This window comes from Osmerus mordax, chromosome 21 (genome assembly GCF_038355195.1).
Source record: "Osmerus mordax isolate fOsmMor3 chromosome 21, fOsmMor3.pri, whole genome shotgun sequence".
NCBI classification, from domain to species: Eukaryota; Metazoa; Chordata; class Actinopteri; order Osmeriformes; family Osmeridae; genus Osmerus; species Osmerus mordax.
Window position 1 is genome coordinate 8256308 of NC_090070.1, and position 284879 is coordinate 8541186.

Here is a 284879-nt window from a genome sequence, read left to right on the forward strand (position 1 = left end):
GGGTTAGGCCAGAGCACTTTCTCGACATCACAAGCAATATTTTCCCACCTTCAACAACCTGTTTGCTCTCTGAACTGGCTTATATTGGTTGTGTCACATCATTTGAAACAAGTGAAATCAATTTTGAGTGGTTGTGTTTAGTCAATGACATGTTTTTCTATTTGTATTTGATTGTTGCCATTTGTGTTTACCAGTATGGATGACATGTGCATTAGAGTGCAGAATGTGTTTTAAAAAATGAGAATGTGTTTAGAGTTTTGCTGAACAGTCTAAGTGAGATCTGCAAATTGTGTTTTACCATGTGAAATGGTTTAAGGTATTGACAACAGACAGGCACAATTAGCTACATGAGTTCAGGCAACTGAGAACTTTGTTCAGCCAATGGGTTTTAGTGTTTTAGGAATTGAGAAAAACTGTAACTGTGGTTACAGCAGCAGTAGCAGTTCTCTCTCAGAACACTATGGATCCACATGCCAGTCTTTCTGCAGTAGAGCACTGTTTGTGTCTGCAGTAGAGCGCTGTCTGTCAATAGATCTGTAGACCAGACCGATAGGGTCTGCCTCAACGTGAGTAATCATAGTTTATCTTGTGTGTAATCGAACTTGCATTTGGGTGGTGGAAGAGAGGTATCTGTTTGAATAGAATGTAAAGCATGCGGTTTAACAGCAGTGACACCATCCAGTCAAACCTAGTCCTAAAAAACGATTGACAGTAAGCACAGTATTTGTGACAGAACTGGATTTTGTGGAAAGGAAAGCAGAAAATGAGGATGGAACAATGAAAGTGGCCAAACCAAAGAGGGAATATAAGAGAAAGAGGTGGAAAAGGGAGAGAGAAGAAGAGAGTTAACTAGCTAACTATGTGTCCTGTGCACTGTAGCTTGACGCTAACCAAATGTCTAACCAAATAGTCTTGGTGGAATTAGCTTGGTTCGTTTAAAGAGCTGGGAGACCAGGGAGACAGGTGGATCTGGAGGTGGGCGCTCAACACAGGCACCAATTATGCCATCTGAACCTGTGGTCCATGCTAATTATCCAGACGTGTTTTAAAGCACGAGCCACCGTCACACACGATTCCACACAAGGGCAAAATATCTGCGGCTGTACCAACACTCTGCAATACCACCACAATATACCATATCACACAGCAGAGAAAGACATGTCACCCCACTGGAATAACTCAATCAATTGACATAATTAACCTCCTGCATCAGCAGTCCATACTGCTGTTATAAAACGTTAAAGGGCATCATAGATAAAATTTGTTGTTTCATTTGATTTAATACATTATTTCACAAATAGAACAATTGAAGTAACACTTTTACCACTTGATGACAGAGGTCTGCACTGTACATTCCCAGTGACCACATGAGATCTGTGACCACACAACCGGTGTCACACAAACCATTTGAGAGCATGCACATCCACAGGAGATCTGCGGAGAGTGTTGTTCACCTGCAGAGAGAAGAGGACGTGGAAAACTGGATGGAAGTTTCAGCCAATGGGCTTAAATGTTAAAGTGCCTGTGTTCTCAGCGTCACCACAGTGATGTGTCAGAAAGAAAATAGGATCCCTCTTATTGTGTCTATTAATAAAGTCTTACCTGTAAACATCTGCTTGTAAATATGCCACCTGCTCTTTGTAATTAGGTTGAGGATGACACAGGTGTGATGGGAAAACGTCAATCTTCAGCAAAGCTAGTTAAAACTACATTCATTATGAATCGAACTGCTTTCAGATATTTTTTTCCCATTTCCAATAACAATAAACTGGAGATTCCTAAGAGCACAGCGTGGTTTCTATCTTGAGAACGCACATCACATTATCGGAGTCCCCACTTGAAACCTTGAAACATCAATCCCTGAACACCTCATTAACACGTTTGACCCCTGAATGAACACCTCAGTTTAAGAAGTATTCATCTCATCAGATAACATTCCCTCTCCGCCCTCGCCCAGGGCTTCCATTCTCTGTTGTTACCAGTATCCATCTGATTCACGGCACGATCGTAACATTCAAACAGAAGAACAAGGACATTATGTCAGGCACTGGTCATAGCACCCTGGGTAAGGGCCCCATTCTCTCCAAAGCCTATCTTTTGTCTCCTCAGCCTTTTATTAAATCCCCAGTCTCCTTTCCTGTTCATATCCTCTTGTGAAAGAAATGAAAGCTATGAGTCATACTGCAAACGCTCTCCTCAATGTGAAACACCTGACTGAACTCCATGGTTTCATACTGAATCGACAGGTGTGCATGTCACTTTTAAAACTGAAGAAAGAATTATAAAGAATTGGCATAGCCATTACAAGTGGTTCTGTCTGGTTGTATTCTGAAGACACCACAACTAATAGAGGGTCTAGATATGGTTTACACTAAGACAGGGACCTACAATCTTTCTCACATTGGACTGACTAAGCATATAGGCACAGAATAAAATGATTGATTTGACATACCAAAGCATATGTAACAGCTTGTTCATTAATTGATAATAGATTAGCTTTGCCATGTAAAGTCTCAAGGCTGTTTGCCTGTTGCTAAGGAACAGTAGCAAAAGATGGGTGAGGGTGGCTGACGAACGTCTGAAATGTGTGTGTGTTTGTGCGTATTTGTGTGTGTTTATGTGCGAGTGAATGCATGTTCTAGCCTCTCTCAGCTAGACTTCTCTCCAACCATTCTCTGCAGTGAGGGTCATTAATACATGATCAAGTTCATGGTTAAAACTATGTCTAAATGATCCTACTTTGTCAACTGAATCCATCCATCCAATCCATCCATGCGTGGGTTGGCAAGAGTATGGCAATTTTCCTTTTGAAGTAATAATATTAACTTGTTGGTGTGCGGGGGGGAACAGTCATTAAAACTCTCACAGGTTCCTCAGCTACTTGGCTACAATTACCATTCAGAGACATGTATTGATTCCCTACCTAGAACTGTCTTTGTGCAGTGAGATCGGATAAAAAATACATGACATTTTGATGCCAGCAGAAACCAGGCAGAGAAAAGAAGCAAGGTCACTAGCAGGAGGGCAGGGTCGACAGAAAAGGAGAGACTGTATGTGTGTGTCAGAGACAGAGGAGAGAGACAAAGAGAAAGAGGGGAAATAGAGAGAAGAGAGAGAAAGAAAAAAAGGCCGGCAGAGGCGAGAGGGAGAGAGAAAATAGAGAGAACGAGAGACAGACAGGAGGTAGAGAGAGAAGGAAAGAATTCTCTCAGCCCATGACCGGCATCAATATTATAAATGATTGGATCTAAAATCAAACCAAGTACACATTTAATTAGCCTTCACCGGTGCCTAACACATATTTTGATGGAACGCAATCGCGAGTTAATGAATACGAAGTGTGGTAGATGGTGAGTCACTGGCAGCGGTGCTATCACAGAAATTGGAATAGAAAAACGACAAACTGCTCACCTCTTGTGGGAGAAATCAAGGATCTTCAAGGCTATGTGTTTATGTTAATCATAATCCGTATATATGATTCATTTACCTTTTTTCAATCATTACTGTACTTAATATAGTGCAACAATGACAATCTCAATCTCAGGCCAGACTGGACAACAATTTTCACAACACTATCCACTGTACGCCAGTCCAATCACCAGTCAGTGGAAGGTGTCTTATAAATTATTACCTACTTTGTTCATATTTTGCATTCATAGATGATCTGGTACTAAGCCCAGATCATTTATGATTTGGGGGGGGGGGGGGGGGGGGGGGCAAGGTTGCAGAATGTTTTTCTCAACATGTGTTGTGTGATTGTCCCTGTGAGGGGGCAGTGGGGTGGGGGTGAGCGCAGTGTTTGGGGTTCACAGATGTTAAAACCAGCGTTGGGACGTTGAATCAGATACGTGTTGCTGTGAGTCATACCAGCGACAAGGCCTTCGCGTCTCTGTACCCATGGCAAAGTGTTTGCTTGAAACCTGTGGATGAGTCATCGTGCATCTCTGCAATGCAGCACACTTCAGAACATCGGAGAACAGTTCTTCTGTGTGTGTGCATGCATGAGTACCTATGCTTGTGTGTGCATGTGTACTTTATCTCTCAACAGGCATCCTCATCCAACTCCCGTTGTCATGACAATCACAGAAACCCCCACGGCCCCCGAGGTACTCTAGGGTGTCAAAGGTCGCCCAGGAGCCCTTGAGAGCCAACCCCCTTTCCAGACTTTACCCTTCCCTGCCTTGACATTCACGGACGCTCAGTCGCCCTCCATTTGCTTCTGGAGGCCGCTTATTGAAACACAGATTGATAATGACTAGGATTAGGTTGTGGATGCGCATGCAGAGCCTCATGGGAAGTCATCCACATGATGTAAGAATCGGTTAGATAGTAATGGTGGAAGCTGTGCACCTGTCGAAAGGACGCAGCTAATTGGTATCACATTGCTTTTGAGTGGGTAATGGCTCTGGTTGTTTAAAAATAACAGGGATGGTGATAGATACAGGTGCTCAGGATTCTTGTTGATGACTCAATGACGCTGTCTTTTTCAGTCATCTCAGCTTGCTGAAATGACTCATTCGATGACCACATTCACTAGGAAATCTCCATAAATGTCACAGGCTGTGCAATGCCAAATGAATACCACATGATGATAACAACGCGCTTGAAACCGTCGCTCACAAACAAGACACACACACTTTAAACACACGCATGGATTACATGAATCTGGAGCCCTCCCTTTGCGTTCAGCGGTCAGCCAGCCCTGTCTGTATTCATGAGCGAGTCTTCTATCTTTTCATCTGCGGTGAGAGATAGACTTCCGTTATCCCTCCCTCTGTGACAGCTATTTGTCTGGGGCCCTCAGCACAGCTCACATTTGTGTGAGCAAAACAACATTTGCATCAAGGCGCTGTTGACATAATGAAATGAAAAGAAGGAGGGAGACAGACTGTGAATCTGGCAACCTGCTGAATTCAAATCGTCTCATTATTCAAGTGGACATTCTGAAGGGAGGGAAAGAGAGAGAGAGACAGAGAGAGAGGGAGACAGAAAGAGTGAGAGACAGAGAGAGATAGAGAAAGAGAGAGATAGGAAAAGGGGAGGATGAAATGGATTGAGGATGATTCAGACTTTTCATTTCCTATTTAAGTGAATTTGGCAAAAGCTAGATAAATGGACTGAATGGGCAGCTAACAAACCTGGCAACCTGCCATGCATCCACTGCCACTAACAGCACTAACAATTGTTACAACAGTTCTAATTTCACACGTGTCAATCAGCATTAAAATGAGTGTGTCTCTAATGACCAGAGGTCTGTAATTGATCAAAATTACAGAAGCTCAGTCAAAAAATTCAGTTGACATATCATTTTAATGAAATCCATTTGAAAAAAATCTCTTTAAAGACTTTCATATGCAAGAGATGAAAACTGCAGGCATACTAGCCTGCGGCGCTAGCGCTGCAGTGCTTAGCATCCAGATGCCAGGGCAGCTAATTAGCAAGGGCAGCTAATAGGAGCTCAAATCAGTTCTGGCTGAGATGAAAGCATTCTCCTAGGCATTGGTGCAGGTCAGGTGAAATCTCCACAGCTTTGTAAAGCTGTTAGGAACCAGACACAGGAAAATAGCATTACTTGTGGTTGGTTTTTATTGTATACTGTATTAGTTTACTCTTGATCTTATACATTTTAAATTAACACTTATCAAATACATGGTCTGATGTGTCAGCTGTATTTATGAATCAGTTCTGATATACATGATATGGCTACTGTACAGTAACACTTTGTACACAGAGTATTTCCCTAAGAATTGGTAAGAATATCTTGCTACAAACAAAGCCTGAGAATGAACATTCACTGAACACACACTAACACCTGCCACTTTAACTCAGCAAGGGTCACATTTTCATGACAATACAAAATAGTTGGATTTTTTTTTTCATCCATGTATATTCCTTTCATAAACCTATAATATAATCAGGTTAATATGTAGATTTCACTTTTACGGTAACACGTTTGAAACAATATTGTTAAGCTGTCATATACAAAAATATTTTGTCCACTGGGTGAAACACCCTGGGAATATAAATATCAACACATACATCCTGAAACAAGGAAAGAACATTTCAAACAAAAGCACAACACTGGTTTGGTGGACAGATTTAGTGAGAGACAGCTTGACGTCACGCCATGGAGCTTAGCTGTCAGAAACACAGCTTTAGACACTTCAGGCTTCAGTGACTGTTATAGAATTCAGAGGGAGAGTGAGAGAGAGAGAGATAGAGAAAGTGGGAGAGAGACACAGTGAGATACAGAGAGACACACAGTGAGAGACAGATATAGAGAGAGGGGGGGAGATACGGACTTCAGGGAGAGAGAGCAGGACTGTGAGTGGGAAACAGAGAGAGAGAGAGGGATAGCATGACCAAGGGTGAAAGAGAGAGACCAGCAAAATGAGAGGGGGATAGAGAAAGAGAGAAACAGAAAACATAGAGAGATGCAGTGAGAGAAAGTGAGGGTTACTGTATATGCGTCTGTGGGAGGTGTGGGTGGGTGTGGAGGCTAACCGAGGATCAGTGAAGAGTAACTCAAATCTCATAACTCTTAAAACAGAGACCTGAGGGCAGTAAGGCAGCGGATCCTCTCTTGATATTCTGATATGATTCTGGCACACTCAAATGGACACACATACACACAAACAGTACAAAACACTGGCATTCAGAATACGAAAGTCCACTACGTGTGCCCCTCAAACTTCCAAGTAGTTCAAGTGATATGAATAACATCAACTGACACTCGAGTACAATTGGAGGACAAAAGAGAAGTGTTTAATTTCCAATTGGTTTGACTCTCCACGCTATCTGCTCTGTCTGGTACAAGTACCACCCCAGCCATTTCCAATTACCCAGCTAGCTAGGTAAACAGCAAGGGATGGACAACTGGAGACTGAGTACAATGGCTTGGCAGATTTAAGGTGAAGGAGTAGGATGGTGCAGGAGAACCGCACTGCAGTCCTTTTCAGCTGAAACAAAAAGCAGTGAGAGGTTTAAACTGTCCATAGCAGCCAGATATAGGCTAGCAACAGAACCAAGCTTTGTTGCTGTGTAACCAATCAGAGGGGAGGTATGCCATCAAAACAGAATTGACCATAGCAACAAAGCCAATGACAGCTACCTGTCACTGGTTGTGGTGCTTCCCTCCACCCATGCGAGAGAAAAGCGCTGTGCGCGGCGCCGAGATTATGGCGGAGTCACGGGATCACCACGTTTGATTGACAAGGATGACCTTTTGCAGTGTCGGCCAAGGACATCCTCGACAGAAGACTTGGAGCGTTCCTGCTGATGATGACTCATCCTAAAGTTTAACACTCACAAACACACACACTGCTCTGAGAGGCTGGGTGAATGCTACATTGATGATTCTCTCAAGCATCATTGATTGGTCACAAAGGAGAGGTGACTCCCCTGCCCGGCAGCATTGACAGGGGTCCTGCAATAGAAAAGAATACTGCCTTGTGCATCTGAAACACCACCATGTCAGTTTACCACTTCAGCGTGTTACAGAGAAGCTAGGCTGTTCAACTAGACAGAAACAGAGTATCTGTAACCCTCTACGTTTCCACACGTCAAAGGGCCAAAATAAAGGCGGGAAAGTCACATCACTGACACCTAACGCTGCATTGTATGGGTCTCATTGTATAGACTGCTCGCGACTGACTATGCCGGGGTTGCCACGGCAACAGCTCCAGGGAGAGTCCCTTTGATCTCGCACGCACGCACGCACTCGACAATCCACACCTGCAGGCGACCGGCCGGGCCGCCTCGCCCCTGAAGACTCCCGCCGGCGACACACACTCAAGGGACCCATTGAAGGCCCACTGAACGCCCTCTTTAGGGGACTCATGCATCAGCACTGGGGGTGCTACTGGAGAGCTCCAAGAGCTGGCCCCAAGAGTGTCCCCTTTCCTTTACTAGCACTAAACTAACGTGTTGGCTTTGACATGGATTGGTGCTTGTCCTTTAGAGCAGTGGTTCCCAACCCTGGTCCTCAGGGCCCACTGTCCTGCACGTTTGAGATGTTTCCCTGCTCCAACACACCTGATTCAAATGAAGGGTCATAAGCAGGCTGCTGCAGAACTGGATAACGAGCCTTCATTTGAATCAGGTGTGTCGGAGCAGGAAAACATCTGAAACATGCGGGACAGCGGCTCTCGAGGACCATGGTTAGGAACCACTGCTCTAGAGTAAGAGACTTGGCTGGCTGGGTTTTGACTACACTATGAACCAGGGGTGTAGGTTTCTTAAACACGTGGGTGAGACATGCCACCCACTTTTTGATGGGAAATCTGTCAAGGATATTGTATTTAATGGCTTCATTCTCAGTTATGAAAAAAGCTGTCCCACGCACATTTGAAAACCAAACCTACACCCCTGATGTGTGCTGAAGCTTCATGTGTGGGGGGTCAGGTGTCTGAGCGGTTAGGGAATTGGGCTAGTAATCCAAAGGTTCCTGGTTCGATTCCCGGCTGTGCCAAATGACGTTGTGTCCTTGGGCGAGGCACTTCACCCTACTTGCCTCGGGGAGAATGTCCCTGTACTTACTGTAAGTCGCTCTGGATAAGAGCGTCTGCTAAATGACTAAATATAAATATAAACGCAGCGTTAAACACAGCAGCACTGAACGGTGCGGTCATTTGTAGGTGAACAATCAGCAAAGGGGGTGAACTTGAGTGGCCTAAAAGGATGATTGAGGATTAGCATACTTCCGTGTCATAAAACCACGAGTTCAACGTGTTTGTAGCTATTTTGTGTCATGATATACCAGGCAAATTTTGAAGTTGTGAACTTTGTAAATAGAGCGTCGAGCTCCTGTCGTGATAACTCACTGTTGCAGTTTGTTAGCGCACTGTCTCACATAAATGAATTGAAAGGTTGTCCAATCAGAGGCAATTACTTATGTCTAGTGAACCACTTAATGTCAACCAACGATGTTATCTCCTCATGCTAATTATAAAGGCCTGTCAGTATTTAACATTACGTGCTAACTGCGGCTGTCAGGTTGTGCTTCTATAGGCTGCTAATAAGCATAGAAAACAGAAACAGTTGGACATGTGGAGGGGTTGTGAAATAGACAGAGAAAGGGGGGAGAGAGAGGGGGAGGAGGAGGTGGGAGAAAGAGAGGAGGTGGGAGAGAGAGAGAGAGAGAGAGAGAGAGAGAGAGAGAGAGAGAGAGAGAGAGAATGAACAAGTCAAAAAAGACAAATACACCCCAGACAAAACTCATATAGACTGGGAGAGAAAAAGCACACCGACCAATCTCTTTACGACACCCCACCCGTAACCCTCTGAACCGACACCATGTCTGGCCGCGCTTCAAGTCTTTCCCGGGGTTGAATAGCTGAAACTGTGACACTGCGGTGGCCATCTTGGATCATGGCCCCTCAGTCAGCCCCGCAAGCTGGGACTCCCTGTAGACTGCTGTCTACATGATGGAGCAGGTGAAGCCACAGCACTCCTTGAGCAGGGTCAGGCCGGTCTTGGCGATAGGGGACGAGGCCTGCTGGTTCCGGGATGTCACTCTCCTGGAGGGGGTGGAGCCTAGGATGCCGAGGGGGCGTGGCAAAAAACAAGGAGGAAAGGAGGGAGGGGGAAATCCCGTGTAAAATACGAGGGGAAGAGGGAGGGTAGGAGGACGTAAACAATATGGAGGATACATGCTATGGGTCTTTACGGGTTCATACTGAAGTATGGGTACAATTATCGCACACACGTCAGTATAGTTACACACATCTGTGCGTGCGCACACATGCACATACTATCATGCTAACACAGACATTCACATAAACTTGAATGAATTCCATTATCCCAGTTACAACTGAAATTGATTAAAATATGTTTTGCTCAATCTAACAGACAACCCCCTGAGCATATAGATACACAGCGCTGTGACTCAGATTTCAAGTTAAGAACACAATTGAAAACACAAAGGCTTAATCTCTCCAGGAAGCATAATAAAGAGAAAAAAGTCTCTAGAAGCTTATTTTCAGATAATAATCTTCAGCAAATGACCAACCCATGGATAACATGTTAGGGTACACACAAGGAATATCAGCCCCCCAAAAAAATCAAATTACAAAAGAATTACAAACCTTTCTTCTTCAAGCTTTTAGGAAACTTTGACTTGAGGAAGTCCGCCATCTCCTTATCCTCCTCCTTCTCCCTGTGGTAAAGGAGAGCATCAAAAACAGTTATGATGGAACAGAGAATTGGAAACTTCTAATCAGAAACACTTCTCAAGAACCAAGTTTCTGTGTCTGTTAGCAGATAAATTGGAACATTTGAGTCCAGATAGCTCGGTTAACTGCATGAGTGTTACCTGTCGTACTTTCTTGCTAGCCTCGACACCACTTTCCCAGACACAACACATGATGGATCTGTTTCCTCTGCTCGCTCCAGTTCCTCACATCTCAAGCCTCCAAAACAATCAATTATCACCCCATGGCTCCCTGCTTCCTGCCTCACACCTCCCAGAATCCCTCTGGGCGCATGCATGGAGCCTGGCTTCGTTCTCAGAACTGAGGGTGCTGTTCCGACTCTCCGAATCTCGAGAACTCGAGTACACAACTACACAAGCACACTGTTAAAGGCAAGAGAGGGCGCTGCGTAGGGTCGTTATCCGGGGCTAGCGTGCTAACTCTAGTTCAGAAGAACAGCGGAATAACAGGAGAGAGGAAAAGAGAGGGAGATAGACAGAGAGAGAAAGAGGGAAGGAGAGAGAGAGAGAATAGGAGAGAGGGAGATTGACAGAGAGAGAGAGAGGAAAGGAGAGAGAGAGAATAGGATATATGGAGAAAGACAGGGAGATAGAGAGGGAAGGAGAGAGAGGGAGAATATGAGAGAGGGAGATAGACAGAGAGAGAGAGAGAGAGAGAGAGAAGGAGAGAGAGAGAGTGAGAGAATAGGAGAGGGAGATAGACAGAGAGAGAGAGAGGGAAGGAGAGAGAGAGAGAATAGAAAAGAGGGAGATAGACAGAGAGAGAGAGAGGGAAGGAGAGAGAGAGAATAGGAGAGAGGGAGATAGACAGAGAAAGAGGGAAGGAGAGAGAGAGAGAATAGGAGAGAGGGAGATAGACAGAGAGAGAGAGGGAAGAAGAGAGAGAGAGAATAGGAGAGAGGCGGACGCGTGCCTCAGCCTTTCGAACTCCACGTCGTCCACCAGGAAGTCCCTGGTCTCCACCAGCTTGTGGATCTGCTGGAGAAGCTCCTCCTCCTTCTGACGGTCTTCGCTCGACTTGTCGTTATCTGCAGAAGACAACAGGACACACCGTGTAGCCATTTAGGAATCCAAGCAACCATCTCAATGATGGGGAAGTGTGTGGGGAATAAAAAATGTGACTTCAGTGGCCGTAAAATCAAAGGAAGAACAAGATTCTAGCCTTCATGGTTCATTGTTGGGTTACACTATGGAAGTAGGTTGTCCCTCGAGACCCCCCCACTCAGCCGCAGGTGACCCTACCTGGTACGGACACCAGCTTCTGCAGCTCCTTCTTCAGGCGAGTGATCTCCTTGCACAGCTGGATGTCGTCCATCCTGCGGACAAAGGAACCGAGCGGTCGATGCCCCCGAACAGAACGGCGCTGTTCACATTGACAGGCGTTAATGACGGCGGCCATTTGCTTCCAGACTCTCGTGTGAGGAGTCAGTCAGGATTAATGGATAGTCAGTCTAGTCGGCGTGGCAGCGGGAGGTAGTATTGATCCCATATTACACACGAGATCTAGCAATCCAAACTGAAGTCAGGCCTGAAGATCATCTTTCTGTAACTGTGCTTGTCTAGGGGCTTTGTGTGATGTCTGCGCGTGTGAATGAGAGTGTATTGGGAACAGCTGATCCTATCTGATGCTCTCTGTCTGTCTATGGGATGTTTTCAGACCCCAGAGGAGCCAGTGCTGTCACTCTGTCACACACGCAGGCACACACTATCTACCTCGTCCATCACTACCTCAGTCTGTCAGATAAGGGCAGGACATTACACAGGGACATGGTACAGCACGGAAGGTCTGGAATACAGATGACACACACAGACAGTGCGTTGCTGTTATAGACTCCTCAGAATGAGAATAAATATCCATGCATTAGCTTTCAGAAGCGGAGGCCGAGGCAACCTCATTGTTACTTCAATGTGTGCCAGCTGGTGATTGTTCCGGTAGCTGAAGGGAAGGAAGAAGAGCTCCCAGACAGGGGACTGTGTTGACCGTGGTGACAACACTGACAACACTGCAGTAAACAACACATTTACTCCCCTCCCTTGCACGCTTTTTTATCTACAGCGGGCAGTCCACACTCAATATCCGTGTTCCTTTAATTCAGACGACAAGAGAGCAGGGACAGACACAGGACGTTAACGATACTGGGATTTAAATCCAGAACTTCAAGGGCGTGTGTGTGTGTGTGTGCGTGGGGGTTTAGAGAGCCTGAGGCCTTCCAGCACAGAGCCCGAGGGAACACGCGTGTCGGAGGGGACACGCGTGTCGGAGGGGACACGCGTGTCGAAGGGGAACACGCGTGTCGGAGGGGACACGCGTGTCGGAGGGGAACACGCGTGTCGGAGGGGACACGCGTGTCGGAGGGGAACACGCGTGTCGGAGGGGAACACGCGTGTCGGAGGGAACACGCGACACTCACATGTATCTGAGCTCGGACTCTCGTCGGACCAGCACGTCTCTGATCCGCTCGATCTTGAACAGCTCGCCCTCGATGTCGTCGGTGGTGATGGTGGAGTCCGCCATGGAGACCACGTCTTCCTCCGCTGCACAGGGAAAAGACAAGTCAGTTTACCCCCCGGTCGAAGTCCGACCGTCCTGCTGTTTCGCGTCGTCTTTGCCTTTTGCTACCGCTGCTTTGTATTTGTTCAGGAATGTGAAAGATGCTTCAGACAACAGACCTGCCGTCTGGCTCAGTTTTATTGTTTGAGCTAGAGAGATCAATATACCAACTCCCCCATCCTCTGCTTGCATACCTGTCTCTTTCGCACACACACACACACACACACACACACACAAACCACACTTGCACACAAAACAAAAAGCTAAGGATTCAACTGTCCCTGATAACACACACACACACACACACATCATATGAATCACTTCCACATGAATACTAGTATACAATTACAGTGTGTTGAACTGTGGCTGACAGACTCTAATGACAGACTCTAATGAGGGGGTTTCGCGAGGCTGGCGAGGCTGCAGGAGCCACTGGGCGTAGATTTATTATGAGTGTATCGCCTCTAGTTTACACACTCTTCTTGATGATTGAGCAGGCGTACAGACACACACCGACACACACACACATACAGACACACACCGACACACACACACATACAGACACCGACACACACACATACAGACACACACCGACACACACACACATACAGACACACACCGACACACACACACATACAGACACACACCGACACACACAGACACACACCGACACACACCGACACACACACACACACAGACACACACCGACACACACACACACACACCGACACACACACACATACAGACACACACCGACACACACCGACACACACAGACACACACCGACACACACCGACACACACACACACACAGACACACACCGACACACACACACACACACCGACACACACACACATACAGACACACACCGACACACACACACATACAGACACACACCGACACACACACACACAGACACACGTGTGCATGGAAACTGTGCTGGAGTGGCGGGTGGGGGCAGGATAGACACAGTGGCACAAAGACAAGATAATGCAGTATTACACCTCTGCATGGCAGTGATTCCGTAACTCAGTAATCTGTCTTTCTGTCTGTCGACAGGTTCATGGACTATTTATGGAGGGTAAGGAGTCATGTGGCTGTATCCAACAAATCACTGTGTTCTTCAACTCACACTCAGGACTCATGCTAAAGTACTGAGTGTGAGAAGTACTGGCGATGTACTGAACTCCCCCGGTGGTGAGAGACGGGAGCTGGATGGGAGCTGTAATTACACTGACAGGCTATACCAAGAGACACCCAGATGGGGGGAGGGGGGTCTGTACCAAGAGACACCCAGATGGGGGGGGGTCTGTACCAAGAGACACCCAGACAGTAAACCCTCCTCTCTTTCTCCACCTCAGCAACCCCTCTCCCCCCCGTACCTTAATCCCCAGACTACAGTCGGTGACTCATACAGCACGCAAACCAGGACCAAAAGATATGGAGGGTAATCATGTGAGTACTTACACTGCAGCAGGGGTCCCAGATCAAATATCTGCCCAGCGGAACTCTTGGTGACGCTCCCTCAACACATTCTGAGTGCACACCTTTAATTGTTGACAGCTCTGTACTGTTCAATAGCTTTGGAATAGGATCAATTCAAGACCCTTTGTAATTGGACGGTATATGTTACTATATGAAACATAGCAACGCGCAACCAATACTTTGCAAGTGAAAAACGTATTCATTAAATACATTGTTCTTACTGAGACAATTTAACGAAAGATTGTGTTAGTGTGAGAGCACCAGTCAGCTTAGACTATTTCCATCTTTTTCCTTTATCATTACCCACTAAGCAACTGACTATGTGTCAGACTATCCATACAGAAGAATACGCCATTTTCACTGATGCCTTATTGGTATGAAGTCAATGTTGTTATGTATGACCTTTCTTAGATGCAGAAGGAGAACACAGATGGCATGTATTTCAGTTCTTGCCGCACCTCGACCATTATCTCCAACTGTTCCTTCGCTTTTACCAAGCCTTCACTCGTTAGTACCGAGTCGAGCTTTGTTGTGTGTGAGAATCCCACTGACTGTGACGTGGGATGAGGTGACTTCGAAGCCTTTCTCTCTTGCGTTGCCCTCTGCCAAACACGCCAATAGCAACGCCACAATCCATCAGGCAACCAGCCAGGAAACGAGACGTTAAACTGCCCTCACCATCCACCTCCTTACATTTACATTTAGCAGACGCTCTTATCCAGAGCGACTTACAGTAAGTACAGGGACATTCCCCCCGAGGCAAGTAGGGTGAAGTGCCTTGCCCAAGGACACAACGTCATCTGACAGAGCCGGGGATCGAACCAGCAATCTTATGATTACCAGCCCGATTCCTTCACCGCTCAGCCTCCTTACAGCACTGTCAGCTGGACTGTAGAATAAATCCATCCGTCGACCTTCTAATAAAGAGACTACCGGGGGGGGGGGGGAGACTACAAAAAACAAGAAGAGAATCCCACCAACAAGCATCATATTGGCTTAGGTATTGACATGTAGAAAGAAATACAATTTCAGCTTGCCTTATTTCCCGTGAGTCTGTGCAGTTGAAGTCTGCTTGGTTCCCTAATCATCCAACGACATTCACCGTCGCTTTGACCCGTCCCAAGAGGAGGCCAAAGACTAGGAGAGCTGAACTTCCACCGACATCATCATCATCATCATCCGCTCCAGTTCATCCAATGTGCGTCCTACAATCTCTGAAGATTCTTTTCAAATGTGCTTTTATACCCTCAACTCCTTAGCCAAGACTTGGCTCACATTAGAGGTGTGTTAGGCAAGGAAGTGCACTCAGAAACAGACAAAGAACCTATTGAATCACATTTCCTCCAGCCAGGGGAGAGGACTTTGACTTTGAAGTGCAGATATCTTAGACGGGAAAGGGAAAAGAGCTGAGGGAAGAGAGCTGAGGGAAGTGGGAGAGGGAAGAGAGCTGAGGGAAGAGAGAGAGGGAAGAGAGCTGAGGGAAGAGAGAGAGGGAAGAGAGCTGAGGGAAGAGAGAGAGGGAAGAGAGCTGAGGGAAGAGAGAGAGGGAAGAGAGCTGAGGGAAGAGGGAGAGGGAAGAGAGCTGAGGGAAGAGAGAGAGGGAAGAGAGCTGAGGGAAGAGAGAGAGGGAAGAGAGCTGAGGGAAGAGGGAGAGGGAAGAGAGCTGAGGGAAGAGAGAGAGGGAAGAGAGCTGAGGGAAGAGGGAGAGGGAAGAGAGAGAGGGAAGAGAACTGAGGGAAGAGGGAAGAGAGAGAGGGAAGAGAGAGAGGGAAGAGAGAGAGGGAAGAGGGAAGAGAGAGAGGGAAGAGAGAGAGGGAAGAGAGCTGAGGGAAGAGGGAAGAGAGAGAGGGAAGAGAGAGAGGGAAGAGAGAGAGGGAAGAGGGAAGAGAGAGAGGGAAGAGAGAGAGGGAAGAGAGCTGAGGCAAGAGGGAAGAGAGAGAGGGAAGAGAGAGAGGGAAGAGAGCTGAGGGAAGAGGGAAGAGAGAGAGGGAAGAGAGAGAGGGAAGAGAGCTGAGGGAAGAGGGAAGAGAGAGAGGGAAGAGAGCTGAGGTGCATTCTAATAAGACTTGGCTTAAATGACCTGTGGGTGCTGGTGAAATGGAAAGAGAGTGTGTGATACACCGTGGAGCGTTAGTTGGCAGTTTGTCCAGTAATAATGAGTTGTGTGAAGGATTGTGCCTCCGAAACACCAAAACACATACTGTAGCTTTCTCCGCCACGCACAAAGGATGCAGATATAAATAACCGCATATCTCCAGGGGCACATTAGGCTGGGTTACTACGACAAAGCTGCCCTGATGTCGACGTGGAGACGTCAACGCAGGGAGGAAGGCTCCCTGGAAGATCGTCGCAGGAGGTTCTCTGTACCTCGACGCCTCTGTACCTCAATGCTCTGTGGAGCCCCTCCACCCACACTCACTCAAACGTCAAGTCTCCCACAAATCAATCGTCGGAACAGGAACGTGACACATCTGATGTGAGAACTGACAGTAGTTATAAAAGGACTACAAGTTGGGTTACGAGCGATACACCTTCAAGGATGTTGGGAGCCGGTGAACAGCAGGAGAGAGCTCTTCGATATACACCTCGAATTTGATTGGCTTTGTTTCTATTCAATAAATCTTGACTTTGAACAAGACGGCATTTCTTGAGCTAGATACCCTCCACTCGTCTAATACGTCCCCTCCCATCCTTTGTCTTCTCCACCTCCTCTCTTCCTAAGTTGATAACTACCCCTGACGTGTTGATTTCGAGATGCCACAACAGGTTTTCCAGGAGGGATCCCTTCGAGGTCCACTGGGAGCCTGGCCTTTCAGGACACATTACCTTGAAGACCATCACCACCTCTGGGGGCTGTCTGGGATTGGCTGGTCTGGAGGCGGTAGATGCTGACGTCCGCTGACTGTTGCATTTGGGGACCGCAACGGCGGAATGGGGAGGGGCTCTATACGAGCGGGCAGAATGGTGGTTGAAAGGGAGGGCAGGAGTGTGTGTCCCTGCCTCTGTCGTTTCTGTAAGTGTGTGTGTGTGTACGTGTGTGTGTGTACGTGTGTGTGTGCGTGTGAGGAGCCTATTCGATCTGCGCCTCTCACTTGAACTTCTCGAGTACCACGGAATCTTCTAGTTGTGCAACCAGAAGATACATGTCCTTGTAGACACAGACTCACACAAAATGGCAATCCTTAGAAATCCTTCTTACACTACTGTAGGCCCTTGTGTGAAAGCTGCCAGTCAAGACACACAGCAGCCCTCACAGCGTTTTTTAAATGAGGCTCCAATTTTGAATCTTTTTCTCCACATTTTCTTCCTTTCTTGCTTCCACTAGTGTGCTTGTACCCTCCCTAATGAGGTGGATGTCTTGCTGACTGATGGACAGGTAAGAGTTTGGTGGGCTGGTAGGAAAGGAGGCAAAGAGGAAAGGAGAGAGTGAAAGAGTTAAAGAGAAAGGGAGATAGAGGGGGAGATATAGAAACCAAAGTGTTTCTATAAGTTAGGCTCCAGTAATGTTTTACAGCTGATAAGTTATGTATAGCCTAACAGTGTCCCGTGCTCAACACGGTGAACACAAACTCTGTTATCAGCATGAACACAAGTGATTCCCGCCATGTGTAGGTGCATTTGACTTGTAATCATCAATCCTATTTTACAATCTGTACCCACATACGCACTCACGGAAGCACGCACAAACATACTGATAGATAATCAGTACCATTTACATGATTCTCTCAATTTAAATACCTGCAGGCGACTCCTAGCATCTTCAACTGACGAAGTGCAAAAGTTTGCAAATAGTATAGCTTAGTAAACAAGTAATAGGCTGCCCAATTTAAAAGATGTAAACGAATACCTGTTTTAGAAGTGTCTGTATTCCATTTAGTGCATTCCAGGGAGCCGTATTGATTTGAGGATCCTCGTTCACTTTCCATATTAGCGATTTGATTTGAACAGCTGGACAGATGCGCTCTCAAGCTTAGAGCAGCTCGCAAAAGCGGAGAGGGAAATGCAGCGTGTGCAGTATTTTATTTATTTCAGTCACACAAGAAGCATGCTACTGAAGAAAACGTTTTCACAACATGCGGGTGTGGACTGGTTCACCGTTGCCTGTGGTTGTTGGAGTGCGCAGCCGGTGAGCACGGATCATGTACGCAAGAAGGCTTTGAATGGCTGCAAACGGGCATCTCAAGTAAACTCCATGGCGCCACCTTGTGTTAACATCGTATCATATCACCTGCAAGTCAGAATTTTCGCCAAAGGATTCTTTTTCATCAATGAAACCAATCGAGTCAGAGAGTTCCTCACATGTAAACTCTTTTTATGTAAAATATACACTGTAAAGATGCAAAATATGTTTATGTACACAATATGAAACAAATCATTACAATAACAATTATTTGCCTAACAAGGCATTGACATAATAAAATATAGTGTGCAAAATTGATCACTAACAGATACAATCTCAACTCTTTCTCTGATTACAGCTCCACAAACACTTGTAAGACATGCTTAAGATCATACAAGAGATTCAAATTAATCAATGTACTCAAATATCCACATTAAGTGTTATACATTAGAGACCATGGAAATACAATCAGATAATCTCCTGCATTGTATCCCTGCATTAGGCCATCATCCGTTAAAGGCTATTCTGATCATCCAATACCAAAAAACCATACTCAGAATGTATTGTTCAGAAAAGCGGCTTCGTAACTGCAAGTCTGTCAGTGACTATCAGATACGCTTTGAGATGCATTTACAAGAATCAGTTTCCTTCAGCTCGTGACTCGTTACAAATAAACCTTCAAAGCGTTAACCACGTTCTCACACCATCACCCGTTACGGTATGGACAGCAGAAAGCTGTGTGGTTCAGCTTTACAGAATATTGCACCTTTCATTAGCATCGAGGGGTTAAATGAGCTAGAAAGTGAAAGCTGTATGGGGTCCCAGCTTGTATGACGTGTGTGTCACGTGGCATGCATATCACATCTAAGAAAAGGACCAAATTAGAAGGAACATTACTTGAACTGAAGGTTTTTGACAGCGTTTTGGATTTCACTTGACTTGAGTCATTTGATATATTGTTGTTCCATGTAAACCCGGATGTTGGCGATGGATTCAAAGGGGTTAAGACGGTTTGCTGTTCCTACAGTACCATTCAAATGAATCAATATGCTGCCCGTGAACTTCTTTTGTCCAATCAAGCTTAGCTAGGAAGGCCTGTCACACCCCTGGTGCTAGCTGATACAGCACAATTGGAAAAAGCAGGTAGTGTGTTTACGTGAAAACAAGTGGGTGAGTTAGCTCATTAGTCTAAAGCCTGGCCATGATTAACTCATTCCCTAGACCTGCTATAGCCCACTGTACTAAAGCCTAGAATTCTGACCTGGGAGCTTACTAAATGAAGGTACACTATCTCACCAATAGCACTGGTTCATCTCAGGGACATTTGCATAAGGTAGGAGATAAACTCGTTCTACGAGGAAGCCTGTATGATATATTTATCCCCATGCGGGCGCTTTAGTCGGTTGGCCCACCCTTATCTTGGACATTTTGTTTTGGAATATGAATCTCTTGCCAAGTTCCAAACACGCCACGTATTTCATTGTGTAATTCCTTCCAAGAACATTCACCTTAAATGCGCCCAGCCAAGCATACCGTTTCATTTGAAATGTTACTATAGTCACACCACAGGCATGACAGACCCTTTGTTACTGTGAAGATGTTCACCTTTATGGATTTTCCCACATCGTCACTGTTCAGCAGTTAAGAAGAATGCTCCAGAAGTCTGGTGGGCCTCTCTGAGCTGGATCAGTTCTGTAAAACCCCGGGTTACTTGTGGAAGCGATTTACTGTGGCCCTTGTCCACGTAAACAACACTTAACCACAAAGATCAAGGTTAAGTAAAGGACAGAGGTAAATCAAGCAACCAATCGCAACTAATCGCCAGATCATACGGATGGTCCCAACCTCTTAGTCTCTGTACAGATGCGCCCATCCAGATGAAGTGGGCGTTGTCAGTTGATGATACCAGCAAAGGTGTTGATAGGTAGAGGGAGTCCCTTGTTCATGTACTTGCTTAGTCCAGCATCCTTGTCTTCTCCCAGACTGAACCTGGATCTCATGGTCTTCTGGATGCAGTACCCTGGGTCAAGGCAGGGAGCGATCTCTATGCTGAAAATGAAAACACACATACAGATTAGGGTATGACCCATTAAATGCCCTGTGTTTATTTGATGTCAGGGCGAATACGAATGAACAGTTGTTAACAAGATGTGCGCCTTAACAAGCCTTCTGGTAAACAAGTCCATGAACGAAAGCAACACTAATCACCATAACAACCACCTGCTGCATTTACAGAGCAAGCTGTACAGCCAAACCATTTGCATACACAGGTCATTTACACAGAGGGGTGTCTGTTTGACCTTAAAATATGTCTAGAATCCGCCCCTTTTTGTAACGTTCTATTGATTGTACGGTATTGTCAGAGACAAAATCATGCACACCCCCTACTTGATACACATCAGCATTTGCAAATACACTGAAGAGGTTTTGTACAAAGTCAGTGTAGGCTTGCGAAAAAAAAAAGAAGCCATTCCCTCACCTTTGAACATCTTTGAAGGTCCTGCGAGAGTCCTTGTCCAGGATGACAGAGAAGGATCTCCTTTCAAGAGCCCTTATTTTAATGTTGCAGGTGCGCATCTTGTACTCCTGGTCACGGCATTGGAAAGAGTGGTTGATTGGACAGCGATTTTCGAAGACAAATCCTTAATGAGGTGAACAATACGTTTCACACATGGAACCCTCAGAGGAGAACGGAAGCGCCTTTGTCCTAACTTACCGTGCCGTGCTTTGGTTTGGTCTTACAGAAATTCACGGTCAGACAGTTCAGATCTGGGAACAGCAGGGGATACACAGTGGACCAGAAAAGACAACGTTACATGTTTACAAGATGAAGACAATGACGTTGACTCGGATCCTGTGTGGAACTACAACTCGTGAAAAACAGGAAATGAGGAGCTGGGTAATGTCACCTTCAGATTCATTGGAAGGTATAGCGCTGATCTGAGCTCCGGCAGTCCTGAGGGATACGCCCCTGTCCACGTCTCGTCCACTCAACGTCACCTGAGGGGGGGGGGGGGGGGAGAGGGGGGGAGGGAGTAGTGAGACATTAGGAGGACAAACACACGTAAACACACGCCAGTGACACACCCTTAAAAAAACCTAAAACTGGAGGCGTACGACAAGCTTTTCGTCGTGCCGTGTGTGAACCTGGGTTACAGGTTCTCGGAACCTGAGAGTCGGAGGGGTTCCCTCCTCACCTGTCTGTAATTGATGGAGACGACGGCCCCGCATATGTCTCCAGTGTTTTTCCTCTGCTTGATCGTCATGTCTGAAGGGAAAACGAGGGATTAGAGGAGGGCTCAGAGTCGGCGTGCAACTGACGCACGCAAACATTCATTACATTACATTTAGTCATTTAGCAGACGCTCTTATCCAGAGCGACTTACAGTAAGTACAGGGACATTCCCCCCGAGGCAAGTGGGGTGACACAACGTCATTGAACGGCCGGAATCGAACCGGCAACCTTCGTATTAATAGCCTGATTCCCTAACCGCTCAGCCATCGGACCCCCTACATATTCATACAGAAGCATTCGCGTAGGCTACGGCGCGTGGACACTCGGGTGACACGCACATGTACAGTTAGGTCCATAAATATTTGGACATTGACATAATTTTCATAATTTTGGCTCTGTATACCACCACAATGGATTTGGACGAAACCCAGCGTCTGGTGATGTCTATGGGTTCCAGACTTCAGGCTGTCATTGACTGCAAAGGATTTGCAACCAAGTATTAAAAGTGACAATTAGATTTATGATTATGTTAGTTTGTCCAATTACTTTTGGTCCCTTAAAAAGGGGGGGGCCACATATCAAATGTGTTGTAATTCCTACACCGTTCACCTGATTTGGATGTAAATACCCTGAAATTAAAGCTGAAAGTCTGCACTTAAAGCACATCTTGATTGTTTAATTTCAAATCCATTGTGGTGGTATACAGAGCCAAAATGATGAAAATTGTGTCAATGTCCAAATATTTATGGACCTAACTGTACATCCACACAAACGACAACGACGAAAACAAACGCAACAACACACGCACAGGAACACGCACCTCTTAGAGTGGCCGCGGGCAGTGTAAGCTCAGGGAACTCCATCAACAGGTGGGAAAGGAACACCTCCTCCACCGGCTCCTTAGTGAGGCTAGAGAAGGTCATCTGGAGGAGGGAGGAAGGGTACAGAAGTAGGTCACAACGAACCCACTCGGAAACACTCGAGTCTGACGCGATCGTGACCGACACGTTCAGACTCCTCCTCTTGTTCAAAAGGTACTGCTCTCAGACACTAGGTGACAGCAGTAGCTTAGCCAGGAACTAAACGGTCGTTTTACCAGACCAACATGTACACCAGGGCACTCTTAGTCCAGCATTGGTCTTACTGAAATCTGTGCCCAGTAAAGCAGTTCCTGTGGAGTCTCAACGCTTAACGGTTCAGTTCTGCCCACCTTGACAAAGTAGATGGTGAAATACACTGGCTGCAGCCCCGTTCGGACGTAATAGGATATGACATCAGACAGGAAGGGACTTGGTTCTGTCTGCTTGCTGCTGCTCGACTGCTGGAGAAGAAGGAGCAGATTAAGAAGATGGCGACGGAGATTACGGTGACAAAGAGGATGAAGAAGACACAGAAGAATGAGAACCGAAAGACGAAGAAAAAGACCTTGAAAACACGAAAAGTAAATGCTACTTCTACTTCTAGCGTTGTCCTTCCCTAACAGATACCAACGAGGCGTCAGAGAGCAGGTGTATATACCGTATGTCCATGCTTGTATCTCGTCACAATGGTGGTTTCAATGAAAACACACTGACTTTTTCCCCCTATATCCGGGAGCATGCAGCAACAGAAGCTATTTTGTAACTTCCTGTCCTTCTGCCTGTTACGCAAGACCCCAAGCGACTCTGTTACAGGAATGAGGTGTCAACTGAGGGAATCTTACATGCTGCACGTATAGTCACAGTTGCCCTCTATAGATCATCTCCGGCACAGTCATGTTAGATATACTGTTGCATGTTTCACTTCATTCTAAATAAAAGGCCTAAATCAAACGACAAATACGTGTTTGGAATTAGAAACGTACCATTTTGGCAAGTTTGGGGATCATCGACCCCAGACTCTTGATGTTGCATTCGTACCAAGGGTCTACCATTCCCAGGTAGGAGCCCAGAGCACAGGGATTTTGCCCAGCAGGAGAAAGGTTTTCCTGAAAACAGGATCAAATGGTGCATATTGAGTCATGCAACGCAGTAAGAGGAAGACATTCATTGACATGCCAATGAGGGAGTTTTTGCTGGGAATCTCATGTTTCAATCGACTTTTGTACTACCTTTGGCAACACATAACGTCACCAATAGCACACTAGACACCAGGGGGGTATTCCAGAAAGCAGGTCATGTGACATATCCAGGTGACTTAACTCCCCAGCTGACAGCGAGCATTGTAGAAACATTGCCAGTAGGTTGCTGCAACATTCTGAATCAGCTGGTGGGTTGGATAGATGTTGGGTTGGATACAGAGCCGTTGTTAGACATAAAACTCTACTGGGGCACAGGCCCCTATTCGTATTCCTTTTTTTCCTGTCAAGCTTGCTACTCTGCATTCATTTGAACGCGAATACTGTTTTTTTAATTTTACAAGCGTTGCTTGCGATACTGCGTTTATTTTTTCAGAGATTATCAATCTAAATGAATGCACTGACTAATAAAGTAAATTGTTAAAACTCAAACTTTAGATTTTACTGGGGCACAGCAGATTTACACTGGGGCACTTGCCCCAGTAAAAAGGGTCTAACGACTCCCCTGGTTGGATAACTGTTAGGTGGGTTGGATAACTGTTAGGTGGGTTGGATAACTGTTAGGTGGGTTGGATGGGCGGGTTGGATGGCGTGGGGTTCTCACTCTGCCAGAGGACGTGGGTGTGAGCTCCTCGCTGACAGGGATGTAGTAGAACTGGAGGTTGACTTTCATGGTAAGAAACAGGCGCCTCGCTTCTCGTTTCCTTCAGAGAGAAACCAGTCATTAGGAAATGCTCTGCACAGGTGGCGGGATTGACTTGTTACACCAACATGGTTTGGAATGTGACTCATTTAACACGTATGTGTCATAGTTCCCATTCTGCTTCGTGTCATGGTTTTGCTTATGGGTTTGCTTCTCAAAGTGCCAATGGGGAACTGAGCAAGCTAGAAATTGCTTGATTCTCATCTATTCACTGAGTCACACAATGACGTCATTTGGTCTATTGCTAGTAAATTTTCATCATCACATTGCGGCTATGAGAAAGTATTTCTCAAAGCGATGGAACTTACGGCCAGACGACACCAACCGACACTACCCGCACGCCCCTCTTTCTCACCTGAGGAAGTAGAAGGCCTTGGCTAGCCTCCCTAGCACTCTGTCGTCCCCCATCACCACAATCCGAGCCGTGAAGTTCTTCTGATGCTTGGGGAAGGGGGTCGCGCTGCTCCCCGCCCTCCTCTGCAGCGTGCCTCCTCCCCCTTCTCCTCCCCCTCCTTCCTCCCTCCTCCCCCCAGGAGTCCCCGGGTCCTCCAGGGAGTCCTGCATCAGCGCCATGCTGTCCGTCACCGAGGGCCTCATCTTAATCCCACCACGGCGCGACAGCCTGCTCTGCTCGAGCTCCCCCGGGCCGCCGGGGGGCTCCGCCTGGGGGTCGGCCCCGGGGAGGTCCCGCTCGATGCCGCTGTCGGTGGACACGATGGAGTGGCGGGGCATCTCCGAGGGGGTGATGTCGCCGGGGAGGTCGCAGAAGTCAAAGTCCTGGCCGAGGGAGAACTGCTCCGACATGGTGCTGGAGCGCACGCACTTGGCCAGCTCTCGCCCTGTCGGGGTTAGGGTTAGGAGAAAAACGTCACACAGAGCGTCAAGACGAATCCTACGTGTGAAACACACAAAAGTCCTGTCAAATGGAACACTGGGCTAAGTGGGCGCTTTTATCATTTTACATTTAATCATTTAGTTTACTTACTGTAAGACGCTCTTATCCAGAGCGACTTAGAGTAAGTACAGGGACATTCCCCCCCGAGGCAAGTAGGGTGAAGTGCCTTGCCCAAGAACACAACGTCATTTTGGCATGGTGGGGAATCAAACTGACAACCTTCAGATTACTAGCCCGATTCCCTAACCGCTCAGCCACCTGACTCCTTCATATCTTATTTTCATCGAGTGTCTCTTTGAGCTTGTCCACCCTTCAAAGGGCCCCTTCAGTTTACTGAAACCGGCCGAAACAAATCGAAAAGAAATCCCGTTCTCCAACTAGAGGCTAATATTCACCCCCCCTGCGTCCTGGGAACGAGCAAAGTGTGGCCGTTTACGAGACAATGACAGACCCCCCTCTGGTTTGTTAGCTACTCACAGATATCCTCCTCATCCTGCCACAGGTGGAAGCTCATCTCCGGGTTTGGAAGCGGGCTGTCACACACTCTTCCAGAGGACAATGGCTCTAAACAAGGAAAGAGGAAGACCTCAAACTGTCACAATGACTCCAAACGAGCCCGTCTTCACTTCCTGGACTGTGGAAGGAATTGGATTTCCTGGGAACTTATGTTTGTTTACTAATCAATAGAACTGGTCATTGGATGCATACTCGTTTACATTTACATATTTAGCTCTTATCCAGAGCGACTTACAGCAAGTACTGTGACTTTCTGCCGAGGCAAGTAGGGTGAAGTGCCTTGCCCAAGGACACAATGTCATTTTTTGTTTATCCGGGAATCGAACCGGCAACCTTCAGATTACTGTAGCCCGATTCCCTAACCGCTCAGCCATCTGACTCAGTTAATATGTTCTCATATGCATTTGCTATTGGTAAGAGATGATGTCTGCAGCTGGCCTCATCAACAAGGCCCTGGACCCCCAACTGACACCTCTGACTCACAGCCAACTGCACTCTCGTTACTTTATATTATATTTTATTGCATACTGTACAGTTTTTGTTAGTATTTTGTTGTAAATATATATATTTTTTAGATTTCATACTTTTTATAGACTTGCAAGACTGCACACACTTTTAGAATTCTTATATGTTTACTGTATGCACCAAGCCACCAAAGTAAATTCCTTGTCGCGTAAACTACTTGGCTATTAAACCGTATTCGGATTCTGGTTCTGATGATTGTGTCTATTTGTCAGACTGAATAGATGTCCAGGGTGAGGAGAAAGTACCCTTGTGATGACGACGGGGAGAGCCCCACCTATGATCTCTCTCTGCCCTGTGGTCATGGGCTGGTCAATCTCTTTCTCTGGGACTGTTGTAACGTCCTTACTGCCTGACTGTCACTGCCTATTTTTACTTTCTCGTGCCCTATTCAAGATGGGCCTGCGGCCTCCAGAGCTCAGAGAGACATGACTGAGACCTAAGCCTGGTGTTGTGTTGTCCATTTATTGTCAGAGGTCTGGTTTTCTCTCCCAATCTGCAGCTTGATATTACTTATAAAACTCAACTGAACTTAGTCACTCTGTTAATGAAGAGACGGACAAAAACCACACAGATGTAGAAACCCAGATGCAGACGCACTCACACTTACAGCTGAGTGACAGTTATTAACGGCATTGCAGATAAATATGTTATTAAATGCTGAAATAGACATCCAATGAAGGCTTAAGGGTGAAGCGACTGGAATGATTCAGCTACGGAGCAAGAGTTATTCTGTCGTCTGATGAATGTTGTTGTTCTCATGAGTTGCTGGTTACTATTTTTTTGAATGCGTGACAGGAAATTAAATCTGTTCCACACGATACAGTTCCATCCAAAGCTTGTAAAATGCATTTGTCAACAAGGCTTAGTCAAGCCAGTGTTGTACACGGTTCATTTAATTTAAAAGGTTACATTTATGTGTCGAAATGATGTGGCCTTTATAAAGCTGTCAACTCTGTAGATTCAATTAATAACACACCTTCAGATCAATTCAAATCCATACTATGTGTATCCGCTCCTTGTATAATACAGTGTATTGTAGTACAGTATAGTATTTGTCCACAGTAGATACTCTGTACTGTACCTAAGCTGGAGGCTGTGAGGATCTCCTTGTAGAGCTGCTCCAGCCTGTCCTTCAACTGCGCCCCCTCGGTCCTAGTGCCCTCCTCTACGTTCTGCTCCAGAGACGCCACCACCTCCTGGAAGTATGGCTCAACGTCCTGGCCCATGTCCTGTGCACACACACACACACAAACACACACAAATATCAGGGAGGGGGCATTCAGACCCACACACACACACACACCCACACACAGGAAAACAAGCACACACATACACGGTCTATGAATAGCAAGGAGGTGAGAGGTCAGAGGTGTCCAGACAAACACTTCTCAGTGTCTGGATGTCCTGTGGAGATGCTAGGTGTTGTAGTAGGACCTGCGCCAAGACACACGGCCCCAATCAACACCGTCCAGCTCTGGGAACAACAATAGTCCTGACTGAAGTTGACTGAGGAAGGCCCAAGGTAATCCTAGTGGACCTTTAGTTTGGGTCATAGGACCACATAGGACCACGTCAACAAAGTAATCATACAATACAGTAAATACTACCGTTTATGTTTAGTGCAGAGGAAAACGCATTGAGATATACAAACAAATACAAATTGGGCGCGTATACTGTAATTCAGTGAGAAAACGAAATCATCGAAAGATGCAGAAGCAAAATGTATGTCCACCAAAGGTAATGACATAACTCCACTGAGCTATTCAAACCACATTAAGAACCAACCACAACTGTAGCCAAAAATTGATTAACCTACTTCTCATCCGGGCATGGGTCAAACCTCATCGACCACCTAAACGAAGTGGAAGAGGCTTTTCTTTTTGCGGAACCGAAACTTAAGGGAGAGCACGCAGCCGTAAAGGCAGACATGTGAAAGAAGCAAAGCGGGGGGAAAAAACCCATGGTGAGCCGCGTGTCCCAAAAAAGAAACACGCTCACCATGAAGTACAAAGTCAAACGCTTTCACAGTGAACCTGACCCTGACCCCCCGGTGTCATGATGTCTGTGTTTGTCTGTCAGATTCAATGTCAGCTCGTTAGTCTTCGGTCAATATCACCACCTGTCTTGTGTTAACCCACTGATTACCCTGTCTATTTAATGTTCCTTCTGTGTGCAGGTCCCTGTCAGATCGTCGCATGTTGACCCCCCCCCCGGTCTTGTGTCTCGTGTGGAAGTAACGTTCGGCTACCCCCAGCGCTTCGAACTTCTGTCTAGTTTTTTGTTATTTTCCACGTCTGTTACGGGCGCTTTGTTTTTTTTCCCGGCTTAGTCGCCGAGGTGTTTTTGGTTATCGTTTTTGCCCTTTTTCGGTTTTCAAATAAAACCTTGGTTTGCATGCAACTGCCTCTGACTCCTTGGGTGCCATCTGAAACCCGGTGGTTTACCTTCAGAGCCTGGGCCAGGGTGGGGCCGTGGCACCGCTCGGCCCCCAGAGAGGCCTGGATGGAGTGCTGGACCACGCTGCACATGTGGTCCAGGGGGCTCCGAAACCCCCCAGGCCCTTCGATGTCCCCTCGCAGACCCTGCCCCAGGGGCCCGGAGAACACAGCTGGGTCCGCAAACACAAACACCCTGGGGGAAACAATAGGAGGAGTGTTGGCTGTAGCTGAAATACCTGTGGTGTAATACCCACGGTTTGACCGCAGACTGGGTGACCTCTATGAAACTCTAATAGAGTCAACAAAGTAAAGTACACCACTAAACACCCCGGGCACATATATAATATGATGTAATGTACCTCAATGTGCTCGAATAAATGTGCTTTACTGTAGACTGACTCAATGACTTGCATGAGACTCTACCAAGCAGTCACGAGAGTAAAGTAGCTTACGAAGTTCCATCACACAGTTTATACAGAATCTTAAATGTTTGAGTGAGTTAGCTCTATGCTCTGTAATGCCGGGTTCCTCACCTCTCCTGACATGGATAATATTCATTCTTCAGGCTCTGTTCGGCTACCACCATCCTCTGGTACATGAGACCTGCGGATGAAACCAGTTTTATGTCTCACAAGTCAATAACATAACTCCTGACATCGATATATTTCCACCGGTTTTAGACGCGACAATTTCTATCTTTGTTTAAGTTTGTTTTAACAGACACATAGGCCACAGAAAGGCACCAAACACAAATACCGACACGGTACGATCCGCGTTCATCGTACGTTCCTTCCGTTCTGTATGTACTGGATGTCAAGGCAGTGTGTGCGTGTGTTTGGGCACCAGGGGAGAGTGTTGGGGCTGCAGTGTTGCGCACCTGGTTTGGAGCGTTCGGCCTTCATGTGTCGGGTGTAGCTCAGCCCCACGGTGCAGTAGGGCTGGGGAAGGGTCAGCAGGCGCTTGCAGAAGTCATACACCCTCTTGGAGAGGTCGTCTGGGATGTAGGCTGACTGCGACCACACACACACACACACAGCCAAAAAACACACCCATCACACAGCCAACACGAGTACAGTCAATAAACACGCACGCGAGGAAACACATATTCGCGTGCATGGGCGTACGCATGCGCGAGCACGAACAAGGACACACACACCAGAAATCCCCCCCCCCCCCCCCCCCCCGGCGTCAGTTAATCATCCCTGCGCTCCCAAACCAAACCACCGCAATGACGGCGCAATGCTGACGTGCAGAAACTGACACAGCTTTCGAACTGTTATTGTTCACTCATCCATCGAGCTAAATCGAAATAAGGCTCATTAGTTAAGGATAAACTGGTTGCTGGGTCATTGTATTGACTGGAAGGAAGTATTCCATGACTGTAATCAAAGACAAAACCAGCTCAGATATCCGGATGTCACGGTGAAAGGACAGAAACATACCATACCTGTATAACAGCATAGATGAGTGTGTGGAGCAATGGAATGATGTGTTGCCGGGAGTCAACTCTTTCGGCCTGAAAACACACACACACTGTCAGTTTATCTTTTTAGACAAAGGGTGTATTGTTTTGTCTGGGCCATTGAGGTAAGGAGCAGGTGAACATGTATCAGGAGGAGGACTTACCCTTTCGAGCTCCTTAATGACGACTCTCACCAGAGTCAGACTGTTCAAATGGTTGTTCTGCACCTTCTTGTGCAGTGTCCATCTCAGCATCCCTGCACACACACACACACACACACTGCTCAATGTTTCCACAGACATGGGACTAAACTGTTGTTCATGGCTGGCTAAGTGTTTTCCACACAACATTATTCCGTCGCACGGCGAATCAACTGCGGTTGATAACTCGAGTAAATATTTGTTGCCGATTGCTCCTGTGGGCTGCTAGTATCACTTCATCCTAATTGTTGAAATGCTGCTTAAGCATCTTCTTCTTCTATTTCTTCCAAGACACCTTTCAGCGCCTTCAAATCTTCAGCTATTAAAACCGTTCAGCTATCAAAAAATTCATCAGTTTCAGGCCATGGGTGCTGTGACTTTTCAGCTTTGTACCTCTTATGCTTGAATTAATATAAATCAATATTCATAATATTTTTTACATGGGTTTCCAATGTAGTTTTCTGTCAAATCCTCTCAAACTTCTTTAAACTTATTCAACTTCCAAATCCTTGTTCTTCCTCAATCTTTCAGCTAGAGCCACCATTTGAACTTTAAAATGTTGACAAAACCCTAAACTATTTTTAAATAATTCAGCTTTTTGATATCTAGTCAACTTTTTTCAATATCACTGATTATGTTTCATGACTTTTTCAAGCCGTTTCTGAGATTTACATGGTTGTGTACATGAAACCCTAGAGTGCAGACTGAAACGCTTAGAGTGGAGGGCAGCTTCGGATATCGTTGAAAAAATATTTCTAGTTTGCCAGCATTGCCACAATTTTCGCTCTTCATGCTTCATTTTTGGATCAATAGATAGCTAATTTTGTGCTGGTCGTAGACAGTTGTCTGTTGAATCCAACAGACATACACATTTGTTCAGAGCCCCACGAAAGCGAGACAAAGTCCAACTCTCGCCCCATAGAGACCAATGCAAATCTGGTGACACAATCTTTGGTGACAATTTACAAGAGGTGACTGCAGGTGCTGCTAATATCTCTTTTACTACTATTGCTAATGGAACTGTTTTATTCTACTACGCCACTGAGTGTGTTTACTTGACCATGAGAAACCCGATTACTAGCAATTGTCGGTTTATGCCATAAGATTACTCCGTTTACATGTGTAATTAGTTATGCGATTACTCAATAAGCGCGTCTACATGATTCTTTTTATTAATCGTTGTATGCTCCATGGACAAAACTTGCACCATCATCCTTCTGCAACAAAGTGTCGCCGTGTCTTCCTGTATCGGCCCTACTGCTGTATGTTTCATTCAATCAACACATTGAATCCTACTAAGAAAGCCGGGTAAACGCACTCAATGCACACATCTGCTACTGCTATTGTAACTGTTGCCACCATATTACTTTAATATTTTGTAAAGGTTTTTCAGAATTTTACATTTTGTATTTGTATGTAGCATTACTGTATTGTATTGACATTATTGTAATAACAGAAGACTTTTATTTTGGAGCCTTGGTGGAGCTGCTAGTTTTTGAGCGTGAAACACAGAGAAGAAAGCTGATGTCCTTGCACACACGTTAGGTAGAAGTTAGGTAGTACATTAGTCAAGATAATTACATTAAGATATTACATTAGTCAAGATAATTACATTAAGATATTAATGCCTTTAAAAGCTGAAAGGGACTGTAAAAGAAGATAAGATTTCCTTTTAGAGCATGCAGCCAACGAGGTATTTTGTCTGTTTGTTATGTACTTTAACTTTGTGTTACTTTTGATGCTGTGTTTGCTAACCAGCTAACCTTATGTTATCTTATATTTTCAGCAGGAAATGCCTTTCTAGTATGGTTTTAGAGTCAGCTAGGAAGTGTGAGGGTGAACACTTTCACCTTTGCTCAGACAGTGAAGCAGAAGGGGACCTCTCTGCATAGTGTAAGTGGGCGTCCCACACTGTCACATACGTCGTATGTGGGCTCTCTCTCTAACACATTCACATTTGACATTTACTCATTGAAGGGACCATTTTCCAACGTTAAATACAACCAGAGCGTAAAGTAAGGCAGTGTAATACGCGTTTACACACTGTAGCATTCTGCTTCCCCCTAATTACGTAAACACAATAAAAAACGATCTGCCGCGGTTTCTTTAGCACCCGGGTCAGTGGAAGGCACCTTTGTTGACCATGGTGGAGGGGTGCTGGTTTTCCAACTCTCTGAGGACGGCCTGGACACTGCGGTAGATGTCCGACTCCAAGGCCATTGGAGCGCAGCATCCTGAGGGGGTGGGAGTGTCAGGGGTCAAAGGTTGAGGGTGGGATACAGTGAGTTCAGTTTGTATCTTGGTTCACAGTGAATGTGTCGGTGTGCAGGATATACGCACGCAAAAATATGACAGTATAATGGCAAGTGACTACACCATAGTTACACATTAGGATAGGATGAGCATATTATGGAACTGGGTTATGACCGAGTAAGATCACAGATACTGTAGTTAAGTGAGTGAGTGTGTCTGTCTGTGTGCTTGTGAGTACGTGTGTGTGCTTGTGAGTACGTGTTTGTGCTTGTGAGTATGTGTGTGTGTGTGCTTGTGAGTGTGTGTGTGTGTGCTTGTGAGTGTGTGTGTGCTTGTGAGTATGTGTGTGTGTGTGCTTGTGAGTATGCTAACCTGTGGGCTCCATGCTGGCTGCAGGAGCTATCTCAGAGGGTCGTGTCGCTCATGTCTGCTATACATTCTGGGGCCACGGTCTCACCACTGCAGACAGGAAGAGGAAACAGTGTCAGGCAAACAACCGATTATGTGGGCTGAAGGTTGGTCGGATTTTCAGTGAAAGACGATACAATTGCGTTAAGGCACACACACCAGTGATCAAACATACCAGCTTCTGACGAGCCCAATATGATGCATATCTTTTCGCTGATCTGTTTTACACTGTCGTTCATCACCCATAACACAGTAACAGTCTCGCTCACACTCATTGGGCCTGACTTTGCTCTAGCGAGGAGTCATTCTCACACCTGAATGCATGCAGGAGGATAGGGAGTAGGAGCGATACTGTGCAGTTGCAATCAATCAATCAATCATATACAAATCATAAACAAAACTGGTCAAACCGTATTGAGGTTCTAAGGTATGGATGATGTACGGAATCCAACCTGAACTTAGTCCATGTCCAAAAGGACGATGTGTACTATGTTTCCACTAACTTCCACTGCAATTGCTAATTGTGAGAAAGCTAGACAACTAGACCACACTATATCAACTAAACCAAACACAACATACTCAACAGGCTGTGGAAATCCATATGGAATGACAATCTCCAATAAGCAATGACCGGAATGGAGGAATGACCAAAATCCAAAACAGCATTCATACAGAAACTGTCAAGAGACCATCCATTATGTTGCCGCTTAAAAGAGCAAATGAGAGAATATGAACTTCCCAGTTGCCGAGCCGACAGTTAGCCTACAAACACTTAGCTAAGCAGTTTAAAACCCAGCGCACACACACACACACACGTGCGTACGCACCTACCTACTTCTTCCCTCTAAAAGTGTGTCTTTTCTCCAGCTGTTCCTGCTGACGGTTTACAAAACACTAGTTTTGAGCGTGCTCAACTAGTACCCAGGCCAAGCGGACTCAATATGAGCAAAGTAAACTTCCTCCTGTAAAGGATTGCACTGACAGCTGGAGCCAGCACTATGCTGGGGAAGGAGGGGGGGTGGGGGGTGCTTGTGTGAGGCGTAAGTTTGTAATGGAGGCGGGGGGCATCCGGGCAACTCGTTTCTAACGCGTTAAATATTCCACTTGTGGTGTTCCGGGCCGGACACTACCTATGTATAATCATAAAAGGGTGCCCACATATGAACTTTGTTCATATGTGGGCATGTTGATGGCTCTCTCACTCACACACACATAAAGCACGCACACACACAGTCATAAACAGAAGGAGGAAGTGACATGGTTTGGTAAATGGCACATGAACCCTAAAACACCGTCGTCAAACGTACTGTATCAACCAGGACGCCTCAGCCACTAACTGCACTCAGTGTGACCACAAGTTCCCTGACAACGTCGCCTTCCACTCTCCCTTTCAACCTCTCAGTAACTAGCTCGACGTTCCATTTTCTTTTCCTTTTACTGAAGAAATATCTCCCCACCCCTATCGAGACCATTTATCTCTCTTTAAATCGAATCTTTCCCTCGGTCTCTAGCAGTCCCACTGAAAGAAATGTAACACCAACGTTTTGCGGAGGACAGGAAGTGACACACTTCCTGCCTGTTTGAGGGGGTGTAACATTCACAACCGCAAGTTATATTTAGTTTGGAGCCCGACGACATATATAAATAAAATAATAAAGACCACTTTAATTCTTGCGAGAGCTTATAGCATGTCCTATGCACCCTGACAGAGAAAGGCATGCAACAACTGGACAGATGATCTGTGATTTAGTACGGGCATGAATGAATGATTATCTGCTTTCAGGAAAAAGTGGTGCGGAAGATAACAGTGTGAGAACTGATAAGAGAAGTGCAAGAATTCAAAGTGACCAGAGCTCTTGTTTGCTTTGCTATCGTCATTGTTTGTCCCGCTATCTAAATTACTGGACGCACTTATGGTAAAGGCTCCGATTACAATTTCTAGGTCATGCCTCCCACTCCTGTACCCTGTCCTCACGCCCACCCACAGTACTGTGCACACACACACACACTCCACCGACTAACATTCCTAACACACACTCTATTGCATGGACACACACTGCATGGACAGGCACTTGGTATAAAACTGCACGGTTCACATATTTAACATTTACATGACACATTTTAGTTTGAACATCCGTGATAAAAGAAGGAGAATACTAGAGGCAACACAGTCATCAAACAGTTATCTTGCTAGTTTATCTTGGCAGTGTAGGGTTCCGAGATAGAGTCGACTGTCAGTTCAGAAATATAGCCTAGACATTTGGCTGGTATTCATTTGGCAGCAGAAACACGTACTAATGCTTGAGACAAGGGGAACTGACCCCATCACAGCTCAGCACATTTACACTCCGACATCCGTCTACACTCTGGTTTCAGTTTCCTCCACTGGTTGAATCCATTATAGAGTATCTGTTACCTGTCCAAAAAGCAACATTTACATTTGGCAGATACTCTTATCCAGAGCGACTTACAGTAAGTACAGGGACATTCCCCCAGAGGCAAGTAGGGTGAAGTGCCTTGCCCAAGGACACAACGTCAGTTGGCATGACCGGGAATCGAACTGGCAACCTTCGGATTACTAGCCCGACTCCCTCACCGCTCAGCCAACTGAGTTCCATCCAGCCCACGTTTTTTTCACCCAGACCTCCCGTGTGGGTGAGGAGTGTATCGAACCCATGTCAGACGGCGCTCGTCTTCTGAAAAGATTTGCGACTGCACATGGGTCTCCCGTACAGTGTACAAGGGGGGGAACTCGAGTTTGTTTCCACTCACACACCTTTGATAGAAGGATGTGCAACTACTCTGTGATCATCGTTCCACTGAAGCGTCAAAGCAAAGTCTCCGTCTTCATTCATGCTTCCCTTTTCAACTTGGTAGGATTACGACTGCAGCTCCGACCAGTAAACGAGAGGGCTATTTTGAGTTACGGGTCTGTGATCTTTGAGACGTTCACATTCAGAAGCACGCTCTAGACAGGTGTAAAGGGAACTGCAGGCCACAGGCTTTGGTTTTGCATCAGGGTCATCGGGGTTCTGGTCAGGTGGCCCTGCACACCGTTGGCGAACAATGTGGAAGAGAGAAAACAGGGGGCCTCATTTCCGCACCGGCACACCACGGATGCCTCTGAAAACAGGAAGGGCCCGGCAGTGGGGTGGAAAGGGCCGTCTGTCCTGGGCCTAGCCCTAGTGGGAGGATGGGGTGGGGGTGGTGTGTGTGTGTGTGTGTGTGTGTGTGTGTGAGAGGGGTTGGACTGGAAATCCCCGACTTGGGACAGCGTTGCACAGTGACAGTGCTGTAGCTCACGAGGCCTACCTGGAAAAACGACAAAGTGACAAACTATGCCGACACTGTTCTTAGAATGCCACTTACTTGAGAATGTGTGGTTCATGAGGTCAGTGAAGTTTCACTTCATGACAGCAAAAAATTAACTAACAACATATTGTGCTCTAAAGCAAGCAAACTTTATAATACATAATTACAGAATCATCCATCACCTTGCATTAAAAACAAAGATGTCCAAAACTACCCCCAAGTGACAGAAATCCCTGCAAACAAACAAAAAACAACCGAGTCTTTCATGTTAGGGGAATATCCATCAAGGATATTTCCTGGACTTGCTGTAAAACCTGAACAATATGAGGAAGTTCTTTCTACCTGGCCAAAGCAGAGGGGAGGAGGAGACGTGAGAGAGGTAGGGGAGAGAAGGGGTGAGAGAGAGAGAGAAGAGAGGGGGTGAGAGAGAGAAAGAGAGAAGAGAGGGAGACGGAGAGAGAGAGGTAGGGGAGAGAAGGGGTGAGAGAGAGAGAGAAGAGAGGGGGTGAGAGAGAGAAAGAGAGAAGAGAGGGAGACGGAGAGAGAGAGAGGTAGGGGAGAGAAGGGGTGAGAGAGAGAAAGAGAGAGAAGAGAGGGAGACGGAAAGAGAGAGGAGAGAGGAAGGGGTGAGAGAGTGACAGAGGCAGAAAGAGAAAAACAGAGACACAGAGAGAGAAAGAACAAGAGAGAGGTGGGAGGCTTCCTAAGTCAACGTTATCAATCTCTCGCCTGGAACAACGAAGCTGGCGGGAGACTCGAGCCCCAGTGTCTATCGGGGGGGATCGGAAGAGAAGGAGCGAGAGACGTAGGAAGACAGGGAGTAAGAGAGAGAGGCAGACCCAGGGGTCCCGTGGGGGGCTCCCTGTGGTGTGAATAAGGTCAGGTGTCTTGAGAGGGTCAGCTGAGAAGATGATCCCCCTTGGAGAGCAGCCTGGGGTCTCAGGTGCTGTCTGAGGTGTCCCAGATTCGCAGCAGACTGATAAGACACACACACACATACAGCGCTGTTCGCCTTCTGCTCACCTACGAAACCTAACTATGCTCTGAAAACACAGCAGCAACACACCTGTTCTACACATCCTATTCTGAAGGAATGTACAGTATGACACAGTAAAAATGTGTATGATTCATGGCCAAGGTATGGCTGCACACCACAATTACCCAATTACCACAGCACCAGGACAGCTGGCCTAACCAACTTGTTCCCATCACAATGGTACTGTAAGTCGCTCTGGATAAGAGCGTCTGCTTAATGACTAAATGTGTTGGATTCAGATTCATTAAAGTGTAGTAGAGAGACAATGGACTCTGTAAAAAGTACCACAGGAATCTTGTTACAGATTCGCAAGTGAACACTGAACCTTTTATCGCAAAGATTAAGAACTGTGATTTGCCCTCCTTCCTTCACTATTCCAGGAAGTATATGCAGTCTTATTCCAGTACACCGAGCTAAAGGACCTGTTGTCATAGCTGCAGTAAAGGCCCATGATACAGCTCAGTAAGAGGTCTGTGGAAGGGTTGTAAGGAACGACACCTAAGCATGGACGCCATTTTTATTTATTTTTTACCTTTGAGCAGAGTCTAACGGAACTTAATCTCCAGTTTAAAATACAGTTTCTTGTTGCCTCATCCAAAACAGACAAGATATCGCAACTGTTCCAGGACATTCTAACACATACAACGTCAAGGAATGCATGGTTAGCCATGGAGATATGCAAAGTATTCTAGTGACGTAGGCAGTCATGTCAAAACCACTTCTTTATTATTTTAGAACAAAGACTTAAGGTCAGGTAGTTAGCTGTTATGTGAATCATCCTGTATTGGAACAGGATATGGTTACCCAGTGCATTACAGAGACGTTGACCACCCACACACACACAAATACACAGACTTAAGGTCCCTCCACAGTGGAGACAACCTCCTGAGTAGTCGCGAGCACACGACCATGCCAAGAAGTGTGACCGATTTGTTTTCATATTCCTCCTTAAGGCAAACACAAGGGTGGTGTCTGCACTAGGCAAAGTTTAAGTGCTTTCTGTGGTCGTCTGTGTCTCCGAATATGCCTGATGCCCAGACTGGTAGGGTTAGGGCTGTTTAGTCGAGACGTCATTGAATTTCAAGCGTCTGGAAAATGAAATCACCAAATGTCTTGGTAATGAATAAACATAGAACTACTAGCCTCACCAGATAAAGTCCTCCAAGAGTCTGATGTGTATGTGAGAGAGACAGAGGGAGAGAGACAGAGAGAGAGAACGAACAAACTAAATAAAAAAAGAAAGGAGAAAGAGAGAAACGACTGACAGAAAAATAGACAGCATACAACTGATTAAACACAATGTGCCTTGTTAGTGCCAGGACCAGACACTGACAGGAGGCAGGCTAGCATCTGAATAAACTGAATAGCCTACTTAAGGTATTGTAACACTGTGCCCATCCATCCACAGTACACCAAACCCCTGGACATTCCAACAGCATGCAGTTGCCCTAAACCTAAACGCATTTGTACAACTGTTGGTTAGTAACTGTAAAGTAGTTGGGTGAATGTGTAAACATGCAAACATGTCCAACAGTCCCCCCCCCCCCCCCCCCCCCATCAGGAAACGCTCATGTAAAACAAGGAAGGGCTGGTAAACTCCAGCTTTACTTTAAATTCCAATAGACAAAACACACTTTTACAACAGACAAAACTTCAATTAGATACGTAATTGTTATCAAATTGTTCCGAATCTGAATCAGGTCTATTGCCCAGTAGGTTTACACATACGAGGAGGTTTCTTTGGTAGGCGGTGCACTACAATGAACATGGTAAGCATAAAGAAAGTTAAAACGAGTACCCTACTGTTGTAATTGTCTTAGAGTTTAATTAAGTCATGTTGAGAAATGGGCAGAGCAGGGCTACTGTCTCCGAAGTTTCAGTTATCTTATCAAAATTTACATTTATGCATTTAGCAGACGCTTTTATCCAAAGCGACTTCCAAGAGAGAGCTTTACAAAAGAGCATAGATCAAGATTGAGAAGGTTTGACAGTTTTACACAATCTGTGCCACACAATTCACTCGCAGATAAAAACAACATGGTAGCCTAGTCTACTGTCACGATACATAAAATAAGATACGACTCCTTATACAAATCACATATAAACTCCGTGATCTTTGAATCATGTTGAGATGTACATCATAATTTTGTACGATCTACAAACTCGTGATAGGCTATAAACTCACTGTATTTCCCGAAATCGAGTTAATCTAATGGCTTATTCATGCGTGCATTACAGTAACAGTCTAGGGATTTGTAAATCTAAATCCCTGACTACATCGGGGATATATTGGACAGTTAAATAACCAGCCCTCATAAACTCATACACGTTCCTAAAATAAATCCATATAGACTACTTACGTAAAGATTACGTTAGCAGCGTATTTACAATTAACTTCTAACTATATATGCTCACCTGTTGTTGCGGTGCAGCTCTGCAGAAATAACTTTCAATAGCGTGCAGAGGACGATCGGACTGCTTCGCAGTGAAGTTCTTCTGCAGTTGTGACAGTTAAGTGACACACGGGAGGCAGGCAGCAATGTCGCAACGCCCTCCAAGAAATTCTGACGTCATCAAACATTCATTCAGCCCAATAAATCACATCTCAACCATAGTCCCTTTCATCTGATTTGTTTGATTTTGTTATAACCGTGATACAGCTGGTGATTAATGTCGGTGAGTTGATTGAGTGTTGGTGAACTTATTTGGAGTTTGAGCGTGTTCGCATGAACTGCTCCTTATTTTGTCTGATGGACTCATAGCATTTCAAGTATCTCAAGTAGGCTATTTCACTTTAAAATACAAAGTGTCCTTGTGGGGATCATAACAAAAGTGTGACCAATTTCTTTGTTGACCAAGGGCACCATGCACTCAGTTATCATAACATAATTTGAGAGCGGAGTGAGCGTTCAACATGGCGACTAACGGAACTTGTTTAATATCGGCGAGCATGTTTAAATTCTTGCAAACCGCTCATCCAATCAATGTCACGAACAGGACAAGTCCTTGGGTCATTATCATTAGGCGAACACTTGCCACATTTTCCAACTTCGTCCAATTTTTTGCCTATAGTTCGATATTCTGTTCAATCTCTGTATCTAGAAGATTACTGACAACTGTATAGTCATTTAAAAAGACGTTCCAAGTTTAATTGAAATATCTTTAATTTGTACATTTCTTAGATTATACAAAGTATACATTCACATAACATAAACCACACAAAACTACTGTCATTTTTGTACCACAAGGAAGAGAAAATCGTGCCAGACAACTAGTTTGTTATTTTGTCATTGACGTACCATACAACAATTTTGATTCATATTTGTATTAATCTTTTTTATTTTTTTGTTGATCTCTAGTATTTCGGAGAAGTCATGTGCTGGTGCAGCAATGTTTGACAGACACAACTATAGTATGTCTTATTGAAAAGAAAGATCTGCTTTCAGTGCAAACCAGAGATTGAAATAAATTACGTTCATCAAGTTCTGATTTGAAGACGAGGTCTAGATATTTACATCCTATATTCTCTAGAACCACAAGTTACACACAAGATTAGGCTTCAATTAATTATGAATTACATATGTCCAACACAGAGTGAAATACAATGATAAATATATACAATGCTCAATTTATACATTAAATCTACAAACAAATGAATTATTTGAAAGAGGTGTTTGTGGAAGCAAAATGTAAAATGAGTTACAAATCTGCCAGACAACAAAGTTTGTCTTGAGAATGATGAAACAGAGCCTCCTGCTGGCCTTGTCAAGTCAGTGTAATTGTTCCATTTTAAATTCAGGAAACGAGTGCTGTATTGCTGTAGACAGGGTAACAACTTCAGTGCGTCAGTGCTTTCAGTATTGCTGGGAACCGATTACAGTGTACAAAACGTATTACCAAGGTGCACATTATAAGTTATTTTCACACATACATACACATATGTACAGTATTCACATAAACCATAGTGTCCAGCAGATAAAATGTCTCTTTCCACCAACTAGACCAGTTTCTCACGGCTTCTCCCAGGTTTTTCGCCTAGGTGAGGATCCACTGAAGGGCCACTGGTCTCAAGGCTGTGCCCCACTAAAGGTGGCTATGGGCAGGCAGAGGAGAGAGCAGAAGGTGGGGTTCAGGGGCTGGATCTGCCCGGGCAACGTCTTGCCCAACCTCCAGTCAGATGAGCTGTCTGGTTTGTAGCACACGGACACCTCACACCTGGGAGAGGAGAGAGAGGGGAGAAGGAGGGATGGGCAAGGGGGGATGGCGACGCAGCAGTTAGTGTGTCGAGCAATCAAACGGTTTACCAACACCCTCGATTTAGTCAAGCGTGTGTTTGCGTGTGCACGCGCGTGTCTGCGCTGTATTCCTATGCGTGTGAGGGCATGTGCACTGTTGGAGAGTCCTGTCCCTTACTTGGTGACACTCTGGAAGATCTTCTTCTCATCCTGGTCCAGACACACAGCGAAGGTGGTGTTGTCACCTCCGGTGACATGTACCTTGTCCACCTTCACCTCTGTGACACTCAGCTGCTGCAGAGAGTTCAGAGTTCAGAGTTCATTACCACTACTCCTCGTAAAACATCTTTTTATTCTTTGGCTTTCCAGTCCGTTTAGGGTCACTCGCGCTTACTGTAATTGTGTTGTTTGTCTGTTGTTCCTACTTATTGTTGTTTTGCCCTATTTGATGAGTTTGGACAGCACTTTGGTCGGCATTGGCTGTTTTGAAATGTGCTCTAGAAATAAACTGACTTGACCATGTACCAGTAACCAACCAGAAATTCATGCTGCACTTACACTTGGAACATGCATGCCTATTGCAGGCTGTCATGCTCCTGCACTTTGCATAATGTGTCAAACCTCCGCAGAGCGTTGGTGCTCAAACAAACAAGCGTGTGGCTGCGAGTTCAGGCTTTAAAGTGGCTTTTGAATTGGGGCCGCGTTTTGAAGGAGTGTTTTCTCAGACTCAGAGATTGTAGCGATATTACTGCACCCGTCAATTCTCAGTGGCTTTATATATAGACTGCAGATAGCAGAGATGTTGTTTACGAGCGTGCATGCCTCGCTCTGTTTCGACCACAAGCCACGGACGTGAGGCATCACTTCCTGCTCACCTGGTTGTAGCCCTTCTTGGATTTGGAGTTTTGTCTCTTCAGGACTTCCGTCATTGTCAGCTGCAGACACTCCATCTTTGAATCTAAACAGATCAAATACTTTACAAATCTGGGAAAAGCAGTAGAAGTTACGATTCAAGTACTTTTCCAGATGACTGGAATGGCTGAATTCCGATGGTACATGGAGCAGTTTGGTAATAAGATCAGCTCTAGAACGTTGATGTTATTCTTTTGCGACGCTTTAACACAATACCTAGTTCCTCGGGGTTCTTGCAAGCTTTGGTCAAGGTTATGGAGGTGTACTGTTTATCTGCTCTCTTCCACAGACTTCTACCACTGATGACCACCTGTGAGAGAGATAAAGAGAGAGAGGGACAGAGAGAGTAAGGTTTTGATCCGAAAGATCATGTTTTTGACGGGCATTATGCGTGATACTGATGCAGTTTCATAGAACTGCACCATTCTGGATAGTTTTACAGTCCAAACACAGCAACCTACCCTGTTGTAAACAACTTCCAGCTTTAGAGGCACCGCCTCTCGGTCTCCATCGATCCCAAACCTCTTACGGGCAGCACCTGGAAAGCCAACCACAGATCGTGCTCAACAAACGAATACAACCCCACAGTCAAGGCACGGCCATGGAGGATATTTCAATCCTTTTGAATTGGCAGGGAATCGAAACGGGACCGAAAAAGGAACCGAGAGGCGGAATGAATGAATCACTGCAACAGAATGAATCACTGAAACAGAATGAATCACTGAAACAGAGAAGGCAGATGTTCCCTGTTCCGCCCCACATCCTGAGCGGTCTCAAACCCGTGACTGATGCGATGCGTCAGTCTGTTTGTAAAATGATGATTGGGCTGTTTATTTATGGACTATGGTTGCTAGGACACCCCAAGGGGCAGGACTCACCCATGGCCTTGACGGCCCGCGTTCCGGCGGTGTGCCCCAGCTCCAGGGAGTGGATGAGGACCTCGGTCTTCCTCTCTCCGCCCGCTAACGTCAGCTACAGCCAGGGACAGAAGAGCACCCGTTGAACCAAATGAAGCTTTCACTTCATTCGTAGTGGGGGACATGTTTTTGTGGCGCTAAAATGTCCAATGTCCAAGTGTGTTTAACTGTACATGTATGTGTACGCAAGAAACTGAGAAAGGAAAAAGAGATAGAGAGAGAGAGAGAGAGAGAGAGAGAGAGAAGGACAAACCTCAGCCTGGTAGAGCTGGATTAGTGCAGGGCGGTCGGCATGACGACAGTAATACAGCACCAAATCCACAAGGATGGGCAGGGGCTGTTCATATGAGTTGTCATATGACTCTGACTCCGTCTTGGATGTTTGCTGTAAAACAAATCTAAATTCATTCTGGCATTCCTCTGAAACACAATGCGGTTGTAATCACTGACGCGAGCAAGTCTGACTGTGGTCTACTATCTGTGATGAATGCATCGCATTATTCGACGCATTCATCTGTGATGAATTAGATGCTTTTGCATGTTTTTAACATTTACATTTATTCATTTAGCACACACTCTTACCCAGAGCGACTTACAGTAAGTACAGGAACATTCCCCCGAGGCGAGTAGGGTAAAGTGCCTTGCCCAAGGACACAACGTCATTTTGACAGCCAGAAATCAAACCGGCAACCTTCTGATTAATAGTCCGATTCCCTAACCGCTCAGCCATCTGAGCCCCCCGGTTTTGCATTGCCATTCGTGATGACTAACGTTGTGTGTTATGTGTGATTCGGGATGTGTTTACCTGGCATACCACGCTGGCAGGCAGGTTGAGCAGGCTCAGGGTGTTCCTCTCATACCAGGGATCCAGCATGCCGACGAAGCGGGCGATGTCATTGGTGCTGTCCTCCGTGGACAGGGGATTGAGGTTCTGTACCGACAACAACAACAAATACTATTTTTAGCCTGGCGTGTCCAAATCGTAATGCTCGAGAACGGCCGTGACGTTTTTCCGACTATTCAAACGACCGTTTTAGGCTAGGTCGGCTCGACATCCGAACACGCTGTCCGCAGAGCCGTCGAGATTGATTTCCGTGTTTACTGTGCAAAGTTACGCGGCGAGAAACGATCGCCGCTTTTTAAGCGTTTTTTACACCACTTCTCTCGTCACGCCCGTTCTATCCACAGACACTAACGTCGTCGGTCCTACTCACGGCTCCTTTCAGCGGACTCCCAGACGGACTGGGACCCTTCGGCCCCCCGCCCCCCGGCACCACCGCCCCTCCGGCGTTCCCGTCCCTCTTCACCGGCACGAAGTAGAACTGCAGCCTGAAGGCCCTGCTGAGGTGCGGGCACTCGTCCTCCCTCCTCCTCAGGCTGCTGTACGCCCGCGCCACCTTGCCCGCCATGTGGTCGGCGCCGAACACCGCCACCCTCAGCGTCACCTGCTTCCCGTCCTCGTCGCTGCTGAGGATGGGCCTCCGTCTGAAGCACACGTGCCGGAGGGTCTGGTGCCCGGGCTCCAGGCTGCGGAGGTGGACCTGCTGAGGGAGGGAGTTGGAGCGCCGTTTGGACCTGACCGCCAGCAGGTTCCTGGACTCCGGGCTTCCCAGGCTTTTGGCCCGGACCAGGTTGGGGTTTTTGGGGGGCTTGCGGGAGAACTGCAGGAAGCGGGGGAACTGCAGGCTGAGCCGGCCTTTGCCGGACTTGGAGTTCTTGCCGTGGGCGGGGAGAGTGGAGGAGGAGGTGGAGGAGGAGGAGCAGTCGTCGGGGTCCTCGAAAAAGTCGCTGTCGACGCCCGATGTGGTGGAGAGGTAGGAGGGGGCGGAGGACCTGGAGGCCACAGAGACTGTGGAGTACATGGAGTCTTTGGAGGCGGTGGAGAGGGAGGAGACGGTTGACAAGGTGGAGGCCCTGTGGTCCGAGTCGTAACCGTTGGGGATGAAGGACATGGAGTTGTAGTCCTCGAGTCCGCTCTCTTCCTCCTCTCCTTCCTCCAGGTAGACCTCGGCCCCGACCTCTTCGTCCTCATCCGGATCGCCCTCCTCTTCCTCCCCCTCTTCGTCCTCCTCCGAGGGGGGGAGTCCGGCTGGATCATGCTCCTGCTCCAGGATCGTGTTTAGGATGTCTGAAGAACCACAAAGGAAAGTGGAATAGCAAGAGGTGGTTAGGTGAACAATGCCTTTTTGATTCAGTGTGCGAGTGCAACCTTACTGAAAACCCAGGTTTAAAAACCAAGCGTTAGTAAAAGGCATGCAGTCTACCATTCAATCAAGGGTAGGGGTTTTCAGAGTGACATGAAGATACAAATTGACATTCATTTCATCTTTACCAAAGTTGTCAGTGTCCCAGTGAAACATGTAGGACTTGGCTGTGGGCACGGGGAGGGTCTGGAGCATTCCTGTAGAGAGAAGAAGTCAGGTGGCTGAGCGGTGAGGGAATCGGGCTAGTAATCCGAAGGTTACCAGTTCGATTCCCGGTCATGCAAACTGACGTTGTGTCCTTGGGCAAGGCACTTCACCCTACTTGCCTCGGGGGAATGTCCCTGTACTTACTGTAAGTCGCTCTGGATAAGAGCGTCTGCTAAATGACTAAATGTAAATGTAAATGTAAGAAACAGAGACACTGAAACAAGACCTAAAAACAAAGCTAACTATCATTCTGGTATCTATGGTTATAGGGTCATAGGTTAGCTAGAGTAACTGTCTTACCTTCAGACTTCCTCCCATTGGACGCCGGGATGCCAATCATTTCCCTTAGTCCCTCCAGTTCTTGGGTCACGTGACCTCGGCTTTTCTGAGGGCTGGTGGCGGCCGTCTCCAGGATGTCAGTTACCATGGCAAAGATCTCCTCTAGTTCATCCACACTTTTGGCCTGTAGTAGGACGGCAATAATGCGGTCCAAATTCCATCGAGAACTACAACCACCCTCATATCACAGTTTTACATGGACATAACATGGTCGCTTACTGTGCATTCAAGAATACCTTTTACGACTGTAATTCTGTAAGTCTTTTTCACCACTATGTCAAGAAGCTTTCTCGGCTGTGGAAGAAGCTAATTATGGGCTAGCTGTACCTGCAGGGCTTGGTGGATGCTGCTGAGGGCGTACTTGGTTCCCATGGCGGCCTGGTAGGCGTGTTTGACCAGGGTGATGTAGACGTCTCTCCGGGAGTGCTGGATACCGCTCAGCTGCTCCGCCACAGACAGGAAGTCAGCGGGCACCTCGCCAGGGTTCATGAGCAGCACGGTGCTAGAGGGTCCACATAGAGAGAGCACGGTGTCAGGAGGCGAGAGTGTGCGCGTGCGTGGAATGTGTAGACTATATGTGAGTGCGTGGTCGATAACAGCCACGTGGGGAAACATATTTGATGATGTTGTAGGATGGCGGGCCGGCATCCACAGTGCCAGGGTTGTGACTCTTTGTTGGCCACCAGAGGCCCTTGCTGTGTTGTCTTGGTTTTGGTTCTGTTAATCTGTTCTCTTGAGGGACATATTGTTTTCACCTGTGCCTTGTTTGTTCTGTGTTTTTTTCAGTGGCGTTGGATTCTTAGTTCTGTACTTTGTTTTTCTCACATGCCACAGTGTACATTAGACGCTTTTTGTATGTTTTCTACTTCCAATAAAAGAAGGAAAGACGTATATTTTGAGCATCGGAGGAGTCTGCTTTAGGGTCCACGCTTGCATTCCTGACACACACACACATACGGGAAGGCTGAAGTGGAGGTGCAAAAGGAAGTTGTGTGCTAAACTTTGAATGAAAGGGGATGTAGACACACTAGGGGTACTTTCCGCAGCCTTTAACGACATGCAAATATCCACTTTACAAAGTCCTAAAAAGAGGAAGATCGAAGCGTTCTCAAAGACAACTTTGTTTGACCCGCTTCGCTTCTTCCAATCTCTTTGCCATCGAAGCACAGTAAGTTATTTAAGGTCTACAAATTCTCTTTTACCAAGAAAGAGAGAAATAGAAGGCGAGGGTGAAAATAGGAGACAGAGATAAGACCCTTTTCAGAAACCAGAAGCTGCACAGGATGTAGCAGGTCCACCTACATTGTCTTTGAGCGATGGCTGGAGGTAGTCAATCCTTGTTCCTCTCTCACCATTCGGTGGAATGATATGCCTGTGCAAAAGAAAGTTAGACCCATTCGTCATAACATTCATCGTGAACTCATACCGAATAAATGGCTTCTCACAGTTACATAATACATTAATCACTGTACACAGTTCCGTTGATGTAAGTGGTTTATTGATTGGTTGATTGGACTCATGTTTGTTCAGCCATTAAGATATTCAATGCCTCATTCATTCATTGGTTGACATGATTTTCTTGAAGCATTCAGGGCTTACAGTATAATCCAGTTACCAATTATATTACATGATTATATCATAGTTTTGTTCTCCTTTCCTTCCCAAACATACAAATCATACATCCGTTTCAGAGAACTGTACTTCTATATTTCCGAGCCGCGCACAACTGCCGGAACACGCTAAACTCACGTCATTTGTTCCATTCATTTCAATATTGCAAAACAGTGAATGGATGCTGGATGAATATGTCATCATGTCAGCTCTTCAGCCATATGCATTTCCTATTCCTGTCACTAGGGGGCGGTCTCCGTGACTGACTGGGAGAGCCTTGTTAGTCCGAGCCCTAAACCTCAGGGTTAGGGATGGAGTGAGGCTGGTCTGTCCTCAGTTACCTGGTGCCTTGATTTCCTGGTGCAGGGTGGACAGCAGGCTCTTGCACACGCTGCAGTACGGCTCGGGCCACGTCAGGAAGCAGCGGAACACCTCCACGGCCTCTTTCAGCAGCTCCGTGTCCGCCGGGCAGTAAGGGGTCTGCAAGCACGACCAGGGTTAGAGCGTCCAGCGTGGGGGTCGAGGAGGGTTAGGGTTAGAGCGTCCAGCGTGGGGGTCGAAGAGGGTTAGGGTTAGAGCGTCCAGCGTGGGGGTCGAGGAGGGTTAGGGTTAGAGCGTCCAGCGTGGGGGTCGAGGAGGGTTAGAGCGTCCAGCGTGGGGGTCGAGGAGGGTTAGGGTTAGAGCGTCCAGCGTGGGGGTCGAGGAGGGTTAGGGTTAGAGCGTCCAGCGTGGGGGTCGAGGAGGGTTAGGGTTAGAGCGTCCAGCGTGGGGGTCGAGGAGGGTTAGGGTTAGAGCGTCCAGCGTGGGGGTCGAGGAGGGTTAGGGTTAGAGCGTCCAGCGTGGGGGTCGAGGAGGGTTAGGGTTAGAGCGTCCAGCGTGGGGGTCGAGGAGGGTTAGGGTTAGAGCGTCCAGCGTGGGGGTCGAGGAGGGTTAGGGTTAGAGCGTCCAGCGTGGGGGTCGAGGAGGGTTAGGGTTAGAGCGTCCAGCGTGGGGGTCGAGGAGGGTTAGGGTTAGAGCGTCCAGTGTGGGGGTCGAGGAGGGTTAGGGTTAGAGCGTCCAGCGTGGGGGTCGAGGAGGGTTAGGGTTAGAGCGTCCAGCGTGGGGGTCGAGGAGGGTTAGGGTTAGAGCGTCCAGCGTGGGGGTCGAGGAGGGTTAGGGTTAGAGCGTCCAGCGTGGGGGTCGAGGAGGGTTAGGGTTATAGCGTCCAGCATGGGGGTCGAGGAGGGTTAAGGTTAGGGTTAGGGTTAGAGCGTCCAGCGTGGGGGTCGAGGAGGGTTAGGGTTAGAGCGTCCAGCGTGGGGGTCGAGGAGGGGGAAGGCAAGTGGGGTGGTGAAAGGCGCAAGGTTGGAGGTGCTGGGGCGAGAAAAGCTAGACATGCGGTGCCACTCGCCGCAGCTCTCACACTTGATGGGATGTCGTTCTTTCTAAAGCCAAAGGTGCCGACGGCGTTACACGGATAGGGTAGAAATGATCGTTTACATACCTGGAGCAAAGTGGAGGAGAACATGATAGCCAAGGGAGCCACCAGCTCATATTGACACTGCTCCAGAACCTGCACGCAGAGACAACAGGAGCAGGTTTGTTTTGGTTCATGGAACGGCACACGACAACTGCAATGTGACCACCAGGTGTCATAATGCTACATCTCCTGAGTAACCGGTCGGCATGATCTTGGGGCCGTAATGTTTTCATTGTGCGTGAGAGAGAGAGGAAGAGAGAGAGAGGAAGAGACAGAGAGTAAGGGAGAGAGAGAGAGAGAGAGAGAGAGAGAGGAAGAGAGAGAGAGAGAGAGAGAGAGAGAGAGAGAGAGAGAGAGAGAGAGAGAGAGAGAGAGAGAAAGAGAGAGAGAGAGAGAGAGGAAGAGAGAGAAAGACCCTTGACCTCTTTCGTTCTCCTGATGATTTGTTGAAGGAGGATGAGGAAGTTCTCTGGCTCTCTCTTCACCAGTTCCTCCAAACTCCAGCGATTCATAGACTGGCCAGCCGAGCACATCAGGACTGGAACACACACACACACAAACAGACAGTCAAACACCCGTGGAGATTTTCACCAGTGAGTTAAGCATCTGACCATCATCACGTGTTTCAGAACCAACCCTTCAGTGTAACTCATCGCTGCCACAACTCTACCTCCACACGTCATAAGGAGACCACATTTTAGATAGGCGTGCCATATCAGACCCAGGTCGGTGTGTGTGCATGTGGGGCATTTCAATTGAATGCTAATCCCCCTCCCTTCTTTGGCCCACCATCCATCCCATAATGCCTCGTTTACGCTGCTCTCTATGCCACCACTTCCTTCACTACAAGTGTCAACTTTTAGACTTCCTCCTGCATGCAAAATAACAGTGCCAGTCTACTTGCGACAACAACACGCTCCAACGTGCCCGCTGTCTTCACACAGAACGTTCCGGCCCCTCCTCGAGGTGAGAAAAACAAGTCGGCGCCGTGCGACGGTAAACAGTTCTCTCCCAGTCGAGCTGGGTTTCACGAGTTCACGTTTCAGGTCATGCGCATGCTGTGCTCCCACTTTGTAGTCACAGAACAAGAGAGATATCACCTCACCGGTGGTCGATCGCATGGATGTTACATCGATACGTGAGTCGCTGCGCATCTAAAACGATGATCCGTGAAAGCATCTTAGGAAGGCGTTTTTTTTTAAACTTTTGACCATAGCCAAGAAGATTTGTACACATCTAGTCATGCCAGTTAGGACAGAAGCCCAACATACTGTATATATACAACTGTATATATCCAGAATGGGTTAATATAACGCACTGAACACCGTGTGACTGATACTCTGTATTTGATCCAGTGTTCATGGGGGTGAGGGGGGCTGTACGAGGGTACCTGGGGTAGCCATCTCTTACCGTTCCAGGTAGGCGCCGATGTGGGGCTGTTCCTGAGGCCGTCCAGGCACCGGTTGAAAGCGTGCTGGATCCTGTCCTCTGTACATGAGGTGTACTGCATCTTCGTCCTCGGGCCCTGGGGAGGGAAAAACCCCAAAAAGCACCAGCATGTAACTCACCGTGGCGATCGTCGAGGTTGCGTCGTGCGTACACACGCCACGCTGGGGCGTACGCTCGAGCACCGCGTGCTCCCACACAGGCAAACACGCCACGCGAAGACACATGCGTGTACACACACACACACACGCACGCACGCGCGGGAAATCCCCCTCCACACGCCTTTACATACACTCATCCCTTCCTTTTGATCGGTTCCATCAGTGCATGAACAGCTCACTCTGGGATCAAGGAAGTAAACATCCAGTTTTGCATTTAGGTGATATGCCAGGTATGACATATCTTCGTATTGTTCCTCGAAAAGCTAGACAGCCTGAGGACTATTTCATTTCCCTGGAACAAGGATATCTGAAACCAGTTTGTCAATCTCCCTGAAAATAGGCCTGGTGTCTCTCATCCACAGCATGTCCACCATAGCCACTTGGCCCAAAAAACACAAGCATGGAACTAAATGAGATTCATAGATTGTTTAGTTCTTAGGAATAGTCAAACTTCTGTACCTTTACGTAATTTAAGATTCATATATGTTTAGTGTTTGCACCTCAGTAAATTCCGTGTTTGTATAACATACTTGGCGAATAAACCGAATTCTGATTCTGATTCTGATCACGTTAAGAGGCTGCTGAATGTGGGGCAACCCATTTTGCTACAGTATACACCACAGATACTAGCGGTTATAAGATCAGGTCAGCTGAATTCACGGCATGATTCCCTCATTACATTTACATTACATTTAGCAGACGCTCTTATCCAGAGCGACTTACAGTAAGTACAGGGACATTCCCCCGAGGCAAGTAAGGTGAAGTGCCTTGCCCAAGGACACGACATCAGTTGGCATGACCGGGAATCGAACTGGCAACCTTCGGATTACTAGCCCGACTCCCTCACCGCTCAGCCACCTGACACCCTGACCTTATGTACACACTCAGTCCGGGGCATTGAGAACAACACTGCCTTCATGTCTTCATTATAGCGGTTCATGTTGTTTAATTGTAACTTGTTTAACTGCATGCTCTTATGGTTCTTCCCTTTGGCACTTACTTTGGTTGTTCACAATGTGTGCTTCATGTTTTGGCTACTCGCGATGTTTTTTGGCTATCTTGTTGTTATGATCAGTGACCTATGCACTTTGTAAAGCTCTCTCTTGGAAGTCGCTTTGGATAAAAGCGTCTGTTAAATGAATAAATGTAAATGTAATGTAAATGTCTTTTTAACACGTTTGACTTTTTTTCAGTTGATGAGTAACGGGGCATCCCCCCTCCTCTTTTGCAGCACCAGCCAGGTGACAGTCAGGGTTTTTTGTTTCACTCACGGTATGAATGGGTCATCTGTTATGTATGGAGAGGCAGCTTCATCAAAAACTCAATCCTTGAAAGGGCAAGTTTTAACTGTCTGCCTACGGCATCTCTGATCAGTCCCTACAAACACGGTGTGACAGAATAAAGTGATCAAATTAAACAGAAATCACACTCACCCACACACCGGTAAAGAATGTTGATGACCTCAGTCAAAATGACAATGTTTATAGCTGTATCTTCTAGGAACAGTACAGTTAATACTGTCTGTCTTAAAATAGTAGTTCTTTATTTGCAATAGCTATGTTACTTCACCGCTATGCTATGGTACAACCAGTGTAAAGTATGTTGGCAGCAGATTGACCTTAGTAAACTGAAGGAAGTGAAAACGAATTGAGACTGTATCCCCTGATTCAGAACGAAAGTCTTTACCGCCAAATTGTGAAAACATGTTTGATCCATTAACAGAAGAACACCATACAATATATCCTTTCCAGTGTTACTAACATAGGTCGCTTGCTACATGTAATAACGTGATGTTGTTTCTTGCCCCATGTTGGGATTATATGTTAGCACTGGTTGTGGCATTATTTGGGAAATGTTTTCGTTCAACTTCCTTGTGTTATGTGTCAAAACCCAAAATAAGGGCATTTCCATGTACGTGCACAGCTTCCCCTCTCAATAAGAGCTTTTGTAAACAGCACACAGGTAAAAAAAGCCGCCTCAGCAGCAGTCGAGAAGTGTTCAGACTGTTTTCTGACCTCATTAAACTTCATAACACTCTAGGCCTGACCTTGTCTGTCTCATCAGACTGATTAAGATCTCAGGTCCTTCTAACTCAATGAAAAATCCCCTTTTTCAAATAAGCTGCTGTGAAGTAGGGTAAACATATCATTGTAAATGACTCACAAAACAACAAACAAATGTCAGTGATGATGAGTGTCAACCACACTTTAGATAAGCTATATGCTTAGCGAAAGTGTGAAAGATCAAGGCCTTACTCCAGAAATGGTCAGAAATCGAACACTTTGTTATCTTTCTAAGATATGTGATGATGCCATGAAACGTAGCAATACCATGTCTTTTGGTTTCCACTTTGATTACGTTGCGCAACTCTTGAGACAGTCTTGAGAACCTTTTCCATCCCGAATCGCACAAATGTGATTCTTATCCGTGCCTTTCCCTGTAGGAGAAGACCCTGCATGTGACCCATATTCATCCAAGATCAATGCCTGGGCTCGACGCGAGCTACACAAACCTCTTCCCAGTGCTGCGTTCAAGTCGGACCTGCACCAGACTTCACTTGGACGCTCTCTATGCTACTGCTGATAGCCTCGTCATCTGCAGAAGGGCTCCTATATTTAGTCTCACAGGGGGGACTTTTGTCTATGCTGGCTGGCGGACGGGAAGCTGTCATTGTGTGCAGATGGGACTTGGGAGAGGGGGACCGGGGGAGGGGGCTGTTGGGGTGAGAGGCGGATGGGGAAATCAAGGTTTGCCCCCTGGATCCCCTCCCGTGGACTGGAAGACCGCAAGGGGAACTGAGAGAGGAAGAGCATGAGGCGAAAGGCCCAGGCCAGAGCAGAGGCTACCATCCTCTGTTGCTCCCCTCCCGCACGGGTGGGGCACTGCGCTCCTCACCGCAACGACAATGGCAAACGGCCCCCCGCGTAAACAACACGTGGACGTGGCCCCCCCACTCCCCCCCTGTTCCCCTCCACCGTCTCAGAAAGGCGTATTGTCCCCCCATCTCCACCCCCTGAGGTGTCCTGGGGGCTAAGGTGAATACGTGTAGGAGTTGGCGTTTGATGCCAGCACTAATGACCCCGGTCATTGTGGGACATCACCGTGCTGGCTGCGTGCCAGGTAGAAGTGGAAGGAACTAATAATTCAGGGGTGTTATGATGGCCGGCATCCAAAACAAGGTCACTTGTTCACCTAAGGGGTAATAAAAGTAACTCTTATGACCTTATTGAGTGAAACCTAGGTGAATCATAAGCAGTGGTTCACTTCGGTCGGCGGGAAGCTTTTAAGGAAGATTTACGGAAAACTCACTGAGTTGCATTCAGACCGTTAATACTTTAGGAGATTTGAAGCAAGATTTGAAGAGTGAAAGAGGATATTTTGTACCTCCGTAACCTAAATAACGCTAAACGCAAAATGCTTCTTTCTTCGAAAAGGTTGGAGTTGGACATGTTGTTTATGCAGCCAGTGTTGCAATCGCAGGAGAGGATGTATGATCTTGCTCTCAGTGTCAACAAGGTCACTTCCACATTTTCAGCTGTTGCAACTGTGGTGGGGGTGTGGGGGGTTAACCATTTTGAGACAGCTGACTAATATATATATTTTTTGTGTCTGTCAAGGCAAGCTTTGTGTCAAACCACAGTCTGAGAGCATACTAGAGTCTGGACAAGACTGGCCAGCACACTTAGTGATTACACATCTAAAACGCTAAAGAGGAACGTTTGAGAGAACCACTCGACCTTATATGTAAGCATGTATACAGCTTCATCGGTTGACATAAATCCTGCCATAAAGCCAACCTTATTTTGTCATCACAGTCCCGTTATATCAAATCAGCCAGAGCTAGAGATCTCCAGATCTCTGTGGGTTCACTTGTAGTCTCTCAGACATGATCTCATCTCCTCTCCTCTCTTCTCCACCCCACCCCTCCCCTCCTCCCCCCTCCTCTCCTCTCCTCTCCCCTCCCTTGCCCTCCTCTCCTCACTTCTTGCCCCTAATCACATTTCCAACAACTCCCAAACAGGAAGATTGCTCCCCTGCTCCGTTAAGGAAACAGGTGCCTCTCCATTGTTGTGGTGTGATCAGCCTCTCAGATAGACTCCCACAGACCAGGGGGGGGATGTGTGCATACGTGTGTGTGTGTGTGTGTATGTGTGTGTGTGTCCGTATGTCTGTGTGTTTATGAACGCATGTGTTGCATGTGACACCCCCCACCACCACCTTCATGGTGTCCCACGTCCAATCCTCGTCTGTAGCCCCCCCCCCCCCCCCCCCCCCCTCCCCCTTCTCCACCCGTTCATTCTCTCCCATGGAAGACCGCATGAGAACCTCTTCTGGTTTTAGGAAATAACATCAGTCGAACAATAAAGCCTCCGCAGTAACTGAGTGCTTCCCTTTTGTCAGACCTGCTGCCGGTCAGTGAGGGAAGTCTTTCTCACAGAGGGCCAGACAGGTACAGTAGATACAGTCCACAGAGAAGTGCTCTATGAAGGTTAGAAAACAATAAGGTGTCAGGGGCATGTCTGCTGAGGTTTGGCTCTCATTCAGATTCTCTCTTCTTATGATGCAACTGCATGTGTTTTCCTTTTGTATGTACTCTTCTGAATCATTGCTCGATGTCTTTTCATATTAAAACTGAATGAGCTCCAGTCCAATTTCCTCCACTGAGATCTTTGGAAGGTAATTACTGTAAGCAAAAGTTTACGCTTTGCATTGCAATGGTTTGATTACTTTGGTTTTTTTGCTAGTACGGTACTATGAACTCCAAACTGGATCTACAAGTTACAGTAACATGATGTACTGTATGGGTCCAGCTATGTACGTAATGATACTTTCGATCTTGCACTGCTCATGAAGACCAAATATAGGAATCCCTCAAGACGTCAAGCTCACAATGAAGACACAACGCAGTGCTGTAATCTCCAGCCTGTGTATTACTGGAGCATTAGAGTACTAATACTGGTCAAATGTATTCTGTGGATTGTGACAGACAGAAGGGAAATGGAACAGGTGTCAAGACTGTGTGTGCATGTGTGTGAAAGAGAGAGAGAGAGACAAAGAAAGAGAGCGCAGCAGAGAGAGCGAGAGAGAGATAGGGTGGGAGAAAGAGAGAGAGAACGAGAGAGAGATAGAGATTGAGTGGGAGAGAGTTGAGAAAAGGTGAAAACGTAGATTCCGTAGATAAGGCCCGCACGTAACAGCAAGCAAACAGGAAGAGGCTGTGAATCAAGTTGCAAGAGACCTGTGACAGTTATCAACACCGTCTGACAAACATGGGTGTCACTGTTGTCAGTTTCAGTTGTTCAACCTCTAACGACCTGAATGGGAAGACTCTGAGTATTTGATCGATCTGTCTGACAACCAGATCAAAGCCTCTCTCATCCCATGCATTCAATCCTCAGACACTCAGAAGCTCAAACCAACAATCCTTGGAAGGAGTCATGAAGCCATAGTGATGATTGCATGACAGGTTCATGGCTAACGGCATGCAGATGCAGAAGTTGTGTCTCACTGTCAGTGACTGATCAGGAAGAGAAACACGTCATCTCTGTGACAGGCTCCCAGTCCCCCATCTCCATTGGATGACTATGCTGCCAATCATCCAAGCGTCACCAAGGTGATGGCTTACTATTGATTGCATGTGTCAAAACACCTTATGGGTCATCACCGTAATCATGTCCATCGTCAGACACACACACGTACACACACTGGCCACAGAGCTGTGTGTGTATGTGTGTGTGTGTGTGTGTGTGTGTAGGGTTATGGAGCTGCCCTACAGAGGAGTTTCAGCACATTGACTTCTTTAAGCACAGACACTAGAACTGTATCACTGCCACATCATAACATCAGCCCGGTTACGTATTTGCAACCGTCTTTACGATTGTATCATCAAATTGCATCTGGCGAGTTCTCTAAAATGATGCTTGTTTGGGGTGAGGGGTGACAACATCTCCCCTCCTCTCTGCCCTTTTCATTGACTTTGATGCTGTGCATCACTCATGCACACTGAGTTAGGATGGCATGTGAATGGTTCATACGGTCAGCATATCTCATTTGACTTCCTGGTGTTTGATGTTGTTATCATTTAAGGGTAATTTGCTAATCAAATAACATCTCTGTTCAACCACGGCTTAACCAGGTCAGTTATGAGAGACACCCATCCATGCATCGCCTCAATATCCCTGACAACCAAGTTCAAACCTTTTTCAAACATATTTGGGTTTAGGTGTACGATTGTTCAGTAGTTCTGCTTGATGGCTGGATTGTGTTTTAATTACAATACAATACAAGTCTATGACATAAGTGACCATACACCTTTGTCATCAGGGAGTAACAAAGTGTCCCTGTCAAATAAAGTCTTTCTCAACATCCTTTGGCCTTTACAACAGCCAGCCACATGACAGTGACACACAGATTCTAGAGGATAGAGGAAACTTAACGGAGTTTGTTCCAAAGATAGCTACAGTTGGATTAGTTCCCCTCGCAGATCTACGGAAGGATGTGTCTGTAAGTGTGTTGTTTTGGGTTTACTGTTACCCTGACTACCGAACGTATCTAGCTGTGGTTGTTAAAGACACTCTGCAATCCATATGCAACACAGGACAACAACTGACTATGCAAATGATATCCAAGATCAGATCTCCAGTGCTGTTGACCACATACCGGCAGTACTGCAAAAACACCCTTCAAAGGTCAGATTCTAAAGGTTCAACCATTTCCCACAAAAATTCTAAATCCTGTCTGCATCCAGTCATATCAACGTAACAATTCTACAACATCCCAAATCAGTTCTAGGTCTGGTTCAAGCCTGCATAAAAAGCCCCACGTTTCACTTCAGGAAAACGACGTTCAATCCGCCTACCTGGCTTTACGATCCAACATCCATAGCCTCTTGGTGTCTCTCTCTGAGTGCGAGCGGTGGCTCTCTGAATATCGAATCCATTCATTCATGAGAGAAAAGAAGGAAGCGCTGGCAAGACCACATCCTTCAGCAGTGCCGTGCTACGAAAGACTGACAGTTGCAGTTGCAGTGCACACCCCTAGAGAGAGGACTGAAGGAGCGGCCACAGACGCAGCAGGAGCAATGGTGGTTGATCTGCACTCGCTGCCGTACACTCACACAGGACAAACAGGAAGCGGACGAGAGAGGTGCATGTGAGCACAATGAGGAAGAGACAAGCTTGTGTGCGCGTGTGCTCGCGTGCGCGCGTGTTGATACAGGGGTGGTGGGAAGTTGTGTGTGCATGTGTGTGGAGGGCGTTGTGTGCGTTAGTGGGTGGGTGTTTGTATGTGTGTGTGTGTGTGGGTGTGAGATGGAGTGGGGATGTGGGCTTCCAGAAGGAAGTCATCTGTCTCACTTGTTTGTTTTCATTCAATATTCCTGATTTCAGAAGTGTTACATTGTTTTGGCTGTCACGACTGTGTTCTCTGTGACAACTGGCTTTCTATTTCAGTATATTTGGCACCTTAATATTTTCATATACAATAACTATTTTGTAAAATATCATAGGGGCCCACTTAAAGACAAACAATGAACTAATCTCAAACTTGTCATAACACTAATCCACCTTCTTTTAGCATGAGATCATTGTCCTTACATTTCCTAGCACTTCAATTCTGAGTCCGGTTGTCCAAATATATTATGTCTGTTTGTTTGTGACACATGAGCCTAATGCATCAGACCCCATTTCAGCAGTTCCTTAACCTTCTCTGCTCACTCAATTCAGTCAGAGCAACACTAATCCATCCACTTCCCCCTAGAGGTAATTTGACTATGATTTGCATTTTCTGTATTACTGTAAATCCCCATTTTTTCACTCTCTCTATTTATCTCTTTCTTTCTCTCTTTCTCCCCACCCCCACCCATGTACTCTTAGGTTCTCCTTTTCTCACTATGACTGGAGGTCCTGATTAAAAAGCAGTAACACACCATTAGGATGAGAACAGAAGAGAATACAAAATTAAAGTTCACGCATTGCTCTGGGCATATTGTTCTTATAGGTCAATGACACAATGGGGTAAACTATTGGCAAAAAAATCCTCAAAAGCTAGACATATAGAGATAGAAAAGGAATAGGAATACAATTATTTATGGATATAATCTTAAAACCCTTTATTAGACTATTCCAGTATTTTTGCAACTCAATGATCAGACAATAATAATAGAACTAGAGAGGGTACAATTTCTGGGGAAATTGTGGGGTGTGCTTGTTGCAGATGGGTCGTTTTTTTTTTACTGACATTTTACAACTGATATAACTGTAGATTTTATATAAAAATGCATACTTATTATTTATGAACATTTGCATAGATTTAAAAGCATACATCATTTACAATTAGCAGCCTCACATAGTTGAAAAGTTCCATCAAAACGAAGAAATTGGGCAATCCTGTTTAATAATGGTCCTAACCTCTATGACTTACCCGTCCCTTAAGTTTTCCGCTTGTAGTGATATTTTCATGCATGTAGCCTGCTCATTGCATTCATTCCTTAATAAAGAACCCCCTTTGAACCAAGCTGATTCTAACAACGCTGTATCTCAGATGGAGTCGCAACTTAAACAGTATCATCTGCTAACGGAAAATATGCCCTCCAAAACGTAAATAATTATTCTTGACATGTATTTAGGTGAAAATGGCTAATTCAAAACAAGATTACTGTAAGTGTTAATTGTCAGTAAGATTAGAACGCAAAATGCGACAATTTGGTCGCAGTCTAGAGCACTGCGAAAAGTCAGCTGTGCTCTGTTTTTCTCCTACATTCAGACCTGGCCCCGGTAAATTGTAGGCCTACTATGAGCTAGCTAAATACTAGACTACTGCTGTGTGGGAATCGCAGGAGCTAACCAGTCGAAGGCGTACAAAAATACAGTGTTGCTATCACAGCCTGGAAACATAACTAGCTACATGTTTGGCACCAACATTGTGTTGGTCCTAAACCGAGCAACGATTGTGTACAGCGACGCACCACACACGCTTGAGTTTAAAAACATTGCCAAAGGCAAGCACACCTAATAATATATATGTGAGATTACAATAAGTTGTGCTGCCAAAGCCAAGCACACCTAACTATTCTGAAATAACTCAAGTAGCATTCTCAAAATACATAGGTCATGTGTGTGTAAAATCTGTAGAAAAGCTAGTGTTTAAGGTAACTTTTACACTGATGTAAAGTGTCTGTGTACAATTACTTTAACACATGTTAATCAGCCTCTCTATGTGGCTGCAGTCCTGACATGGTGATGTCACAACCTTGTACACAAACAGCTCAACAATTACAAAGGAGATATAAACTAAATGCCAGTAGTTTTTATTGGAATTCTGAACTACAAAATAGAGCATATCCCCCCAAATCAAATCAAATCAACATGTATTTGTATAGCCTTTTTTACAAGCAATGTCAGAAACTCCAGAGATGGTTAGTGAAAGAGAGGTGCAGAACTTAGCATTCTCATACAGCAGGGAAGTGTCAATGGGTGTTGAAACACCAACATCCAGTGTTCAACTTGGGTCAGTTGGTAAATGTCAGTATACTCAGAGGTAGCCACAGGGCTGGGGACTGTGATCGGCGCAGCATCACAGGAAGGGGGATGAGGAAAGGGACCGGGAACTCACTGTCGTCTGTCATGGAGTCTGGTTTCCGGTTGGCGACTATATCCAGCTTTGGCAGACTGTCACAGATCGACGTCCACTGGCGACCAGGTCCAGCGTTGGCAGACCCACGACCAGGCAGATGCTGACTCTCTCTGCCGCTGCAGCCAGTTGAGTGAGCAGGTGGCCCCCTCTACTGGTGAATGTCCTTCATGCAGGCAAGCAGAAAGCCCTGGAGAGAGCTACCGAGATCCCCCGGAGAAAAGCTTTGATGGACTTTGTCTTCTTCTCCTCTCCTCCAGCAACGACTCACCAAGGTCTGGACCTGGACAGGAAACACCATCACACAACAGGATATGACATCACACAGAACTTCAGCACTGTGACCTCTCACTTAAAAAAAAGTGTGTGTGTGTGCGTGCGCGTGTCTGTGTGTGTGTGTGTGTGCACATTCATGTGTGTGAACTGGTGGGAGGGCCAACTAAAGTGGGAAAGCCTAAATGAGCCAATGTGCAGTCAGGATCTTACGTTCAGAGCTGAGGGGAGACACTTTCTTGGTCTTAAATATCCTGCTTCTCTTTCTGCCCTTGGCAGCCACAGTCTGTCGATCCTTGATGGACGTCCTCTCTTTCTTCTGGGTTTGGAAGTGAGAGTAAAGACACACAGAATCATTGAGATTGTCACATGTCGTCCCTTCTTATCGCTGACTCAGCTCAGGTCAGTTCTACCTAGTGCCAGTGTGTGGTGTTGTTTTCAGCTTACCAGTGTGAACCATCTCCGGAGGATGGGGGGGTCGGTCTTTCCGAGCGCCCCAGATGATCTCCCTCTGGGCTGGGGGCCCGAGATATGGAGTCCCTGGAGGTGGAGGAGCTGGAGGAGGAGTAGAAGGATGAAGAAGAGGATTGGGTCCCACCGGCCTTTTCCAAGCCAGCAAACTCCATCTCAAGTCCTTCATCCAAGCTTGTGTTTGTGATGAAGGAGCTGTAAATTCCACCGGCCTTTTCCAAGCCAGCAGACTCCATCTCAAGTCCTTCATCCAAGCTTGTGATTGTGATGAAGGAGCTGTAAATTCCACCGGCCTTTTCCAAGCCAGCAGACTCCATCTCAAGTCCTACACGGTCATCATAACCATCCCGCGTTCCTGCGTCACAGTGATGATGACCAGCAGGATCTTCAGAGTCCTCCTCCTCCTCGTCCAGGTCTGGGTTTGGGCATCCATCTTGACCCTGGTCCCAGTCCCAGTCCTTGTCCCAGTCATGGTCCACAGTCATGTCCTCCTCCTCCTTAGAGGAGTCCTGGTCCTGGCCCTCAGTCAAGTCCTCATCCACCCTGAGCAGTTTGGAAAACATGGCCCCAAGATGGTGCATTAGTTTGGGCACCAAGTCGTTCTGGAAGGAGTAGAGGGCTTCTGGGAAACCCAAGATTTTGTCCAGGAAGTCCAAGAAAATGTTCTGCAGAGAAGAGGAGTGCACAAAGGTCGAGGCGCCATACAAACACTGTGGGAATCTTGAATTAGAGAGAAAGTGTGTGAGAGAGAGAGAGAGAGAGAGGGGGGGGGGGGGGGAGAGAGAGGGGGGGGGGAGGGTGGAGAGAGAGATAAGGAGAGAGAGCACACCTTCAGTTTCTTCAGGTATGTTTTCCCTGGGGCTCCCTCTGTGTCCCGGGGGAGGAAGGCTTCCACCAGGGCATATAGCTGGAGCATGAAGCAATCTGGACCCTGGGGATGGGGAGGAGGGGGTGGGGGAGGGAGAGGAGGGGAGGGGGGAGGGAGGGAGAGAGCAAGAGAAGGACCGGGGGGCTGGGTCAATGACTCTGCTGCCAGCTCCTGCATGATGGAGTCTAGGAGGGCGTGGACACACGGAACTTCAGCACTGTGACCTCTCACTTAAAAATAGTGTGTGTGTGTGCGTGTCTGTGTGTGTGTGTGCGTGTCTGTGTGTGTGTGTGTGTGTGCGCGTCCGCGTGTGTGAAATGGTGGGACAGGTTCTCTCTCTCTGTCGCTGCAGCCAGTTGAGTGAGCAGGTGGCCCCCTCTACTGGTGACTGTCCTCCATGCAGCCAAATCAGAAAGCCCTGGAGAGAGATACCGAGATCCCCCGGAGAAAAGCTTTGATGGAATTTGTCTTTTTCTTCTTCTTCTTCTCTCCTCTGGCAATGGAGGACTTGCCAAGGTCTGGACCTGGACAGGAAACACCATCACACAACAGGATATGACATTACACAGAACTTCAGCACTGTGACCTCTCACTTAAAAAATTGTGTGTGCGTGTCTGTGTGTCTGTGTGTGTGTGCACGTCTATGTGTGTGAAATGGTGGGAGGGCCAACTAAAGTGGGAAAGCCTAAAGGAGCCAATGTGCAGTCAGGATCTTACATTCAGAGCTGAGGGGAGACACTTTGTTGGACTTAAATATCCTGCTTCTCTTTCTGCCCTTGGCAGTCGCAGTCTGTTCATCCTTGATGGACGTCCTCTTTTTCTTCTGTGTTTGGAAGTGAGAGCAAAGACACACAGATTCATTGAGATTGTCACATGTAGTCCCTTCTTATCGCTGACTCAGCTCAGGTCAGTTCTACCTAGTGCCAGTGTGTGGTGTTGTTTTCAGCTTACCAGTGTGAACCATCTCCGGAGGATAGGGGGGTCGGTCTTTCCGAGCGGCCCCAGATGATCTCCCACTGGGCTGGGGGCCCGAGCCATGGAGCCCCTGGAGGTGGAGGAGCTGGAGGAGGAGTAGGAGGATGAAGAAGAGGATTGGGTCCCACTGGCCTTTTCCAAGCCAGCAGACTCCATCTCAAGTCCTTCACGGTCATCATAACCGTCCTGTGTTCCTGCGTCACGGTGATGATGACCAGCAGGATCATCAGAGTCCTCTTCCTCCTCGTCCAGGTCTGGGCATCCATCTTTACCCTGGTCCCAGTCCCAGTCCTTGTCCCAGTCATGGTCCACAGTCATGTCCTCCTCCTCCTTAGAGGAGTCCTGGTCCTGGTCCTCAGTCAAGTCCTCATCCACCCTGAGCAGTTTGGAAAACATGGCCCCAAGATGGTGCATTAGTTTGGGCACCAAGTCGTTCTGGCAGAAGTAGAGGGCTTCTGGGAAACCCAAGATTTTGTCCAGGAAGTCCAAGAAAATGTTCTGTAGAGAAGAGGAGTGCACAAAGGTCAAGGTGCCATACAAACACTGTGGGAATCTTGAACGAGAGAGAAAGTGTGAGAGAGAGAGAGAGAGAGAGAGAGAGGGGAGGGGGGAGAGAGAGAGGGGGAGAGAGAGATAAAGAGAGAGAGAAGGAGAGAGAGCACACCTTCAGTTTCTTCAGGTATGTTTTCCCTGGGGCTCCCTCTGTGTCCTGGGGGAGGAAGGCTTCCACCAGGGCATATAGCTGGAGCATGAAGCAATCTGGACCCTGGGGATGGGGAGGAGGCGGGGGAGGGGGGGAGGGGGGAGGGGGGAGGGAGAGAGCAAGAGAAGGAGTGAGGCTGGGTCAAACACCAAAACTGTGACTGACTGACTAGTCAACCACTTGTAAACTTTGGCCCGCATCGTGGAGTAGATGGAAATGACTTCCATGGCTATCTAGACACGGTGAGGTCACTGCACCCCTGTGATGCAGGACTGGGGAGGCAGGGCACTTACTTTGAAACACGACTGGCGATAGCCAAACACGATCAGGCGCAGCATAACCAGCTCAATCACCACATCTATGATGCTCAAGTGATGAATCTGAAAATAATTCCCACAAGTTATTAGGTAGCTCTTAGACTCTCACATCTCTGATTCTGATAAAGTTAGATGAGATGAGAGGAGATGTGAGGTGTCCAGGTCATTAAACTGTCCATATTGCCTGGGCTTCGAGGCCAATTTGTGCTTGAAAAACAATGTCAGTCAGACAAGTGTCTCGCACCTTCTAGACTGTGTAATGTCACAGACCCCATGCCCAAATGTAAACATTGAGACTGCCTTGCTCAATAAAGATGTTGTGAGTTTGGCACATTTTTATGAGCATGAACTAAGGGGGGCTGAGGTCAGAAAGGGAAAAATATTTCCTCCTCTCTTCCTACTTTCCTGCCCTCCTCTCCCCCACTATCCATCATCTCCTTTACCTCCTCTCCCCTCCCTTTCCTCCCCTTCCCCCTCTCGTCCCCCTCTCCTCACCGACTCCGCCGCCAGCTCCTGCATGATGGAGTCTAGGTGGGCGTGGTCTGAGGCGTACTCCCTCAGCCTGGTGTATTTCTGAAACAGCTGCTCTTCATCCTGGAGAACACAGACACAGTCACACACAGACCCCATGTTTTCGAAGGCATGTTAGATTTATCTCCAAGTTAGCATGTGTGTAGACTGTTCAAGTGGTGACACCCTACCAGGGTGACATATATCAAGGTCACCCAAAGTCACTGTTGGTGGGGAGGGATAATATGTCAGATACCTTTTGTGCTTCGGTTGCCAGTCTTTCTAAAAGCCAGTGAGTTGCTGCCAACATGAACTCTCTGCTGTCAGTAAACAGTGTCTGGGGACAAAAATGGATGATCAGGATAACTAGCTAAAATAATCATTACTAACAGCACACAGGAGTTAACTACCTAGCATTTTATAGAACATCAACACACAGGAGCTAGCTAGATAGTAGACTACTCACAGTGAAGGCCTGCCTGAGAGCTGTCACCTTGTAGGAAAGTTGGTCAACGGTTCTGTCTCTCAAGTAGTACCTATGGAGATACATCAGTCAAGTTAACCTGGACAAGCTAACTACAGAGCAATGAGGGAAACCTTGATAAAATGCATTCCTGTGCATACAGTAGTATTTATATCATCTATCTAGAAGAATCATGTGTATGGCGTGTTGTCAAATGTAACAATTAATATATGCCTGTTAAGGAATTGTACTAACTTCAGGAATTCCATTTCATTTTCCCATTTTGCAGGGAGATCGGTCTCATGATCCCAGTCCTGGCCCTTGGTCCAGCCCTCATCCTTCTCCTCCTCAGAGGAGTCCCAGTCCTGGCCCTGGTCCTTGGTCCAGCCCTCCTCCTCCTCCTCCTCCTCCTCCTCAGAGGAGTCCCAGTCCTGGCCCTGGTCCTTGGTCCAGCCCTCATCCTTCTCCTCCTCAGAGGGGTCCCAGTCCTGGCCCTTGGTCCAGCCCTCATCCTTCTCCTCCTCAGAGGAGTCCTGACCCTGGTCCTTGGTCCAGCCCTCATCCTTCTCAGAGGGGTCCCAGTCCTGGCCCTGGTCCTTGGTCCAGCCCTCATCCTTCTCCTCCTCAGAGGGGTCCCAGTCCTGGCCCTGGTCCATGGTCCAGCCCTCATCCTCCTCAGAGGGGTCCCAGTCCTGGCCCTGGTCCTTGGACCAGCCCTCATCCTTCTCAGAGGGGTCCCAGTCCTGGCCCTGGTCCTTGGTCCAGCCCTCATCCTTCTCAGAGGGGTCCCAGTCCTGGCCCTGGTCCTTGGTCCAGCCCTCATCCTTCTCCTCCTCAGAGGGGTCCCAGTCCTGGCCCTGGTCCTTGGTCCAGCCCTCATCCTCCTCAGAGGGGTCCCAGTCCTGGCCCTGGTCCTTGGTCCAGCCCTCATCCTCTTCCTCAAATGAGTCCTGATCCTGGGAGAAAGACTCCTCCTCGCAGGTGTTTCTGGACCCCCAGGAGGTTCTGGCTGTGGTGCGCAGAATCCCATCTGGACCCACGACCATGCTGACCTCCATGATGGAAACATCAGTTTGCTAGTGGACAGAAAGGAGACACACACACCTTTAACATTGAGTCCTAAAGGGATGATTCAGCTTGCTGGGATCAAGTGTGGTGGGGAGGTTCTATCTATCTATCTTAGTGTTGCAGTTCTCACCCCTTCGTCAGCCAGAACCGGGGAGTAGAAGTCAGTCTTAGAACATACATGAGACTGATACTGTCTCACCTGTCCTCCAATGAGCTGTAGGGGAAAGGAGATACAAGGAAGGGGATGAGTGACAGAGTGCTGCGTAACTGGTCTGGAGTACAGGCTTCAGATACAAGCCTGAACAGGAAAGTCACACTGTTGGCATCTGTCGCACTTCAGGAAATCTTACCTGAACTCCGGTCACCGCCATCACCATGGCAGCCATGTGGGGGAATCCCTGCAACAGCAAACAGAGGAAGAGGGACCTGGGTCAGACACGCACCCTGTGTGTGGCTTGTGCGTGTGTGATTGTGTTTGCACTTACATTTGGGCCGAGCCTGGATCTCTCCTCAGACATGGCCCACCACAGTCTGGCGTCAGCCCCCCTCACCATACACACTCTGCACATCTGTACGTGCACCTTCTGAGGGAGTGGGAAGGAGGGAAGAGGTGTCACAAATAACAACAATAGGCCTGTTTGTCTGGGTAGGTGCGCAGGTGTGTTTGCGAAGGCTGACTCATTGTACCTTAGATCCAGATCCTCTGGTCCATGAGAAGGAGGAGGCATGGTTCCTCTCGGAGCTCACCAGAGCAGAACACAAGCTCCTCTACAGAAACATGAGCAGAGAAGAAGAGGATGAGGCGGAATGTTCTGAAACTGCTGTAGGACCCACAGACCCTTACCATAATGTAACTCAGAGCTTGTGTCCGTCGTCTTACACTGAGAAACATAGTATCTCTGACATAAATACTTTTGTTCGTGTAATTGAATTGACACACTCAAATGATGACTTCCTGAGGTGTCTATTCCTCCAGTCTCACAGGGGGAGAGGAATACACACATTAGGCACCCAGGCTGTCACATTCATAACAGGAGAGAGGGGGTCAAGAGAACTACCTCCCCCTGAATGGAACTAGCCACTCCATCCATGTCCCACTATGTTTCCATAGGGACCAAATAACCCAGGACTGAACCACTCATCATGACATCATCATCTCAACATTCCAGAACATTGCAGCAAATTTGCAGAAAAACAACTGAGATAATGACTGTGTAAGTGTGAGTATTTGTGTGTTTGTGTGTGTTTGTGTAAAGGTAAATGTAAGATGGCTCTTACCCCAGTCCAAATGACCACAGGGCCACAGTAGAGGGGGCTGAACTCCCAGGGCAGCAAGGGTCCGCTGGTCATCTGAAACACATGACACACAGAAACCCATTTAAACCCATTTGTCTACCTAGTAACTAAACAGAGCTCATCACTAACTGACATACAGTCTCATCTTTCTCAGAGGGGTCCCAGTCCTGGCCCTGGTCCTTGGTCCAGCCCTCATCCTTATCCTCCTCAGAGGGGTCCCAGTCCTGGCCCTGGTCCATGGTCCAGCCCTCATCCTCCTCAGAGGGGTCCCAGTCCTGGCCCTGGTCCTTGGACCAGCCCTCATCCTCCTCAGAGGGGTCCCAGTCCTGGCCCTGGTCCTTGGTCCAGCCCTCATCCTCCTCCTCAAATGAGTCCTGATCCTGGGAGAAAGACTCCTCCTCGCAGGTGTTTCTGGACCCCCAGGAGGTTCTGGCTGTGGTGCGCAGAATCCCATCTGGACCCACGACCATGCTGACCTCCATGATGGAAACATCAGTTTGCTAGTGGACAGAAAGCAGACACACACACCTTTAACATTGAGTCCTAAAGGGATGATTCAGCTTGCTGGGATCAAGTGTGGTGGGGAGGTTCTATCTATCTATCTTAGTGTTGCAGTTCTCACCCCTTCGTCAGCCAGAACCGGGGAGTAGAAGTCAGTCTTAGAACATACATGAGACTGATACTGTCTCACCTGTCCTCCAATGAGCTGTAGGGGAAAGGAGATACAAGGAAGGGGATGAGTGACAGAGTGCTGCGTAACTGGTCTGGAGTACAGGCTTCAGATACAAGCCTGAACAGGAAAGTCACACTGTTGGCATCTGTCGCACTTCAGGAAATCTTACCTGAACTCCGGTCACCGCCATCACCATGGCAGCCATGTGGGGGAATCCCTGCAACAGCAAACAGAGGAAGAGGGACCTGGGTCAGACACGCACCCTGTGTGTGGCTTGTGCGTGCGTGCGTGTGTGATTGTGTTTGCACTTACATTTGGGCCGAGCCTGGATCTCTCCTCAGACATGGCCCACCACAGTCTGGCGTCAGCCCCCCTCACCATGCACACTCTGCACATCTGTACGTGCACCTTCTGAGGGAGTGGGAAGGAGGGAAGAGGTGTCACAAATAACAACAATAGGCCTGTTTGTCTGGGTAGGTGCGCAGGTGTGTTTGCGAAGGCTGACTCATTGTACCTTAGATCCAGATCCTCTGGTCCATGAGAAGGAGGAGGCATGGTTCCTCTCGGAGCTCACCAGAGCAGAACACAAGCTCCTCTACAGAAACATGAGCAGAGAAGAAGAGGATGAGGCGGAATGTTCTGAAACTGCTGTAGGACCCACAGACCCTTACCATACTGTAACTCAGAGCTTGTGTCCGTCGTCTTACACTGAGAAACATAGTATCTCTGACATAAATACTTTTGTTCGTGTAATTGAATTGACACACTCAAATGATGACTTCCTGAGGTGTCTATTCCTCCAGTCTCACAGGGGGAGAGGAATACACACATTAGGCACCCAGGCTGTCACATTCATAACAGGAGAGAGGGGGTCAAGAGAACTACCTCCCCCTGAATGGAACTAGCCACTCCATCCATGTCCCACTATGTTTCCATAGGGACCAAATAACCCAGGACTGAACCACTCATCATGACATCATCATCTCAACATTCCAGAACATTGCAGCAAATTTGCAGAAAAACAACTGAGATAATGACTGTGTAAGTGTGAGTATTTGTGTGTTTGTGTGTGTTTGTGTAAAGGTAAATGTAAGATGGCTCTTACCCCAGTCCAAATGACCACAGGGCCACAGTAGAGGGGGCTGAACTCCCAGGGCAGCAAGGGTCCGCTGGTCATCTGAAACACATGACACACAGAAACCCATTTAAACCCATTTGTCTACCTAGTAACTAAACAGAGCTCATCACTAACTGACATACAGTCTCATCTTTCTCAGAGGGGTCCCAGTCCTGGCCCTGGTCCTTGGTCCAGCCCTCATCCTTATCCTCCTCAGAGGGGTCCCAGTCCTGGCCCTGGTCCATGGTCCAGCCCTCATCCTCCTCAGAGGGGTCCCAGTCCTGGCCCTGGTCCTTGGACCAGCCCTCATCCTCCTCAGAGGGGTCCCAGTCCTGGCCCTGGTCCTTGGTCCAGCCCTCATCCTCCTCCTCAAATGAGTCCTGATCCTGGGAGAAAGACTCCTCCTCGCAGGTGTTTCTGGACCCCCAGGAGGTTCTGGCTGTGGTGCGCAGAATCCCATCTGGACCCACGACCATGCTGACCTCCATGATGGAAACATCAGTTTGCTAGTGGACAGAAAGCAGACACACACACCTTTAACATTGAGTCCTAAAGGGATGATTCAGCTTGCTGGGATCAAGTGTGGTGGGGAGGTTCTATCTATCTATCTTAGTGTTGCAGTTCTCACCCCTTCGTCAGCCAGAACCGGGGAGTAGAAGTCAGTCTTAGAACATACATGAGACTGATACTGTCTCACCTGTCCTCCAATGAGCTGTAGGGGAAAGGAGATACAAGGAAGGGGATGAGTGACAGAGTGCTGCATAACTGATCTGGAGTACAGGCTTCAGATACAAGCCTGAACAGGAAAGTCACACTGTTGGCATCTGTCGCACTTCAGGAAATCTTACCTGAACTCCGGTCACCGCCATCACCATGGCAGCCATGTGGGGGAATCCCTGCAACAGCAAACAGAGGAAGAGGGACCTGGGTCAGACACGCACCCTGTGTGTGGCTTGTGCGTGCGTGCGTGTGTGATTGTGTTTGCACTTACATTTGGGCCGAGCCTGGATCTCTCCTCAGACATGGCCCACCACAGTCTGGCGTCAGCCCCCCTCACCATACACACTCTGCACATCTGTACGTGCACCTTCTGAGGGAGTGGGAAGGAGGGAAGAGGTGTCACAAATAACAACAATAGGCCTGTTTGTCTGGGTAGGTGCGCAGGTGTGTTTGCGAAGGCTGACTCATTGTACCTTAGATCCAGATCCTCTGGTCCATGAGAAGGAGGAGGCATGGTTCCTCTCGGAGCTCACCAGAGCAGAACACAAGCTCCTCTACAGAAACATGAGCAGAGAAGAAGAGGGTGAGGTGGAATGTTCTGAAACTGCTGTAGGACCCATAGACCCTTACCATACTGTAACTCAGAGCTTGTGTCCGTCGTCTTACACTGAGAAACATAGTATCTCTGACATAAATACTTTTGTTCGTGTAATTGAATTGACACACTCAAATGATGACTTCCTGAGGTGTCTATTCCTCCAGTCTCACAGGGGGAGAGGAATACACACATTAAGCAGCCAGGCTGTCACATTCATAACAGGAGAGAGGGGGTCAAGAGAACTACCTCCCCCTGAATGGAACTAGCCACTCCATCCATGTCCCACTATGTTTCCATAGGGACCAAATAACCCAGGACTGAACCACTCATTATGACATCATCATCTCAACATTCCAGAAAGTTGCAACAAATTTGCAGAAAAACAACTGAGATAATGACTGTGTAAGTGTGAGTATTTGTGTGTTTGTGTGTGTTTGTGTAAAGGTAAAGGTAAGATGGCTCTTACCCCAGTCCAAATGACCACAGGGCCACAGTAGAGGGGGCTGAACTCCCAGGGCAGCAAGGGTCCGCTGGTCATCTGAAACACATGACACACAGAAACCCATTTAAACCCATTTGTCTACCTAGTAACTAAACAGAGCCCATCACTTGACCACAGGGCCACTCACACTGCTTACACCATGTATACATGTATCTCTAAGCTAAAACAATAAGTTAGCTAGTTTAGTTACTAGTACATACAATCTGAGTGGAAATGCTGAAGACCCTGAAGCTGGCCTTTATGTCGGCTTGTGAACATTAGGTGCTTGACTGACCTGCACCCCTGTGACCCTTTGATATGTATTTTATTGTTTTGGCTCATAGATACATGTATAAATGGTGTAAGCAGTGTGAGTCTTCCATAATGTTGACTCTTTGAATTTGTTCTGAATGATGTTACCTGTCCTCTGAGTGCTAGTTCCTCCAATGCCATCTTCCCAGCCTGGGTGAGGTAGATCTTAGGAATGTGATGCAGCCAAACTGGGGCCGTGAAGAAGGTCTGTGACAGTGAACAACAGGAGACGTTAACTTCACCATCTTGGTCCAATGGTGACTAATACTGTGCATTTAAGACAGTGGTTTCTCAACCTGAAGACTGCAGAATTTGGACTAAGAACATAGAAGGTGGAATGAGAGAAGGTGAATGGTTACCAGAGTGTCCAGAGATGTTAACTCTGTCATTAACAGCTTCCCAGCACGAGTCAGCTGAACAACAGCAGGCATGGATGACGGAGCCTTCATGGCAGAGAGAAAATGTAGAGAATCTTAGGGATTGTTATGAATAAATCGTAATTTTCAGAGTAGGCTTACATTGTCAATGTTTTAAAAAGATATTACTAAGCTATTGTTATTTGCCCATGTTCTCAGTGAAAACTTTATGCGCCCTCTCAAACTCTTAGCTCCGAGAGAGAGGAGAACTTACAGGACGCCACACCGGCATGTACAGCAGCAGAGGTCCAGACAGAGGGCTGAACAGAGGCAGAAGCAGCTCCTCTTCCTCCTCCGTGACCTGAGGAGGAAGAGGACAGTAGAGGAGGTTTTTAACGACAGTCTAATATGAAACTAGCAAACATATGTAAACATTTCCCCCACCAGAGATTTACTTCCCCCTTGTGTCAAACTACACACACACAAGATCAAATATTTTGGCATTTTAAGTACAAATGTTTAGGCCTATAAGAGCGTTACATAAATCAAATGGGCATCAAAACCAGTAATAGGATGTGATCTAGTAGGTTTTGTTGCTTAACTGTACAGTCTTTGTCCTTTTCGATGGGGCTCCAATCCAGTTCCTGGAGGCTCTTTGTCAGATGGTGCCTAACACATCCACCAGCTGACAATGAACTTTCTGAAAGTTTAAACAGAAAAAGGGCATGCAGTTAGCACTGTATCATGAATTGGGTTTGTTATCCAACAACTTAGTTGTCCAAAGGCTCCTTCAAACACTTACCAGAATCTGTGTCATCGTTTGAGGGAATTGAGGAGGCTTCATTCCTTCTCTCTTCCATTCCCACACAGGTCAGCAGGGATAAGAGACGAAAGAATCCTTTCTTCTTTTTCCCCTTCACTTTTTTGGGTCTCTTCTCCTGAGAGACCACTGGGTGACTTTGGACCTGACCCATGTTTAAGTTTGACCAAACTGAAAGTCTTCAGCCAAGGCAGGTGGGAGGAAGGGTCTACAGCCTGCAGACCCCTATACGACTCCCCGTCAGAGAGCTCCTCTCACTCACCTAGCTGCGTCTTACTGTTGGTCCTGGTTGTCTCTCTTCAAGTGTAGTAGTCAAAGAACTTATGTTCTTCTATACTCTTTGGTTGAAGTGTAGTAGATAATCTTCACTCTCCGGTGTCAATCTTCTACTGTGGTGCGCGGCTGCGCGCACCTGTTTATATATCCCTTCTGAGCCACTGTGACATCACAAAGCAATCATGGTCTGGGTGATGATGTCATAATGCAGTATGCGACTCACAGTTTGGGTGTTCCAAGTGCAATTTTGTGTTGCTCTGGACCCCTGTATGTACACAAACATACTGTATATACACAAACACATTGTATGTAAGCACACACACACACACACACGCTCACATACTCACCCCCACACACATATACAATCCATCAAGTTTCCAAGATGAGTCATTAATAAAATGTTTAATGTTCAGCTTGTTGTGTTCAGTCTGATAGTATGATATTGAATTTACTACTAGTAACACTACAGTACACTACAGTAACACTACTGTAATATATGCAGAAAATACTTTCTAGCAATACTTTAACCACATGAACTAACTAGCTAAGAATTTAGATTGAGATATTGGCCTATGTCTGATGCCTGAACATTTGAAATCACAAACTACTTTTGACATAGCCTAGGCTATGTAGGTTTGTATCGTTCTGAAATCATTGTTCATCATTGTTTAATTAATGCATTTGGCTATATGTTTTAGCCAGCATAAGTTGTCATAGTTACTGAATTTGAACTACGGTGAGCTGGCTTTATGGAACAGAATAAACTAGAAATGAGTCTGACTAACTGACATAAGCCTGGCATATTCGGTAACCTCGCTTTAAGGAACAGGCCTCAGGCGGAAGACTGGGTGTTGTTTCTGATTGGGTTAAGTGAGAGGTCTAAGGTGAATGATTGACGTGATTGGCTGATGGTCTGATTGTCTTCAGGAGTGTGTGGTCATGATATGGCATTAGTGATGATGTTCCTGCTAGTAATGGAGAGACCCAGCTTGTTAGGGCACAGCTTATTAAGGACCAAGGCACACGTCACAGGTGTGCCCCTGCAGCAATCACAGCTCCTCTACCTGCCTGCCATCCTGCAACAGAACCAAAGACACCGAAACAGAAGACAGGGAGAGAAGACCCAAACAATGCACATAGAGCCAACAATCTAACATGGTTTATACCATCATCAGAACAGCCATAACCTCCCGATCACTACAAGTCATTCAGGTAATGGTTATGTCCTATTGACTCATACAGCTGTGAACTGTATCCATTCTCAAGTAGGATTGAACAATTATAGCCTACTGAAGAAACCGTGCTTTCACTGAACCACAACCTAGAATAGTCTAGGTGACCACAATAGTGTGTTTCATGCTTGTAAAGTTTGCATTCATTACATTTGTAATATTGCTTGTATTTGGTTATTTCCCAACATGTGGCAACAGTGTAGTTTAATTGTATTTAGTTTATTTGATGTGTTTGCTAACTTGGTGGTGCTAATGAGTTACCAATGAATGTAGCCTATTGCTAATGGAGTTTTAATTTATAATGTTGACTTCTGACTTCAGAGTACTGTGTAGAAGTGCAAGACAGCAAATTAAACATCTTCAGACCATCAGTGAAGGTTTCAATTTTTTGTGTGGACGGACGCTACACTAACAGAAACCAGCAGACTGTTATAACATGATACAAACGTTTATTTGTCACTAGCTTATTGATATTGCTCATAATATTAAGCTTTAACACATCATTCTATACCATTACATTCACAACTGCAGACAAACTTACAGGGTTAATACTGAAGACATATTAGATGGTATCCAATTGCTGTGAAAGTACCAAGTCAATTAAGTGAATCACCAAGTACAAGTTCAAGACAAAATCAATGTATTTATTATAGATCTATAAAGTGCAGGTGTCTGATGCACTCAAGTTGAGCATCTCAGAAGACTGGACAAAGAATAAAGGACTCAGGGCAGTTAAATAGTATGACAATATGGGGGGTTTTACGCTCACAAGAAACGTTAACGGGGTGATAATCAACATAGCCTTTGCAAGCACAGAAAGAGGACGCTGCATGCTAGATAGCTTTTGTTTAGGTCTTTAGATATAGGGCTCCTAAAGGTTGTATGGCACTTTGGTAATATTGTGACCACTGACCTACACCAGTGTCACAGGCATTTCCTAGTCACACCTTGCAAAGAACTAACTTATGGATATGCAGGCATAAGCAAAAAGCAAAATGTCAGTTTATCAATGATACAAGCAACATAATTCATAGATGGGTATATTATATATATACATAACCAAGGGTTATGTTCTAATGAGCTTAGGTATAGATCAGACATTGTTTATTATATTCCAAACAGTATAAAAGTAATAAAATAATCATTATATTTAATTATTGTTAACTGATCAGTGGTTAAGGACATACCTCTTCAATACACAATAAATACATTTAATTGTAAATCAAAATACAAGCAACACAATCGCTACCAAGACGAACCTTTTGACAACGGCGTTGTCTTTACCTAGTCCAATTATTGAGGGATCCTTAGGGGTGGGAAAAGAAAGAATAAAAATAATATATATGTGAGAGAACAAAGGTTGTGCTCTTGCCGAAGTCAAGCACACCCAATTACAAAGTAGTCTAGTATTTGATTATCTTTAAACAGTTGTGAAACACTGCCATCTTCTGAAAGGTGAGGCAGTGTTGCCACAGGAACACACCAATAATACGGTGTGTTCAACAGACTCCTTGAACACGAAAGTATTCCGCAAATAACTATCCATCCGACGCATGTTTTGGCCGATATGATGACATGCAATATAGCACATGAAAAGCTGGTATTTGTATCCATCGCCACTAGATGACGCTCTGACTCATGGTATTGACACCAACAGGTGTGCCGTGCAGAGCATCTCTATACATATCTCGGGGAAGAGATAAACAATTTTACACATCACAATTTATTAACAGTTCTTTGAAAACTGAATGAATTATAAATAGAATTGACGGTGGTCTGGAGGCGCATACTTGTGAGCGTGAATGATGTCCTTAATCAAAACTCTGGAAGATACTAGGTTACAATTCCATTTAGCTCTGCCGGAGCATAGGCGAGCTAGGCTACCCTCAGCATTTCAACATCGAAATCTATTTTCAAGGAGCTCAAACTGTAACTACAATTCATAGGTAAAATAACTACGCCTAGTATATCCTGTGACAATATAGCTGAGAAAGGTATCTTCAGAATCCTGAGATTTGGCAAGTGACTAAAGCCTAGTCTTTCAGGGATGGTTGGGACAAAAGTTGTCACTGATGTAGCCTTGCGTAGGCCTACTTCAAATAGCATTTTCATTTTAGTTAATATATGGTGTATATGCAATAAATTAACAGTGCAGCCCACTACATGTGGTATTGCAGTCAACCCAGTTTAACAAATTGTAATAATAAATATCTATAAATAATACCATGGGCCTGCATGCAACACTGAAGCAGATTTGCACTTTACTAACCTATACAATGTGTATAAAAACAGTTAAAGAAACCAAGTTCAACCAATATGTAAATGTTCTGGTTCAAGTGAAAGGTTGAAAACATAAACTAATAATAATGAACCACCTTCAGATCTTAAAAAGTAAAAGGACATAGCACATGCCCACCTGTCAAATTCGTATAATAACAATAACCGAATTATATCATTAGATTTAGAAGTTAGGCCATATGCTCAATAATGACCAAATGTTTCCCCTAAAAAATGTGTAAAAGAAAAATAAATCCAATAAACAAAGTTAACTAAATATAGAGAAAAAACTATAGGCTATCGCAAACGTATCTATGGTAACAATGAACCAAAAAAGCGTAATCTTTTCCATGACACGTTGCTTTCTGTGCCTTTAAGCTTCTGCTCATGATACCACAAGAAAGCTTCGATTTATGCAATCCGTAGATGCTGCATCAGATAAGATAAGCTTTATTGTATCTTTTTGACAGAGGCTTTGAGGTATTGACGCTATCTGTTTATTGATAAGCTACCAGTGGATGTCGTTGTTCGCTCCTTTTACGCGCCCGGTGTCATTCCTCAAGATGAGATGACCTCAAGCTGTGCAGACGCGTTACTCGTCCTTCACTTTCTATATAGACAGTGTGAGTGCGTAGCAAACACGGGGAGGGATAGAGCCAGAGAGTAAGAGAGTGAGTTAGTGAATGAGAAAGACGCAGAAAGTGAAACAGCCAGAAAGAGACTAACGGCTCTTATATCGAGCCGTCAGTAGCCTATTTTGCACCGGAGATTCTAGAAACAAACAAGACAACAAGAGGACTTGTGATAGGCACTCGGCAGAGAAAAAGCGAGTCCGCTGATATTTTAATGACTTTTCTTGAATAGCTGAGTTGTTATTCTGAGGTATAGTGTTCTATATCGAGAGCTCGTACACCTTGTACGATTTATTTCACTGCATGATAATTTGGTCTTGGTGGAAATAATGTGTTGGTGTACTCATGACAATAACACTGTTATAGACTATATTGGTGTGGCTCATGATCTAACTTTGATTTAAATTGCATTATTGTTTATTTAAGCGTGTGTTAGGGTATTTAACTGTCAATTCATTGACGATGGGAAATAGCAGATTGCGCACATCCTCTAGGCAACAACAGGCAACATAATGACAAAAGTTTATTTTCTTTTTGGTTTTCAGAGCACTTCTGCGGGTTTCTGTATACAGACACTGAGGAACAAGGAATACAATGTTAAGGGTTTTGGATATTGTGGTCACTGCTGTGACCGTCTGCCTCATGTTTGAGGGGGTGTACGGTGGTTACGTACTCAGGGCAGTTAAATAGTATGACAATATGGGGGGTTTTACGCTCACAAGAAACGTTAACGGGGTGATAATCAACATAGCCTTTGCAAGCACAGAAAGAGGACGCTGCATGCTAGATAGCTTTTGTTTAGGTCTTTAGATATAGGGCTCCTAAAGGTTGTATGGCACTTTGGTAATATTGTGACCACTGACCTACACCAGTGTCACAGGCATTTCCTAGTCACACCTTGCAAAGAACTAACTTATGGATATGCAGGCATAAGCAAAAAGCAAAATGTCAGTTTATCAATGATACAAGCAACATAATTCATAGATGGGTATATTATATATATACATAACCAAGGGTTATGTTCTAATGAGCTTAGGTATAGATCAGACATTGTTTATTATATTCCAAACAGTATAAAAGTAATAAAATAATCATTATATTTAATTATTGTTAACTGATCAGTGGTTAAGGACATACCTCTTCAATACACAATAAATACATTTAATTGTAAATCAAAATACAAGCAACACAATCGCTACCAAGACGAACCTTTTGACAACGGCGTTGTCTTTACCTAGTCCAATTATTGAGGGATCCTTAGGGGTGGGAAAAGAAAGAATAAAAATAATATATATGTGAGAGAACAAAGGTTGTGCTCTTGCCGAAGTCAAGCACACCCAATTACAAAGTAGTCTAGTATTTGATTATCTTTAAACAGTTGTGAAACACTGCCATCTTCTGAAAGGTGAGGCAGTGTTGCCACAGGAACACACCAATAATACGGTGTGTTCAACAGACTCCTTGAACACGAAAGTATTCCGCAAATAACTATCCATCCGACGCATGTTTTGGCCGATATGATGACATGCAATATAGCACATGAAAAGCTGGTATTTGTATCCATCGCCACTAGATGACGCTCTGACTCATGGTATTGACACCAACAGGTGTGCCGTGCAGAGCATCTCTATACATATCTCGGGGAAGAGATAAACAATTTTACACATCACAATTTATTAACAGTTCTTTGAAAACTGAATGAATTATAAATAGAATTGACGGTGGTCTGGAGGCGCATACTTGTGAGCGTGAATGATGTCCTTAATCAAAACTCTGGAAGATACTAGGTTACAATTCCATTTAGCTCTGCCGGAGCATAGGCGAGCTAGGCTACCCTCAGCATTTCAACATCGAAATCTATTTTCAAGGAGCTCAAACTGTAACTACAATTCATAGGTAAAATAACTACGCCTAGTATATCCTGTGACAATATAGCTGAGAAAGGTATCTTCAGAATCCTGAGATTTGGCAAGTGACTAAAGCCTAGTCTTTCAGGGATGGTTGGGACAAAAGTTGTCACTGATGTAGCCTTGCGTAGGCCTACTTCAAATAGCATTTTCATTTTAGTTAATATATGGTGTATATGCAATAAATTAACAGTGCAGCCCACTACATGTGGTATTGCAGTCAACCCAGTTTAACAAATTGTAATAATAAATATCTATAAATAATACCATGGGCCTGCATGCAACACTGAAGCAGATTTGCACTTTACTAACCTATACAATGTGTATAAAAACAGTTAAAGAAACCAAGTTCAACCAATATGTAAATGTTCTGGTTCAAGTGAAAGGTTGAAAACATAAACTAATAATAATGAACCACCTTCAGATCTTAAAAAGTAAAAGGACATAGCACATGCCCACCTGTCAAATTCGTATAATAACAATAACCGAATTATATCATTAGATTTAGAAGTTAGGCCATATGCTCAATAATGACCAAATGTTTCCCCTAAAAAATGTGTAAAAGAAAAATAAATCCAATAAACAAAGTTAACTAAATATAGAGAAAAAACTATAGGCTATCGCAAACGTATCTATGGTAACAATGAACCAAAAAAGCGTAATCTTTTCCATGACACGTTGCTTTCTGTGCCTTTAAGCTTCTGCTCATGATACCACAAGAAAGCTTCGATTTATGCAATCCGTAGATGCTGCATCAGATAAGATAAGCTTTATTGTATCTTTTTGACAGAGGCTTTGAGGTATTGACGCTATCTGTTTATTGATAAGCTACCAGTGGATGTCGTTGTTCGCTCCTTTTACGCGCCCGGTGTCATTCCTCAAGATGAGATGACCTCAAGCTGTGCAGACGCGTTACTCGTCCTTCACTTTCTATATAGACAGTGTGAGTGCGTAGCAAACACGGGGAGGGATAGAGCCAGAGAGTAAGAGAGTGAGTTAGTGAATGAGAAAGACGCAGAAAGTGAAACAGCCAGAAAGAGACTAACGGCTCTTATATCGAGCCGTCAGTAGCCTATTTTGCACCGGAGATTCTAGAAACAAACAAGACAACAAGAGGACTTGTGATAGGCACTCGGCAGAGAAAAAGCGAGTCCGCTGATATTTTAATGACTTTTCTTGAATAGCTGAGTTGTTATTCTGAGGTATAGTGTTCTATATCGAGAGCTCGTACACCTTGTACGATTTATTTCACTGCATGATAATTTGGTCTTGGTGGAAATAATGTGTTGGTGTACTCATGACAATAACACTGTTATAGACTATATTGGTGTGGCTCATGATCTAACTTTGATTTAAATTGCATTATTGTTTATTTAAGCGTGTGTTAGGGTATTTAACTGTCAATTCATTGACGATGGGAAATAGCAGATTGCGCACATCCTCTAGGCAACAACAGGCAACATAATGACAAAAGTTTATTTTCTTTTTGGTTTTCAGAGCACTTCTGCGGGTTTCTGTATACAGACACTGAGGAACAAGGAATACAATGTTAAGGGTTTTGGATATTGTGGTCACTGCTGTGACCGTCTGCCTCATGTTTGAGGGGGTGTACGGTGGTTACGGGATGAGCATGTTCGCTGCGCAGACGTCTCCCCCTGATCCTTGCTACGAAGAGAACGGTAACCCACGAAGATGCATCCCCGATTTTGTAAACTCTGCTTTCGGGAAGGAGGTGCGGGTGTCCAGCACCTGTGGCAAAACTGCCAGCAGGTACTGTGTGGTAACGGAGAAAGGGGACGAGAGAAATAGGAACTGCCACACCTGCGACGCCTCGGACCCCAAAAAGTATCACCCACCGGCATATTTGACGGACCTTAACAACCCCCATAACCTTACATGCTGGCAGTCAGATAATTACATCCAATACCCCCAGAATGTTACTTTAACTCTGTCACTTGGCAAAAAGTTTGAAGTCACTTACGTAAGCCTGCAGTTCTGCTCACCACGGCCCGAGTCAATGGTCATCTTTAAATCTATGGACTACGGCAAGTCGTGGGTCCCTTTCCAGTTTTACTCGACCCAGTGCAGAAAGATGTACAACAAACCAAGCAAAGCTACAATCACAAAGCAGAACGAACAAGAGGCCATATGTACTGACTCTCACACCGACATGCACCCTCTGTCAGGCGGGCTCATCGCGTTCAGTACATTGGATGGCAGACCCTCGGCGCATGACTTCGACAACTCGCCGGTGCTTCAGGACTGGGTCACGGCAACTGACATCAAAGTGACTTTCAGCCGGTTGCACACTTTCGGCGATGAGAACGAAGATGACTCGGAACTGGCCCGGGACTCTTATTTCTATGCAGTGTCAGACCTGCAGGTCGGCGGTCGATGCAAATGCAATGGGCACGCTTCGCGGTGCGTAAAAGACAGGGACGGAAACCTTGTTTGTGAGTGCAAACATAACACTGCGGGACCAGAGTGTGACAGGTGCAAACCCTTCCACTATGATCGACCGTGGCAACGCGCAACAGCCAGGGAAGCGAACGAATGCGTTGGTAAGTCCACGTTCCTCAAGTTACATTGATTTGGTTTTTCATGCTTAAGCAAAACAGGACTGTCTGATCTGAAGTTTTCTTACCGCCCAGTGGCTTTCGGTTCTGTACAGGTAGGCTACATTCCATTGGAAAGTTGTTGGTAATCTTTCGAAATTAAAATGGAAGATATTAGGCTATAAACAATGAACTTGTATTTAAAATGACATTATGGAAAGTATAGGCTACGATAGCCTGTATGTCATGGCTTTTTTATAGGCCAAGTGTCACACATTTTTTATGTTCAGTTATATTCACATTAGACAGATTTCGTGAGAAAGATTAAGCCCAATTTCTGGTTGAAAATAAAAATAAAATGCTACCTTAAAACGGCCCTGAATACAACGCACAGTTTTGTAGTCCATAGGCTACATTTCGTTTAGACTTTAATGTTGGTGCAAATGTTTTAATATTGTAAAATTGAAAATAATGATAAGCCTATAGTCAGGACAGCCATACAAATTTGTGCTTTAAAATTGTGACTATAAGACGAATTAGTCTAGACTACATCAATGATTAATATTATTATCGTATCATTATAATTGCTTTTACTGTTATTACAGACAGTATTGGTATTAGGAACTATGTATTATTATTATTCGTATTATTATAAAAAAATTGCTGCGGCTGAATTATTTCTAGCTCATACCGCAGACTAAGACATAATTCTCATTGCAGCAAGAAGCCTTTCAAAGAACGTTAACTAAAACCACTGCAGGAGCCAATAGAAAATATCCTCCCACTCCTGTAACTAAATCATGAAACTGTGTTTAAGACACATGCAACATAATATCGAAAACCATGAGCCCATTAACCCGGCGTATGCTAGCTCAAAAATAACTTTATGAAGAACCACCCACTTCAAAAAGACCGCCACATTGCAATGTCTAATCATTCACTCCGTGAAAATGTTTCTCATGGGCAAACTCATGTACAGTCCCAGATTTACCACGGCTATAAAATCGTGCATTTTAATTTATTTGAAAAGCATTTAAACTAGACCACCATGGTCTTAATTGAACACAGACGTTTTTCTCCCACATGCTAATTAATTTTTCTATATCAAACGAAGTCAGTTATTGCACAGATAACCTATGGATTTATCCCAAAACAAATATACAAAAATATGTTATCATAGGGTCAAGGCGTGGGCAATGATTGAGAAACGAAAAGGCGTTTAGACCATTTTTGAATATCATAATAAACAAGGATATTAATAATTAATATTTCACAGCTTTTATATTTTGTATTGTATTATTAACCGAAAGCGACATTATTATTTGAAAAATATTTTATTATTGTTAATTTGAGAATTATGTGACCTGGCTATGAGGTACAGAGAGGCCTTTTGCGCCAGATATTTTTTTCATATAGCTACACCTCAACTACACATATCTGTTTGCCTCTAAGAAGGCAGATACCGACAATCCAAAAAGTTATTACGTCGGACATATGCTGGCTCTGGGACGTGTATGGGGTTTCATTAAGGGCCGTTTCCGACAGCGAGGCTAAATCAGGTGCAAGTAAGCGATAGGATCAAAGATAGGGCAGGCTCGTTGTTGCAGTTTTACAGCGGGCAAGTCGAGCTAGTGGCAGGCGTTTTAGAGATAAGATGCAAGTTGTTTAGGCAGACAGGTGCAATGCTTCTGGTCTACAATGAGAGAGAGCTGCTGTTATAGATTAAAAAAAAAAATCTTTGCAAAATTCAGATGATTATTGTCAGAGAACTGTAGTATTACTAGGCTGCATCTATGATTATATTATTGCGTGGCTGTCATTAAGGACTGGGTTTCATGTTCAACAACATCTCTTACTTTCCTAACCCATACGGGGTTACAAGCCTCATTGGCTGTCTAAGTGGTTTCAAGGGTACAATTATGGGTATTTATATAGCCTACCATTTTGAACAACGGTACACTGCATGTTGAGTGCTCTGCAGGGCTTCACATACAGCCTCATTTTGTTCGTAACTTAAAGTAGGAATTTGTCTGTTTTGCATGTCAGGCCCAGTGTCAAATAAAGTGGTAGTTTTTTGAATAGCATATGGTAACTGGTTGATGCATTCTATATTAATATATGAGGTTTTGTGGTTTAACCTAAACTCCTTGCTGTTCGCGTTTCAACCAGGAATCCTAGTCATTGAGACCTCCTGTAACACAAGCAAATTCAAATATCGGTCTTTCCGGTCTTAGTGTTTTGGGCTAAGTGACTGGCATCATTTGACAGTCATTTGTGGTATAAATCAACAGTTTTCACACAAAGCAGGTGTTTAAAAGGTGTCTGTTTTCAGGTTTGATCAGTTTCCACATCTCTGACAGTTTTGCAGTGGCGGGTGCGGTTATCGCTGGATCTACTGTCACGTCAGGTCGCTGTGGTTACAGCTTTACTGTACAGTAACCAGGAAACAATTCGGAAAAGATCACCTAGTTGCATCTGAAACGATGATTTCCAACCTTTTGGTAGGATGCTAACACATTTCTCTCTCAATTGCAATCTCATTTCCCCCTGTGCCATCCAAACTCTGTTTATACTAGTTTGGCTGGGTGTCCTCAGAAAGATGACAGGTGAACAAGATGGCTGACGGCTGGCGGCTCTGCAAGGACGGCAGCTCCGCTCTGCGGGTTGCCGGCCTCCCATCCACAGTGACATATGAATGCTGGAAAAGCAAACAGGCCTGTTTAGACACAACTGGCCTCGGAGTAGGAATGAATTGTTCCCCCTGTATCCTTGACACTTTATTTTTACCGGACCAGCATGTGTGTGTGTGTGTGTGTGTGTGTGCGTCGTGTGTGTGCGTGTTTCGCGCGGAGGGGCCACAAAGCACCGTCAGTCACCGCATCCATCATGCTGTCAGCGAGCCGAGCCCTTTAGCAACACATTCCTGGGGGCTGTTTTTCAGTGGGCCGCCTGCGCCGTCAAGACCAGGCGTGGAAATGAAAAGCGGGGCGCGAGGGTCGCTCCTCGCTAAAGCAAACAGCGCCTCTCAAACAGGAGAAGAAAGACTTGCGTGACACCTCCATGCGAAGGCTGGGTCATGGGCTGTGGGTGGACTGATGGTTAGGTTAGCAGCTTGGGGAATTGGATGCTAGTTAGTGTGTGTGCGTGTGTGTGTGTGCTAGTTAGTGTGTGTGTGTGTGCGTGTGAAATAGTCATAGCTGGTGTGTGAGGTGCTTGAGAATCCCGGACCATCTCGACAGCTTCAGTTCTAGTCGTCCTTAACGTGCGTATTCCTCATCCTGCGGTTACACAATAGATACCGCTCATCTCATGCATATTCTATATGCTAGCGTTCAAGCTCTGGTACGCAACCGTATAAATAGCATTCCATGGTGCGTAGTCAGGCATGATGTGGCTTATAGACTGGTGATTAGCATGCGTTTGATGTGGCAGAAAACAAAACAGCCTAGGTTGCACACTCCCCTCTCCTAGTGCACTCTGCTGATTAGCTTGTCCAGGCCTTGAAGGCCCTTCATGCACTCCTGAGTGCACACCCAGCTCCCTTCTGTAATATTGATTCCCACAAGGCCACTGGAGAAGGCCTAATGCAATGAGTTCAGGACTGCAAGCGCCTGGGAGTGTAAAATGATGTTCAATATCAATTCTGACACAACCAGGACTGAATCTTAACCTCAGGAACGGATGGATGGACGGCCTGCGGTTGATCGACTGGTTGTAGTCAGAATGGATGCCGTGTTGCGTGGAAGCGAGGGCACCTCGCGACTGTCTCCCCATTCAATCATTGAACTTCCCGTCTCGGGCACTTAACAAACGTCTTGAAATGAAACTTCGGCAAGCGAAGGTGACACTGATTCAGCTAATCTAGGGTAGAAAACCTTGCAGAAGGTCCCTGCGGAGGAAATTCTTTCAGCGTAAATTAAACGCAAAGGCTGTAAGAATTTTTTCTTTTTTCTTCCCGGAGCAAGTATTGCCTTAGCTTCAGGTTCCATAGCATAAAGTGTTGAGAAAATAGAAGGGAAAAAAGAAAGTGTCTTGAATAATTCAAGGAGATTAGAGAGACGGCTTGAAGGCATGCGGGATGAAGGGAATGGCACTGCAGCAGAGAGAGGAGTGAGAGCAGGGGAAGGGAGGGAGGACGGAGGGCAACTCCGTTACAACGGTGAACATTTAAGAAAGAATATAGTCTGTGTGTGCGTGCATGCGTGAGAGAGAGAGAGAGAGACAGAGAGAGAGAAAACAGAGAGCGGGAGAGTGACGGAAACCGTAAAATAAAGGGCCAATTAGTCGAGCGACACTTCCATGGCTTTCCACGGGCAAGCTTATTCTTTTTTATGACACCGGGGATTTGAGAGATGTCTTTTTCTGCGCCGTTCACCGACCGATCGGGGGCAGAGGGAGAGACAGTGGCCAAGAGGAGGGGCGGAGGGGCCCTTTCCTTCCTTCCAGCTTCCAGAACTCTGTTGGCAGGGCGATAGCATATCAGTGACTTGGCACTGACTGAGCCCTCCGTGCGGTCCAAACCTCCAGCCTGGGGAGATCTCCCCCATGCCTTCTCACAGAGTCTTCGTGGAAAAGAGAGACGCGGAGAAGAGACACACGTTCTCTCCCACACGGACAAGCCGTCCAAACTCAACCGCAAACATCGGTTGGCTGATATGAACAGACCTGCCGCCTGTCTGGCTTCATCATGTCAAATCGGCGCTTGGAACCTTCTAGAAGGCTGCCAGGTGTTGTTGGGTGATGACTGATGTTTCGGATGAATGTGGCGAATAGAGGAGTTGACGTGCAGTTTGACACCTCCTTCACATAATTGGGTTTAAACGCTCCAACCACTTGCTCGGAGGAAATAACACGCGCATGTCGAGGTTTAAAGAAAATCTGTTGTCGAGATGATATCTCTCCCAAGCCCTGTCGCTGGAGAATGACTTCCAGCAACTATCTCTGTCAGCAAAGAGTCATTAAAAAGGTTTCATTTGAAATAACTTTATACAATCAAAGGTCCTGTGGGCTGCTTTGATTAAGAAGGAAGCTCGAAACCCCGGTCATAAAGATAACAGTTTATGATCTGCGTGTCAAATATGTCATGGTGTTTACAGACTCACTGCCGTCTAGAGAACAAGCCAGTTGGCTAAACAGAAAAACAAAGCTACTTGGCAAATCTCCGTTTACCTTCAGCGTATATCTACCCACGTGCAGCTCCCCAGCATGCTCTCTGCAGATCACGTTCTCGCTCTTTCCTTCCTTTCACACATATTGATCGTGTTTTAGAACTCGTTACAATAGAGATAATCCACAGCGACACAGAGACTGCTCAGGTTTCAGCCTGCCTGTCACCTTTTCTACCTGACACTGAGACATTCGAGTGTGTGTGTGTGTGTGTGTGTGTGTGAGGAGGTCTGGTTAATGTGTAAGCCGCCTCACGGTGCCGCTATATAAGTCGGCGTCCTTCATCTTCAAAGGCGGCGATGGCGGAGGGCGCAATGACCACCCCCCCCCCCCTGAACCCCCTCCACCCCACCCCCCCGATCAAACAAAAGACAGCCAGAAACAGAGGTGAGAATGGAGTGACAGAGTAGTTTGCTCTTTGCACCACGCTCCTCTCCCCTCCCCTCCCCTCCCCTCCCCTCCCCTCCGTCCTCCCCCTCTCCCTCCCCAGCCCCTCTAGCCGGCAGATCCAAGAGGGGGAGGGGGGGGGGGGGTGGAGGAGTGAGGGGGGAGCGGGCGGGCGGGCAATGACCTCCCTCCCTGCCTTTCGTGGAAAGAAAATCCTTCCACCAAGTCTTATCAGTGTTTATGGCCGTGGTTTTGTGGCTCCTCAGTAAAACAAGAGTCTCGTCTCTGCCGGGGACGTGCTCCCCCGGACAGCTTCTCACCCTCTTAGCAGACCCCTCGCTTTTCCACACTGCTATATTTAACTCTCCCGGCGAGTCCGCTGCGGCACAGACTCCGTGGCCATCCAGCCCCGCACCAGGGAGCGCTCCGGTGTCGTGGTCCCGTGGTCCATCCGGCGCTCGGGGTTAGGGTCAGGAGTAGCTGTGCGTGCCGATCTATCGGCTACCTTAAAGTCGTCTTAAAGGTGCGGTCAGGTCTTCTGACGGCGTTGCCTCCTGAGCTGTCCGGCACCCCTGCACTGCGACCACCGCAGCTTTAATTAGGGTGAGGCCAGGCCGCTGGGAGGGGGTGGGGGGGTGGAGAGGGGAAGGCAGATAACTTGGAAAACTCCCCCCCCCCCCAGTGAGAAGCCCCTAGGGACAGACTTCCCTCCCTGCATCCACTCTGGGCCTAGGGCCACGGAGGGCTCTGCTGCAGGGGCAGGCTGATGTGTGTGTGTTCAAGTGCGTATGTGTTTTCTATCTGTGTGTGTTAAGAGTAAGGGGGGGGGGGGGTCCACTGTGTCCAATGAGGTGCCTGGTAACATTCCAGCCACGGACGCAGCAAATTCAACCTGAAGGCTGGCAGGCCAGGCCGGGCTTGGCCACTGGGCCATCTGGGTCTGGTTTAGTGGGTTGCTCTCCCGGGCTAACCCCGCCCCCGCCCCCTGCTCCCCCTCCGTGTGATTGGTGGCCTGGAGAGAGACCGTGTTGAAATGTTGAAGTTACTGCTTCTCCTAGACCAGGCCGCCGCACCGGTGGGCTGGGGATACATGATTAGTAGCCGGAGATTGTACTCTGGAGGGTGTTTGTACTGTACGCTATGTGCATGTGTCTATGTGTGTGGGTGTGGGTATGCACGCCACCGAATTAGTTCCAACGTGACCTGGCATGGTTCACTGCCGTCAGTTCAATGCGTTGTATCCTACGACTGTCTTGTCAGTGTTTAGGTGTCTGGTCGTCCACCTGCTCCTCTCTATTCATCGAGAGCTAACGCTAACGCTAATCCTAACGCTAACGCTAATGCCAACGCTAACTCGCGACCACACGTTTTTTTTGGGAGGTGTTCTCCACCTACAGTACAGGGACACATTCACAGCTGCTCAGGGCTGTAAGGGCTTTGAATGCATGGCCTGTGTACTATGTATAAATACTCCTGTGTCTATATCAGTGGATGGCCCTCCAAGGACAAGGGATCCCCGGGGTTATCTTTCCCCAGCAATGTCAACTCAATGCTGGGTGAACCTACGCGAACAGGCCTCTCTTGGCTGGGTCTCTTCCTGATGATTTACTGGACTTTACTAGTGTTCTGTTTGTTCTCTGCTGCAGTTACCGGAAGTGTCCTTTCACTTCCAGTGTAATATGTAATTTGTATGAATTACAGAATGTGTACAAGCACTAAAACATACCAGAGACGTGTGCCTTAAAATGGTCGGATAATACAGTGCAGTTATCTCAAATGATTTGAAGATCTTGAATCCATTAAAGACAACTCTGGCGGGAAGTCAGTTTCACAGGGAATTGAGATCTTGTTGATGTGTGTCATAAAACCAAGATGCTGTCGGAGATGCATTCTTCCTTGACAGAATTCCATCTCGGCTGAGTTATGGAGTTTGACAGGCCTTTGAGCGATTGAAACACTTGATATCAGATGAGAAAAGTGATGCTGTGCCTGGATGTGCACAAAATAGTAATTAGTGAGAGTTGATGTGTGTGTATCAAGAGAGAGAGAGAGAGAGAGAGAGAGAGAGAGAGAGAGAGAGAGAGAGAGAGAGAGAGAGAGAGGGAGAGGGAGGGAGGGAGAGAGAGAGAAAGAGAGAAAGGGAGAGAGAGAGACAGAGATCAGAGGAATGCGAAGGAATCAGTGGACTAGTAACAGCCTCTGATATCTTGCAACAGCATCCGTTCAATTTACAGCCTGTTCAAATCACAGAGTGAGTTACTGCATTGTGCCTGTGACATTATCATATGATGTTCTCTCTAGCAAAAGATGAAAACGCCGAGGAGACAATCTACACGATGTAATCTCAATCTCTGGTGGAAGGATATCACTTGCTGCACAACATTTCTGTACCTCTGGCTCATCTCAGTCCTCAAGGCAGTGTGTGTGTGTGTGTGTGTGTGTGGGAGGAGGGTACGTGAGATGTATTACAATTGCCCTTTACAGTCAGCACCCTTCGTGGGACTCCTCGGGGCAGAAAAAGCCCAAATGTTCAACGGGCTTTGTTTTCCTGGTTGCACGCCTAATGCAAGCCAGACCCAGCAGCTCCGGGGACAGCGCCTGGGAGAGCGCCAGCCTGCACATCTCCTCCCTCCGCCCTCGCCGAGACGCAACGTCCTTGCCTTCCGAGAGGCGGTTTGGTGGGACGCCACGAGGCGCGGAGAGGCCGAGATATTGCGTTACCGCTCTGCGCTTTTCCCCCCCCGCTCCGCGCTCAATTTCCTCCCGTCTCCCTCCTTCGTCGCCGCCAAACCCCGTCCGCACGTCCCCCCCCCCAGGTTCATCGTGACGTCCGTCGAGCGTGAGGATGTCATCACCTCGCTGGCCCGCCGCCGGTTGGCGGGGGACGGAACACATGTCGTTTTTGATCATGTGGGCGTGTTAAAACATCCCTCCTTCCCGATCTGAACCAGGCACTGCTGCCTGGCACTCCCTCACAACAGCTGGGGATAATTGGGTCGGCGGAGGGGGGCTTAGTGTTAACCGGCCCGGAGCACAAGCAGGGGCCTCTACTTCCACCCTGCCACTCCGGAGGGTGTCGAGTGACTCAACGCCGAGGGTAGTCTCGGAGCCCCCCGGGCGCTGGTCCGACTGCGGTGCGAGAAAGACTGTTCGACTGGGCGACTCACACACACTTGTTTCCGCAAGTGTGGAAATGCCAATTCCCCTCCCCCACCCCCTCCACACACACGCACGCTGATACAGGAGCGCACACACCCCTTCTTCACTCATCGCCACCGCTCACTGTCTCGAGGCCTTGGCCCTCGCGCGCTGTCGTTCATCCAGCGCCAGGCACTCGCGCTGATCTCTCTCCCTCGCGAGGCTGCATTACCTGTCTGCCTCCTCTGCCAGACAGATGTTTACAACACAGACACATGGGGAGGATGTTTTTCTGCTCGGGGCCACGGCTGATAACGAACGAACAAGGGGGGGGGGGGGGGGGGGGGGGGTTCGATGCCGCAGGGAAAGCTTGTCTGGTGTCGGGGATGCGGTTCCCAAGCTGGTGGACGGACGAGTGAGAGAGAGAGACACACGGCGAGGAGGCTTTTCTGCTCTGGGCCACGGCTGATAAGAGAGAGAGAGAGAGAGAGGGAGAGAGAGAGAGAGAGGGAGAGGGAGAGAGAGAGAGGGAGAGAGAGAGAGAGGCGTGTCATGGAAAACGTTGGTCGACCGGGCAACAACAGACGATGGGAGTCCAATCGAAAGCCGTGCCAGACGACATCAGGCCGTTCGCACGTCAGACACGGTGACACCAATGCCTCACTCATCAGGCTTGTGAATCAGATGACTGGGCTACACTGAACGGTTCCTCTCTGACCACAGTGTGAATAATCTGTCTGTCTGTGTGTGCGCGGTGCTGAGGCATCTACTGGATCAGTCAGCCTGTGGCTGGGGGAACTGATGTGATCGTTTTGCACTGAACATAGGGGGAATGTGAACAGCGTTCGGGGCAAACTACTGTAGCAGACATCGGTGCTGCTAAAGCACACACACACATACAAACGCACACGCACACACGTAAACACACGCACACACACCAGACACATGGACCGTTCTTCCTTGTCAAAACATGAAGCCCTTTTTTATCTCCGTTTCTCCTCCAGTTTTACGAACGTCCTTGTGTTCATCTGCGAGGGCAGCAAGGGGTCAGTGGTGTCGGTCGGCCGGTTTGAACTAAACCCATTGTGAGAACAGGTAGACCATGTCCTGCCTGTGGCAAGAGCTCTCGCCAGTTAACACATGTCTCCAGGGCGTAGACCGAGCCCCAACACACAGGCAGACAGAGAGACCAGCCAGGGTAAACAGCAGGCGGACACTTTCCATGTGCTGTTCATGGAGGTATGCTGCTCCTCTGCTGCTGATGTTGGTCTCATCACAGACCCCAGACCCAGGACCCAGACCCCAGGACCCAGACCCCAGACCCAGGACCCAGACTATCCCACACCCCAGACCCAGGACCCAGACTATCCCATACCCCAGACCCAGACCCAGGACCCAGACCCCAGGACCCAGACCCAGACCCCAAACCCAGACCCCAGACCCAGGACCCAGACTATCCCATACCCCAGACCCCAGGACCCACACCCAGGACCCAGGACCCAGACCCAGACCCAGACCCCAAACCCAGACCCAGACCCAGACCCCAAACCCAGACCCAGACCCAGGACCCAGACTATCCCACACCCCAGACCCCAGACCCCAAACCCAGACCCCAGACCCAGGACCCAGACCCCAGACCCAGGACCCAGACCCCAGGACCCAGACCCCAGGACCCAGACCCAGGACCCAGACCCCATACCCAGGACCCAGACCCCAGGACCCAGACCCCAGACCCCAGACCCAGGACCCAGACCATCCCACACCCCAGACCCAGACCCCAGACCCAGACCACCCCACATCTGCCAGCAGTCTTGTAGAGCAGTACAGTACAGCAGCATGTGAGGCTACAGGTGTCTTCATGCACCCTGTGTGGCCATGCCCAGCCTGTAACAGAGTTGTCTCTGATTCATTACTCTAATAGACAGGCCAGAGACATCTCGCTCGTTAAATTGTCACAGGATTGTTAACAGGGACCATCCACACAGGAGTAAACACAGACCGAAACACATTGTGTGCGTGTGTGTACCGGTGTGTGTCCGTGTGAGTGTGTGTTCATTTGTGTCAACGTTTGTAGATGTATATGTGTGTGCATGAGTGTGTGTGTGTATATGTGTGTGTGTGTATATGTGTGTGTGTGTGTGTATATGTGTGTGTGTGTATATGCGTGTGTGTGTGTGTATATGCATGTGTGTATGTGTGTGTGTGTATATGCGTGTGTGTGTGTGTGTGTGTGTGTATGTGTGTGTGTGTATATGCGAATGTCTGAGTGTATATGTGTGTGTGTGTATATGCGTGTGTGACCTGCTCTTCTTGCCAGGGTAGACAGGAGCTGTGGAGGATCAGTGTTGATGACCTCAGCACCTCTGTGTGGCCCTTGGTTACCACTTGGTAACCAGGAGGAAGGCGAATGTTCGAAGCCAAGGTAAATACACCGCAGACAAGAGAGAAAGAGCGAGGGAGAGGGAGAGGGAGAGAGAGAGAGGGTCAGTTTACTCAATGTCCCTTTGGGTGTGCAGTGTTGCTGGAGTGAAAGTTGTGCATGACAAGAATGTTAAGGCCTTAAAAGGCTTTCAAACCATCAGAACCGCTCCGGAACGTTCAATAAGTGTACCGGGGCGAGAGGACGGAGGCTTCTCTCCAAGCCAGCGTGCTCCAGTCTGGAAGCAGTTCCACCCCAGACGTGGCGAGTTGGAACAGCGATCAGCGCTACATTGTCGTCTTTTTTTGTCAGGAACTGCCAACGACAGCTAAAAAAAAAAAAAAAAAAAGAGACTGTGTGAGAGAGATAGAAAGCTGCCTTGTGGCTCAGAGGTGAGGCCCCTGGTGTTGGAGAAGGCTGGCCGGAGTCTCTCTCTCTCTCTCTCTCTCTCTCTCTCTCTCTCTCTCTCTCTCTCTCTCTCTCTCTCTCAGACAGGACCACCTACAGGGAGAAGGAGCACATTAGGCCCAGGCGGGGGGGTCCTACAGCAGCCAGTTATGGATGATTAATGGGTGTATGAAGTTACCCCCACATCCACTCTGCCCCCCCTGTCGAGGAGCACAGAGCGCCCCCCGCCGCTGCTCTGGGGGCACTGCATTTTGTCATCCGCAGGGAGGGCTGTAGGGGTGCGAGCAGAGCCGGGGTCAATGAGCCACACGCGCACACACACACACACAAGGTCCATAGGGTCATACAGGCAGAGCACCTGTGTCAGATCACACAAGGGCCCAACAATGACAGTTTGTCAAACACTCATACAGCCCAAAATAAAGTATCCTCCTGGGGGGGTGGGGGGGGGTGGGGAGGGGTGGGGGGGGGGGTGAGGGGGTTAGGTGCGCAGGATGAGTGGGTGAAGTTGATTTATCACCCTAGTGGTGTCCACAGTCTTTGTCTTTCCCATATATGTCAGGAACAGCAGTGTGTGTGTGTGTGTGTGTGTGAGCGTGTGTGAGCGTGTGCGGAGGGGAGGGGCATTATGTGGGTGGTCAGAAGCTGTGTACCCTGGGATAGTATCACTAGATCGCCATGGACACCATCGCAAGTCACACAGTCCTTGGCTGTGTGTGTGTGTGTCCAGGCAGCAGAGGTCATAGGGCCAGGTTATGATAAGATTTAAGATAATACACATTCAACACATGATTGTCAGACTTCCAATTTCCATCTTTGTTTTAAGGGAGATCTTTGTCTATTTATCCAAAGCCTCTGGCAAATAAATCCGTCTTGGCAGAATGGTTACCCAGAAATAAATGTATGTGCGTGTATGTGTGTGTGGGTGTGTGTGTGTGCGTGTTTCAGGGGGAGAACCGGTGATTATGTGTTTGCGGGGGGTGGGGGTGGGGGGGGTGGTGTTTGGGATGTGTGAAATGGAATGCAGACTGCTGGAAGAGCACTCAGGGGAAAGTCTGCGAGGTCATCTCAATTTGCCGGGGGTGATCCCAGGTTAATCCGTCACTCATTAGGTCTGGGTGATAACACAGATAGGGGTAGTGGTGGTGGAGCTCTACCTCTCTCTCATCCCCCACAGAGAGAGAGAAAGACACACACTCACAGACACACACACACACACACAAAGACACACACACAGGCACACTACTAGTCATTAGAAAGAAAGCGCTAAATGAGAGTAACAGAGTGGGACAGATAGAAGGAGGCCCTAAGCTCTTCCTGATCTCGACACTCCCCTTCCCCATTACCTTTGTCCCCTCCGGGACAATGGAGCCAATTAATTAGGCTTGGTTTCCAGCAGGGGGGGTGGGGGTGTCGAAACGGGGCAGTACAGACCCAGAAATAGCCCCCCCCCCTTCCAACTTAGAACTGACGGTCCATTATGGAAGTCCAAATCTCAAGAGAGGAGGCTCTGAGCTCTTGACTCCAACCCACCAGTGAGTGCTGGAAATAGCCTGCCCTCCTCTGGCCTGCTGCCCTCCTCTGGCCTGCTGCTCTCCTCTGGCCTGCTGCCCTCCTCTGGCCTACTGCCCTCCTCTGGCCTGCTGCTCTCCTCTGGCCTACTGCCCTCCTCTGGCCTGCTGCCCTCCTCTGGCCTACTGCCCTCCTCTGGCCTGCTGCTCTCCTCTGGCCTACTGCCCTCCTCTGGCCTGCTGCTCTCCTCTGGCCTGCTGCTCTCCTCTGGCCTGCTGCTCTCCTCTGGCCTGCTGCTCTCCTCTGGCCTACTGCCCTCCTCTGGCCTGCTGCTCTCCTCTGGCCTGCTGCCCTCCTCTGGCCTGCTGCTCTCCTCTGGCCTGCTGCTCTCCTCTGGCCTGCTGCCCTCCTCTGGCCTGCTGCTCTCCTCTGGCCTGCTGCCCTCCTCTGGCCTGCTGCCCTCCTCTGGCCTGCTGCCCTCCTCTGGCCTGCTGCTCTCCTCTGGCCTGCTGCTCTCCTCTGGCCTGCTGCTCTCCTCTGGCCTGCTGCCCTCCTCTGGCCTGCTGCCCTCCTCTGGCCTGCTGCTCTCCTCTGGCCTGCTGCTCTCCTCTGGCCTGCTGCTCTCCTCTGGCCTGCTGCCCTCCTCTGGCCTGCTGCTCTCCTCTGGCCTGCTGCTCTCCTCTGGCCTGCTGCTCTCCTCTGGCCTGCTGCTCTCCTCTGGCCTGCTGCCCTCCTCTGGCCTGCTGCTCTCCTCTGGCCTGCTGCCCTCCTCTGGCCTGCTGCCCTCCTCTGGCCTGCTGCTCTCCTCTGGCCTGCTGCCCTCCTCTGGCCTGCTGCTCTCCTCTGGCCTGCTGCCCTCCTCTGGCCTTCTGCTCTCCTCTGGCCTGCTGCCCTCCTCTGGCCTGCTGCCCTCCTCTGGCCTGCTGCCCTCCTCTGGCCTGCTGCCCTCCTCTGGCCTGCTGCTCTCCTCTGGCCTGCTGCTCTCCTCTGGCCTGCTGCTGGTCACGGAGGCCCGGGAAACGTTGGGCGGGTGGAGAACAGAGCTGGTGGTGACTAGGAGGGCAGCTGTGTGAGGTGTGCTTTGAGGAAAATGCCCGCACGCACGCACGCACACACCACCACACACACACTCCTGCGAGGGTCCCCCTCTCTTCCTCCTTCTCATAACAAAGAGCTCTATCGCTGGAACATGACAAAGCAAACAAACCGGGGAGCCTAATTACCCGGCCGATAAGGAAATGGAGTCATTATTGCTAATATTTGTGTTATGAGACGATACCTTACCCCGGCCCCACCAGGTCTCCGCCGTGGAAATTAATTTCTAATTTGGGGCCCGGCCGCGTCCCCAAGAGACGATTATTTTAGAAGACAGATGTGACAGACAGACGCTGGGTCTCGACCCCCCGTCCCCCCCTCCCCCTCCCTCCCCCTCCCTCCCCCGATCTCCTCACGTCAGGCTGGATGTGAGGCGAGCGTACGGCGAGGCTCTCGGAGAAACGACGCCGTGTGAGAAGCGGCGGCGGCGGTGCTCTCTCTCTCTCCCCCCCCCACCCTCCCCGCTCGCCTCGCTCGCCCAGCGTGATGGATAGGTCTGCTGTTGCGCTCGGGCCCTAAACCACGTCTCTCCCGTTTTCCCCCCTCACGAGATAAGAATGGAAAGAGACGGCGTCGAGACGAGAGGTTACGGGAGCGGACTGCCTCACCTCTGTCTCCCAGCTCTCCATGATTCCTGGGATTTGGAAACGTTCCCTCCCCTTTTCTCCCCCGCATTTTTCCACTACTTATTTCCCCCCTGGCCGGCCGGACAGGTTGCTGGCAGGAGATGAAAGCGAGGCTACGATGAGGGACGATCGATAAGAGCGCTCTCTCTCTCTCCTGTCTTCCCCGGACGAGTCTCGGGGGGGGGGGGGGGAAAGGTGCGGAGCGAGGCCAGACTCGGCCATGGGTGGGCTGCTTGTTCTCAACACTTTCATCTCCCTTTCTTTCCTACCCCACTCTCCTTACTCCTCTTCTCTGCTCTCCTTTCCTTTCCTTTCTTCTGGTTTGCTCTCCTTTACTGTCCTTTCCTCTCTTCTCTTCCCCCCCCTCCCCTCCCCTCCCCTCCCCTCCCCTCCCCCTCCCCTCCCCTCCCCTCCCCTCCCCTTCCCTCCACTCCACACCCCTCTCCTCTCCTCTCCTCTCCTCTCTTCCCCTCCCCTCCCCTCCCCTCCCCTCCCCTCCCCCCCTCCACTCCACGCCCCTCTCCTCTCTTCCCCTCTCCTCTCCTGCCCTCTCCTCTCTTCCCCTCTCCTTTCCTCTTCTCTCCTCCCCTCTCTTCCCCCCTCCCCTCTCTTCCCCTCCCCTCTCTTCCCCTCTCCTCTCTTCTCCTCCCCTCCCCTCTCCTCTCTTCCCCTCTCTTCCCCTCCCCTCTCTTCCCCTCCCCGCTCTTCCCCTATCCTCCCCTCTCCTCTCTTCCCCTCTCCTCCCCTCTCCTCTCTTCCCCTCTCTTCCCCTCTCCTCTCCTCCCCTCTCTTCCCCTCCCCTCTCTTCCCCTCTCCTCCCCTCTCCTCTCCTCTCTTCCCCTCCCCTCTCCTCTCCTCTCCTCTCTTCCCCTCTCTTCCCCTCTCCTCTCCTCTCCATACAGTGCCCCACCAGCAGATGTTGCAGTGCCCGTGTGTCTCTGTAGCGCTCGGTACCACGGCGATAAGATCTCGAACGGTAGCCAATCTGACCCTGGCTAGGGGCGCGACCCTCGCCCCTTCCTTCCCCGTCCGCCCTTTTTTAGAGAGTTACGGAACTATGCCCTGCTGATATGAGGTAAGGGCTTTTGTGTCGGCCTGAGAGGTTTTGGCAAATGTGTCAGTGGGTGTGAACGTGTGTGTCTGATAAGCATCAGCACACTGAGCCCTTACCGTGGCCCTTGCCCTCCCACGACAAACGTTTATTTACCCGGGGCAGCCGGCTGCGTTTCCATGGGACGGCCCCCGCGAGCGGAGACACCGGTATCCGGTTTCCGCGGACGACGGCCGGGGGTGTTGCCATAGCGACGAGTTGGGAAATGAGGTGAGCGCTGAGGCCCAATAACAAGCAGGCGGAGAAGAGAGGGAGTTGAAGGAATACAATAACACGAGCGAGTGTTTGGGCTGCACCGCGCTACGGCCCGTGACCTTAGACGGAAATGACACCTTTCTGGCCTTTTGTGTGTGTGTGTGTGTGTGGGTGGGTGTGTGTAGGGGGGTTTAGGTGTGTGTACTGTTAGATGATATGGATCCATTCCCCTTGGTTTGCAATGTCTTTAATGCGCTGCAGGCAAGCTCCACGGATTTTACAGCAGTGACAAAGATTAAAGTATAGTCACAATTATGAATGAAAATATATTTGGGGGAAATGTTTGAATACTTTGAGGTCTTAACGTGGATGTTATGGATTTAGTAGGTTTTAGACGTAATCTTCTACAAATATTCATCATTTGTTCATGCCGTCCGCTTAGATCAGCTGTATCCTTCAGACACAAAAAGTACCTTTCTATGCTAGAAGGTTAAAGTATTTTCTCCTGAAGACATTTTCAATAGATTAAGTGTAAGTGGTCCATTTGATAATTATAGTCAATTTTCCTGGCTTTTTAACACAATCGTTCCTCAGTTGAGACCTTCCTTCCAGAGCAAACATAAGAAAATATCTTCCGAATCAATAGCACATTAAAGGTAATATTATTCCTGACGTAAATTACACAACCACTTTCAGTCTGCTGCAGAACGCTGAGCTGGCGTTCAGCAGCCAAAGAGACCCGGCAGAGCACTAGCTTGTGGCCAGCAGAGATCCCACAGGTAAATGTTGAGATCTCCATAGGCTATCTGGCATAGGAAGCTCTTCCAGTTCAGCCCCCTCTCCCCCCCACGCCCCCCCGTTTCCTGTCACCCACCCTGATGTTAATAATCTGTCAGGCTCTGTGAGATTCCTCTCCCTTCCTCTCTTCCACATCCCTCTGGACATCTGCTTGGGGCCGGGCTGAGCAGGCAGGGCTGAGCAGGCCGGGCTGAGCAGGCAGGGCTGAGCAGGCAGGGCTGAGCAGATAGCCCCCTGATAGCCCCCTGATACCAGATAGCCCCCTGACCGGCCACACGGGCCGCGCTCCAAAGCTCTCGGAAGGCTTCGCTGCACCGCGGCCGTCCTGCTCCCAACACACGGACGGGTCGCGCGGGCCACAGGGCGTATCCTAGCTACGGTAGGCACAGCGCGGGCCACAGGGCGTATCCTAGCTACGGTAGGCACAGCACGGGCCACAGGGCGTATCCTAGCTACGGTAGGCACAGCGCGGGCTTCAGGTGCGTGCCCGCGGAGACGGAGTTCAGGGTCGTCGTGGTTTGCGGCTCTTCTGTGGGCGTTCTGTAGCTCCGGCGGACAGTCTTTCGTCTCACCCCCCCCCCCCCCACGCCCCCCCATAAGGTTGTCCTCCGAGATGAACTCTTACCCCCGGCCTTTGTCGGAATAAATCATACTTTGAAATGAGACATTAAAAATAATGAGCTGTTTCCCCCCCCCCCCCCTCCCCCTGCTCCTCCATCTTGTCTTCTGGTGGGGGAACTAATAAATCCTTAAATCATCTTCTGGACAGATGGATAGATGAAGGGATGGAGGGATGGAGGGGTTGAAGGATGAGGGTGGGACTCCAGAGGGTTTGCACTGACACAACGCAGTTCTTTCCATTCTTTCCATGACCACGAGCTGGAACATCTCGGAATGTTTTTTTCTGCTTCTCCTCTTTAGTTCAAGGCTACCTCAGGTTCCAGAACCGTTTGGAACCGTGACACACTCCCACACTGAGCTTATAAATGCTCTTTAATGGCCAGGCCTCCATTGTCACATTACAGGCACAAATCTGTACTTGGTTGCACAACTCGGGGCAAGAAACCCTTCCAGCTTCCAAGATTTCTACCCTGGCAGTGCGGGCTGGTGACGCTCTTAATCATCCCCCCCCCCACACACACACACACACACTTCCACCCTCTGTGTCCTTCCCACCCCGGGTCAGAAGTGTCCGGAACTCTCCCAGCCCTTAGTCTTCCTTAAGTCCCCCTGAACAACACACAAGCCCTCATGGGGGCTTCTGTTCCAAATGGTTAGGGGCTGTGTGGCGGCGGTGGGTGGTGGGGGTGGTCTGAGAACGGGGTAGGGGCGGGGCGGGGCGGGGGAGGCCGTAGGCAGCGGGAATACCCGGGCAGGCTCATGTGGTCGGATGGTAACTGTGGTCTCTGGACCCGGTACAGCAATAACACCTCCGCTCCATCAGTGTCAGAAGCAATCTACGTGGACCAAACCAGCTGGACGCCGTACCCCTTAAACACAACAGCCCCCCTCGTCTTCCCCTGTCCTTTCCCCCCTGTCCCCCCCCCCGTCCCCCCCTCAGACCCCCCTCCCTCTCCCCGTCCTCTGTTATTCCTGGATGGACGCGGTTCCCCATTTTTAGCCTGATAATTGAAACCCCCCTCGTAAAGATGTCACAGTTATGGCTTGGCTCTCTCCTTCATGGTGACTTGGCCTTGTGCAATCCTCCCAGTACAATGCTGGCCTCTGGTCGTGCCATGCCGTTGTTTCCTCGTCCTGTGTTGCAAGAGGCTCGTCCTGCGGTGGGGTCCGGTGGTTATCGCGCAGGACCTCAACGCGGCTAAAAACTCGGCAAGAAGGCTTGGCTCTTGCATCATTTCCCCCGTCGGTCTTCAGGCACGTACGTACTGACGGCGCTTCCATACGCGACCTACATAACCCACAGGCTGGTTGATCCGGCGCTTCTCAACGTGGTGCTCGTTACCCGGACGACGGCGCCGTCCTGACGTGAGCGTGCCTGGCGAGGCCCCGGGGGGAGCCTGGCAGGGTGTGTGTGCGTGAGCTCATCCTGCTACACACACACACACACACACACACACACACAGCTTCTCTCCGTTGCACCTTCCAAGAACAACGGCCGGGCAGAGGCAGAAGCACCCATCGGCTTCACAGTCCATTACCGGCTCTAAGCGTCCATGGCCTCGGGCCTTTGAAGCCCGGCTCACACGAGGCTGGAGGAAACATGGGCCTGGGCCCAGAAGCAAAGTCCCTTCTATACACCGCATACACACACACACACACACATGTGCAGACCCGCACGCACAGACGCAAGGCACGCACGAGCACGTGCGCGCAATCACGCGCGCCGGACACACATACGCACGCGCATATCCCACACGTTCAGACAGACACATGTCTGCGGACACACTCTCAACCATAGAAACGCAAGAACGGCGCCGTTAACGGAACGGGAGGGAGGCGAGGACAAAAGCGAGGAGGAATAAAACTATAAACGTGTCAGGGTCGGCGATGAAGTGGGGCGCCGGGGCTCCTGATTTACGGTCCGAGCGGCTTCCTGCGCACTCCCTCCTCTCCATAGGACAGATGGCGCTCGACGTGTGGCCAGGAGTCAAAAATGCACGCTGACACCCGACGCGCACCTTGCTCCCACACCCCGCCGGTGACAACGTGAAGGCTGCCCCCCCCACCCCCCCCCCCCCCCCCCCCCCCGGGGGGGAGCCCAGGGGGGGGGGGGAGCAGACCAGGCGTTAAGTAGCCACGGCGGGTTGTGTGTTTTATCTTGAAAGACGTCGGGGCCGAGACGGTGTGAATGGCCTCCCCGACCGCCCGGCACGTCAGACTGGCCTCTCTCTGTTTACACTCTGGCTGCAGCCTGGAGCCCCAAACGCTCCCAGTGCTGCTGCAGCCTGGAGCCTGGGACTCATGATGAGGCTGCTGTGTGTGTGGGTGGATGAGTGTGTGTGGAGGTCTGTGTGTGTGGAGGTGTGTGTGTGTGTGGAGGTGAGTGTGTGTGGAGGTGTGTGTGTGTGGAGGTGTGTGTGGATGTGTGTGTGTGTGTGGAGGTGTGTGTGTGGAGGTGTGTGTGGAGGTGTGTGTGGATGTGTGTGCGTGTGTGGATGTGTGTGTGTGGAGGTGTGCGTGTAGAGGTGTGTGCGTATGTGCCTCTGAGTGTGCGTGGGATTCGTGTGTGGAGGAGACGAAGTGAAAGCTAGGGTATGGAGCTGTGGAGGAGTGTGTGTGCGTTGCAGCCCTAAATCTCTGGTGTGTGTATCACCGTACAGTCATCCGGCAAGACTTGAGAGAGAATTTTTCTTCGAAACCGTAGGCAGGATGGTTCATCGAGTTAACCCAACTTTCATTACCTAATAATTATTCATAAACTTATATAAATCGACTTTATTTCCAGCGCTTTTCATGTTTCATTCAAATTTCACACGAGTTCCTGTCGGACACTTCTAGATGAACACTCTGCATACTTACTGAACATTGGAGGCAACACACACATTTACCACACAACTATTCTGTCATTCTCTATCAGCCGGCAGAACTACTTAGTCGGTTTTACCTTGTTCTTTACGCCACCCTGTACTGAGGCCAAATCTGCCCCCGGAGAGCCTTAGCACTAATTGACGGGTTGTAAAAGATCTAGAAAGATCAGTCAGTTAAGTAGCACAGCCTGAATACCCTGAGAGAGGCGGGGGGGGGGGGGGGCACACTTTCTCTGAGGGGTAGAGGGACGGTTTGTAGAGGAATGTTGGATAGTCTACCCCTTTTCCATTCCTCCATCCCTCCATTCTTCAATTTCCTCTTCGCCACGCCATCCCTCCCTCTCTCCCTCCCTCCCTCCCTGTGTCCCCGCCTTCAGCGACGACTGAAGTCATTTTCATGCCCCATAAATTTGATTGAGAAAGCGGTCCCAGCGAGGCGGGGGCTCCTATAAAGCAGCGCGGCGGCTTGTTAAAGCCGAGCGCCGGCGGTAAATCGCAGAGGTGACACGCGCTAACGACATCAGCAGCAGGAGCGCCGCTCGCACCTGCCGGGGGTGGGGTGGGAGGGGGGTGTCACCGGAGAAGCACGCCACGGGCCTGCAAGGAGACCCGGACAGGAAGGGGGGGGGGGAGGTCGGAGGTCGAGCACCTGGCAGCGACACTGCCCATCGTGCTCCAGTCGCTAATGAGGCAGGCAGAGACACGGAGTAGACCGTAGAGATCGAGGAGAGGGGGGAAGCGAGAGCGAGAGCGAGAGCGAGAGCGAGAGCGAGAGAGAGGAGGGTCAGAGTGTCGCCGAGTTACCTCGTCGTGTTCCCCTCCTCCCCCTCTCTTCCACTTCTCCTCTAGATGAAGTCCCTTGCTGTCAGTCAAGCGTGGACGTTTGACGTTTACGAAGTGAGCTGGTGCCAGAAGTCGAGGCGATGAGTTTACGGGCTAGTGGTTAATCAAACATTTTCGAAGAGGGAAGAGCCCTCCATGGAACTTGGTTAGAAGGACACAAAAAGGCCAGGTCTGTCCCGAAAGGCAGGTGATTTGCAGCCCCCACAACAGCGATGAGAGACGCTCGTTCTAAATCAGTCATTCAGCAGTTACTTGGCGACGGCGTTTCAAAAAAGGAGGGGAAAAGAACCCGGTGAACTGCCACCGCTCAGCGCCTGAAAGATCCCGCGGAACATTCCGGACCCATCCCTTTTCGACCGCGGCTCATCCGCACAGCTCCCAGGCTGAGTCAGACACCACTCAGGGGGGGACCCTGTCCCATTGTCCGACGTGTGAAGCCCCTGTCCCGGTCCGAACCCTCCCCCAACCTCTCAACACAGGAACAAAGCACCACCCGCTCGAAGAGAAACACGGAATGGAAACTGTGTGAAGCTCTGCTTTTTGTCTCGCCGCGGCAATGACATAACGTGTCGCCGACACGATGTTGACGGGGATATCCGATAGGCCTGCCATCCGCACGCCGCTCTCTCAACCCAGACCCGGAGAGAGAGAGACAAAAGCAGGGAAACGTAGCCCTGCCTTTCCCTGCCTGCAGGCTCCCAGCGACTCCACCAGCCTTCCAAACGCCGTTTACCCTCCCTGACACTCCGCTGACCGCTTTGTGTAAGGAATATGACAGGTCTTCATTAGACACTTGGGGGGGAAAAAGGCCCTACCTAATTGCCCAGAGGTGCCAGATAAGTGTAAATCAAGCTTACAAGGACTGAGGGTTAGCTCTGCCTTGCATGCACCCCCACCCCTCACCCCCCCTCTCCCCTAATTGACAGTACCAGCCCTGCCCTTAGCCTAAGGCAGAGACACACATAAAGGACCTAGCAACAGTACGTGGGTCCGAGAACACACAGCAGTGAGTCCCATAGAAACCAGACGGAGCCTCCATAGACAGGAGGCGATGTTTGACAAGAGAGGGAGTCCTTGTTTGGGGGCAAGATTTGAGCTTGGCCCCGCCCCTTTCTCCATAGATGTGCGCCTTGTGGTAAAAAAAACCCAAAACAAGAACGCGAGAAAAAAAATCTCTGGAAAAAAAAGCGTGTGGCGGTTTGGAGATGAGTGCTAGCGTGGCATAGGAGGCTGTTAGGTAACGTTTGGACGTTACACATGGGCCCAACTGAGAAAGAGCAGCTCTGTTTTAGCCAGCCAGGCTTCGACAGCGGTGCTGACAAGGGGTTTGCACCGCGCTTCAGCGACAGTCAGACACATTTCCACGTCTCCGTTCTTCACCTCCTAACCGTTCAACGTTTTCTAGAACCGCTCGGAAGTGAAAACCAGATATGGTGGTTTCTCTGTGTCAGATATGGTGGTTTTCCCTACACTGGGAAGCGTAAATCCACGTTTGCTTCCCTCCGCATGGCGTTCGGCACGGGCCCCTTTGACATGCGGCCGTCACGTGTGCTCATCCTGTGGGACATGTCACACAGGTGTGTGACAACCTGTGTGACTGCGTATCTCAGGATACTTGAGCGACACGAGCGATAACCGCATGTCGAGCTGCCTTGAGCTGCGATCCACCTGCATGCCTCGTCCCAAACGACCCCCCCCCCCCCGCCCCACACACACACACACACACACACACACACACAAACACACCCCCCCCCCCCCCCTCCTTCCCACCCACCCCCAAACTGTCAGTCCGACGCGCTATTAAGATGGCTGGTCTCTTTGTGGTCATTGTTGAGCGGGGTAGGGGGTGTGTGTGGGGGGTGTGCAGACCTGACAGCCCGCAGGAATCCTCATTCAACCCTCTGGGCCTTTCACCAGCCCCAGTCCTGAATGGGACCTGTCCACATCAGCCCACAGCCGTGGCATTTTTATGGCGCAGTTCACACACACACGCAATACGCTATCAAGCGCTTCTTAACAGCCTCGCCCTCGGCTCCTTCTTTATGTCGCTACATCGTTGTTGTCCCAAAGAAGGGGTCGAGCTGTTTTTTTTTTTTCTTCCTCCAGGCAGCAGCGCTTTATTTAGGAGTTACTCACCCAAACCACATGCACAAAGACGCACACACACACACACAACAGTTGAACATACCCCCGCCCCACCGAATCACACACACAGCTTACCCCTCCCCCCTCCCTCCCTCCTCCCTCCTCCTCAGGACACACTCTTAGACAAAAGACCCTTGATTACTCAGCAAATTGAGGTGCCACAGATCATAGACCTTGCAGAGCGGCCTCTCTTTACAAACTGGCCCCATTATGGCGTCCCAGCGTGGGGCGGAAGTATCGACGAGGCCTGGGGGGGCCGGGGGGGGGGGCGAGTGGGCCTGAGGAGGGTCTCTCCACGCAAGGCTAACGATGGGGCAGGCCGTCCATTAAACAGGCGCTGATGTGGGAAATGGGAGGCCATTAGGCTGGCTTTGTTGCTGTCCCACCAGCGTAGCGAGCCAGCCTCCCCACAGAGGAAATGCCTGATTAGCAGCCAAGAAGGAGAAAAGCTGTCACAGGGGCAGGCCCATTTAGGACTAGGGCAAGCTGCTGTTACAAGCTCATTTAGGACTAGCACAGGCTGCTGTTACAAGCTCATTTAGGACTAGCGCAGGATGCTGTTACAAGCTCATTTAGGACTAGCACAGGCTGCTGTTACAAGCTCATTTAGGACTAGGGCAAGCTGCTGTTACAAGCTCATTTAGGACTAGGGCAAGCTGCTGTTACAAGCTCATTTAGGACTAGCGCAGGATACTGTTACAAGCTCATTTAGGACTAGCGCAGGATGCTGTTACAAGCTCATTTAGGACTAGGACAAGCTGCTGTTACAAGCTCATTTAGGACTAGCGCAGGATGCTGTTACAAGCTCATTTAGGACTAGCGCAGGATGCTGTTACAAGCTCATTTAGGACTAGGACAAGCTGCTGTTACAAGCTCATTTAGGACTAGCACAGGCTGCTGTTACAAGCTGCTTTTACAAGCTGCTGTTACGGGCTGTACCTTACAAACGGCATCTCCTCTCACCTTCATAGATAAGCTCCCAAACACAGTTCAGTTTAGGCAATATATATATATATATAACACTTTGACAAGTAACTATAGTTATCAAGATGTACAGGTAGAAATGGAGATGTATAACCTTGCACCATCTCCTCTGGGTGTGTCTTCTCTCCAAGCTAAATCCTGCTGCTTAACATCAGCCCTAGAAAGGACCTAGCCTCAGTCCACCAGCTCTTCATTAGGAGGAACCGTCGCTCTCACCCCCTCCCTAATTGCGGCTGGTGGGTTAATCTGACCAGGTCTTATTCGCCTTCGACACAGAACACCAGTGCTCCCACTGCTGGTCGCCCCATCTGCCCCTTGAGGGCAATTGCACGAACTCTCCCGATACGAGAATGCTAATTATGAAAACACGTTGATTGTTACATTTGGAAAAAGAAAGGAAAAAGAAACAAGCTAACTGAGAGAGAGAAAAAAAAAGAGTCCGGCAGTTGAGATTAACTTGTTTGGCGGGATAATCAGAGTTAATCGTTTGAAATGTTTGTAGGATACAAACATAGGCCTGGGATGAATATTCCTGCGTAGGTTCAATTAGGGAAATGCACGGCTGTAACTAGCAGCACACGGGTAAAAAGCATGAGCATATGCCAGGAGAAGAGTAATTAAAAATGTGTGCGTGCGGAATATGCCCTTTCGCTGTTGGAGAACCTTGAGATGCTGAGCCGAGCCAGGGTTATTAGACACTAAAAAAAGATGGAGGGAGAAAGAGAAAGGGGGTGGGGGGGTTGGGGGGGGGAGAGAAAGAGAAGCAAGGCCTCAGGGAAGAGAAGTGCTACCACTAATTGGCCGCGATAAAGAAATGAAATGAGCCCTGATATGATCGCGGCCTCTCTCTTCGCCTTGCCCGCGTCCACAGCTTCAGGGAGGTCTCGCACTGCTCTTGTGTCAGCCTGACCCGCTCCACAAACCCCTCGAGACCACCCCTCCTCACGCCCCCCCCCCCCTCCCCACCCCACGCCTCACCTCTTACGCCTTCCACCCCCACACCACACCTCACCCCTCACCTCTTCCCCGCACCACACCTCCCCTCCTTCTCCACCTCCCCCTCCCCTCCGCATCAAGTTTTAATGAGCTCCGACAGCTCCGAGATAGGAAGAATGAAAATATTTACACTCCCACTTGATCAGAATGAAACACCAAGCGGATCGACGCGAGAGGAGCCGAGAAGTTCCCATCAGTCATCAGTGAACAGGAGTTGTTTAGGGCTTAAACAATAAATAGATTGGCGCTGATTGCGGGGGGAAATGTTCCAATGAGAGGGCACGGAGTTGATCAAGTACCGTCCCACGCAACGCAACCGCTTCCAGTTGTGTTCAATTAAAGTTGCGTACGCGCTGACGCAGGCCCAGGTGCGAAGGGAGACAGCGTTGCAGCCATGTGCCCCTTCTTCCTCACGCCTTAACTCAGCAGGGGCCGCTCCAATGTGGGTCGCATTAAAGGTGTAGCGTCGACTCAGGCCCGGCTCCTTCCAGAACGTTTGAAAAGCGATCTGGATTTGGCCTTGTTATTCAAGGGCTTGTCACCTTGGGTTAAGTTGATCAAAGACTTCAATCTTAATGTGTTTCTTCCTGCTGCGTTCTCTGATCCAGTCAGTTGTTTACATCATAGCGAAGGTGGTTTGGATTTGAGTTTTTTCACATCCTGATGGAGGAGGGAGGTCGGTTCAGTTATGCCAATTTAAATAGTTTAGATTTCGCGTTTCGGAAACTTGTAGAACGATTCTTTCATCCTCATTATCATTGACTCCTCTCATGGCGCAAGCCCATGCGGTTGTGGGTTTTTACCTCCAACATAACAACTGGCTCTTTTAAAAATAGTACGTAATTAAATGTTTACTAAGTTTAACCTGGGAATTTTGAAACAGTCTGGAAAAAAGGGCAAAGGAAGAAAAATTAATTATGGTTACCTGTGTTTCAAGAATATATTGTATTATAAAGTCTAATTTATGGGTCAAAATCTGACAATGCAATATGATTTTATTGTTCAAAGATATAATAATGCTAATTTCATTTAAACAAATACTTGGAGTAATTGGATTTTTTGTTGTTTTTTGGTGCACTTTATTGGTCAATTGTCAGACAATTTAGATGCCTTTTGAAGATTGCCTTGGAAATTGTACACACACACACATACAGACATGCCATTTGAAGTTTTAACTGTCAAGCCTGGCGCAATTACATTTTATTTGATGCCATAATTGTATCCAAAGGGAACGTCTAGAAAAAGGCATTGTTCTGCGTATGATGTCATGTATCAAACTCCCTGGAGATGTCTTCCATTAGCCTACATTTTATATGGGAATTCCCAGCAAACGTCGTAGCAGTGTCTGGATCAACAAACACTAAAAAAGAGAATATTATTCCGGTGTTAAAAGGGAAAATAAACAAACCAATGCAACTGTGGCAACAGGACTAAACCGGTTGTTGTCATGGAATAAACGATTAGTTGATATGTAGAGAGAGAGAGGGAATGACAGTCTATGCACAACCACTCCAGGATCCAGCACCATACTGTAGTGTAAATGTTTCCCCACTCCCAGATCACTGTGTTTTTTTAAATATATTCCTACACAATGTCGGCTTTTATTATGGGCTTTACAGAAAGGGAGATGTTGGGCTGTTTTGGGAAAAACACGAGTTTCGCACAGAAACGATTATTTTGTCTTTCTCGTTTGCTGTGGAATTCCAGAGCATGTGAATCACCCTGCCCATGGGTTGGTGTGGTCCTGACACATCACAGCATTGCCGTGGCTACGAGGCATGGCTAGAAGTAACTGTCATAAACACAGCGCTTGGTAATCACCGCCAAGGAAAGTGTCAACATTGTATTCACCTGGCTGCCAGCCATCACCTGCAAGAGTCTGCTCAACGCAAATGGGAATCGGGATGATTGCTTGCGACTGCTGCACTTACACAGTAATGCTGACGTTAAGCCCGAGTATGAGAATATCTTTTTAATAATAAACAATATCATGATGTCTAAATGTGCTTTAAAAAGCTTGTGAGGATGTGCTCGGATTGCGCGATGTGCTTCTGGGACTTTTCGAAAGCGCGGCTTAGCACAGCCGTGCGGGCCTGGGCGTGCTGGCACATGCGTGCGCTTACACACTCATCCTATCAGCTTGATGTTTATCTACATGTGAGGTAGATTGACAGCGGTCGTCTGAAAGAACGTGTGTCTAATGATAGACAGGTCTACCTTCCATCGCTCTCTGGCATTGTGTGTGGTGAGTTTCCCAGAGAAATAAGTGAAAGACAGAAGGACAGACAAAGAGAGAGAGAGAGAGCGACAGACAGAGAGAGAGACAGAGAGAATGATACTAAATAACCAAGCATGTGGTTGGTTATTTAGTGGTAGAATTAGTCCAGTTCATTCAGCTGAATCCCTTTCGAAATACCGTATGTACTGTACGCTTGCATGCACGCACACATGAGTACACACACACACAGTCACACACACTTGCACGCACGCACACCCCCCCCCTCCCTGTGCCACTGAATACCCCTCTCAAGCCAAAACAGGGGAGAGGCAGCAGACATCCAATATTTTCTCATTTTGTCTTGAGGGGGTTTTAGGAGCTAATCTGATTACTTTCAGGGGCGCCCGCAGGATTAAAAGTAAACTGTCCGTGTATGAGCTCCCGCCTGTTTGTTTTAAAGCCGGGCCCGGAGAAGCGGGATCGTCTGCAGGGCCGGGGTGTAGGGTGTTGGGGTTTGGGAGGGGATGTTTGGGTGGACGGGGCACCGTGGGGTGGGCAGAGGTGGGGTCATTGGGAATGGGGAGAGTATGACAAGTGAATCTGACACTGACTCTAGAACTCTAGATCAACATGTCCCCCTCCCCCTCCCCCCCCCCCCCCTCCTCCCCCCAACCTCCTACCTATCCCCTTCCGAACCCCGAATACAAACCCAAACTGTTCAACAGAGGCGCGGTCAGAGAGGGAAGGAGGGATGGGGGTTTTGGGGAAGTTTTGCGTCGTCTTAATGTCAGGCTATAGTTGTGCACCGTGGGTGGTCCTGGTTTTAATGCAGGTTTGTGCGGCACTACCAAATAATTGGTGTTTTCTGTCTGTAGACCACTGGTCTGGAATGACTGCTGTTTTGCTGCAGTTTGCATATGGTTATCTTAGAAATGTTGCAAGGGGTCGCTGCAAATGCTTTCTACTTCATCGAGGGAAAGAGATTCAGAGGGGAATCATTGAGAAAAGTTTAGTGGTATTAGCGACCAGTGTCCACTTTGTTTGCCTTGAAGCAAGCTACCAATGAGAGGGAAGCTTATCACCAGTTAAGTATACAACCCGGAGCCTCCACGACAAGTTTTCTCCTTAATTGAGAAAACAAGTATGTGTGCAGGAAATAGGACCGGGTCATTCCGATAGGCTGGGAACCGCTCAAGAAAACCAGCAGAAATCTGCCAATTCTGCTAGATACATAAACACTGTTTAGGGGCTCTATGTTTTTTATATACAGAGGCAACAGATAACAGCCAGTTTCCCGCTAAAGCCTGCATTTAAAAGACTAAATAAGAACCGTAATAGTGTCATTCCAAAGGGCTTTTGTTTTTGACTTTTCAGAAGTTGTCAAAAGCTTTGGGTAAGCTTATCCTCATCCGGTTAACTCAATTACACGTGTGTTAAAGGTATCAGAAGACACATTTTTCACTGCCCACCTGTGTGTGATTAGCCAGTTGTGAACTGCAGCGAGCTGGGGCATTTCAGATGGTTCTAGATGGCGATACCAAATTGCCTCGACAGCCTTAATGTGTTTTTATTCAGCATTTGCAAAAGCAAGCTTACTCGGTCATAAACATTTATCTGTATATATTCCACCCTAGCCTTTCGATTTTGAAATAAACCAATCGCACATACGCTTATCTGTCCATCTTTCAGACGACGTCGTTCCATGATGATGTTCCGCTCACCACTCGGTTAGGAATGTTAGTCTGGGTCCAGCCGCTCCCGTGAGACCTGAGTACCAGCATGCATAGTTTCGACTTTGAGGGTAGCCATTTTGCCATCACGACGCCAATTAGAGGCACTCGTATCCTTAAGGTGAAGACGCAACACTGAATGTGGGCGAGAGGAAAAGAGCACTTCAAAGCACAAACTGGGTGTCAAGCATCTGGCTGTGTGTGTGTGTGTGTGTCATAGCTAGGAGCTTTGTTGGCTCTGTGGGCCTTAGGTGTGGGAGCTGATATCTTGGCAGCAGTAAGCTGCTGCTTGTGTTTGTCTTTCCTCTAAGGGGCAGCCACCCTGAATCCTATCTGCCCCAAAGAGCAGGTGTTAGGAGCAGCCTGTGTGTGTGTGTGTGTGTGTGTGTGGACGTGCGTGCATTCACAATCGAGCGCTCGCCCTCATTTGGCTGTGCTCTTATCACGACAATCTCCCAGCAGAGTGTTGGAGGGCGAGGGGGGGCGGGGGCTGTCTGGTGTTCCTCCAGGTGCCCTTAGTTGAGTGTGTGTCATTCCCATATGAGTCTCATCAGCAGTGAAGGTTTCGCATGCTGTGTCTATGAAACCGCAGTGCTGAGAATGTCCCAGGTCAGCGCAGGTCTGAAAACAACCTGTGGCTCCTATAGCAGAATCCCATAAACATCCCAGCGTGGATGGTACCGGTCACTCCACTTCGAGTATTAGGGTTAATTACAATGTCACCAGTGCCCTCAGTTCATTCTGCAGTAAAGGAGCAATCTTTTCGCCTGTATTACAGGAAAAAGGGTCAGTCAGTTTTACACTAATGTACCAAGCAGACTGATCGCCGAGAGGAAACATTTCGTACCGGAGTTGGAAACCTGATGAGACAATGCCAGGCAAAACACCCCGTCTTTCATCTTTGACTGTTTTTTAATTAAACGCACGAAAAATGCCGTCGGGCGAGAGAAAGAAAAAAAACGACTCCCACGCGATTTCAAACACCGTTTCGCGCTCGTCATACCTCTCATAAAACCCCGCGCCTCGTGTTCCCGTCTTGGGTACGAGTATCAAGTCAGGTACCTGTAATCCACCTCAGAGTACGCAGAGATCCCCCCCCCCCGAACCTGTATATCAATGGAGACAGCACACTGACAGCAGCTTGACAGAAGCCTGTGGGGGGGGGGATTGAGTGCGCTTGGAACACACGTCTAAGAGGCTCAGAGTTCACATAAGGTGCGCTTGGCTCCCCTCCTATTGTGCAAGATGTATCTTATGAAACAGGACACCTGCAAACACACACCTTCCTGTCCCACCGCGCACACGCTACGGTCCAGGTTCCCCAGACACTGACCAGGAGAAACCTAGTCCCAGAGTGAGAGAAAGATTGGATGAAGGTTGTCATGGCTAGGACTAGGGGTTAATCCAGATCTGGAAAACGGCCTTCATGTGCATTCAACTTGTTCCGTAGCGCTAACTCGACATAGGCTCCGTTAGGTGGAGCGTACCTCATCCAGGTTCCCTTGTTCTAAATCCCTATTCCATTCATTAGGCAGGGAGTGAGGAACACTGCGAAATGTAACAGAGACTTCTCAGCTGCTCTGGGTGAGCAGCGATGCGCTAGTTAGCTTCCTCATGCTAATCCCTGTGCCCTCCAGGCAGGCTATGCAGGCTTGGGAAGGATAGGTTCCTACCCCGTGAGGCCCCGGGAGCGGAGGGCTTCAGCTGAGGCCGAAGCCGAGGCTAACTGAGCCTGTCAGAGGGCGAGAAAGACCGGGAGAAGGGCGAGTGAGAAGGACTAGCGTGCCGAGAGAGGGACACAAAGGAGCGCAGGGCAGAGAGAGAGAGAGAGAGAGAGAGAGAGAGAGAGAGAGACAGAGATAGAGAGAGAGAGAGAGAGAGAGAGAGAGAGAGAGAGAGAGAGAGAGAGAGAGAGAGAGAGAGAGAGAGAGAGAGAGAGAAAAAGAGAGAGAGAGAGAGGGAAAAAGAGAGAGAGAGAGAGGGAAAAAGAGAGAGAGAGAGAGAGAGGGAAAAAGAGAGAGAGAGAGAGAGAGGGAAAAAGAGAGAGAGAGAGAGAGGGAAAAAGAGAGGGAAAAAGAGAGAGAGAGAGAGAGAGAGAGAGAGAGGGAAAAAGAGAGAGAGAGAGAGAGGGAAAAAGAGAGGGAAAAAGAGAGAGAGAAGCAGAAGGAGCAGCACTAGGGGACAGTACTAATTAGGGACCCTGGTGTCCCCTGCCCCTGCCAGATCATGGGGAACCTGACCCATATATCAGGGATTGCACTGCGTGTTTGTGTGTGTGAGTGCAATCGCACAAGCATATACGTGTGTAAGCAGGGGCCCCGGAGACGGCTTCCTGTGCTAAGGAGCTAATTACAGTATCAGTTCTGACGGCAAACACACTCTAGCCCTGCTCCCAACCTGAGTAAACTGAGAAGGGCTCCAGCTCCCTCCATGATGATAGGCAGATGATACCGAGACCCACTTTCGGGGGGGGGGGGGGGGGGGGGGCGTAGCGGAGAGGAGAGTTGGAGGAAACATGGCCTGATGTGGCAGGGTCGTCCCCAATGGGGACACTACCCCTCCCTACCTCCCTCCTACCCCACCTCCCTCCTTGCCTTCATCCTTCCCTCTTTCCCTCCCTCTTTCCCTCCCTCTTTCCCTCCCTCCTTGTCCAGCGCGGTAGGAGGAGGGAGCGGGCTCCATCGCCACAGAGAAACTATTCGCCGTCCGGCAGTAAATAATGCATGAGGCGCGGGCCCGCCGCCTCGCCGCCGCTTAATGAAGCACGTCGGAGGGAAAAGAGAGGGGAGCGCTCATGAATAAACATCTGCCGGCTAATTAAACTCCACGGTAGCAACTTTATTCATTAGTTAACAAGCAGCGACGGAGCTCCGTACGGGCGAAGGAGGGGGGGGGGGAGGGAGGGGTCTCTGGGATTGGGAGGAGAATGCGTAAAGAGAAAGAGAGAGGAGGGCAGATGGAGAGAGGAGCTGACCTCATTAACGGGAGGCTGTCACTGCTCCTACTGCCGGTGCAGACCTCAGAGGGCTGTGGGGGATCTGATGTGGTTTACAAACAGCAGCTCGGAGCAGACTAGGAGTTACTGCTTTATCAGGTGTCTGGTCCTGGGCAGGCCTGCCAGAGAGGCGGACAGCTTGGAGAGGCTCAGTACACTCTCTAGGAACGTAAACAAACGGAACCGATTGTAATGAACACATCTATATTATTTCCCTTCCTTCCTCCCTCTTCCTCCCTACCCCTCTCTCTCTCTCTCTGTCTCTCTCTCTCTGTCTCTCCCCAACAGCCTGTAACTGCAACCTGCACGCCCGCCGCTGTCGCTTCAACATGGAGCTGTACAAGCTGTCAGGGAGGAAGAGCGGAGGGGTCTGCCTCAACTGTCGCCACAACACGGCGGGGCGCCACTGCCACTACTGCAAGGAGGGCTACTACCGGGACCTGTCCAAGCCCATCTCCCACAGGAAGGCCTGCAAAGGTACGACGGCCTCGCCCGGCCCAACTCACGAACCCTCCTGTGGCTTCCTGAGAGGAGTGTACTCACACCATCGCACTCGGTATCGAAGGAAAACGCAGGGCCAACCTTTTCACTCGATAGTATCCATGCACCGCATAAATGAAAGCTAGAGAGAGTTAAAAAAAAAACAGAGGGATAGGTGAGTTGATAGTTGTTATGCAGGTAAGAGAATCCTAAGTTCAGAGCAAAGCAAATTATTACACGACCGTCTTGTTATCTTGTCACTCGATGTCGCATATTAAAACAATTGAGTGGAGATAGGAGTTTTGGAAAGCACAGTAATCCACACATTCCAGCCCTGTCTTCCCCCCCCCATCTTGGTCTGTCAGCGGAGATGGGTCTGGGGTCTGTGGAGGCGTGGGGGGGGAAGAGGCGGGGGGTCCCCTCACCGACACAGAGTTATTTGGATTCATCTGGGGGAGGGGGCTGACAGGACAAGCAAAACAAACAGACCTGAGGTGCGAAGTGATCCCTGGCGCAGGTCAGAAATGAGCGAGAGGATTGTGTGTGTGTGTGTGTGTGTGAGCCAGAGCACACCCCCCACACAGGTGTGCTCATCATCATGTAGGCAGTAGGGGTGAAAAACGCCGACATGCTCTGCCCCTCTCCCCCACAGGTTACTGGGGTCACAGACAGAGAGAGAGAGACACCGAGAGAGAGAGAGAGAGACAGTGAGAGACAGAGAGAGACAGAGAGGAGAGAGAAGAAGCTATGTTTTCTCACCTCTCCTTTAGCTAAAGGGAAAGATAACAGGAGATGAAACCCTGTACAAACAAGCCTGGGGGATAGCTCAAACGTACCCCACCCCCTCCCAACACACACACACACACACACACACACACACACACATACCTGCTCTCCTTCAGATCGCTTTCTTCCAAGGGCAGTAACCCAGAGGGAAATATTAGCCGCCTGCTGACAGTTTAAGCCTGTGTTTTCCCACATCATTCACCAGGAAGTAAATAAATAAACCAACCAGCCAATCAGTCAGTTTGACAGGTAGGCTCTCCGAGAAAAAACACACACAAACACACACATCTACGGCAGAATCCATTGGAAAAGTGGAGTCAATTGCCTGACACATTGACATAAACACACTTCAATTGGAGGGAGAGATGTGGTTATTTTCCTGATATATAACATACAATGGAGGGATGTATTGATAGATAATGGAAATAAGTGTTGCTGTTTGACCCCTAAGTAGTGTTGTGATGACTTGCTAATGTCTGTGTCCATATAGCAAAGCACTTCTGTGTCCTCGTGGTTCCCACACACCTGAACAAAACCTTCAAGTCACAGTACAGTTTCTAGTACTGTGACTGCGAGCTCCCCAAAAAGCCTGCCGAGTTGGTATTATAAAGACATGGAGTACATCCACACATTTAACCCTGTCACTGTGTCCCAAAACAACCATCTGGCATGTTCTCTCATTCTCTCATTGCATGGAAATAAGTGTCGTAACAAATGGCACGGAGCCTCAACTAAAATATCCCTCCATCCTACCATCTATCCATCCGTCCTTCCTTTGGTTATTCCAAACTGACTCCTGTGGCTTTGGGTCCATTCTCCTGTCGACTGGGAATGCAAACAGACATTCATCATGGGGGCCTTGTGTGTCCTTAACCCCTAGACTCTAAGACAGCCTGCCTAATCGCAAGGGACTCGACCCTGCCTCTCTCTTTTTTTTTTTTTATGTCATTCTTTTTTTTTCTTTTTTTCTTTTTTTTTTTACATCCCTCGTGTACGAGACTTGATTCTTTTACCATCCATGTCTCACCCGTGTACGCGGGGAGTAGTGCTTGTCAGGGATGACGCGGGGTCCACAGATGCATTGTGACACAGCAGGGTTGAACACAGCGTAATGCTGCTAACTATCCCCGATAGTTTCCTTGTGAAGAGTTTCTTTGTCCGTGACATTGAAAAGGATTTCGGAGTATATCGTCGTAGGAGAGGCACGGATATACGCGAACCGAACTGTGATGTGTTATAAATGGACTTAACTCTCTCATCCGGCTGCATGCCACCACACTCTGTCGTGTTGCATTGCACTGCATTGCATCCCCAGCGATTATGATAAGGGGGAGGGGCCTTTGCCCGTCCCAGGTGATACTGGACTCTTTTCTTCCCCTGCGATTTTTTTTATTAGAAATGATTTGCTTTTCTTGGAGAGCTAATGAATTCCTCTGTTCCTCCCTGCAAGTCAGAGGCCACAGAGGACTTTGCAGGAAAGCTGAATTAGGGTCAACACACCAGAGGAAAGCCGTTAATGTATTCACCACAGCCTCCTCCAGCTTAATCCAAACCTCGGCGAGGCTGCCAATCAAAATCTCAAGTTGTGCGATAAAAGTTTCTTTTTTTTCTTCTTTTTTTTTGCCAGCGTAACGACAGTTCTCCCTCCATTGAGGTTCGGCAGGAAATGAGTCTCTGTCCAATTTTTTGGGGGAAAACGCATGTCTAATTTAGTGCTTATCGTGGTGAATAATGAATTGCGTTGGTGTCAAAACAAGTTGTCAAAAGCTGTGAAAAATGCATCGAAGTGGACCTCAGGCATCTGACTACAGTTAAGGGTGCCCTACAGTACGTGCCTGTGGGGGATCCTAGAGGCTCTACGTTTCTTCCAGCCTCTGATAACTCATGCTACCGACTTGGAAATGTATAACTATGAGCCTACTACTTCATTTTCTTCAGCTCCTCCGTGCCTTCTATGTATGCATGTCTTTTCTTGGCTGGTCTGCAACTCTTTTTTTTTTTACTCATGTCCGTGACCGCTGGGTGCACCAAACCTTTCCTGATGAAAACTTAGACTGTTGCAAAAGGCATACATAGCCGTGATCCTCTGTTTGAGTTCTTTTGGACTTTAATTGTGATTGTTGGATCTCTTTTTGTTCCAGAGAAAATTAGGAATACTTGTGTCAAAGTATCTTTTAAACGCACTTGGCTTCCTGAGAAAGTTGCAGAACCGAGTTCAACACGACCCTCACCATCATCACTTTCGTCATCATTAACACCAACATCTCACTCGAAGCACATTTCTCCATGTCCCCTTTCGACTAAAATAGGTAGGCTACATCCAACTGCATTAATGCAGTGTCAGCATTAATCAAACTTATCAAACCACCAATAACAGGCAGTACTGCATATGTACTGTACATATGGTCCCCAAATTAGGAAACGATAATTCATCTCATCCACATGAGCCAATTCCTGCGCTGACGAGCAACCCCCTCCGCCCCCCCTCCCGCCCACCACCCCACCCGTCCCCCCCACCACCCCACCAACCCGAACCTCCACTGAAATCCACCGTTGCCTCACTCAGGACCCAAGTGTAAACAGATTTCATCATCATTTATAAAATCGTCAGTTTACCCTAAGCAGTTTGGTTCAATTTAATTCTTGAAATTTACCAGAGTTTAAGCCCCTGACATAATTACAAGCAAACATTGTCCAAGTTATACTGGGGGTGTTCGATTACATCAAAACAGACCTACAATAAAGAATCCGTGGTAATTACCTGAAGGTGACAAATGATACGAAGCATGATCCCTCTGGCTTGCCAGGTTAAACATTTTCGTCAAAACTATATCTGGAATAAAACCGGGAATGAGTTAAGATATGACTGTGTCACTAAATTACCCCCTGTGTCCCCCTCTCCTCCCCTCCATCTCTCTCTCTCTCCCTGGTAATGAAGTTACCACATACAGGGCTTCCTATGTCAAACACCTTTATGTGCCGTCACATGCTTACCTTGTAAAATTCTTTCAAGTGGGCTGTATCATAACTCAAGAGAATTCAATGAAACCAAAACTGCGGGACTAATTTCTGTTCACTTCGACAGAGCCTAGGCATACGCTCTGTGCTAAAGTGACAGCAATTACGGCGCCCGGTTATTTATTGTACTAGAGAACCTTCCCTGTGTGTGTTTTGGACAGAATGAGAGCTGTAATAAGCAGTAAGAGAGGGTTGAGGAGTACAGACTCTGCTTTTATATGAGAAACACTATCCCCCCCAGTAGACTCCTCGCTGCCATAGGAAGGAAACCGAGCAGCTAGCATAGCGTCGATGTTGAGAATGAACTGCGCTCGGTGGCTGGAATTGAAGCTGGCCAGATTTACGAGCTCTCCCCTCATCGACTGGTGCGCAAACAAGGTAGAATGTGTTGAGTTGGAGCGCCCCTCAGGACCACTTGGAGGTCTCGCACCGCCTTGTTTCGGATCCACAGCTCCTTTTGACCGTTAGCGAAGATGAAGTGTAGCATGCTAAAGCAGCCTGATCCATTCTCTCTCTGCCCAGGCCAGGCCCACGGTAGTCAGAGTGGATTGGATGGAGTGGTGTACCTGCTGACAGCGCGCAGGTGGCCGGGCTGTAAACCTAAACAGATGGAGGTGGGCATAGTGGGGCAGAGTGGGCGACGAGGAGACTCTGTGGGTGGTCTAGGAAGGTCCTTTGGAGTAGTTACTTATCTGGCAAATTAAAAGAGTTTGATCCTGGCCCTGGTTGTTATGACATCACTGTTTCCATAGTTGGTGTTGTCAAGATTCAACAAAACCATTAACAGAAAGATGATCTCCTCTGGATTGGACCTGACAGTGCTTGGCCTAGTTGATGGAAGGCCATCCCTCAACCACCAGTTTGTAATTACAGCTACTGGTGCAGCCATAAGGAAAAAATGTCCTTGATTGAACCTCTGTCAGTTTAATTTAAGATAACATGCTAAAGTTAATACTATTCTTCCAGAAGACTATATTAACCGTAAATAAATTGCGTTTGTGATTTTGAGTATTTGAAAATATTCACCCACACAGACTTCACCCTCCGTTTAACATTTCTAAATGTACTTGTAACTGTTTTCCATTAAGACTACACACTTGTTTTGTTTGCACATAAAATACCAATTACATTGGAAGAATATTTCCCTCAGTCCAAATGTAAGAGTATATGATCACAATTGCCAACTGATCATTTCAATCAATAAAGTGCAATAAAACACCAAATACTAAAACCAGAGAGAAACTCCCTGTATAAACTTGATATGTAATTGAGAAGGGCTGATGTGTGATCTAACTATCCCGTTATTTCTCATTTTTGTACGACCTCCACGCATTCCTGCGGACTCGTAGAAACCTAATTATAATAGAACCCAGCCCAGGCTTGCTTGAAGCCCCTTCATCAGCCAACAAATTATTCTTATTGGCTCCGAACGTTCAAAACGAATGGGGGGAGTGGAGTTCAAACTTCAAAAGCCAGCTTTATGGTAAAAGATTGGCAGGATTTTGAAGTTCTCACATTGTGCAATCTCGTCTCAACACAAATCCGCTAAAAGCAGACCGACCCTCCGCCCGGCCGCCTTTGAAATGTCTTCCACACCCACCCCCATTACCCAGAACACTTTTCCACCCTTTTTTTTCACGTGAGCCTCCATACGCCAAGATCTCCTCACATTCAGGAACTCAATCCCCATCTGAGCATCTGCAAATGTCTTCATAGAGAAGGATGGAGACATTAACACACAAGGCTAAGCCTTCACCTTCAGAGGCTCGACCAGTATTTTAACCACGAGCCGTAAAAAAAACCCTCCCCTGGCTCGTATTAAAAAGAGCTCTGCGCTCCATGGCTGTTCACCATGAGGCCACAAGAGCACCCTCTCGCTCGCCCCTCTCGCTGCAAGTGCGAGCGGTCGAGGAGTGCGGAGGAGTCAGTCCAGTTCTCCTGTCCGCCATATCTCCCCCAGCCATCTGGAGTAGCCGTGAAAGGGGTTAGCGTAGCCACTTAAGCGCTAAGTTGACACCCACTTAAAACTTCAACTCTCACCCTGGTCCCTGTGGGCTGAAGGCAGTCAGGAGGCTCGGAAGTTGAGGAGGCGGAGAGAGAGAAAGAAAGAGAGTGAGAGAGAGAGAGAGAGAGAGAGAGAGAGAGAGAGAGAGAGAGAGAGAGAGAGAGAGAGAGAGAGAGAGAGAGAGAAAGTTAAGGAGAATGGTTCCCACCTGTACACCATGTGCGGAGCACCTTGATTTACTGGCAGGCCTAAGCTGCAGTTATTGGAGAGACGCTCTTAAAAACACACACACACACACACACACACACACACACACACACACACACACACACACACACACACACACACAGAGAGACACACACACACACAGGCTCAGCTCTCTCTCTCTGAAGCTCCGACCAGAGATGCACTTTGCCCAGCCGCCCCTCAAACACCGCTGACAAGCTCTTAAATTTACAGGCCTGAAGACACACCCGATTGGTCTCTGCAGTGGTTACAGGGTTGGTCTGAGATGGGTTAGTGTGTGTGTGTGTGTGTGTACTCTATAGTCCTGCTACTCTATTGTCGAACAGTCAGAAAGAGGCATTGAAACCAGTGAAAGATTGGTCTGATAAAGTGCTAATCGTTACACATGCTTTAAAGCCGTCGGCTGATTCCCCCCTTCCCGTTATCAGATTAAGATAAGAATAGAAGAAACAGCTGACTCCCGTAATACTGAAGAGACCAGAGAGAGAGAGAGAGGGGGGGGGGGTAGAGAGACCAGTAGAGACAGATGTGGAGAGAGAATAACTGACTTCTGTATTCTCTCTCCCCATCAGTTATTTAATTATAATTAATTATGCTTTGAAACAATTCAAAGCAACATGACCAGGATCCAAAAATCAATCAAATAAATTAAAAACAAAATCGGATGATAAAACCACAGAGACCATACTATGTTACTAACTTCCTCCCTGAGGCTGTCGATCAAATAACCTTGTCTAATAAGACAAGGAAAATAAGATTGTCTCTTGCGTTGGATGAACTCAGAGATTGAATAACATAATTATAATATCGATGGAGAAATTTAGTACCAGGCATAACGTCAACAACATTCTCCAGTGTGGTCAGAAACAAGAGAGCAACCACTAAATAGCCCACCAACCTCAAATTGATTCATTCAACACGAGACCTTTGAAGGTTACGTTGGTGACAAGTGACACTAAGCAGAGATTTAGGGAGGGGCTCCGTGAACTAGGCTGTAACACAACATGGTTAGGTTTCTGTCGAAAATAAACATGGGAACAACATGGGACCCCATAACCCAACATTTCAGTCTTAAGATCTTTAAAGCTCCTTAAAATACTTAAGTATTATTGACATTTTTGAGAGGGAAAAAGGTTTGATTAGAATTGTGGATTTGCGGAATGTACGAAAATTTCTGCCACCAAAGACAAAAAAAAATCCATTGAGTGACAATAGATTCAGGTGACTGAGCGGTTAGGGAATCGGGCTAGTAATCTGAAGGTTGCCAGTTCGATTCACGGCCGTGCCAAATGACGTTGTGTCCTTGGGCAAGGCACTTCACCCTACTTGCCTTGGGGGAATGTCCCTGTACTTACTGTAAGTCGCTCTGGATAAGAGCGTCTGCTAAATGTAATGTAAATAACACAAAAATAGGCAAAAAGGAAAGTTATGACAGAAACAACTGTTACTTAAAAAATGGTCAGCGGTTTTGGCAACCAAAAGATAAATGATGAAATATCTGAAGCATTCCTGAAGCATATGTCTAGGCTAGACCCCCCCAGATGGAAGGGAAACATGACCGACATTTTGGACCAGACTCAAAGCATCCAATTATTCAGAAAACAGCCAAAAACAATTATCTATCTTATTTGGTAATTTAATATACACATGACCTCCCCCCATTCCCATACACACACACTTTAATGATTAAGGGTATTCAAAGTTTATTCACAGCAACTCATCAAAATATCAGTTCTCTCTGCTCTGTAAAAAGAAAGAAAGTTGGGATTTGTGTGCGGGTGTTCTCGCAGCCAAATCAAGTCTGTCATATTGTGGAACCAAGTAACTTCACCATTTCCTGCCAAGCTAGCTTCACTCTCTCTGTCCCTCGGTGCCTCTTGATCCTCCTACCTTGTTATTGTTGCTTGTTACTAGTGTGCACTCGTGTTCTCTATGTGTGTACGTATGTTTTTTGTGTACCTACCCCTACACACACCTGTGTGTGTGTGTGTGTGTGTGACCACTCACTGTTCTTCTCCTTCTGTTTCTCACAGCATGTGATTGCCATCCCGTGGGCGCTGCTGGCAAAACCTGTAACCAAACCACGGGCCAATGTCCCTGTAAAGACGGCGTGACTGGTATCACGTGCAACCGCTGCGCTAAAGGCTACCAGCAGAGCCGCTCGCCCATTGCCCCCTGCATAAGTACGTGGAACCCACCTTCATCTTCTAACCACTGTAGGAAAATCTTTTAGTCCGTGTTCGGGGGGTCACCCGAAAATGCACACACACACATGCACTCTTACTCTTGTTAACTGAGAAACACACACAGAAACATTCCCATTCGATCTTTTTCCATTGGTTTCCTCAGACAAGCGCTTAGCCGGTGAATTCTGAACTGGGAGTAAATCTCACCGCTGGAATAAGCACACCATTAAACCGAAGCCGCCTCAGGTCAAGGTCTCCCGTCTGTCCACTATCTCGGTCACCATAAATCTGGAGTGCTCAGCCCCGAGTCCAGGGCCCTGGCAGCAGCACCTCCAGAGCCCGGCGTGGCACTCTTACAGCAAAGCAGACATTGGGATAATAACATATTTATCCTTATGAAAAGTAGGGCTAAATGTCTGAAGATTTGTTCTGTATCGGGACCTATCCCTCGAGACAACGGGCATCTTACAACGACAAGGACAACAAGGCTTGAAACAAGGATTTAATTACCCTTTGTTCAAAGCTCAAAACAACACGTTTTAATTGGTTGGTTATGTTGTGGAGATGAAAAGCTTTCATGCAAATCAATAATTCTGGGGATATATTTGGTCAAGGTCCAGAGAGGGATTTGTAAAAGCCAAAATCTCACAGGAGATCAGATATCTTTGATTTTCCTGGGAAAGTCACACACGTGGAGGTGTGAAACATTGCGAGAGGGGCCCTAGACTCACAGCTGAACCAGGAGAACAAGATATTACATTTCTCAGATAATTGCTAAATAATCTGCTTTCGCTTTTTAACAGCACATCCATTAAACTCAGGGATACCAATACTCAGTGCCAAGTTCCATTTTCACAACAGGAGAGGAGTGAAAGTGCAGCCCCGACCGATACCTCAGGGTGTCAAGGGCCGTAAATACATAGGAGTCAATTATGAGAAACAGGCTCATTATGAAATCTGGCACGCGCGGCTGAATCCTGATGTGCTATCTTGAGAGAGGACCGAAGGGCTTGATCGACAGTGACACTGGGAGTCGGGCTTCACGTAATCCAGGGACCTCTGGGCCACTGGCGCCATTGTTTTGGCAGCCATTGTTTTCTTTTGTCGTAAGACAGACGTTTCAAATTCTTTATGGGAAAATACCTAATTATATCGACCGTTCGATGGCCATGCGCGTCCGATTAGCCCCAGGCAAGGTTTTGATTAATGGTGTGTATATAAACAGAACATGTCATGTACTTTCGGGAAAGACGGGAAGACGAAGGAAAAGAGGCCAGCGACGGAGCGACGGAGCCGAGCAAACATGATGGATTGTTTTGGATCCAAAGACTTGATTCTTTCTTTCTGTCTCTGTTCACCGCGCAAACTCTTCATCTGTGCACGACCACACAGTCGCTTTTGTGGCCTCTTTCTGTGATGTGTATCTGTTCGCCCTCTTCCTGTTTTATCGACGTGCCATGATAGAACAACTGTGTCATCGTTGCCCTTGCTTCCCCTAACTCCCTCGCCCTTTTCTTTGGTGGGCTTTTCATTCACCAATGTAAAAAATAAAAGAACCGTTTTAGTTGTATGATCTTCTGTTACCATTCTGCTCCTTTGGAGATAAGAGGAGCTTTCTTCATGCATGACTACCCTGAGTGTCAATTTCCTGACCCACTATGAATACCACGGTATGATGGAGGGCTGAGAGAGTCAAGTCTTGGGACGTCACAAAAACCGCAGACAACATTTTTCCGGGTTTGTTTTTTTTAGCACAATACAGGTAATAGAAGATCGGGAGAGAGGGAGGGAGGTTTTGACACCCTTTTGACTCCAGATCTTGCGATTGCGTTTTTTTCCCCCAGTTGACTTTGATCTAATCTTAAGGTATCTACACTTGAGCCTGAAAAGAGAATAACTTGTAACCCAATCCTTTATACCCTAACAGCGGTATGAAGGCGGTCACACACTAAAACCAAAGCTTTTCTGCTGAAAAAGCGCTACAGACCCTTTTCACATGATTTATACACTGATAACCAGCCTATTATTGGAATTTAATGGTTTCCAGGAAATGTAAGCAAACTGAAATTGAACTGACTATTGTTTGTGTTTGTATTTTACCCCGGAGCAGAGATCCCTGTTGCCCTTCCGACCACCACTGCCAGCAGCACAGAGGAACCATCAGGTTAGTACATCGGTGTGTTCTGGGAAATCTTGACACGTTAAAAAGTGTCCAAAAATGAAAGAAATCCAAGTGTTTTGAGTACAGGATAAGTTGGATCCCTTTCGCCTTCCACCCTCCTCCGCTACCTCCCCGTCAGACAGACATCATGAATATTAAATCAATTAGTGTGAGGCCTTGGGACGTGGTTTCTTTAATCTCATCCTCTTCATCCAATTAATCAGTCTAAGTGCAGCGCAGTGGGGTGTTGCCGCAGCACAGCACGGTAGCTTGTTATTGTTGATCTGTTGATTCTTGTCTTCTGAGTAGAACAGAGTAAGGGAAAGAGAGAGAGATCTGGAACCCCATCTGATGCTGATCAGGGAAGATGAACTCCTGCTCAAATCCAGCGGAGGACACCACATTGGTTTTTCAGATCAAATGGTTCAGGTTTCTGCTCTGACTTTGAAGCACGGTCCAGTCCCCCGGCTAGCTGTGGTCAAAACTCTGTACGAGCTCTGTTTATATCCGTGTCAGAAGATTTCAAAAACGCATTAAGCTTTTTTTAAACAGTGGCATGTTCCCAATTAATGTCCCTCTCCTCCTTAGCACATTGAAATTAAGAATTTTGAGGCAAATATCCCCCCCAAAATACATGACTTTAAATAACCAGTTAGCCACCACAAACGCCTACTGGAATGAGCTTCAGCCACACCGTTGTCCTTTGGCCCTGGTGGAAAAAGCCCAGAGTCTCAGAGCAGCGCCTCGGTCTTTCCCAGCCCCACGGAGGCCCTCGCGTGCCAGAACGCCTTCGCAGCTGTTCTCAGGGCGTCGGAGGTCTCGAACGCACCCCTGACAGATCAGATTGACAGGAGAGCAAAAGGGGACGGGCTCTCTCTCTCTCTGCGTTATTCTTTCCATTTCTTCCCTCCTTCTATTCTCTTCGAACCCTCCGTTTCACACTTTTTCAAAATCTCGTACCATCGTGGGTGGTGGTGGGTCTGGAGCTTGGGGGTTTTGTGGTAACCGGTTGTCAAGTTATTGCCCGTTTTCGTTCAGCGAGTGTGCGGATCAGCTTTGCCTAATGGAACCTTTGTGGCCGACTTGAGTGAAGGGGGCGTTCAAAGTAAACAAACCTTCTGATGGCAATCCACCACTCATTATGGTCTGCGTTGTCATTCTGTTGCGACGTGACCCTGAACACAGATTTGGAAAGAGTAAATACGTTTCGCAAGTCGATCTCAGTCTATGACTGAAGAAATCTATCATGACTTCAAATGCTCGTGGCCATAATCACTATATTATATATATATATTATATGGCACCAATGCTTATGCATTCTGTATCAAGAGTCCGACGCATTCCCTATAATTCCATTGATTAAACCGTGTCATGGAACCAATGTAAACATAATTTAGAGGAAACTGTATAATGACACTGACCATGTAGTTTGGTAACGTAATCACCGTTTAGAGTCCTGGGAATTCCTGTAGAACTCGTACTGGTAACACAATATAGAAACGCGAGAAGTTGAAATCAAGCAGATTGCGAGGTGGGGCAACCGTGATGGACAGATTGCATCGGTCACGTCAGATTCCGGGGGGAGAGGGGTCCCGCTGGACCACCCAGGCTCGGGGCCCAGAGCGTGCATATATTACTGGGTCTCGGAGGGTCTCGGAGGGCCCCGGAGCCCACCTCTGGATGGCTCGGTATGTCAGCAGCGGTGAGCTCATCCTATAGGGGATTGCAAACAGATGTGGAACCCTTATCAGGGGCATCTACCACCACCCGCCTTCACACTCACCCATTCTCCACCCATGTGCCTGTCAGGGAAGAGAAGGAGACCAGGAGGGAGGGAGAGGGAGAGGGGGAGAGGGAGAGAGAGAGGGGGGGGGGAGGGAGAGAGAGAGAGAGAGAGAGAGAGAGAGAGAGAGAGGGGGGGGGGAGAAGAAGAGAATAGGACTATGCAGGTACGGGAAAAGGAAGAAAACAATGAGGAAAGTCGTGAAAAAGAGGGGGGACCTGCATGCTTTGGGGCTGTCTGGAGGGTGGGGCAGACAGCTGTGCAGCAGGTGCCTCCTTGTGCCCGTGAAGGGTGTGTGTGTTTGTGGGTGAAGGGGCAGAGCTGTCAAAAAAAAAAAAAAAAAGACGCAAAGGATATTAATTTGTCTCCAGCGATAACCCCCCCCCCCCCCCCCCCCCAACCCCTACCGCCACATGGAGGTCTGGAATGCATGGCGAATACCTCGGACTGGGCGGCGCAGACAAAACACATATTGTGTGTGTAGGTCACGGCTGGTGTGAGGGGCCACTCCCACCAGTCATTATGACAGAGATGTCTACGGGGCACCGAGGAGCAGGGGGAACCACTGACCTCCACTGACCGCAGCCAGGACAGGACAGGGGGGGGCGATGGTGAGATTTATGAGGTGGCGCACGAGAAGGAGGAGGAAGATGACGGGAGCGATGATGATGATGATGATGAAGGTGGGGATGAGGTTGAGGTACAAAGACGAGGATGATCCTTGCCAGAAGGATGACACCGGTGGCAGCCGGCGGCGATAATGAGGACATACCACACGTGTTCCTCGTGATGTGGTTTCCCCCCCCCCCCCCCTCCCCCTGGATTTTTGGGACGTGAGTCTCGGTCAACACGCCCTGTTAAGGATCAGTGTGCTTCAGCCTGGTGTCATGGTGGGATTTTTATTACCAGTCCAGAGTCTAATGAGAGAGAGGGAGAGAGAGAGAGACAGAGAGAGAGAAAAACACAGAGAGAGAGAGAGACAGAGAGAGTAGAACTGTGGATGTAAACTGCATTGTATCGACTCAACATCACAAATATTACTCCAGCGTTGGATTTACAGCTTGGCCCTTCCTTTGGCCCTTCCTCACAACACGAAACCCTTGGCACAGCTCTCTCTCTCCCCCTCTGTGTGTCTGCGTGCTGGGAGGTAGCCAGTCGTATTGCCCACTGACTCCACTAAAACTCAATTACAGTAATGAGGATGACCCAACCCTTGTTCCAGCCATCTAAAGCGTTGCCATGCCGGCCAAAAACCAACTCCAAAACCATCATGTCATGAATCATAAACAGGCCTCGCTGTCTGTTGTGTGTTTTCAAACTCAGGGAAAACACAAGCTTTTTATTTATTTTATTTGGGTATTTCTTTTGGGAGGGGAAAGATTTGGGTTGAAATAAGACAGAAAAAGAAAGAGTTTACTTCTCGTTCTCCCTCTGGCCGGAGCCCAGCTCCACCACTCCAGTTGCGGCAGATCAGGGGCACTGACTATAATCTAATTACATGCTTTATTTGCGACAATTTGTTTCTCAATCAGTCTTGTTCGGGGAGAAGAAAGCCCTCCCTCTGTGTTCCTGTTTACACCTCCTTGTGTCACAGCCTCCCTGTCAGTGCCCCCCAGGCCAGCCTCTCTGGGACCAGGCCCGGCCTCGCTAGCATTCACAGCGGGGGGCAATCACACGGTGGGGGCAAGAAACCACTGTCTTTCACCGGTCTCTGAATACGAAACATAACTGCTGTACTGTAGTCCGGTCTCCAGCGTGGAAGGCGCCGGCGAAGGCATAGTGCAGCTCAGCTCAGCGCTGCTGGACTAATTCCATTTCCCCTGCCTGCAGTGCCGGTACAAAGGGAACATTTGTCTTCGCGGTGGGGGACTGACTGGGCTAAAGTGGGGATGTCGGGGTGCCCTGGGCAGGCAGAGCCTGAAGCTGGTGTCTCAGGGGTACACTAATGGGGAACGAGCTGGTATCAAAGGGAAGTATCATGATGGCATCAAGGGGGGTTATGGGAAAACAAAGACGCCTTTTCCAAACCCGCCTCCCCCCCCCCCCCTCGTCATTTACATGGTAATCAGGCGGCTCAGATATAGAGTCCTCTGGTTCATTTACTTACCTACCTCGCCTTTTTTTGCGGCCCTCTTCGGTAAAATAGCGGCTTTGGGCTTATTATACGTGTTTTCAAATTTATTCGGAATCCACGTCTTCTCAAACACCCCGTCAAAGTTGTTCTTTCTTGTGTCTGCCCTCCTCTCTACTCTTGGGGTAGCCTCTCTCCCAACTCCCCCTTTTTGGGGGGTTGGGGGGGGGGAGCATTTTTTCTCGTAAGGCCGTTCCCCGGGCAACCTCATTCACTCAGAGTATAAAGGGTAGTAAAAGGCAGGCTTGGAGCAAGGACCCGGTCAAAACAATGCAGTTTGTTCATATTCAGGCCCAACTGAAAGGTCCTATCCCTCGCTTACTACCCCGTCACCCCCTTTAAAAAAAAAAAAAACAGCCCTATCCTCCTTTCACCTCCCTCCTTCTCTCTCCCACTCCCTGCCTCTCCCTCTCTCCGTCCCCCCGGTCCATCCATTTCCCTCGGAGCGAAAGCAGTTTTTACAACGTGCGAGTCGATCCACGCACACGCTCTGGATTCAATTTGTGTCTGTTGGAAAGGGGGCAAAGAAAGAGAGAGTACGGGGGAGAGGGCGGCGGGGGGGGTGGGGGTGGGGGGGGGTGGGGGGGGTGGGGGGGGTGGGGGGGGGCGGAGGGGAAGGCGAAAGGGAAAACAAATGATTTTCATTTTTCTTGTCTGTTTTGGCCTCGCGTCACTCTTGCCACCGCTGAGCTGATGTATGGCAGGCGGTTGTGACAGCCTAGCATGGGGTCCTTCTCTGAAGCCTCGGGCGCTCTGGCCCGTCGGGGGTTAAGTCCCGTGCACTGGCGTGAGGGGCCGTTACTGTGCACTGGCGTGAGGGGCCGTTACTGTGCACTGGCGTGAGGGGCCGTTACTGTGCACTGGCGTGAGGGGCCGTTACTGTGCACTGGCGTGAGGGGCCGTTACTGTGCACTGGCGTGAGGGGCCGTTACTGTGCACTGGCGTGAGGGGCCGTTACTGTGCACTGGCGTGAGGGGCCGTTACTGTGCACTGGCGTGAGGGGCCGTTACTGTGCACTGGCGTGAGGGGCCGTTACTGTGCACTGGCGTGAGGGGCCGTTACTGTGCACTGGCGTGAGGGGCCGTTACTGTGCACTGGCGTGAGGGGCCGTTACTGTGCACTGGCGTGAGGGGCCGTTACTGTGCACTGGCGTGAGGGGCCGTTACTGTGCACTGGCGTGAGGGGCCGTTACTGTGCACTGGCGTGAGGGGCCGTTACTGTGCACTGGCGTGAGGGGCCGTTACTGTGCACTGGCGTGAGGGGCCGTTACTGTGCACTGGCGTGAGGGGCCGTTACTGTAGCCTACATCACCTCCCGGCAATCCATCATCAATGTGCCGGCGCGGAACTTCTCTGATCAGGCCTGAAGCAGAGGAGGCCGGAGCGCTGATCTGGAACGCACCCCTGGCGGTCCCCGCCACTGCAGAGGAAGGGTTGCGGAACAGTTTGGGTGGGGGTGGGGGGGGGGGGGTCCTGCGTGAGGTATTTATTTGTTTGCCAGCGACGGGGTGGACGCTCCGAAAAAAGGGGAACCTATTGGAGGCGAACGCTTCATGGGCTGCTAATTTTCCCTTCCTGACCTCCCTTTATGCTGCACTGACCCCCATTCTCCCCCATCCTCCGCCCCGCCCCGCACCCCCTCCCATCACCACCACCACCCCCCTCTCCTTAGCACACCCAGCCACCACCACCCCCGAGCTCCACCAATGTAATAACTCTAAAAGCTGAACCCGGCCAGGGGGTCTTGAGGTTGGGTGATTTTAGAGGGGGGGGGGGGGGGGGGGGTTCATAGGCCTTAATCAGCCCCATAGTGGAACTTTGACAGAGGGGGAAAGCGGGAGGGGGGAGGTAATTTGTATGGTTCTCAAAAACCCCGTCGGTGGCAACCTAAGCAGCACTAGTCCAATAACACCATCCCACCCCAGCCCACCACCCCTTCCATCAGGGATAGGCCACAGACGGGGGCGGGCGACCCCCCCCCCCCCCCCCCCGCCCGCTCCTCCTCTATTGTCTGGGCCTTTCTATAGGGACCAGTAGTCCTCTCAATGCCTCCACATAAGCCCTCTATTAGACAGGACAATGTGACCCAGCAGATGCATATCAGCGCCACACCGAGGGCAATTCAGAAGATGTGCTGTCCTTATTGTCTTACTGTTCCCAGTTGTTTTAACCGAGCGTATCATTCCCTCTTTCTTCACCCCCCCCCCTCCCCCCCTCCCTCTCCCCTGCACTCTCTCCCTTGTCCGCCCCTTTGTTCTCCCCTCTCTCTATCCGTCCCACCTACCCTGGCTCCGCCTCCCAGACTGTGACTCCTACTGCAAGGCGTCCAAAGGCAAGCTGAAGATCAATATGAAGAAGTACTGCAAGAAAGATTATGGTAAGCCTCTCGGGTCCAGTGACCTGCCTTCTTGCACTGTACACACGCACGCACGCGCACACGCACGCGCACATATGCACACACACACACAGCCTTCGAAAACAATGCTTAAGGGTGAAGTGACCCTTCCTTGCTCTGATCCACAATGTGGATTACCATCCCCAAAGCCGTTAGGGGGAGGAATAATACCAAACACATCCCAGACCCCCGTCCAGGGGGCAGCCTCGGACCCCTCAGGTAATGTGGGCCCAAACTCCTCTATTTGTGGTTCCCCACCTCGGTGTGGCCTGGCTTAGCTCCCGCACTGGACACCCCACTATCTCCCTGGGGGAAGTCCTGCTGACGGCTTAATCACTGCTTCTCCAGAGGAAAGTCAGAGGATCAAACAGGGGAGAGGGGGAGTTGGTGTGGGGGGTGTGTGTGGGTGGGGGGGCATCAGAGAGAGGGAGAGAGAGAGGGCTTAGGGTGTGGGGGGGGGGGGGGGGGGGGAGTGTGACGGACAGCCCAGCAGGTATTTAAGACCAAAGAGGATCAAGTGTGACGGACAGCGGGGCTGGGTCAGTCTCCAAGAGGTCCTCATTAGGAAAGGGGGCGAGGAGGGGGGGGGTCCCGAAGGTAGGCTTGACCCCTTCCTTTTATTTCCCTGCAGCATTCCGGTGACCATCCGGCAGATCCCCCCCCCCCCCAACCTCCCCTTTCAGAAAAGGTGCGGTTAAGACGTGCGACCTACCACCCCCCCCTCCCCCCTCCCCACCACCGGCCCCCTGATTGAAGCCAGTCAGTTTAATCGGCGAAGCGAGACGGGCCGTCCTGCAGCATACCTCAGCGGATTGAATGGCAGCCGTCGCCATTGTCCTGGGTGGGATTTAGGCCGGGGTCAGGTTAGACACCTCTGGTCATGATGTCAGGACTCCGGAGGGACTCCCCCTCCACCCCCCCCCCCCCACCCACCCCCGCCCCTCCCCACACACACACACGCCCTAGAAACCCACAGGCCTGATCGATCCGCACATGCCCGAGACGTTTCTCATCTTCGTCCTGCAACCTAAGTTTCTGCCCAGTGATAACTATCAGGAAGTTCTTTCGATATTAAGAAGCATTAGACATAGCATTCTATTTGATGATACTGATCATCAAATTGACGACATACTCACAAGCGTGTTGTGTCTGCCACACGTGTGTGTCAGCAACGGTGTAGAGATATCTCATTTGAGTAACGTTGAGATATATAAGTGGAGCACAGCGAAGGATATGGAGAGCCAGGTTCCCTAATGGAGCACAACTGGGCCCTGTCTAACTCACCTCCTTCCCCCCAGAGAAGCCCCCAGAGAAACCCTGGGCACAGTCCCACAGCCTGCTCAATGATGACACACTTCATCTGTGTGTGTGCGTGCGTGTGCTATAAGGCATCAGACTACAGGGAAGCGTCCTGGAGGTGTGGGCAGGGAGGGAGTGAGCTGTTTCCTGTCACCAGGACATCTCATGGCCTCCCTGGTTTGGGATCGCTGAGGGTCCCAGAGAGAACGGCATCGTTCGCCTCCGACCCACATCCTCCGCTCACCGTGTGTTCCCCATCGCTGTGGCATGTGCCAGGGGTAGGAGCACACACGCGTGTGTGTGTGTGTGTGTGTGTGTGTATGTGTGTGTGTGTAGGGGACCCGCTGGTGCTGGTGAGTGATTCCAGCAGCACCACCCCAGGAGACCTCAGGGAGGGCTGTGACTCATTGGATTTCCTCCAGCGTGCGTGTGTGTGTGTGTAGCAGCATGGGTAGGGTACACGCTCCTGTTCTGAGGAGGGCTACATTGGGGAACTCCCGCTGCTCATTCTTACAGTCCCCTCCAATTACCAATTACAGTCAATTTCCTGCTTCCCCTCTAAACCCCCCCCCCCTCCCCGCCCCCATTCCCCCCCCCCCCTCCCCGTCCTTCATACTCGAGGTGAACAGACCCGACACCTCACACACTCACTCAGTCATTCTGATCTCACGCAACTGCGCCGCCCCCCCCTCCCCCCCCCCCCCGCCCAACTGTTTTGTTCAGAACACGTATACGGTAAAAGATTGACTGCCTCTGGGCCACGTTGGGCGAGGGAGCCGTTCTAAGCGACACGGACACACTCCACCCACCCATAGAGAACCACGGGGTGCTGGGGTCCTGTCTTTCAGTCCCCCACACAAAGGGCATGGGGGGGAGGTTGGGAATGGGGGGGGGGGGGGGCAATTAGCACATCGGCACGCTCAGTGGGACTGCACTCAACCAACGGGGCGCGCGGGGGGATACGTACAATGAACCTGATTCATGGGTTTACTTGTCCTTGACGCGTCGGTGCAATCCCAAACAGAGAGCGCCTTCCAGTGGCGGCCACCGGTAAAGGCCAGGGTGACGGAGGGCGCCGGGGTGAGTTCACCTTGGGGTCGACGGCCTCGAGCGGACCGGAAGCGCCGTGGGAGCGCTTCCGGCCTTAAATCCTCTCAGGCCGTGCCTCCGGTCTGGCGTACGCCCCGGGGGGGGTTCCTCAAACACCAGGCCCGCCCGTGTGCGTGACGGTTATATAAAAGGCGTGATGTCACCGTTAGCTACAGTGGGCCCCCCCCCCCCCCCGCTGTGATCCACCATGCCTGACGTGCAGCCAGCCAACTCTGGACATGACTCATTTAGGCTTGCAGCTCGACTCTGCGTCATTAAGAGTGTGTAGGTGGGTCGGAGGGGATAGCTGTGACCCCCCAGAGTAGAGTAGCTGTGGTTCACTTCAGAGGATGACGGCCCCTAAGAGTTCCATACGGCTCCTAAGGGTCCCATTTAGACCTGCTGCAAATGGCCTGCCTCAATTCTGTGTGGCGCACTCTGTTGGATTTACGAGGAAGAGGGCTGTCCACTCTCTCTCTCTGTCACTCTCACTCTCACTCTCTCTTCTCTCCCACTCTACCTCAACCAGGGTTTTTTTTTTCTCTGTCTCCCTCGTTCCTTCCCCCTTTACCTCTCTCTCTCTCTCTCTTACTCTCTGATTGTCTCACCCACTCTTTCCTTCCCTCTCCTCCTCTCGGTCCAGGTCATTCATCATGTGATATTACTCCCCGTGTCTCTCCCACACTCGTCCCAGCCAGGCTCCTCCTACTCCACTTCCTCCTAATAACGTAACAAATCACCCTGCCCCGACAGCAGCGTCTGACAGTATGCCACACACATACACACACACACACGCCTTAACCTCCCCAGCCAAAAGGATGCTACCAGAGCCAATAGAGATGCTACCACTGTCTGATTTGCAGAGTCTCAAGCTACTTGGGCAAGAACATTGCCCAATGACAATTCCACAAGATTCATTACCATCAACTCTCTTTTTGAGGCTGTACAGTATACCGACAATGAGTCTCGTCATAGCTACAGAGAAGACTAGCACCACAGTGGGGTTCCCTACTTTGACAGAGGTATTTAGCGTCACCTGGGGAGAGCTAAGTGGTGGCCCATGGGGCTCAGACAGTGGTGGTCCTACAGGGATCCCTTCATAGCCTGCAACACATGGTAGACTGTCATGCCCTATTGGGCTTGAATTTCCGAGGAGCCCAGACCATTTAGAAGAGAAAGAGAGACAGAGAGACAGAGAGAGAGACAGAGAGAGAGACAGAGAGAGAGAGAGAGAGAGAGAGAGAGAGAGAGAGAGACCATCCTAAGTGGACGACTGGCAGCCCAGGCGCCCGTGCTTACTTGGGACAGGACGGTTCCCACTGATGCCTGGACAACAGTCACAGCTGGAGGAAGAGCCAGTCAGCTTTCAGAAAGGCATACTTCCTGCAGTCTCCAGTCAAAAGACCCATTCCTCAGACAGTGCGTCCGCGAGGGCATTTCTGGAGAGAAAATCTCAGTCAGCAAATAAATCCCCCTTTTTCTTGTCACCTTCTATTCACCAAATATTGTCTCTGCATTGTGTTCGGCCGCACCTTTCTAAATACCAGAACCGACAAGTGGGGGAAAGGGAAGACATTTCCGAGAGGGAAAGATGGGAGTGTTTTGGCACTCGGTGCCATAGTAACGGTCGTTGGTTATCACCCGCGTGTGTCCGTGGAGAAGAGGAGCAGGAAAGGAAAAGGTCAGGACAGCAGGAAGGAGTGGAGCACACGATAAAGACCAAGGGGGGAAGGGAGGGGGAGACGTGTCATCAGTGCCAGGAAGAGGGAGGGATGCGTGTCGTTGAATTTGGCTCTGTGATACCCGGACCCAGACAGGAAACCAGCAAATCCCATCGCTGGAATCGAGTCAGCCTTGTTGGAGGAAGACATAACAATAAGACAGTGTAATGTCTCATGTATTTTGCCTTGTTCCCCCCCTCCCTCCCTCCCCCTCCCTCTCTCCCTCCCCTCTCCCTCCACAGCGGTCCAGGTGCACATTCTGAAGGCGGACAAGGCGGGCGAGTGGTGGAAGTTCACCGTCAACATCATCTCCGTCTACAAGCAGGGCGAGAGCCGCATCCGCCGCGGCGACCAGTTCCTGTGGGTGAGGGCCAAGGACGTGGCCTGCAAGTGCCCCAAGGTCAAGCCCGGGAAGAAGTACCTGCTCCTGGGCAACGACGAGGACTCCCCGGGCCAGAGCGGCGTGGTGGCCGACAAGGGCAGCCTGGTCATCCAGTGGAGGGACACGTGGGCCCGTCGGCTGAGGAAGTTCCAGCAGCGTGAGAAGAAAGGCAAGTGCAAGAAGGCATAGGGCGGGGAGGACACCGCCCCAGCCCCGGAGGACGGAGGGATGGGGGGGGGGGTAAAAAAAAAGGACAGGAGACGAGGCGGAGGAGCGAGGGAGATAAAAAAAATATATAAAAAAAAAGGAGTGGATCGGAGGAGGAGCGGGAGAGACGGAGGGAGAGAGGAGCGAGGACAGAAAAGGGACTGTGACAGTTGCTGCTTTGTGTTTTTGTTTTTTTTAGTAGAAGCATGAAGAGAATATTATTAGGATGATTTTGTATTCTAGTGAACTTTTATTGTGAAGGAGCTCACCACCTCGTAGATCTGGTTTCATGGGTTTTATTTCAGCCTCCGAGATTCGTCCCTTTGTGGATTTGCTGAGTTTGCACCGGCATATACAGTTCTTTTATTTATTTTCTTTTTTTCCTCGCAAACATCCGTAGTGGATGCTGGTGCATCATAACAACGACAAAGACACACAGTCACTGAATTCATCATCTTCTCTCTCATCCACCTCTGCTCTGCCATCCTCAATCCGGACTTAGGCATACCATCGGCTCCTATTAGAACCAAGTGCCATAAAATAACATCCTTTTGAAGCCTCAATGAGTTGACCACTGTTCTGCCCGTTTATATTACATGTGGGTAAACTGAAACGTTTCGGTTGCACATCGGCAATGTTTAAGTGGGTCAGATTGCAGGTGGTTAGATCTATGCCCCCAGCGATATCCTCAGTGATATAATTAACACGAATCTAGTTGACTGATTAAGCTAATTAAGCACAGCCGAGCCCCAACAGACTACATTTTACATTTACATTTAATCATTTAGCAGACGCTCTTATCCAGAGCGACTTACAGTAAGTACAGGGACATTCCCCCCGAGGCAAGTAGGTTGAAGTGCCTTGCCCAAGGACACAACGTCATTTGACTCAGCCGGGAATCGAACCGGCAACCTTCTGATTAATAGCCCGATTCCCTAACCGCTCAGCCATCTGACTCCCCCAGACTACTGACGGTATTGTCCTGGATGACGCTACTTCCATGAGCCCACAGGATTCTGAAGGGGATCACGCAAAGGAATGTTCCTTGACGTGACCTGTGGCGGTTGCGGGCCACACAGCGCCACAACCCCCTCTCTTCCAACAGGCTGGTTGTTTGTTTCCCTCACTGGCCCTGTGCTGCCGGTAGATGCTGACGCTAGTGCTCTGACCCTTTGACTGGACTCCAGTAGACGACGACAGATATTTACAATGTCTAGGAGGTCACCCGGAGAGCTGTGGATGTCTGTATGACTTTCCATGACAATATCATGAATACAATATAATTATACAATAAATGTCACTGAAAATGTCAAACTGACAGTCCCATTGGAGTCCCATGGCAACTTCACATTAGACATGCATCCAAACACTTTGCTTGCGAGCCTAGCCCCTTGTCTAAGTGAAACGGGAGAGGACTTTTTTTGGGGTCCCGATGTCTGTACGTGAAGCACATGCCTGAATGTGCTTCACGTACAGACAAAAAGAACGCATTTGTGGTTTCATAAATGATACTGGAGGGTTTGGGATTGTGTGGGGCCAGGATAACATTGTTTTAGAGAAAATGTTAACCAAGCATTGTATGGTGTGAAAATACTGGTACCCAGTTCGAAAAACGTAACAATGTACATATTTATATGACCTTTCTCCTAGGACAATATTTCCTAATACTTTTCATGCCAATCTGCACAACACTGTTTATGCAGTGTTGAATTTACTTAAATACTATTTTACGCCCAGTGAGAATTATGACTATATATTAAATAGATGAATGTGTTTTTTCTCCTCAAATGTAAAGCCCTCTTTGTGATTGAAACATGCTTCCTTCCAAGGTACTAATAGTGGCAATAAAGCATTACATCTGTATAGGTAGTATTTTTATGTGAAAGTTATCTAGATTATAATACCCTATTTTTTGTTATCTTCAATATATTGATTGTAGATTGTAGCAGGCAAAGAGAAAGAACAGACAGTAAAAATAACAGTATTTAAATCTTGGTTGCACTAGGCAACAGAAAAGTATGAGAGGCAATAAGTAAACATTTTGACCTGGATGACTATGAAACTTTAAAACCGAATCAAAAGTATGAACTTCATACCACGACCTCCTCCGCACCCCATGCAGTGCCCTCATCCGTGTGTACTGTGGTGCACATTTCACCACTGTGCACCACCTGGATCCTGTGGGCTGTTGTTGACAGGTCATGGGGATGTGTCTAGTCTAGACCTGCAGACATCTCTATGGAGATCCTACAGGGCTGTCAAAGGAATTATCTCCAGAAATAAATTGCATAAGGGTAAGGCTACCAGGAGAACTGCAGATATTGAAAAGCATTTCATTTAGTGACCTGATTGTCCCCATTCTGAAATAAATATTCAACATCTGTGTTTGATTTCAAACCAATCCAATCACATTCACATGGTGGATCGGATTTGAGGTATATTGGTTCCAGATCGTTTATATAGATATGCTTTGTGCTGGTGTCTTCTTGCAAAGATGAAATATATAGATGACATATACACATATTTATACATATATTGACATAACTGCCTTCGAAGTTATATCTGTACCATGCAACTTCACACGTAAATGTATCTCTGTTTGGCACCAAGGATATAATCAAAACCTAATCGTTTTCTGAAGTCTCTTCAGCACACATGATGTACATTTTTGATGTTTTTTTCCTGAGCAATGGGTCGGCAGTCTCCACGATCAAATATTAACTGTAGACAACCTGTCAAATTGTTGCTTTTGTTCATGCTATGAATTGTAAATTTTGTTTAGCTGTGGCCACTGCAAGAAACCCTTGCAGTGCTGTTTTACAATGCGTACTAATATATTATGGTTATTATATATGAATATATTTAATGACACGAGACATTGTGGATTTTATTGTCTGTTTCGCCTTTTTTTTTTTTTTTTTTTTTTTACTTGTTTGTGGTTGTTTAGATGGTTGTGATAAAAAAAAAGAAGGAAACTTTAACTACTGAACACCAACCTGGTAGAACTAAATCCAGAATTCAGTTGAAATAAACTCTTGTTATTAAGTCAAATGTGTGCCTTGTTTTCCTTCTAAATCAGTTCCCAAAAGTCCTGAAGTTCAGCATGTCTGACACAAGACCCTTCCCCGTTCTACAGTGGGGGGGGGGAGACGCAGACAAGATCTCTGACCTGGACCTGGTATGCAGAGTTGAACACATTCTGCAAGTTAGGAAACGCTGGCAAATCTCAAAGTCTGAAAACTCTGCCAAATTCAGGCGATTCGGTTGAATGGTAGCCTTTGAGCACCGTGTCACATTATCACCATCCTCCCGAAACCCTCGAACACAAACCCAGATGGCAGCCAAGGGTCTAGTAACAGTACATGTCATTTATTGGAAAATTACAACATACCATTAAGTTCGTTTGATTTACAGGAAAGGAAAACAGTCATAGTTAGCGACAAGGTTTGTGTTATTTGTTTTGGCTGGCATTATTCCATAAACATTATAAAAATCCAAAGACAAATCATAACATGAACATTACAGAGCAGCGAGGAAAGGTAAATATCAGAGTGAGTATTGCTAAGCCAGTGGAATCACCGTCCTTGTACCCTCAGACCACAGACAGAATTATTAAAGGAAATCAAAGTCCCATGGCGGCAGCTCCTACTGTAGGGTCACACTGCCCTCTACCCAACCAAACACCATTTAACAAAATAATAAGCTTCTCGTCTTTCGTTCGAGTGCTCAGCTTCTCATTCTGGCCTCCGTATGGCAGGAAACAGTAACAGTTCACTTACCCACTGGCTTCAACGGGCGGGCAAGGTCAACATCCAGGGACAGGAGAGAGAGAGGGGAATGGCGTCTGTGTGTGAGAATGTTTGTGTGTGCGTCTCTGTGTGTTAGTACGTGTGTTTGTCTGGCTCTCTCTCTCTGTGTGTGTGTGTGTGTGTACTGTATGGCGAGCCATGCTGTGCAAAGAGAGCAAAGTCAAATCGTCCCATCTCCCCGTGGGACCCCGGTTCACCCTCACGAGTCCTGATCCAATCCAGCAGTCTTTGGTAGCAGGCGGGGCCCCGTACACAAAGAGATGCCCTTAAACCGGCCACACAGCAACCACTATGATGGCGATCAACAGGAGGACGATCATTACCAGCATCCCTGATAGGGGGGCAGAAGACAGAGGAAGGTTTAGACAGCGGCTCACCCTGAAAGTCCAACAAGGTTCTATTAGTGCTACGTGCAAGAGGGAGTCACCAGACACAAAGGAACGGCACACCGATTCATTCTGGCCGTGCAGTTCATGGCAGAGCCACAGAATACACTCGTTTATGGAAAGTCATCATGGGGGAAGACTTGGAGATGTTAGCTGAAACACACACACACACTAACACACACTCGGTAAGTTTCCCTGAGCTACGCCCTCACAACCCATTTCCATTTTCCCCCCCCATGATGACTTCATGCAGCATACATGCAGGGCACATCCACGGACACAGATCACACACTGCGATATGCACGTGTTTCGGATTTGGCGTGAGACGGGGTAATCAATGTTTTCCACTGACAAGGACTAGCTCGCACTTCATCAAAAGCACTTTGCCCCAGAGAGACCTGACGGTATCACACATAGCTTAGGCGTTAGCCATCACAGATGGAAATCCTGACTCCAAAAAAAAACAAAAAAGGAATCAAACCCCCACATACGTAAGGTCAAATCAGCCAGCTAGTTAACGTGCTTAATGGTTGAAGAATGTCATTGTTTTTATTGTATTTATTTAATCCCTCATACCATTAGTAAGAGGGAGAGTTGGGTATGTTTGAGGAAAGGCTATTCCACCTACAGCTGTTTCGAATTCAGAAATTCTTCTGAGGTGTTGGTCGGAAAGGGGTTAGGAGGAGGAGCGTGGTTTCGAAGGGGCTTGTGCCATTTATCTCACATCAAACCTCTCTCAGACAAAGAGGTCTGAGGTGCATTGTGTGACACGGTGGTCTTCCCAAGTCATACCCCACACACACACACCCAAACGTTCAGTTTGGAAACTTTCTCCCAAGGACACGTTTACATTTACATTTAGCAGACGCTCTTATCCAGAGCGACTTACAGTAACTACAGGGACATTCCCCCCGAGGCAAGTAGGGTGAAGTGCCTTGCCCAAGGACACAACGTCATTTTGCACGGCCGGGAATCGAACCGGTAACCTTCAAATTACTAGCCAGACTCCCTAACCGCTCAGCCACCTGACATTTTCCCTTTCTCTGTCCCCTCTCGCTCCCTCCTTACAGACGCTACTTCAACGGCACGGGGGGAGGTGAAGGTTTCGAGCAACTGCGTCTCCCAGACGTCTGACGGCTGTCGACGGCCCTCCCTCGCTGACTCGGCCCGTCCGTTGTTATGTAGCGTGAACGGCTGGTATCTCCGTCCCCCGACCCACCCCGAGAACCCCCCCTGACCATTCCCTTTTGGTTTACATTTCTCTCATGCTTTGGGATTTCTCCTCGCGCATTCCCCTCGCTGGCGTAATTAGCCAGTGCGTCCGCTGGGACGGAGACGGGGGGTGATGTGGCCATGCGGAACGAATTGTCCGGTGCTCTTTGGGGAACGCATGGACCAGCACGCCAGGAGAGGAGGATGACGATGTGGCTGCCAGCGGTCCACCTCGTTACGGCGGGTGAGTCACTCTCTTGCCGGTCCACGGGAATTCCATCACATGATACTGCAGCTGCCACTCTTGCTTCGGATGTATCTACCAATGAGGATTGAGGATTGGGGCGAAGGAACGATGCAGGAACGTTTTGGTGGGTATCATATATTTCCCGCTATGAAGGGGTCTTGAAAACTGATGCTATCGGTTCAAAACGAATCAACAGTTTGGATCTTCGACCGGACCGAATGACCTCGTCTGTTTAGAACTGACATGTTAGCCATTCAACGTAAACATCAAGAAAGAAACATTCCTCCCAGCGCTGCTGGTGATGGCTCTTTAAACACCTCACAGCAAAGCAAATATACACACGCAAACTGCCCCCCAATTATCTGGGCTTCAGCGTGAAGGATGTTGAGGCAGCGAAGGAGTCCATCGACTTATCTGCCATTAAATTCAGCTTGTTGCACGCAGATATATCAAGGCTGGTCCCGAATCCGCCGAGAGCTTTGTTCAACTATTTTGGACAAATGCAACAATGGTCTGGAGACCCAATGCCTTGTAGCTAAATCTTCAAACCAAACATCAAATGTTATTCAGAAGTTAGCTAACGCCCAATCGTCTCGGTCAGGGACACCCGAGGCGTCCTCTTCCTTTTGGCTGTTGTCGTTGTGTCGCGTCTCCTTCTGACCCCCCCTCTGGGAGGGTGATGGTGATAATCGTGTTTGCAGGGCCAGATAGAGAAGGGATGCGCCATAGACGGCGGAAAGGGGGGTTTGTTGTCAGTCAATGTGACCACCCCGGAGCTTTAGAAGCCAGGCTTGGGGATACACCCTTTTCTGACAAGTCGGGAAGACAAATTACAATTGATTGGGGCGGGGGGGGTGGGTGTAATGGGGGACTTGGAAGGTGGGTGGATATTGGGTTTTACACCTCCCCATCCCCCCACAGTCCCCCCCCCCCCCCTTTTATAGTTCCTTGCCTGTGGTTCAAAGCCCTTTTTCGACCACAAAAGGCATGGCTGACCGATGACGGATAGGGTCAAGTTTTATGCTAACGTGTTTAGCGTAACACTTGTCATTTGGCAAACTGTCATCTGCTGGAGTTTCTCACACAAAACGGACAAGTTGGAATGATGTCACATTTTATAAAAACAGTGTAGCAGACGCACATTTTAAAAGACGGCCCATGTATCACGAGTAAATCCTCTAAATATATTTAATTAGCTCATGTCAGAGACGGTAACAGTCGCAAAAAGCTGCTGTTCCAACTCTATTGTTTTACAGCCCTCCAATGTTCCACTGTTGGCAGCCAAAAGCAAGTCATAAATGTGAGGTAAGCGTATGTAAACGTGACAAACCTCTGCTTCTAATACCTGGGTAGTTCATGAGCTCAACACCATAGATCCTCAGGTTCCAAATGCAGTTGAAGTTACAAATTCAGAAATTCAGCTTGGATTCTTATTCTTCACACAGAGGCCTCTGTAGATAAAAGGTCTGCATTCGATATAACAGGATATAGTTTAAGACTAAAACAAGGGCGTTCCAAAAAAAAAAAAAAAAAAAAAGGGGTCACAGCGGTGCAATTCAGCTCCACATTCTTCAATTATGTTTCTTCTCCAGCATATTACCCAACCCCCCCCACTATTCCTGTCAGAAGTCTAAACCATTCATGCTCCACTTCAGACACAAGCCACCTGCGGGATTCTGGGATTGCAGAGTGGTCCTCCTCGGGCCCAGAGGATTAGCCGGTGGAGAGGGGTCGCTCCTGAAGATGTCTGATGAGACTCTTAAGCCATGGGAAACTCACACCAGCCTGCCACAGCTCCTTTGGTACCAAGGACTAATCTGCCAGCCTAATCCCAACTGGACACTTTAAAACCCCACACTCCTCACTCCTCCACCCTCCTGAATCTAGGTGCTGGGCTGAGGGGACTGGAAGTGACTGGCTGAAAGGGGTTTACTTTCTATTACAGACGGAGCGTTTGGATTTTGGCCGGGGGGGGGGGGGGTCAATTACCTTAAATGCTTTCGAACGAGGTAAACCCCTAAACCCTGAGCCAGCCTACGAGGCTAAACCGAACTAAAAACCTACCCAAAAGTGGATTCGGTTTCTTCGACAAGACGAAACATTGCGTCGTCCTTCTCACTCAACTCCGTGTTGGACCTCTCCAGGAGGCGTACTGTGCTTGACGTGCACACATCCAGTACGTTTCAACAGGACTGAGGATGTTTCACTACGCGCCGTCGACTGCAGTGAAGCCCACCTTGCCATCAGTCACCATGCCGTGCAGCATGTGGGTCCTCCTTCTCTGAGGAGGAGTCGACCCCTACCTCCTCCGTCTTTCAGCGTGCTAGCGAAGTGTGACGGCAGGCCGGGGTCGCTGGCGGAGTTTCCCTCTCTACACCACCAGTCACGCAAAACCTTTCTAAACCAACAGCAACACATGGATGTATTGTTATATAGTAAAAAAAAAAGAAAAAAAAAGAAAAGTGGATGTTTCCTATAATTATGAGAACCATGCTTGCGATTAAAGTAAATATTTCACGTTAGAACTCTTTTTTGAAAACATTTAATAAATTCTCTAGCAGAGCTTCTGCCCTGTCTGTGGTAATGATGTCGCCTTAACGAGACAGTTACCGCGACAACTATGTCAAGTATGCACGCCTCTGTCAGTCTGCCATTCCAACCTACAGGACGACTCGAGTAAGACACAACACCGAAACCACGGCTTTAGATGAGCGGCGGTTGTAAAAAAATAAATAAAACCCTCAGAGCTCTGGAATCATAAACACGCAGGGCGAAGAAAAGAGGGGGGGAAACCTTTTCGAAAGGTTTGTGGCATGTGCTATTTTCAATTCTTCCTCAGCGCCACACAAAGACAAGTGTCAAACAAGCGCTGAGCAGTGGAGGTGGGCAGACTGAGGAATGGAGGGGGAAAATACTTTGTCGGGATGGAAGCGAGGAGGAGGGTAATTTTCCACACGCTGAGAACGCGCGCGCGCGCGCGCTGGTGCACCGGATACACAAATGTCGTTATGCGTCGGAACGCAGAAGGAGAAGAAAAAGAAAATGAGAGGAGAGAGAGAGAGAGAGAGAGAGTGAGAGAGTGAGAGGAGAGAGAGAGTGAGAGGAGGAGAGAGAGTGAGGAGGAGAGAGAGAGAGTGAGAGGAGGAGAAAGAGAGAGAGTGAGGAGGAGAGAGAGAGAGTGAGAGGAGGAGAGAGAGAGAGTGAGAGGAGGAGAGAGAGAGAGTGAGAGGAGGAGAGAGAGAGAGAGTGAGAGGAGGAGAGAGAGAGAGAGAGAGAGAGAGAGAGAGAGAGAGAGAGAGAGAGAGAGAGAGAGAGAGAGAGAGAGAGAGAGAAAGACAGGGCAGAATAAAAGCCTCCTGGGTTAAACACAATGTGCGCTTGTGACTTCAGGCGCTGGGATCTACAAACAAACCCTTAACTGGGTGCCATGGGGACGGGGGAAATGGAATTAGGCCTTCAGCGAGCTGACCTTCTCTGCCTGGCCCCAGTCTCAGCCCGCCCAGCTTTGGGGCCTGGGTCCCTGACCACCTGTTACCACGGCGCCCGGGTGCAACAATGCGGCCATCACCAGGGCAATGCCTTTTGGCGTTTAGAAGGCAAACATGGCCTGGCCCCAACCAAGAAACCTGCTCCCACATTCTCGCCCTCGCCGGCTAAATCACCCCACCCTTACAACCAACCCCCCCAACCCCACCCCATCAAGGTCGCCTTTGAGAGAAAGAAAACGAGAGGGACACAGAAAAACAGATGAAGGAGGAGAACCCTTTGTAAAGACTTAAAGGCCGAGTTAAACAAACTAAGTGTGGGGAGGGTGGGTTGTGTGCGATGGCAAAAGGCGGAGTTCACTTCCACCCTCGGCTCTGTAAACCGTTTGAACTCCCATCAAAGCCAGGGAGCCGAGCGAGGTAAGCTGACTTAGGGCCTCTCTCTCAGGCAGTCTTTTCACGGTCCCTGGAAACACCAGCGCGAGCGAGGCCGACACAGAGGATTCCAGGGGCTCTCTCTCCGAAGCTGCTAGGCTTCCATGAAGTAGGCGTGACAGAGAGACGGTCCTCCCCTATTAACTATGAGGAGTTTCCCGGTGCCAAACGCGCTTGTCTCCATCAATGTCATTGTTTCTGCTCCATTAAGCAGCATTGAGTCAGGCGATGGCGAGGGCCGGAGGAACAGGCTCTCCCTGAATGGCTCGCTGACAAATGGGGTTCTGGCAACATGCCCCTGGCCCGCGCTCGGAGCATTCACTCTGGACCTTCATCGATCACACTAATCAGATGAACGCGTATGGCCGGGCTAATGACTGAGACCTATGGATCCTTTTTTGTCATTCCCCCCCCCACACACACACACACATTCTCATGCACCATCTATGGTTGTTCACTAAGTAATGATCTTTCGAAAACTTCTGAAGAGGTTTGAGGAGTTTCGCTGCGTTGGAACACTGCATTTTCACCTTTGATGCCTCGATTCACGCGATGTCGTGGAACAGCTTTTGAGCCCTAATGGTGTGCTTACTGGAGAGTCACAGTACCTCAAAGTTAAGTGCATTCACACTTTGGTTTTGGCTCACCATGTCTTTCTATGTGGTGGAGAACTGCAGTGTTTTTGTGTGTGTGTGTGTGTGTGGTTAGGGGGCTGGGGGGGGGGGGGGGGGGGGGTGGTGGTGGTGTATTCTGATTCTTGTAAATCAGAGTGGGAAGCATAGTCTTTCCTGGGCTGCGGGGGCGGCGGCGGGGGTGGGGGTTAGAAACACAGAGCAGGGCTCATCTGAGGACAGGCGAAGAGGGCACTCACCGCACGACGCCGACTTGGTCTCCACCAGCTTCACCCGCCGCGTTTCGGTGCGGATCCTGCCGTCCGTCTTGTCCACCAGGTGTGCCAGGTCATCGATGATTTCTGAGAGCAGAGGAAGAGAGAGACGGACAGATAGAGAGAGTTATGAGTTGGCAGCAATTGGTTATCGGCCTGTTTCTTAAAGACCTCGCTAATTCAAAGGGGAGACCTCCCAACGGTTACATTACGCGCTCGCTAATGAGGTTGCCTCGACAATAAAAAAATAAAAAAATGGAAGAAAAAAAACCGTCCCTTTAATGTACAAGCAGGCGACTTTCAAAAGGAAATGACATCAGAGCTGTTGGCGGCCTCAAAGGGCCAAAACCCCCACCAGACCAAACACGTGAACGAGAGAAAGCACTCCTCTCCCTTTCAAATCTCTGCACCGCTTCCTGAATCGATTCTGGATCTAATCAGCGGCCCATGTGCTCAAGCTGTTGTCCCGCGCTCAGGCGCCGGGGTCCTTCGGTAGGAGTTCCTGACTTGAAGGCCGTCCAGCTGGAAGCCTGTGTGATTTGTAACCGCGAGTCGACGCCTTGACAAGGCGCAAACCCAACACAGGGAGGATCACTGGAGGAGACCACCAGGTTCTGAACAACGAAGCCAGGGTTTGAGGCCAAACATTAAGATACTTCTTGGACAACATAAGTCCACTATGGATAGGCCATAAAAGGTTCTAGCTCGAGACTACTCCACTTGGAGCTGACCAGATCCCTAGAAATGACACACAAGCATGAATAAATATCACAGGGAAATATATGAGCGAAAAACAGTCAAAACAGCATGGCTCATTACTCGCGTTCTGCATTAAGACTTTTATTGCAAAATCAAAACCAAATTGGCCGTTTCGTCTTTAGCGTTTGTGCGGCGGTAGATCGAGCTGTGTGGCTCGCTCTCTCCTTTCTCGTTCCCCCACCCCACCCCCACCCCACCCCCCTCCAGTCCCGATGATAGGTCCTACCCAGCAACCTTTCAGGATGAAAAACATGCTAGCAGCCTGAACAATGAGGTGGACTGTAACACGGTCAAGCAGAAACCGGGGCTAAACAGCTACGCTATTCAAATATCAACCCTTAATGTCTTACAGGAATGGGAAGCAAGTTCTCATCTGCTGACCCCCACCGACTGCCAAGTCAAACATGCAATTTTAATAAACTATGTTTAGGTCTGATGTTTAGGACATGGGGGGTCCACAATCTCCCAAATCGCCTAAATACATGTAATTTCTCCCTTTGTTAACAGCGGCTGCACAGCAGAATGCAATTTTCACCGGGAGACCTCTCCAGGTCACCCACTGTGTTTTCCTCCCAATTTCAGCTGTCTCTCCCCTCCAAAGACGTCCTGTCCGCACCAGAAGGAAACATGTTCTCACCGTGCCGTCATGACCGTTTGACGAGCGGGCCCTGCATTTGGCTGCAGTTGGACAATTAAGTTTAGCAGGGATCATCGAAAGGCTAAGAGATTGGTATGGAAGAGCCAGAGACTGAAGGGGTGGGAGAGGGGGCGGTGGGAGAGGGGGGGGGGGGGGGGGGGGGGGGGGGGGGCGGTGGGAGGGGGGGGGGGGTAGTGGGAGAGAGAGAGGAGGGCCGTGGGAGCCATGTCTCCCAGGACCATCTGCAACACTATTATTATATTAGCATCGGGCAACAATTTAGACGGGAGGTAGAGAGGAGTCGGAGAAAGGAGCGACCCGGGCGTGGGTTTCCGCCTCTTTAGAAAGTGGAGAGTCAGACGGAGTTTCTCCGGCGCGTCCCGCACGACGAGCCAAGCATTTACAAATGCCTCAAGGCAACTTTGAATCTCTCCTTGGTGAAATCAAGAAACCCAGCTGGATAACATAGAAGCTGCCCTCCGTCCCCCCCCACGTCCCCCGCCCTCCCCACCACCCGAAAAAAGGGTGCTCCCTTTTCCTCCGAAACAGGCTGTGCTTCCAGCGACGTAATTCGTCATTTCCTAGCGTAATGCGCGCTTTCGATATATGACAGCTGCTCTCTCTGGCTCAAACTGGGGCCCTATCAGCCCCACACCACAATGCAAAGCCTGTTCCAAGCGAAGGTTGTTTATTTTAAATGCTATTACGCTGGATAAACCTCCAAACCCACTATGTGGGAGAGAGAGCGCAGGCTCCAAAACACAGGCGCGCACTCACCCGGTGACGTCATCTGTCCTGCCTGCAGTTGCTGTGCACTGTCTCATGAAGACCAGACCAGACAATGACAGCCCCATGACTGTTTCATTTGCATTCAGATGCCAAAGTAGTCATCTCTCTATAATCTAGACCGGGGGAGGCATGGCGTTTGTACATTTAACTTTAGAAAAGCTCCCATCATTGCCATTTGTCAAAGATATTGCAAAGAGATTTTCACATGAAGGGAATCGATGAGAATAGATTTGAATTCATTCACTAGAGGGATAGGTCTACCGGGAGAGAAAGGCAATCTTAAATGTATTCCACTTCGCTTTATAGCATGCGGCTGATTTATTCTTTTGAAATAATTTTCCAGACTAGGTCTGGCAAATAGCGACATAAAAAAAGAAGTTCTAAAGCTCTAAAATAACAAAACATAACAAGGAGAAACGAAACCTATCAGGGAGCAGTTGATGAAAATAAAATGAGGCGTCGTTATCTCGCAAACTTATGAGTGACGAGTGAATGCAAATTGGCAGACACAATTGAAAAACAAATAAAAAAATGTTTCCAGTCTCCATGAAAGCGGCTTTCAGAGTGCTCCTCTTGCAGAGGGTGAAGAATGAATCTATCAGCATCCTAATAAGCCTAGTCTTCTCTTGTTTACACAGGAGGAACTTAGCTATGCGTCTCATAATTACCCTCACAATCCCTCCGAAAATGCAAGGGGCAATTATCAAGCTCTCTGTGGATATTTCCTTTGTCATAGTTTTTTGTTTTGCACGAAACACAATTAAAAAAAATTCAAGGCCGGTCGCTTCAGGGGATAGGAGTGGTTGTTCTCTAGCCAAGAGACAGAGCCTTGGAGATCACAGGGGTGCGTCAACTGATTTGCCAAACCTAACCTGGAAAGCAATATATATCCTGCCAAAATCTAATAAACAGGAATTATCTTTTTCTATTGCCGAGTACCACCTCTTGATGCCTTCCACTCCTCTCTGACAATTTTACAGCAGAGCAAGAAAAACACTGTCCTCCAAAGTTGATTTTTCTGAACTAAAAAGGATAACACAATATCCAACTGAAACTACTTATTCAAATGAAACCTCTACTGCCCTTTAATAGTCAACCGTGGAGATGGGTACAATGGGACCAACGTGTGAACTTGCAGTGCCACTGATCGGAGGGAACGTTTCCACGGACGTCGTGTTTCTCTGGCCCCAGTAGCCTGAGATGAGACAACCTGTCTGTTGGGAGCCATAGCGAGCTACAGCATGTCCTCACGTGACGTCAACCACCAAACACTCCCCCGACCTCGCTCGACCGACCGACACGGCGAGACCAAACCCCCCCCCCAGCCTCCCTCGCCACGTGCTCCTGGTGGGGAACGTGACAGGGCTCTGGAAGACACCAATAGGACACAGATGTTGCTCTCCCATGACATCAGCATCCCCCCTCCGTAAACCTTCGCTTCCCTGACGACTGCGGCATCTCAATGTCCCATCTCCCGTCCAAGGCAATTACACAGCTCCTCTAAACAACTGCGCTGATTGCCTTTCATTGGCCGCCAGCTTCCTGTCGAGGAGGGCTAACTAGTTAACAGGTTGATTTCCATCCCCTCTGCGTCATCTGGCCACGACCAAGACGCTTCCTCCGCGCTTGGCACACAGGGTGTAGCGTGTATACCCAGACTAACAGCACTCTGTCGCCCTGCCAAATCCTTTGCGAGCTCAGATCCTTTTCGAAAGAATTACCGCGAGCACAAGCGGCAGAATTGTTTTTGAAGTGTAGACAAGTCAGATCCACCTGTTTGGACGATCCCACCGCTTTCCCGTCGACTTGTTTGCTTGTCTGGAGGATAATGGCGTGTTACTGGTGGATTTGGAGGCCCGACGCTGCAGTGGGTCAACGCCAGCCAATCCTGGGTGTGTTGGTGTGTGCGCACGATTGGACGACGGGGGTCAATGCCAGCCGATTCAGCTGACGCTTGGTTCTGTCACTGCGTCCTAGGAGGGTCTTCCTTCCTTCTGCCTGACTTCCAGGATGTGGTGCTTGGCCCAGAGCCACATAGCGCCCCCCCCATACCAGCTCAAGCAGACGAAAAAGAGGCTCTCGGTGTCTCTACACGCACTCTGACTCCGAAACGTGAGCTGCCTAACCTAGCGCAGCCTAGTGAAGAGCTGCCTTGTAGGTTTACCCGCTAATATCACGCCAGCCCGCCTCATTTCGAGAACATCCCGCATAAAACACGTACTATTATTAGAACGTTAGAGGATGGACTGCATGAGAAGTGTTTTTTTGTTTTGTTTTTTTTACCCTTAAGCGACCAGGATAGAAGGATGCTGACTCATGTTCGCAGGGGCTGCAGTGGTTGAGGGGGCCGTGGGCACCGTTCAAGAGAGTGACACCTCTGCGTTGCTCCAGGATGTGCCATATTAACTCTGTCTGTTATTCTAGGACGCCTTCCCAGAGCAGGCAAGAGAGAAAAAAAAAGGCTTGTTTTCTCCCTCGTCCGTTCGAACGCAAAGCGACAGCAGGGCAGCTTGACTCGAGGCGATTTCTCCCGAGGCTATGACAGTGGGGGGAGAGAGTAAGCTCCCCTCGACAACTACTTTTGCGCCCATCGTCGCTACCCCACAAGTGTTCCCAATTGGCCCCGGGTGTGAGTGTGTGTGTGCATTGAGGACTGCTTGGTTGCCAAGGAAAACACGCACAGCTCACGTCGTTACTGGAACTTCACTTGGAGCACAGAGGTAATTGGACTGAGGATGCAACACGGGGCAATTACGGTATTTACAAGAAGTTGCACTTTCTTTTTTTCTTTCTTCTATCTGTCTTTTTTTTCTTCCTCCTCTTCAACGGGCGATCATTGTAAACAAACTCGCCAGAGGGGCCGTCGAGCGGGGATTAGAGGGGGCTGCGCTCTCAAAACTTGACGTTTTACAAGTTTATAAACCGACAGCAAAGCCAGTCCAACAAAGGGCCTGCCAATGCTGACACAGAAAAATAAAATAAACGACCAAACAAGCTGTTTCTGTCTCAATAAGATGGGCTTGGGTAAAGGAACGCCGGGTAAAATGTGTTATGACCAATCTGACAAACAGAGAAAGAAGACAAATAAACGATTCCACTTTCTTCTCCCAACAACCATCCAGCAGGGACGACTAGAAAGAGCTGACTGTTTATGTTTTCGCAAACCAACTTTCTATTGCTGTTTATACTTGCTTCGGAGATTAATGGGTGTATTAACGACTTGAGTCCTGAAGGGGATCGAAAACCAACAACAGACGTCATTTCTTACACGAAGGACGAAGAATCGAATGAAGAGTCGACCGCAGAATGTGAACAATAACGATAACAAACACCGGGACTGTAAACAGAAGGCACGGCTCCCCTCAGCAGAGCCCATCGATCGCTCCCCGGAGCATGTAGTTACAGTCAGGGTGGGGGTCCATGTGCTTGTGAGTAACAGGCTCTCATGCCGCCCCCCCCCCCCCCCCCCCCCCCTCCCCCCTCAGGAGCGGTCATCAGTGAAAGCATCCCGGCGCATTGCCGGCATCTGGCGCTCAGAAGTGCCTCGACACATGTGCAGCGATTAGTCTCACGCCCGGATGACAGGGCCCCTGCCCCCTATGAATCCTCCGGCAGGCCAGAACCACGGGGGCTCCTCCCCGCCACCTCCACCTCCTCCACCACCGATGGGCCGCGTCACGCAGACCCCAAAATGGATGGCTGCTTGACAAATGGCTGCGAGGCGGTGGAACCTCCCATCGAAAGAACGCGCTTCAAAGCCGAGCAGGGTCGGGGCGGATTGGGGGGGGGGATCACCGAGGTGGTAGCCCAATCGATAATATCTACTTCACCTTGAGTGTGTGGCAGCAGGAAGTCAGTTGAATTATGGGAAGGCGGTGGCAGGATGTGGGAGGAGCTAGTGGGGTGTTGACCACACCACAGGATGAGCAGGCAGTGAGTTATGATGGCCCTGTGAGGGGCCGCGGCTGTCCAGGCTGTGATGAAATGATTCTGCCAGGGTTCACGGAGGGGAACCCTTAAAATAACTCACTTTCACTGAACGGAGGGGGAATCTGGACGGATTTCATGAGGGGAGGGCATTTTCTGAAGTGGAGAAAAAGGATTCCCAATGCTCTGTGTCGAACATGGATCATCTGTTAGGATTCCAGAAAAATACGTGTGTGCGGTTTTTGATGAAGGAAAACACGCAAACAAGATGCATGTCTCAAAAAGAAAAGAAATAAAGACAAAGCGAGACAAAGCGAGAGAAACAAGAGAGAGTGAGAGGGGAGGGAAAGGGCATGTCCGAGGTGCAAATAGCAGCCTCACTCATTCAGGATCCCGCACATCATTTCTGCTGCTACTTGCTTCTTTTGGGGTTGCCAGATTCACCAGCATCCCCCCTCTACAACCCACTCATGGCCAGGTGCCACTGAACAATGGCTCCATGATTACCATGAGGGTGCCAGCAGAAGGGCCAGCCGGCACGAAGCGGACCCTTCGTCACAAAGCGACTCAACCACGCATCACACTCCATTACCCGGGCAATCCAACGGGAAGGCGATATATTGAAAACAAGGGCAAAAAGATTCCATCGAAGATTGACCCGTTTGCCTGGATGGGTTTCAGAGGCAGATTCATTTTCTAGAACCTGGCAACCTCTTCACTTTGTCACGGGACACAAGTACTGTTGAGCAAAAAGACCCTGTTGGTGTTGTCACAGTGATGTGTAAACACAACCAAAGGCGGCAATGTTGCGATTTTTCACTAACAAAACAAATCTGGACTAATTTATCCTCCCTCATCAACTAAAAAGGTTCACTACTGTGAGGAGGTTAGCCAGCTTCCCGGCAATATGCTGACTGACTGACTGTTCAGAGTTATGGAGAGACTTTGATCTGCACGCCAAACCCTGTTTAACTGTGAACATAAATGCGCACACACACACTATTCCACCACCGGATGTGAGCCGCTTCCGACGGGCCCAGAGTGAAGGAGAAGAGTCATCATATTGATCTCATCCCAACGACAACTGGAGAGGAACAGAGGAGCCGGGTGAGCCAGGACGGAAACGTTCCGGAATGGAAAGAAGATTCCAAATCCAGCTGTTGTTTATCTCCATTCAAACCCTGAGGAATGTGGCAACGTAAAAAAAAGTATACACATTTCAGCTTTGGGTCTGGGTGGATAAATGCGCTTTCTGCCTCATGCCCAATTTAGCACGGGTCTCTTTGGATTCGAACGCGACCTGGGAGGTTGGAGCTGGGTCAGAGATTGAAAAGGTCCGGGCATGGGAGTCGTCTTGGGGTCATGCACTTCGCATGAATGCCCTTTAGAATGGGGCCTGACACATCATTGTGGGGCTCTAAGTCCTGAAACTCAGTTCATAAACCAATATCCAGTACACTTCATCAGTATTGTGAACTAAGTTCAAGGTTTTGATCGTGTCTGAGTAGCTTACACAGTCACAAGGTTGATATTAATTGCTTGAAAAAGATAAGATAACGGCAAATCATCAAGTCATCCCCCAGGACTGCAGTGCTAGTATAGTGCTTGAGCGTTTGACGGATGTCGTCCGACTCATGTTCGTTGAGATGATGGGAACTGGTTATTGTGGTGCCTGAGGAGACTTCACACTGTAGCTAGAACTCTCACTCAGCATCGAGACAGAGAGGGGTTTCAAGGTGGCATAAAGACTTTTCTTTAAAAAAAAGAAGAGAGGAGAAATAAGAAAAAGAAAAAAACAAAACATAAGTGGTGTGTGCGTGTGTGTCTTGGGAGGCTATTTGTGCTGTTCAAATCTATGCCAGAACAAATGGTATGGCATCCGTGTGCCTGAAACAACTTCCCATCTACAGAGGAAACTAGACCGCCAGCTGTGCAATGGTGTTGTAGCCACCATCAACACACAAGCACGGAGCAATGAGAAACCCTCCAGTACGCAGAGCTCGCACACACACACACACAAACACACACACACGGGGTATCCTGATTGGCTGCCACCCCGCCCGCTCTTTCTCACCCAAAACACACGATGAGGAGGTGGTGATCGTTTATGATGAGGGAAGCCTCCGTAGTCATTCAACAAATCGAAATGCCAAACACGCAAAACACCAACAGCAACAAAAATGATCGAAAGAATGAAAGCAGAACCCACAAGTTCTTCAGGACAGTCTGAGCTGACATCTCTACTGCCCACTAGTGGTGAGGTGTCTCAACGACAGCCCGGGCTGAGCACAGCCGTGACAGGAAACATCAGCCTTACATCAGGGCAAATGAGCTGAGAATCAAAACGACATTGTAAGGCCACGGCTTGAAAATTCAACCGGTCTCACGCATTGCATGTCACGGTACCGAAACCCCACAGATCTCAAGGCAGAATCCACCTATTGAACTATGTCATGTGACCTGAAGTGGTTGAACTTCATTATCAGTCACTCCATCACATCAAAGTTGCAGTTTTGGCCCAGCGGCTGGCACAGAAAGAGGTAGAGAGGGAGGGAGGAAAGAAAGAAATAAGAGAGGTAAGATAAGTGTCGGCCTGGCCCTCTGATGTATCTGTAAGGACTTTGTCCTCTTCCCCCAGCCAGTATCAGCCACCCTTCTATCTGGAGCCCCAGCCAATGACCCCCAGCCCTCTTCACACAAGCCAATCCACATGGACATGCAGATGATGTTGTTATCTTAGATAGAATAACAGGTCCTCCAGACGCTCAGCGGTGATTTATACTCGCGTCGAGAATCGGCTTCACGATGTCGCAATGAGAAATTGTTGAGCGTTTGACAAATTGCGACATCGTGAAGCCGATTCTCGACGCGAGTATAAATCACTGCTGTGTGTCGTATCAAAACCTAGTAAGTATCCTTCAAAAACCTCTCTGGCTCTTTTTTTTACATTAGCAAGCACATCGACCGTGGGTAGGAGACGTCACCACAGCAAACCGGACTATAACGGTCAATGGTATTAAAGCCCAAAACAGATGAGAATGATTCGATAGCAGATCAAAAGAGGGTTCTCTCCCTCTCTCTCAGGGGCGTGTTTATTCAAGCGTAGCAGATCTGAGACGTGCGACGCACATAAGACGAACGGCGGCACACGCACTCGACGTGACAGCCTGAAAGGGGGCCTCATTTGCGAGGCAAAGTCTGGGTTTGAAGCCGGCGGACATTCCGCTTAATCTGTGTATTCAGAGGATCCGTTTCACAAAAGGAGGAGACCATCAGATGATAGATCAAATAGACTGGACACAAAGCCTTCCATTTTTTTTTTATATATAAAATGAAAAAAGAACTCCTTTGTTCCTTGGTAGACAAAAGTCCCATTGGCCATGTTCTCATCTGCTTCAATTGAGAAATACGATTACAGCGTTTCACTGCCGTTCGTCGCCGATGGGGATCGGAGTCGCTAGCCCAAATATTACACATGATAGCCATCGCTCATGTCGTTTAAAAACCTGATGACCGAGGCAAGTGACTCATCGAAATGGATGACTTCAGAAACTCGGGAGAGGAGCTACGCTACATGACTCCAATTATCTATGCAATATCAAAGGTCAGGTTGGGTGGCGGTGGGGGGGGGGGGGTGGGACAAAAAAAGAAAGAAAGAAGAAGTTTAGCCTGTATATTAAATGGGTAATAAAGGAGGACCGCTTTCATTCTCCACAGACCCGTTAAGCTGTTAAAGGCACTGGTTCCCAGTGAGAGACTGATGACTGAGAGCCCTCGATCACATCCTCCGTGTGTTCCCCTATGGAATGTCGCACTTCAAAGAGCTCAGCCATAGACGCTAATGCTAATGAAGCATTACTCAATTGGAACATGTAGTCTCTCTCTCTCTCTCTCTCTCTCTCTCTCTCTCTCTGCATTAGCTGTGAGGAACGGCTTGTAATGGGTCCCTGCTGTGTTCTCCGACTGCCTCCTCCACCTCCCTGACTCTCCTGACTCGCCTGGTGCATTAAATCAGTGGAAAATGAGCGATCCTCCAGGCTCCCTCGCCTCAGCGCTATTACACGGTGTATCTCCGCTCCCCCCGGGCGTACGCTCTGCGGCCCTCGCTCAGGGTCCTGCGGTGAGGTCATAGGCGGCTCCGTCACCTCCCTCTCGACCGGGGGCGGCGGGGCCTCGGTTCCTCCTCGCGTTCGCCGCGACCCTACCACGAAAGCCACGGTGCAGCCGGCCGGCCTGGGCCCCATGTGCCACAAACATGGCCTGTGCCCTCCCCACCTCCCGCCCACGGGGGGGGGGGGAATCCCTCTCCTCAGACGAAGGGGTGATCTTTCCCCCCCCCGCCGCTCGTTGGAGTGGGGGTCCACGTCAGGGAAGGGTACTGCTAAGTAAGTCGTTCCAGTCATTACGTGGGGATGACCCGCGCTGCCCTGGAGGGCCTGTGTGCGTGGGGGTAGAGAGGGGGGGGGAGGGGAGGCGTTACCCCCGGGGGGACCTCGATTACGTTGCAGCTGGGTTCCTAACCGCTAAGTCAACAGAGTGGGAGACTTGTTCCTGCCGTCACTCAGGTTAGCCAGCGAGGCCCCCAGGTGGGGCAGCCGAGCTTTTGCTCCACTTCGAGGTGCTCAGGGAATCCTTTGGCCTCTTCCTAGGGAGCTGCCAGCTAGCGCTGCAGCCTGTCCCACCACACATGGCAAACACACTTTCCCTCAGCGGGGCGGCGTGCGAGGGAAGTTCTCCAGGGGAGAGTGACGCAGCGATGCGAAGATGTTGAGGCCATTTTGGCGTAAAATTATACGCATACCACAGACGTAAGGAAACTTTCCGGCAAAAAAAAACAAAACAAAACAGGTAACGTGGTGACATGAGTATGTGAACACAATCATAATAGCCGTAACTCCTTCATTTACGAGTAGCACTAGTGAAGTAATAAGGACAGAACACCCAGGTAGCAGAACGGACAATGCAGACACTCCGGAACATTCCAGTTTTCACTTCAGCAAACTCCCAATGCTGATCAAATATAGCAAAAGCACCGTTAAGGTTACTGTTCAGTGTTGGTATGTGTTTTCATCAAGATTCTTTGTAGGCGACGATGACCGCATTTTCCAAAAAATCGAAATAAAATAAAGGGAACAATTCAAAAACACTTTTCCACATTCATGCTTTTATTGAAGTCCAATTTCGGCTTGCATAGAAAACAATGGCTCAATCCTGTCACTGAAGTGTGAGTGATTATCAGACCAATGCCACGATACTGGCATGTATGTGGTCTGAGAACAACCACTGTAAACCCATAATGCCGGCTAAGTCCCTCTTAATGTCAGCTAAGACACTTTAAGGAGATGGATTACTCTAAGGCACGGTCATGAGCCCAAACTCTCAGCAACACAATCCAATAATGTGCATTTCCAGGAATTGTCTCACCACCAAACAACATCAAAACAACAAAACTCTGAAGAGGTGGAGAAGAGCCAGCGATATCATTTGTTTATCTCCTTAGATACAAATGTTATTTTATATTCAACAGGTTTTTTTTCCCGCCAAGGATAAAGTGCCCAGCTAATAGGTTGAGAAAGAGCATGTCACTGTCTGGCTATCTATGTGTTATTGCTAGAGGCAGCCTCTCCCTCCCTCCGTTTCTCCTCTCCTCCGTTTCTCCTCTCCTCTGTCTCTCCCTCTCTCCCTCTCTGTGTGTGTGTGTGTTTTGAGGACATCTGGTTGTGATCTGGGGCCACGGCAAGAAAACATATGAGGTGCAGATGAGCTAGGGCAGGGCGACACCTCGGTCCAAGACGACGGGGTCTTCCCCGGCCGGCTGCCGCTGCGTCTTCTTGAGAGCGAGACAGCACGCGTGTGCCTGCTCAGAGTATCCACCTCGCCCCGCACTTTCGCCACGCCTAAAGGGCATTGGGTGGTCTTCATTCCCCCGTTAATAACTTGTCGAGAAGCTGTGTCGAAGGCTGAGATGGCGGGCGTGCGAGTGAGTCCCAATAACCCCTTTTAAATCATTCAGAGGCTATCAACTATTCTATCAAGTCTTTTTCCATCTCTAAAACCTGGGACTCTCAGCTATCTGATATAGCTCTGCTTACTTAATTGCTGACAAAAAAGAAGGATCAGGGACGAGATGTGCACTTCTAATTGTTTACCGAAGGTTGTGTTGTTAGAAACGCTGAGCTAAATGTGAGATACGGGAGTTGAATAGCCTTGTGATGGAGGGGTTTTGTTTAGCCATTTGAAGCACAAATTGCCACAGAAAAGCTTTGCTCCACCGTTCTCTTTGCAGACTCAGGGTCATTTGATCCACAGAGAACTGTGGCAGCCAGCCCTGAAATCCCTTACCTAAGAAGAAAAAGATTTCTAACTAGGTAAACAAGTAGGACTGTTTTCTGATAAAACCATCAACTCTCCCAAACATAATTTCTACTCTTCGGTGGAGAGAACCAACTTATTAGAAGCTCCGACACGTTCTTAAAAGGATAAATGAAACGTTTCAAAATGGTTAACCGCCGGTGCAAGGCGCTTCATTCCTTTGGCGTGTTTTGAAAACAGCTCTCTCTCTTAATCCGTCATCTCATTCATATTCAGCTGCAAATGATCAGGTCTTATATCCACACGCTGCTATCAGCCGCTGTCGTGAATGTGCCACCACCTGCCGCCTGTCTGCCCTGGGACTGCTGACACTGTTGGCGCCAATAAACATTTTTTTGCAGAATCAAACTGTCAAAATGGTTCTATTTTCAGACACTTGTCCTTTTCATGAAGAAGAATCCAGCAATGGGGAAGGGTAAAACTTAGTACTGCTTCGGCCTACCTCACAGATGCTTCATGGCATCTATGGGGGGAAAATCTGATGGGGGGGGGATGATTTAACCATCGAAGAACTATAGCTGCCTTCCTCCTAACTCTGAGAGACAAAAGACACGAAAGAAACGTCCACCTCTTTAACGGAACTGTAGCAGGAGTTGAACAGTTACACGTGCGCACTGAAAAACAAGGGATTGCACGGAGCCCATGAGCTGCCATCAGCCCTGGGATGATCCTGCAGATTCTCCATTTGACTTACAAGCAGGCCGTGAGATGGGCGCAACAGTGACACTATATCAAAAACAAAACACGACTAATGCCCCTAACATGTGGGGAAGCGTTGATCGATGCCAGATATGACCAAGCTGGTTTTCTGCCCTCGCTAAATAACCCAGCAGGGTGTGCGACTGGGTTCAGCCTTCTGGCCTCCAGCCAGGAGAACCACATAAGGAAACATTTAGTATATGTGGCTTTCATATACACTTCCCACTACTCATAGTAGTTGAGGGACTCGCATACTCAATATCTTCTCGGTTCACATCACTCGCTGGTTGAGGTGCGACACCACAGCAAAGTCATTCCCCCGGCTTTGAGCGGTAAAGAGAAAAGGCCTTGTTTATCTCCACCGTTATGGATCATTGTAAACTCCTTAGCACATGAATTATGCACGCCACCGAGCTCTAACATCCAGTTGTCATTCACTTTTATTGTCACCCTGACCCCTTCGCTTCTCCGTCAGAAACCCCTCGCAAAAGGAGCCCCGGAGGAGCCCGACTGAACCGTCCGCCCGGCGACGCTTGACAGCCCCTTTACAAATGAAGGCCTCGACTGTCATTCCTCAAATCGGCGCAACAAACCGAAGCCCTGTAAAAAAAAAAAAAAAACGACATCTGAACTCAAAAGAGTGCATCAGTCCCGCTGAGAGGTAAAGCAAGAGAGGACTTGATTGATGAAGCCACCTTCGGACGGGACCCCTTTTGAGTCGCCGCATGCAAATGAGCTCGCTGCCCCTGACGGGGAGCCATTCATCACCCCCCGCGGTCGCAGGCGTGACCCGAATCCACCCTTCGCGTCATTGTTAGCTCCTCCGTTTTCACACCGCCAGGAGCGGCACAGAGGTCTGGCTGGAGACAAACGCCTGAAGAGGACGCCGGTGGAGTAATGGAACGAGGGGGAGACGGTTCATGATTGATCGTGCCCTGGCCCAGATCAGTAGGATGCTGCTTTAATGTTATTAAACTTAGAATCAGCCGCTCTATCACAGGGAAGAGTTGTTCGTGGCAAATACATTCTGCTTTAGTGGGGAGAGTAGGCATGGGCTGTTCCCTTGCCTTTCCAGCAAGTTGAAATGTACACTCGCTTGACAAGTCTTCTTTTTGTGGCTGAGGGATGACGGTAAGATGAGTACGACGCTGAAAAGGAAATGTGCCTTTTGTCAATCAGACATTGAATAGACGGGCCGTGAAGAAACAGCTGTCCTCTCGACCAATCGTGCGTCTAGAAAGTATGCTTGAAACCTATGAGTCGACAAGCTGGTAGGATCCCAGGGCTCGTCACAAAAGATCTTTCCATTTGACTCAGAACACAGAGAGTCACAATCACCGAATTCGGTCATTCAACACAGACTATGAGAGCACAGGGGTGTCAAAATATCAGCCGTGACTTGAAAAGCATCGGACTTCCTGGAAGACCAAATAAGGACATGGTCAGTGACTGCCAATGTACAGGAGGAAGAAAGAATAGAAAAAGCCTTTCCCAATTCAGATCAAATCGGTCTGTGAGGAAAGCATTTTAGAGTGAATGTCGGTTACATTTGATAAGTAAGTATTAATATAAGTAGATTAGTGAAGTATGCTTCATTATGACCTTTCAACGAACGAATGAGAGCAAGTGGAAAACAGAAGCAGTAGCAATTAACTTCGTACATCCAAAGAACACAATGTTCGGTCAGCTGTGCCGTGTTGTATTTACATGAATGGACCTCTACACGTCAGGGAAATTGAGCTGTTTCAAAATGGAGGAGATAAAAGTGTGTCAAAACACCAGCCGCTGTTCCAGTCCTTCCCTTTGGCCCGCATCCATTTCCCAGTGACACAAGACTGAGCCTCCTCTCTGACGACATCACATTTCCGTACGTCGCGTGCCACACCCAAAAATGCAGTGCTTCCACCCTCGACGGCAGACCGGGCGAATCCGAGGAACGATAAATCAATCCACGAACCCACCCTTTGCCGTCGAGCACCAGAACTATTAGCGGTGTTTATTTGCTCGTCGGACTGTTCCTCTTAAGTGTGACCAAGTCGAGGGCTCTGTTCTCCACGGTGGGCCGTCACACTGCTGATGTCACCGGCCGCTGTTTATTTGGAAGTCATTAGCAGGAACAGTACAACCTCTGCTGAAGTAGGAGCCAATCAATGACCTAATTATTAGCGAGAAACACAGTAATCATTGAGTTCCCATGCCAGTCCCCCGTTACGGTGTGAAAGACTGCGCGGTATGGAAGACTGTGTTTATCTCCTGGGCTGAAGGTCAGTCGATGAAGTAAAGTGAAGTTCCACTTCTGTGGCTAATAGATGAACTTGGTTTCATTGTTGTCCACGGACACCTCTCAGAACCCTGCACATCCGACCGGGACCCAGTTATAATGTGGAGAATGAGTCAATATCACGCTGTTTGCGAGTGTGAGACATAATGTTTGACTTGGGTGAGATCCGATGTATCAGTTAAAAGCGGCCTTCCCTTTGGGGTTTTGACCACAGACGCCTTTCCAGAAGGTCTTAATCTCAATCAAGTTGTGTTTCTTTCCGTCCGGCATGAGCTCACTTTGAACAAAACATTGTCTCCTCCTCCTCCTCCTCCAAAAAAAAAAAAAAAAAACACACAAAAAAAGCAAAGATACGGGTTGCCTAGCAACAGTGAAACCCGCCCGTGACTGTTATTATCAAAACAAGAACCGGGGCAGGACAGCGACAGGTCACGGGGCCGGGGATATTCGATGTGCGATCCGATTCGCCGGACCGTTCTCAAGCCCGTGGGTCTATTTATAAAATAAAGATGGAGTTGGAGGAAAGAACACGGAACAAACCCCAACGCCGGTGACTAACTCCTCTGAAAGGTTTATGTGTGAAGGGAAGCTCGGAAGGCCGACTCTTAGCTGGAAAGTCCTGTTGATTAAATAACATCTAACGACCAGAGAGCGAGTGGAAAAGAGATGAACTCCTCCATTCATTTGATCAGACCAAGCCGAGCGAGGCTTGATTCCTAATGGAGCTTGCAATAAGCAGACATGGAAATAAAAGCCTCCCTTTCTCCATGTTCGGACTAACCGATGTGTGGGGGTTTGATGGAAAGTCGTCTTTAAAAGTTTCTTTCAACGTCTTTCTAAGGATACTTCCCATAGCAGAGCCTTGAGGCTAGCCACCGAGACTATTAAAGTTTAAACCCCTAAAAAGTTGAAAACTTTTAACAAGACTGACTGCCTGTCTGTCTGTCACTCATAAGCCACAAGCCTCTGACAGGCGCTGATGTCATTGTTACAGTTTCGAATCTGAGAAACATCAACACCAATAAAGTCAAACAAGGTTGATTCTAACGGCAAAAAACCCCCCCGTCGTTTTGTTGATGTAGGACATTTTACTTACACTCCGAGGGCTATTCTCTGCCACATTGAATTTGGAAATGAAAACAAGATTGTCTGGCCACGTCATTGTAGAAACGTGAAAATGTCCGTTGACAGCGCCCAGCACACAATACGGTACGGGACGCACGGAATGGGATTACGATTCCCCTTTCGGAGATGGCAAACTTTCCACATGGGCATGCATGTCAGGTGCTCTAACAGCGAATCAGGAAGGCAGCTTCCTCAGTTCTGCCTTACTGTCCATAACGAGCCATCGTCGACCAGGGGAGGAGGGGAGGAGGGGGGCGAGGGGGGGACCTCGGATTATTTTCCGTCGCTTGAGCGGGGTCACATCCACTGTCGACCTGAGCCGAAGTCACTTCCTGAAAAGGAGCCTGCTGCAACCTTCACTGCACTCAGGTCAGGGCCTCGCTGCGCAGCCACATCACTAGCAGCCTAATCTATTTATAGGAAAACAGCGCCTACGGTACCGTGTGGGATTGAGGAAGAGGGAGGGGGAGGGGGAGAACCCTAAAAGATGGAAAAACAGAACACTCGAAAGGACGGCAAGGTTAAGCACCAATTGTCAGAACCGACGAGGAGGCTTGCCTTTCGCCTCTTTAGAACTTTAAAATCAATTTTTCCTGTCGCTCCGACGGCATTATCCTATCCTGTTACTTTTCACGTCGTCGGTTTTGTCATTTAATACAAGTAAGAAATGCAGCACCTACAAAGCTGTCCTTCGCTGTGATTCCAGTAATTTAAGTACGACGCTGGAAGAAAAAACACATTCCAGGTTCTATTCCGTGAATTCAGAGTTTGCAGAAAACATTCAACGAACCTTGGCGCCTCATAAGAGTGCTCTGTACCACATCGAGCACAACTCCAAGTCTAGCGTATGTATTAAGGTATACCGAACTGTAATGCAAAGGATTGAAATGCTTCAAAACGCGGAATCCACATTCCTGAAATGCCTATGGTGGTGTGTGGACTCTTCACTATGGCATGGCCTACTCAAGCAGGGGCTCCAATAGACTCATGCTAATGCTGTAGCCCTTTAAGCTCCCCTTGACAGGCCCCGTGGGGCACCAACACCCCTAAATCAAGCCTGGGAACTTCAAGAGCCTCGACAATCAGCAGGCTAGCACTGTTTGAAGTCGGTCTGGCTCAGCGCTCGGGCCCTGCGTGATATATTCTCTTTTTCCACCTGTCCCACACTTAGGGGGAGCTGCCATCTTCCACATAACTCACCGCGAGGAGGAGGAGAAGGAGAAGAGGAAGACTAGAGCCCAGAGGACTGGTGAGTAATGGCCCGGCATCAGAGGGCCTTGCGAACTCGAAGCCGGGCTGTAAATTTCGGCGGGGAGCCGGTGGAGAGGGGTCAGATGTGAGGTGTTGGAAAGGTTCTCTGAGGGGGCCCCACCCCCACCTCCATCTTCCTCAACTTTTATCACCTCTCTCCAAGACTCGCAGGACAGGTTTATACTACCTATTGAGTCTTGACCTACTATGTACTCTGATATGCAGGCTCTCTCCAGGTTTGTATAGTGACCTGACCTACAGTGCTATGATATCGTATGCAGGCTATTGTGTTGGGAATTGCCAATAGCGAGTCCTAAATACGCAGGTGGAGTAATGTGCCCTTTCCTAAAACTCGTATTGACGAGAGGTCGGGTTTCCCTCTGGCTTAACTCTTGGCCTTAAAAACAATAAAATGTAAAAGCAAAAAAATTATAATAAAAAAAATCACCATTCTGGGGAACCGTACATGAGAAGAGCAAAAGTCACTTCCTGTTTGAACTGAAGGTGCCATTCCACCGCTCGTACGTTTCTCCATGCACCGCTCCTATTCTCATTTAAGGCTCGCAAGTCGCCAGTTGGGACCCTTGCTATTGGAAAAACTGACTTTGCGCGTTGAAAAAGATGAGAAGATGGAGTGAGTGTGAGGGCAACAGTCCTTTGCCAGCTCAATAAAGGAAACAGGAGAGGAGAATGGGCAAAAGCAATCAAGCAAAGCCACTCTCTCTCTCTCTCTCTCTCTCTCTCGCTCTCTCTCGCTCTCTCTCGCTCTCTCTCACTCCCTCCTTCTCATTGGAGATCAGAGGAGGCCCACGTTGGCCAATAGTCTGGAATTCCCAGCAGAAGGGAATCTCATTTGTTTCCAAGGTCATTCGTTTGCGTAACCTCCGAATTTGTCGTGGTCCTCTGAGGACCGAAGCCGCACATGCTTTGGAACAGCTCCTCGTAGACCAACAGACGTTTTATTCAACGCAGCCTATGAATATTCATGTGAGCACAACTTCAAAAAACACTTTGGACGAACCGCTCAGTCGTCAGATTTAATAAAGGATAGTATAGTGAGCCACTATACGCCACTGGGATATACAACGATTGGCCAACTCCCCCTTCCTCCTCCAGATCCATCCAGATGATTGGCCAACTCCCCCTTCCTCCTCCAGATCCATCCAGATGCAGGACTTGACTTCCGTTGGACGAGAATCTCAGCTCTTTAGGGGGGGAAACACCAATCATGTCACCACTTTTCTTTCGCTGCCCGCGCAGGAGAAAGAAAAGCACAATTTAGCCCAACGACCCGCTAATGACAGTGCTCCAGGGACTGTGGCATTGTGGTGCACCTCCACCAAGCCAAGAACAGCAAGTAGGAACTAATGAACTCTCAGTCCTGCATTCCTTTAGGGGACTGATTACTCCGCTGCGCTCACGGAGAATGACACTATTCGGCCCGTCTTGTTCCTCGTCTGGTTGTCCTTTGACTATTGTCGCTTCTCTGACAAGGCAAACCAACAGGACCCAAGCAGAACTCCTCCGACTCATTTTGTTCGACTCAAAGTGCAGTTTATAATGATGGCTTTTTAATTACTTAATTACACCCATTACAGTTCAAATTCCAGGAACTCTCACTCTGCACATGCAAGAGCGCGTGTGTGTGTGTGTGTGTGCGTGCGTGTGAGAGTGAACAGCTCAGGTATGAGTGTGTGTTCTGACAAGAACCGCATTAGCGGGAATACTGATCTAATACTTCTTTCGGGGGAGACGAATGACCAACCCCGGCAAAGACTCCGTCTCGAGTGCCTGTGTCGGCAGAGTCTGAGGGAGGTGATACACTCTGGCTTGCTGTGATGGAGTTATTTATGGGAAACCGTCCCATTACCTCAGAGCAGATTGGATTTCAGGGCTCCAGGCACTTGCTCTTACCACAATGCATTAAAGCAGCGGGCGGCCGGGCGCTCACGTTCCTCTGTGCGGCAGATGACGGCCGCACCGATTCCCAAACACCGGGGAAAGCAGGACGTTGTCGTGGCGACCTCGAGATGAGGTCACGCTCTCTCTGACCGAGGTGGTTAAGGGGGTCCTGTCCAGCGGGTCACGTGACCCGACGCCGAAGCGATTCTCTTTCCATTACTGTGTGCTTGTCTGATTGATTTCACACGGTGGTGAGGGGCTGGGCGTGCGAGTGGAACTTCTTGTTGGAAACGTTTCCATATCCTCTCCTCCATCAGATGTTACAACACACACACACACACACACCCACGCACACACACTCACCATTCTGCTCATCCAGCTCGTTACCAATCTCCCGGCCCATCAGCTTCTGTCTGCTGATGACTTCTGCCAACGCATCCAAACCAGCGTCCTGGACTGTAGGGAACCAGTATGGGAAAAAAAGAGGGAGGGGAGGGAGGGAGGGGTTACCATCATGCTGTGAACGCAGAGTCAAGTCACAAACATCTAATAATCAATCACCTTAAAGATAAACGTACCCACTCAAAAGAAATCTTTCAATTTAGCAGCTGTGTAAAAAAAATAAAAAAAACGACTAAAAACAATAGTCGGTACTGAGCCCATTGTAAGCCGGGAGCAATTTCTTGCACTGTGATGTCACAGGACAACCATTCGGGGACTGGGGATGTCAGGCTGTTGGGCTTGCAGCGGCTCACGGTGTGCCACATGTGAGTCATCTAGCAGCACTTTACCCCACTCAGACGGACTTGTGTTATTGTAAGATTCTAACTGCAGCGGGCCAGGGTGCAAAGAGGCACAGCTGAACACAGATGAGTGTTGAAGGGACAGCTTTCTGGAACACAGCGTGATGCAGTGCCTTAGCATTCGTCTAAGCTTTTGAAAGAAAAAGATACATTTGGGCAGTCTTACTATGTTCAAATACTTTGGCGAGAGGAGGATCGAACTTAGCTTCGATATTTGCCTGTATATGTTTGACACACGCCAGCACAGGAATCTGGGTGACCACAGGTCTGGTCTGGACTATTACCACTCCACAGAACCCCACAGGGGTTGAAGAAAACCTCGATGTGGTTTGGTTTCACTGTCTTAACATGAATTCCTCGGTCCAACCTTGACAATAGCCAGACTGCGAGCGGAGCCATGAGGGAGACAGAGCAAAGGAGCGTCATGTGGAGTCAGGTAAACTGCGGCCTGGACGCTCCGATCCACGCGGGAACCATTTCGAAAATGGAAAACGCAGGGCACTCCTTGTCGGCTGGGACGTGAGTTATCACGTGGCTGTGCTCGGTAGGCTTACATCAGGGGAGCTCACCTCTGTGTCAGGAACGGCCACAGTCCTGCCAAGTAGGCTTTCTCGCAGCGGAGTCTGTGGAAACGCCAGCCCCCCCCCAAGGTTGTCCCACAATTCCCAGGTGCCCCCCAGCTGTCCCCCTCACCTTGAATAATGCTCTGCTGCTGCTGCTTGATGTCTCCGAAGCTCAGCCCCCGGGTCTCCTCTGGCTCGTTGACGAGCCACGGGTTCGCCGCCCCACCGCCGGCGCCGCCAGCGCCTCCCGACATCAACGTCGACCTGTGGAGACGCCACACGGGACGGTGACGTCAGCACGTCAGGGAACATCAGACGCCGCGGGGGTCCTCCTGTCAGTCAGCGGTCCGGGGCCGAACGCGAGCCAGCGCGACGGATGCCGATCGCTAACACTCAGCTACGCAAATAAACATGGCAGGCCTGCTAGCAACATGAAGTATGGACGCTAAACACGCGTGTCGCAAACAATCGCTGTGGCTTGCACATCTGTAGAACTCATGTTCTTTTCCCCAAATCTCTACCGTTGGCTTACGGACTTGTACTGTACAATAACAAATACCCCCCCCCCCCCCCCACCTCCCCTTACAAGCCCTTCAAGTCAGTGAATGATTATTTATTTACCCATTCCGTCTTTACTTTTCTAATGAGGAAGCACTGCATTTGTAGACATTGAATGCAACCTTGAGGTTGGCTTGTTTGGCATGTACGCGGCGGCGCAAGCTAATCAAGACCAGGCCTCAAGGTCGCGGCAGGGTTTCGCTCCGACATAGCAGTGGATGATGAGACTCGGGGTTGTGTTGTGCTAAAACACTGTCGTGCGGTTTCCAAGCTATTCCTCTGGTAATGGGAAAAAGCTGAGAGGCCAACCCCAAGGAGGGCTTGCGGCGAGGCCTCGAGGTCTCTGCATAGAAGGGGGGGGACGGGGACGATCCCTGTCCCTCGATAGGAGAGTCGTCGCCAGGTCAGGTCCCAGCATAACCTTAGACAGTGTGGAGACTGAGTGGATTATGGAGGAGTAAGTATCATTTTATTTTTATTTTTTTAAGACTGCAGAGTACCACATTTATGACTTCCCACCATTGAAATGACAGTGAAAAGCATTTGGCACGATGGTGCGACAAGGAACTGTTTTGTATCGTCTTGCACTGATGTACAGGCCAGGGTCAACCAACAAATTGGTGTCCAAAAGGTAGAAGGTCAGGTAAAAGAGCTCAAGTCGACGACAGCTCTTGTGAAAGCACGACGGCGCGCTCAGGTGACTCGCGGCGGGGTCAGGCGACTCCCAGCGCGGTCAGGTGACTCGCGGCGCAAGCCTCCCGCATCCCTCCCGCGACAGGCCGCTGCAGTTAAAACCGAGTTCCCAAGGAGACGAGGGGGAGTCGGCAGTCGACGCTAATCTCTCTGACATGTTTGGTAACTATCTCACCACGTGGCAGCCCTCCACTTCCTCCGGGCCTCGGCCCCGCCGTGTGAAGATTAAAGCTGATCCAATTAACCACCCAGCGGGACCGCCAGGCCACTCAGGCGCATCCCCGGGCGGCTGCACCGCACCGCCCTCTGGAGAGGAGGGGCCGGGACTCCCACCAGGACATGTTTAACTAATTGCCACTTTTTTTGCAGGCCGATAAAATGTAAATGGTGAGGGTTATTGGGGGGAAATTGTGGGCGGGGGGGGGGTTCAGAGGGGGCCATGGGGGCACTCAGCCTTCAAAGTGAGGCGCGGTGTCCTTTTTTTGGGGGCCAAATAATTTTGAGTCTAAAATGCCTTGAATGTATTGTTTCAGGAATAAGTTAAGCCCCCTCTGCGCTAGCGCTACCCCCCCCCCAAAATGGAAGAGCTTAGGTTATCCAAGCACAGCTAATACCCCCACCACAAAGACCACACACTGTGGGTCAGCTATACTACCCACAATCCCTTCTTCCCCTACTCGACCAAACTAACCACCACATTAATATCAAAATTACACTTTCGCGGGAGAAAACTTGAGCGAAGACCACATGATTACCAGCACCAACGTAGTTATGACTAGGCCAGCAATGTGTGTGGGGGGTTTCATAAAAGATTAAAGCTTTCCCAGCGCTTATGTAGTAATAAATGACCTAAACCAGACACCATAAAGGAAGCCATATGCACTACAAAAAGGAGTAGTGCTCCCACAAAAAAGCCGGAGAAATTAAAAGAGCGTAGAGGGAAAGGATTTCACCTTCGTTCGCGAAAATGTCTCCACACAAAGTACACTGAGGTGAACTCCACACATAACCACACCGCAGCAAAACCCTCTTCCTGTCAAAAAACAAGCCACCTGTGTTAGGCCGGTCAAGCCCCAGTTCCAGGTAATGACTGTTTTTCAGACTCCTGTGTGGATCTGTCAGTTCGATTAGGGATAATACACAAAACAGGATACAGCCAGTGGGGTCCAGCTCTTTGATTCATCCACTACAAGAGGATATGAGCTCAGTGAAGAGTGGTAAACTGTAAACTCTTTAAGCTCTCCGGTCACACATTTCTTTTCCCCTCACTTCTTTAACCAGACTGACTCTCTCTGTGTGTGTGTGTGTGTGTGTATGTGTGTGTGTGCGCGCGTCCAAGATTTGTGAGGTTCCAAATGTGTGATCACCAAGGCGTAGCGGCAGCAAACTTCCGATTGATAGAGGAGGTCAAAATGAGGGTCACACGGAAGTCCAAAGACTTTGCACACAAAGACAGTGACCGGTGACTTATCCTCAAAAGCAGACTGTGTATCCTTCGACCCCTCTGCACGGAGACACAGCAGAGAATCATCAGTTTAATTGGATGCCTGATATGGAGAGATAGTCTTCTGAACGAATGAGCTTTCACGCATCCCTGTCAGTCACTGACAGACGCTCAGTTCTGCTCCACTGACATCAACCTACAAAGGGAGGGTTGCTAAGGCTAGGGGGGGGGGGGGGGGTGCAAGTAGGACGCTGATTAATTTTGTGAAATACCTTGAGGGCTCGGGTTCTGTGACGTCACCCTTGAAAGTGGCGTTGAGTTGCTTCTCCCTGGTGACCAGGTCGTCAACGAGGTTCTGCCTTCGATCAGCTTCGGACTGCATTCTGAGAGGGCCGTGTTAAGGTCAAGCCAATGGTCAAAGAAAGACCTGAAAACCACACACACAGCAAGGATAACATGCATCGTTAAGTCTAAGAGAAAAAGACAATAAAACAAAGTAATTCTGGGTAGCGAAACGCGTGATCTGATTTGCTGGCAAACACTTCCATCTATTGGAATTTGTGAGGAACTGCACTGTGATCAAAGTGAAAGTTATTGGTGGCTTCCTGCACGACTAGTCTCATGACCAGTGATTTGTGTGATTAGAAGGATACATGCGTCGGGAGGACGAGGCCCGGAGCAAGCCCTCTCTGAGCTGGCTGATGCTCTGTTTCAGCTTCTGTAGCGACGCTCGCAGACTCATGTTGATCTGGATAACAAAGCAAGTTCTATATGCAGGTGTCCATCTATCAAGGCTTCATATCATGCATTACAATGTCGGAGATAGTTGACAGTGAACACGTTTGTTATTGTCACCCACCTTGGCAGGGTTTCCTCCGGTTCTTTGCTGCCGGTTTCTCTCGTGGATGTTCTCTGCAATCTCTTGAGCGAGGCGGCACGTAGCATCATAGTTCTGTAACCTACAGATGTAATATGCCAGTAAGCCAGGCTAGTATGTGGCATGTCCTATAGTTATTAGACTCAGACTATGTTTCGAAGAAAAGATAAGGTAATATCAAATAAAAATACTGAAGGAGTCAAAGATTGGAACTCAAGCATTGCGAGCTGTGCTATGCTATGCTGAAGTTTTAGCGACAAAAGCTGCATCCTTCACAACATTGTCTATGGTTTCGAGTTGAGAATGAATTAGGCTAGCAAAGGGCTACTTGTACTGAGTCATAAATGAATCTATTTATATTATTATTGCCTGAAAGCGGACACCGAGTTTTTCTGTGCCTGTCGAGACCCGTGGTTCGTTTTGTATTAGCCTTGATCTAAATCACAAGATAAAGATCTTGACTGAGCTCCGACTTTAGTTTCCATCATGCGACAATAATTTAGCTTCTTCCTTGCATTCTACTGTCCAATGAAAATTATTTAGCAGACAGAACGTTACACCAAGACACAAATTACTTTTCTGTGCTTTTGATATGAACATTCTAGCTACTTCTCTAATACTGGTCACAGAGAAATACTGTATTGCCAGCTAACGAGGACGCTAGTAGCATAGTCCTCTCCTACTATAGTGTTTAAGAGACAGCGATTTTCCGATGTACTTTTGAGGTTGTCATTCGTAAGGAAGTTAACATTCACTTTGCTTATTTAAAACTCTACTTACCAGAGATCTTGAGAAGACATTTTAATATGAGTTCAAACAAATATACAGCGAATACCAGGCTAATAGCTTTCAGTCCTTCTTGTTTAGGTCTGACGTCAGAACAGTGAACCAAGTGGGACAAACAAAACCAATAGCACACGAATGGTAAAAAAAAAAAACCCCTGTCCCCTAAAACCCCGTCATAAGAAAGATTTAAGCTTAAATATTAACAGTGAGTATTTTTGGTTCTTAGATGCTTATATATTATGTATAAGCATATAAAAATGTGTTCACAAAATACATAGGCATAAAAAGATCTGTAACGTTTCTTTATTACATTTAGTCATTTAGCAGACGCTCTTATCCAGAGCGATTTACAGTAGGTACAGGGACATTCCCCCCGAGGCAAGTAGGGTGAAGCGCCTTGCCCAAGGACACAACATAATTATTTTTTGGCACGGCCAGGAACTGAACCGGCAACCTTCAGATTACTAGTCCGATTCACTAACCGCTCAGCCCCCTGACTCCCCCTTTATGAATGAGAAACTCAAGTTTGCGTTTCATCAGGATGCTGGTCACCTCATCTATTTGTGTCACTCACACAACTTTATACTGTGCGGCTGTTTGCTCTGTCTCTGCTGTCATCAAAGTCCCTATGTTACAAGTACAAGACTTACTCCTGAAAGTGTAGCACATTTTCTTCAGTCAATGAGGTACAGTGTTTGTTTTCAAGTCCACAACTGTAGCTAAGCCCCCATGCAAGATGAAACTTGTAGAGGTTTTATGTTTCATAACCAAACAATGGGTATGTTTGGATGAAAACAAAATATGTTGTTTGAAATAATAACGGTTTGAATTTCTTGGAACTACTGTTGATTTGCCATTTAAGTGTTTCAAGGAATCCCCAAGCAGGTTAATCCGATAATACAGTCATATCTGTAAGCAAGATAAATACTGGCATAGACAACCTAACAAAAATACAACCTTTTTTTCAGGTTTTGATTTACCTGTGTTACAAGTCAATTAATTGAATGATATCCATCTGTAATGTATTCTTACAATGTTAAAATGGTTTAGTTTTCGAGTGTGGATAGGGGAATCGCTGGAATTTTCCAATGAGAAAACTCCAAAACACCCTATCACCATCTGTGTCAGTCACCTGACCACCCCCACCCACAGCCTTTCATAAAAGCCTCCCCCTCAGAGCGCTCGGATGTAAACAGTACCTGAGAAAGAAGCGACGAGCAGGGAGTTCCCTGTCATTGAGTCTTGAGAGTACCTAGTGGAAATGATCCATGTTTCAAGAACACCAGAGTTCTCTAATTGTGGGACCATGAATTTAGATGGATCTTCGATGGAAACAGCTGTGGAACAAGACCAGAGTTCTGCAGCTTTCCACAGGAGACCCAGGTCCCATTCCTACCACAGCCCAGACGACAACAAGAACTACTTACGGGCAGAAGCCGAAGAGAATGTCACCAGGCCTCGTTCTAGGTCTTTCTATATCTTTGAGGAAACGGAAGTACCTTCTGGGGGAAACTTTACTAGGTCGAACGCCCTGAGACCAAGGGCTAATTCTCTGTTGCATTTTGAGGCTGCGAAGAAAGAGAAGAGTCCAGATGGAGCCTTGTCTCGGCTCCTCTCCAAGAAGGCTAAAAAGTCGAAGCCCATCAAGCACTCCTCTTGCAGGGATCTAGATGGTATGGAAACCTTGTGTGTTGAACTAATATGAATGATCATAACACATTCTATCATGTGAGAAATAGGCGGTATAAAGAGTAACTTATCTTCGACTGTAACATTCACTGTATTTGTGAACAAGTATATTTATGACATAAATAACATTAACATGATAATAAAGACATTACAATCACCATTCTTACATTTACATTTAGTCATTTAGCAGACGCTCTTATCCAGAGCGACTTACAGTAAGTACAGGGACATTCCCCCAGGCAAGTAGGGTGAAGTGCCTTGCCCAAGGACACAACGTCAGTTGGCATGACTGGGAATCGAACTGGCAACCTTCGGATTACTAGCCCGATTCCCTCACCGCTCAGCCATCTGACTCCCTACATTCTTCTGTTAATCAGGCAGCCGGGGAAGTCTGAAGGGTGTCCCCATGATGACCATCTCAGAATCAGACAACTGGGAGATAAGCTGTTGCTCAGGGATGAAGTACGGCCAGTTTGTGGACTGGGAGAAGATCGACCCAGAGGCAGCTGGGCGCTACCAGAAGATCCTGAGCGTTGAACACCAGGAACTGAAGACCATGGGCCGATCGGGGTTCTGGGCCATGCCTCACACTCTGAGAGCCAAGGCTTACTACCACATAATACATGGCATCAATTCAAGGTCCATCACCTCACAGAGAGATGTTTACCAGGATGTGTCAAAGAAGCTTTTTGGGGAGCAGAAGATGACCACACACCCTTTTCCAGAATACATGGAAGATGGTGGTATTCCCAGGTATTGTACCCAAACTACAGTATTTATTTTACACTAACAGCTTGGTGAGGTAAAATAAGTGTGTTCATAAAATCCTGAGTCATTACAGATATATGTTAGTGGTTGTCAACGCTGTTTACTTGTGTGGAATTGCAATATTCAAAAGCATTAAGTACATTTTCTCTACTTCCTGCCCTGAGGTATTGCCTCAACAAAGCAGGCCTAAACTCAGTCAAGAAGATCCTCCTCTGCATCGGCAAATATTTCCCCGACATCAACTTCTGCCCAATCCTACCCGCCCTGGTCTCTCTCCTGCTACATTTCAGCGAAGACGAAGCAGAGTGTTTCCACAGCATCTGTCGCCTCATCTCCTACAAAGACCCCAACAAACGTTACATTGACCAGACCTTCCTCACTTACCGAGCCTCCTGCATGACCTTTGGCGACCTTGCCAACAAGTACTGTCGTGGCATTCGCAAACTCATCGCTAGTTCCCACCAGAACCTCTTTGAGTTCTACTCTGACTGGATCATGTGGATCTTCGCTGACCTTCCGTTCACCTACGCCATCAGAGTCCTGGATGTTTACCTGCTGGAGGGGTACAAGGTTCTTTACAGGGTGGCGCTGGCCCTACTCAGCTTGTACAAGGTGTCGGTTTCATCGCGTGTGGCAGACGTAGAGGATTTCAGGAGGGACATGAAGAGTTTTGTGGAGAGTGTGGCGCGCCACTGTTCCATAGAGAAGCTTCTGGAAAGGGCCTTCAGCATCCAAATGGCCACCAGGAGGGAGCTCAATCTGCTCTTCAATGCCAACAAAGACTCACTCATGCAAAAGGGTGTCAGCATTCATCAGAAGAGGTGAGAATATGGTATAAACCAATAACAGTAACGTCACGTAATTTGTAAGCTATTACCATGATGTGACTACAACTATAGGTATTGCCAAGGTAGATGCTAGGGGTTCTAGGCCCCCTGAATCGTACAGGAAAGTGTGGGGTCCGGCAGGGCCCCATGTCTGACCAGGGCCCTTAGAATCATCCTAATCTTCCCCCCCATTACGGCGCCTCTAGGTATTGCTATGTGGTTCCATAATGATTTTCATATGTATTATCAATTGCATAACAAATGGCTGCATTTGATCTGTCTAGGCAAGCAGTCCAAACGGTGGACTTTGGAAACTTTAAATCAAGTGTTGTGACGGGCACAGAGATGAGAATTGTCTGGGCCTGGATCCCAGAACGCTTCGCCCTCTTTGAACCTATGAGGCTGTTCAGCACAGATGAACATGTCCGAAGTCTGTCTTCGTAAGTATTCAAGTTTTACTATTCCTATGATATGTAATGTAATGTTTTTCTCAATGGCGCTGAAGCTAAATGTATATAGTTTGCCTTTTGAATGCAAACTTTGAATTTTGTATAGCACAATCAATAGCTTTGAAGTAAGTGTGATGTGGAAGCTAGCTAACCTCAGGGCTTGGTTACATAACACTGAGAGAGGCAGTGTTGGTTGTATCAACATGTAGTGCATAACTGAGTATTCTCCGGGTCAGAAGCATGAACAATTCCTACTTTACTTAAAGTGAAATTTGGTTGAACTTGATTGTTGTAGTCTTTTGTTTTTACGTCAACGTTAACAGAAAATGCTTTGAGTTTCCTTGTCACAATTTGCGTCAATTTGATGATAGAATTGAACATTAGCAGCAGTCAACAAAAGAGTCTTCTAATCTATGCACTCTGTCTCCGATGTCCTTCAAATGTTTTTTTGACTTTCCCTCGGTTGCTGCACAAACAAGTCCCTTCTGCAGAAAACGGCAGATTAGGTCTGGCGTTTGAAAAGTTGTGTGACTGGTTACTACAGAATGACAAGTCAACATGGTGCATGACTGTGACTGACCTTTTGTTGACCTTTCACCGACTCAGACATTCTACGACATTCTATTCTTGATTACTGAATGAACCACCAAAAACACCTGTCAACTAGGGTGAAACACTTTCAATATTGAAACCATTGATCACATGGTCCACCAATACACTGATAGTACACTGGTTAATTGTGTTTAAAAATCAATTTAATTTCTATCAGACTTAAACTGCATCTATGGTCATTTTGAATTGGCATCTAAATCTAGGTTGGATGCAACTGGTTGGATGATACTGTAAGGTTCATTTCAACTACATACCTAAAACGCTACTACATGTCCACTTTAAAGTTACAGATGATTGTATGTGAATGTTTATTTGGATTTCTCCAGAGTTTTCTCCCATGTTGAAGGACATGAGCCTGCTGTACTGCTTCTCAAAACAGTGGATGAAGAGGTAAATACTAAACAGGAACGCTTACATCACATAGTAGGATAGGTTACACGTTTTATCCCGTGTTTACAAGTACTGTGCTGCTATCGTCTTTTACAGGTGTGTGGTGCTTTCCTGTCGACCGATTTATTAGAGCGGAAAAGACTTGACTCAGAGGGACTTCAATATTTTGGGACTGGAGAAAGTTTTGTCTTTACGGTGAGACATAGTACAATATAATCAAATTGAATAAAAAGAAAATATTTTGTCTACACAGGTGGACATTTGTCTTTGCAAGTCGTGGAATATTACACACATAACCCAACACAACATGATGAGAACAGTACAAAAATATTTCCCTTCCAAACATGCTGTGGTTTACTCGCAATTCACATGACCGCGCTACCGTTGTCCTCTGTCCTTACAGTGATCAGATCACTGAAACACAGCTACCTTTCAATTGCAGTGAGTAACAATATACTTGTTCTTTCAGCTACGGCCGGGCATGGAGCGTTACCAATGTGCTTTGGTCCGGATCATGTCCCGGAGGCGTCCCTCTCAGGATATCTCCTCTGATGGCACCCCCCACAACCCCTGCCTGACATGCCCCTTCAACACCCCCTCAGAAAGATCCCTATCCATCTTGCCCAAGAGTACCAAAGTACAGGGAGCCTCCAGATTCATTGCAGGAGACAACGAGAAGCTGGTCATTGGTAAACTGTTTGTTGATGAAAACAGTCCTCTAAAACATACGCCTGCTTGAACTTCCTTAACATCGTTGAGGGATCTTTAACCCTGCCTTGCAATAGGAACACTCATAGCATTGTATATGTTTGGACTTTGCACTGAGAGAGAGGTGTTGGGGTTAAAAGGATCTGTTTGTATAGTGTATTGGTATAAATATTACTGTGAAGCTCGTGAACGACAATTAGCAGGGGGCTGTTGACAGTGTGTATACCTGTACAGTGCTGACGTATTTACAGTATGGGTTGTGTGCGTATCTCTTTAGGAGGCGATGGGGGTCATGCCATCTACCTGCATGAAGACTTGCAAGAGGGGTACACAGAGCGGTGTGACACCTTTGAGAGCGCTCCTCTCTGCAAAGGACATTTCAAGATTCAGTCTTTGGAAGTGTGGGGAATCCAGAACGCTATTTCCTTCTCACACTATTTCACTCATTGAAGACATTGACAGACCTTTGATGTCAAGTTACGCCAAAACGCTGTATTTTGCTGCCTCTGACGTTCACTTTGTGTTTGTTTTCATTCCATTATGTCTGTTGTGGCTATATTTTCCATGAACTGTAGGTTTATGTTAGGTATACGAGTGACATTGTGACACGCAAAATGTGTATTGTACAGGAGGAATATGTTTTTATAGTATTTTCTAAACCTGTCACTGGTCAATGTGATATTTTGTAAAATATCTGAATTAAGTGTTAAAAACGGCATGCTATTCAAATTATTATAAGGATTGTTAACTATCTACATGAGTATTTGACAAGTAGTATAAATAAAGCATTACAACTGTAAGTCTCAACATTGAGGAATCGCACAGCCTTTAGTCTTTTTCTTGAATAATGATGATAATGTCCAGAGCCATAGAGATTTCTATGGGTATTTCTGTTCTAAGATTTCTACAGCAAGAATGTCTATGGCTTTGGCAGTGCCATGGACAGTAACCATAGGAACAGACTCAAACAAATCGTGCTGTTGCTAGGTCACGTTTGTTTGGATGGTAAATTGAGAAAGCTAGCAAATTATCATTACATACGTATAAGCTAGCTAGCTAAAAACTCGCTTTTGCAAGTTGCAGTGTTTATGTTAATAGTTTTGAAGAAGGTAAGGCCGTGAAGAATCATGGCTGGGGACGCGCAGGACATTCCACGCCTTGAATTAGAGTCTGTCATTGGATTTAATGGTATGTTATGAAGATATAGATTATCCAGTTAGGCTAGAGCTACAGTACAGTACTAGTACAGTAGTGCTACTGTAGTCTAACAGTTGGCTCTAGTACAGTAGCCTATCGCGGCTAGCCCACACTAGCTATACAATAAATGCATTTGATATAGGCAATTCGTTAAAAACGGGAACACAAACTAAGGTTACGTTTGCAATTCTTTTGTCAGGACATGTCTTTTCTGGCCTACAAGTCCATCCAGATAGTGAACACTTAATTTATCCTCTCGGTTGCACGATCATCGTAAAAAGTATCAAGGATGGCAAACAAGAGTTCCTACATGGACACACAAACAACGTCTCCTGTGTTGCTGTTTCCCAAAGTGGAAAATACATTGCCTCAGGACAAGTCACTTTCATGGGCTTCAAGGTAAACACGGGAACGGGTCTTTCTTTGTCAACTCATAGGTTAATTAATGAACATAGTGAAATCAAATTAAAACTATCACTTCACTCTAGGCTGATATTATAATATGGGATTATGCTAAAAAAGACATACATGCCAGACTACAACTTCACAAAGCGAAGGTGGAAGGTTTGGCCTTCTCTCCCAATGACAAGTACCTGGTGTCCTTGGGTGGCCAGGATGATGGCAGGTACAGAGAATATTTGATCTATAACACCATGTCTAATATTACCTTGTAATAAAGCCAATATGTGTGTCCTCTGGTGTACGGTGTACAGTATGAGTACTGTGTCTCCGTGTGTGAATGACGCTTCCCTTGTCTTGCAGCATCGTGGTGTGGAACATCGAGAGCAAGGAGGCCATCTGTGGGAGTCCAGCCTCAGCCCACAGCGCGGGCCAGTGCCTCACCATCAAGTACAGCAACGACACCGACGACCTCTTCATCTCAGCTGGGAAGTGAGTGACTCGTTCAAAGTGGGCTTTGGTTCGTTCGTTCTGGAACTCTCCCTCTGTGGACAGGATGCAAATGCCGAAGTTGCAGCGGAAAGGTCAGTCGTCTTAAGGGGCAAGTTCATACCATTCCTCCAGCTCTTGTGCTTTTGTGCTTTTCTGTTTTAGTGGCACACTGCGTGTTTGGGAGTTAGACCTTCCCAACAGGAAGATCCGCCCCACGGAATGCCAGACAGGCCAGCTGAAGAGGATAGTGAAATGCATCGAGGTGAGAGAGACACAAACCCATGTCCCACCCACTTTTTGAAAACAGCAAATCTGTCCCCCCCCCCCACCACGTTTCATTAAGAAAATCTCATTCAACAGCCGCGTCCTCAGTTATAAAAAAAAAAAACGTCCCGCCCACATTTAATACCAAACCCACGCACCTGCACAAACGCTGTAAGGAGAACCAATGCCGTCTACAATGTATTTCATGATCAAGAGCCATGAAAGCGATGGCCGTACAAATCTCACGCGTGAAGGTGGCGTACTTGCCTTGTGCTGTCCTACACCTTGTCCTTACGCAATACTGTGACTCGTCATTAAACTGGAAGAGCCATTCTTGAAGAATGTGCATTTGTGAAGAAAGTGGTGGCGAACCAGGAGTGTTGTCCTACAGTAGCAGTGGAGGATTGACATGAACGGTGTGGACCTGACGTGTTACAGATCCAGGAGGACGGCGAGTTCTTCTACTGCGGCACGACCAGCGGAGACATCATGAAGGTGAACCTGAAGACACGGTTGCTGAACAGCTGCGGGCCGCTCAAACAGAAGTTTAGCAAGGTGGGTCGTAAGCCAATCAAATCAAAGGAGGGCTGCAGGCTTCGTGATTGTTTTTCACTGCTTCGCTCGAGGTCGTTTAAGACACACCAGTGATTGAATTATAGCCTATCGCTAAAGGATGACATTGGGAGAAATTGCTGGAAAAAATGGCTACAAGGCCTCTGACATTCCTATGTGGTTGCCATTGTGGGAAACCGAGAGAAACATACCGTGTCGTTTCTAACCTCAACCGGCCGGGATTTGCTGTTCTTCCTTGTTTTCTTCTGAGCAGGGTGTAAACACGTTGAAGATGCTGATGTCAGGGGACATCCTGGTGGGCTCAGGAGATGGCATGTTCACCCTGTGCTCCGGAGCCAACTTCAAAACCCTCAAGTGAGCTTCTCAAGCGATCATCACACCACCGCTCACTCGGAATGTGGAGATGAATGGTTACATTTGAATTTACATTTACATTTAGTCATTTAGCAGACGCTCTTATCCAGAGCGACTTACAGTAAGTACAGGGACATTCCCCCGAGGCAAGTAGGGTGAAGTGCCTTGCCCAAGGACACAAGGTCAGTTGGCATGACCGGGAATCGAACTGGCAACCTTCGGATTACTAGCCCGATTCCCTCACCGCTCAGCCATCTGACTCCCCGAATTTGAATAAGCGTTTTGTATGGCTGTTGGGTGGTACTGGAGTGTTGGGTGACATCACATGATTGTTCATCAATAGCTGGGTCGATTTGTCTTACACATACACTTTTATAAACATAGATTTACACGCCGAAAATAGGTTTCATCCACAGACTAATTATTGTGCTAATCCTCAAGTCCAGTAAAGTTTATCAATGTGAACTGTCCCTGTGAAAAGTAACTGTAAATAGAAAAAGCAAAGTTAGGGTTGTGATGTGTCAGTCACACAGCCTCCCCCGTCATGTGACAGGAAGGTCCAGCTGGAGGGCGGGGTGACGTCCGTCACGCTGCGAGGCAAGGGCCAGCAGTTCTTCGCCGGGACGGTGGCCTCTCAGATCTACCGCTTCGACCACACGGACTTCCAAGCCGAGCTCATTTCCACGAGTCACAACAGCACTGTCAAGGACGTGGCCTTCCCCTTGTGAGTGATGGCCGGGCTAATTTAGTACAGACCCCATTTCACCCTAGAGGACCCTCAGGCTTGCTCGTCAGTACCCAGGTTTCCCCACTAGAGGTCACTATATCCTTCGAGAAAGAATAGTTGAAAATACTCCAGTCGATTTAGCTCTTGACACACTCGCTTTTACGCTGAACAGGTAAGCCAGCAAACTGTAGCTGGCTCAGAGGCAGAACTGCACAGCAAAGCCTTCTTCCCAGAGCCAACATCCCTTCAAACGTCCACAGACTCGCGTGTCTTTTCTTCCAGCGGCTCGTCCGAGCTCTTCGCCACCTGCTCCCAGGATGACATCAGAGTGTGGCACTCGGACACCTCCAAGGAGCTGCTGCGCATCTCCGTGCCCAACATGACCTGCAACGCCCTGGACTTCATGATCGACGGACGCAGCATCATCAGCGGTGGGCCCGCGCGATCGCGCACAGAGCCGGCTGTAGCTTCACGGCTGGTCTCGCACGTCACACGCCTAGCATTGCTTCACATCCGACACGTGTGTCACGATCCGGCCTACATACCGTTACATCACACTACGACCCAGGCCGCTACAGATTCAGGGGAGGCCCGGAGAGGCGATATTTCGCCGCTCGCTCACGTGTTTTTCGTTTTTTTTTCCGCCAGCGTGGAACGACGGGAAGATCCGCGTGTTCGCTCCGGAGAGCGGCAGGGAGATGCTGGTCGTCCACAACGCCCACAGCATGGGAGTGACTGCCATCGCCGGCACCAGGGACTGCAAGCGGATCGTGAGCGGAGGGGGAGAGGGACAGGTGAGGCGAGACAGGCTGGAGAACAGGCATTCGCCCCCTCGTTACGGCAATCCATACCACGGCGTCCGCTGACGACACGGTCGGGCCGTAGGGGGGGTCCGCGAAGCGACTGTTTTCAAAGGGTGCTTTTCAGGCGTTGCTTTTAAGTGAGCGTCTTCGTGTTTGCTTTTTCACTCGTGGCCTGTGGCAGGTGCGGGTGTGGGAGATAATGCAGGGCTGTCACCGTCTGCTGGAGACCATGAAAGAGCACAAGGCCACCATCACTTGCATCAAGATCAAGAGCAATGACAAAGAGTGTGTCACAGCCAGCTCGGATGGAGCCTGCATCATCTGGGACCTGGTGTGAGTTTCCAACGCCAAACGTCTCGCACCCAAACGGAAGGGCGCGAGACCCACACGCATACAGTGTGTGTGAGCCACACGCGCATGCATTAGCGAGTGTGGCCCACACACACACGTGAGTGTGGCGCTAGACTACCTGTTTTTTATGGGTTTTTTATTGAGCCCTTCGACTCTCTCGTTCTCTCTCTGACCTTCTCTATCTCTCTTACCTCCATTTCTTTTTCTCTGATCCCGTCCTCTCGCTTCTGTTGCAGACGCTTTGTGAGGAATCAGATGGTTCTAGCCAACACTCTGTTCAGATGTGTGTGTTACCACCCCGAGGAGTACCAGGTCATCACCAGTGGCACTGACAGAAAGGTTTGGAATGACTACAATCCTATCCATGCCTATTGTGCACTCAATGGCACTGAAGTACCATAGAGGTGTGTTTAGAGTGTGTGTAATCATGTGGACCGGTTATGCACAGTGCTGTTGTTTTGAGTAAATCCCCTCTCCAGCAGACACTATCAAGCCATTCAGCGGCAGTCCTATGTTGCCAAGTGCACACAGCAGTTAACTGGGCTGTGATTGTTTGTAATGAACAAGCTAAATCATCTAACGCTCGATAAGAAAAGGTCACAAGTTCAAAATGGCGCCTGTGAACAACTGCCTCTCCGATACGAGGCTCATCCACCTCTGCGCGAATAAACCCATATTGTCGTCTCAACACCACGCTGTGAGGCGAAGACAAGCTGTACTGATTAGCCAGCACTGTGTATACACTGTGATGGAAAAGAGAGTGAAAGGGAGGGGAGTGAAAGAGAGAGAGAGAGGGTAAATAATAAAAAAGAAAGATAGAAGAGGGCCCTCTGGCTCACGCGCCTTCCTGCGGATGCACCCGTGCCATCCGTGTGCGCGCGTGCCAGCTCCGCCATCTGCTCGCCCCGGGACACAGGCACTCTGTCTGGGGAGGCAAAGGGCCCGCCACCCCCCACACCCTCTCCATCCCTGCCTGCCTACACTCAGCATATCCGGAGAGCCGACAGAGTATCAAGTGAGGGAGCGAGGGGAAAAAACGAAAAAGCGAGAAAGGGCGGGGAAGGGAAGGAAAGACAGAAAGAAAGATGGAGACAGAGAGAGATTGAGAGGGTGTCAAAAAGGCAGAGAGACTGTAAATGCGTGTGTGGGCCGAAGCTGGTCCTCTTGGCTCTGGGTTCGATGGCGGGACTCATCGGAGACAGCTTCGCACCCTCTCCAGCGTCGGAAGGGACGGAGAGGACGGCTTGGCTGCGAGGTCGGCTCGGCGTTCTCTCATTCCTGTGTGTGATTGTTTGTTTGTTGGCCTCCCAAGCTTCATGGGTCTGTGGTCGGCAGCCATGTTGTTTGAGGTTGGATTCGGGCCCGCGTGCATTTCGGTTATTATTATGGCATTTCAGTTACAGGGGAAATATCCGTTGTTGATGCCGCTCTTTTGAAAAATGCTTTCTGAGAGACTACTGTCTTTCAGACACACTCTACTTTGAGACGGAACAAATGGTGCTCATTTTAGTTCTCCCGTTTGTGCTACCGACTTCGAAGCCTTTTTTTCCCAGCACGAAAGAGAATGCTTTTTGAACATGTTGTTGTGGTTCGTCGGATGTCCTTGAGGAGCCCAATTACGCTGAGAAAGAGATTGTTCATTTGTGAGGAGGTGGTTAAGTGGATTAGTGTGATCAGGCACACTGCACAGAGACAGGACTGATCAGAGCCCACACTAAAGACTGTTCCCCCTTCATACGCGTTACAAAATATCCCTTTACCGCAGTAAACCATTCATATGTTTCTGACCATGTAAGGCAACCAGACATACTGCAGGACAATGCACTGTAGATTAATAGGGACACGCGCACAGTCGTCACAGAAAAGATAGAGCTTCCACTACATCATGAATAATGATGACGTACTGTTTTCTCTGTAAGGGGGCTGTGCCACAGGCCGCATGTTCTGGCAGTGGGTGTGGTAGGTAAGCGAGGGTAACAGTAGCTAGCCTGACTGGACGTAATTAATTCCTATTGGCCGTTGAGGTGGCCGGGGGCCAGGTTCCTCGGCGGAGAGTGAGAGAACACAGATGGACAAGGGCGGCTCACACAGATAGGACGCCACTAATAAGCCCACCATGTCAGGAGAGAGAGAGAGAGAGAGAGAGAGAGAGAGAGAGAGAGAGAGAGAGAGAGAGAGAGAGAGAGAGAGAGAGAGAGAAAGAGAGAGGGGGAGAGAGAGAGAGAGAGAGAGAGAGAGAGAGAGAGAGGGGGAGAGAGAGAGAGAGAGAGAGAGAGAGAGAGAGAGAGAGAGAGAGAGAGAGAGAGAGAGAGAGAGAGAGAGAGAGAGGGATCGTGACAAACACTGGGGAGTCTAATTTGTGTATGTGTCTGTTAGTCACTCTGGTGTCCTTTTTCAGGTGTGCCACACTTATCTACTTTACAAAGTCACCTTTAATGATAGTATTAGAGCATTGCTATTAGCTGATATTGTTTTGTGTGTTTTGGTCATTGCATTGACCAAGTAGATTCATCTTACTGGAGTACAGAAACTAACCAAGTCACAAATCCATTCCACTTGAAACATGGGATATACACAGAATTGTGTCTTGTTGATTTTAACGTCATGGAACCGTCTTGGAACCATAAATACGATGCATTTCATCCTTGATTCTGTTTGTTTTCCTCCTGTCCCATTACAACAAACCGTATTTGATATGTGCAAGATTGCATTACCCCTTTGTAATGCATTATGTTTGTGGTCCTGGACTGAGGGATAAAAGACAGCTATTCTCATAAATGCTTCTATTCTGAGCTCAACCAAGTAACACAAATTCCCCTCTTCTGTTTGCCCACAACCAACAATCCTCCAGATATTTTTAGAATGTATTCCAGGAGTTGATCGATTAGCATATTCTTGAAACGTAATACATTTTCTTATTTATCTGTGCAGGTGGCCCTGCCTTGGGCCTCCTATATTTTCATTTATTTGATTCAGTCCGTAAATAGATTTCTTCTTTTGCTACTGTAATTAGATTCCCCACCTAAGGAATTGATTGCTTTCAAGTGCAATCTGTTTGGCCCCTTTCAATATTTCCAGACACAGGAAGGACTAAATAGTCTTATCGTGTGCACACTCCATTCCTTCGTTCCGAGCGCCTCTGAAGCTGTAATTTAATGATGAATTCCTTCATACGCCAGACTGGTTTGTAATAGTAATTAGCTTTGTCGTAAAAATAACAAGAAAGGACCCTAACTTGCGTGTGGGATATGGTGGTATTGCCGCGCTAAAAATAACTTCAAAAAACAATCGCCTTTGAGAGGCCGAGTCTGTGACAGCTGCACACCCTCAGGAGACGATTAACTCTCATTTAAAGTTGCAGACGTGTTTTGTTTTCTGTGTGTTTGTTTTCTTTTTTTACGGTGGCATACGACAACTTGATAGCCTTCCACCGTCTGTATTTACATATAGAGGAGTAATGAGGATGAATAAGGCAGAGAAGCTGTGTCGGCTCAGTATAACAAGTCCGACAAGTGACACAATCTCTCCTCACTCCACACTATAATGCGACACGTATACTATGTTGTGGCCCTGGAAGTATTCCAAGTCTACGAATCACGCAACTCCCTGAGGGGAAGAATTCGACTCAGGTAGGTACATACAGGATGTGCCAACACCTTGAATGAAGATATCAAATATGTCAACGGTGATCTCCTAAACGTGATCTTGGTCTACGTCTTCATCCCATTGATGTGCCATTTCTGCCCTGTGTTGTGTCCTCTCTAGATTGGGTACTGGGAGGTGTACGATGGATCAGCCATCAGGGAACTGGAAGGGTCCCTTTCAGGGGCCATCAATGGCATGCACATCACACAGGACGGCAGCCATTTTGTCACAGGTATAGTTTCTATTGGTGTCGGTTAAACTGAGTTTGTTTTCATTGTCAACTGAGATGAATATTGCTATTGAAATGTTTATTTTTCTCCGACCACTAATGGAAAAACAACTGAACCCCATAATTCCGACAGGTATAAAACAGGCATAAACGTTTTTGCAGTTCTGGAAAGTGAATAAATCTTACCAAAGCGCCCTGCAGAACACATGAATAAACGATGCGTTGTTCAAACGTCCGTGTTATTTACCCCCCCCCCCCCCCCCACTAGGTGGCGATGACAAGCTGGTGAAGGTGTGGGACTACTCAGAGGGCGAGGTCACCCTCGTGGGCGTCGGTCACAGCGGCAGCATCACCAGCATCAGGATCTGCACCAACAACCGCTGGGTGGTCAGCACCAGCGCTGACGGGGCCGTGCTCCGCTGGAGGTACCCCCACGCTTCCTAGAGCGCCCACCGCTGGTCTGGAGGGATCAGGGCGTCGTAGAACGCTTTCCCTTCGTTCGCCTCGAATGAACATCTTGCTCCCAGAGCGAGATATAGATAGCTCTTTACACGAGTATTTCCATCACAGGTACTTTTACAATTGTGTCAAGAAATAAACGGACTCTGATAACGAAGCAGGGTTTAGAATATTTATTCTTGCATGTGTGACTGTAGGCAATATACGATTGTAGTTATGTGATTGCACTAATGTGCAATTTCTATCTAATCTTCACAATGCATCATCTACAGGTGGAATCTTATGGTTATGGAATAATAATGAATTCACATTTACAATTCATCTCATGTAAAGCCAGATAGTACATTAACAGACCCTTTTCGGTATACTCATATGCAAAACAGTTTGGGAACCTATTTTCTTTAGAAAAGAAAAATCACAAAGAATCAATTGTGTCTCTCTTTTTGTCTTTTCTCCATTAAATGAAATGCGAAAAAGCCCTACTCGGTCTACACAGTACATTAGATGCGTATTTCATTCAAGGTACGACCGTCTGCTGCGTGTCTCGTGAGGTAAAAAAGAAAGAGAGAGGCGAGGCCCAGATTCCGGGGCACTTTAGCACACAGCTCCTGTCAGCTAATCTATCACTGGGGGCTCCCTGGGGAGCACTGGTGAGGAGGGAAGCTCAGAGAATGGGCCTCGTGGAGTGGCTCTCTCTCTCTCCCAAACTCATTCCCATTGCTCCGGAGCACACTCAATAATGAATAGCTACCCCCTGTTACACCACAAAGTCGGCAGCATCAAGAAGCGAGTCAGCAGAAATGGCCCCCCCAGCTCGATGGAATGGGTGTCCCTCTGCCCTCCTGCTGCCCTGGCTCCACAGACGCCCACGGGGTTCCTTTCCTTCTGAAGGGAGGATCGTTGAGCCTATCGCTGTGATGTGAAATGGGTGTTTGATTTCGCGGGCTTGAGCTGGTCATGCGAGAGCTGCTATAACTAAATCAAATGAGAATGTTATCCATATTCCCGCTGGGGGAAAAGTGTATTATCGAAATACAGGATGAGACAGAATCTAGTTCAATATATAAGAACATCTGGCTCACTAAATCCAATCTCTGGTATTGGCGAGCTGTGAAATTAAACTGAACTGATTAAGAATATCAGCAGCTAAGGCGCAAAAAACATGCAGTAGCAGCATTTGCCTACTTTCAAAACTATTTCATTGCCTTTGAAAGAGCTTTACATCTGTTTTCCCCCCGCAGATTTGTATGCCTTTTTATAGTGCAAATATGAACAGTGTGGGATCTTAGTATTTTGGGGAATTTGAAGAGAGACAATACATTAGAGGAGCACGTGACTGGTGAGGCAGATGCAGCTGGTACCCATCACTATCATTAGCGGCAAACAATTTCTCCCGTAACAGCAGGGGGCTCAAACACCTACATGCATCCTACATCCTATGAAGAATTCTGACCAATTTATTGAAAGCACCAAACATATTACAAACAAAGTCTCCCCTTCTATGCCCACAGGCACTGTAACGCGATTTCAGTATTTTACTCAGTATTAAAATACGTGGAATTGGTCTAAATGTGTAACCTAAGTCACATTGAAACTCAACGATAATTCACCGACAAAAACATTAGCCCTTGGGTACAGTCACTGACAGTACAGCTGCCACCTTCACTATACAAACTAAACTAAACCAGGCTAATAAGATTCATTGTGGGAGGGCATTGCTTGCACGATTCACCCAAACAGAAACTTCACCAGCGCGCTCGGACTAGCAGAGAGGGAGGGAGAGAAAAGACCGCCAGGCACAACGTAGACTACGCAAGAGCCCTAGTCGCTGCGAGCGAACGAGGAAGTAGTATAGTAAAATTGAACCTCGCCGAGACAGAGGAACATGGAGTTGAAGGGAGCTAACCTTTACACTAGTTACAGGTGTCACCATTTTACAACACAGTGACAATTCTGTCTCGAAAGCCGTTGGGAATTAAAGGAATGTCTGGGTAACATTGTTTTGTTATGTGCCTTGGCACGGAATCGGTGCCACCTCGTTGGTGAGGTTTCAATAGGAAGACGCAGATACGGGCAGACAGGTGCGTATGGACCCAGTCTTTTCGACTATTTCGTTTTCAACACTTACTGCCCGGGAAATAACGTACAGTCATGGATACCAAGGAGAATAAAATGAGGAAACATGCAATGAAACCCAAATCGACGAAGCGCAAAGAGAAGAAATATAAAACCACAAAGATTTTCAGGCGAAAATCTTTGAAGTCCGTTGGTAATTTTATGAGCAGGGTATTGAAAACTTTGGGAACTTTGGCACACTTTGGAGACGTCGAGCCACCTGACGTTGAGGATGATGATGGTGGTTTCAAAGAAAGCGGAGCATGCACGTTGAGTGCCACCTCAGGGAATTTTAAGGATGAACTCCAGGTTTCTAGGGATAATACTATGAAGAAGAGCTGCACAGTGTCTTCTCACGGATCTATAAAAGACAGGCTGTCCTGGTGCTATGGCGACAAAACTCCCGGGGTCCTTGGTTTGAAAAATCATGGAAACACCTGTTTCATGAATGCCGTGGTTCAGTGCCTCAGTAATACAGACCTTCTTGCGGAATATCTTGGTTTGGAACAATATAAATCAGATTTGTGTCAAAGGAGAGTAAATGGAGTTGTTAAAAGCGAGGACGCGCCAAATGCCAGGGGTGAGGTTACCGAACAGTTGGCGTCATTGGTGCGGGCGCTTTGGACCCTTGAATATACGCCTCAGCTGTCAGTGGAATTTAAGGTGAGAGCATTTCTAGGGATTAATGGTTGTATAGCAATTTTCAAGAGTTTATTCTACAGTCGTATTACCGGGTTGAGCTTTCAACTGGTGGGGGCAAATGTTCCTTTCAAACTCAGACATCGCATGCCCTCAGAACGCTGCGCTGTCCGTTTCAGCGCGCTAATGGCAGAATAATAAGATTATGTTTCGCAAAGGGAATTATGTCAAGTATGCCAAGTCTTTACATCATAATCACTCATATTACTGGATAGAACATGTCGTTCCTCATAACGTTTGGTAAATAAGTCAATAATGCGTGGATGACCGCCAATGGTCAGCACTGTCTTCCTCACTTATTTCCGTGAGAGCTCGCAGGTAGTATTTCAGGGGAGGAGCCATGGGGCAAAAGTCAGGTGAGACGTTGGTCAGCAACAAACTCGTGTCAAAGATCACTTTAGTAAGTTCAGAGTGAGCATTTTGTTTACTTAAGGGACACATAACAGTTTGAGAAAGCTTTAAAACACAAGCCCTTAGGTCAGCTTTCAAAACTCAACAAGCTATGGCAGGCTTTCGCGATGAGAGAAGAACAATGATCTGGATTCAGCAATCGCAACACCAGCAAACAAAAAAGTACGTGGCAGGGTGTGTGCGCAGTATGCTTGTATGTCGCCTCTTGCTCCCACCTGCACCCTGTAGGCTGTTTGTCTGCATTCCCAGGATGCCCTTGCTGGGAGGGAGGGAGGGAGGGAGGGAGGGAGGGAGGGAGGGGGAGGGAGGGAGGGAGGGAGGGAGGGGAGGGAGGGAGGGAGGGAGGAGAGAGCTGTGTTTCGCATGCAAGAGGATGCACCCTCTGCTCTGGGTTTACAGCATACTGATGAGGCGGTAGCCGTTTCAGAGCCGCAGGCAGATGACCAGTTCTCTCCAGGTGGTGGTCTGGCCTGGACCAGATAGCTGTGATCACCCAAACGCAAAGGGTAGCGTCACCCCCCAGATTGACATCGGGGCCTCGAATAAAAGAAGTGACTCACTTCCCACTGAGAACCAGAGCGACAAAAGAACGACGAGTCACAGTCGATAAAAACGCGGCTTTTATCAACACCAAAGATGAAAAAAACCCTAACGCGTCTTTCAAAACAAACCGTCTTGAGTGCTCCCTCTCATCCATCGCCTCCCAGATTATTTGGGAAGGCCGAGCGTGTCCTCTCGCTCCGCTACACTTTTCGCAATACCCTAGTTTTCCTATCGACTGCGACGCTGAGAGTGAAGCCGTGGGATGTTCACTATAGCTCACGCAACTCCAGTGCATTTAGCCAGAGAAAGGAGAAGGCCCCTCCTGCTGGGTGAGCTTCAGCGGTGCGCACCGAGACCCTGCGTTTGACATCCATCTCTGGGAGAAACGGCCCCTGACGCGAGGAAACGCGTTCCTCCATTACTTCCTCGTCCATTCACCTTAATAATAGCGGGGGCTGGTCTTCGACGGGGGCGAGGACTGTTCCTAAGAGCCTTTATGCCTTGACGGCTGATGGCTGTTGTTAACGTTCAGCTTGCTTTGTGTGGAGGACAGAATTTGGGGGCCTGTTCCATGGCGCAGGCCGTGGGGGGGGGGGGGGGGGGGGGGGGGGGGGGGGGGGGGGGGGTAAAAAGTCTGCTCTGGGAGACATTTTCTACGCCCGCCTGTGGAGGCGAAGGGGGTCTTGAATGCCACCATGACCCTGGTGTTGGTGTGTGGGCGTGGGTGTGTGTGTTGGCAGACATATGCAGGAGAGTGAGAGAGAGAGATATAGAGAGAGATAGATATATATATATATAGAGAGAGAGATTTCTCATCCTTCTATGGTTGTGAGTGGGTGACTGAGGGGAGAGCTACCTGATCTATGAGCACTAATATTTTTCTGACCTCCACAAGACCTCCCTCACAGGGTGGACGCTACTCTAGCATCAACCGATGTGTAGCCATTGTGTTGCTACAGAACAACCAAAGGGAACTTTGCAATACAAAGTCTACAAGTGCACTTAGTTGGTCAAATTTGACCTTTCCTGTTTTACTGACAGATATCAACACTATTTCTGCTGACATCTGACGATTTTCCAATGGATAGTTCAAATAACTCATACACCCCCAAATTATAGAAAAATGTGTATTATTTATGAACCGCTTCGTGAATCGAACCGATGTTCTGTGCTCTGCCAGTCACACTGTCACACTGTGAAGACTTAAATGCTATTTGAGGTGAGAGTCTCTGGCAGGCTAGGAGAAAAACAGGTACGTACGGTTGTTTTCCGAGCAAGCAGACATTGTGTCATCGTTTCCCATACCCACACATCCACACTACCTGGTAGAGGTTCTTATCGTCTCAGTGGTGTGAACACACAAACCATCCGGAGCCTTCCGCCTCTCGCTCTTTCTCTGCCAGAGAGGTAGTTCACACTCTTAAGTATACCTCTCTGTTTTCCTCCCTCTTTGTTCCTCTCTCTCTCTCTCTCTCTCTCTCTCTCTCTCTCTCTCTCTCTCTCTCTCTCTCTCTCTCTCTCTCTCTCTCTCTCTCTCTCTCTCTCTCTCTCTCTCTCTCTCTCTCTTTCTCCCCTTGCCAAATAGGTACTTCACACTCTCCGTAGCTCTCATCCATTGTAGCGGATGGGGCCGGAGGTGTCGTAACTGTAAACAGTGTCAGGCTAAAGTGTCACTAGTGTGCTTAAGCTTTACAAACCACACTCTGAACTTTTTGTACAGTTGACGTCAGTCCACATTTAAACGCTTGTCCATTGTTTGTAAACAAGATGACGTGAATTGAATCGGCTTTACAAACCAGGATTTGTAAAAGATATGGATGATCGCTCGCATATCCCGTACACATCGCTTGAGGTAGAATTCTTGGTTGACAGCGACGACTGCAAAATATTCCCCACCTCTCATGTCTTATTTCAGTCATGTTCCTGGTGATAAAAAGGCCCAGAGCCCGTCTCATCGCTCGCACTTAAATAGCAGGGCAGACGCCATGTCAACTGACAAATCTCTTAAATGCCTAAGAACATGATAATATGCGGTTACAGTCAGCATGCTACCTCACAATCCAGTGAGCACTACTTTAATTGCACACCTCGGACAAAAGGCAACAAAAACGCAAACACGGCATCCGATATGTCTATGTAAGCACTGCATTTGTAACGTGTTTCCAATACAGTTATGCGCCGGGTGATTTATGTCCAGTGTGCGACATAGGTGGGGAATGAATCCATCACACTGTGCTGGGCTGTAAGAACACCCAATCATGTGAAGGGGGTTAGGGGGTCTGGCCCGACTTCGACACTTCATCATAGCGCAGGGGGAAACACGGAAACCGTTACGATATAGCATGGGGAACATCACGTTTCTCCCCCGTGGCATATTTACTGCCTCTGCGTCGAGTCGTTTGGGTTTAAACTTCTCGATTACAAAAGCAGGGAGGGAACGCTTCCCAGACTGTAAACCACTCAGGGGCGATTATTACTGTCGCAATTCATCTCCGTCTCTTCATGATAGCAGTAAATCCAACATTATGGACCAGGAATTACTGTGTCGACTCACTGGCGTCATGTTGACAAGGATTTTGGTAATATCCTCTTGGAAAAATAACAAAGCTTTGCATCTAAAATAATACGGCTGCCATGAAAAACGGGGCTACTATTTTGCGGAATGGTTTGGAGGTGATTCAAGCCTGAGCTGAGATGTGGCAGGATGAGGTGGTTGTGTGTGTGTGAGGGAGTGTGTGTGTGTATGGGGGAGCGGGGGGGGGGGGGGGGGGGGGTTCAGTGTCATGGGTCGTAAAATTCAGACAGGGGCCGTCCGGTGCGAGGAGTCAGAGACTGGGAAAGGGCGCTGGCGCGGCGGCCGGTCGGCTCTGCGGCGAGCGAGGTTTGTGTTTCTACTCGATCGGCGCCGTCCTCCAGGGGAGGCTGGGCGTCTGGAGCTCAGCTGGGATTGATGAGTGGAGGGAGGGAGGGAGGGGAGGGGGGAGGGAGGGAGAGGCATGAAGTGATGACCTGCCTGTGTGTGCCTGGTCAGCGGAGGAACGCCTGGGAAGGGAGCTCAAAAATGAAACCGCAAATGGAGCGGCATGTCGTGATGAAGAACACCCAGGCTCATTCCAGCATCACCTGCTGGTGTGTGTGTGTGTGTGTGTTACTTTGGCGTTAATGTGTGTCTTTGTGTCCATGCATAGCCGTCATTCCACCCAAAGGTTACGCAATATCATCATTTGTCAGTTCCCTCTCATCTCATCTCCCGTGGAATCTGACAAGGTCCATCTCACAGGCCAGGGTGGGCGGGGCAGTGTATATGTGTTTAGTGAGGGAGAGGGGTCGTTTGTTTGATGTAGGGCACATTCCTGTCTGGGTGGAGCTCTCCATATTCTTCACTGTTTACATTAGTGGGGGGTGGGGGCAGTTATGGTTTGAGTGAAGTGCCATCTCCAGCAGCAGAACGTAGGATGACATTTTTGCGTTGGGCCTGCCCGCCAAGCCTTAAAATGGACTGTTTACGACCTTGCTGTTTGCCTTGGAGACTTAGGTTAATGGTCAAGATTGTGTTTGTTTTTAAAAGGTTCCACCAGGTAGGTCAGCGGCTAGGTCAGCTTCGACCACCGCGGGAGTGTTTCCCAATGACCTCCACTCTCCCATCCTCTCTTTCCTCTCTCTCTTCTCCACTCTTGGGGAAAAACAAACAAACGGGAAGCAGCCTTTCCTTAGCCGTTTCCGATCCCACCAAACAGTAAACCAATCACGCGAAGGGATTTGTTTCCAATTTACATTTGAATGTCGGCGCTCCCCTGTCGGGGGCGCAATGCCGTCCGACGTGACCACGGAGAGAGAGGGCCGCCTTCCCTGTGTGGTTGCTGTTGGTTGAAGTGGGTTTAGTCAGGGAGTCTGACGTGTTCATCATGCAGACCGTGAGCCGCAGGGACAGTGAGCACTGGGAAGAAGAACAAACAGAAAAGAGGAGCAAATATTGTTTGCTTAATCTGCAGCCGTTAAACACACACACACACACACACACACACACACACACACACACGCACACCCTCACAGACACTGCACAACTCACCAGTCCCAACTTTACGGGAATTTCGGGGCGCCAGGTCTCTCTTGCTACCTACTGCGAAAAGGAACACGGACACAAACAACACCCACCCCCCCCACCCCCCCCACCCACCCACCCCCCCACCCCCACCCCCCCCCCACCCCCCATCACTGTCCTAATGAAGCCATAAAGGCTCTGTAATGTCATCAGGTTTCTGTTCCCAGACACAGCGGGGACCTCTCTAACCTTGGACACAAAAGGCAGCGGGGGGCCGCGGTCGTAGCTCCGCTTCCCCCCCCCGCTCCCCCCGCTGCCCTTCGGCTCGGTTTTCACAGCTTGCCCTTCCAGCGGGGCAGCGACGGCGCCGGTGCCCTTTGACGGCCCGGGAGAGGAAGGCAGAGGGGTCGGGGGGGGGGGGGGGGGGAACTCTTCCAATTTGTCCTCGCCCTCGCCTCCCTTTCTGCGCCCCCCCGCATTGTGATTAAGCTCGTTAGCGAGCCGTCTCAGGCGGGGGGGCTGGGAGGGGCGAGGCGCGGGGGGGGTAGAGTTCCGTGTTTATATTGAGACAGTGTGGCGGTGTGATGCGCGGATTTTTAACGAGGCATGGAGGAGAGCCTGGTCTCTGTCGCTCACTGCCTGGAGAGAGGGAGAACAAGGGAAAGAAGGAGGGATGACTGGCGGAACGGAAAATAGCCACCTGGTTGTCCTGATGGCGTTATTAGTTCTGTCTAATCGCTGTCTTTGGCTGGTTGAAACACGTGTCAGAGAAACTTCCGACTGACTCGATGAAAGGCCCAACTCCTGTCAAACGCGACAAAGGGACCCAACCCCCTGTCAAACTGTTTCCTTCAGCCGGCGACGTGAAGGAGAGAGCTCGCGCGGGTTCGTCCCCAGTCTGTGTCTGATCCCCTCCTTTCCTGTCTCTCCCTCCAGAGTATCGTCTCCAAGTACAACTCCCAGTTCCGGGGGAACTCGCAGCACGACGCCCTGGAGTTCCTCCTGTGGCTGCTGGACAGGGTCCACGAGGACGCCAACCCCAGCTCCAACAACCACAGCAGCAGCAAGGCCAAAGCCTCTGTCAAGGTAAGGGGCCAGGCGGGGTACTGGCGTACCGTCCGTTAACAGGAAAGAACATCGTCCTAGCATCTCCGGATGAAGCGACTGCGTCCGAGGAGATCAGGTGAGCGCTTCGAGATGGACTCCGAGGCCAGGCTCCGATTTGGGAGTGCTGAACTCCGGCGGCTCCGGATTCCTCGAGGAACCCGGGAGAAGATGCTGAGATTAGCACTTGTTTCAGGTGTGAGAGTTGCTGGAGCTTGAGTCATATCACCTGGATCCCACGCAAGAGCCCGCACACACACACACACACACCCACAGCCTGCTTGCTCATCTGTTCCTGTGCCAAAAATAAGCTTCTCAGTTTCTTTACCGGCACATCACATTTACCAAGATGTTGTGTGCATCACCTGCCTGCATTTCAGACGGGCTGAACACAGTTTCAGGTGTTCTAATTAGCACTTAGCATCTGTTTAGTTGCGTAACAAACGTATCAGAATCTGAGTTTTGTTTTGACCCGGGCCATGTCTTCACTATGAACGCTCTCGCGCTCGAGAGACAAGGAGTAGATACGGGAGGAAGAGTTTCTTTTAACATTGCCAAAGAACGAATCCTCGGAACACACCCGAACCCTTGCCTCGATTGGCTATTAACCGCACGTCTTTAACGAGGGGGGGGGGGGGGCGACAATCAGCCTAACGAGCCGGCGTCCTCGTCAGAAGTGCGGCGTGTGTTCAGGAATGCGATCCTCCTCCTCTTCCTCCTCGCCCGCCCTTGTGTTCGCCTGAATAGAGCGGCACGGTGTGTCCTCATCCCGCCTGCGTCGCCAAAATCAATTATCGCACTTTAGAAGGAGATACGGAATGTTCTCTGTGAGGAGTGGGGGCTCTTTTGAATCCCCTTCACCCCCCCCCCCCCATTTCCCTGGACGATCCCTCCCTGTCCCCCCTCACAAAGAAGCGGAGCCGGAGGGTAGTCGACGTGTGTGTGTGTGTGTGTGTGTGTGGAGCAGAACCAGTCATGTCTGACTGTGGGTGAGTCACCCACTGGGGGCCTCTGAAACGAGGCATTGTGTGTGTGTGTGGAGGGGAGAAGTCTCCTGTGGACGGTAACAGGAGAGGCTGTTGAATAGAATGCCCACTGTGAAAGGTGGTGTCCTCCACTCTCCCTCTCTCTCTCTCTCTCTCTCTCTCTCTCTCTCTCTCTCTCTCTCTCTCTCTCTCTCTCTCTCTCTCTCTCTCTCTCTCTCTCTCTCTCTCTCTCTCTCTCTCTCTCTCTCTCTCTCCCTCTCTCTCTCTCTTTCTCTTTGTTTTGTAACCTCTCTCTGTTTCCCTGTCTTTCTCTGTATCTTTCTCTCTGCCTCTCTCTGTTTCCCTGTCTCTCTCTCTTTCCCTCCATCTTCACTTGGCAGTGACTAACTAACTCAAAATCCGACGGTATCCGCTCCAGTCTCTGGCTTCCGTCCGTCGACAGATGCGGGGATCCTCCCTTTTCAGGATCTCTGAACTGGGAAAAAACGTGGGGGAAATTGCAGTCGGACGACAACGTCCACTGCCCCTTAACATCACAAGGACAAACCTTGTGTGCCTTTTGGATTACGTGGCGTGTTAAGCCCCCCCAGCGTAGGTGCATCAGAGGGGTTTGTTACCCTTCAGCCAGAGCCCTCTCTGGGTCTAAGGGATCTCCGGGACTCAGTGTCAGCAGGCGTAAGTTAGCATTAGTAACTGCCATCGCGATGCCTCCTATCCCTTCTGTGCCGCTAGGCTAATAGAGGGGTGCTTTATACCCCATAAACAGCTTAGGGCTCTCGCTCTCATTAGCCCCGCTTGAATCATGTCGCCATAAAGCCTTCGCCTTCGCCGCAGCAGGAAAAAGAAAAGCCTTTCACAAACGCCGTGCCTCATTTTCATTTTTTTCCGAGGTGCTATTTTCCCTCTCCGTAATTGAATTCATTCACTGTGATGCGTACAGCCCCTCCACCCCCCCCCCCCCCCTCCACTCCCTAACGCACGCACCTCTACAGTACAAAGTGTTATCTAGCCTCTCCACCCATTGACTCGGGGCTTACGATATTATATATAGCTGAAGTTCATCCTGTTGTGGAGGCTGCTGTTCTGACGGTAGCATCAGTACTGGGTCTTGTGCAGCAGCCACTGTTTGACATGTATGCCACATATGATTCTGGTTCTGTAAAAGCACAAGTAAACATGGTCTTTTACTATACTATAGCGATCTAAAACAATGCCATCTATGGTCAGGGTAGCTTATGGAAGGCAAGCAAACATGGTCTTTTGCTGTTCTATAGGGACCTAAAACGGTGCCATCTTTAGTCTGTGTCGCTCCTCGAAAAGGCTGTGTGCATCAGCTACGGCAGGAGCGCCCAGTGGCGTTCCCTCAGCGATGCCAAACGCTGCCTCGAGGCAGCGAGAGGAGTTGATCGACTGAACGGAGGGAAGGGACGGAACGGCGTCCGTATCGACGGACGCCATCGAGCCGGAGGAGGAAGAGATCGCGAGGGACACGAGAGTGGAATGTCCCTCCTCCGCCCCAGCCGGGGAAGAAAACGTGTCTGGGCCAACGTTTACCCCGGAATCTCTTGGACCCGACAGAAACCCCGAGGAGGCGCACATTCCTGTCGCCGTCTGTCGCCGTTCTGCGAATGGCGCCCTCCTCCCGTGTCCTTCACCTCCCTAACCCTCCAGCAGTTACTCCCAGGTTGACGGACGTTGGCGAGAGGGGAATGTCAACACGCGCGTGTTCCGTGAACAGCATTGAGACACGCGGTCGCAACTGGCGAACGGTGCTTTCTCTTTCGAGACTCCTTCGAGTGGGACGTAATCCTCCTCTCGGAGGCCCGACGAGCAAGCCACGAGGAAGTCAAGCAAACCGGGGGGGTGGGGGGGGGCAGTAGACGCCCCTTTTAAGAGCTGTTTGTGTTGACGTTATTGGGGCGACCTCCTAGTTAGAGAAGAGTGGGTTGAATAGCTCAACAGGTCCACCCCCCCCCCCTCCCCCACTCCCCCTCAACCCCTCCCCCCACAGGGTGGCGTTTCGAAATGTTGTGATGGCAAGGGCAGCTCAGTAATGCTAAGCCTCGTGACAATAGGAACCGGTTTGTGTCCGCTTGATTGGACTCTCTGGTTGTCGGGTGTCAGTGCAGCTGCTTGGTTGACACAACACTAGATTTGTTCAATGTTTTTTCCCAGCATAGGGCAGAGTGTGAGTGTTATCGGCATGGAAGGTGAGTAACGTGTCACTAGAACCGCCTCCTTTTCAGACCCAGCCGAATATTGTGGAAAGCCAATAAAACGTTTCCCCGGACCAGAAGCTTGGTCGGCAACAGCTTGAGATTAGAGTCAATCTGAAAATAACTCAAGCGCCGTATTCAGCCGTACGCTTGCGATATCCGCCACAACGCGAGAGGAGGATGAGTCAAACGAGCCTCTCCATCTTCAGTATCAGCGTCAGATACCGTGACATCAGCCAGGCTCGGGCACCACCACGTCATCCAAGTGGGGCATCAATTACCTCGGTGCCTGTCCAGTAAGCACACACAGCTGTTACATTTGCCCCCAGGGCAACCCGTGAGTGGGTGCCCGACAGGGGCTTTTTAAAAGCCTATCCATCTCACCCCACATCACGGGTGGGAAACGAAAGTCTGGCATTCCGACACCACTGCTATTGCCGAGTCATTATGTATGTATTATTCCATTTTAAATGCCAATGATGGCCGGCTTGTTTGCCCCCGGAGTGTTGACAGGCTAGTGAGTGAGGGGGGGGAAAAAAGCTCCCTGCTACTCAAAGTAAACTGCTTAGACTTGGAAATTTGGTCTCTGGACTTGGCCAGGAAAGCGAGACCCCTTTATCGATGGCGGCAGAAATTGCGGGTTCGACTTCTTTGGTGTAAGTTCTCCAGGGGTTATGAAAGTGGTTTTGTTCACGAGAGAAAATGTGGATTGGTAGCAGGTGGACTTAACGGGTGGTTGATCTGACATCTTTGTTCTGATGTCCTTCCTTGTCACCGAGACATTAATGCTCTGATAAAGCCTCTCTCGTATGTGGCCGTGGACTGAGCATGTGCGGAGGTTGTGGCCTCCACGCCCGTCTAGACAGCAGATCATGAAGTGGGGATTACTCCAGGATCGGGCCGATTTCATACCATATCAGCTTAGGCCTCTCTCGAAACAGCGGTATCTCCTATGATAGCTGATCGTAGCTCTTCTGAAGCTAATGCAGAGTTACCGTATCGCAAATCCTTGCTCGCGATGCGTCAGGCTGTGTGGAGATGTTGAAGTTACCCGAACGTCCTTCAATCCCTTTAATTTACCTTTGCAATCCCCTTTACCTTCTTTACTTCTCCCGCACCATCTCTCTCTCTCTCTTTCTCTCTCTCTCTCTGTCTCTCTCTCTCTCTGTCTCACTCTCTCTCTGTCTCTCTCCTGTCTCTCCTCTTGTCGCTGTCTCTCTCTATGGCTCTCTATATCTAGCTATCTCTCTCTCTCTGTATATATCCATCTCTCCCTCTGACTCAATGCTCCATGTTTGCTGTTGGTGACGAGCTGTCTGTGTGGTGTCCAGACTGAGCCTGTCTGTGTGGTGTCCAGACTGAGCCTGTCTGTGTGGTGTCCAGACTGAGCCTGTCTGTGTGGTGTCCAGACTGAGCCTGTCTGTGTGGTGTCCAGACTGAGCCTGTCTGTGTGGTGTCCAGACTGAGCCTGTCTGTGTGGTGTCCAGACTGAGCCTGTCTGGACCAGGAGCTGCAGACGCATGCCTTCCGCTTCGGCGACCCCTCTCACAGGTCACTTCAAAAGACGCCGGCCCCTCCAGCACCACCCGACCCCCACCCCCACCCGACCCCCACCCCCACCCGACCCCCACCGCAATCCGATTAGAACCCCCACTGACATTTCTGGAATGCCTTTCGGATTTCTGGAAAGAGGAGAAAGGGGTTGAGTGGAAGAAAGAGAAGAACCAGAGAGCGGAAAAGGGAGAGCGAAAGGAAGACGTCTGAGAGGTAGAGGGACAGGAACGAGGAAGCGGTTTGAGTGTCCGTCTATTTCGAGGTTCTCCGACCGTCTTTTTTGTCTCTGCGTGAAAATACGGAGTAGATGCGCCGCGAAATCAGTCGACCATAGATAATCGTTCTTTCCTGGGCCACAAATAAAACAACCGCCGCGGCCCAGTCGTGTTCCAGTTGACCCAAACGCAGCGTAGAGTGGTACAGGGACAACAGTGGCGACGGTGTGTGTTTTTCTATCCGTGTGAGAATGTGTGGTCTGAATGGAGCGAACTGTCGACTGAAGGACTGGAACTAATCCCTCCACTACTACACTCCAACCTCCTAATAGGATTTACACAGCAGGAGAAGAAAAAAAGAAGAAACTTTCGGAAAAATCTCAGCTTTATGAAATATTTCTCAACATGCCTTCCCTTTCTTAACGTCGGATTCATTCATAATTCAACCTTTATCCGTTAAAGTGTCTCTTTAAACCCCCCTCGCCCTCCAACTTGGCTCAATCTACCAGCTATTGAGAGATGAATGATTGAGTAGGCCAATTCGAGTCCCCTGTCCCTTTCCCACTCCTGCTCAGTAATTCCATCTCCAAAGGGGATAACGGAAAGTTCCAGATATGCTTTTGTTGCGGTGTATATTGAGGGATATAAAGAAGTTGTTGACACCGCAGGTTCTCGGCTTTGTGGATAAATTTTCCGAACTTAGACAGCGACTTTATATTCCTTTCGCAACACGGTGTGAATCGGGGCCGCCAACGGCCATCTGATAAGTCGGCGCGTCTAAAAATGTTCTCGTCTGCTCAGGAATTAAGCTGGTGTTGTATTGCTTTGCTTTGCCAAGCTGATGCCCTGATTTCCAGTGGTAGACCTCTCCCTCTGGTTTTTCTCAGGCACTCCAGGAAGTGCATGGAAGGTAATAGATGGGCCGAGATAGATGGTAGGAGTCAGACGACAAGGAGAAATGAAATTGAAGAGGGAGACCGTGTTTGGGGGGGGGGGGGGGGGGGGGGGGGTAGGGGAGAGCTGTGAGAGGTAAAAGAAACAAAAGCACATTTTGAGCTTTGTGGCAGCCCACTGAAGCTGTCAATGTGGGTCTTTACCACTTAATGGCCTTAACCTAGAGATGGTTTTACAACCGGAGTTCAAAAAGACTGAAAGACACTCATGTATAATTAAACGACTGCTTTGCATTCACAACTGTAGACTTTGACATCACTTTTTATTCACACGATAAAAGCTGTTTTCTTTAATTGCAGTACTGTGGCTTGTAGGCTGGATTTAGGGGGATTAGACATTTCAACTTTCTGAAGTATTCAACTTTCAATATCACAAGACACACTTTGCAGTCGTTTGGTTCCACACGAGTTTTCGTTCACTTGTGTAAACCGGCTAATGCAACATACAGTATGTTGTATGAACTTAGTTGGGTAGCTGTGGTGTAAAATGCTCAATTAGGCGTGACGTTGCGCTGTTTGCTCCATCTCAGTCAACCAGGGAACCTGTAATCCTCTTCCAGCCCAGAGCCAGGGACTCCGCCTGGGAAGAGTGACCTGAGAGCCTGGGCGGCTGAGATGAAAGAGTAAACAACCCTCCCAAAGGAGGAGGAGAGAGAGAGAGAGAGAGAGAGAGAGAGAGAGAGAGAGAGAGAGAGAGGAGAGAGGGAGAGAGAGGGAGGGAGGGAGAGGGTGAGGGTGAGGGTGAGAGAAGGGGACAGAGAGAGCGGGAAAGGGAGAGAGAGAGAGAGAGAGAGAGGGAGAGAAAAAAAAGAGGGTGAGGGAGAGAGAGAGAGGCAGAGAGGGAGAGTGAAAGAGAGGGAGAGAGTGGAAACGATGCGGGTAAAGGGAGAGAGGTTCGTGAGAGAGAGCGGGTTCGTGGGCACATCAGCAGTCCTCAATGCAGGGGTCACGTCGAGGTTAGAGGAGTGCTGGTGGCGGAAACAGACAGGTGGGGGGAAAAAGATGTGTGTGTGAGTGCTTGTGCGCGTGCGTGTGTGCATACATGTGTGTGTGAGTGAGGGAGTTTGTGTGTGCGTGTGTGAATCTGCTTGCATATACTGTGTGTGTGTGTGCCTGCAAACAAGTCTTTACCACAGTATGTCTATGCCAATTAGTTCTCCCTCAGGGTATCACATTCTCAACAGGGTAGTGAATGATCCAGCTTCCTGCATCAGAAGATACCATGCGGTCCTTCATTAATCCCCATGTGACCTGGATCCCAGCACGTCCAGAGGCTGTCCGAGTCCTCAGAATCAACCAGGAACCCCCCTGCCTTACCATAGAGAAGCCTTCCACCCAAGACCCAGGATCCCCATGTGGTGTAGGCCTCTCAAAAGCACTGCAACTGAAGCACGGATTCACAGGGGGGGCCCTGAATAATTAAGAGGGCCCTCCCCATGGGATGGGAGAGGACTTCAAAGTCGGAAGTGTGGTGCTGCACAAATGGCAGGAACATTAGCTCAGAGATCGATCAGCTGAGAGGGCAGGAGGCGCATCCGGCTGGCCATCCCCCTGCCCTCCTTCCTCTGTGTGTGTGTGTGTGTGTGTGTGTGTGTGTTAAAGGGGTTTGGGACACACTCTCTGCTTTCTAAGGGCACTTAGTCTGGCTTCCTACACAAATAACAGAGACGCCCTCTCAGACACTCCAACTGTTCACCACAGTCCTTCTCCTCTCTCTTCCTCCTCCTTCCCCTTATTTTCCGCTTGGTCCTCTTGGGGATAGGTAAGGCAGCTGTCCCACTTCTCCACGTCGGCTGCCGACCATCTTCTGCGCACACACACACACTCTCACACACACGCGCGCGCGGGCACACCTCAGAGGATCCAGGTGTAGCGTACCTTTGTAACATCACACATAGGCTGCAGTTGAGCTCCCAGGTCACCATTTAAAAGGCTTTAATGGATCCAGCCCCCTTCTGAAATATTCAGGCCTTTTCTTAGGAAACATTTGATTAAAACCATGAATATTTTAGACGACGACCCCCTAAATAGTGCAGGAACACTTGAAAAATTCAGGGAAAACTTGTGTCTGTCCTTTGCGAAACAGGGAGAGATAGAGAAAAAGAGAGATAACAAACTATTAGTCAAGTAAGGGGGAATCAGAACTGTGGATTTTGAACACATTGTTACCAAGAAGGAAGAAATAAGAGCCTTTCCATTGTCAAATCAGCAACCCCGCTGAAAGAGTTCCTCTCAAGTCTTTAAAGGCTGTGCCCGAAACTTGTCTTTCTAATTTGACAGTCAGCAACGAACAAGGATACATTGTCTCTTAATCTGCTGGAAAGCTTTGTCCTTGATTGTTTCTGAAGCGCAAACGTGGCCTCGAAACAAACCCCCAATCGCTTACCTCCCGCCCACAGACTACGCACGCACAACCAGACCATCAGAGATACGTTTGTATTGTGTTTTCTTTCGATTTGAGGGATACTTAGGCGTAAGCGATGCAGAGTTGTTTTAGCAGCATGTCTCCACTTTAAAAGGAGCGGGTGTTCAGCGCAGGAAGAGGTTCGTTTTTGAAATAAACCTTATTGCCTCTTGACAGAGTGGAGAAGGTAGGACAGGGGGGTGAGACAGTTTACCTGCTCCTGAAATGAAGGGCCTGACTGAAGTTCGCCCTCGTTATTACACAGGTGTTCCGCCGTTTCTAATCGATGATATGGAAGTCTTGTAGATTAGATTATTATTATGCGCCCGGAGTCCATCTGTACTATGTCTATCCGTACTATGATCTATGAAACACACAGAATATTCTTTGAGAATCTCCCTAGTCCCTCTGTGTTCATTTCGAACCAGTCGTGCAGGAACTATCCACGTTGGCTCGAGGAGGATGCGACTGGATACAGTGGTGCCTTTGTTTTGTTTGCCTAATTCAGTATACAATGTGCGGCCCTGGGCCCTGTTGTTGTACTGTATGTCACACCCACACTCCCATCTCCTGTCGAGCCTTTGTCCTATATAAGGCAAAACCTTCCTGTTTGGAATGGCAGAAGGCCGTTTAACTGGAAATGTTGTTATAGCGTGGCTCGTCCAGTTTTACCGGAGGCGGTTCAACTGTTAGCGTTTTCCTCATTGACTTGTTTCCTGTCCTCAACCTGGGTTGTTGCCCTGCAATACCAGGGCATTGTTGTCTCTTGGCTCTGCCATGTCTCTGGGCTGTTGGCATGTCTTGACTGGGGAGTTTTGTTCGAGGGAAGAAAAACAGTTTTTTGTTTTGTTTTTTTGTTTACTACCTTGAGTTGACGTGGATTTTGTTTTGCTGCCTTATGAACTCCATCTTCTGTTGGGATGGAGTGAAATGTTGACCCTAAACGTGCTCTCTCTCTCCCTGCCTGAATAGGATAATTTTTTTCCTCCGTTGCCTCAATTTCTTGCTGAGATTGCCACTTAACCTTCCAACCTCTTGTAGAGTCAGCATACGAGACAAGAAGGCTCAGCCCCGAGCCGTCAAGCTTCCCACCTTAAAAATCATCCTGGCTTTACACTGAATTTGATATGAAATTTGTATGAGGATCTTGAGTGGTTATTGTCTCATCCAGTGTTCTTTCCGTTGTGACATTTCCAAGGGAGAGCAAATCCGCAGATTGCTCACCTTTTCATACTTTTTCTTTTGAGGAGTTCTTGTGGAAAGCTTTGTGAAACTCTTGCTGAGAAGTGCTGCTCACTTCTCGTCCTGCTTAAAATATCGTTCTCCGGCGACCTATTGGTCCCCCCCTCTGAACAAAATAGATTGATAGTTTCTGTTCTCACCTGAACCTTCCGTTCCCGAGTCAAGCCGCCTAATTCATTTCTCAAAATGAATATTTGGCACAGTGAATAAACATTAACAGACGTCCCCTCCCCCCCCCACCCCCCCCGCCTCCTGTATCACTGCCAAGACGGATTTGGCTCTGAGAAGCTCTTCTAAGAGCTCTTGTCTGTGGCTGCTTATTTTCTGCTCCGTCTTTGTGTTTGGGTCCAGCCAGTTCGTCTCCATAGAAACAGCCGAGGAGGGGGCAGAGAGCGTGGCTATGCTTTCGTGCACTCACAGGGTGAGACCAAGGGATGGGGTTCTTTTTTTTGGGGGGGGGGGGGGGGGGGGAGATAAGCTTATGTTACGATTAACACGAGAAGGACGGAGGGGTGAGTTCTGTATTTGTGGCTCCGCGAAAACATCCTTTGTGTATCGGATGGAATGGCAGAGAGTCACATGGTGCGTCTCTCTATTCTCACCGAGATGAAGCGATAGATACACCATGAGGAATTCAAGGACCGGAAGTAAAGTATAGCTTTAGAGAAAGGAAGGTGACAAATCGGTACATTCTGAAACCGATAAGGAGGGAGTATGTGTTGATGGGAGGGAGGAGGGGCAGGGAGGAGGGAGAAAAAGAGAGGGAGGTATGGCGGAGGGTTCAGCGGGTTAAAACCGCCAGTGGTTTTCCCTGCTATCACCCAGACTGCCGTGTTACGGTAAGCCGGCGCTGAATAGCCCGAATTAGCAGCAGCTATCTGCCGCTGAAAGGATAGGGTGTGAGTCAGCCCCTTTACTGCAGGGCCAGCATTTCATACACCCCCCCTCCCCCTGCCCCTCCCCTCCTCCTCCTGTCACACTCTCCTCCTCAGCCCTCTCTCTCTCCCTTTCTCTCTCCCTTTCTCTCCGTTCCTGCTGACCTCTTCCCTTTCTTTTCATCGCCTGCCATTAAAACATGTCATCCTGTCTGCCCCTTCGTGTTTATGTTTTTTTCATTATTATACTTCTCCTCCCGAAACCAGAGCATAGAACGAACCTCTCACTCAAGTGGGCCCGTTATCACAAGGCAGTTTGTTAGCAGCACAACATACCAGGGACCTTGGAAGAAGACGTAATGCTACCCGCCTCCCACGCGCGAAAGGCACGGCCGCGCGCGCAAAAAAAATTCTCTCACGAGCGCCTTCCATCCGAATCGTCTCCTGGCGCTCTAAACGGTGGGAGGCGTCGGGCTCCTCTTCTTCTAAAGGACAAACCGGGGCGGCTGTGTCAACATTGGCTCGTCTCATTCGCACGCACAGCGGGAGACGTCGTCTCCTGCAGGAGGCAGAAGCACTGAGCTGCCAGCTTACAGCATGTGCTTCGTTGTCGGTGGAGCCAGCCCAAGAAAAAAAAGTTTCTGTACACACACACACTCGTGGGAGACAACTGCTCGCACACACACCGTCTGGCACCAGACCGGCACACACGCATGCAGTCTCGCTTCAGATATAACGACGAAACATGACAAGGCAGAAAACGTATTTCAAAGTAGACCATCGTGTCTCTCAAGAATGGGGTGTGAAAGCTGTTTCCTGTCGCCTCACACTGCAATGAAGGCTGGATTCTTGACCGCAGAGGCAGAGGCAGTTACCCTCTGTGTTGTGTTGTGTTGAAATGGCAGCCATAATGATTCGATAGCTCTTTCACAGAGGTATTAAAGTGACTCTTGTACCACCGGGAGTTCAGATACAGTAGTAAAGTTCAGGAGATTAACATACTAGAACTGAACCATACTGAGCTACAGGCTTAGACTTTCACCAGTGTTGTTTCGGACTATTTCAGTCTCCTGAATCTACAATAATACTCACCATGGTACAATAGTAGGTGGTTTACACTACAGTCAGTGGCTTGCCAATGGCTTACAATATTTCTGGCATCTACTGTGTTGGAGCCAGCATCCAGCGCTCCCACACATCAAACCTGTATACCCACTCATCGCCCTCTTCAGAGCCTGAGGATGAACAGAGTGACTTCTCTCTTGTTTATACTGTACACGCACGCACACACGCATGCACGCACACACACAGGGCTTCACAGCAGGGCGATGGTAACAACATATGTTTTCACACAGGACTGCATTATGAGGATGTCAGAGGGTGGGGAGACAGTCTTTGCCAGTACATTTGGAGGGCAAAAGGCCATTGTGAATCCTGTGGGGGCATCTGTTTCCCTCAGACAAAACACTGATGTGGAATGACTGCGACATTGTAATAACCCTGTAATGGAGCTCTGTTGGGACAAACAGAACCTGCACTGGAGATCTAAGAGCCACTCTCGTCTTCCACACAGCTTTGTCACTTTGCTGGGGAGACCTGAACCAGAGTAAAAGAGAACCTCGGGGCCCACGGTGTCACCGTGTCACAGACAGGAAGAGGAAGGTGGCGTCACGTCAAAACGGGGCCAGTAAACAGCCTGCCTGTGTTTTTAGGTCAGCTGTAAGCATATGGCGCTCCAGCAGCGCTGAGCCCCACACACCGTCTCTGCGAGGGAAGGTGAGCTCCCAGGGTCCCGGCAGGGGAGGCCGCGGCGTCCTTTAGCCTCCCCGCTAACAGAGTGCTATTTTTGGAGCTAGCGCAGCAGCAGCGGCAGCGGCGGCCCTCCCTCCCACCCGGCTTTAGTGGGGACGGTGGATGCTCATTAGCTACGAAGAGACAGGGAGAGCGATTGTAGTTGAGGTCGAGCGTTACCAATAAAAAATAATGGGCCATAGTGGTATCATTGATTTATCTGTCCTTTATAACTTTATAACTTGTATTTGTTAGAGTGTTTGCTACAGCATTCGGGGGGGAAAGTCATACACGGGGACACCGCGTGTAAAGTCATTGTGTGGTTGTCATGGCGCCGTGTCCTCTGCCGTTGACTCGTCGTTTTGGAAGAGGGGGCGTGTCCTTCAGCTCTACTTGAGCGGGGGCGCGCGTGCAGAAATGCAATGGCTTGATACCCAACACCCATCAGTCCTTTTGTGCTCCTGCAGCCATGCCTTGGTTCTGCTGATTGCGGTGATATGTATCTGTTTGACCTCACATCCTGCGGGGCAGGAGCAGCGACGGGACGGGGAAATAAAAGAACGGAAATGGAAGTCGAAGACGAGATTGAGAATAGAGGTCTGCTGTTTTCGGGCGGTGAGTGGGGGGGGGGGGGCGGGGGGGGGAACGCCATTGGGTATTTTCACCAGAGTTCTCTGTTCTTCCATGTTCAGCCAAGGGACTGGACGGTCTGGTCAAGAAAAACTAGCTTGGAAAGAAGAACTGAGCGAACAAGTACGTATAATTCACATGCCGTGGATCAGGTTATGTTCGCACAAACTAACCCTTCAAGGTCTCTATGTCTTGCTTGTTTTTGTACCTTCTGGCAGTTAGCAGATCAATTAATGCCATTGATTGGCCAGGAAGTCCACACACCTGGTGGTTCTGGCACAAATTATGCTGTCAGGAAATCACTGCATGGCTTTCTAGAGCCAAAGCTATTTATCTTGATCTTTATTAAGGATCTATTTAGCATTCTCCCTCGAACCTCACCATAATTTCACTTTGATCAATATTCTTGGGGATAACGCGCTACCAGCTTTTAAACATGAGTCACGAACCAAGGTAGCATTAGCAGTGGTGCCAGGAGTTTTGAAATCCCCCATCCTTTTCTAAAACCTGAAAATCAATTACATGGCCTGGGGGGGGATATGGATGCCAGCGATACTTTTCCCTGAGCAACAGGGGGCCTGAATGTGGATCTGTTAGCATTCATACCTTTTTGGGGGGGGAGGTTGCTTCCCTCAATGTGACAATTTAGCATCTTAGCGCCTCTTGGAATATTAGCATTCACTTGTTATTGCTGCCTCTGGGCCTCAAATCTATTTTTGGCGGGGCGGCTTGGCAGACAATGGCAGGAGCAAGAACAACAATCAAGTGGTATTCATTCTCCGGGTCTGGGTCTCAGATAAAAAAGCACAGCACATACAGTGCTCTCAATGGAGGCATCTGTTCTTTGTTCTAAGGTCCAGCTAAGTGCCTGTTGACCTACTTGTGGGGAGGTGTTTTTTCAAGTGTGCAGCCAAAGCCGTGTTTCGTATTTTTGATGAATAAGGAATTAAGTAGCCCTTCTCTGGCTGTGTTGGTCTGGGTCCATTGGTATTCCACTCTCCTATTGCACCCTCTTACACTTATCTCTCTCTGCAATATCACTGCCCTCCCTATGCATTCCTAGGCCTCGTACTAGAGTCTGAAGGTGGCCATTAGAAACAATGAATCATGAAACGCATTCCACAGGGGGCCAAACTGCGAAATTGCATTCCTGCTCCAATGCTAGTAGGCATTATCAACGTACACATTTTCAATCGAGGTGGGATGCGAGAGTCTTGTGTGGTGTGAAGCCTTAAGGCGCTACCCATAACCTGTAGAGGTGAGTGAGAGGGCGCAAGCTGTGGTACCTGGGGCGATCGGTGTGTCCCACGATAGGTCATTACAGTTCCCTGAACGAACACAGGCGAGTTGCATGTACGGCCTGCTAGCGTTAGCGTTAGCATCGTTCTCTCCCAGAGACGGGACGTGGAAGTCCCCTCTGAATAAACACAGCCCGTCCGCAATGTGAAGGTTGTTTAAGGCCCGTAAACGTATTTGATTAAGACGAATTGCTGCAGGGAGAGGTTGTACCAGTGGCTAACCTCACATCTCATTTCAGGCAGAGCTGTGACTAATGAAAAAAGTTCCACTTACTCACATGTTGATTGCGAAATGTAGCCGGTTTCCATGGAGATTTCTGATTTGGCAAAATCTAGATTGTCTGTGAGACCAATCCTTGGGAGCTGATCATTACATTAGCATGTCTTGTATTTAATAGATGCTGCCGTTTATTGCTTTCATCTGTTCTACTTGTCTGTTGGAATGTGTAAATACTGTAGATAACAGATTAAAGTGGGAATCTGTTGTGGAAAGCTGCACCAGTAGCTTGTTGTGTTTTCCTTCAGCCCTGGGCCAGATCGCAACAAAATGAGCTTGTGTTATCTTCCTAATGGCACAATTTCAGTGTCTTCATTCTGCACTGTTTGTAGGATTCTCAGTCTCAGATTTAATATCCTCTGGCGCTCACATGGCTAACACAGTCATCTCTCTCTCTCTTTCCTCTCTCTCCTCTCTCTCCTCTCGCTCTCTCTCTCTCTCCTCTCTCTCTCTCTCTCCTCTCTCCCCTATCCTCTCTCTCTCTCTCTCTCTCTCACACACACACACTTTCTGTATCTCTCTCGTTCACACACAATATTACCTCTCTTTCTCTTTGACACGCACACACAGATACTGGATGAAAATAATCTTCCCTAACTCATCCCCTTGCTAATAGCCATCATTCTCTAGCATGTCTCAGATATACATGTCTGTAGTTAATCTTTAATTGTATTAGCAGAAGCAAAAATTACTTTAGGGACTCCAAGCTTTGAAAGAAACATCTTGTTAATTTGCCTCATCAGACTGAATAGCATTGTGACTTGGGGAATCATTCAAAAGAATATGGAGGAATCCAGCCATCTGGTTGTTGGTATGTGGATCATAATGGGTCGGTTACTCACTGGAGCTAAAATGGTGTTGGTGACAAGCTATTCTTGAAGAGGAGACTGGTTGTTCTGGTTGTCACAACCATTTTCTAATTGATGTTCCATGTCTTGCTTTTGACCGTGACAGTTTATATACAGGCATAGCACATTTTTTGGTCTGCCATCCTGTTGCTGAACTCTGGTTTAATACTAGATTTACACTCAAGAGGTTGAACCGTTGTGGAGGTACGTAGAAGACTCAAACCTTTGGAGACTACTTTGTAGTTCCTTCCAAACACTTTCTAAATCCTTGGAGTGCTCTCCCGTCGTGTTTGACTGTGGAAAAATCTCCCACTCCTCTTAACAAGAATTTTAACACTTTAAAGAGTAAAAATAACATTTGAAATACAGGTCAGCCGCTGATTCTGAATTCCTTTTCGGAGTTGACTCAAATTTGCATGTTGATTGCTATAAGGATTTTTATAAAACGTTTCCCCATTCCATGAGGTTTCTCTGACTGCCCATTGGTGTAATGAGTGATTTCCATTTTATGCATTCAGCAGATTATTTAATACAAAGAGTCTACAGTAAACAATATCATTTGAAGATGTTACTTTTAAAGTTTTGAACAGAGACAATGTGAGCTAGCACACAATCTCAGCGTCAGCATACTGTAGCAAATTCTTCGCCCTTAAACTGAAAGAAAAAGAAAAAAGAAGGTATTTTGCCATATCTATTTGAACGTCGTCCCTCACAGCACCATCAGCTCCCCAAAATGAAACAGAAATGGAAGTCAGCTTCAAAACAGCCCCTCGACCCTTTAGCTCTCGTTCCCCATGTGGCGACGAATACCTTTTTCAATCTCCGTCTCACACGCAACCAGGGCCTCGGGAACGATCCATTATGTTCCTCGACGAGGGGAGTGCATCTCAGTGGTTTGAGCTGTTCCAATAGCTCCCTCGTCCACCTCCCTCCAAGGCTCCATCCTATTTACACACCACCATTTGTTGTTGTTGAGTGGACTTTATTGTTTTTCTCTGAAAGCCCTTTTGCCTTTATGTAAGGCTTCTGCCCCAGAACTCGACAACTAGGTCTACTTTATGTTTGTGATTGAGTATGTGTTATAGGTTGTGTATGTGTCCCATTTAACTTGAACGACCTTCGACTGTTTTACTTCTTAGAATCGCCTGGTCTTCCTTGTTGCACACTACCCTGAGTGCCGTTAACTCTCAATGGAGCCAGCAGACTATAGATTAGACCTGTCTGCCACCTGTCAGGAACACATTTCCATTGGTTGATTAGCAAGCACAGCTCAGCTCAGTGAGACTGTTTGAAAAGCACAATAGCGCTTACTTAAATAACCGTGCAATCTGGCTTTTATGCAGAATACCGTATGATTGTTTACCTGTAATTCCCAATGTGCAGCGATTCCTAGTGCTTTCTTTTGACTGGATAAGGTGCTATGCAGAAGTCAACTGAAACAAGGTTCGGAACAGCTCCAAGTTTGAGATTACACTTTTCCATTTAATAAAAAACATCCTATTCAGGGCATGAAAAGTTAATAATTAGTACATTTAATTGTGACCAAAGACACAGACTCCACACACACCCACACACATATACAAAAACGCTTTCTCTCTCTCTTTCACACAAATGCAACCATACAAGCAGTCAAGCACCCAACATCTTCCTTTCTAACTCTTTGTAGTTATTTCACAGCAAAATAGTGTGTTATTAGCACGGCTGGTAAATGAAAAGAGGCCATGCATCTCGGCCACTCGTCTCCGCTATCGATCTCACGGTCGCGGGCGTGAAACTGCGGAGCTAGTTTTCCACGCCTGTCGCATTTGTATGTGCGATTTGAACAGCTTCGGCCTTGGAATCAATTGTGAAATCAGTCCCTACCGTCAGCATGAATTGATGGCTTTCATCGAAGGGGGAAAAAGAAAGAACGTGTCAGTATCAGGCTCCTGGAGGGGGTTGCGTTTCCTCACAGGAGCGTCATTCCAAGACATCATGAGATGGATGGATTTCGCTAGCAGGGGCTGAGGTCTTTGAAGCAATTTTCGACGTGGTTTGCGACAGCCGCCACAGGGGACGGATTAGTCGTATAAACACAGACGTATGTTGTTTGTTCTGCAGACATGGCGGCGTTGTCGGAGATGACGAGGCAGCTTGTGTCTTTCAGGGATTTAATCATCAAACCATTTTGGGACCGCCGTGAAGTTGAATGCATCTTGGAATAAGCAATTTAGTTATGCTGATGCATGGCGTTATTCCTCGTCTGAAAATCCCAATACTTTCTCTATGAGAGCCTTCTGTTGGTGTACAACAGAGATGACTTCACAGGAATTCTTATGTATCATTTCCATTGGTTTGATGGTGAAAAAAAAAAGTCTGTTGGATCCTGAACGCGGGTGTAATCACTCAGCTATGTGGTTACCAAGCACCTCAGATGTGTTTGTACAGTTGTTCAGTTTCATTTTTTTATCTGCTCTTGGTTCAGCCCACTTCCATCAACCACCAAGGTCAAAGACACAGAGAGGGAGTGGATAAGAGAGAAACCGGGAGTAGAAACAGACACTTAACGACTATAACAAAGTGAGAATCCGTGTGTTTTCTCTCTGTGTCTCTCGTTCCCTCTCTTTCTCTGTCTCAACTCTCTTACTCTCGCTCTCAGACGAGTCCTTTGATCATCGGCGAGTCTCTAAAAAGTACAGGGGAGTGTGTGGGCCAACGTGTGCACCTGTCCCGCAGCAAATAGTTGTCTTCTGTTTTAAATCTCTCCTGATGTCTCTTCCCCCCCCCCCCCCCCCCTCTCCATTCCAGGGCCCAGTTGGAGAAGACGCTTCTGTTTCCGGCCCAGCTAGCACATATCAGCCTGGGACACGGCACAGCTTTGTCCAGGAACACTTCCAGGCACAGTACAGGTGAGACTCCCCCCCGCCCGCCCCCCCCCCCCCAGCCAACCACACACCAAAGGTTTTGGGCACCTTTACCCATGTATTGATTCGCTATACTATTCTAAATTTGACAGATCTCAACGTTTTTGGAAAGGAAAGAAAATGGTGCAGTGTTCTCAGAATTTTTTCCAGAGCTGTAATATCGAAACAATGGCCGCGTCCAGAAGGCTGACTTTTTGTCCAGATATACTATCAAATGAATGCCCGTGTCCGGAATGCTGACATTTTGTCCAGATACAGTGTGCCCTATTGTTCCCAGGTCCAGCTGTTAACCAGATGGGTGATCGTCATTCGGTTATCCATGGCAATATTTGACAATATGTGTCACACATTTCCTCGACATTACTCATCAGATTATTACACACGGTACAAACGTTTAGAAGCTCAAATAATTTGGTGATCAACCTGCACTTTTTATACCTGACATTGAGGTCTTGTACTTTCGAATGCATATAATCCCGCGTACTTAAGATAGCTGTCACTTCAAATCAATAACACTCTCATAGCTTCTGTCGTGACTCAGCCCAGAATGCCCTGGCACCACTTTAAATCTGTCCTGAGGTTAACCACAATCTATGACATGCCATTAGATAGGAGAGTTGGATATTCAGCACAGGTGAGAGTGCCCTTTCTCCCTCGTGGGTAAGTGTTGGCAGTTCACAGAAGTAGGTCACCGAGATTCAGTGAAGGAGGATAAATCTTATTTTCTTCTTCTGGCTTAGTTGTTTCTACACATCCCACCTCCCAAAAAAGCACAGTGACTTTACATCAAATAGGATCAAGTAGGATATCACAATGGGTACACTCTGAGCTTCAGCCAAGCCAATAAAACCAAACTTTGGTTCTGTCTGTCACGTGGGGTCGCTAGCCCGAGCACATTTCAGGACGCGAGGAACGGAAGTCAGCGTAGACGGTGGTTGACTTTTCCTCGTCTTCATTTGGTCATTTCCATTTCATTTGTTTGTCCAATTAAAACGAAGCAGTCGGGTGCTATTAGCCCTTCTTAATCAATGCGATGCGACAAGGAGCTCATGTCCCATTAGCAAACAAAACCTGTCACAGCGGGAAGACGGCTTCCCATCACGTTTGGCCCGCCATCGTTCTGGTGGATTACTCTCAGCCGGTCAATAGAGAGAGACACTCAGACAGTCCTCCTGTATTGACGACGGTGCAAGGTTAACCACGCGTTCAATCACGGGATAATCCCACTCCCCTCATCACAGGATTATGGATTATGTACTAATGTTTCCTCCCCCCTGGACAAGAATCTCCCTCACATCCCTCAGGGTGGCTAATTGGTAATCATTCTTCTAAATCCATTCAGACTTTGCCTATGGAGGGAAAGAACAATTTCCCAAGAGGTTGGGACCACAGGAGCTGTGGGTGTTCCATAGAGTTTGCTGTACCACCGCTGGAATCCCGGTCATAAAGTATGCGTGTGTGGGTTCCGCACTCGTCCAACATTTTTGGGGGGGGCTCGTGGTGCGGCTGACTTCGAAACCACACCTGGGCGCATTAACGGGATCCGATGATCAGATTAGCCTTCGATTCATTGGCAGATTAGCGTAGCGCCACTGGAGGAAATCCTCCTCCAACACGCGTGCGCCAAAGACACCGACCGCATCTTAAACAGCTAAACACCCCTATGCCAATAACAGCTTTGTGAAAAACAACAAACCCAAAAAAACATGCCAATTACACCTAGCCTGCCATCGTCGTCAACTTCTGGAGCTGGCTGCGTTCCTTGTGCTCCGTCAACCCACACACGCGCATCTCCATCTCTCCGTTCTTTGGACCTTTCTATTATTAGAAGCACCTTTCTCTACTTTCTCTTTCTGCCTCAAATGGATGGCACCTAATGCTTTCTTTCTCCTATCAGAGGTCCATTGAGCTAGGGTAATTAGGGCTATACAGGCCTCGAAACAGGCTGTTTCCTGTGTGAAAGCGCTAGTTATTAGCACCCATCGCTTACCTGATTACAGTTCTTCTCAGGGCAGTAATTACAAACCAAGAACATCAATCATGGACCATGGGCCAACAATCGACAGAGGACGTTCACACCTGCCACGCAGTATAACACACTCACCCACCCTTCTGATGAGTATCGTGGAGAAGTGTGTGTGTGTGTGTGTGTGTGTGTGTAAACCCCCACAGCCACACCATGGACCCACCAAAGAGACCCACCGCCCAGAACCAACGCACACATACCACTTAAACTGGTTCCTCAGCATGCAAGCATTCTCCTACAGCCAAAGCGTGTGGGTGTGTGTACTCACCTGTGTGTGTGTGTGTGTGTGTGTGCCTGCCAGCTGACCTATGGCGAACAGGCCTACCAGGTGTAGCGGTATGTTGAGTCACTCCTACAGCACGCCTAATCACCAGCTAGCACACAGCACTATGCCTTCATTCATAAGTATACGTCTCGGTAGCGAGTCCACAATGTCTACAAGAGGAACAAGGCAGTCTGCTGTAAGTCGATTACAGTGGCTCATATTGTGCTTGTTTCTCTCTAAAAACTCGCCTTGTAATTTTCCGCCTGAGTCCTCCCCCTCGGTTTCTGAAGTGGCGTAACAAGCAGGAGTTCTCCTGTAATTGCAACCCAGACAATTTGCCTAGGAAGCTGCTGTTAGGCTAGACTATGGATACGAGGTGTGGGGCGGATGTGTGTATGGGTGTTTGTGTGGATGTGTGTGTGTGTGTGGTTTGGGTGGGTAGGGGAAGCGATGGTTTGGTGGTTTTGTGATGGTTTTGCATGGCGAGGCTGCACCTTGCCTCAAACACATGTACACACACACACACACACACTCTACCTCTACCACTTCCCCTTCCCTATATCCCCTTTTTAGCTTGTAACCACAAAGGACCTTGTTAGAGTAATTGACTATCGCTCTGGATAAGAGCGTCTGCTAAAATGACTAAATGACTATGGACTAGAAACTTTGACAGCAGACATTTTAGACAGGGGGGGGGGGGGGGGGGGGGGGGCATTACAGTTTGCTTGTCACTGATGACCCTTGTTGACATGACCCGACCATTTACGCAGAAATCCTGTTCTTAAAGCAGACATGAAAGTGTCTTACACAAGTTGGAAGGGCATCTTATATGGACTTTTATTTCAGGCCCTGGGCTAAACTTGGGTACTTTTAAAGAACAGGTAGCCAGACTTCTCACTCAACCCCTATCTGCTGTGACTACTCTGACGACTTCTCCCCTCCCCTCTTCTTTATATAATCACTCTGTAATTGCCGTTGCCATGGCGCCCACTTCTAATTGCGTCGAATCCCCCCCCCCCCCCCCCCCCCCCCCCCCAAAAAAACACAATCGCTCTCGGTATCTCTCTCTCTCTCAGTCCCGCTTGCCTCTTCTGTCTGTCTTCGCTATCGGCCTCCCCCTCTCCACCGCTTTCCATCTCAATTTCTCTTTTTCTCTTCCACCCTCCTCTCCTGTCTCTCCATCCCTATCTCTCTCCCTCTCTCTCTCGTTTACGCCCCTCTCTCTCTCTCCGCCCCGATCTTTTTATAACTCGGCGAGACTCCTCACAGGCATTCTGTGGAGTTGTCTGATCGGAATAAATGTTTGCGATTAACGCCAAAGCCGTCTGGCACCCCGGGCCGCTGAACGAGGGGAGGAAGAGAGAGACCGTGAGAGCGAGGGAGGAAGAGAGAGACCGTGAGAGCGAGGGACGAGTGGCTGTCACTCTATCGGACGAATCGAGTCTTTGTCAAGCCTCCTCATTCAGCTTGTCGCAGCTTCTACATTCACCATCAACGGACGGGAGGCGGGAGAAAGCCGAAGCCAGCGTTTCCTCCGCTCCCCTGGGCACCCTGGGTTCATACTGCTCTGTGATCGGCTATCCTGCCTGTTGTCCCTGTTGTCCCAATTGAGATCTTTGGGGAGATCAACAGAAAACCTTCTTCGTTTGAACGCTGCCACGGGGGGGGGTCTTTTATCAATAGGCCACATGTATCTTCAAGATGATAGCTAGGGCCAGTTCCCCGAGTTCATACACAGGACAGGCCCCGCAGACGAACGTCGACGGTTCTACTGTTTTCCCCAAACTAGAATACGCTTCCTCCACTTCCTTTGATTGCGAGGGAGAGTCGGCCTCCGCTCCTGCCCCCTCCGCCGGGGCGTGCCGTCGGCCCCCGCGCTGACCTCACCTGGGGTCGTCCCGACTGCTTTGAAGTTTGTGTTACGACAGCGGCGGTGGTTGTTAGGAAGCGAGGAGCTTCTTTGATCCTCCCGCCATCTCTCGTCTCTCAGGAGGCACACACACACTTGCCGGACACCACTCACTCATATACGGACGCACGACGTGCTGGCCAATTACCCGCCACTTAGGCCTGTGTTTACTTAACCTTGAGTGCCCCGCCCCCCCCCCACCTCACTGCAAAATAAACACAATTACAGTATATAGACCCCCGGCCCTGTTGGCGCTCGGGCTGTTATTAGAGCCCTCTGAGGCTGTAGAGACCGTGCAGTCTCATGGTGGGATGTTGTTGAGGAGTAATTGTCAAAATTGCAGACAGTTTTTTCGATTGCTTTTGGCAGTGAGAGAATCCTCTTTCGAGAAACGGGGGGGGGGGGGAGGGAGAAAAAGGCAGGGAGAAAGAGATGAGAGAGTGTATGTGTCACAACAGCGTTGTTCAGAGAGCGTGACCGTGTGACCGCGCGCATGCCATCCGCTGTACCGTAGAATTATTGACATCTTTGCGGTGAAAGACACAACAGGATGAACTACATTAGCCTGTAGCGCTAGCTGCTAGCCTTGAAGGAGGCTGGCCAGAGATGATAGTCCAGAGCTGGTTTCCTCTTGTTGAGGGAATCTGCTCCCCCGCTGGGCTGTGTGCTGGGCTCTGCAAGCGGGGCTGGTGCCGCGAAAGACAAATTAAGGGTAAGAGGAGAGGAAGGAGGGGAGAGGGGGGATGGAGGCCGACGCGGTAGGAGGGCTCAGCAGGAGGGAGGGACGAGAGGTAGGGAAGTTGAAGATCGGGGGGTGGGGAGGGAGAGGAGGAGGAGGGAGGCCCGGGGGGGACGCAGAGGGAGAGAGAGGGGCGATTAGGGAACCGGCCGACGGACCGGGCCCTCCTATCTCCACACTGCAGATGGAGCCGAGCGCACACGGGAGCTGGGATGCGTACTCGAAATGTGTGGATGTGTTTCCCGTACACGCTCATTCGCGGTCACGCACACACGTGTGAATACGAAACGCTCATACACACACGCTCGCGATTGCCTGCACAGCCCCCCCCCTGACACACCCCATTGCAAAATATGTAAACGTGTGCTACATGCGCTCACATCCGCAAACGCATGAATAACGCAGCAGAATATCACACAGACACCTACGTGTCACACAAGCACGCTAAGCGAAAATGGGATCGAATGAGAACACGTAAATATTATGAGCTTGTGAAAAAAGTTTGCGAATGTGCATGAAAAAACTTTGTAGCTTTGTAGAAAATAGTTTGTGCGTGTGTAAAAAAAAAAAGATTAGTATCTGTAGACATAATCATGTGCGGCTACAAAATGTTTGTACGCGTGCTCCAAAAAAATCGACATCTGCAAAACGTTATTACACATTCGCAAACTGTTCTTCCCCAACCTCAAAATATTAATGACTCTTATTTGATCCCATACACAAGGGGACTTCTTAAGGCCCAGACTGTGCTCATCATCAACAGGAGTCAGGTGGCTGAGCGGTTACGGAATCGGGCTAGTAATCTGAAGGTTAGCAGTTGCGTGTGCGACTGCAAGTGCGTCAGTGTTTCTAAGTGATGCTGTGTGTTGATACAAAAATGTGTTCGAACAGTTCGAAAGTCTTAGTACAGAAGTCGCCAAGGCATTGACATTAGTGACATTGAAAACCAACTCTACAAAGTGGACAAGCTGCATTCGGATGTAACTGCTAAATGACTAAATGTAAATCAACACAGGAAGGTTGGTTCCACATGAAAGTAACAGATGCTATCCCTCCCCAAACAAGACTCTTTTAGACAGCCACGTCTGAAGTTCAAGGTCAGAACATCACATTATCCCCGAGTCAGAAACTCCAGGATCCGATCAAAGCCGATAGTTTTTTTGATAGATGTTGGTTTTCCCTGTCCTCCAGTGCTGTGTGCTGGGTTCATACCTCCACTGGCAGGGACTGAAGCTGTTCAGGTCGAATTCATCCCGAGGTGCCACGGTCAGGGGGGGGCGCGACACCCACAAGCACCTGCACCCCATCCATCATCGCCGTGGATACAGAAGCCCCACACGCCCTCATGCCCGTCTCCACAGGGTCACCAGGGGTCCTTCAGATGGTGCGTGGGGGAGGGGGGGGTCAGTCAGGCAGCACGAGGACGGCCTCTTCCTCAGGTACCACCCACCCTCCCCTTCTTGTGTCTCCATGCACACTCATGCGCCCTTTAGCCATGAATTTATGGAAATTGCCGACGGGATTGAATCTCAAATGGGCTTTTCACATCCGCTGAGTGGTCCCCGGACCGGCTGTAACCCTGTGAAAGTTATCAGCTATTTTTCTCAACTTTTCCCCACCCCCCAACTCTTTCTTTTTTTTGTATCTTTGATAAGATGGACTGTAAATGGGGGAATACATTAGTCTGACTCAGAGCTGCTGTATCGTCTCTGGATAGTGAAGGGAATTGATACACGACCTAGCATAGGCCTGCAACATGTCTTGGGTACATAACACTGAGCATTTAGCGGTTAGCATTTAGCAACGTTTAACAGTACATACCGCACGTCTTGAACGTCATATAAAGCTTAATGACGCATGCAGTGCTTCTAAGACCGTGCGCAAGGTAGTATACCGTGTCCTACACCTCTTTATCTTATTAGGGAAGCCGCGTCGAGGTGGAGAACACGAGCGTGGCGTGTTTAGCCGCGTCGAGGTGGAGAACACGAGCGTAGCGTGTTTAGCTGCGTCGAGGTGGAGAACACGAGCGTGGCGTGTTTAGCTGCGTCGAGGTGGAGAACACGAGCGTGGCGTGTTTAGCTGCGTCGAGGTGGAGAACACGAGCGTGGCGTGTTTAGCCGCGTCGAGGTGGAGAACACGAGCGTGGCGTGTTTAGCCGCGTCGAGGTGGAGAACACGAGCGTGGCGTGTTTAGCTGCGTCGAGGTGGAGAACACGAGCGTGGCGTGTTTAGCTGCGTCGAGGTGGAGAACACGAGCGTAGCGTGTTTAGCTGCGTCGAGGTGGAGAACACGAGCGTGGCGTGTTTAGCTATGCGGGTGGTGTCCCGTGTTCATGTCAGTCGTTTTGGGGGGAGGAAGGCGAGGGTGGCACCGTGTCTCCATAAATGATGACTAATGGCAGACCGCTAACACCGTGCGAGCCCGGGCCTGCGCTTCCGAGCGGCGAGGAGACGGCCCGAGTCACAGGGGAGGACAGGAGGCGCAGGCACACGCTCGCTCATACAGAACACAATCTGAATTGGCATGGTGCTTGCGGTTCTGTAAGCGCTGAACTCAGACCAGCTCTTAACAGAAACTATGAAAACTGTGCATAGGGAATGTGGAATAACAAAGAAACAAAACGCACCCACAAAAGCTGGATTGTGTGTGTGTGTGTGTGCTCTCACCATCCCAAGTGCGTCAGTCGTTCTAAGTGATGCTGTGTGTTGATACTAAAATGTGTTCGAACAGTTTAAGTCTTAGTACAAAAGTCGCCAAGGCATTGACATTAGTGACATTGAAAACCAACTCTACAAAGTGGACAAGCTGCATTCGGATGTAACTGCTCTCAAAGGACTCTTATACTGTACCCACCAAGTAAACACTTTCAGCTGATAACTGCTGTGGTGAGATGGCATGAAAGGCATCTCTCTCCTGCTTACTGACAAGCTAGCTCTGGTCTCTCTCTCTCTCTCTCTCTCTCTCTCTCTCTCTCTCTCTCTCTCTCTCTCTCCCCTCCCACACCTCTCATGTCTTTTTCTTCCTCCCCCCTTTCAATTTGTGTTCCTGGCACACACTTTCCCCCAGTCTTACACCTTCTCAGTTCCTCTCTCACCTCTCTCATCTCTTCTACCTATATTGCTTCTATTCCTTTTTCCCACCCTTCCATTTTTATTTTATCATGACCTCCCTTGGCACCAAACACACACTCACTCTGCCTTTTCTCTTTCTCTCTCTCCCCTCCCTCCCTCTCTCTCTGTTTCTCTCTCTCTCCATCCCTCGCACTCTCTACCTCCCTCTCTCTCTCTGTTTCTCTCTCTCCCTCTCTCCCCCTCTCTCTCTCCCCCTCTCTCTCTCTCTCTCTCTCTCTCTCTCTCTCCATCCCTCGCACTCTCTACCTCCCTCTCTCTCTCTGTTTCTCTCTCTCCCTCTCTCCCTCTCTCTCTCTCTCTCTCCCTCTCCCTCTCTCTCTCTCTCTCTCTCTCTCTCTCCCTCTCTCTCTCTCTCTCTCTCTCTCTCTCTCTCTCTCTCTCTCTCTCTCTGACAGGGTTGTCCTGGCTAGCCGTAGCCCTCCCAGCCCAGTGTAAATCCTCCATGTTCAGTGCTTAAACCCTCCATGATCATCTCCAGCCTTATCCCCCTTCTCTATGCACTGCTACAGCTGATAGCCTCTCCAGGGTCGGCCTGCACCCCCCCCTCCCCCCACACACACACACAGATACACGCACACAATCCCCTCTAGGCTAATATCCAAGTCGCTATCCCCTCTAGGCTAATATCCAAGTCGCTATCCCCTCTAGGATAATGCCGGGGACTAGCTTTGGCGAGCGACCAGGGACTTCTTAATGCATAGTGGGGGTTTAAGCTGGGTCAGTGACACTGCTCGGGGGTTGCGTGACATGAGATGGGGTATAGGGAATCTATGCCGCAGAGTGATGATGTCATAGGTTGCGGTTGTGTGAATGTATTGTTGACCTAGCCCTCTGTAGCATAATTGTCTCTCTCTCTCTCTTTGCGTGTCTCTCTCTCTCGTACACTCTCTCTCCGTCTCTCTCTTTTATCCTGTTCCTCCGCTGTAATAATCTGTCTCTTTCGTTCATCCTCCCGCCGGTTCTAAGTTTTTAACGCTGTGCTGAAATATTGAGATTCCTGTGGCTTCCTGTCGTTCTCTATTTCTGGTCCTGTCTCTCTCCCCCTCTCTCTCTCTCCCTCTCTCTCTCTCTCTCCCTCACCCCCCCCCCCCCCCCCCCCTCTCTCTCTCTCTCTCTCTCTCTCTCTCTCTCTCCGGGTGTGCTAGGAAGTGTCATGCTGCAGGTATGGGAGGGGGGGGAGGGGGGGGGGGGGTGGCCTCCCCCCCTCTCCCAACGACACACACACCCCCACCCAAATGCACTTTCTATGTCCGGCACCTACTTAATAATGAACCACAAACTCCCTATACAAGACCTAGCAAGAGAGGATTGTGAGCCTCCTCCCTCCTCACCCCCTTCCTCCCTCACCCCCTATACCTCCTCCCTCCTCACCCCCTTCCTCCCTCACCCCCTATACCTCCTCCCTCCTCAACCCCTTCCTCCCTCACCCCCTATACCTCCTCCCTCCTCACCCCTTCCTCCCTCACCCCCTATACCTCCTCCCTCCTCATCCCTTTCTCAGTGTTGGTGGTAGAGTGTGGGCGAGCGAGCCCACGTCCGTAAACACACTCCTGTGCCATGACATAAGGGTAGTTTACACTATGCAGCCACGGTATAGTAGGACGACCTTAACAGGAGAGAGAGAGTGGCGGTCTGGATTGTGTTGGAGATTGATTTGTCAGGTGGGTTGACGTATGGGTCTCAGTGAGTGTTACAAGCTGATCATAACAAACCCATGTCTCTCTCTTTCTCTCTCTCTCTCTCTCTCTCTGTCTCTCTTTCCCCCTCTCTCTCTCTCTCTCTGTCTCTCTTTATCTCTCTGTCATCAGGTCATGCCTGACGTGTCCCCATTGCCTTAAACAGAGCAACACCTTTGACCCCTTCTTGTGCATCTCCTTGCCCATCCCCCTACGGCAGACACGGTAAGACCATACACGCACGCACACACACACACACACACTGTATGACATATCCCCTGTGTCCTTCACAAAAGCCCTTTGACGCCATTTTTCCTGCTCGGCCACATCTTTGAGCGCGGTAGGAAACGGCACGTTGGGATAGAAGGATGAGCAGCTTGCGAAAGGAGAGAGAGGGCCGGAGAGACGGAGGAGATGAGGGGAGAGTTACCTGATAGAGACAGGAGAGACACTGTGGTGGGGATGCTGATGGAGATGTGAGCTGTCCCTGGAGGGGAATAGCAGATGGATCCTCCGCAGCACACAGTCACACACACACACACACACACACACACACAGTCACACACACACAAACACACACACCCATCGGCGCGCCAGCCGTTGTCGCCCCCCACTGTGAGAAATCGCGCTCATCAAAAGTTCCTGACCAAACATTTTCTATCCAATTTTCCCAAACACAACAAACGCTGTAAGTCAGCAAAGTGTTCCTCTGTAAGGCAATACGGCCCTGTCCACTTTGACATGCGGAAAAAAAAGGTGTCAGAGAATAGAACGAGAGAGAGAGAGAGAGAGCGAGAGAGAGCGAGAGAGAGAGCGAGAGAGAGAGCGAGAGAGAGAGCGAGAGAGAGAGCGAGAGAGAGTGAGAGAGAAAGATTGAGAGAGAGAGCGAGAGAGAAAGATTGAGAGAGAGAGCGAGAGAGATAGCGAGAGAGAGCGAAAGAGAGAGAGAGAGAGAGAGAGAGAGAGAGAGAGAGATGGAAAGAGAGAAAGATCGCATTCCAGAGACCAAAATAAGGCCGATGTTGCCCACAGCTGACTGTGAGTATGTAATGAGATGCCTACATCCAAATCAATTGGCCTGTGTGTCCTGGGTTGTTTATTTAGGTAAGACCTCAACTGGACCACTGAACTTTTTTTTTGTCGGCCGGTTTTCGCAGGACGCCGTTGGTCCCTGTCGCAAACTCAGAGAGCTTTCCCTGGGACAGCTTGGCCCAGAGGGAATGTGAGACGCGACAATCACAGAGTTCACTTTCCATCCCCCTTCCCCCCCCCCCCCTCCCCTCCCTCAGGTCCATGTGCGTGACCCTGGTGTTCAGTACCAAGGGCCAGAGGTACCTGCGCGTGGGTCTGGCCGTGCCCCTGTTCGGCTCCGTCTCCTGCCTGAGGGCCATGGTCGCGGAGGAGGGCAAGATCTCCCCAGACCAGGTACGGGGATGCACGCGCACTCACACACGCACACAGTCCTGGTGAATGGAGGGAGTGTGGGAGGGAGTGTGGGAGGGAGGGAGTGTGGAAGGGAGGGAGGGAGTGTGGGAGGGAGGGAGTGTGGGAGGGAGGCAGTGTGGAAGGGAGGGAGGGAGTGTGGGAGGGAGGGAGGGAGTGTGGGAGGGAGGCAGTGTGGAAGGGAGGGAGGGAGGGAGTGTGGGAGGGAGGCAGTGTGGAAGGGAGGGAGGGAGTGTGGGAGGGAGGGAGTGTGGGAGGGAGGGAGTGGCAGCTGAAGAAGAAGAAGAAGGGAGGAGAGGAGAGCTAAAAGGATCAGGAGGAGGAGGAAGAGGAAAAGGGGAGGAGACGAGTGGGCCCTGGAGTTCACCTCAGGGTGAGCGAGGGATGATGGAGGGGGAGGGCATGAGTGGGCGGAGACGAGAGGGAGGCGGGGGGGGGGGGCGAGGGAGGGAGGGAGGCAGCAGCCGAGAGGAGGAGGAGCGGAAGGTGGGGGGTCTCTGTGTTTATCCCCCCATGGAGAACAGCGGTTCTTTCTTGTCTGTTAGGAACCGGGTGAAAATTGAGAAAATCTAGAGGGGGGTAGGGGGGGGGGGCGGGGGGGGTGCCAAGAGAGGAATGGAGAAGCAGGCAGAAATAGAGAACAGGTGATAGACGGAGATGAGTGTATTGACGGCCACGGAGGAGTAGGGTGCGAGGAGGTGATTGAAGACTATAGAGAGACGCCACAGACTACAGTGAGAGGCGACAGGGCAATAAGGGGAGAGAAACGGCGATAGAGAGAGAAACAGAGAGAGAGAGAGAGAGAGAGAGAGACAGAGAGAGAGAGAGAGAGAGAGAGAGAGATATGATGCAAAAGGAGAGAGACAGAGAGAGACAGAGAGAGACAGAGAGAGACAGAGAGAGACAGAGAGAGACAGAGAAGATCCACCAGAAAAAGAGGCAGAAACATACTGGCATGCCCGGAGAAAGGAAATAATTGACTGACAGAGAGGGAAGAGATGGTGGTAAAAAAAGAAGACAGAATTGGACAGATACAATAATGATAGGGAGAGAACAGGCAGACGAAGAAGGTTGCAAGTAAGTTGGTGAGGAGGACACGTGAAGAAGAGCATTGGAAAAAGAAAGGAATAGACTGCTAGCAGGAGATTGAGAGAGGGAGGGAGGGAGGGAGGGAGGGAGGGAGGGAGGGAGGGAGGGAGGGAGGGAGGGGCAGAGAGATTTTCCTTTCTGCCCCACTGCTGGGCCTTATTACAGATCCCACTGTGCAAGAAGCAGTTTAGAATAGACCTGGTCTATCTTGTCCTTCTGCCTTCCCATTTGCTTGTCTGAATGACTGCCGTCCTGCCTGCCTGCCTGCCTGCCTGCCTGCCTGCCTGCCGTCCTGCCTGCCTGCCTGCCTGCCTGCCTGTCTGTCTGTCTGCCTGTCTGCCTGTCTGTCTGCCTGTCTGTCTGTCTGTCTGTCTGTCTGTCTGCCTGTCTGCCATATTTGTTTGTCTGTTTGCCTTCCTATCTCCCCAACGGTTTTCCCTGACTGTTTGACTGTCTGTCATCCTGTGCCTGTCTGCATGCCTGACTGTTTGTTTGTCTGACTCTTTTTCAGCCTGACTGTATGTCTGTCTGCCTCTCTCCTTGTGTCTGTCTACCTGTCTGTCAGCCCTGCCGGTTTGTCTGTCCGTCCGTCCGTGTCTTTTTGTTTGTGTCTTAAAGCCTTTCTCACAAAACACGGGGGGGAGGCGTGCGCAAGGAATCTCTAAACAATGTTTACACACTACCACCCTTCATCTCTCTCTCGGGTATCTCTTTCTCTCTCTCCCTCTCATTCTCTCTGTCTCTCTCTCTGTGTCCCTGTCTCTCTCTCTCCCTCTCTCCAGGTGATCCTGGCAGAGCTCTACCCCACGGGCTTCCAGCGCTCCTTCTCCGACGAGGACGACCTGACGAGCATCGCCGAGAGCGACGTGGTCTACGCCTTCCAGGCCCCGCCCCTCCACAGCCGGGGAGGCTCGGCGCGAATCTCAGGTAACCATGGCAACAGTCCCTAACCCCCGCCGTGTTTCGCTCGGACACGGCTCTCCCTCTCTCTCCCTCGGCGTAGCCCACAGCCCCCAGTACGTGTCGTTGGCACGGCGAACGGCGCTCGTCTAAACAAACGGCACACTGCGAGCCCCGTGTTTATGGTCCTCCGGAGCAGCCGCGCGGCTGGCGGCGGTCCAATGCGCCCACGCTCAAACGCAGCGCGGGACTGCTCTGGTTAGCGGGGCCGGCCGCACTTTTTGGAGAAACTCTCGTTTGTCTCCCGCGACTCTGTCTAGGTTTTCAGAGAGAGGGCGAGAGAGAGAGGAGGAAGGAGATTAGGTAAAGAGAGAGAGGGAGAGGAAGATGCTACGTTATCTCTTCACGCTCCCGGAGAAAGAGAAGTTGACGAGAGAGAGAGAGAGAGAGAGAGAGAGAGATTATCTCTTCACAGAGAGAGTGTGGATGATATGGAGTCAGTCTTGCATCATCGCGCCTTTGAATTCGTCCCGGGTGTAGTGAGGCGGCTCCAAATGAAGCATTGCTATTGTCGGGAGAGGGCTCACTCGCGCTCTAACCTTCATGTTCACCTTTATGGCTGGCTGGGTGTTTGTCTACCTGTGTGGATGGATGACTCATTACTTAGTCATTTGCTGCCTGTCGGTCGGCTAGCGGGTTGGACGGTCGCACGGCATTGTCCGGCAGCGTAAACCGGCTGGCCGCGCGGCTTGCTCTAGCCCACCTCTTCAGAGAACGGCGGTGTCGTTAGAAGCCCCCCCCGCACGCGCGGGGTGCGTTCGCTAAACGAGACCCGTACGACGTTCCTCATCGCTGCTTCGCCCCTGAGCAGGAGAACATCAATAATTCAATGATGTGCTCAAAGGGGTCGTGAAAAATTAAGGGCCCTCGATTCCTCTGCCCTCCAAGCGATCTCTTTATCACTTGGAGTCGGGAAAGTGTCACAGCGCTAACACTGGGTGATCACACGACGGCTACCGAGAGGAGCCGTTCCCTCGACGCGCACACACGTCACACACACACGCAGTCACGCACGCGCATAGTTTATGCAGGCGCACCCGAGTAGTTGTAGATAATAGGACATAATGAACCCATTTGCATCACACAGGAAGCGCGCGCGGGGGGGGGACACACACACACGCACACACGCCCATTCCGACACACTCTTCGCGCATCCCCCTCGAGTTCTTCCGTCCAAATTGCCACCCTGTCTCCTTTCTGCTCGAAAGATCTGGTGAGGATGATGAATGGAGCCTCGCTCCAATCGCAGCAGGTCCCAGCTGAAGATTCCGGATTCGGCGGTGGCGTGGCTCGCTTTCAATTAGAGACGAGGGTGTCGTTGGGCGCGAACACGCCCGCACGCACGCACAAGTTGGTGGAGCTCATATCTCAGTAAGCCACTCACCATGACCAGCCTTCCTCTTCTCTCGGTTGATCGTAGACGTGAGAACAAGCACGCTCAGATGGCTGCTTCCTCGTTGGCGTCTCTCTTTGTGCGAGAGCAAAGTATCCTGTGTCTCACACTCCGGTGCTCCAATATGTCCCATTGGGTGGTGTTTCTCTGTGTGTGTGCGCGTGTGTGTGCGTGTGTGTGTGTGCGTTGAATCAAGTTTATTTTGGAGCTATACAGTGCTGTGCTACTGCGGCCCCTCACTAATGGAAGTGTTGTCATGAGAAATGTGACACGCGTTTGGGGATTTCCAACGATGGCAAAATGTTATTACGGGTGCGTAACGTTTGTTTCATTAGCAACAACAGCGTCGATAATGTAGTTGTGCAAATTGCGCCGTTGAATTTCACCGAGTGCGTTTAATTTGATTTCACATTTGATTTCACGTTTGTAGAAATGTAAAAATACCTAAGTAAGAAAGTGCGGAAATATTCAGTGGATTTCCCTTTCCCTCACCAACACTCACTCCTCCTAGTTAGATGTTATTAAATATGAATAACCACACACGTCTACAGCATCACAATACAATGACCCGGCCCTTGTTTGCCAGTACAAATCTTCAATGTATTCACACACACATTGCCCAACCTGACCCCTCTTGGCTGCACAGATTGTGCACCACCCAGTGTGCCACAGTCACACACACACACACACAAAGATGCATGCACACACACTCTCACACACCGGCCGTGTGGCAGGCAGACAGTTACACAGTTGACCCCATGGCAGGGACCAGACTCATAACCATGAGTAATGTCCCGCCGTGGATAATCTTATCTCTCTCACAATGCCTCCGCACACACACTGACAGACACGCACAACAGGCACACACGTACGCGCGTACCCAGATCCATAACACAGGCACACACGGACACACCGCACACACTCACAAACACACACGCGCATGTCTATACACTTACAAACACACAAACAAACGGCGGAGGGCGCAGCGGAGGCAAAGAGGCAATCTGGTCACCAGCTAATAAAAGCAGAAATTGAAATGCGGGATTCAGTTAGCAAGGGAAAGGTTGCAATTTCTCATGTCGACCGTGAGAGGGGTGAGTCAGCGGGTGTCCAGGAATTACACCGGTCCGCCCTCGTGGGTAGTACCTTCCAGAAAGGCCCGGAACAGTGTTCTACACGGTGGAAAAGAAGAAAGAAAACACAAACACTGGCTAGAGGACGAGCTTATTGTCAATCTTATTGTCTTCTAGCCTCTTTGTTGACCGCTGTGGTCGACCAGGCCGCATGATGGGCAATTAGTTTGGAGCTGTTGTCCTTAAAGGTGGCATCTCCTTTCTTTAGCGGTGATGAGTCACTCTGTCTTGGATGGCACTGTTCCACAATAACAACAATATATTCTGGAGGATATTGAATCTACCCCGTCGGTTAATAAAAATCTGTTGTTTCAAAGGAAATAGGACATTGCTGCTCCATAAATCTTTTTTTTCACATACATTTAGAACAAATAGAAAGTACGACAGACTCCATTTTGTCCCCCCTGTGACAGGATTGTTTAAGTGAACCTGTTTTGGCATTTGTACTTAAATGGAAAGAGAAACGTCAGCGGCCGTAAAGGCCCGCCAGTCACCTTGTTTGATTGAATGTGTGAGACAAACTCGGAAGCAGCTTTTTGGAAGAGCTTGGCATCTCTGGCACTTCACAAAAAGCCAGGATCCCCCTGGGTAAACGAAGGGTCTATCAAGGCACAATGGATTGTGGGCGTTGTCCACTGCCAGGCCCAGGTTCAGTCTGAGAGAGAAAGAGAGAGTGTGTGTGTGTGTGTGTGTGTCAGGAGAAAAGCCCCCCTGGGAGAATGTGTGAAAGGGTGACATCTCGATGGAGATAAAGGCATCCATCTATACGCTGGACCCTGTCTACACACATACACACACACACACACACACACACATACACACACATACACACACACAAACACACATACAAAGACCCCCACATTTTTTTTTTCTGTATCTTCATCTCTATCTCTGTCTCTCCCTTACACACACACACACACACACACATACACACACACACATACACACACACACATACACACATACAAAGACCCCCACATTTTTTATTTCTGTATCTTCATCTCTATCTCTGTCTCTCCCTTACACACACACACACACACACACACACACACACACATACACACACACACATACACACACACACACATACAAAGACCCCCACATTTTTTATTTCTGTATCTTCATCTCTATCTCTGTCTCTCCCTTACACACACACACACACACGCACACACACACACACACACACACACCAGGCTCATGAGAGCATAAAGAGCTGAGTTCTGCGGGGTGTTCAGTATTCAGCAGCGTCTCAATGAACGGAGAGGTTCAAGGAGAGACCCCAGGTGGAACGGCAGAGAGAGTTTCCCATCAAAATGCTAAACGCTGCCGGCCGGAGGATTTGACTGTGGGTGGGCGGCTCGCTCGCCCGGGAGGGCGTGGAGCTCTGGCGCGGAACGTTCACACTCTCCTTCTGACCGTCAGCGGAGTTGCCGCGGAGACACACCACCACTCTGTGTGGCCGTGCTGCAGATGTGCATTCTCAGTCGTCGGTGAGAGCTTGCTCTCTCTCTCTATCTCTCTCAATCTCTCTCTCTCTCTCTCTCTCTCTCTCTCTCTCTGTATATTTCTCTGTTTCTCTCTCTGTTTCCCTTTCTTCAGCCTGTTTCCCCGTCCTTATCTCTCACTCTCTCACAGTGATAACAGATAAGGTAAACAGCTCGTTCCCGCGCGAACCTTTTTAGCACAGAGGGGCCTTGTTCCACGGGCACATTGCAGCCTTCTGAGTCACGACCACATGTCAGCCAATCGGGACGAGAGTTGAAACTCCACCCGTGTGGGCCGACCCCGGCTCCTGCCGTGTCGGAGATGTCACAGTGGGAAAACACAGCGACGGCCCGATCACGAACCAAGTACAAATACACTCCTGCGTGTGGCACAAGCTCTTCCTCCAAACACAGGCCTGGGATCTCCCAAACCAGGTTATCTGTTTGTGGTTACGGTTAGTTCCCATGACCAGGCCTGGAGTTAAGTGTGGCGGTGAGGGAGGTGCATGCTGGGAGTTTTTGGCGGAGGCGGGAAGGGACGAGGGAGCAGATGTGTCGGGTCTCATCCTGCCAGTTGACCTCATCTGTCGTTCGCCGTCGACACCTCAGGTGTCACTCTCGTCGCCGGGGACAACACCCACCTCCGACGCAGGAAGTGGCGCGACCTCTGTCTCGCCCCCGCTACGCGTCTGCTCGCCGCCCCCACCCCACGGCCCCCTGGGTATTTTTAGCGCCCGCGTGGGGGTTGATTTGACAGGGGTCACAAGGCAAACCCACCAGACATTTCTCCATTCGAGTCCACAGATGACCGAGTACCCCGATAACACTAACAGGAAATAGATGAATGAAAGATGAATAGTGCTCTTTGTCATATGTTCACACCCTGAGGTGATTTCTTATTTGAGACGGGGACATCATAAAGCAGTCACATGTTGCCTCGTTAAGTGTGTGGAGTGGCGGAGACGCATCGGCAGACAGCACCAAAAGCGCCTCTGTGCCTGCGGGCGGGCGGCATCGAGCGCCATACTTAGCTTAGCGCTATACTTAGCTTACCTCAGCATCGAACCATTTGGAATTAGATGGCAGAAGCGTAAACAGCGTGATCCGGAACATCCTGGAAGAAAGAGACATGTTTCGCAGTCACGGCGGGGAAGGCTCTTCTCGATCCCTAGTCGGACAAGTTGTCCTTATCTGACATGGAGTCAATGTGTCCACCCCCCCCCCCCCCCCCCCCGTATTAAAAAGAACAGAAGGTCTCTGTGACTGCGCTGAGAAAGTAGTCCCCCAAGAACCACAGGAAAGTACATTTGAGTTATTTTGGTATTTATGAATGTAAGATTTTTTGTTAAATGTTAAGACAGGTGTACTATAGCTTTGTCTTCTGACATGTGTGCAGTGTAGAACCGTCTAACATTGTTGTCTTTTATGCACTTCTGTTGTTGCGTTTATGTTAATTGTCGTAGTTTGGTTTTGTTCACTTCCTGACTTCTTTCGCCTCACAGCCTCACAGCCCCACCTCACAGCCCCACAGCCTCGCCTCACAGCCTCACAGCCCCACCTCACAGCCTCACAGCCCCACCTCACAGCCCCACAGACTCACAGCCCAGCCTCACAGCCCCACCTCACAGCCTCACAGCCCCGCCTCACAGCCTCACAGCCTCACAGCCTCACAGCCCAGCCTCACAGCCTCACAGCCCCACCTCACAGCCTCACAGCCCCACAGCCCCGTCTCACAGCCTCAAGTGACAAGGAAGTGAGGGAGAAAAGAGAGAGAGAGGAGGAGAGGCAAGGGGTAAAATAGAAATACAAGGGGCATGGAGAAAGGAGGAAAGACACAAACATGATCACAGAAAGACAGAAAAGTATGTGGTGGGGGGGTGAAAGAGGGGGATGGAGACATGTGGGAGGAAGAGATAAAGGTGGAGAGAGAGAGAGTGTGAGAGTGAGAGAGAGAGAGAGAGAGAGAGAGAGAGAGGGGAGGAAGAGCAGAACAGAAGGAGCGTTTCTACAGGGGCTGAGCTGTTTAATTAAAGCTGTCACACTCACTGCCAGGCTCCTGAGAACAATCTCTCTGCCCCTTACTCTCTGTACCCTCTCCCTTTCTGTCTGCCCTCTGTATCTCTTTATCTTCATGCTCTCTGTCTCTCTCTCTCTGTCTCTCTCTCTCTTCCCTCAATCTTACTCTCTTCCCCCACTTCTCCTTCCCTGTCTCCCTCACTCCTTTTCTTCTCCTCTGCCTCTGTCTCTGAGAGAACAGGAGAGCGGTGGTGAGAATGAGAGTCTGGCAGAGGGTACTCCCCTCAGACCTTGTCTGGAGCAGACAACACACACACACACACACTGCACACACACACTGCACACACACACTGCACACACACACACACTGCACAAACACATACACACATACGCATGCGCACACACACTGCACATACGCATACGCACACACACTGCTCACTCACAGACGCACACACACTACACACACACACTGCACAAACACATACACACATACGCATGAGCACACACACTGCACATACGCATACGCACACACACTGCACACTCACAGACGCACACACACTGCACAATCACAGACACACACACTGCACACACACATGCACGCACGCACACGAGCTTCACAGACACAAGCACACACACGAACTGCACGCACAGCATGACGCACGTAGCCAGAAACATTCGCACACATGCGTTCAGCTAAAAACCAGACCTACTGTACAATACATGCCACACACACTTAAACAAGCAGGCACTCATAGGAGGGAACTAGCACAGCTGGCCCCCTCCATTAGCTTCACGCCCTGAGCTCAGACTGAGGGACTGTTATGGAAAACATCACTATGACGTTAGAATGTGATGGCATTTAAATGATTGCTGTCTCATGGTAGGAGAATCTGGCTTAGGATGGCTTACAAACTGAAGAGCATGTAGAAGTTTCCGACGACATAATGGAAGAAGTGCAAAGAAACAAAAGGAAGGGTTTGTGTGTGAGGTGGGGTGGAGAATGTGGCGACTGGGACCAAATAGAAAAGGTTGTGTGAGAAAGAGGGGGAGGGGGGTGGGGGGGGAAGTGAAAGACTGGCAGGCCGTCAGAAGGACCACCAGGTGACACTTGTCGGATGCTACGCTACGCCATAGCGACCAACAGCCAGTCACCCTCCACTCTATTAAGCGCCCTGGTTTCGCAATTAGAAGTCAACAGCAACTCTGAAAGCTATTATCATGTTCTTGCATTGTGACAGTAAATAATTCTTCTTCACTTCAGTGTGCTTACTGAAGGCCACGGGGCGCTGAGCATATTAGTGGCTCCGAACGTGGCCCGTTCTCTCAAGCGGGTCTGTCTTCGTGGGCAGCATAGGGGGACGTGATACCAGTCTACTTCCTGTTCCGTGGAATGAAAGGGTTCACTTGTTGCGCAGTGTAGGCTATAATGTGCCGTTGTGTGCGTGCGTGCGTGTCAGTATGTGTACAGTTTGACGGCGACAGTGATTAATCGCCCAGCGGAGTTTGAACAAGCCTGTTTAATTAAATCCTCAGATAAGGTCAGAGTTCACGTTGCCCGGGAGACCGAGGTGTCGCTCTCCGTTCGTGCCACCAGTAGCAGTTACGTGCCGTTAATCAACTTGTGTCGATGGTAACACACGTAGCGACATCATACTTTACAACGCCCCTGAGTGGCTCAAGATTACAGCACCATTGTATTGTAATGTTCACTGTGAGAGATTGTTTTGAGATCCGGGTAGTGTCAACGATTTAACCTTTGGCTTTGGCATGGATTTCAGCTGCCAAACATGGACTGTAGTCGTGTGTTTTGGCACGGTGCCTGTTTGGTTTCCTGTTTGTTCTGCTACTGTGTGGTTTCCCCTCGCCGTCCACAAGTGTTAGCGAGCTTGACGCCCTGGGAGAGCTGAACACGGCTAGCATGCCGCTTTCACCTTCAGCCCACTTAGTCATCTCTCCTCTGTAGGCTGGGGCTCAGTGTAGAACAAGGCTCAATCGAACAGGTCCTTCGTGTCTGACCTCTGACCTCTCCTCCCCTAGGGTACCACCACAGCCTCCCCTCCTCCCCCTACACTTCCGGGCCCGAGGGTCAAAGGTTACCGCCGTCCGGCACGCTGTCCTCGGAGTTCCTGGACCAGGGTGGCTCCACTAAGGTCCTCCTCCTGATCTGCAACACGGCAGGTTCTAGCCAGCAGGCTGTCAGGTGAGTGGGGATTGGTGGAAGCGGGTTTGTTTTACAATTGGAAGTGTACTTAAAATGTAGCCTACTGATTTTGGACATTCGTACTCATTGACAGCTTCATGTAAGTATGTTTGTACTTAAATTATTATACTTGAAGTATACTTTTCGCTTGGGTGGGATTCAAATTTCTGTTTCAAATACACATACACACTGTCATCCATCTTGAAGTTGAAGTTGTTGTAACTTCTGTCCTTTACTTTTTTTCTTCTTTTTTCTTTCATTACTGCGAGAGAGAAAAAATGATGAGATAACATTATGCTCTGCCATGCTCCAACAAAACCCAGTCTGAACATCAAAACCCCTTTTTTACTACTTAGTTTGACATCCGTTGGTTTGTCCGCTTGTCTGTTTCTAAATGTTCCTGTAATACAGCCCTTTTCTACTGAGGTTTACTGGAACAATCTTCAGAGGAGCCACATAAAGCCCGAGTAAATAGTATTGAATTATTCAATGTCCATCTCATTTATAGACCTCCAGAGAATCCTTTTAGCCTCTGGGTTCATAGGGAGTTCGGTACATGCTTGAGGATACATTTCCTGATCTACTGTAGGTCGGAACTTAATGGCAATGACAATCCCGGCTGTGTGTCTGAGAGGGGCCCACACCTGTCAATCAAAGGTCCTTGTCAGTTCTGTGCTCTGTCATATACAGTCTTATATATAGTGTTGTGATCTCTGTGTGTGTGTGTGTGTGCCTGTGCCTAAGTGTGTGTGTCTGCTGTGTTGTAGTCCGCGGCAGATGACGGGTATTCCCATGAAAGGCCCCTTAATGTCAGGATGACATTTGAGTACCTGTCTAGCCCCCGGTCTCCCTCCGCAGGGAGCCTCTTGTTTGTTTACACCCGCTGACTGGCAGATGTCAACTGTGGTTGACCCAGATCGCCCGTTTGACAGAAGCCCCCCCCCCCCCCCCCCCGTTCCTCTCCCTGCCTCTATCCCCCTCTCCTCCTCCGACACTCCCCCTCTACCTCGATCGCCCCGCTCTCTGTCTCCCTACTTCCTCTGCTCTCTCTCTTTCCGTGCCCCTCTTATCCTCACTCTTCATCTTTCACTCAGTTACTTCCGCTCGCTCTCCCCCTCGACCTCGTCTCTCCCCCCCCCCACCACTCTCTTGATCGTGCTCAGAAGGAGAGTAGGCCCAGCCTGTTGCAGTGGAGTTCAATCTCACCGTGGCGTTATCACTATAATCTCCTTCTATGGTTCCAGATGAAAACGGCTATTTTAGGGCGCCGAGATTGTCCGTTTCAGCCATCCCGAGTGTTCCGGTTCAGATGAAGACTCGGGTTGTGAGAGGGCATTTGCGCTCGTCGGTCTAGTAGGAGACTTGAAGGTTCCCCCGCAGATCTTAAACATCCTTTAAAGTTTTTACATTTCAAAAGAAATATCAGTTTGATCAGTTTTTCTTTTCTTTTTTTTTTGGGGGGGGGGGGGTAAAGTAGCTTCAAATCCTGCTTGAATCCATCGTTCCTTATTTGGAGTTTTAGTGATGGGATCCATTTTTATAGATGTTGTAATCGTAGATTTTTTTTTAGAACCAAAGGTGAGCATGAAAGTTTAAAGTGTTCAAACACCGTTATTGGATAATTTCCTGCAAACTTGATATTCATTTCATGTCATTGGGTTTGGAAAAGTCTTTGAATTGTCACGAAGGAGAACAGAGAGCCTTGCAAATTGTTGATAGACCTACCAATTATTCTGTTGTTCCTTAATTTCTGCCATTTTCTTTGTATGTGTCCATCGCACACTCTGTGTGGCCTCAAACACACTCCCATTTAAAGTCAGAAACAGAACAATGCAGAGGATGAGAAAAGAAGCTTATGGCTTTCACTTCTTTAAAGGTGGCCCAAGCGTAGGATTAAAAACAAACTTATTTGTCTTAATTCAGTGAAAACCGTATTTTTGGGGGGGGAACCGTACAACTTGGATCGCTGAACAAACCCCTTTTCAATCCACACTGCTTTTGGGAATGAAAATGTATAATTCCCAAATGGACTTTCTGAGTTAAAATGTACTCAAGCCTGAAATACATTTCCAATGCCACATAGCTATGAGCGTGTTTATGTTGGTTGGTAGTGCTGCTAAACATGCTATTTCCCTCACCCTCCACTCTATCTCTCTTTCCCTCTGCCCTCCCTCCCTCCCCCTCTCTCTCTCTCTCCCTCTCCCTCTCCCCCCCCCCCCTCCAGGTTTGGTCCTCCCTTCCATATGCGAGAAGACAGGACCATCTCCTGGGACCAGCTTCAGCAAAGTATCCTCAGCAAACTCTATTATCTGATGCTCAATGGATCCCAGGCACAGGTACCGTAGGGCTGCACTTCCCTCGACACACACACACAGACACACACACACAGACACACACACACACAGACACACACACACACAGACACACACAGACACACACACACACAGACACACACACACACAGACACACACAGACACACACACACACAGACACACACACACAGACACACACACATACACACACACACACAGACACACACACACACAGACACACACACACACAGACACACACAGACACACACACACACAGACACACACAGACACACACACACACAGACACACATAAATCTTTTAGCTAACCTCTGCAAAGTTACAGTACGATAACTTCCATGGACAAGGTTGGACACGGCCTGTGCTCCATGACTGGTGTGTGTGCGTGCGTGTTCGTGTGTGTGTCCTTCATGTCCTCAACAACTTTCCTTGTAAAGAGAAAAAGAAGAGGGCGGGGGGGGAACTGATCTCGGAGCGAGACCCGAATTGCCCTTAATTACCAAACGGGAGACATTCAATTAACTGGAGAGGCAGGGGTTGGGAACCATCTCCAGTCTCTCTTTTCACACCCAGTGTGTTTGGGGCGGCAGCACACACAGCCACCCTGACACGGCTGATAACGTGAGAGCCCGTCAAGCCCGTGAAGAGGCTGGGGAACTTGCAGCAGAGTAATTATCTACACGCGCTGGGTTTTGATTCCAATTCCACAGAGCAGGGAGTCGGTTCGCATAGTTAACTCGCCACCCGCGCACCTTGGTAACACACTGGGAGCACCTTGGTAACACACTGGGAGCACCTTGGTAACACACTGGGAGCACCTTGGTAACACACTGGGAGCACCTTGGTAACACACTGGGAGCACCTTGGTAACACACTGGGAGCACCTTGGTAACACACTGGGAGCACCTTGGTAACACACTGGGAGCACCTTGGTAACACACTGGGAGCACCTTGGTAACACACTGGGAGCACCTTGGTAACACACTGGGAGCACCTTGGTAACACACTGGGAGCACCTTGGTAACACACTGGGAGCACCTTGGTAACACACTGGGAGCACCTTGGTAACACACTGGGAGCACCTTGGTAACACACTGGGAGCACCTTGGTAACACACTGGGAGCTTTTGACATTCTGGTTGGAGGTTGACAAGCCATCTTTTTGGATTTTTAGAAAGGGCGCTTGTTCCTTGAATGATGTAGCGTCACCACAACCCCCCCACCTAACCCCCTACCCCCCACCTAACCCCACACCTAACCCCCCACCTAACCCCCCATCTAACCCCCACCTAACCCCCCACCTAACCCTCCACCTAACCCCCCACCTAACCCCCCATCTAACCCCCACCTAACCCCCCACCTAACCCCACACCTAACCCCCCACCTAACCCCCCACCTAACCCCCCATCTAACCCCCACCTAACCCCCCACCTAACCCTCCACCTAACCCCCCACCTTACCCCCACCTAACCCCCCACCTAACCCCCCATCTAACCCCCACCTAACCTCCACCTAACCCCCCACCTAACCCCCGATCTAACCCCCCACCTAACCTCCACCTAACCCCCCACCTAACCCCCGATCTAACCCCCCACCTAACCTCCACCTAACCCCCCACCTAACCCCCGATCTAACCCCCCACCTAACCCCCCACCTAACCTCCACCTAACCCCCCATCTAACCCCCACCTAACCCCCCACCTAACCCCCCACCTAACCCCCACCTAACCCCCCACCTAACCCCCCACCTAACCCCCGATCTAACCCCCCACCTAACCCCCCACCTAACCTCCACCTAACCCCCCATCTAACCCCCACCTAACCCCCCACCTAACCCCCCACCTAACCCCCGATCTAACCCCCCACCTAAACCCCCACCCAACCCCCCACCCAACCTGAGACCATCACCCTGACCAACCCTTATACACACTCTCAGTCCAGTGTGGGCTGTGTAGTCACTATGGGAGATGCCATGGCGACGGTGCTGTGTTTGAGGAGGGTTTTATCCAGGGCAAACAGACTTCAGGCTCAAAGTCTCAGGTAGGCCTCAGCCCCGATAAGCCCCAGACAAGGAAATACCTTCTCCAACCTGCTGTAGTCTGATGCGTATCTCAGCAACAGGACCTGGCTCAACTTTGCAGTTTTCCCAGCCCTCGTTAAGTGCTCGCCCTGCTTTCATCCACAGCCGCTTTGGGTCTTATTGAACTTGAAGTCAATTGGAATTAAAGGTGGCAAACTGCTGTGGGACCGGTCAGGTTGAGGGTAAAAACCATCTGGTGTTGACCGATAGACTCATACCTCAGTCAATATTATGTCATTCTTGTTTGTTTTGTACATGAGGTGATTTGTGATAAGATGCCATGGCGCCCCCAGTAGGTTTCTGAAAACTGCTCTTGCAGTATGTCAACACAATTTGATGCTAAACAGGAAAATGAACTTCTGTGAATTAGAATCCCCGGGATTAGTTTTAGATGATAGTAGTTGCGGATATAGAAAATAACAATATGCTGGATTATTTCCATCAAAGTCTCCGATAGCTATACCAACACTTAGCGTGAGTCTTCTGCTTGCTAAAAACAAGTTCTTCTAATATCACACTGACCACACAGACCAATCCTCCCCATGCCAAGACTGGTCGTCTTCTAAGCTGTTCGTATTCATTCCCTGTACCGGCGCAGGCCCGACCTTCCCTTGAACTCTGCATCGGTATGCACATCTCGTCACAGCCAGACACGGAACTGAGCTAACTAGCTTTGGCTCACACCAACTGGCTCCTGACGGCTCGGGCTTCTTCCTGTGTTGACCCAACATGGCTGGATATGTTTTTTCATCATTACGTAGGGAGGGGGTCAGGGGTCACACATTCATGTGTTCATAAGGGCGTTTTTGGATCTCACCAGATGCCTCGCTGTAGATGAAATGCTCTGTCGGTTTTAACCCTGGGCTTTCTACAGCCTGTTACCGGAACGTTCCGGTGCCATACCGAGGGATGAAATACTCTGCGGAGTTACTGGTAGAGCCTGTCATGGCGTGACAACCGTCTCGCTTGGAAACGCTACCTGTGGAGATGTCCGTGGGTCTTTTGATAGTGGTTTTATAGGCAAATCTAGGCCAGCCATTTAGCAAATAAATCTCTCTTACTAAAACATCTCTATGTTTTGTTTTCCATCATATTCTCTGCTTGACACACTAAAGTGTGTCACCAGAACTTGACACACACCAACATACCTTCACTCACACCAACACACTGTCACACACTCGACTCAACCTTATTGACACCACCTTGAGGAAAATAAGTTTCTCCCCTTGCTTGAAACTCACTTAAACTTTCGAGCGATGACTCACCCGGCCCCTTAGCCTTTAGCCCGTGTTCTCCAGTTCATTACGGTCCCTACCTATCTACCTCAGATAAGTTCAGAACGGCACATGTGAGAGCCTGTGTCGTAAAACAAAAGACCTCGCCATTTTCATTTGCGGGTTAGGTCCTATTAACGACCTCATTTATTTTTCTTTCTGCTCTGCTGCCGCTCCATTCTCTTGTAGGCCCCGTTCGAAATGAGTCTATTAGGAACGTGATTCTTCTCTCCTCTCTCTAACAACTCTGTCAGTGTCTTTCTTTCAGGGCATCCAAAGAGCCTTAGAAAACACCTGACACACCTCACAACTTCCTCAGTCAAGGGGCAGAGCTGCCCTGCGACGACGCGGAAAGAGTAGTGTCAACAACGCTGTTGTTGTGTCTGGTACCTGTAAGAGAGGGAACGGGATTCCAGTAACTTAAACAGCCGGGGCAAGCATCGCTAAGCGGTTCATTAGCAAACCAGACGTGTGAATGGATGGAAATTGGAAGGTTTTCTCTTTTTAGGTCCCGTTTGAAATGTTAACGTCTTGCCCTCCATGTTGTCTCCCTACAGAATGCAGGAGTGCTGTTCAAGATACGAGTGGTGGGAGTGTCTGCGGCGTACAGCTACCTGTCTCCACAGGACAGTCGGCCGCTCTACCACCCTGCCGTGGACAGGTAACGTCGGAAGTGCCTCGCGTCGGTCCAGCCGTCCCATTGGTTGGCGTGGCAGTTTTTCCCTCCCTCTGTATCTCTGCCGCTCGCGTCTTTCTCTGTCGTGAAATATCGGCGAACGCGCAGCCCGTCGCAAAGAAGCCCCCCCCCCCAAAAAAAAAAAAAACGAGCCTCGATATCGCTCGCCGCCAAGAAGCGGCACGCGCCCCATCGAGAGGACGTCTCGTGCACGTTCTTTGAAAGCTTCCAGAGCCTTCCGAAAGGCCAACGAGCTGAGAGAGGATTAGAAGAGGCGTAGATAGCGGCCGCGGCGTGACGATAAGAGACTTTATTTGCTCGGTGATGGAGCGGGGTGAGAGACGTTGGGCACAGGCACTCGGCACGCGAGCCGTGCTCTGCGGTGCTGTGGACCTACAGCAGTATGGTGGCGTGCTGTTCCAGGGCTCTGGAGGACGGGGAAGTTAGGTCATTTGCTAGATGATGATGGAAAGAGAGTGTGTCTGTGTGTGTGTGTCTGTGTGCGGGTGTGTGTCTTTTGAGCCGTTTTTTTTACTGAAATGTAATTACCAGTTACAACTTTACATTACTCAATCTGACTTCTTTCAACCCTGCCTTTCCCCCGTTGACTCATGCCGCTCTGTCTATAAAGATGCACCGTTTATGTAAAGGTTATTTGAGATGTTTTGACATCTGCGTTCTTCATCTGCACAGGCATACGTGAACTCGGAGTAACTGGTACATAACATTGTTGTCTCTGCTGAAAAGAACGGAGGTACTGGACATTTTAAAGAGCCCTGACAATTTATACCACTGGAACATCCTTGAACGACAATGCGGTAAAGCAAATATAGTACACATGTCCAGTGACGCCGCTTTGTAATTATGTTATTCCTCCGAGCCGGAGAGCCACTTTGTCTGGTCCTCGTCTCTCCGACATATTGGTTTCTTCCCGCCAACAATACAACTACATCACATTCATTTTTCATACTCTCGCATGCAAGGAGTGTGACCCCCTGTGCACAGTTGGCCGTACCAAAAAGTATTACATATGGAAGTAATTGCATTTGTCTTGTCTCTTTCTCCGCATCATGTCGAACACGATGTTCCTGGAGACATGTTATAGCCGGAGGCAGGCAGTTTCAGGTATGGGAGGAGATTGTATTACGGTGGAGCAGGCTCCCTGTGAGAGCAGTGTGGGGGGCGGCTGTGGCCGGGGTGGGATTTCTGCTGGAGGCTTGATGGGGAGCTGGGATACCAGGCCAAAACACACATGGGGGGACTGGGGGACCGGGGGTAGGGTGGGGGGAAGGGGTGGGGGGATTGGGGGACCGGGGGTAGGGTGGGGGGAAGGGGTGGGGAGATTGGGGGACCGGGGGTAGGGTGGGGGGATTGGGGGACCGGGGGTAGGGTGGGGGGGAAGGGGCGGGGGGATTGGGGGGGACTGGGGGTAGGGTAGGGTGGGGGGGAAGGGGTGGGGGGATTGGGGGAGCATGTGGAGGAGATGGTCCCTTTCAGGGACACAAAGTGGCCGTAAAACCCATTTCAAGTCCTTCTTTCGGGTTCTAGAAGGGCTAGAATAAAGAAATGAAGTGGTATTGATCTTCTGAGAACAGGGCCTTGGAGTAGGACTGCTCAGAAAGGACTTGAAATCCGTGACAGACAAGTAACAAGGCGCTGCTATGGGGATTGTATATCCCGTACGACATATGTATGCGTGTGTGTGTCTGGCAGTGACTGCCGATTGGACGGCACAGTGTATATATCGCTTCGAAGAAGAAACTGAGTTCTAATTAGTTTATGGGTACATGGGTTCCCCCCCCCCCCCCCCCCCCCCGTATGTACATGCACTCATTGACCCCCGCTCCCTCTATCCGGAGCCGTTTTTCACATCCCCCTTCCGACAGCCAAGCCGCGGCGAAGATAAAAGCCTTATTAATTCCCTCCACGTCCTCGCGCCGTCCCCACCACCACTAACATCCGCGCCGAAACCATCGCAATTAAGCGAAGGAAACGGAGCGGCCTGTCAGGCTAAATCTGGGGGGCGCCGCGGCCTCCACTCCCAATCCCCGAAAACAATGACTTACTGTTTGACTTTCCACACGCTGGGAGGCCTCGTCGTATTTCACACGGTGACAGGCTTCGGGGGAGACGTCCGCTCCCACGATCCGTGAGTTGAAACCAAGACTTTCTAATGCTATTCCGTGTGCCTGGCTTCCCTGTGGGAGCCTGTGATGCATCAGGGGTATTACGGGGACGCATAATAGATCATAACACCGACCGTGCACCTGCAGGTGGAAGGGGGGCGGGCGGGCGGGGCGGCAGGGTGGGGCTGGTTGATGTAGGAGGGGTGTGTTTATCATTAGCTGGGTGTTGCCTATGGGACGGTGACCTTCCTCGGGCGTGCGGGAGTCAAACGAGCGCTCGCTCACTTCGGGACGAGAGAGGGAGAGGGGGAGAGAGAGAGCATCACAGACACTTTCTGTCTCTTTGACTAGCTCCCTTTCCATTTCTCGGTCTCCCCAACCCCCACCACCACCCCTCTCTCTCCCTTACATGCAAACGCACATACTTTGTTTTACTCAACCTGTCGATTTCTCTCCCACATAGACACGCACACACACACACACACACACAGAGATACCCAGTGGAGTCCTCTTTAAGAAGCCGTACTCTGACACTGAGTTTATTCTCAATCCTCGGATGGGGAGACTCTCCCTCCCTCGTGTATTTGTACCTCAGAGAAGCCCGCTGTGTTTCCTCAGTCTTTCAAGATGAAGAGAGATGCCGACTTTTCGAAACTCCCTTTACATTGCCAAAGAGACAAACTTTCAGAGACAGAATTGTCGTTATATATTCCATATCTATATTTGCCCGACTCTTTACCTACATACTGTATATAGGCTATGGCTGCCTACTGGCACTGCACCAGTAGAGGTTATTTATTTCGTATGGAACCCCGACATCTAGTGGAATATTATAGAACTGCTCATCTGGGCAGTCGTCCAAAGACCCAATTCAACGACGGGTTTTCATTTATCAAATTTAGTTCACAGACAGACATCCTGCATTTTCATTCTTGAAGTTTAACCATGCTTGAACCCCCCCCCCCCCTCCTGATCAACAATTTAACCATTCAGAATGCTGATGTTTGGCGAAATTGACGGAAATGGGTTACAAGTTTGACATAGACCTCACCGTAATAGCTTTTGCAAAACGCGTTGGCAAGAGTCATTAATCACGTGCGCCGAGAACAAACAACCATCCCATTTGAATTTGTTAAGCGCCGTACCGCGCTCATGGTCTCCCGTCAACACTGCACAGAGGTAGAATGGGACATCGTATGAATACGTACGGACACGTCACAAGAGACATGAACGTTGCCGAACCACATCTATCGAAACGGGGACTCACGGCGGCGAGCGGTGTCTTTCTTGGGTTGGTGTGTGTGTGTGTGTGTGTGTGCGTGTGTGTGTGTGTGTGTGCGTGTGTGTGTGTGCGTGTGTGTGTGTGTGTGTGTGTGTGCGTGTGTGTGTGTGTGTGCGTGTGTGTGTGTGCGTGTGTGTGTGTGCGTGTGTGTGTGTGTGTGTGCGTGTGTGTGTGTGCGTGTGTGTGTGTGTGTGTGTGTGTGAAGGCGTGTTTGCAGTGACTGAAGCAGACCCTGTGTTTTGTGTAGAGCGCTGAAGTTCACGGGTCCAGGCGGCCCTCCTCACGTGAAGCTCGTCATCGAATGGGACAACAAGATTAAAGAATGGTGAGTGTTCCAAATCCACAGGAGGAGCTCGCACGCACGCACACGTACGCTCCCTCGCCATTAGCATTCGTAACACTGACACAAATTAGCGTGCTAATTACAGCACTTGCCTGTGTGTTTGTGTGCGTGTGCGTGTTCATGTGTGTGTGTGCGCGCCCGTGTGTCTGTGTGTGTGTTCATGTGTGTGCGCGTGTGTGTCTACGTGTGTTCATGTGCGTGTGTGTGCCCATGTGTGTGTTTGTTCACATGTGTGTGTGTGTGCTCCACACAGCCTGTTTGGGAACATCCAGGAGGAGGTGGTGAAGGATGCAGAGAGCGTCAGGAGCCAGCAGCAGCAGCACCTGCAGCAGCACAGCTGCACCCTGGACGAGTGCTTCCAGCTCTACACCAAAGAGGAACAGGTGAGCTGGACACGGGAGCTGGACACGCCTCACAACACACGTACACGGGAGCTGGACACGCCTCACAACACACGTACACGGGAGCTGGACACGCCTCACAACACACGTACACGGGAGCTGGACACGCCTCACAACACACGTACACGGGAGCTGGACACGCCTCACAACACACGTAAACCAGAATTGGTACCACCTCACAACAAATCTAAAGATCACAAGCCCTTTATTGACACATCCTCATAATAACATCCTTCTTACACAGTAACTTATTGGGAGACATTGGGAGAAATCGAAAAGGAGAATTTCTATGATGTTATATTCATGTATATAATAACATTAATGTAATGTTATATATGTAATGACAAAACATCATAACAAAGTAAACCATACGTTTCATACTGTGTACATTTTAGATAAGCATGTAAGATGACAACACATATAAGACTATTTAAGTACAAAAAAATACTCCACAGCATGCATTGCAATACAAACCAAACATACGCAATGCATGACCACACAATAATATTGTAGCTATTTCTGGATTTGAGCCTGTCAGACTCAAAATGATGATGACATTCTGACTTTGAAAGCTTATCTCTGGTGTCATGCTTGGTTGTAATACGCTAACTGTACGAGCGGTAGCTTTTCAGCCTTTTACCCCCTATTACGTAAAAAAGGTTAATGTTCTTAATTACAGCCATCCGCTTCAGCCGTTTCTTACCACCCACTCTCTCACCCGCTGATGGTTGTGAGGCTGTTCTGAAAGCCACTCGACGTGGAGTCATGCTGTAACTGTCTAATGAAGTCTGGGGATGAGAGTGGCTGGGTGGCTAGCAGGGCGGGAGTGGGGATCAGGCTACAGAGGGGGAGCGTGGAGGAGTCGTACCCCGCTGTAGGTCACCCCAGGCTGGGCTGAGGGGGAGGGTGACCTGCGCTCGTCTCACACTGGGGGAAAGTGAAATTACTTGTACTGGGGGGGGGGGGGGGGGGGGGGGGTTTCTGACCATGGAGGTTACTGGAACGAACGTCCAGCTGTCGGACAATAACAACTCCTGGTCGCCCTTTCACCGAAGTCTAACAATGCCCAATAACATTCCCATAAAAAAAGAGTCGTAAACTCACTTTTGCTGCCTAACGCAAAAGCCTTTCCCCGCTTTGCCCACCAGTTGGCGCCGGACGACGCGTGGAACTGCCCTCACTGCAAGCAGCCGCAGCAGGGCATGGTGAAGATGAGCCTGTGGACTCTGCCCGACATCCTCATCCTCCACCTCAAGCGCTTCCGCCAGGTGGGCGAGCGGCGCAACAAGCTGTCCACCCTGGTGCGCTTCCCCCTGGCCGGGCTGGACATGGCCCCCCACGTGGTGAAAAGGAGCCAGAGCACGAGGAGCCTGGGGCCCTGGCCCCCCGCGGCCTGGAAGCAGGCCCCCGGCGCGGCCTCCCAGCACCCGGAGATGGGCCTGCCCCCGGACTACCTGTACGATCTGTACGCCGTGTGTAACCACCATGGAGGCATGCACGGAGGACACTACACAGGTGACGGGGCCGGGCTGGTTTGGTATGGGGGGCGGTGATTGGTTAATTGGTTGCAGTTGTTTTCCAGTTGCTTAGACACAACACATTCTAATAACGCACAGTTAGTGCAATCTGACATCCAAGGAGCAAAACAGAAGCCCAGAACTGCACAACATTCTCATGCTCACACTATTTGCAAAATACTACACACAGTGTTTTGCAAATCACTAAACACACTTTTCTACATTAGACACAGAAATGTAAGATTATGTCACTTCATTGCCTTTTTTAGACACTGACGTGAACGAATGCATCAAACGCAGGCGTCAGGTGTACAAGCACTAAAGTGCTAAACTGTGAACATACCAATCAGGTGTAAGCACTATAAAAAGGCAACAGGTCAGTGTACCTGACCTCATCAAAAATGGAAGGCAATATGCAGGAAGAGGACGAGGGAAAGGGAGGATGAGAGGGGGAGCCCGTGGAGGAAGAGTGGTAGGGTGAGGGAGAGGTAGACCTGAGGCCATGGAAGAATAGGGCCAAATTTTTCTAATGAAATTCGAACAACATTGGTTGACAATGTTGTGAACCATGGGGCAACATTGAGAGAGGCTGGACGGAGAGTTTAGCCCAACCTCAGCAGATATACAGTTGCAACAGTAATTTGGACATTTCGACAAGAGCACAGGTGAAAAATACTATTCTCTACTGTATACAGTATAGTACAGTCAAATGTTGCCTACTATATGCACTACATCAGTACTTTGTACACATTCACGGCAGTCCATGATTGAAACAATGTACTTTATTTCATTTGCTGAATATTTTCTTTAGTCTCCACAAATGTATTTGCTGTGTTTACAGTATGTAGCCTACTATACAGTTTTCAATTTGAAATATGTTATGATTTTCTGCGCAAAACGCAAACTTTACGTAGACAATGTGAAGAGATACAGTAAATATTTTCAGCAGTGTGCAGTACTGGTCTTGTGTGTTGTGTTTGGTCAACATATTCATGTACTTGTACGTACTCTACTGGAACAATATCTCTTGACAATCAAGCAGGTTATATCATTAGAAAAGAATAGTTAGTGTAAAAGTGTTTTTGCACTACTGTGTGTAACTGGTTCAAACAGAGTCCAATTTTATGAACAATGTGTGTGGCATACGGTGACAGAATAGTTTTTTTATGAATGATTGTACAGTTTTGAACGAAGTGTTTCATTTGCTGGTTGATTTCAGCAATATACATATTTCTCATACTGCACGTGTTCCTGAAAAAATGACAACGTAAGGGAACGTATTTCAGTGTATTCAACAATATACAGACCATTATACTTTCCCTGGAAATTCCTGAAGATAAACAAAAAAGCCTGCTCATTTGGGCAGTCCGTAGCCTTGACAACATGTTTATGAGAATAGCAGTTATCACAGGCACACATAGTGTTACCGTTTAATTAACCTACGTGTGTGTGTGTCCTGTGTGTCCTTTGTGTGTGTCCTGGTGTGTGTGTGTGTCCTGGTGTGTGTGCGTGTGTGTGTGCTTCTCCTCTCCAGCATACTGCAGGAACTCTGTGGACGGCCAGTGGTACAGTTATGATGACAGCAGTGTGGACCTAGTGCCTGAGGGAGAGGTGTGCACCCGCGGGGCTTACATCCTCTTCTACCAGAGACGCAACGTCATCCCCCCTTGGTCCGCCAGCTCCTCCCTCCGAGGTAGGACGGTAAAGGACTGGCTGGCTGCTTACAGTTTTTCTTAAGCAGTCAACCAGTTTCCAGTTAAACAGTCAACCATTTTCTCAAAACTGTAAACACGAAACCAAATCTTCAAACTCAATTTCCGAAACCTCTTCTGGCAAAATCAAACGCTCGCCCCTAAACCATTTAACCCGTGCTCAAAATCAAACAATGCTTTCAGATCATAAACACAGCGAAGCAATATATCAACACTACGGAGCAATCATTAGACACAACACCAACAAATGGAGAACACAGCATCCAGGCCATGTAGTTACATGTAAAGAACAATGTGTTTATGTATACACAGTAAATGCATTTAGCAATAAAGAAAATTGATTTTGGATTTTTGAAAAACTGGATTTTGGTGTTTCAACACCCATTGACGCTTTCCTTGTGTATGACTATGTTAAGCCTGTGTTCTGCACCTCTCTTTCACCAACCGTCTCTGGAGGAGGGATCCCTCACTGAATTGCTCCTCCCAAGGTTTCTTAAATTTGTTCTCCTTTAATGACTTTTTCTGGGAGTTTTTTCTTGTCTTTCTTGAGGGTTGAGGTTGGCTGAGGGGCAGTTCTATGGGCGTATGTGAAGCCCTCTGTGACATGATTATGATTTGAAAATATTACAGTAACCATGACAACTTAGTACTGTCAAGAAAGAACAGAGAAAAAACGGGGTAAAAACCCCCTGGTGTGCCTGATCCAGCCTTGAAAACACTCCACACTCTATGTCACCACAGGCCAATTCCATTGCCTATAGGAGATGTATCCTGGTATACGGGTTTCGGTCATAGACCTTCAACCGCCACGCAGAGAAAATTGCTGAATGATGTTGAACCATTACAGTATGCAGACCCCACGGTGAAGGCTGACATTGTCCCAAACCACCATTACAAATAACAATGTGTGAACAATTTCGAGTCATTGTGTTTTACAGATGACAACTGTGTTGTAGTTGTGTTTACTGTTTGCCGCCTGTGTTTACCACTTTGCAGCACAAGTGCATCACAGTGCAAAATGTTTTTAGTGAATGAGAATGTGTTTAGAGTTTTGCCAAAAGAGTGTTTGATTCGACAAATGGGTTTAGGCCACTGAACATTCTGAGAATGGGGTTTAGTGTTTTAGCAATTGTGAAAAACTGCAACTTTCTGGTTGCTTGACTGGCTGGTTGACTGGCTGGTTGACTGGCTGGTTGACAGGTTTCCTCACAAAACATGAATAGTCATCAACCTGGCATCTGTATGAGTTCAGGGGACGATGATAACCCCTCCCCCCTCCTCCTCCCTCCCCTCCCCCCTCCTCCTCCCTCCCCTCCCCCCTCCTCCTCCCTCCCCTCCCCCCTCCTCCTCCCTCCCCTCCCCCCTCCTCCTCCCTCCCCTCCCCCCTCCTCCTCCCTCCCCTCCCCCCTCCTCCTCCCTCCCCTCCCCCCTCCCCCCTCACAGGCTCCACCAGCTCCTCCATGTCGGACCACTGGCTGATCCGCCTGGCGGGGGACAGCAAGAGGGGCAGCCTGGTGTCCCGGTCCTCCACCACCTGCCCCTCCTCCCTCCCCGACTCCCCTGAGTCCCCCGTCTTCCTGGACGACCCCCCCAAGGAGGAGAAAGGTGGTGGGGGTGAGGCTTCCATCACCCCCTTTATAGTCACCTCACCAACCAATCACCGACACACAATGATATCTTTCGTATCAATAACACCCCGCTTCATATAAACCAGTCTGTTTAGTATATGAATAGACTGAAAGGGGCACGATCCTTCAGTTCCGGTCAGACAGTCTTTTTTCAGAGGTCAGTATCTCGTATGGTTGTCAGGGTAACCTGGTCGGATGTCCCTCCCCAGGTGGTTTTGAGACCCGGCCGTTCGTGCGCGGCCTCCAGGGCCGCAGCGTGAGCATGAGGACCCCCACCAAGACCAGGGACACCCTGAGCAAGGTCCTCCCCCTCCGCTGGTCCTTCGGCTCCAAGGACCGGCGGAAACCCTCCCCCGCCGACCCCCTCCCCGACACCGGGCCCGCCCCCGCCGAGCTGGTGGAGTACCTGGAGTCGGGACGGCGGCCGCGCTGCACCAAGGACTCCATCATCACCCTGATGGCAGCGCCCCCTGGTGGGAAGGAGGCCGCCATCGGTCAGAAGGCCCAGAGGGCTCAGGGGGTCAGTTCCTCCAGCATGGGTGGTCTCAGCTGCGTGGGCCGGTCAGTTGAGGAGCCTGACTCACCACAGGTAGGAGGATTTGATGCTTGTTTTTTACTGTTTTACTGTTTTCTTGAAGTACCAATATCCTCGTCCTTTCATTGGGTTACTGATGTCTGAAGGTCTTATGTTTGTCCCTGAAAAAATCTAGAAATAAAAGGAACATTGTGACTCACTTTGATGTGTAATATCTCTAGCACTCTCTTTCTGTCTCTCTCTCTCCCTCTCTCTCTCTCTCTCTCTCTCTCTCTCTCTCTCTCTCTCTCTCTGTATCTGTCTTCGTCCGTCTCCCTCCCTCTCTCCCCCCCCTCCCTTCCCCTCCCGCCCCCACCCCGCCCCCTCCCAGATCCCCGAGGGCCAGAGGAGGCCGGCGTCAGACAGGACTCCGAGCCTGAGACGCAGCAGCAGCAAAGGCACCCAGCCCAGGGAGGACGTCCCCGCTCTCAGCACCAGCAGCACCTCCAACACGCTGACCCGGAGGAGCACCACCAAGAAGCCCAAGCAGCAGGACCAGCAGCCCCAGCCCCATCACCAGGAGGCCCGATCCAGGAGGAGCTCCGGAGCCGACGGGGTCCAGCACAGCTCCAGCACCCACAGCCTCCGCGACGGCACCCTCCGGAGGGGCAAGGGCGAGAGGAGCAACCCTCCGTCTCTGGACCACCTGGCGCCCCCTGGCGACGGAGACAAGCCCCGGAAGGGGGAGGAGTCCAAGAGCCACGAGGGGCTGCTGTCGTTCTTCAGGGGGAGCTTCCTGAGGAAGGAGAAGGACGTGCGGAGGGCGAGGGAGGGCGAAGCGGGAAAGGGCGGGGAGACGACGAGCCGGACCAGGAGCTCGTCCCGGGTCTCGCTGTCCAACGGAGCGGCCAGCGGCGGGATGTCGTCGGAGGGGAGGACCAACGGCGGCCCCCACCACGGAGGCGCGGCCCGTCTCGGCGACGAGCTGGCCAACGGCAAGGCGGGCCGCGGCGCCGCCGCCGACATCAAGCGCTCCCAGAGTTCCTCCAACATCCCCAGCAAGGCCGAGCAGAGCATGCGGAGGACCGCATCCTTGCACCGCAACGGGCTGGCGCCGGCGGCGGCGCCCGCACGGAGCCTGACGGCGGACAAGCCTTCGTACGGCACCCTGCAGAGGACAAGATACAGCACCACCTCCCTAGGCCGCAAGAGGACGGTTCCTGAGTCCAGCTTCTAACAAACACACACAAACACACTGATACACACTCACGATCGAACACTATCCTTATACACGCATTAACTCGCACACAATCACGAGCTTAACACAATCACGTACACACTTAGTCTCACACTGACACCCTCCCAGATCAAAGCAATAGTTTTCGAGCCCAGCTAGAGGTCCACCTAACGCACAGGCTTGTATATAAGGTGGCGCCCTCTGGTGTCGTGGAGGAGGGCAGTGCAGGTGAACAAACACAAGCAGAGCCAAGAAATGGTGACGCTCAACGTTCCGAGGTGAACGTGAATGAGCACTTTCGTTTTTTGTTTACATTCTTTCTATTGTGACTGTTAACAAGTGCCTGAGAAAAAACGATATGCAGTGTAGGCCAATGAGTTTTGGGATTACCCTTCGACAATTGAAAACACACATCTCACCCACACACTCTTTTACTTGCTACATGACTCGTGTCTTAATAGCAACGCGTTAGGATGACTTTAGCACCTATTTACCGAATGAATAATTGTCCTCGCAGACGTTTTCTCTCTCTCCCTCTCTCTTTCTCTCTCTGTATTCCAAACACATGCTGATTGTGCCCACTTGTCGTGTTGAATGTTGCGGTACCGACGATCTCCCTGTGGAGGTTTTCTGAAGCGATTGAAAGTACAAAACGCCTGAAGGCATAAAGGGTTTTATTGAACCTAATGCTGGCTACACACCACAAGATAATCTAGATAATCCTAGTCAATGTCCCGACAATCCTAGGTATCGTCCCGATTATCTACAGATGATTTGATTCGATTTTCCCTTGGTGTGAGGTGTCTTAAGAGTGACCGAACTTGCTCGGAAGAACGTCGGAGCCGCCCCGATCGCGAAATCTGAAATCCTGATCTGTGGGGGGAACCCGAGGACAAACACCACACACTATAGGAGCAAAACGGTTCAATCTAGGATTTTTTTTGTCCTCATGTTTGTGGTCTCTCACATTTTTTTAATCTTCAAAGATTAAAAAAATATTTTAGTGTGTACCCAGCATTAGGTGACTAGACTTCTAATCTAGACTCTTAGACTGAACCATGAATGATTATAATCAGTTGCAGGTGCGTGTGATTACCCTGCAAACTGGCTGCTAGATATGTCACAGGTGTTTCATTCAAATGTTAGATCACAGTCTCAATGTTATGATGTTGCACTTTGTGTCATGCACACACACACACACAGTCTTTGTATGTGGTACAAGACTCATAGGTTTTCCTGTCTGAAGGAATCAGACCTATTAATTGGCCTTCGATGTTTGGACTGTTGTTTGATCAGTAGATATACAAGATAGACTTTTCCTATTTAGATTAGACACGAGAGAGAAGATAAGACACACATTGATAGGCTGGTACGCATAGTAGCAAAGCCTGCGTTACTATGGCCAACAATAGCCTCCTCATGTAAAGCTAAGTACACGTGTCATCTGCTCTTACCCCCCCCCCCCCCCGACCTCTCCACCCACCCCACCCCCCCACCCCCCCCACACACACACACACTGCTGTGGCTGAATGGTCCAGATCTCACACCTTACTCTCATCTCTCCTCTTCTGCCATCGCAGGTGAGAGCTAATCTTGGCTCCAATTAGCTTCTTCTCAACATGCAGTTTCATCTGCAATCTGTTCGCCTGCTGAAATACTTCTTTTTTTCTGAAACGGCGTTTTCATTCAAGTATAGGTTGAAGTATAAATACTGCACCCTTTAAATATGGGTTTGTGGTCAAGACATTGACCAGTTAGTTAACTGAGATGTAACGATCAACCGGTGCGTGTGTCACCGCTTAAACACACGTACAAACACGCCACGCACACAGTCCTTTCGCCTGTACCACTCTCACCCAGTTCAGAGTGAAGAAGCAATAATATATTTAATGTCTTCTCACCGTCTTGGTTCACGTTTTTGCACATTTTTCTCAAGTGCTGTTAATACTGTATTATGAATCAATGTCAAAGCTTCATGTTCTAGAGTCGGATGTTATATGGGAGATGTATAGTACCTTGATGCCCCATCATGATTGTGGAATGGTGCTGAATCCGTGTGGCCACAATCTCTTGAGGATCCACACTGTGACAGACACGGCAATATTGAAACCTTTTCACTCTCCATGTATTATAGCCAAAGCACACCAGCGCATTGGCATTATTACTAGATGATTATAATACAAATAGATCCAAATAATATCCGAATAGTAGCTTTGGAGACGAGCAGAAATGTCATGTGTAGGATAGGCTTGATTCACTATAGCTTTGATCCACGTGGTTTAGTGGAATTTTGAAATCAACTGCCTATTGAAATGATGTTTTGGTCTTTGCAGCCTTAAACAATATGATATCTTCATCGTCCAGCTCAGATCGGCCATCTTAGGACAGCGCTTTGCAAAGAGAGACACAGACTCTGTGTCAATGACCTTACTTGATGACTCATTTACTATGTCGATCATAGGGGAAACTGTTTGGCTTAGCTGAGACACAAGGTCTGTAAAGGTTCAAGTTAGTCTTCTTTGTTTTTTTTCCCCCAGTAGATCTATATAGTCTATATGCGTACCTGTCACAAAGTTTACTGTACCAAACTGAGCACTTGTATAGAAAAAGAGATATAGAAAGAAAGGATAATAATACCATAAATGAAGGATGTATGTTTCCAGTTCTTTTGTGAAATGTGGGATGAAGATGTTTTATATGCAACTTTTCTACATTTGATAAAGGCTTTGTAAATATATGAATATATACATAGATATATATGTACAAAGGGAGATGTAGAGGCCTCATAGAAATGGCCAGTAATCGACTTAATGGGTAACCAAGGGCAACACACAAGTATTCTAGTATCCTATTTTCCCATCTGTGCTCTTCACCAAGGGGGAAACACAGCGTACTATTACTGTTAAATAAGAACAATGGTTTTTATCTACCTATATCTCTTCAAAACATGAAGGAATCTGTTTTATTTTTCAATACTTCAAATAAAACACTCTTTATCACAATTTGGAGCGTGTGTGGATTCACTGAATTCTAGATACGTAAATACTAGATATAGTAAGTAGCCAGTTAATATTTGCAGTTGCAGCAACACCATTTCCTTGCTGCTTGTATCTAAATTTTTAACCGGTTGGTTGAAAGTTCAGGGACTCCACAGAACAACATAGTGCTTGGTGTTGTCTCTGTAAATGTTCCTTGTGCACACAGGACATATTGTAACATCCTGGTCCTTTCTCCTCTACCGTACCGTTTTCACAAAATTATCTTTGAAATGGATGGCCGTGAACTAAAGCAGTGAAGATAGAATTTCTTGTGTTGGGAACTTGTATTGCAACAAAGGAAGTGATGAATTGTTTAACCTTGTTTTAATTGCACAGCTTGAATACCAGGTAACAAAAGGCTTCGCAAGTTTGTCAACCCAATCAATACAATCAATACGTTCCCCTTAGTTGGTTTGATAAAGTTTGTATGGCAGACTAATTCATGATGGTACCACGTGATGATGTTTTATTGACATCCTAGGAACAAGGTTTTGTGTGTAAAAAGTGTTTTTCATCAACATAAATGTAATCCCCGCCCCCTGTTTGTCCCATCTATGGATCGATAAAATATTAAGTCAGGCGCATTGCTGTTTTACTTTGATGTTTAACTGGGCTGTCCATAAGTCAACAGAGACCAAACCTGCTTTAAAAAGACACAATGTCCCATAGCTTTAAACAAAAACAAGATCGTAGCTTAGCTACTGCTAAGTATCACCTGCCCTAGAAGAGCTACTTGAGCGCTCTTTACTGGCTAATGGATCCTTATTGTGGGGGTTGAGTTGCGTTGCAGAAACCTGGCTGCACAGCCTGGGATCCTTTTAGACATTTTCGCCAACATGTTCTCCCTTTTTTTCAAATGTGTGATTGATTGTGAAAGAATAAATGGAGTTTTCTTTCAGCGTTGTGTTGAATACATGCTTAGCCGATGGGCCCCATATAATTGACTGACATAATTAAACGAGAAGAGAGAAAAAAGGAAATGGCCAGGGAAGTTCAGATCATTTGAAGTAACTCAGAGCCTGTGGTAGGCTATATATTATATTTAAAACAGAATATTTCCTAGTTTTTCTAGCAAATGTTGCTGAAAGCCAGACCATATAGCACTAGGTTAGGCCTATGATATACTAGCAGTACTAGTTTGTGGTAAGCCTAATGGATGTAAAGCCAATCCACGCTTTTATCTCACAATGGCCTCCTCATGGGGCAGGAAACCTATAGAGCAGGGGCGAAAAGCTGACATCAACCTTCAGGGGGACAATTTCACATTTTCTCAAGAGCAGCTCCTGGGGAGTTGTGCTGCAGCTGTAAAAGACAACGTTAAAGTTAAAAACGTATTTAATCAGCACAAGGGCCTTCATTGCATATTAACCCCTTAAAAAAATGCCCGTCCAAGGCTGGAATGTTACACCTCAACAAGCCTATGTTGCACGCAAGGGTTCACGTAAGGTTCATACGGAAATAATCTCCCAGCACGTGAGGACAAGTGAATAAATGTATACGTAGAAAAAGAAAGAAGCGACTTCACTTTTGGGGGATTTGTCAGTGTGAGAAATAAGAGGTGTGGTGTGTGAGCGTGCAAACTGGTTGATTTACACTTGGCATTTCTGAAAATCGTAGGCCAATCTGACCAAAAGTTGTCTTTCAACTAATGCCAGTGAAGAGCCCATGGTTCGAATGCTTATTTTTTTTTTTTTATGTTTATATGTTTATATTTATATTTAGTCATTTAGCAGACGCTCTTAACCAGAGCGACTTACAGTAAGTACAGGGACATTCCCCCGTGGCAAGTAGGGTGAAGTGCCTTGCCCAAGGACACAACGTCAGTTGGCATGACCGGGAATCGAACTGGCAACCTTCGGATTACTAGCCCGATTCCCTCACCACTCAGCCATCTGACTCCCTATAGTTATATTATATATATTGATTTGTATTATATTATATTGATTTGTTGCGAACAGTCAACACTGTACGTCCTTGGGGCATAAGCCAAGTTCCTGCTGCATTTTAATTTCATACAGTACCAGGTAGGCGAGACAATCTAGACACACACACACCGACTGGGATTACTGGAATTATAGTTACGTAAATGTCACCTCCTTCCCACCTCTGCCTCCCCTCCAACACACACACACAAGCATACACACACATTCTGTATTTACACACATTCTCTCTCACACTCTCACTGACACTAACACTTGCTTTAAATTCACACACACACACACTATCTATTTTACTAACAGTCAATCAGTACTGGTCTAGTACAACCAGCATCGTTCAGTGGACCCAAACAGAAGCAAGGACGTCAGAATGGACACGCTCACCCAATTACAGCCATGGTTTCTGGATCGAACAAGACGTGTATCATTCACAGCAGTCATTGCTATCAGTGATACAATCCACGAAACACACTGCTGTCTGTGCACTCATGCATTTATTCATGTTTGATCACACAATTAGATCCCATCGACATTAATAAGGCGTGTCTGGTGGCGTTGGGGTTGATTTGACGGAGGGTTATTCCGTCTTCATCATGTATTCATTTGGCAGCAGCCCTCATGGAGAATGTCTGACCCAACACACGCTCTGTTGCCGGTGACGACTCGCCACTCGTTTTTTCTGGTTTGCAGCGCAGAGGTGGTTGGTTCTCGCTGAGCATATTCACTGATATGAGCATGCGTTATATACACTCTCGTCGTTGCACCCCATTAGTGTCCAGTGAAAGCGAAAGAGACTGGAGCGTGATGACTATCCAGTCCAAGTCTTCCTCCAATCACAATAGCACCCCATCGACCACCACCCCAACCGCGATCTCCAACTTGTCCCAAATATTGCCTAATAGCCTTAATGGAAAGGCTACTGCATTGAAAGTAGTCATCTGGGCTGGATCTGAGGACACATGTGGTGCCTCCATGTCTCTGTAAGCCTGAAGGTCTCTGAAGTTCACAATGTATCTGACATGTTTAATATGGCTCATCCCTGTGGGCCGCCAGTTGAAAGGAAGGACAGACTCCTTGTTGTATTGATGGAGAGCGTGTATAAAGGGTATATTTTGAGGGAACCGAGGTTTCTGACATAGCGTATGGTAGAGGTTACGAGGCTTCAAGTACTACTGCATCTTGGTTGGAAATCTTGACAATGGTGCCAACACTACTTTTGAAATTTTATATGAAAATATGTCATTTGTATTCTTTGTTGAGGTTGAACAATCAATATCAAGGGAATGTAAAGTTCTCCTTGTGCAGTTTAAGACCACTTTTATTGGACACCAAGCAGAGTATTCTATACTATACTGGCAGTGGGAGAGTTAGAATGTTAGACCTTTTTACATACTATATTTCAAATACAACTGCAAGATAAAATGATTGCACAGTCATCCATTATCATTAATGTAACACTGACAGGATGGGATGGGAATAATATACTGTATGTGAATATGAATGTGCCATGCCAGAATTGATTGGTTGAAAACAATAAGAAATGAAAAGTATGATATAGTCAAGTCAATTTAATTTATCCCCACAAGTGGACATTTGTTTGTAGACAGGTATATAAACACATTCAATCCATCATAAATACTCCATAAACAGCATACCTGACACCACACAGAGACAACAACACAACACAGTACAGTACAAGGATCCCTTCATGTTGAAACCCAGAACTAAGTTCCGTCAATGAATACTTAGTGCCATTCATTTATGCAAATGTAGCCTCCCAATAGCAAAACAAACAAAAGAGTCCCCAAGTCTTTTTGTTCTGTGGGTGGAAACTCTATACCTTCTTCCTGAAGGCAAGAGCTCAAATAGTAGGAACTATCAACATTGGCCAGGCAGGTCTCAGTATGGTTCCATTCAGAGACCATAATATTCCAAAGCTCGCATTAATAAACATTGAAAATCACATGTGTTTACCTTGTCTCATCAACTAGCCAGAAGCAGCAGTGGACCAGTGCAGCTTGAGGCTCGGTGAACTTTGCATTTCTTTACCCGGAATGTCATGATTTCCGTTCAAAGCAAAACATGCACCTTAAGCCCGTGCTGTATTATTCAAAAATGATTGCTCCCCACCACATAATTTATACAACACCTAGTGTTGGCACGTAGTTCATGGATTGCTATGCAGACGTTTGTTCTGTCCACACAACCTGAGTTAATGAAAGAGGTTCTGTCTACTCATTCTATTCTACCACAGGCCTCCGTCGCACTCCACTACAATGACTTCTCATTTTATGCAAAAGGAAAAAAACGTTCAAATTCATTTTCAAAAAACATTTGTTTCTGAGGAGAAGAAGAGCTGAGCACACGTATGATTATTTCTCTCACACACTGTTACCCAATGCAATCCTTGTGTCCAATCAATTTCAGGTTTTGTTGCGTACCTCTTCTACACGGCCGTCTCTCCTTTTCCATCCATCTATCCCACTTAATCACTCCTTTGACTAGTTCTAGAAGAGCCAAGGACGGTCTGTTGTCAGCATTGTGAATGGTATGTGCTCATACGGAAGTGGCCTTCATCCTCCCTTCTCAGTTTTTTTGTATGTGGTCCAGGAGGTTACTATTTAGAACATCCATCACCTGTTGTACCACTTCTCGAGAAATCGCTAATGTACTTCACTCCACCATAACAAAAAGCTATTTTGGAAAACCGTCTCCACTTGAAGACCAAGAAGTGCCAGGACTTATTCTGTTTCTTCACAGGATAAGGTCTTTCAACGCTTTAGGCTTGTAATTACATTTAGACATTTCTTTTGCATTGCCAGTCCCTCATTCTTGTTGTGATATAATCTTTTGGCTCAGGGAACAAATGTACCAAAGACCGCATCAAATCTAAGGCAAGCTAGAACATTTCTCAAAGCTGTTCACAGTTCTGACAAATGAAAAGTACTGTCGATGAAATGTATCTCATACATTTTTATCCATGTTTCAAATGGTCAGGCAGTAGTCAGGCAGGCTGATATTATGTGTTAGGAAATGACTGAAATAATGACTGTCATTTCATTTGAAAAGAAGCTATCAATTATTTCTGAACATTTGTAGTCAAGTCACCTGGGCAATAACTTTTAGAAAATGACATTTGTAAAATGTAATTAGTGGTTTACATTGAGGTCTACATTTCTGAGGACCTACTTCCCACTTTCCATTCCCTTCCCCTCTTTACATACAGGTCAACAAGTTGAGGTCTGAGGGAAGTACAAGATAAAGGTGAAGACATTATGGAACAACTCCTGATTTGCCAATAGACATGATTTGAATACCGAATAGGTTACTTACTGGAGATGCATTACATTAGAAATATTGAATGAGATACACGCAATGTGCATAAGTGCAGTGTGGGTTTTTTTCTTCACAAGAGCTGTCACACATTTTTGTAATTTGCATGGCTTTGATCTATTTACATTTAGTCATTTAGCAGACGCTTTTATCCAGAGCGACTTACAGTAAGTACAGGGACATTCCCCCCGAGGCAAGTAGGGTGAAGTGCCTTGCCCAAGGACACAACGTCATTTGACTCGGCCGGGAATCTGGCAACCTTCAGATTACTAGCCCGACTCCCTCACCGCTCAGCCACCTGACTCCACTCTATTTACAACACATACTAGACACACAGACAATAGAACCAGAAATGAATGCCTAACAAGGCCAATGTTGAGCTTCTGACTGATTACTGACCCAAGATATTGTGACTGTTATTTGACTGGGTCAATACTTGGTAGATGTAGGAACTGAGCAGATTCTGGCTTCTTTTTTCCATTGACGGTGATCATTTCAGCTTCCCTTTTTGCAAATTGTGTGATTGAAAAACTATATGTTGTGCTTTTCCTGTGATATCAACACATGCTTTGGGGCATATTTTCAGTAAGCAGATGGTACTGTTTGAGGGGTTTATTTATTATGCAAAATGAGTAAATGCTTAAAAATATCAATAGAAAGGAAAACCCTAGGGAAATGATATGATATCATGATATAGGTTAGGACCATTTTTATACATGATTGCCCAATTTCTTTGTTGTGGTGCAAGTGTTTAAACTATGTGAGGCTGCCACATATCATCATTAGGCATACCTCTGGTACTAAGGGAAATGAGAAGAGAACCCTGTTTCTTTCTATACTTTTGCTCTTATTATTTCGTGGTGTAAATTAGCAGCAACAAATGTATGTTGTATGCTTTTTAATGTATGTAATCTTAATAACGAATAAGTATGCATACTTATTTAAAATATACAGAAATATCAGTTGAAGTACATGCATGAAAATTCTCCAAATGTTTAGATGTTTGATATTAATTTAAACAATAGGTTTGGAGGTGTTTCTGACAAGCAACAGGAATAACAAGGTTGGGAAGCGGGGGTCTGTTGGTTTTTGTGTGTGTGTGTGAGCAAATCTTAGTTCTTTGATTTGCACTAAGCAAGACCACGTCAATACATTTTCTTGTTCCTATAGTGTGACTAAATAACATGCTACAGTTCACTTCTAATGTAGCATAACACAATGAAGCTTCTCATCTACGTCAATGACCCATTATGTTACAAGAGGGCGTCTTCTGTGTCTCAACAGGATGCATGTATCACCTGTCTGCATTTGACTCCTTCCTTTTTATCCTCTTCTAATGCTGTTGAAAGCTCCCCCCCCCTTTCTTTTCCAGTGACTCAAAATATAATTTTCATGATATTTCAAAATGGTCTTGACATTTTCAATCATTCACCCAAGGAATTTGGGGGGGGGGGTGAAAAACAAGACAAGATCCTGCTAAAAGTTATCGTAATGTATTTTGAATATGCTAATATTTTGAACTGTAGAAGTTTGCATTTTACAAGCCTCTTGGCTTTATTGTGTTTTATCCTTCCTGATAGCTTTTGGGTCAAGTGTATGTAAATGGGGAGATTTTCAAAAGATTCAAGTGTGATCCTAGAACCAAGCCCATTTGTTAAATTGTAGGAAACACAAAAGTGGTTAGTCAAAACTCCAAAGTAGAGAGTCATCAGATTATCCTATCAGATTATTATATTGTTTATGTAACACGTTTCCAAGTCACCAATTAGAATAAATTACCTTTAGACCAAATGTCAGTCAATGACACGCTACACTATTGATTACTTTTAAATTGTGTCTATAAATGGCTTGAACATAGTTGTTCCGTTTGGTTAACATTGAAAATCTGTTTGTGGTGAATATGAATTTTAGTTGCCATGAGACAGCTGGTTGCCATGGAGAAATGACATGGTGGGTGTGAGGTATAGGCCTATATCCATTTGTCTAGGAAGGGGTGTTTATGTAAAGAGGACTAACGGTCAACAGTACTGGAGGCCTATGTATTTTTATTTCTAAATTCTTTGTCCAGAAAGTAACATTTGACAACAAACTACATGATCAAAAAATGTAAGCAAGTTAGATTTCTGGCTTGAGATAAAGTTTTTTTTTCAAGTTGAGCATAATGCACAATGCTAAAATCTCACAACAGAACACAACCAGGTTTTACGAGACAAAGCTAAGAACAGGTAAACATCAGTTTATGAAACCATTTATATTTATAATAATATTTTTTTTTTTGCACGTGTGTTTTTAATGTTACAACTTGCTCACAATTTTACAATTCATTTACAAACAATTATAATAATGTAATTGCAACAATGACTTACACAATAAGCTTGATACAGCCTGTAAAACACTCTACAAAAATACAACCTCAAAGCACTATTAAGGACTAATAAAAAACAGTAGCCGACATGGCATAGACAATGTTCAACAACATAAACAAGAACACTTGGCACCTAGTCAGTCTAATAGATTTAATTTAATCTAAATAGAAAACGTACTTCTTTCAGCTTACTTTTAAATAAGACCCTGAAATATTTACATCAAAAAGTGGTCCAGAAGTTACGCAACCTGACTTTAATATGTTAATTAGGTTAATATATTGTTTCATTGATATATTTGAAAAATAGGCAAATTCTGCCTCCTTGTTTTACCACATAATTGAAAGAGCACCCAGTTGGCATTAGTGGGTGGCCATATCGACCGGCACCAGATCTCCCAAGCCCTGTTCCTGCTGAGGTCCCTCTGGAGCTAGCCTCAAGCTAACGCTGCCATCAGTGGTGCTGGGGTTGACACGGAACTTCCTGTTTACTGGCCGGATGGCCACGATGAACTGCCTCTTGAAGGTTTCACTCAGGATGATGTAGAGGAAGGGGTTAATGCAGCTGTTGGCGTAGCCCAGGCTAATGGCGATGTTGTAGGCGTAGATGAAGGCATGGCTGGGGCTCTGGACCCCCAGGTGGACCAGCTGAATGGTGTAATAGGGGGCCCAGCAGAGGAAGAAGGCCAGGCAGATAGCCACTGCCATGCGGGTCACTTTCTGGGTCCGCACCCTCAGGCTGCGTGGTGGCAGCGGGGCCACGCTGGTGGAAATGTGCTTGAGGATCTTGAAGAACACCACACAGATGATGCACAGGGGCAAGGCAAAGGCCAGGACAAACTGGTAGAGGGTGAACCAGTAGGTGTCGATAGCTGGGTTGGGGAGCAGGAGGGCACAGCCCACCATGCCGTCCTGCAGGGGCATGAGGCCGGCGTACATCCACACAGGGACATTGGTGAGCAGGGACAGCCCCCACACGAGGGCGATGACGGCGGTGGCGACGCACGGCCTGCGGACGTAGTTGAAGCGGATGGGGTGGACGGTGGCGAGGTAGCGGTCAAAGGTCATGGCGGTGAGGATGTAAGTGCTCACGATCTGACTGTTGGAGTCGAGCGCCGTGACAACGGTGCACATGGTGGCGCCAAAGCACCAAGAGCCGTTGCCCAGCAACTGGTGGATGAGAAAGGGCATGCCGAGGAGGAAGAGGAGGTCAACAATCGATAGGTTGAAGATGAAGATGTCAGGTACCGTCTGCTTTGCACGGCACTTGGTCTTCTTGACAATTGTGTAGATGACGATGCAGTTGCCAAGGATGCCCAGGAGGCAGATGATGCCAAAGATGATGGGGAGGATAGCGTGGTTGTACGGGACCTCTTCCTCATCTAAAAAACAGGCAATTATTTCCACAATCCACTCCTGTTTTATCTGTAGAAGCATGTTTTTCACAGCAGCTCCATAAACTAACCATATCAAAACACTTTTTGTAAAGTAGACATAAGTGCGATTGTTTTCCTATCTTATTACTCAACATATTTGATGATCCTTTAAAATCAACTTAATCCATGACTTAAAGAACTACATTGTCAGACAGGGCTTTGGTGTCCCTGCAGCACCAGCTTCAATCTCTAAAGCTTGAGAAAAAAGGACTTTCACAACCTTTTAAAAAGAGCTGTTATCTATTTATCTATTTACTTATATATGTACTTTTTACTTAATAATAAAGTGATACATGTTACTTTCTATAATTATTTTTTTGTGTTAGGTGTTTTGTGTTTGTGTTTATGATAATGGTAACCTTATCATAAATGTTACAATGTGATTCTGGACAAATTAATCAATATTCTTCTTTCATCATATTAAATAGTAAAACGGCAAGTAAAAAGTGAAATAGCAATTTACCAATTACCTTTTATTCCTAATTACAACTTCTGAAACTTACCTGTTGAAGTACAGTTAATTTCAATCAGAGATTTGTTGTTAGACTTGCTAAGAAAATCCATTTTCTCAATTTATCTCAATTTGTTGAAATAAGGAAAAATATTCCAAATGGTTTGTTGACCAAACAGAAATTCCCCCAAGAACATCCGAGCTCGTGAATAGAACTGTAATATTTCTTACGTTTTAGTAAGTTTTTTTCCCCCCACCATCCCAAACAAATCGACCTTACTTAATAAAGTAATAAACAGAATTTACGATAAAGCCTATTCATGAGGTCGCTTAAAGACCTATTAATGAGTACACATCACTCCCTATGTAGTCTTGACGGATGGAAAACATCCTCGCACCGCTGGCTACTACAGTATTTGGTGTTGGCAATGGTCTGGGTTACTCCAGCTGCGGAACGATTAATAAGTATTTGCGACTGCGCTGTCTCTCCTCTCCTGTGCAGTCTGACATAATGTATCAGTATAAATTCTGCACAGACTAGCACATTTGCCTCGTTGAGCTTTTTTATGTGCTTGAAATAACCTACTTTGGTAAATAAGTCTAGAGAACTTGAAGGAAATATGCGCTGACCTGTAGGCTATTACCACAAATGTCTGTATTTCTTAAATGACAAAGAACACCAACCCGATTTTTATATTACAGTTCACTGATTTAACCACCAGATGGCTGTATTAGATCACTGACCTAAAACGTGTTGCCTGTCATTATATTCCCAGTGTAAACTTCAAATGATGCATAAAAAGTGTGTGCATGTGAGAGAGATAGAGGGGAAGATGGGGGGGGGGGGGGGGGGGGGAGAGAGAGAGAGAGTGAGAGAGAGAGTGAGAGGGGGGAGAGGGGGGAGAGAGAGATAGAGAGACAGGTGGTGAACTTCTTTATTAATATATATTTTTTAAAGCTACAGAGGCGGAAGTCTCGAAAAGGGTCCGTTACTTGACATTGACAGTTCATCTGGGGCGGTGGTTGTACGGTAAGGCCGAATAAAACATTTTAAAAAATCATACTTAGTTGCATCATTGGTTTCAACAAACAATGGCATTTTATATTGCGAATAGAATTGTATGTTACCATTAACTCGTAAAACAACGACCATCAGTGACTAGCTGAAATACAGAGGATTCTACTCCAATACTTCAGTCTAGTAGCCTAAAAGATTACATCTATCGAATGATAAAAATATGATCTTAGTTCTCATTTACAGTACACCTATTGGGTGCTTTCCTCTTATCCCATTGGTCAATTATAACAAACGTTGGGCTACAATTGGCTTGAAGAGATGCCAATCACATTTCTTTTTTTCCATTTTCTCTCGCAGTTGTAGTAGTCGTAGGCTATGTTTTGCATGGGCGCGGCAACACTTCAAAAGGTTCTACGTATTGTGTTTTAAGTGTTGCACACTGTTCTGTGACTGCTGCTTGGTCATATCTCGCCTGGTGCTCACGTGTAGGCTATGTGATACGTGCTTGTGCATGGCGGCTTAACGCTAAGTTATTTTTCTAGGGTAACAACATTCAGATTTGGTATTGTTTTTTACTTAGTTTCATATTTTCCAACAGCTTTTCCTTGAGGAAACTCCCGTGACAAAGTTCAAACGGGTTCTCGTTATTTTAACAACCTAAAGGCTTTAGAAGAAATCCATGGAGGCCATCGCTAAATTCGATTTCGAAGCCACAGCGCAAGATGAACTCAGTTTTAAACGTGGAAACGTACTGAAGGTAAGTAAAGCAATAGATCCAGTCCATTGTTTCTGTTAGACATAAGCTACTGTATATCCGACATAGCACGTAAGTGTTTATAATGTTATTTTTTAAACGTTGAAGAGAGGTAATTTTTTCTCTCCACTGAATGTTCGTAGGCTGTAAGTAAAAACTGATTTGTCATCGGTTTTAGTTTCACTCCGGGCACAGTTTTCAAACACGGTTAAAGCCTTGTCTAATCATGAAAGTCGATGAGAACCTTTTATGTAAAAGGGTCCTTGTTTTCATACCAGACCTGAGAGAGGTGGCACAGTAGGCAGAAACTAGAAAAAGAGAGGAGGAGTTGGAGCCCCCGAGCAGGATGGAGGAAAGGCAGCTGTAAAACAGTGTGAGAGATGTGTGGAATGCCATTAAGGTCATCACAGGTTACAAACAGAGCCAACCAGGCCACAGGAGGGTCAGAAGACAAGGCCGACACATAACAAGTTTTCTAGTTGACTCAAACTTCCATATCAACACAACCCCCAGAACCAACCCAGCACACGCTCAGGTGCAACCAGCTTCTCCCTGGATCCATTTGACACGATCGCCACAGACTTGTGCATCACATCAGAACCTCAGTGAGAACACAGGGATCCCCCTGGATCCACTGACAACGCCATGACGGCGTGACTGATGCTGGCACTCCTGGACTTTCACTGTGACTCATGGCTTTTATTGCCCTTTAAAAAAAAAAAAATTCCAGGCATGCTTGCACAACCTTCCTCTCATACCCATGCCTTTTAGATTGTTGCAGTTAATGTTCTATGAGTTTTATATTCTCGGAAACTGTTCTGTGTGTCACTCACGTTGCCTCTGGGAAACGACCCAGTCAGGTGTCTTGAATGGATTCTGCTCCTAGAGCACAACGCAACATACAGTGAACAACCAAGGTTGCCAGTCTGTCAATGCTTAGGACAGTTATCCATGTGTGCCTCATTCATGACTCAAAGAGACCAGTGTATGTTAGTCCTGTACCTCCTATGTAAAACAAGTCTGCAATTGTCCCGGGAAGTTACTGAGCGCTCTCTGATGCAGTGCGTAAGAGCAGGCATGTGAGTGCATGCTGATGACACACGAAGAAAGGAGACATGCTTCGCACTGTTGGTGGGAGTAAAGCTCGAGTCCGGAATTGAACCCGTTAGATCGCACAAGACTCCACCGCTAGGACCTTGGAGAATGTGACGACACTCCTGTTCCTGCAACCGAACCTCTTCGTGGTTAACCACGCTTTATCTTCATGTCCGTCGGGTCGGAAGTGGATGCCAGCTTTCTGCATCGCGTCAAGCCACATGCAGCCTAAGGCCTGGAAGTAAAACCCTGAGTTACACAAGTGTTTGCAAAAAAAAAAGAAGAAGAAGTTGTATTGTGTCCCTCAACCCCGGTGCAAACGACAGTTCCTGACATTATGGAGGGACGATGTGAGAGCAATGAACAGAGACTCCTGAAAGAGGGTCAGAGGGAGGTACAGAAGAGAGACCTGAAAGAGGGTCAGAGGGAGGTACAGAAGAGAGACCTGAAAGAGGGTCAGAGGGAGGTACAGAAGAGAGACCTGAAAGAGGGTTAGAGGGAGGTACAGAAGAGAAACTGTCTGCTGTGCTCTCCGAAACATGAGCCATGCCTTGTTCCTTCCTAATTGAATTTCCACTACAGATGATGGAGTCTCGTCCTGTCTCCAACCGCATGCCTCACAGCCGTGGGCCTTGGAAGCTTTTCCATTCCTTCTCTGAATCACTTCCCAGCCTCAGCTGGAACTCCTCATGTTGTTGGTTGCAATTCAGATGGCCTATGAAAATGCTCCCTTGGTGACATGATGCTACAGAGTATGCCCTATCGCATGGGCTTTTTGTCCATGATTAGATTAGCACTCCGGTGTTCGGTACACTCGATATCTATCGGAAGGCAAATTCAATTCCTTAGCTTTTGTCGAATTCTGTGTTGACATCGAATCACAGTAAGTCCTCCGTTGTAATCCTTTCCTGGAAAAAGAAGCTGTAAGATGACGAGCAACATGTCTTGTCAAATAATTCTCACTGTCAGCTGTGTTCTAAAATGATTACACGAGCACAAAGACATCATTTCACAGAAACATTCATTTAAGGAGGATGTAAAATAAGGGTTTAACTTTTTTTTAATAATGTTGTATTTTTTATAAAACAATGTTTTGAAGGCTAGGCCCAACCCAGCCCTGCCTGTGAAAGGATCATGAGGAGTCTGAGGTAGCAGTAGATGTCAGTCAACCTCAAGTCTAAATATAGCGCCAGAGAAGTGGAAAGAAAAGGGACCTGACAGGAACCTGGCTGGGCACTGTGTCGGCGACACTCACACAAAATGAAAAGCATCGTCTCTGGTCGAACAATGAACCAACTCAGAGCTCACCTCGTCTGTGTGGATGGAACATTCTAGCAAGGATGTTGGGTGATTTGTGACCAAACCCAGAGATACTGTACCAGAAAGCCCCCCCCCCCCCTCCCTTCTTGACAGAGCTGACTTAAAAAGGGAAGCAGTCTTCTTGGCTCCTGAGCCACAGCACTTCTCCAGAACGCTCGAGGCTGGAGCTGAAATAGAATGGATCCTAGCTGCTCTCCTGTAAACCAGATGCACTGTAGCTTCTGCCACAGCTAATGAACTGTGATTCCCTGGGCAGCCACTCACCTGCTAAATGGACAACTGTTAACGTCCCTGGAGAGGAGCTGTCAGGGAAGATCTCACTGCTCTTAGCTTGGCATGCTGGCACTAGACCGAACAACCAGTACCTGTCATGAACTTATGGTTGAACCACAGCACAGTACAATTACAGTCAATTTGGTCCATTTTGTGCCTCAGACATAAACATAAACAAACTGTAATCATAGTGTTAATGATGTGACCTGGTTACCAGGCAGATTTATGGTGTCCTCCATTACGGGGTGAAACATGCTGTTGGGGACACTTGAGCTGACAGAGGCGGAAGGAAGCGGGGAAGGAAATAAATGCAAAATTGATCGTGGCCATTTATAGACTAAATGACCGAGCAGAATCATCCATCCTCTCAGTCAGACCTCCAGTGTCTTCCGCTGGAAGTGTGGAGGTGAGGGAAATAGCTACACCGCCGCACCCTTCATTCTCTGTTCACCTCTTTTCACCTTCAGGGTCCCCTTAGAGAGAAATGGAGAGGGAGGACAAGAAAGTGGGGGAAATGCAGAAGGGAAGGCAGGAAATGTAAAGCTCTGGAGACATGACCCGGTTTGTTTATTTTTCCTCTCTGCTGCCTGACAGATGGGAAGGGATAAGGAAGAGGGAGAGAAAGACGGAAACCAACCAGAAGGTCCCAGGCTGGCCATTTGAATTCTTTATTTCTCTCTCTCTCTGTGTCTCTCTCTCTCTGTCTCTCTCTCTCTCTGTGTCTCTCTCTCTCTGTCTCTCTCTCTCTCTCTCTCTGTCTCTCTGTCTCTCTGTCTCTCTGTCTCTCTGTCTCTCTCTGTGTCTCTCTGTGTCTCTGTCTCTTGACAAGTCAGGAAGGAGAAAAGTAAACGCATGTTCATGTGCCAGGATATCTCCTGTCACCACCATGACATTGTACAGCATTTAACATGGCAGTGTGGTTTGAAAAGGTCATCACTATGGTGACAAGGGGTCAAATGTTGTTTTGGAATTTGATGTGATCTTACTTTGTGTTTGTGTTCTTTTGAGGTACCATAAATGGCCTTGCATAGGCCATTAAAGTCTTGTGTTCTGGCACTTGATTGGCTCATTGAGTTTTTAATTGTAGGGCGGCAAAACGTGACAGGACATTGACTAGTGTTTACGTTATAGAAGAAGTGCTGTTGCTAAAAGGTTAGTGAGGAAACATTCACTTAGAGACCGGTGGAAAGATTTCCAGATACTTTTGCTGTACAACATAACAATATGTACAAGTAAACAGGTTATGGCTATGAGTCTCGCTAACAAAAATATGTTATTCCGATGTTTATGTAGCCCCCTTCCTCCACCGCCTTTGGGCCTTTGTATGATGCCTATTAGCCTTGGATATGAAACTGACCTAATTTTGAATACTTATTAGAAGGAGTAGCACTGACACATGGGCTTAGGCTGGCATTGAGCATTGGTGTTTTACACAATCGTGTTGAGTTGATCAGTGTAGACAGGTCCCTTTGAACCCACCCCAGAGCATCGCTGTGTTCCTGACCTCCCCTCCTGTCTGTTTTGGCAACAACTGCTCTACTTTCCCAAGGAACCTCCTGGGATTTGAGGAAAGCTGGGAAACTAAGCAAAAATACGAGCGTTTAGTTGTTTGCAACCTGTTAAAAAGCTCTGCATTTCCAGAGGCTATGGGCTCGACATCGCAATCGTGTTCACTTGGCCTCAGGGCTACAGTAATGGAATCTCACCACGGCACACACTCTGCCTTCCTCCTGACAGCGTCTTGCATTGCACAACTCTTCTGCCTTGAGCATAAGCCATGACAAACAGGAAGTTGAGAAATGGCTTCTTGTCAGCGCGAATGCTTCCCCGTACCCACCCTAAGGCGCACTCTCACTTTTTACACCAGCACACACAATTCATTAGGATCTTTTTTGACGTCCGTCTCTGTCAAAGACATGGGCTTTTATCCACCGCGGTGCACGCCTCTCAAACGTGTTCTTCTCTACCTGTGCAAACAGTCTTCTATCTAGGGAGCTCTCATTTCAAAGGGCTCTCAAAGCCCAGTCAAGCTGTAACCCAATTTACTAAACCACCTTCTTCCAAGTACACCGCAACACAGATCTAGCTTTAAAGGATAGGCACAAACAGGCTCTATCACTCTGTAGCTGTGTTTTCTTTGCGAATCCGATGTTCCTTCTGCGTAACTCTAATGTCGACACAGATCTATGATCTCATAGCCGGATATCGATTGTTCAGCCTTTCATTGACGTTGTTCGGGAAGAGACACAAGAAGCCGGTAAATGAGTTCCCTTTATTAACTACTTATTGAAACAGGGAAGTTGCTTTCCCCTGTCCTCCTTCCTTTTTCTTGTCATGTACTCTGTAATATCTGTCGACCACTCGAAGATAAGAAGCTACTGTATGGGTGGTTCCTCTGACGAGGAGAGATCAGTACCACGACCCTCCAAGTACCAGCAGCCTGGAGTGGGAAGGGCGATGGTGATTTGCACGTCCTGACTCATGCGCCTCCTCCACAGTCAAGCGCTCCCTCACGGTGGCAGGTGACTCAGTTAGCAGTTGCGTGCAAGCAAGTGTCGCTGGCCGTCTGCTGCGTCGCTTGAAGGTGAGAGTTTGAGGTAGTAAAGATAACAGGGGGATGGATGACTGGTGCTCAGCACCAGTCGACCAGAGAGTGACTCATCCTGAGGCCTGTTCCATAAAGGCTGCTCAAAAAAGCTGGACTTCAAGTCCCAAACCAGACTTGGATTAGTTTAACAAGTCAAGCGGGGCTAAAGCGGTTCCATAAAGGCCCATTTCAGCTCACACACTCTAAGAATAGGGTGCACTCTTAAGCAGCCCGAGAGGTAAAACATGGATCATACGATCCACCACGGCAAAAGCAATGCACACGGCCATGTGACTTCTTCCAGAAAGAACGTTCCCTTTAAGCAGCTTCCCTCATCCACCACTTCATAAAATAAAATGACACGCCATGATTGACGTGAACGATAGGCTACGTAGGTCGAGGTCCATTTTATAGACCTTTACTTCATTGGTAAAAAAAAAAAGACACCCTCTAAACACATTAAATTAAATGGACTTTTTTGACATTATTAATCAATACATTATCCAGTAGCCTAACTTTTTAACATGGTTTTTGTGTCGGGAAAATGAAGGAAAGATGTACCTTCAATGTTGTAGCCTAAGTATCTAAGTACTTAAGACGATTTTCTATAAATGTAGCCTACAAATTGAACTAATGAGAATGAGGAAATTAGAATGTCTGTGGTAAATCCATCGTTTTCCTGTTGGGTCAGTGTTACAGAAAGGTCTGGTTAAGCAACAACACGGGTTAAGCCTGACAGCCAGCACCAGACCAGGCTAGTTTTGAAGCATAAGTTGCCATAGTAACTGAGTTCGAACTACGTTGATCTGGCTTTATGGAACCGAATGAACTAGAAATGAGTCTGACTAACTGACATAAGCTTGGCTTATTCGGTAAACTCGCTTTATAGAACAGGCCTCTGGTGTGTTAACCCAGACTGGACTTGTGATGTGCTTTCGCTTACCGGCAGTGTAATGCCTTTTCCTCTGGTCTCTCTGTCCGTCCATCCCTCCCTCACTCTCTCTCCTCCTAAATCCCACTAGTCCAATCCCCATGCTCGTTATAAATGTCCTGGGTGTAGCTGGATTAGCGGTGGCATTGTTGATGTCTTAACCCTGTCCTTGCTGCAGGAGCTCCTCTCTGATGAGACAGGACCAGGGTCAGACAGACATCCTACATCAGCGCACTCTTCTCAAGTAATGAAGTCTCCAGACGTTGAATACTTCTGTTCTTTATTTCATGACTGGAGAGAGTCGACTGTTGAACTTGCTCAGCAACTCGCACAAGGCTTTGTACTTTTGTACAGGGAGGCAGACCTGAGCTGCCCGTGTTTCTGTGTGTTTTGATGGTCGTTCCCCCTGTGGCGCTTCTGTCTGGATAGTCTGCACACAACTTCCCCTCTCGCATTCACCTCACATAGTTCATTAACTTATCAGGCATCGCCTGTCTTTTAACATGCCTCCGCGGACACCTTTGCTCGCAGTGTATCTTCCTGGAAACAAGATAAACCTCCACCAAACCCCTCTCTTTCTCTCTCTCTCTCTGCCCCAATCTCATTATTCTGCTCCCCTCTCATGTATATGCATGTCTCGCTAGTATTGCTGGAAAACCTTGTTCCGTGCTACAAGCCCAAATAAATAGCAGGAACAAGAAACTGTGTTTGCTGGTGGGCCATTAGCAGCCAGAAGGAAGCCATTCTGCCGTGGAGCCCCCTGTGGCCATGCTTGGATTTAAGAAGCTTGTTGTCTGCCGCTTTGAATTCACACCCGCGCTATAATCCAACGATTTGATATCCACCCAGTCCTCCCCCTCTGAGAACTAGGCTACTCCTCAATGGTAAATCTCGGTTTTCCTCCTGCTTTCGGTAGAGGAAGAAAAAGGAAGTAGGGGAATTCATAAATCAACTGAAAGACGGAAACCGCATCTTTCTCCCATTATATAGTCGAGGTAACAGAAAAATGTGTTGATTAAATTTTATTTCAAATAAACCGAAGTCTGGACTTGATAAGGGGGGTCCACGACGTGATGGAAGAAGTCTCGGTGCTTACTGATGGACATGGCCGGTACACAAGGTGGGGTCCAGCTTTCAAATGCAACTCCACCATTTTAGCAACAGCATTGCAACCGCCATCCTCCCTCTTTCTCAATCCCTTCCCGTCCTTCTGTTTCTCGTGTTCCCTTTTCTCCCCCGTCATGATCTTTCGTTCTTTCTTCACTCTGTTCACTCCATCTGCTTTTTGTCTCCTAACATCAGTGTAAGACTATCAACTGGATCTCCCGGCTCACCCAGGCTCGTTATACCCCTCATTTCCTCCCCACCTGTCACACACACGCACACACACACACACACTAGTCAGTCATTCTCAACCTCACTAAGCGACACTCATGGATACAGACATAATTGCGTTCATAGCCAACACTTGGGTTTGATGTGAGTCATGCATGTATCTCAGTCATGTGACTCGGGGACCTCACTGGTTCCAGGGTCAGTCCTCCCATCACCCAGCTCTGCAGCAGCATGTCCTTCTCACACACACACACACACAGGGACAGCTGATGGATATACAATGTATTCTACAGATACTTTACGGACGTCAGTGTTTTGCACTGGCATTTCTTTGTCATGCCAAGGATGACTATTCATACAAATGCACAGTCGTTTTATATTTTTTATACTGGATCCTGTTATTCGGAAGACATATTTGAATACCGTGTGCTGTCACACTCATTTCTCTCAGTCTTGATGAGATGTCATGGCAGTGGGGAGAGAAGGAGGAGTACAGCTCGAGACTGTAGACAGCTGTGGAGGAGGGGGAGCACAGAGACCTCCTTCTCTGTTATACCAATTACCACCACGAGATCTGACAGTCAGAACGTATTCAGGGCAGGTTGTCTACACACACACACACACACACAAATAGGTATACTGTAGGGGAAGTGTGCACTCTGAAATGCATGAGAATAATGTGTGTGTTTATGTTCGCCATTGTTTGTCTGTCTGCTTATCCCTCCTGAACCCTTCATCTTAGCCGTGGGGGATTTCTTGAGGGAGAGAACCGAAATCGAGGGCAGATTTAGCATATGCAGATTTCTTTCTGTCGAAAAACGAGGTAAGCTCAGACACATCTTGAGGTTATTTCTGGTTCTGGGAGGGGGAGGGGTTGTACATTGGTGTGTAAAGCAGAACAACAATAATAACTGGAAGAGCATTACTGTTTTTCATTACTGCTCACCCATATCACCATTTCCCATTTGTCAATACATTTGGCTCAACCAAAAGAAACTGCATGCCTTGCGGTTTGTTTCCCCTCTCTATTCATGTGCATTGTTGTCTTACCACAGCTGTTTAGAGTGGCGGTTAATTTCACTTGTGGCTTGGGAAGAGAGGCGCCATCGCTAGAGTGGAGCAGGACTAATGTGTGTTTACTGAGACTCGCCAAACGCCAAAGAACACAGGCAGACATTATGTCCATGGAGATGAGTGGCCCTCCTGTGTTCCGTTGTGAGGGGCAGCATTTTCAGCAGGCTCTTCAGTGTGGTAAACCAGAGATCATCTTGTTTAAGTAGTGGGTTGAGCCGGAGGGTGTTTTTTGTTAGTTTTTTTTTGGTCAAGTGTAGGTGGCTGACGTGGTTTTAGATATATATGAAAATACATTTTATACGTGCTTGTTATAGAATATATTTCGTTGGATAATGCCTAGAGACAAATGAGCACAGCATGCAGCATTTTAAATGCCATTGTGAGATGAAGAATGAATATCTGACTAAGTCCCGGTACTGGTGAGAGGGCGCCAGTTCCCCCGGTGCATCGTGGGCCATGTTGACGCTGACAGATGGCGACTCGGTGGAGGCGTTGTGGTTGCGGTCACCGTCTGGCCGCCACCGTGGAGACTCCAGATGACAGCGTTCAGGTTGACTGACTTGTTTGACCTCATGTGGGGTCTGTCTGTGACAGGAGTTTAAACCCTCGTCTTGGTCTGGGCTTCTGTTGTTTATGTATTTGAAATACTTCTAAATAAGGGTGAGAGAAATATGTACTTTCTCTATGTCTGTTATTTATTTATTTTCATGGCAATTATTATTTTTTGGGTCTCATTTAAATGAATGTTTTTACTTTCATGAAGTTTTGTCTTTTGCATTTTTCTCTGATTTCTCCTGCAGGTTTTAAATGTCAATTGCGACAACAACTGGTACGTGGCTGAACTTAATGGAAAAGAAGGCCTTGTCCCCAAGAATTACATCGAGCTGAAGCCACACAGGTGAGACAACTTGCCATCCGTTCCACCCTACAAAGTCAAAACATCTGCATTCATACCCCTCTCCAATCAATAAATCCTCTTGTTCAGGAAACCGAAGAACCCTAGCTTTAACAAATTAGCGGTGTCCCTAGAGGCTAAGAGGCTGTTTGTCCTTTTGGGTCCAGCTGGACGAGAAGGGAGGAAGTTCCCTTCATGACACTGCCACCTGCTCCTAGAGGCTCTCCCACAGGAAACCCCAGCCCCCTGAGCCAGTCAGACAGACCCCCATAACAACTCTGGAGACATCCATTAGCTTCAAAGCGCTTATCTGTGAGAGTTGGGTCAGCCTCAGTGAGCTTATGACTAATTAATCAGCCTTGGTCGGTCAGCCTTTTAAAAACTTGTATTTTCAGTACCTAAGTTCTACGTTTTCACCTCACGAAACACCGCATAGTCCACATGATATCATCCAACCAGCGCTGCTGGTTGAAAGCCTGCACTACCAAAATTTTTAACCCGTTGTCACTGGGACCACATCAAAGAGCGTCCTTTCCCAGAGCAGGAAGGACTTTGGACAATAGGAGGATATCCACTTTATCTTTATGCAGAGTTACCCTCAGAGAAATCATAGCAGGCTTGGCTGTGTATACCTCAGCGTTCCTCTCATAGCAGCGCTGGTACTCTACGTTAGTGTCAGTTACAAACAGTAGCATTAGCTAAATGCTAACGTTAGCTAAATGCTAACATTTTGTGTTGGTGGTATGTTGTTGGGGTCTCTGTGCCTCTAAACAAAACAATACCTGGGTAGACAGAGCATTTGTTTCTGACAGGGCTTTTTGTAAGGAACTACAGAACAGTATCAGTCTGTGTCGCTAAATACAGACATACTGTAAATTAGTTACCATGTCGACCTTGCTCTGTTACGTTAGAATGTTTGGTCTATGACCCTCTCTTTCAAAATTAACCCTCAGCATACACCTGACACAGTAACACCATGACCTTCCCTTTTGCAGTAATTAACTAGAAAAGGAAGTTATTTGAAACTTTCCAATTATTTACAAATGTCCCAAGGCCGTTTTTAAGCAGTAATTGGGTTACAAAATCTGGGTCAACTGAGCGTTGAACAAGCTTTGCAGGTGCTTGTGGCACCCGTTTTGAAATGACGATTTGTGGCGTTGACAGTTGGTTCCACGGGAGAATTACGAGGGCCAAGGCGGAGGAGATACTCTCCAAGCAAAGATTTGACGGGGCCTTCCTCATCCGAGACAGCGAGAGCACTGCAGGAGACTTCTCCATTTCTGTCAGGTATGTCCATGTTGTCCTTACTGCAAAAGCTCAAACTGGAGACTTCACACACACACACAGATTTCTTAACTTACATTATATATATTTTTAAGTACCCTATCCTGTATAAAAGAATCATATGAATTGTACCATTCATATCATATATGACAGCTGGTGTGTAATACAACTCCGCTAATCCCTGGTCTGTGTTGACCAACCTGTTGCTGTCCCAGTCTTTATGCAAAGTCTGTCTGGCGATGGCTATCAGGTAAATTGCCTGTGTCATATTGGACACACCTGGGGCTATAGAGAGCCTTATCTCCTAGTGAAAACACTTTAGTCTGCGTCAAACTGCTTTTCTGTGGTTGCTACACAAAGCATTGCGGTCTGACACTTACCCCAAAAACTGCAGAGCTAATATGAACTCTTGGGAGGAAAAGATAACAGGTTTTCATTGTCAGCATATTATCCTCACTCCATTTCACAGCTTCAGGGCTGTCGGAAATCCTCGTTAGTAACGGAATCTCATGAAATATACAGCCCTCTCTTGCATTTTGATTGGGCCGAATCATAAACTCATGTTTCACAAGTGAGAGATGGCGGGTGGGGGGATGGGGAACTGGGACAGCAAAGCCTAAATCATTCATGGGCCTGGGAGGGGTGGGGACGGCAACACAGATGGCTGGGACGTCGAGCCCATGAAATATAGGGTTCTTCACACCTTCACTCGAACACACAGTTTAAACATCTACGGCCAAATTAACCCGTCGAGTTGGGGGCCTAAGTGAAGTCTGATTTGAAATCCTTTCATGTACATGTTGGATCTCATCGGGTCACTGAGAAAGTCCCACAAAATGGAAACCCAATGCAGGCTAAGGGGCCCGTTGTTTGTCAGGAAAAGAAAACTATACATCTTTCACATCTGATAACAAATGAATACTATGTACATAACATTCTCAAATGAATTAACACAAATGTAATACTATTTGATCCTGAATCCTCATGAAATGCTATACTCTCTGCAGGTCGGGTAACGATGTCCAGCACTTTAAAGTCCTCCGCGATGGTGCCGGGAAGTATTTCTTGTGGGTGGTGAAGTTTAACTCTCTCAACGAACTGGTGGAGTATCACCGCACCTCCTCCGTGTCCCGTAGTCAAGTCATTTACCTCAAGGACATGAAGGCCGTCGCTGACACAGAGGTGGGAAAGGTTCCCACACGTGCTGTATCCAAACACACACATTCACTTCTCTGAACTGAACAACTGACGTAGCAAAACATGCATACTCAGGGTTCCCGCGGGGTCTTAAAAAGTCTAAAATTCTGAACTTTAAATTTAAGGCCTTAAAACATCTTAAAAACAGCCAGATTTTCATCCGAGGTCTTAAATTTCATTTAGTCAGGTCTAAAAAAGGTTTTACCCTCGCTCATTTCCAGAACCGCTGGCCACAGAAAGTTATGACAAAGTAGCACAAAAGTATTGAGTTGCAGCCTACAAAGCGGAGCTCTACAAACGAAACCAGCAGAACGTTGCCCTCAGAACGTTGGTTCGGTGTGTTGTAGTTCTTTCTGGGGGATATTGGTGGTGGTATGTACACGGTGAGAGAACTACAAATCCTGTTATAAATGCAATACCTGCCCGCAAAATACGTCTGCGCTTCCTCAGAGTTTGTTAAAGTTTGGCTATGTGTGGAAAATGGGAAAGTGTACTTTCAACACGACATGGCTAGATCACAGCGATTTCCGCTGTTGGTTACAAGCGGTACCCAGCTCCAGGTTCAAGGCTCGCTGCAAACTTTTCCCCCAAAATATTCAAAAATTACTAATGTGATTGTTTTATCTGTAAATTAAATTTATGCTTTTTCAATGACTGAATTCGTTGAAATAAAATGTTTTTTTCAGACTTTCTTTGATTTACATTTACATTTAGTCGTTTAGCAGACGCTCTTATCCAGAGCGACTTACAGTAAGTACAGGGACATTCCCCCGAGGCAAGTAGGGTGAAGTGCCTTGCCCAATGACACATCATTTTTCACGGCCAGGAATCGAACTGGCAACCTTCAGATTACTAGCCCGATTCCCTAACCGCTCAGCCACCTGGCTCCCTTGATTTGAATATTTTTGGGGGTAATGTGTCGTGTAGGTCTTAAATTTAAATCTTTATGGTCTTAAAATGTCTTAAAAAGGTCTTAAATTTGACTTACTGAAACCTGCAAGAACCCTGATACTCCTAGACATCTACTGTGCTGTGCTTTTACGTATGAAGCCCATAAAGAAAAATGGAAAACGTAAAGCAAAAATGCTTTTTAAGACCTAGTGAGATGAAAAGACGAAACGAAAAATGTCTCGACGTGCACTTTGATACTGCAGAATGGCGTCCTCCTCTAACGCTCCACTCTCCGTGTCCATCCCGGCAGGTGTACGTTCAAGCGCTGTTTGACTTCGACCCCAAGGAGCCCGGGGAGCTGGGATTCCGGCGCGGTGACATCATCAAAGTCACGGAGAACACCGACGCCAACTGGTGGACAGGCATGTGCCACGGCCAGGTGGGCACCTTCCCCCGTAATTACGTCACGCCATACAACCAGAACACCTAATGGCTGATCCGCCTGCCGATGACGCCACAAGAAACGAGAGACTGGAATGAGGGATGGGAAGGGGAGAGGGATGCTCACAGACTGAGGGGACTTCATGCACTGTTTTTTGGAGGGGGTCTGTTGACAGCAGGGTGGATTATTTTAAAGTCAGTGAGGTGGCTGGATGATGGCTTGGCGATTGCTGGCGTTGGCGTCCTTTTCTCACAATGCTACTTGGACCCCCTCTTCTCTGTTGCAGTTTTTTTTTTACCGTCGCTTCGAAATAAAAAAAGACATTTGAAAAGACGTTCTGACAAGGCCGAGTTCCAACAGTCCTTCAGTGTCAATGACCAAAGATTGGCATGGCGTTATTAATGATCTTGTTCTGGGATGTCTGAATTCATTATATTGACTTCATGTTTTTCTATTAATATGTTGATGACAGGCTTGTTTTGTTGGAAGTGGTTTTGCCTGTTTTTGTCCTTTGTGTTAATGTTGTTTTATTGGCTATGGGACCAGTTGTTTCATGGGAAATGCTGTTTTTCAGTACTATTTTAGGAACACCACTGATTAAATGAATAGCATCTCTAAGCCTGTGTCTGCAATATTGCTCCTGAACACTGATTGCACATTCATTTTAGATGGGGACTAGTTGTCTTCCAAATTTAAGAAAACAAGATCTACTAATACATTGTTTTTTTCATTTACTGTAAAAGACACTGTAAACATGTTTTCATTCCAAATATTGTTATAACTTAAGTTTTCACAGTTGTATCTTTCTTGTCGAATGTCATATTCCACAGATGCCGTTCTGCATGTGAAAAGTTATTGGTTTGCATGAAATCTATCTTTTTACACTATCAATGGTGGCCAGCTCTTTTGGTGAACTGTACATATTGCTGATTTTAGCTTTGAGGCAAAATCTTCTTAATTACGTCATATTTATTCAAATTATTTTGGGTCATGAAAGTACTGATCTTGCTGCAAAAAGAAACATGGTGGGTGTGAGAGGGTTCTTTCAGAATTTGTTTGACTACACTTTCAACTTTTTACTACAGTGAGGAATACTGTTGGTCATGTGCTTGCAGGGAATCTTTGATGGGGTGTGAAACTGGAAACCACAAATGGTACCTTTAAATATTCTGACCTGGAGGATGGCATTAAAGTCACCAGAAAAATACATCACATATCTCCTGTCCAGACTTTATGGAGACTTTTAAGTAAGGATTGATGACAAACCATCTCACCGCCGCAGCCTTTTCTGTCCTGTTTACAAAATGGGGTAAAATGAATGATTAAAAAAAGAGTTCAGTTGTAAAGTCAACTTTAAACTGTTTCCACACCACCCCAGATGCACTTCAGTATGTTGAATATGGAATCAGTCTTAAGGGCTTCCTTTTCAAGACAAAAGGACATGGTCCACGGACTGTTGTTCAATGTGTTTGTTGTGTGAAGAGGTGAAGACAAAAATAATATATACTATATATTTAAATAATGAAAATAACAGAGGCCTTCAAACAAGTCCCCATCCTTTGCCTTTCATCTCTATTTTTGTTCAACCGTACATGGAACTTAAGTTCTTTATCTTAAAAAGTGATAGAGTGCAATGTCCATGACTGATTTTTGGATCAATATTAAGACTTAAAATGAGTCATTGGCACCTGTAGGCCTATGCCTATTGTAAAGGATGCCTTCACTTTATAAGACACAAAAAAACATTTTAACTGGACACAAAACTCTGCTCGGATGAAAAGTGGAGGCCTTGGGATTTTCTTAACTGGGTTTAACTTTGGTTTGTTGCCTTTTTCCCTTCCTCTCATAACTATATTAATCTAACTTAATGATATCATTACTGAGCGGCAACCGACACCCCAAGACAATGTAATTATTGTTTACATTTTGCTGGAATCTGATATGGTGTGTGTACAGCCTATGTGCATTAGGAATCTTGGTGTTCAGATGTCAAGGGAGTAGGCTGAGTGCTGTCCATGTCTGTCACAATTAATGATTTGCTTTGAAGTTGACACGGCATGTAGATAACAATGAAATAAAGTACCACAATCATATTAATCTTACCGTGTGTGTTTGAATGATTTCTTGTTCCCTGCCTATCTCTATCAGGGATGCAAATAGATATTCGTTATTAAGTACCTAATCTGGAATCTCTGGTGTTGGGTTTTGACCCTCACGTGAACTTTCCGGCTCCAACGCATGCAAAATCTAGCCTCCCACCGACTGCAAGGAAACAGAGGGGTCTTTGTGGATAAACTGCTCCAATTTCTAATCTGCAGGTTTTATCTGTGCCTGCCTCCGGTCGTGCAACTCCATATACTATGAATACTTAAATATCTCGTGTCAACTCATGACCCCAACTAGCCTATAACAGGTTGGGTTTAACTCAAAAGTGTGGTCTTAGTGTTTCGCTTAATAATTTATTATAAAAGCATAAACTGTTCTAAGCTTTTAGCGCCATCTGCTGGCCGAGGCTCCCACTAGTAACATTTCAACATGGATGTTTACATTCTGTACAGTTCATTATATAGATATATGGACAATTGTGGTCTGATATATTCACATTAGAAGCATTTTGGACACTAGAAATGACAGACTACATACTAATTTAACTTTTGTTGGCACAACAGACACAAAAACAGGTTGCCTCATGCCTTCCCTCTCAATGTCACAGTACACACTGTCTTTATTATTTTCATGTTTGAAAGCAAACGTTTCACTTGATTGATGTCAAAACATAAATGTAGGTTAGGGGGGCGTGAGATTTGTTTTCATACCATGCGACCACGTCATTTTCATCAGAGTCATGAGGTGCTTCTGTACTTGAACAGTGTGAACATGGCGGATACGGAAGGGGAGTCGTTGGAGTCGTGGCTCAGTAAGTACATGCTAATAAACTTAATATCGATATAATTTAAGATAGTCAAACAGTTTGTCAGTATGCTAGTTTACTGCGGCTAATCTGTTGATGATAATGTTACGATTGTCATCAATAACCGTGTTTAATTGTCCCTGCATTTTCCAATGTTGATAGCCAGTTTAGCTAACTAAGCCTTACCAACTAGCTTTCTAGCTAGAGCTAGCTAGCTTAGCTAGCCGTGAACAGGGGGATACAGCTGACTAGTATATTTATTTGCAAATACATTAAAATAATATAAGAATATTTGTTATAGGTAGTTAAATATAGCTACATTTACACAGCAATTATTGGCTAGTAAGGTCAACTCCAAGCTTTTTGCTTTGAGTTTAGTATTAAGCATATCAACATAGTTCCATCTGAGAGACACACCCCTTTCTAGACTGTTAGACAGTGAGACAAGTCAGTATTTGGGGAAAACAATAACAACCAGCTCTGCAAAACTATATCAATTTTACAGACAAAGCCACAAACCCTTCTAACAGACAGGAAGACTGGGAGTTCATCATAGGCTTCTGCGACCAAGTGAATAAGGAGTTGGAAGGGTATGAACAGACCATGGACATTTTATGTTCATGTTGTGCCGTCCATGTATCAAACGTCAGTCAGCATGCTATTTCAGAGCTTTTATCATCCATGAGTCATCTTAATTCGATGGGGCTTTCTAAATTTGGGTCTTTAAGATGATTATTGTTGTGGACTGTAATTCTTTCTCTTTGTTAAATGTTTGTTTCATGAATATTCCAGGCCACAGATCTCTGTGAGATTGTTGGCTCATAAGATTCAGTCCCCGCAAGAATGGGAGGCAATACAGGCTTTGACTGTAAGTAACCGCCCACAGAAAACATAACACTTCAAGAAGTAATTGTTTTGTGTGAAGATTCACATGAAGCCTATCTATCTCAACTATTGCAGGTACTTGAAGCTTGCATGAAGAACTGTGGCCGAAGATTTCACAACGAAGTGGGAAAATTTCGTTTTTTGAACGAACTTATTAAAGTGGTGTCACCCAAAGTAAGTTAACATTACACTTCATGTTCTGCACCAAAGATCATTTCGATAGTTATATTGTGTGTATAAATAGCCTGGTTTTCTCCTCCTAGTACCTAGGTGATCGAGTATCAGAAAGGGTCAAAATGAAAGTGATCGAGATTATCTTCAGTTGGACACATTCTCTACCCGATGAAGCTAAGATCAGTGAAGCTTACCAGATGCTCAAGAGACAGGGTAAGACATTCCATCTAAAACCCACCGTTCTCCATCAACGGTCAAAATCACCACAGTAGTCGCCGTCTTCTAACGAAGGACAACACTCTCAGGTGTCGTCGACGAGGACCCAGCGGTCCCGCCGGAAAAGACGTTGACGGCTTCGCCCCCGGCTCACCCTAAGAACCCAGTGTTTGAGAACGAGGAGAAGAGCAAGGTGAGAGGGAGGTCACGTGCGTGGAAGCCTTACAACCCCCAAAGTCACGGAAAGAGTTCCACGGCAAGAGGGTTTGCGTCACAGCTGGTCATGCCGTCGTTCCTTCCATCAACAACGTCTCCCCCGCCCCACACACTCTCATCCCATCATCAGGGGATGAGCAGGGGATGAGCAGGGACCGTGTGTTTGTTTCCCTGTAACTCCGGGGGATCTATGGCCCTATTTGTTTTCACAAGACCTGTTATCTCAGACTGGAAGGAAGGGCTGTGATTGGTTACGTGCCATGGGAAACATGAGGGGGAGGCTTTCTCTTGACTGGCGATTGTGCTCCGTCCACAGCGACTGGCCGAGCTTCTGAAGAGTAAGAAACCAGAGGATTTGCAGGAAGCCAACCGCCTGATCAAGAACATGGTCAAGGAGGTGAGGGCCGGCTTACACTCGCAAAGAACCTGGTTTTGTTGTATAGCAGAGGCACAGGCCCACCTTCCCTCACACACACACACACACACACACAAATGTCAAATCCAAATCACGGACGACTTCAACAGTAGGTGTATAAAAACCCTGTGTGAATTCCCCCTTTATGCATGCACCAGCCGTCAGCAATTCTTTGTGTTCAGAACAGCGTGCTGTGTAAATGCTGACTTGGCCCCGGTACCTAGGTTTTCTACGCGCCCGGGCGAAAGCGCGGCTGTCATTGTTGTTGTCGTCGTTTCAGGACGAGGTGAGG

The 284879-nt window shown here is 48.2% G+C and overlaps 13 protein-coding genes across 19 annotated transcripts in view; 6 read left to right on the plus strand and 7 right to left on the minus strand.

Moving 5' to 3' along the window:
• Window positions 1-9418: 9418 nt before the first annotated feature.
• pik3r6a (phosphoinositide-3-kinase, regulatory subunit 6a) lies at window positions 9419-18172 on the minus strand. The gene is made up of 6 exons (XM_067259689.1): window positions 18094-18172; window positions 12622-12745; window positions 11453-11526; window positions 11124-11238; window positions 10086-10156; window positions 9419-9534 (listed from the first exon to the last, which is right to left on the minus strand). Exons 1-6 carry the CDS (start codon window positions 18170-18172, stop codon window positions 9419-9421), a joined length of 579 nt encoding a protein of 192 aa, XP_067115790.1.
• A 364-nt stretch (window positions 18173-18536) lies between these two features.
• LOC136965534 (phosphoinositide 3-kinase regulatory subunit 6) lies at window positions 18537-39912 on the minus strand. Of its 2 annotated transcripts, none has more exons than XM_067259712.1 (20): window positions 39821-39912; window positions 33022-33108; window positions 32529-32630; window positions 30361-30452; window positions 30182-30250; window positions 29612-29744; window positions 29268-29337; window positions 28741-28927; window positions 27378-27525; window positions 25733-25819; window positions 24716-25199; window positions 24262-24361; window positions 23445-23567; window positions 22812-22919; window positions 22422-22524; window positions 21564-21634; window positions 21276-21366; window positions 21083-21135; window positions 20846-20952; window positions 18537-20415 (listed from the first exon to the last, which is right to left on the minus strand). In XM_067259712.1, exons 2-20 carry the CDS (start codon window positions 33032-33034, stop codon window positions 20259-20261), a joined length of 2298 nt encoding a protein of 765 aa, XP_067115813.1. In that variant the 5' UTR covers window positions 33035-33108; window positions 39821-39912; the 3' UTR covers window positions 18537-20258. The 2 variants fall into 2 exon arrangements, with proteins under 2 accessions (XP_067115813.1, XP_067115812.1); XM_067259711.1 differs by having other exon boundaries at window positions 22812-22922.
• Window positions 39913-40552: 640 nt separating this feature from the next.
• Window positions 40553-57927, minus strand: pik3r5 (phosphoinositide-3-kinase, regulatory subunit 5). Of its 3 annotated transcripts, none has more exons than XM_067259393.1 (18): window positions 57756-57896; window positions 50700-50814; window positions 49712-49827; window positions 49314-49382; window positions 48172-48310; window positions 47522-47591; window positions 46547-46721; window positions 46181-46343; window positions 45802-45870; window positions 44684-45597; window positions 44275-44400; window positions 43723-43854; window positions 43431-43524; window positions 43014-43090; window positions 42769-42862; window positions 42516-42598; window positions 41819-41931; window positions 40553-41620 (listed from the first exon to the last, which is right to left on the minus strand). In XM_067259393.1, exons 2-18 carry the CDS (start codon window positions 50797-50799, stop codon window positions 41473-41475), a joined length of 2682 nt encoding a protein of 893 aa, XP_067115494.1. In that variant the 5' UTR covers window positions 50800-50814; window positions 57756-57896; the 3' UTR covers window positions 40553-41472. The 3 variants fall into 3 exon arrangements, with proteins under 3 accessions (XP_067115494.1, XP_067115493.1, XP_067115495.1); XM_067259392.1 differs by having other exon boundaries at window positions 41819-41934; XM_067259394.1 differs by lacking the exon at window positions 50700-50814 and having other exon boundaries at window positions 41819-41934; window positions 57756-57927.
• Window positions 57928-62546: 4619 nt separating this feature from the next.
• On the minus strand, window positions 62547-65156 carry LOC136965649 (uncharacterized). Its single transcript, XM_067259834.1, has 8 exons — window positions 65110-65156; window positions 64900-64980; window positions 64629-64727; window positions 64110-64196; window positions 63778-63879; window positions 63090-63611; window positions 62856-62961; window positions 62547-62662 (listed from the first exon to the last, which is right to left on the minus strand). The coding sequence occupies exons 2-8, from the start codon at window positions 64951-64953 to the stop codon at window positions 62547-62549; spliced, it is 1086 nt and encodes a 361-aa protein (XP_067115935.1). The 5' UTR covers window positions 64954-64980; window positions 65110-65156.
• Window positions 65157-66862: 1706 nt separating this feature from the next.
• LOC136965650 (uncharacterized) lies at window positions 66863-69320 on the minus strand. Its single transcript, XM_067259835.1, has 8 exons — window positions 69249-69320; window positions 68658-68738; window positions 68456-68554; window positions 68313-68360; window positions 68093-68176; window positions 67769-67970; window positions 67453-67524; window positions 66863-66942 (listed from the first exon to the last, which is right to left on the minus strand). Exons 1-8 carry the CDS (start codon window positions 69318-69320, stop codon window positions 66863-66865), a joined length of 738 nt encoding a protein of 245 aa, XP_067115936.1.
• An 11095-nt stretch (window positions 69321-80415) lies between these two features.
• ntn1a (netrin 1a) lies at window positions 80416-135574 on the plus strand. The gene is made up of 6 exons (XM_067259617.1): window positions 80416-81432; window positions 113969-114157; window positions 122249-122398; window positions 124512-124565; window positions 130778-130852; window positions 135222-135574. The coding sequence occupies exons 1-6, from the start codon at window positions 80418-80420 to the stop codon at window positions 135548-135550; spliced, it is 1812 nt and encodes a 603-aa protein (XP_067115718.1). The 5' UTR covers window positions 80416-80417; the 3' UTR covers window positions 135551-135574.
• A 3342-nt stretch (window positions 135575-138916) lies between these two features.
• On the minus strand, window positions 138917-171589 carry stx8 (syntaxin 8). The gene is made up of 8 exons (XM_067259608.1): window positions 171489-171589; window positions 170691-170790; window positions 170485-170579; window positions 170104-170214; window positions 167267-167400; window positions 166134-166226; window positions 146014-146115; window positions 138917-139708 (listed from the first exon to the last, which is right to left on the minus strand). Exons 1-8 carry the CDS (start codon window positions 171506-171508, stop codon window positions 139644-139646), a joined length of 720 nt encoding a protein of 239 aa, XP_067115709.1. The 5' UTR covers window positions 171509-171589; the 3' UTR covers window positions 138917-139643.
• A 1114-nt stretch (window positions 171590-172703) lies between these two features.
• Window positions 172704-177742, plus strand: LOC136965389 (TBC1 domain family member 24-like). 2 transcript variants are annotated; one of them, XM_067259523.1, is made up of 8 exons: window positions 172704-173167; window positions 173561-173936; window positions 174116-174772; window positions 175063-175218; window positions 176166-176229; window positions 176326-176424; window positions 176699-176918; window positions 177215-177742. In XM_067259523.1, the coding sequence occupies exons 1-8, from the start codon at window positions 172756-172758 to the stop codon at window positions 177385-177387; spliced, it is 2157 nt and encodes a 718-aa protein (XP_067115624.1). In that variant the 5' UTR covers window positions 172704-172755; the 3' UTR covers window positions 177388-177742. The 2 variants fall into 2 exon arrangements, with proteins under 2 accessions (XP_067115624.1, XP_067115625.1); XM_067259524.1 differs by having other exon boundaries at window positions 173066-173167; window positions 173565-173936.
• A 322-nt stretch (window positions 177743-178064) lies between these two features.
• cfap52 (cilia and flagella associated protein 52) lies at window positions 178065-186415 on the plus strand. Its single transcript, XM_067259697.1, has 14 exons — window positions 178065-178125; window positions 178334-178533; window positions 178623-178759; window positions 178897-179025; window positions 179188-179287; window positions 179728-179844; window positions 180116-180216; window positions 180770-180940; window positions 181226-181374; window positions 181592-181737; window positions 181928-182079; window positions 182334-182436; window positions 185863-185974; window positions 186240-186415. The coding sequence occupies exons 1-14, from the start codon at window positions 178065-178067 to the stop codon at window positions 186413-186415; spliced, it is 1854 nt and encodes a 617-aa protein (XP_067115798.1).
• A 1944-nt stretch (window positions 186416-188359) lies between these two features.
• Window positions 188360-252701, plus strand: usp43a (ubiquitin specific peptidase 43a). The gene is made up of 16 exons (XM_067259510.1): window positions 188360-189208; window positions 195177-195326; window positions 213421-213521; window positions 223414-223506; window positions 224571-224706; window positions 226596-226740; window positions 234837-234999; window positions 237224-237335; window positions 241239-241342; window positions 245013-245090; window positions 245362-245491; window positions 246658-247024; window positions 248561-248719; window positions 250182-250352; window positions 250576-250955; window positions 251272-252701. Exons 1-16 carry the CDS (start codon window positions 188582-188584, stop codon window positions 252115-252117), a joined length of 3762 nt encoding a protein of 1253 aa, XP_067115611.1. The 5' UTR covers window positions 188360-188581; the 3' UTR covers window positions 252118-252701.
• Window positions 252702-263150: 10449 nt separating this feature from the next.
• Window positions 263151-264224, minus strand: mchr1a (melanin-concentrating hormone receptor 1a). Its single transcript, XM_067259836.1, has one exon. The coding sequence runs from the start codon at window positions 264222-264224 to the stop codon at window positions 263151-263153; it is 1074 nt and encodes a 357-aa protein (XP_067115937.1).
• Window positions 264225-266144: 1920 nt separating this feature from the next.
• Window positions 266145-280984, plus strand: grb2a (growth factor receptor-bound protein 2a). Its single transcript, XM_067259596.1, has 5 exons — window positions 266145-266449; window positions 275862-275959; window positions 277121-277243; window positions 278248-278422; window positions 279639-280984. The coding sequence occupies exons 1-5, from the start codon at window positions 266372-266374 to the stop codon at window positions 279816-279818; spliced, it is 654 nt and encodes a 217-aa protein (XP_067115697.1). The 5' UTR covers window positions 266145-266371; the 3' UTR covers window positions 279819-280984.
• A 1663-nt stretch (window positions 280985-282647) lies between these two features.
• The window catches only part of gga3a (golgi associated, gamma adaptin ear containing, ARF binding protein 3a), a 6589-nt gene continuing 4357 nt past the window's right edge, over window positions 282648-284879 (plus strand). Inside the window, exons 1-8 of one of the 3 annotated variants that reach the window (XM_067259296.1) lie at window positions 282648-282687; window positions 283187-283271; window positions 283474-283549; window positions 283642-283740; window positions 283830-283953; window positions 284046-284149; window positions 284489-284569; window positions 284868-284879. The exon at window positions 284868-284879 is cut by the window's right edge and continues 126 nt beyond it. In XM_067259296.1, the coding sequence (XP_067115397.1) occupies window positions 282648-282687; window positions 283187-283271; window positions 283474-283549; window positions 283642-283740; window positions 283830-283953; window positions 284046-284149; window positions 284489-284569; window positions 284868-284879 (621 nt within the window). Of the gene's footprint in view, window positions 282688-283186; window positions 283272-283473; window positions 283550-283641; window positions 283741-283810; window positions 283954-284045; window positions 284150-284488; window positions 284570-284867 lie in introns of those variants that run through there. The other 2 variants (XM_067259297.1, XM_067259298.1) reach the window with 2 other exon arrangements.

Bases quoted from the DNA above. Each gene is read 5' to 3' on its own strand.
- pik3r6a (XM_067259689.1), bottom strand. From the start codon at position 18,172: ATGGAAAGTGAACGAGGATCCTCAAATCAATACGGCTCCCTGGAATGC. The intron at 11,527-12,621 runs GTGAGTGTCGCG...CTTTGTCCGCAG, and splicing joins GAGTCCGAGCTCAGATACAT to GATGGACGACATCCAGCTGT. The intron at 10,157-11,123 runs GCACGCGTCCGC...CCTTTACCACAG, and splicing joins GTGGAGTTCGAAAGGCTGAG to GGAGAAGGAGGAGGATAAGG.
- LOC136965534 (XM_067259711.1), bottom strand. The intron at 27,526-28,740 runs GTAAACCACCGG...GTGTGTGCACAG, and splicing joins CCCTGGCCCAGGCTCTGAAG to GACATGGGCCAGGACGTTGA. The intron at 21,367-21,563 runs GTGAGGAGGGAA...CCCCCCCCTCAG, and splicing joins TCTCCATCAATTACAGACAG to GTGACGTTGAGTGGACGAGA.
- pik3r5 (XM_067259392.1), bottom strand. From the start codon at position 50,799: ATGCAGTACACCTCATGTACAGAGGACAGGATCCAGCACGCTTTCAAC. The intron at 45,871-46,180 runs GTAAGACAGTTA...TTCTCTCTACAG, and splicing joins CAATGGGAGGAAGTCTGAAG to GAATGCTCCAGACCCTCCCC. The intron at 42,863-43,013 runs GTAGGTTGCTGT...TCTCTCTCACAG, and splicing joins TGGAAGTTGTTTACAACAGG to GTGGTCATCAGTGGTAGAAG.
- LOC136965649 (XM_067259834.1), bottom strand. From the start codon at position 64,953: ATGTTGGCAGCAACTCACTGGCTTTTAGAAAGACTGGCAACCGAAGCA. The intron at 64,728-64,899 runs GTATCTGACATA...TGTGTTCTCCAG, and splicing joins TGGCAACCGAAGCACAAAAG to GATGAAGAGCAGCTGTTTCA. The intron at 63,880-64,109 runs GTAAGTGCCCTG...CCCCATCCCCAG, and splicing joins ATCGCCAGTCGTGTTTCAAA to GGTCCAGATTGCTTCATGCT.
- LOC136965650 (XM_067259835.1), bottom strand. From the start codon at position 69,320: ATGACCAGCGGACCCTTGCTGCCCTGGGAGTTCAGCCCCCTCTACTGT. The intron at 68,555-68,657 runs GTACAATGAGTC...CCACTCCCTCAG, and splicing joins CCAGAGGATCTGGATCTAAG to AAGGTGCACGTACAGATGTG. The intron at 68,361-68,455 runs GTAAGTGCAAAC...TTGCTGTTGCAG, and splicing joins GATCCAGGCTCGGCCCAAAT to GGATTCCCCCACATGGCTGC.
- ntn1a (XM_067259617.1), top strand. From the start codon at position 80,418: ATGTTAAGGGTTTTGGATATTGTGGTCACTGCTGTGACCGTCTGCCTC. The intron at 81,433-113,968 runs GTAAGTCCACGT...TCTCCCCAACAG, and splicing joins GGAAGCGAACGAATGCGTTG to CCTGTAACTGCAACCTGCAC. The intron at 114,158-122,248 runs GTACGACGGCCT...TGTTTCTCACAG, and splicing joins CCACAGGAAGGCCTGCAAAG to CATGTGATTGCCATCCCGTG.
- stx8 (XM_067259608.1), bottom strand. From the start codon at position 171,508: ATGTCTTCTCAAGATCTCTG. The intron at 170,580-170,690 runs GTGGGTGACAAT...TTTGTTATCCAG, and splicing joins CCGGAGGAAACCCTGCCAAG to ATCAACATGAGTCTGCGAGC. The intron at 167,401-170,103 runs GTATTTCACAAA...GCGTCTCCACAG, and splicing joins ACAGAACCCGAGCCCTCAAG to GTCGACGTTGATGTCGGGAG.
- LOC136965389 (XM_067259523.1), top strand. From the start codon at position 172,756: ATGATCCATGTTTCAAGAACACCAGAGTTCTCTAATTGTGGGACCATG. The intron at 173,168-173,560 runs GTATGGAAACCT...TCTGTTAATCAG, and splicing joins CTCTTGCAGGGATCTAGATG to GCAGCCGGGGAAGTCTGAAG. The intron at 173,937-174,115 runs GTATTGTACCCA...TCCTGCCCTGAG, and splicing joins GAAGATGGTGGTATTCCCAG to GTATTGCCTCAACAAAGCAG.
- cfap52 (XM_067259697.1), top strand. From the start codon at position 178,065: ATGGCTGGGGACGCGCAGGACATTCCACGCCTTGAATTAGAGTCTGTC. The intron at 178,126-178,333 runs GTATGTTATGAA...TTCTTTTGTCAG, and splicing joins GTCTGTCATTGGATTTAATG to GACATGTCTTTTCTGGCCTA. The intron at 179,845-180,115 runs GTGGGTCGTAAG...TCTTCTGAGCAG, and splicing joins TCAAACAGAAGTTTAGCAAG to GGTGTAAACACGTTGAAGAT.
- usp43a (XM_067259510.1), top strand. From the start codon at position 188,582: ATGGATACCAAGGAGAATAAAATGAGGAAACATGCAATGAAACCCAAA. The intron at 223,507-224,570 runs GTAAGACCATAC...CCCCTCCCTCAG, and splicing joins ATCCCCCTACGGCAGACACG to GTCCATGTGCGTGACCCTGG. The intron at 247,025-248,560 runs GTGACGGGGCCG...TCTCCTCTCCAG, and splicing joins GCACGGAGGACACTACACAG to CATACTGCAGGAACTCTGTG.
- mchr1a (XM_067259836.1), bottom strand. From the start codon at position 264,224: ATGCTTCTACAGATAAAACAGGAGTGGATTGTGGAAATAATTGCCTGT.
- grb2a (XM_067259596.1), top strand. From the start codon at position 266,372: ATGGAGGCCATCGCTAAATTCGATTTCGAAGCCACAGCGCAAGATGAA. The intron at 277,244-278,247 runs GTATGTCCATGT...TACTCTCTGCAG, and splicing joins GACTTCTCCATTTCTGTCAG to GTCGGGTAACGATGTCCAGC. The intron at 278,423-279,638 runs GTGGGAAAGGTT...CCATCCCGGCAG, and splicing joins AGGCCGTCGCTGACACAGAG to GTGTACGTTCAAGCGCTGTT.